The 288,358-nt window shown below is 37.4% G+C and overlaps 2 protein-coding genes across 10 annotated transcripts; both read left to right on the forward strand.

Moving 5' to 3' along the window:
- Positions 1 to 17,941: 17,941 nt before the first annotated feature.
- On the forward strand, positions 17,942 to 144,675 carry FAT1 (FAT atypical cadherin 1). Of its 9 annotated transcripts, none has more exons than XM_074329766.1 (30): positions 17,942 to 18,428; positions 36,699 to 39,981; positions 78,886 to 79,200; positions 96,846 to 96,907; positions 99,930 to 100,259; positions 100,611 to 100,821; positions 102,021 to 102,089; positions 103,224 to 103,363; positions 107,135 to 107,410; positions 107,535 to 107,745; positions 113,218 to 117,285; positions 117,802 to 117,998; positions 120,495 to 120,648; positions 121,477 to 121,710; positions 122,561 to 122,950; positions 124,228 to 124,442; positions 124,727 to 124,864; positions 127,033 to 127,176; positions 127,798 to 127,995; positions 128,416 to 129,217; positions 129,358 to 129,489; positions 130,892 to 131,049; positions 131,696 to 132,158; positions 133,658 to 133,811; positions 133,975 to 134,085; positions 135,552 to 136,183; positions 136,916 to 137,053; positions 139,640 to 139,699; positions 142,185 to 142,220; positions 143,259 to 144,675. In XM_074329766.1, exons 2-30 carry the CDS (start codon positions 36,717 to 36,719, stop codon positions 143,885 to 143,887), a joined length of 13,932 nt encoding a protein of 4,643 aa, XP_074185867.1. In that variant the 5' UTR covers positions 17,942 to 18,428; positions 36,699 to 36,716; the 3' UTR covers positions 143,888 to 144,675. The 9 variants fall into 9 exon arrangements, 8 of the variants coding, with proteins under 8 accessions (XP_074185867.1, XP_074185868.1, XP_074185869.1 ...); XM_074329767.1 differs by lacking the exon at positions 17,942 to 18,428 and adding an exon at positions 20,749 to 21,099; XM_074329768.1 differs by lacking the exons at positions 17,942 to 18,428; positions 102,021 to 102,089 and adding an exon at positions 20,749 to 21,099.
- An 11,296-nt stretch (positions 144,676 to 155,971) lies between these two features.
- On the forward strand, positions 155,972 to 178,914 carry MTNR1A (melatonin receptor 1A). Its single transcript, XM_019736058.2, has 2 exons — positions 155,972 to 156,340; positions 176,328 to 178,914. The coding sequence occupies exons 1-2, from the start codon at positions 156,109 to 156,111 to the stop codon at positions 177,194 to 177,196; spliced, it is 1,101 nt and encodes a 366-aa protein (XP_019591617.2). The 5' UTR covers positions 155,972 to 156,108; the 3' UTR covers positions 177,197 to 178,914.
- Positions 178,915 to 288,358: the final 109,444 nt, after the last annotated feature.

Consider the following 288,358-nt stretch of genomic DNA (forward strand, 5'->3'; position numbering starts at 1 on the left):
GAACATTAAACTTAACAAAGAAAGAATGTAGTGCATCCTGAAGTTTTTCAGAAGTGAGTTTACTTGAATTGCTAGACAAGTCTACCAAAAATTAGCCATCTTAACAGAATCACTTACTATAGTTAAAACATGCACTAAAATAAACCACTATTCAACAGGAAGTATTTGGAACTAAAAAGAATCCAGAATATATTCCTATTGCTAAACCTGTTCAAAATACACACACACAGTCTAGGGGCAAATTATATACAATTTTACTTAAACAGGATATCTCAGAACTAGAACATTTCTGGGAAAATGGATTTATATACATATGCATCTCCTTTATTTCAGACAAAATTTAGAGCTTTATCTTTTCCTTGTCTCTTCACAATGAAAATAAACAGACCATAGATGACAAATGCACAAGTTCAAAACAGAAAGACCAAAAAACAAACAGAGGTAAGCCAGTTATTTAGGCTTCTATAGTCAAAGTACTCAATTCATTTCCAGAACCTTTCATTTCATATCCAAGCAATATGATATCAGGGAGTCAGTGCCAAATGAAGCACATGTAAATGAATTTTATGGCTGACTATTTAATCAGAATGTACTCTACCTCTGAGAGGCATTAAGAGACATGATTAAGGAGGCTTTCAAAAAAAACAACAACAACAAAAACCGCAAGAAATATTAAAAGTAAAAAAAAAAAGGTAACTTTTATTAAACGAAAGACTAAGCAATGTGGTTTTGATAGGTTCCCTACATAGATGCAACGCCCTGTGCAGTAGACATTAAATATTGAATCCCCAGAAGACCTTAATTCCTAGGAGCCAATCAGGGATGGTGGTAGCAGCAATCTTGGAATATTATGCAATAAATAATTTATAAGGGCATGACAAAAACTGCAGTTTTTCATAGGATCATTTTTAGTCATTATCTGAGATATGTAGGACTTTAGAGAATGGTTCCTTGAGCTTTTGTAACATTCTCCCCAAAACAATGATGTGATCCACTTCCACTGTTGGCTTATCACTTCTTGACAAAGCACTGAAAGGCAGTGGGAGTAGCTGAGATACCCTGAAGCGTCCCCTCGAATGGTACATCTTGCTGGAAGATAAAAAGCATTTCTCTCCTCACTGTCACAGCATTAGGTTTAGAATAACCAATTCACAAAATGTATCTCCCAAATAAGCTACTGAGTTCTTTCTTGAACTCAAACTATTAGACCCTGGTCTACCTTTGTCCTATTACTGTGACTAGAGTATTATCACACGCTGAATCTTTTTTTCTCTCACTACCAAATTTGGGAAGTGTATGAGCTATAGAATTAGATGATGATCCCATTAATACAGATCTGTTCAATAGACTCCCTCAGTTCATTAATCTCTAATAAAGTCATCTATGTAGGACATTGTTGAAATAGCCTTGAGTCACTTACTTATGATGGTAGAATGATCCCCTGAGACTCACCCCACATTAAATTTATCTAGCAGAAAAACTTCCCTCTCCCTTGGTCTTTAAGTTCTCCTCCTACCTTCTTCTAGTACATGTAGAGTATTGGAGAATTCCACATATCTCAGTCATCCAGACTCAGATTGTGCTATTTCCTAACACAATTTCAGGAAATGGGACAAGAACTCAGAATCTGTGTTGCCTATCTTTGGTACCACCACCTCACCTTCACCTTTCATTTGCAGTTAGGGCTGCTAAATAAAAGACATAGATTGGCAGGTACCTAATACCCCTAATACTTTTCACATGCTCCTTACCCTATATCCTTCTCCACTCTGCTCTGTGCTTAGAAATATAGTTTATATATATGATGGACTATCACTAAACCTTTAAAAGGAAGGAGATCCTGCCATTTGTAATGACATGGATGAACCTGGAGGAAACTCAGTGAAATAAGCCAGGCACAGAAAGAAAAGTACTACGTGATCTCACTTACATGCGGTATCTAGAAAAGTCAAAATCATAGAAGCAGAGAGTAGAACCATGGTTACCAGGGGTGGGGAGGTGGCAGTAGTTGCCCAAGGGTACAAAGTTTCAGTTATGTAAGATGAGTAAGTTCTAGAGATCTAATGATACAGCATGATAACTATAGTCAATAGCATTGTATTATATGCTGGAAATTTGCTCGGAGAGTAGCTCTCAGAATGTCCTCTCAACACACACACACACACACACACACACAAGGTAGTTATGTGAGGAGATGGATATATTAATTAACTTGACTATAGTAACTATTTTACTATTCATACGTATATTACAGCATTATGTTGTATGCCTTAAAGATAAACAGTTTTTACTTAAAAAATAAGTTTAGCTGCTATTAGTTTTAGGATGCTGCACTATCCATTGTTATGCTAATGGTTCTCATGCTTTAACACATATCAGAATATTCTGAAAAGTTGATTAGAGCATATTGCTCAGCCCACCCTTGGAATTTTGAATTCAGCAGGTCTTGGGTGGAGCCTGAACTTTGCATTTCTAACAAGTTCCCAGGAAATGCTGGTACTGCTGGTCTGAGACCATACTTTGAGAATCAGTGCTCTATACTGACACCTCTGTTTGTAAGGACTATAGGCAAATAGTATGGTAATAGCTACCAGAATTGCCAACAGCTGGTTTGAGAGAGGTAATTAATGGGCTTTCTTGTATCAGTTGGGGTCCAAACTAGAAACAGATGGCACACTTCAGATAGGATTAATTCCCTACAGTCAACAAGTGAATGTGTGCAGCTTGTTAGGCACTGGGGTTTTGTGCTGAACACCTAAGTATACAGGTAAAAAATTGAACTCTGCTTATCTCTACACACACTTCTTTAAAACAGCTGACACGGAGAGATCCAAGATGGCGGAGTAAACACTGTGCCTGCTTTCTTCCATGAATACATTAAAATTACAACTAAATTATAGAACAATCAACCTGGAAGCCATCTGAAGTCTAACCAAACAGAAATCCTATGACTAAAAATATAAAGAAGAAGCCACATCCAGACAGGTAGGACAGGCACAGATGCAGAATGGGTCCCAACCACCATGTGGCGGTTGAGAATCAGGAGGGATATTTCAGCTGCTGAGGTTCCCCCAGGAGAAGTGAGGGACCTCAGCCTCCCACACCAGGCTCCTCAACTCAGAGTACTGGTACCAGGAAGAGGAACCGCCATGACACCTAGCTGTGAAAAACAGTGGGGATTCTGACCATCCAGGAAGGCTGCAGGGAATCCCAGACATCGTCTAAAACAGCTCACGCACAGACTCACTTGCAGGCACTCACCTTGGGCTCTGGTGGAGGGGGTGACTCAGGAGGTGTCAAAGACATATGGAGATAGGGGGAGGGTGCAAGAGAGAGTGGCAGACTGACGTGTGCGGCTTTAGAGGGAGGACTGAAGAACACTCAGCATTTTCCCTGTGTGAGGTTCTTCTGTGCAGCTTGCAGGCAGGCACCACCTTTTCTGTGTTGAGCCCGCCCCTTCAGGGCCCAAACTGAATCTGATTGGCCGGTTGAGCTCGTTACAAGATTACATCCATCTTTGTACTAGCTAAAAGACTCAAGTGGGTATCTTAGCTGTATATTCTGAAACTTTCATTTTCTTTTTCCTCTAGGAGTACCTGGTGGCCTTGCCTGCTTCATCCCATGAATTCGTCTTTACTCAAAGCCTGACTCATCATTTTAAATATCTAGGAAAACTTTTTGTGATAGATCGGACTTTTATCTAGGTACTGCTGTCTCCCTTCTTCTGATCTATCTCACTACAACACATATGCAGAGGGTTATTTTACTTCCTTTCACTTCTATATTTGAGGTTATATCCATTCTTGCTACCCTTCATTTCTTCAAATGCCTGTCAAAAGGATATTCAATGGATACATTGATACCCTTTTGGTATTAGGTTACAGATGATCTCTATATGGCCCTAATTATTACAGCATTCTTCTTTACTGTTGTTTTGGTATTAAATATTTTTAATACTAATATATTAATTATTTATTAATTATAATAATTTGTTTTGGTGTTAAATATTTTAATACTAATATATTAACAAACTATTTTTAAGTTAATAAGCACAAAACAAATACAAACAGCTAGAAACCCATTCCTTATCACAGAACTAGAATATTCTTGTACATGAATATATCTGTTTATCCCATCCACTAGCCATCTCTCTTCGAGAAACTGCTATTCTTTTTAAAAATGAATATGCTAATCTCTTCACCTTCTCCCCCATCTTTGGAGGAGTGGGGTTATCACTTTGTGAGGGGTGTAAATGTCTAACATTATGTTTCTTTGTACACCTGAAACTAATTAAAAAATAAAGACATGATAATTATGTGATGTGATAGAGGAGTTAACTATCACTGCAATAGCAATCATATTACAATCTATAAATGTATTCTTAAAAAATGAATATGCTATATCATATGTATATTTCCCTAAGCAATATATTTAGTTTTACTGGATTTTGAACAAATTTTTACGTCTATTTCTCACTCCTCATTATATTTTTAAAAATCATATTGTTACATGTAACAATAGTACATTAATTTTTCCTGTGTAAATTTCATAGTGTGAAGATGCTGCAATTTATTTATTCATTCTCTTTTTGCTGAGCATTTGTGTGTTTTCCAGGTTTTTGTTATTGTGAACAAAGCTGCTATACATTTTCTTATAGATATATGTTGGTATACATGTTTTAGAGTCCCTCTTGGGTGTACTAAACCTAGTGATAGAATTGCTGGGTTATCAGATATGTGCAGATTCATCTTCACAAGGTGATACTCAACTGTTCTCCAAAGTAGTTGCACCAATTTACAATCCTACCAGTACTGTGTAAGAATTCCCATTGAGCCATATCTTTACCACCTCTGATATGATAGGACATCTTAATTTTTGCCAATATGGTAAGTGCTCAAGGGTATATATTGAGGATTTAACTTTCGTTTCTCTAATAACTAATGAAAGTACCCCTTCTTCGGTACTGTATTCATTTCTTAGGGCTGCCATAACAAATTACCACTCACTGGGTAACTTGAAACAACAAAAATGTATTGTCTTACAGTTCTGGAAACCAGAAGTCCAGACTCAAGTTATAATCTTTCCAAAAGCTCTCAGGAAGAATCCTTCTCTCATCTGAATGACTTTCATAATGACACTTGTCATTGGATTTAGGTCCCACACAGATAATCCAAAATGTTCTCATTTTGAGAGCCTTAATTGAATGACATCTGCAAGGAACCTTTTCCCCAAAAGGTCATATTTATAGTTCTGGGGATTAGGAAATGGACATACATATTTTTTTGGGGGGAGGGGCACAATTTCAATATACTACATGTATAATCACCATTCGTATTTTCTCTTTCAAAGTACAGGTTTATGATTTTTTCCATTTCTCCATTGAATGTTCCCTATTTTTTAAATTGAATCGCTCTCTTATTGATTGGCAAGACTTTTTATATTAAAGATATTAATTTTTCTTAATTATGTTTATTAAATGAGTATCCTCCCAATCTGGAATTTGCATTTTCACTTTTTAAAATGGTGTCTTTTGATAAATAGACGTTCTTAATTTTTATGTAATTAAATTTGTTGATCTTTCTTACACAGTTAGAACATTTTATATGTTATATAGTAAATACTTCCATTGGTCCCAAATAAATTATTTTCTTACATTTTCTTCTAAATATTTTAACAGTTGGTCTTATAGCTTTACATATTTAATTCATCAGGAGAAAACTTTTGTTGTAGTATAAGGCAAGGATCCAATTTTACTTTTTGCTGTGCATGGGGATAACCAGTTCTTCTTCAGCCAGTCTTGATCAATATGTGGAGCAGCAGCAGTTATTTCACAATAAATGCGACCATAGCTTGAGGATGAAAGATATGATCTGACATGATGAAGAGACTTATTTTAGGGATACCGTCATCATTTAAGACAATAAGCTTTATTACAGAGCACAATTAAACATATGTCACTTAAAAAGAATAAGAAAATCCAGATGGACATCCCTACTCTACTAACAGCATGACATACAAGACATCCTACAAGCCTTAGCTGAAATAGTTTTGTATACACTAAAGTCTACCTCTAGTCGGGTTAAACTAACAGAGCAAGTAACTTAGAGTAGTTGTTTTTGCATTTGGAGTTGCATATTTACCAAATGATATCATTGAATAAGTGGCTCCAAGAAACACTCAGGTTAACTCTCTCTCACCCAGCAGATGGATGAATCACCAGTGCCCTGTGTAGTTAAGGTAGCAGTTGGTTCATTGCATGCCTCTTCAATCAATGATGTAAATTAGCCATTTGTGTGGGACAGTCAATTGAATCCATAATTTCATGTCTAATAAATTGCACACATACACACAAAAGGATATTTATGAGCAGACTCAGAAAACCTGTTTTGTGTGTATGTGTGTGTTTTGTTTTGTTTCTACACATGGAAGTAAATAATTGCTTAACTTAACTCAACCTATAATTTCTGGACTTCCTAAATAACATGTGTCTTCCTTTACAAAAGTCACAATTGGAGAAGAAAACATGTTCATGATTTTTATGTACTGTGTTCTTTTTGACTCTGTTTTGGAATGTCGTTTGTTGGTTTAGAAATTTCTAGATTTGCTCTGTCCAAAATGGTAGCCATTAACCACCTATGATTATTTAAGTTTAAATGAATTAAAATTAAGGAAAATAAAAAAATTCAATTCCTCATTTTGCACTAGCCATATGTCAAGTACTCAATTAAACCACCGAGGACAGCATCGATAGAACATTTCCATTTTCACATAAAGTTCTTTTGGATAGTGCTGTTCTAGACATTTTCTTCCACTCTATTCATGTGGTTCTAACATTCACGTATTCCTTTATGGTTTACCAAATGTTTTCTCATCCATGTTTTGACTGAGTCCTCACTATATTATTGGTAAGAAGCCATTAGTCCAAATTTCTTTATCTGTTGCTGAGTAACAAATTCCCTTAAAAATTAGCAGCTTAAAGTGACAAACATTTATTATCTCACATAGTTTCTGAGGGTCTCCAGTATGGGAGCAGCTTAGCGGGGTGACCTGGCTCAGGATCCTAATGAGGCTCCAATTTAGCTACCTGCTGGGGTTGTAGTCACCAGAAGGCTTGACTGGGGTAGAAGGATACACTTTTCAGTCTTACTTATGTGGCTATTAGAAGAAGCTTTGAGTTGCTCACCATGTGGGCTTTTGGCTTGTCTCAAAGCAAATAATGAGAAAGAGAGAGAGAGGGAGAGAGAGAGAGAGAGAGTTGTGTTATTGTCTTTTATTATAACTTTATCTCAGAAATTACAAGCCATCATTTCTGGCTTTTGCTATTGTTACACAGACCCTGGTTGGTAAGATATGGGAAGAGACTACACAATGGTATGAATGTCAGGAGTTGGGAATCATTGCTGCCCATCTTAGAGTCCAGCCAATCACATTGCTATTAAGAAGTTCAGTAACCTGCCAAGCTCACACAGCCAATAAACATTAGATACAGAACTCACGTAAATCCTCTGACTTTTAATTCCTTTCTTCCACAGCACTTCCTCTTTACCCATCCAGGTACTACCTCAACCTCCTTAAACAATTTGGCTTTTTTGTAGAACAATGACACAGACTAATAATCTTAACCTGCAAATATTATAGCTGAGATTCAAAGGGACTCAGATGTTAGATTAATAACAATTGTTGCTCTCCTTTTCTTTGATATTTTTCAGGAAAAAACAGTTATAGGAGAATAGGAAGAACAAGAGTATGTTACTGGTAAACACTCTTGATCAAACTCTAGACAGACTCCTTTTATAGGTCTTGAATTTGGTATCCATCGTTGTTGGGCCTGCATCACCCAGTCTTAGCAAGAATCCTATAAAATTGGTGTAGCCAGAGTCACCCACCCTAGATATCTAATCAAATTTTGTCATCTCCCACCATCCCCCAAGTAATATCTGATCACCTTGGCCTGTCTTCAATAAGAATCCTGTCAGATCCCTTTAGCCGGAATCCCCTGTTACCCTTGATATTTCTTTCTTAGTAATTTTTTTTATCTACCGACCCCCCCACCCCCACCCCAAGCCAGCTCCTTGGCTATAACTCCCCACTTTTCCTTGTTGTATTTAAAGTTGAGCCCAATTTCTCTTTCCTGCTGCAAAATGCCATTGCAGTTGTCCCTACATGTAACATGATAGTCCTGAATAAAGTCTGCCTTACTGTTTTAACAAGTGTCTTAAAACATTTTTTTCCCCACTACTCCAGAACAAACATCAAATGGAGTGGAGGAGATAAGAGGAAGATTACTTTGTTCTTTCTCTCATACACCTACCCTCGCAGGAGAAGTGACTTTTTACAAACTGTTGCTTAGAAAAGGGGCAGGAGCAAACTATCTTCTTTCCTACACATATAAAACAACAAAGAAACTTAAAGAAAAACTTATCTTCAACCATAGCACGCCCTGAGTTTTAACTTTTTTTAAGTGATTTATTTCAAATAAAGGGCAAAATGTGGACAAAGTTGGCCAAAGTGAATATACACTGATTTTATTTTTTGGCTTGCCATTCGATATTGGCAATCGGAGGCACAGATAGACTCAAATTCCAAATGTCATAGATTTACTCACAGAGAGCACTCCAGCGGACTGCTTTATTCTTTGGTAATTATTTGACATCAGGATTTGGTTTACATTCACTGTAGAGTCTAGGAAATTACTTCTGATGTGTCCTTACAAAGCTACTGGGAAATGTGCTTTGGACACCTGAGAGAAAAGAACAGTAGGAATGAAGAAAAATCTCTTAGTTGAAGAAATAAAATTTCAGATTCTCAGTTTCATCTTAGTTATGGTAGAAAAATGGGCAGTTGGCAAAACTGAATCATTTTGTATGTATCTAAAAACTTCTTTCTCACCTTTAAGGGAAAGTTCTAAGAGTCCTTCAATATTGTCATTATAATCAGTCTCAATTCCTAGTGACCAGTGAGTTGAGGAAGCACTGCCACTTATTTTCGTCTTTCATATAATTCCCAGTATATTTAATAAAGGATTAGCTAGTGGTGGGAGATGATGACAGGTACAAGTGTCCCAAATCCTAACACAATTCTGTTTGAATAAGATGGAAGCTTATGTGCTCTCCCATAAAAAGAAGTATGTCAACTATAATTTAATATATATAGTCACGGGATATGGAATACAGCATAGGGAATAGAGTCAATGGAAAAGGATGAAGTGTCTAATTATTGCATTGTTTTGTACACCTGAAACTAAAAAAAAAAAAAAAAAGTTTTGAGTTAAGATTGACTCCAGAGAGAGTTGGTTCAGTGTCAATGAGAACCCTCATCTGCCTTCCCCCGTTTAGGCCACATCCTCAGCAAGTAAGATGGCTGCAGTAGTCCCTGGTATGGCATCCTAAATCTGACAATGTCCTTAGAGAGACATAATGTATCTCATGGATCTCTCTTAGGAGGGAGAAAATTTTGTTCCAGAGCCTCCAGCAAACTTCCTCTGATATCTCATTGGCTACAATTGGTCCTCAGGCTCATGACAAGGGGTAGAAAACTACACGATGGGCTCAGATAGATCATCTGTTAGAGAAAGAACATTGGGGGACTATCACAGTTTTCATCTCCCAAATGGAAGCCTCTTAATTTCTATAGCAGATTAGCTTTTAGGATAAAAAATTTCTACCAAAAGTATAGATAGAGGGAAATTTCCATATTGTCATATAGGAAAGCATAAACGAAAGAGAGAAAGAACTAGAGAGATCAAGAAACACTAGCCGTTCCAGACCAGAAAAAGGAAAACTGAAGTGTAAGTTGAAATGCTGATCATGAAATCCTATGAGATAGCCCTTGTCAGAATTCATTGAGCCTCATTGGTATGTATTTTTCTGCTGTTCAGACTAAACAAGTTAAAAGCCAGACGATTTTAAAGAGAAATGTGTGTCAGAGCACGTATATATACCTAGGAAAATAGGCAAATCAAACAAATAATGCATGTATAACATATATATATTCCTAAACACAGTTGGTGATGCTCTTACTCTGTGACTAAAGGAACCACTTTTCAACAATTTTTTTGTTTTTGTTCTATTTCTTTTAAAAATGCCATTGGGATTTTGATGGGGATTGCATTGAATCTGTATATTGCTTTGGGTAATATGGCCATTTTAACTATGTTGATTCTTCCAATCCATGAGCATGGAATCTTTCCCTTTCTTGGTGTCTTCTTCAATTTCTTCTAAAAATGTCTTATAGTTTTCAGCATATAGGTCTTTCACATCCTTGGTTAAGTTTATTGCTAGGTATTTTATTCTTTTTGCTGCAATTGCAAAAGGAATTGTTTTTCATATTTCTTTTTCTGAGATTTCATTGTTAGTATATAGGAATGCAATGGACTTTTGTACTTTGATTTTGTAGCCGGCAACTTTACTGTATTTGTTGATTGTTTCTAATAGCTTTTTGGTGAAGTCTTTAGGGTTTTCTATATATAGCATCATGTCATCTGCAAAGAGTGATAATTTAACTTCTACATTCCCAATTTGGATGCCTTTTATTTTTCTCTTGCCTAATTGCTCTGGCAAGGACTTCCAACACTATGTTGAAAAGCAGAGGTGATAGGGGATAGCCCTGTCGTGTTCCTGAACGTAGAGCAAAGGGCTTCAGTTTTTCACCATTAATTATGAGATTAGCTGAGGGCTTCTCATATATGGCCTTTATTATGTTAAGGTATTTTCCTTCTATACCTATTTTATTAAGTGTTTTAATCATACATGGATGTTGTATCTTGTCAAATGCTTTTTCTGCATCAATTGATATAATCATATGATTTTTGTCCTTTATTTTGTTTATGTGATGTATCACATTGATGGATTTGCAGATGTTGAACCATCCTTGTGCCCCAGGGATGAACACCACTTGGTCGTGATGAATAATCTTTTCAATGCATTGTTGTATTCGATTTGCTAGAATTTTGTTTAGGATTGTTGCATCTGTATTCATCAGAGATATTGGTCTGTAGTTTTCTTTTTTTGTGTTGTCCTTACCAGGTTTTGGTATCAGGGTAATGTTGGCCTCATAAAATGAGTTAGGGAGTACTGTCTCTTCTTCAATTTTTTGGAAGAGTTTGACCAGAATTGGTGTTAGATCCTCTTTGAAGGTTTGGTAGAATTCACTAGTGAAGCCATCTGGTCCTGGACTTTTGCTTTTGGGAAGGTTTTGGATGACTGATTCAATTTCGTTACTGGTGATCGGTCTGTTTAGATTTTCCAGTTCTTCATGGTTCAGCCTAGGAAGGCTATATGTTTCTAAGAACTTGTCCATTTCTTCTAGGTTATTGAATTTGGTGGCATATAGTCCTTCATAGTATTCTTGGTTGATCCTTTGTATTTCTGTGGTGTCCGTGATAACTTCCCCTTTTTCATTTCTGATTTTGTTAATTAGTGTCTTCTCTCTTTTTATCTTAGTGAGTCTAGCCAAGGGTTTGTCAATTTTGTTAATCTTTTCAAAGAACCAGCTCTTTGTCTACAGCCATACCACCCTGAACACACCCAATCTCATCTGATCTTGGAAGCTAAGCAGGGTCGGGCCTGGTTAATACCTTGATGGGAGAACCAGCTCTGTGTCATATTAATTTTTTCTATTGTCTTTTTGTTCTCTATTTTATTTAGTTCTGTTCTGATTTTTGTTATTTCCTCTCTTCTGCTGACCTTGGGTTTCACTTGTTCTTCTTTTTCTAGTTCTTTAAGGTGTAACATGAGGCTATTTATTTGGGATTTTTCTTGTTTCTTGAGATAGGCTTGTAATGATACAAATTTCACCCTTAAAACTTCTTTCGCTGCATCCCAAAAATTTTGGTAGGATGTATTTTCATTGTCATTTGTTTCTATGTATCTTTTGATCTCTCCTCTAATTTCTTCTTTGACCTGGTCGTTCTTTAAACGTATGTTGCTTAATCTCCATGTATTTGTGTTTTTTTCCTGCTTTCTTTTTGCAATTGATATCCAATTTCAAAGCCTTATGATCAGAGAATATGCTTGGTATGATTTCAATCTTCTTGAATTTGCTGAGGCTGATTTTATGTCCCAATATATGGTCTATCCTTGAGAATGTTCCATGTACACTAGAAAAAAATGTATAGTCTGATGTTTTAGGATGAAGTGCTCTATATATGTCAATTATGTCCATTTCATCTAATGTGTCATTTAGGCCTGCTAGTTCGTTATTTATTTTCTGTTTGGATGATCTATCCATAGCTGTCAATGATGTATTTAAGACCCCTAGTATAATTGTGTTTTGGTCAATTTCTCCCTTTAGTTCTGTTAGTAGATGCTTGGTATATTTTGGTGCTCCCTGATTGGGGGCATAAATATTGATGACTGTTATGTCTTCTTGTTGTATAGTCCCCTTCACCATTATGAAATGTCCATCTTTGTCTCTTATTACTTTTTTTCACCCTGAAGTCTGTTTCATCTGGTATTAGTATGCCTACACCTTATTTTCATTGCATACCATTTGCTTGGAGTGTCAATTTCCACCCTTTCACTTCGAGTCTATGCTTGTCCTTGTAGCTGAGATGTGTCTCTTGGAGACAGCATATGGTTGGGTTCAGTTTTTTGATCCAATCTGCTACTCTGTGCCTTTTTATTGGTGAGTTCAGTCCATTTACATTTAGGGTGATTATTGATATGTGAGGATTTCCTGTCATTCTATCTTTAGTTTTCTGGTAAGGCTGTGTCTCCATTGTTTCTTTGCCTTTTTGTTGTTGTCTATTATTTCTGTGTGGTGGTATTCTATGATGTTTCCCTCTGTTTCTTCTTTTATTACAGTATATATTTCAGTTCTGGATTTTTTTTTTTTTTTTTTTTTTTTTTTGAGTGTTGCCCTTAAGTTTATGGAAAAGAAAGTTTGATATTTAGAATATTCCATTTTCTTCAGCACACTTACTTTCTCCATTCCCATATTCCGTTTCAGGCCTTTACTCTCCCCCTTTTTATGTTTTGGTTGCCACAAATTATCCCTGTTGGTGGCTGTTGAATAGACTCCTTTAGTATTTCTTGTAGTGTAGGTCGTGTATTAGAAAATACCCTCAACTTCTGTATGTCTGGAAAGATCTTTATTCCTCCTTCATATCTAAAGGATATCTTTGCTGGATATATTATTCTTGGCTCATAATTTCTCTCTTTCAATAGTTTGAATATTTGGTTCCACTCCCTCCTGGCTTGTAGAGTTTCTGCTGAAAAATCTGATGATAATCTAATGGGCTTTCCTTTATAGGTTACCGTCTTCTTTTCCCTGGCTGCCTTGAGGATTCTTTCTTTGTCGTTTATTTTAGACAGCTTCATTACAATGTGCCTTGGAGAAGGCCTGTTGGGATTGAGGTAATTATGTGTTCTACTGGCTTCTTGGATTCGAGGATCCATTTCTGTCCACAAGTTCGGGAAGTTCTCATTGACAATTCGTTTGAATATATTCTCTGTTCCTTTCTCTCTTTCTTCTCCTTCTGGTATGCCCATTATTCTTATATTGCTCTTTCTGATGGAGTCAGAAAGTTCTTGTAGAGTTCTTTCATTTCTTTTAAGTCTCAAGTCTCTTTCTTCTTCCACCGTGTCATTTCCAGGTTTCTATCTTCGATGTCACTGATTCTTTCTTCCATCTGGTCAACTCTACTACCTAAACTGGGTATTTCATTCTTAATTTCTTCTCTTGAATTCTTAATCTCTAGAAATTCTATTTGGTTCTTTTTAAAAATTTCAATCTCTTTCGTAAAATGCTCATGTTGTTCTTTGATTGTGTTTCTGAGTTCATTAAACTGCTTTTCTGTGTTTTCTTGCATCTCGTTGAGTTTTTTCAGAACTGCAATCTTGAATTCTCTGTCATTTAAGTCACATATTTCCATATCTTTAAGTTCCTTTCCTGGAGACTTTTCACTTTCTTTCTGAGATGTCTTGTTGCCTTGGTTATTCATGGCAATTACTGATTTATTATTTCTCTTCCTAGACATCTACAGGAGTGGCTTCTGCAACAGGTTGATAGGAAGAGGTCTTTCTTTTGTTTTCCAGTGCTTGTTGGTAGAATGTTTTATTTGCTCTCCAACTGCAGCCTTTTTTTCTCTCTCACACGGTAGTGCTATGTTTTCTCTGCACTATTCCTGCTTCTCACACAATGGGGTGATTCCCTGGGAGATGGGCGTCTCCTCTGTTAAAGTTCGCCTGGGTCACAGGGCGCAGTGTCTGTGTGGGTATGCGGAGAGCTTTTGAAGTTCCAAAGCTCTTCCTGCACCAGATTCAGAGCCCATATGTTTCAGCAGTTCTGTTTACTACTGCAGGGATCCGCCCAGATAGGTGGGGACAGGCATGGGGTGAGTTGTGAGAGGTAGCCCAGAGCAATGGCGGCGACCACCACCACAGCTGGTCCTGCTTGCACAGCTCTCTCCCCTTTGCCGGAACTCGTTGGGCTACGAATCTGTGTCTGAGCTCCACAGTTCTTAGAATGTTGGCTATGTTGGCTATGAAGATAGCCAGCCTTGGGTTTCAGTACAAAAGGTGACTCAGCATGAGTTATCTAATCTACCTAAACCTCAGTTTCTCATCTATGAAGTGGCAGTAGGTTATTAATTGGTAATGTCTTACAGGATTTTATAAGAATTACATGTGATAATGCATATAAAGAAGCTAGAACAGAGTCTGGAACATAACTGGCATTAAATCGATGTTACTGCTATTGGTTCTACAAAGCCTCATGGCTGAAATGAGAGGGGTAGGGTGAGAAACAGTGGGCAAATTTGAGGGAAAAAATGGCATTGTAGTCCTTGTCTTCATTCTTTACTGGTATCTCTCACAACCAGTGAGGCAGATATTTTTAGATCATTTTAGAGATGCACCTTTGTAGAGGAAAGTGAGGCTCTCAAAATTCAGTAATAACCAAATACACTAGATTTTACGTGGCAAAGACAAGACTCAAACCAGATTTACTGACCTCAAGTGTAATGCTCTTCCTACTACCTCTGTCGAGAAAGTATTTTAACAGTTTCTGCATGATTCGTTACTTACTGTTCAAAAAAGTAGACTTGGAATCCTTCAATCACTAAGCTGGAAAAGCATCACAAGAATTACATTTGTCCAGCAAAATCTGCTCCCAAACCATTTCGGGATGTTGATCTTATATTTGTAGGGACAGGAAGTCAGCAGCCAGCCTATTCCAGTATGTATTTATTCCTAAAATGAAGATATACTTTGCCCTCCTTTTTTATTACTAGTTAGCCGTCCAGTAGGATATTTGTAATGCCTCCAAATATTTTCCAGACTAGCTATGGCATCTGGAATTTCACTATTAAAATCAAATTTTATCCTTAAGGTACAGCTTTAAGAAAGTCCTTCTTCTAATGTACTTGGAAGGGACCACGAATATTAACATATTCATACCCATAGTTAACTGCTACTGATCCTTATCAGATTGACAAGTTGTCTGTTCTAATGGCCCTTTCTTGAAGAGTACAGGCAGATCCCAGAGGAGAGCTGTATGTGAAGGGTAAAACAATTCCAAAACAATGGGAAAGTGGAGAGGGCTGAATAATAGTATGTCACCTTCAGGAAGTGTAGGCAGAAAGGCGGTGCAGGCAAATGAGAAAGCAGTGAAAAGGAAAAGAGAGAGGAGGCCAGAAGTCAGTCAGCCAACTTATAATTATTTAGTCCTAGGACGGTTCCTAAAAATGCCTTAGAATTTTTTCTTGCTTTAAATTCAGTATATCCTCTGGTTTTAGTTCTCAACAGTGATTGAAAACAACTAAAAGGCCATGTTAATATTTCTTAATCACCAAACACACCTAATTCATTAAATCTTGAGTCTTTTCTTATTTCACTGAGCATGTTGTTGATACTTTATAAGTATTTGTGCAATGAGTGAATCCTTCTGTGATTCTATTTTGTTTTTTACTTTGGAAGTGACTCAGTATTGGATACATCAAAATGATAATACTTGAAGTAGTCTTCCAAATTCCATAGCAAAGTCTTTAGCAGTGTTGCTCAATAGAACTCGGGGTCATGATGAAAATGTTCTTTAATCGGCCCTGAACAATACAGTAGTCACAAGCCACAAGTGGATATTGAGTACATGAAATGTAGCGAGTGAGAGGAAAGAACTGAATTTTAATTTCATTTAAATAGCCACTTGTGGCTAATGGCTACCTATGGTATTGGACCAGGTGGGTCTAGAGGTTTTATTAAAAATTTTCTGCCCCTCTCACTTTGTTTTTAAAAGTAGCAATTTGGATTCCTTCTTAATTATTATGTAGAAGTTCCCCTCATTTGTAGTCTTCTTTTTTAAATAGAAATAATTAGATTTACCTATGATAACTCTAAAGATTAGTACAGCAAACCAAATTGATTTGCACAGCAGTGTCTGGAGGGAATTTATGTGTGTCATTTATAGGAACTTGTAATACATGGTCAATTTCTAATTTCAACTATTGACGTAAAAGAGTCTGTGTAGCTAAAATAGTGAAGCATGAGGAGTGTGTCCTCTGCACTGACAGGTTGGCCTTTCAAGGCAGTCTTTCATTTGATGGCCTCCTCCCTCCTCAGGAATCTGGCACCTTCCCACTGTCCCTGTGTCTGCTGGGGGCCTCTAAGGTCCTTTCCCATAGCTCTTCATCCTTCTAGCCTCTCTGTACCCTCCCTGCCCTTTCAAATCAAAATGTACCTTGAATTATTTGTGATGAACTCCCTTTAACTCTTCCTTATTTTATAGATGAGGAAATGGAAACATTGCAAAGAAGAAGGGTGGGTAAGAAAACTAATATTAACTACTACGTGCTTGCCAGACACGTCATATGATGCTCAGGAAAAGTGTTGCCTGAATGAATGAATGTTATCTCCCTGGCAAATAAATGGCATTCAATAAATACTTTTAATGGATAAATACACGAATACATTTTCACCAGGTGGAACAGATATTATTGCTTTATCACAGATGAGGAAACAAATTTAGAGAGGGTATATGACTGACTTCCTGAAAGCTAAGCACACACAATACTCCAAACATTTGATCTTTACCTTTCAAAGAGAGGGATCAGTTAAAATCACCTCTAGATTCACATCGATGGCTGCAAATGCAGTGGTAGAAGCTGCCCTCCAGCCCCCTCGCCCTTTTCTAGGGATCTTCGAATTTTAATGTCAAGTTTCTGGAGACAGTGTCAACCAACTCACAGAAGTGTCTCCCTGGGAATTTCACACTGTTCAGGAGGTTTTATTTTGGTATTTACCGGCATTAAAAAACAATTCCACAGCAGATATTTTCCTGGGGTCTGGACGCTTACATAAAAACGACGCATTCATTTACAAATTAAACTTCAATAGTGTTTACATTGATCTCAGTCCATATTACGAGGAGTAGACGATTAATTTGTGTATTGGCTCCTATCACTACAGATGACTTGTAAGAATCAGTAGAAATTGACTCCTCCTCCATCTCTTCCCCCACCCTTCGGAAGCTTCTATGTTTACTTCAGAGTACGGTCTAAAAACGTAGGCGCTTTTGGAAAGGATTTGAAAATTAAAATATGGCTCCGTGATTTTCAACACAAAGACCACAAACAGTGCTAGAGCACAAGAAGTATTTAAAATATATCACCTCCAGAAGTTGGAGGGCTACAAAGTAGAAGTCGTCCAGGCCAGTCTGCAGAGACTGTTCGTGATTCCAGCCCTGCAAAAACCCGGCAGGCGACACGTCGCGGCGAATTTCAGCTGCAGAAGAGGAAGAGCATCACCTGCAGTTGGAGGCGTGGGAACCGCTGCCAGAGGGGGCTTGAAAGAAAGCAAGCCAGAGAGGGGGAGCGCAGCGGGGCTCGGGGGCCGCTCAGGTGCTAAGTGAGAGGACCGCCAGCGTTCTGCGGAGCCCGGGAGACACCGCAGGGTAGAGGTGGGCAGACGCTGCACCAGAGGGACCGCAGCTGCGGCAGGAGAGACGGCTACAGCCGCGCTGCTACTGTCCAGGAGGCGGACCCCGCGGGAGAATCCCTTCCGCGCCGCGGGGCGGGGGCTAGGCGGGGCGCTGACGTCACCACCCCTCCCCCAGCTTCTCCAAGAGGGAGGGAGTGAGGGAAAGAGGCAGTGATCCGCCGCAGCTCCCGGCCGCAACTCCCAAACTAGGCGGCTCGCTGCTTGGACTTGTCCTGACAAACTTGGCTTCTCTTCGGCCCTCTCTCTAGCCCTCGCTCACTCTCATCTCGCTTCCTTTCGGTGCTCAAGTTTCACCCAGGACTGAAGCCTCCGGAGATGCGTCCACCTGGGTCCGGGCACCGCGGGCGGATCACACTCTCGCTGGAGACACGCTGAAGATCCGAGGAAGGCAAAGTTGGTATTTCAGACACGGCTTTTAACAAATATCCAAATCGCGTGGAGATTACGGAGCTGCCAAGGACTTTAAAGCGGAGTGCCGAGGGCTCGGCTGGTTTGGTGAGTTCTTTGTTTAGTGCAAGCTTTATGTATTTAAGTTTCAACGTAAATGAAATTACGTGGGGTGTTTGGCTCTAAGCTAGTGCAGGGAAGCGTGTGCATCCTACAGGCTCTCCGCTCCACGAGCTGCACACTCCTCTGGCTGTGCATGGCTCAGGAATGAAAGATTGATAAACACAGATTTTGGAATTCATAAAATACATGCATAGTACTGCTCAAAAGAACTTGAAAGGCTATGCTATTTGTGCATTATTTAAATGTAACTTATTATAGAAATGGTGCCCAGGGAGGGCGCATCAGGGGCAGCGTGATTTGCAGTGGCACAGCGCCCTCTAGTCCGGACACCCGGCAAGGCGCGCGCTCTCTGCCGAGTTCCTCGCGGACCGCGAACTTGGACCTGCTCCTGGGACGTGGGCGTGAACTCGGTCGCCGACACCCCAGCTTCACTTACCACCCACTCCGGCCCATTCCGTATGTAATTTACAAATAGTTTGGGTGGACTGGATGCAGAGGCAGTGCTGGAGGACCACGGTTTTCTTTTCGGGAACTATCTTCCATCTGCTTAATTTCCAAAAGCCTTTGAGGACAGGGTGGGAGGGTCGACTATTGAAAGGACAAACGTGGAGCTTGAACTACCTTTCTCTTTCACGTGAAGGTAATTCGATGATAGCAGAAAGGCACCTCTATTTCGTTCCGTTGGGGCTAAAGGATCAGTAAAAACGTGGCAGCGCGGGAGTCTGAAATATCTCTCTGGCTCTGCTTTTCTGTGGTGACCAAGTGCAACTTCTTACAGGCAGTTAGGTTTCTCAGGAAGCCTGGAAAACCGGGGTTCCCAAACAGATGTTTTAGCTCGAGTAAGCGTTATTTATAAATAAATAGTAATTTTCTCCAGGAATCCTTTTGTGCCATTTAAAAAATCTTGTGATTTCATGTTATGGGATCGTGTCTTTTCACTTTTCACTCTTTTCCCCCCGCCCCACTCTCCAACTGTTGGTGTGTCTTGTGTGGTTGTGTTTTGTTAAATTAGAATTCGGCAAGGGGCGCAAAGCGGTTGAGCTTGGAGATAAGGTCACCTACTTCAGAGTTATTCCCTGTGTGAAATCGACCTATAACATCAGGAGCACTTTGCGCAGTTGTGGCGGTGGCCAAATGTTTGGATGATAGTGTTTGCTTGGTGTGTGAATTTGTGTGTATTCTAAATAATGCGCAGGGAATACACTACGTATTCTTAGTGCTAAGAATCAGCACACTTATTCTACAGGCATTATTTTTCCTTCCCTGCCATAATCTGCTAGACCTTTATTTTTTCAATCACCTTCTTTAAAGTGGTTTAAGGGAAGACTGCATTACTAACTTTGATCCAAGGAAATTCTCTCTTTAACCCTAGACTCCCTCGCTCCCATCTTCCTCGCAGTTTCCCCTGCAACCTCCTCCACCGGTTCCGGGGAAATCAGATCTCTTTGTCCTCACAATGTTAAAATGTTCGAGCCCAACAAACTTTCCGAGGTCATGTCCGCCCTCTTCCCGGGGCTGTTTCCCAATGCCCAGGAGCATTCCAAGCTTCGGCTGCGTCTCAACCGCACGGAGCCCGCGTCTGGAGCTTTGCTAACGCTGAGGATGGGCTCGCAGCGGAGAACGCCAGACTGCGCACCTCGGCACGGGGGGAGTTCCCGGAGGGGGCTTCCCTCTCTCCCTAGGGAACTTGTAGTTTCGCGTTTGACTGGTTTCAGTTTGCTAGGTGTGACTTACCGGCTGGGAAAGCGCACGAGGCGGCACAGCTGCCTTTTGTCCCGCGATGTGGGAGTCAGGGGTGTCTGCCGACGTTAGGGTTCCTAACCAGGGTCGGAGAGGTTATGGGGTCTAACTAGCTCTGCACTTAAAGATCGAGGAGGAAGCGCTTTCATTTTCCAGGGATAATAATATAGATTGAAGAAGGAAGTCGATTCCAATCTAACTGCATTCCTTTTCAAACACCCCCCCCCCTTTTACTTCTCCCCCACCCTCCCCCCAACAATTACAGACCCGGAACCAAGGCATTGAAATGCAGATTTAGGAATTCCCTGAAGGTTCTAGAGAATCTAAAGAGAGGCGTGGGAAGCTGTTTCATTTGCCTTAGCTGACTTTTTTTTTTTTTTTTTTTTTTAAGCTAAACAAATGTTTTCCCTTTCGTAGCAAGAAACATTCCATATTCTCTGCACAAATCTGTGCTGGCCGTAACTACCGTCGGCCCTAGAGCAAGCCCCACACTGTTCTTCTGAGTGTGGCAAGAGCACTTGCTTGTTTCCTCGCATGGAGTTGGCTGCTGTAGCAGCAGGGGATCTCTGACCGGTGGCTGGACGTTGTTGCCCGGGACCCCGGGGGCTAATAGTCCCGCCGCCAGGGAAAGTCGGATCGAGTTTCCGCGCTGGAGAAACGAGCGCCGGCGCTCGCAAGGCGTGGCCGCGAGCGGAGGGATCTACCTCGCGCCGGCCGGCCTGGGAGCGGGGCGCGGGGGTGGCGAGCCGCGGCCTGGGAGTGGGGCGTGCGGGCGGCGAGGGCTGGTCGGCCACACCATGCAGACCTGTGGGCCCAGTGAAACCGCCGGCAGACCCAGTCCCCGCTCGGGGGCGCGCTGAGGCGGCGAGGTGTGCCGCCCCCGAGAGCGCCACCGCCACTTGAGGCCAACTTTGCTGTAAGTTTGATGGAAACGAAGTTGGGGTTTGCGGGCGGGCGGGTGGGCGAGGGGCTCCGCGCCGCGGTTGCCAGTGCCCGGGAGGCATGCAACTTGCTGCTTCGGGGTGGCGGCTTTGGGGCGCCAAGGTGCTTTTCCCAGCGAGCCCAGCTGCGGATCCTGTTTCTGCCGGAGCTCTGGAAAAAGGGATGAAAGAAAGAGCCCGGCTGGAAGGTGGCAGTGCAGTGGCGCCTGCCCACTGGAAAGTTCAGTGCTGGCGGTGGATTCGGCAGCTTGGCGACGAGGCGGAGGCAGAGGCGGGACGGAGGGGTGGGAGGGGGCGACGATTCACGACGTGAACCGAATGGGAATGAGCGAGCGGGGTGCTGCTGCGAGCCAGCTGCAGGCTGCGGCAGCGGCCCCAGACGCACGGGTTTGGTCCTGGAGCCATTGCTGGAAATCAAAGCGGCGCCGCGGCGCGGGGCTACCGGGCGTCCCCGGGGCGAGGACTTCCGCTGCGCCCTGGAGCTGGGAAACTTCCCCAACGCGTTCCACTCCCTTCTTTCCGGTAACACTCAAGCCAGCGAAGGACTTAACTGATCTCGCTGCTAAGTTAATTCTTCCAATTTATGAAATAGTATCCACAGCGGAGGTGAGATGAAAAGAGAGGCCAGTAGTCAAGAGGTGGCATCTTTGAAATGGAGTCGCAGAGGTCTCCCAGATGTTTTGCGCCCTCGAGTGCTGCTCTGAGGTTTAATTACTAACTGGTTGAATGTAGATGGCAAAAGGTGCGATTGATAGCGGGGCTAAACCTTGCACAATGTACTGTTTATCAGTTTTTATCTTTTCTGAAAAAGAAACTTGTGAAATCTATTTGTAAAGAAAAATTCTGGTTCTTCAGTGCTCTCTCTTACTCAAAGTGCCTTCTAGGAAGCTAGCTTTCTGTTATCTCTAAGAGTTTTTGTTCCCACTGATGTGAATTGCAGAGCTTTGAAAACAAGGACGCAATTGTATGCATTAGGAAAGTAAACTCATAAATGTTTTCTATGTAAAGTTTTGTGTGTGGGTTTTTTTTTTTTTTGCATGTTTCTGAACTATGGTTTCGTTAAGTGGCTTTTGTTAAGCAACTACCTGGTGCCTGGTAGATTGGATTTTTTTAAAAAAAACTGGATATTTACAGTGATTATTACAATCGGAAAAGATTTAAAAGGCATATTGTCTCATTATTTATTTGTCTTTACAAAAGCAGATTATTAAGACTTCATATATTTAAAGATAGGTTTCAGTACTTTAAGAAGATATCTGCACGTGTTAAAACTGGGTAATGGTGAGATTTTTCCATCTTACTCTTAGAGTTGTTGTTATCCAGCACATCCAATTATTACAGTTACTCTTGAAAATTTGTTTCTACAGATATATAGGTTAATTCTGTTATTTGTTTTTGTGTTTTAGAAGGACAACCCTGGTTCCACAATTAGAATTATTATTCATTTTTTCTTGTTATATATTTATGCTTTAAAATGAATGTAAAATACTGCAAACATTACATAATGTTAAAATCAGTTGACAGAACTGTTATGCCAAACATGGCACTTAACAAGTTCAGTTTAAAGTTTGATTTGAATAAAGTGTGCATTTGTGTACCCATTTCTTGAAAAAATGAACATCTCAAATGAGCGAAATCCTTTGTCACTCAGGAAGTAAGAGTGCTAGAGGACTTCATAAAATCATTCAGGCCAACTGTATATTCATTTGTATCTTTTAATTAATCACTAGAAGGACCCCCAGTGGGTTCTTAGGTTAACAGATCATTTACATCCATGTTATGGACTGGTGCCAAAAGAGGAATCTAAAAATTATGTGCAGACTAACACTGTTTTCATTCCTTTGATCCCATGCCTTTCTAGTGTATGTGTTTAGACAGCCTCTTGAGCCACCTTTGAGCAGTCATTTCTTTGAATGTTATGGGTGAAAGGGATCTTACAGATTATCTGTTTTAACGTCCTTATCAAGTTTACCATCACCTGTTTTCCCCCCAGGTTTGGCTGATTTTACATAGAGTCAATAAACTGAATCAAGTTAATGCATTATTGTTGCATTAAATGTTGTCTCAGTGACCTAAAGATCCTGGTTTAATAGCTGGAAGCCATAAGGCTAGTTGTGTGTTTAATCTTTATGAGTGGGAAATTGCAGTAGGTAAACTCTCTTTTGACTAAATTATATAGACGATGAAGCTAAACTCTGTCTTTTTGACTCACTTAATTGTTCAGTTTGCAAGTGTCAGTTTATCCTTAGGCACTGGGAAAGGAGTTTTTGAAATGAGTGATGCAGTAACTCATTTAACTAAGATCAGAAAGTTGCCATTTTCTCTTCTTATATCTGAGAGGAGCTTTTTATTTCAAAAATGTATTTAATCTGATGAAGAATCTGTATATTTCACGTTTTAAAGTTTTTTTAAAAAATTCATCATTTAAGTCCCAGATTTAAGTATATTGCCAAAATTCTTGCTTAATTCTGAAGTTTATTACATATGTGGAGATAAATCTACAATTAAAGGTCTTCTACAAACCACTTAAAAAAATCAGTAATTATGTAATCCTTATCCTTCCTGGAATATTCAAGTATAGAGCTTCATAATAAGCTCTGCAGTACAGACACTGATCTGGCATCACCTCTAGCCAATTTGGAAGCATTTGGAGGTGGGTCCTGACCTCTTCCTGAGCTGCTGGAAATAAGAGCCATCTCCAGGGCAGCCATCTGCAGTGTTGTTACTGGTTTGGTGGTTGCACCTGGGTTTTCTGTTAATTTTGGAGCCATGGATGTATTATTATCCACTTTGGCCCTTCTTTCCTCTCTCCCCTCCTTCAGTCTGTCTTCCGTTCTCCCGTGTTAGTCCTCATCCATCTGCTCATTCACAAATCCATCAACTGTGGATCTCCTCTGTGCCAGCACTAATTGGGCCAGACGCAGTTGACAGTGTGAATAAATCACGTTTCCTGCCCTCATGGAGCTTACAGTCCAGTGGGTGAGAAGAACAAATAAGTAGTCAATTATATCCATTCTGGTAAGAGAACCATCAGGGTCAGGGTAGTTCATCAGCACCTTTGTGACGGGACCTACGGAAGGTGGATATTAGGGTAGAGTGAGTTCTGAGGGAAGAGTGATTCAGGAGGAACTCATTCAAGGAGAGGAAATGACATGTGTAAAGCAAGTTGTAGAAACCTTAATAAGTTGTCAAGTGTTAATTTAAGGATTAAGGATTAGTTGTGATTTGATTGTGGTGTGACAAATGTTGATAAAAGAGACCTGAGACCTAAACTAAGCATGCCGTGTTATGTTTAGGAAAAGGGTTGGTTGATTTATCATCAATGCTTCTTTAATCCTATGTTCACTTGGTTATGAATTGTTTTTTTTTCATTTGTGTAGGTAGAACATAGAAAATCGATGACTAGGGCTTATATTTGCTTATAAAGACAGGATAATTTTAGGGCAAGGGTTAAGGAAAGAAAGAAAGAACTGTTGAAGAAAAAGGTGACAATAACTAAGCTGTAGGCAAGGAGTGAAGGGCAGGAGAAAGTAAAATAATAATGTTTGCCTCATCTTTTCGAAGGGAAGAGGTGGAGGTGGTACAAGTTTAGAGTCCCCACCACAAGGTGGGTTCATCAGCTCAGGACAGCTGGGTAGTTTCAAGTCTGTGGGAAGTATACTTTTTTTGGTTTGAAATAAGAAGAATGGGAGATTAAATTAGAAAAGTAGGTAGAAGTCAGATTATCAAAGGTCTTTAATACAAGGCTAAGAAGAGTATGCTTAGTCATAAGGCTAAGGGGAAACACTGAATGTTTGTAAACTAGGGAATAATATTACAAAGATGTTTTAATGAGATTAATTTGATTGCAGTGTATTGGCTGAATAGTATGGGGACCAGAAAGCAGGACTACCAAAAGGCTATTCAGGTACTGTGCCTGAACAAATGCAAATATGAACTAGGTGGCAGCCACAAAAATGGAAAGGGAACAATTTTGAGAAATTGAGAAAGAAAAAATGTCAAGTCTGGATAACTTGGTAGATATGGAAGTTTGGCAGTTAAGAATAAAGGACCATAGAAATTCTGAATTGAGAGAGAGAGAGAGAGAGAGAGAGAGAGAGAGAGAGAGAGAGAGAGAGAAAGGGAGAGAATATGTTACTTTGGAGGCTGTAAAGATTTTAGTCCAATCTCTAGTTTTTCAAATAAAGGAATGGAATCCAAGGATTAAGTAATTTCCTTGAATTCAAGTCCGGGCTAGACAACAGGTTTTATGTCTCCCAGCTCTATTTTATTTAATTTCTTAGGTTGCAAATTTGCATGATTTGGGAAGTAGGAAATACAGTGGAATCTTTTTTACAGGCATACTTCATTTTATTGCACTTCACAGATACTGTGTTTTTTACAAATTGAAGGTCTGTGGCAACCCTGCATCAAGCGAGTCTATCAGTGCTATTTTTCCAACATCATTGGCTCATGTGTCTCTGTCACATTTTGGCAATTCTCGCAATATTTCAGACTTTTTCGTCACTTCTCTATTTGTTATAGTGACCTGTTATCAGTGGTCTCTGATGTTTCTATTGTCATTGTTTGGGATGCCATGAACCACACATTATAAGACTGCAAACTTAATGGATAAATGTGTGTGTTCTGACTGCGCCACAGTCCAGTCATTTCCCTGTCTCTTTCTCTCTCCTTGGCCCTCCCTAGTCCCTGAGATACAACAATATTGAAATTAGGCCAATTAATAACCCTACAGGGGCTTCTAAGTGTTCAAGTGAAAGAAGAGTTGTACTTTTCTCGCTTTAAATCAAAAGCTAGAAATGATTAAGCGCAGTAAGAAAGGCATGTCAAAAGCAGAGGCAAGCCAAAAGCGAGGCCTCTTGCACTAGTTAGGCAAGTTGTGAATGCAGAGGAAAAGGTCTTGAAGGAAATTAAAAGTGCTACTCCAGTGAGCACACGAATGATAAGAAAGCTTTACAACAGCCTTAGTGTTGATATGGAAATCAAACCAGCCACAGAGTTCCCTTAAGCCAAAGCCTAATCCAGAGCAAGGCCCGAACTCTCTTCAGTTCTTTGAAGACTGAGAGAGAAAGCTGTAGAAGAAAAGTTCGAAGCTAACAGAGGTTGGTCTGTGGGGTTTAAGGAAAGAAGATGTCTCCATAACAAAAGTACAAGGAGAAGCAGCAAGTGCTGATGTAGGAGTTGCAGCAAGTTATCCAGAAGATTGATCTACCTAAGATAATTAATGAAGGTGGCTACACTAAACAACAGATTCTCAATGTGGACAAAACAGCCTTCTGTTGGAAGAAGATGCCATGTAGGACAATCATAGAGAGAAGTCAATTCCTGGCTTCAAAGCTTCAAAGGACAGGCTGAGTCTCTTGCTGGGGGCTAATGCAGCTGGGGACTTTAAGTTGAAGCTAGTGCTCAATTTATCATCCTGAAAATCCTAGGGCCCTTAAGAATTATGTTAAATCTACTCTGCCTGTGTTCTATAAATGGAACAACAAAGCCTGGGTGACATTACATCTATTTACAACTATTTACATTGTTTACTGAGTATTTTTATCCCACTCTTGAGACCTACTGCTCAGAAAAAAAGATTCCTTCCAAAAATATTAGTGCTCATTAACAATGCACCTGGTCATCCAAGAGCTCTGATAGAGATGTACTGTAATATTAATGTTTTCATGCCTGCTAACACAGCATCCATTCTGTAGGCCATGGATCAAAAAGTAATTTTGACTTTCAAGTTTTATTATTTAAGAAATAGATTTTGTAAGTCTATAGCTTCCATAGATAGTGATACCTCTGATGGATCTGGGCAAAGTCAGTTGAAACTCTTCTGGAAAGAATTCACCATTGTAGATGACATTATGAACATTTGTGGTTCATGGGAAGAGGTGAAAATATCAATATTGACGAGTTCGGAGGAAGTTGATTCCAGCCCTCATGGGTGACTGAGGGGTTTGGGGATTCAGTAGAGGAAGTGGCTGCAGATGTAGTAGAAATAGAATTAGAAGTGGATCTTGAAAATGTGACTGAATTGCTTCAATCTCATAATAAAACTTGAATGGATGAGGACTTGCTTCTTATGGATGAGCAAAGAGAGTGGTTTCTTGAGATGGAATCTATTCCTTGTGAACATTCTGTGACGATTGTTGAAATGACAATGAAAGGTTTAGAATATTATATGAACTTAGTTGATAAAACAGTGGCAGGGTTTGAGAGGATTGACTCCAATTTTGAAAGAGTTCTACTGTGGATAAAATAGTATCAAACAGCATCACATGCTACAGAAAAATCATTTGTGAAAGGAAGAGTCAATCAGTGTAGCATAGTTGATTGTTGTTTTAAGAAATTGCCACAGCCACCCCAGCCACCACCCTGATCAGTCAGCAGCCATCAACATTGAGTCAGGACCCTGCACCAGTAAAAAAATTATGACTCCCCGAAGGCTTAGATGATGGTTAGCACTTTTTTGGCAGTATTTTTTAATTAAGGTACGTGCATTGTTTATTTAGACATAATGTTATTACACACTGAATGCACGACAATACAGTATAAACATAACTTTTATGTACACCAAGAAACGAAAAAAAATTGTGTGACTCACTTTATTGTGATACTTAATTGTGGTGGTCTGCAACCAGACCCACAGTATTTTCTAGGTATGCCTGTATTTTACAGTGGGGAGTGGGGGAAAAGGCTATATGGTATCTCAGTAGTGTTCGGTAGCACTCGAGGGAGTTTAGGGCTGTAATGTAGGATTCTGCAGTGATCCTTCATGATTAAGGCATAGTGATGAGATCGTTAAGGGTGATAATGTGCCTGCATACGGAGAGTTGGAAGACAGAAGTGTGTGACGCCAAACTTTAAGGTGAAAGAGTCAATGTAGAGTGTAAGAGTACTGGAAGAGAATCAGGAAAATAGTGTCATTCATTCTTTATATGTTATGGACTGCGTCATTGTTTTAGGCAAGTCTGTGACACAGGGATATTGGGGAGAGGGATTAATAGCGTCAAATGTGACATTAAGTCTAGGAGGATGCGTCCTGAGAAAAAGGTCATTTGATTTGACATTAGCTTATGGTGCCAGAAGAAACTGTTTCTGTTCCCAGAGTAAATCTGAGGTTGTGCAGAGCAGTTGAGGGACAAAATCATGCTTTTAGAGGAGAGGAAATTCTAAGGAAATCCGGGTAGCACTGAGAAACTATTTTTTTGAAACTCTTTACCAATATATGACAAAAATAGGGTGTTAGTTTGAAGGAAGCGAAGGTTTGAAGGAAGTTGATTTTCAAATAGGGATGAATCTGTGTACTTGTAGACTGCAAAAGGTGGCTGTAATGAAGGGGTAATTTGAGTGGGATGTCTGAGTTGGAGAGAATTTAGGGAGGAGCTGCAGAAGAGGGAGAATTTTATGGTATCAAGGGTGTCTTTATTTGTGGGTAGGATGGGTCCCGTCTCCTGAGATGTGGCAAGAAGACAGAATGGGGGAGAGAACCTTTGAGGGAGAGGAAGAAGAGAGACTGTCTACCTGATGACTTCCATTTTCTTATTATACATGGAACATTCACATTCCTCATCCATTATGTAGTGAAATGCCTGTATGTGTACCTCAGTACACAAGAGCATTGCAAATTTGACCTGCAATAAGACCTTACTAAATTGGGAATGGAAGAGGTGGTCAGTGTTACTTTCTGGCTACCCTGCCAAAACATTATTTGAATGATTTCTGTTTGCAGAGAAAAATACATTAGGTGAGATGATCTTAAATTACAAGAGATAAACACTCTGTTTATTGAGCTTCTCTGTGAGCTGAGGTTGCCCTGGAGTGTGGTTGAGGAAAAAGTGGTTGGAGGATGAGTAATAGATAGTGGTCATGTTCCTATGTGAGAAGAGAGTGAAAGCAATAGTGCAAGGATGCCTGACCCAGCCAGAAATGTACACACAGCCCTTGTTCGTCTCTTTTATTTTGCAGAAGCACAGAACAGCTAGAAATAGTCATCCTCATAATGCCCACAGACGTGTTTTATGCATCCATGTAGTAGGTAAATTACATACAGAGTTATCGAAAGTAGTAAATGATATATACTAAGCATAAGGCTACTGTTCAATTCTAGGTTCATAGTTCGGCCTGCACTCAGTTCTACTGAAAAACATATCAAGATGGCTTAAAAAGATTTCGTATGTACTCAGAAGATAAAGATCTACCCATTAATTTTTCAGTGTTAAGTGCTTACGAAGTATGACAATTAGGTTTGCGAACTCATCCTAGAAAAAGTGCTACATATCTCATTGCTGAATATCACTATGGTCACCTTTGACGTACTCCCCTTGGGAAGCTATGCACCGATCCCAGCACCTAGTCCACCCTTCAAAGCAATTTTGGAACTCTTTTTCTGGAATGGCCATCAGAGCTGTCGTCATATTACCCTTGATGTCCTGAATGTCATCAAAATGCCTTCCTTTCAATATTTCCTTTATCTTTGGGTAAAGAGAGAAGTCACTGGGGCCAGGTCAGGTGAGTAGGGAGGGTGTTCCAATACAGCTATTTGTTTACTGGCTAAAAACTCCCTCACAGACAGTGTCGTATGAGCTGGTGCATTTTCGTGATGCAAGAGCCATGAATTGTTGGCGAAAAGTTCAGGTCATTTTCATCTAACTTTTTCACACAGCCTTTTCTACATTTCCAAATAGTAAAGTTGGTTAACTGTCCAGTTGGAACAAATTCATAATGAATAATCCCTCTGATATCACAAAAGGTTAGCAACATCATTTTGACTGTTGATTTGGACTGACGGAACTTTTTTGATCGTGGAGAATTGGCTGACTTCCATTGTGCACTTTGACACTTAGTTTCAGGATTGTATTGGTACATCCATGTTTCATCACCAGTGATAATACGGCCCAAAACATCATCTTGCCTCTTCAAAAGGTCTTGGCAAACTTCGACTCTCCTTTATGTTTGTTCATCAGTTAGCTCCTTCGGGACCATTTTTGTACACACCTTTTTCATGCCAAGATTTTCAGTGAAGATTTTCCTGTTTCTCTATTGATGTTTACTTGGTCAGCTATGCTTCTCACAGTCAGCCAACGATTTTGACACACAATTTGACAAATTTTTGCAATGTTTTCATCAGTTCTGCTTATACTAGTCACCCTGACCTCTCTTCATTAGTGACACGTTCTCTCCCCTCAGAAAAATGTTTAATCCGTTTGTACACTACCCTTTTCTTCATGGCATTATCCTCCTAAACTTGGACTAATATGTTCCTGATTTCACTTCCACTCTTGCCAAGTTTAACAAGAAATTTAATGTTTGTTTGTTGCTGTAATTCAAGCTCAGACATTCTCGCAACAGCACACAAAAACATGCAACAACAATAATGAGCGCCACTCAGCAAGACACTGCCATATGTTGACATGAACCCAGCTGTGAGACACTGATATACCAAGGTTATGAAACCTCACGGAGCTGTTTGTACAGGGCTGCCAGTGTAAGCGCATGGTGGCAAGTTCGCGAACCTAATTGTCAGACCTCATATGCTGAAGTACTATCTATGACTATTACCGTGTTTCCCCGAAAATAAGACCAGGTCTTATATTAATTTTTGCTCCAAAAGACACTTTAGGGCTTATGTTCAGGGGATGTCATCCTGAAAAATCATGCTAGGGCTTATTTTCCAGTTAGGTCTTATTTCTGGGAAAACACTGTATAATGTAATTAGAAAAAATATGCATATTTTTTTCTGTTATAAATGTTATCTGGAAGCTGTGAATTGATTGTAGCTGAATAACAAAACAGGCTTTCTTAGTAAGATACAATACATTTATTTGACTCCCATGATGTGATTTTAGAGATCATTAAACATTTATTTAACACATAGTATTTTTAAAAAACAAGTAATTTACTTTCTTATTTTGTTTTTTACAACTTCACGACATTTTTCTTTGAAAATGTTATCTTCCTTGTAATTTAGACATTTTAAAAAAATACTCTGAAAATGTGACACTATTCAAACAGAACATTGAATTCTGAATTTCAATAGTGAGTTAAATTCTAGTGATTCTCTCACAGATGTTGGTACAAAATGTCAGTCTCATCAGGAGAGCATGATGAGTGGGAACACAAAGTTTTGGGATGTTTTTTCGTATTTTTATCATATGTGGAACGTGAAGTTTTTATATTGTTTCCCAGTGTGTAGAGGGCTAGAATAACTAATGCTGTGTATAAGAATTGTGACTCCTAAATAATAAATATACAACATTGAATAGAATTTATGCATTGTGTAATGCTGTGTCCCACCTAATATCCTGTCTCTAAGCAGATGAAACACTTATGAATCTTCAGATTTAGATCTAAATATTTGAATTTATGCCGTCATGTTCTCATCTAGGGGTTGTATTCTGTTTTGTGAAGAATGTGCAATCACAGTAATTGACTGTGGAACACTTTACATGAAGGTCTCCCTAATGAAGAAATATGAGCATAGTAATGTCTGAGTCTTACTACAAAAATTATTTTTTTTCTCTTCTTTATGGATTTTTAGAGATCTTTGCTAAAGATATTTAAACTTTGGACCGGAGGCCGTTTTCCCTAAAGGCTTAACTTGGTAAACATTGTTTTCCCTTTGGTGAAATCCTAAATTACTGTGAGTTCAAGTAGTGTGATCACCTTCTAAATATCAAAGTGTAGCCTTTGGCTACAATGGTTTTTGCAGTTAATTTTCATAAACGTGAATTCTAGGTAACAATGTACTTTTTTAGATGAAATGATATTAGTACCATTTTTTCCCTTCATCTTTTTTGTTTGTTTTGCATAGAGCAACAGCCATAGTTTTATTTATTTATTTATTTATTTATCATGGTATTTTATAGTGAAACCTGAGTTCACAGTTCTTACATCACTGTAAGGTTAACAGTATCTCCTAAAGATGGATTTTTTTCCTGATCAAAAGCACTGCATTTAATAATTTATTCTAGTTACAGTGACATTCTGTTAGCCAACTTTGCACAGTACATTTAGTGTTTTTTAAAGTCTCAGTTATGAGTGTGGTGCAGAAAGTTTATTCCAGCCATGAGAACTGTGGTAGGTGAGTTGTAAAAGGTGGTGGAGGTGTTTGGAAACCCCGTTGTGAGAGGTAAGTGGGTGGGAGCAGAGGCTGTGACCAGACCGAATGAGTGAGATGCCATAGTGAGAAAACAGCTGCAGTGACTTGACATGTTGGGCGTTTTCCTGGTGACCTGGGGGGTAAAAAGGGTGTCTAGGGCCTTTTAGCGGTGGTGGTGGGCGCAGCATGGCACCAGCCAGCATTTATGGGTCATTTATTTTCAAGCTCTAATGTTAGGCTTCAAATGTTCAAAAAGATTGATTTACTTACGTGCCCATCACACCACTGTTCCTTGGTTCTGCTACCTCGGCAGCTGCTTTATCTCCTTTGCTGGTTCCTCTTCTCTGCTCTCCTCTAAATCTTGGGTAGCAGCAGGACTCTGCTCTTGGTTTGTTTGTTTTTTTTTCCTCTCTCAGTGCTCTGTCCATTGGTGATCTCAGTTTTGTGGTTTTAAATAACCATCTTTTATATTCTGATGACTCTCAAATTTGTATTGCTAAGCTGGACCTCTCCCACACATGTAACTGCCCACTTAATCTTTACAACAGGCTTTTCCATCTTAAGTTGTTCAAAACTGAACTCCTCATCTTACTCCCTAAAACCTATTCCTCCCTCATTCTTCCCTCTCTCAGTACCTGACAGCTCAGTTCTCTTCTTACTCAGCACACAATCCTTGGAATGTTCTTTGATACCTCTCTTTCTTTTCCTCCCTCAGCCTTTCCAATTCATCAGCAAATCCTGAAATAGATCCAGACTCTGACCACTTCTCCCCACCTCCACCATTACCATTTTTGGGCTAAGCCTCCATGGTCACTTTCCTCTACTGTCGAAGTAGCAGCCTTCTAACAGGCCTCCCTCCAGCTTTTACCCTGGCCGCCCTCCATTCTCTTCTCAACACAGGTACCAGAGCCTCCCTTTTCCCTTTCTTAGAGCATGCCACACCCCCTGTTCAGAATCCTCAAGTGGTTTCTCATTTTCTTTGTGGTAAAAATCAGTCCTGAAAATTACCCTTCACCCATGAGTCCATACTGATTTAAAGGAATGATTGAATAAATACACAAATGGGAGAGAACAGACAAATCGCTCCTGTAGAAGAATTCTAAATAATTCATGGAGCATAGCTCGCCATTCCTTAAGTGTGGGCTGGGCAACGTGACTTCCTGATAAAGAGTATAATACAGCAAGTGGGGAAAAGAGTAACTTCATCGTGGAGAAGCCTGACAAGCGCTACTTCAGCTAAATGACCAAGTGCAACATCAGCATGGATGCGTCATGGTGACGTGATGATGTGATGTAAATGGGATGTTACCTCTCTGGTCTTCCTCCCTCAAACACGTAGCCTCAGGGTAATCATGAGGAAAACATGAGGCAAATTCCATTTGCGGGAGGTTCTACAAAATACCTGACGGGTACTTCTCACAACTGTCAAGGTCATTAAAAACAAGGAACATCGGAGGAACTGTTACAGTCCAGAGGGGTCAGAGATGTGATGACTCAGTGTAACGTGTTGGTTCTTGAGTGGGAGCCTGGAACAGAAAATGGGCATTAGGACTTAAATAGTGAATAATAGTGCATCTCTGTTAGTGCATTGGTTGTGACAGATGTACCATAATAATGTGAGACATTGACAGTAGAGGAAACTATCTTTGAAACTATTCTAAAATTGAAGTTTATTGAAGAAAAAATCTGTTACTGCCCTTCTCTCACCCACGTACCCCAGCCACAGTGGTCTGTTTGTTGTTTTTCTAACTAGGCTTCTCTACTGGAGGTGATTTTGAGCCCCAGGGGACATTTGGCAATGTCTGGAGACATTTTTCTTTAGGTGGTGGGACACAGTGATACTGTAGGCTTTTAGTGGGTGGAGACCAGGAATAATACTAAACATCCTACAGTAATGCGTGGGACAGCTCTCCCTCCACTGCTCCCTGCCCCCCTCACTCCCCCCAAAAAATCCAAAATGTCAATAGTGCTGAGGATGAGAAGCCCTGGTCCTTTTGAATTTAGGGCCCTCTCTTTCCCTTCAGGCTCCTGACCACAGTCTCTCTTGCCCTGCTTTATTTTTTTTTTCTCCTTAGTACTTAATCATCAGCATCTTTGTATACTTGTTTGTTTGTCACCAGGCAAAATATCTACCATGAGGATTTGTTGCTAATCTGTTTGGTTCACTTTTGTATCTAGCATCTAGAACTGTTCATGACACATAGTAGGTGCTTATTAAATATTCATTGAAGGAATCAAATCATTGATGAAGGGAGTGAATGAATGATAAAGATAACATACGCCCAAAAATTCAGATGGAAAAGTGAAAATGTAAACCATCCTGCAGCTGCCTATTCTCCGGACGTTACACTGTTAACAGTTTATTTTTTTATCTATTGAGAATTTTTCTGTTCTTTTTAAAGCACATTCATTTACTCCGCACACAATTTATCTCCCCTCCTTATTTTTTTGTTTTTACAAACAGTTTAGTTTTTCCAGTTAATATAGCTGAACATCTTTACATATCAACATACAGAGTGCTGTCTTACTCTTTTTAATGCATAATATTTTACATGTAGAATTAAGCAAAAATAATTGCTTACAATATGATCCTGATATAATACTTTGTTGTAAAGTGGATAATAGTAATAATCTGTCCCCTAAAACAAAAGATAATGGTTGTTCAACATCATCTTTTTAAGTGTTCTTTAAAGCATTTTCTTTATATGTATATTTATTCCTAGTTTGTATAATAAATGCCTGAGGATGGGGATCTCTGTCTTTTAAAATAGTCTTTTAACTCAATGTACCTTGCATGGTTTGTCCTGATTCCTGTAGGTGGAATAGAATTGAAGTTTTCATTTGTTTTGATAAAAATTACTGGATCATTGTATAATATTCAAATTTCCCTGAGTATGAGAACTGTTGACCAAATAAAGAGATAGTTTTAGAGGGAAATTGTTTTATTATTTTCTAAACTGTTCTTCTAGAGACCAAAAAATGGGTCTTAATTTCCTGATGTTCTCTGCTGAGTAGAAGGCATGATAACTAGAGAACAAGTTAGGGTGCCCAACTTGAGCATGATTCATTATCAATTAAGCTTCTAATTGCTTTCAGCATATCAGGTCTTTCCCCCCCACACCCCAATGAAATGAGTAATGGGGCAAAGTTGGCAGTAGCTAGCTGAGTTAAGGTGCTGTAAATTAATATTGCCATATTAATTTCAACCTGGCTGTTAAAACAGCCCTCCAGTCTGCTGTTTCACCTTTGGTAGCATTCACATTTTGTGAATATTCATTTGAGAGTAACTTTGCCAAGGGTACAGAGCTGTCCTCTACTCTCAGTGCTGGGATGTTTTCTGAAGCTACATTGATTTACAAGGTGAATTTGTTGGTATTTGGGGCACAGTTGGTCTGAAAATCATTGTCCTGCTCCCTTGCCAGGCCTCAGCCCAGTGGACTGCCTCCTTTCCCACTGGCTAAAGGCAAACCTTTCTCAGGTGTCCTTTCCTTCCGCCTCTCCCTCTGACCCTCCCACAGCGCCTACCGCCTGCTGCATTGATTGGGCCCTAGTCTGTGTGCGTTAGCTTAGGTGATTTGGCTGTTTGTGTGTGTCTTGTGTTCGGGTGACAGGTTGTTCAGTGCCCCCAAAGACAGTAGGCACTCTGAGCGTTGGTCGTTGACAGCAGTGGTGATAAAACATTCATGTGGTTGGTGAGATGTGCTTCACTGACTTAGGAAAAGTTCTGTTCATCATCAAGCTGCTGGTTTTCCTTTTGTAAGCTGGTCTTTTTTTCTTTTTTTTCTGGCTCATGTGCTCGTTCAGAAATGACCTCAGTATTACACTTGAATGATATAATTATTTTAATACACTTAAATAGTTATATACTGCTAAGTGAGCCAGTAAATCCTCACATTATATAGGGAGTGAACTTAACCATTCTTATAAAGAAATAATTTCAGGATAAATTTTGAAATGAGATTACAAGCTATCATTATGGGAGGTCATATAAAACCACTGTTTATAGAGTTTTTGTTCTAAATTAGTTGTTCGAGCTTCCCCATACTCAGGATACAGTGGTAACATTAAGTTTGTGAGCTTTGGAGCATTTTTTGTACATAAGTAGATGTGAACAATGTACTTATCTACCTTTTTAACAATTGCTTATATTTGCCTAGAAGATTTAAGTATAAGACTGTAATTTAACTGTTACAAGTTGGCAGTCTTTCATCTGATGCTCATTAGGATTCTTTAACTTGAGTCATTAAAATATGAAAAAGAGGTTCTTAAATTTAATAACACTAGACAAATAAGAGTGTTGATACTTATATTGGAAAACAGAAAAAAAAGCTAAAACCATTGCATTTATTCATATTCCACATAGATGGAAAATACTTTGTTAAAATATAAGGTCTACAACAAACTGTAAGAAAAAAATTGACATTTTTTTTGTTAGTTTTGTTTCCCCAAAATAACGATTCCTATTTCTTTCTTCTGTTTTAGCTTCCTGAGAGTTCAGCGATGGGGAGACATTTGGCCGTGCTTCTGCTGCTGCTTCTCCTTCTCCATCACTTTGGAGACAGTGATGGAAGCCAAACACTTGAACAGACTCCTATACAGTTTACACAATTCCAGTACAATGTCACTGTGCATGAAAATTCTGCAGCTAAAACCTATGTTGGGCATCCTATAAAAATGGGCATTTACATTACAAATCCGTTGTGGGAATTAAGGTACAAAATTGTCTCAGGAGACAACGAAAACCTATTCAAAGCTGAAGAATACATCCTTGGAGACTTTTGCTTTCTAAGAATAAGGACCAAAGGAGGAAATACAGCTATTCTTAATAGAGAGGTAAAAGACCATTACATGTTGATAGTCAAAGCAGTTGAAAAACATAGTAATACTGAAGCACGGACAGTGGTCAGGGTGCAAGTGCTGGATACAAATGACTTGAGACCATTATTCTCACCCACCTCATACAGCGTTTCTTTACCTGAAAACACAGCCATAAGGACCAGTATTGCAAGAGTCAGTGCCACAGATGCAGACATTGGAACCAATGGAGAGTTTTACTACAGTTTTAAAGACCGAACGGACATGTTTGCTATTCACCCAACCAGCGGTGCAATAGTTTTAACTGGTAGACTTGATTACACAGAGACTCAGCTGTATGAGATGGAAATTCTGGCTGTGGACCGTGGGATGAAATTGTATGGTAGCAGCGGCATCAGCAGCATGGCCAAGCTAACAGTTCACGTAGAACAGGCCAACGAGTGTGCCCCTGTGATAACAGCCGTGACGTTATCACCATCGGAACTGGACAAGGACCCCACATACGCAATCGTCACAGTGGATGACTGTGATCAGGGTGCCGATGGGGAAGTAGCTTCCTTAAGCATCGTGGCAGGTGACGTCCTCCAACAGTTCAGAACTGTGAGGTCCTCTCCAGGGAGCAAAGAGTATAAAGTCAAAGCCGTTGCTGGCATTGATTGGGACAGTCATCCTTTTGGCTACAATCTGACACTTCAGGCTAAAGATAAAGGTACCCCTCCCCAGTTCTCGTCTATGAAGGTCATTCACGTGACTTCTCCACAGTTCAGAGCTGGGCCAGTCAGGTTTGAAAAGGATGTTTACAGAGCAGAAATAAGTGAATTTGCTCCTTCTAATACACCGGTGGTCATGGTAAAAGCCACGCCTAGTTATTCCCATTTGAGGTATGTTTTCAAAAGTGCACCGGGAAAAGCGAAATTCAGTTTAAATCCCAACACTGGTCTCATTTCCATTTTAGAACCAATTAAAAGGCAGCAGGCGTCCCAGTTTGAACTTGAAGTAACAACAAGTGACAGAAAAGCCTCAACCAGGGTCTTGGTTAAAGTCTTAAGTGCTAATAGCAACCCCCCTGAATTTACCCAGACAGCGTACAAAGCGTCTTTTGATGAGAACGTGCCCATTGGCACCACGGTCACGAGCGTGAGTGCCGTGGACCCCGACGAGGGGGAGAATGGGTACGTGACCTACAGTATTGCCAATGTAAACCCTGTGCCATTTGTGATAAACCATTTCACCGGTGCTGTGAGTACTTCAGAAAACTTGGACTACGAGTTGATGCCTCGGGTTTATACCCTCAGAATTCGAGCGTCAGACTGGGGCTTGCCGTACCGCCGTGAAGTTGAAGTACTTGCTACCATTACTCTCAATAACTTGAACGACAACACACCCTTGTTTGAGAAAATCAATTGTGAAGGAACCATTCCCAGGGACCTAGGTGTGGGAGAGCAAATAACTACTGTTTCTGCTATTGATGCTGATGAACTTCAGTTGGTCCGCTATCAGATTGAAGCTGGGAATGAACTAGATTTGTTTAGCTTAAATCCCAGCTCCGGGGTGTTGTCTTTAAAGCAATCGCTGATGGATGGTTTAGGTGCAAAGGTATCATTTCATAGTCTGAGAATTACAGCTACAGATGGAGAAAATTTTGCCACACCGTTATATATCAACTTAACTGTGGCTGTCAGTCGCAAGCCAGTAAACTTGCAGTGTGAAGAGACTGGCGTTGCCAAAATGCTGGCAGAGAAACTCCTGCAGGCAAATAAATTACACAGTCAGGGAGAGATCGAGGACGTGTTCTTTGATTCTCACTCTGTCAATGCTCATGCACCTCAGTTTAGAAGTACTCTTCCAACTGGTATCGAGGTGAAGGAAAACCATCCTGTGGGTTCCAGCATAATTTTCGTGAATGCCTCAGACCTTGACACTGGCTTCAACGGGAAACTTGTCTACGCCATTTCTGGAGGAAATGAAGATAGTTGTTTCATTATTGACATGGAAACTGGAATGCTAAAAATTTTATCCCCACTTGACCGTGAAACAACAGACAAATATACCCTGAATATTACAGTATCTGACCTTGGCATACCGCAGAAGGCTGCGTGGCATCTTCTAGATATCAGAGTTCTGGACGCCAATGATAATCCACCTGAGTTTTTACAGGAGAACTATTTTGTTGAAGTGAGTGAAGACAAGGAGATAAATAGTGAAATCATCCAGGTTGAAGCCACAGATAAAGATCTAGGGCCCAATGGACACGTGACATACTCTATTCTCACAGACACAGATAAATTTTCAATCGACAGCACGACTGGTGTTGTGAGAGTTGTGTCCCCTTTGGATCGTGAAGAGCAGCATGTGCATTACGTAAAGATTGAAGCCAGGGATCAAGCCACGGAAGAACCCCAGTTGTTTTCCACTGTCCTTTTGAAAGTCTCATTAGAGGATGTTAATGACAACCCCCCTAGGTTTATTCCACCGAGTTACCGTGTGAAAGTTCGAGAGGACCTTCCAGAAGGAACCATAATCATGTGGTTAGAGGCCTATGACCCCGACTTAGGTCAGTCTAGTCAAGTGAGATACAGTCTCATGGACCACGGAGAAGGAAACTTTGATGTGGATAAACTCAGCGGTGCAGTTCGGATTGTACAGCAGCTGGACTTCGAGAAGAAGCAAGTATATAATCTCACAGTGAGGGCCAAAGACAAAGGGAAGCCAGTTTCTCTGTCATCTACTTGCTATGTTGAAGTTGAGGTGATTGATGTGAATGAGAACTTACACCCACCGGTGTTTTCCAGCTTTGTGGAAAAGGGTGTAGTGAAAGAAGATGTCCCTATGGGTTCATCGGTCATGACAGTATCAGCCCACGATGAGGACACAGGAAGAGATGGGGAGATCCGCTACTCCATTCGAGATGGTTCTGGTGTTGGTGTTTTCAAAATAGATGAAGAAACAGGTAAATATGTTCTTATTTCTCTGTTTGATCGCCCCTCCCATTTTTTGTGACGTCAGTATCTGCCCTGTGCTAGTGCCTCTGCAATTCCCCATTGGCCCCTGGTAGGGCTCAGTATGGAAGTACATGTGTATGCTTTTTGTCCCATTGCAGGTGTCTGTGTGTGTAGTAAGCCCTGAAGGTGGAACCTGAATACGCTGGCATAAAATGAGTAAAAAACGGGGGAACATTGAAGACATGACCACTGATACTGATCTCTACATGTGTACTCTGTATTATCAGAAGCATCATTGTGGTTTTGCTGTGACTTTGGGAAGTCCTTCCAAAGTTTTTTCAAGCTAGTATGTTTGCAGACTTGGAATAGTCACTACCACCATCCTGAGCTTATTGCTCACCTGCAAAATTGTGTAGTGCACAGGGAGAAGACTACTAGAACTTCCACCATGTGATCTGCTTTACTTAGTACCTCCTCCAAGTTTGTTTGAGAGACAAATGTAGGGTAGTAAAATGTTGAATTGAGAAGACCTGGCTTGGAATCTTGGCTCTTCCAGTTGGTTATTGGTTGGTCTTGGACATATTCGTTATTTTCTTGAAACTGACTTGCTTCACCTATAAGATAGGGACGCTCAAAATTACAGCAAGATTTATGTGAGGCTAAAGTGAAATAACATGGGAAAGCTCCCTAGCGTGTACTAGAGTCTGTTAATATCTTTTGGAAGTGGTAGCAATGTTTTGTTACCATATTCCTCCACCTAGAATAAAGTCCCCCAATCAGAACATCCAAGAGCCAATTTAGGCTAGAGGGTGTATTGTTTTGCACTTTGTATATATCTCTAATTTAGCTGCTTTTCATTGGTGTAGTTGTCTGTCATTCTCTTGTGATGGAGTGTGAGCCTTTATATTACTTTGCTAGGGCTGCCATAACAAAGTACCACAGACTGGGTGGCTTAAACAACAGAAAGTTATTTTCTCACAGTGCTGGAGGCCAGAAGTCAAATATCAAGGTGTTGACATGGTAGGTTTCTTCTCAGACCTCTCTCTCCTTGGCTCGTAGATAGATATCTTCTCCCTGTGTCTTCACATGATTTTTCCTCTGTATGTCTGTGTCCTAATCTCTTCTTATAAGGACACCAACCATACTGAATTAGGCACCACCCTAATAACCTCATTTTAACTTTTTTTTAAATCTCTTTTAAGGCTCTATCTCCAAGTACAGTCACCTTCTGAGGTACTGGGGATTAGGACTTCAACACATGAATTTTAGGGCATGCAATTTACCCCCAAACCACCTTTAAGGATAAGCTTTTAGCTCATGCATTTTCTATTCTCAGCATCTAGCAAAAAGTGCCTGGCATGTAGCAGCTGCTCATTAAATGGTAAAAGAATGAATGAGTACATTAATGATTATTTTTGACTTTGAACATCCTGCCCTCTTAGAATGGTAATGGAAATGGAAGGAAACTGGATAATCACAGCGCTAGTCGGCCATAGATGGAGCTCAATTTGTCCATTAGTCTCATTGATGTTTCCTTTGTGAATGTATCCATACTCAAAGGGATGTTTTCTTATTACATTTAAACTTTGTTTATATTCAGTAATACCACAAATAAATTCTTAAGTCAATACCTATACCAGTATCCATTCCCACATATAATAGGTATATAGCACATGAAAAATACAATTATTGTCCTAGAAATAGGTTATTTAGATGCTATAGTATTTTTAAAGTGCTCCTTTTTATTCAAGGGATTCTTTTTCTAATGAATTAAATACTGCTAGCACATTTATAGATACAGACTGCATACCACTCATCTAAAATACGCCTTTAAGAGAAAAATAGCATAACTAACAAGTTAGTAATGACTCATCTGAAAGAGTAGAATAGATTTTATTTTTTTTTTGGTCATGCTCTTTAACATGAATTAGAATTTTCAGCTATAATGTCAACATAAAAAAAATACCCAAAACTTGGTAACTGAAGCTGAAGTATTTTGTGAATTTCTAAGGACAGTTATTTCTACTTTTTTTTTTTTTCCCTAAAGTGGGTTTTGAAAACCTATAAAGACCTGTTTTAAGTTCAAGTTCAGGCAGAAAATAGAACTAAAATCTTAATTTACATTTCCTTGATGGCTTAAATTATATGAGCACTGCTTTTTGGGGTTTTTTCTTTCAAGTGAAAAGACTATTTTCTGTTGCCTTTTAAAGACTCATTTAGAAACTAGTATTTTTCACCTATAAATTTAAGAGATTGAGATATTTTTACAACAAGAAAAAAAAAAAAAAAGCCACCTAACAAGCAGTATCCTGAAATAGATCTATAGTCGTTTTCAAGCTGAATGGCAGTGGCAGACTGTTCCAGTGGTAGCTTAGTAGGAGGCCGGGGATGAGTTGGGATTATGGGCAGTGAGCTTGGGAAGTATATACGGAACTGCATTTGTGTAAATATTGAGATTTAAAGGTGAGAGAAGAATTGGCAATTTCTAGGTCATCTATTCTGTCATCCTTTCTTTACAGAGGAAATTATGAGGCGTACAGATTTCTGTTTAGTATGATTTTTGAAATTAAATAAAAGTGATATAATAATATTTACACATTGGCCTGGTATACATCACAAGATGTATTTTTGGCAGTAGAATTATCAGCCCAAGTGATTTTAGAGATTCCTGGCAAGACAGTTGGTATCATGATGGAGAATTCCTTCAGGAAAAGTCAGTGTGTTTTGTGCAGTAGAAATACTAAAATTACGTATGCTGATTTTTTGTTTGGGGTTTGTCGACTAATTTCTAGGGCAGGCTGGATGTGTAGAGAGGTGCCTGCTGTTAGATGAAGAAAACGAGGGGCAGTTCAGGAATACCAATGGGGACCCCATAGGACATAGCACTGAAACTCTGTGACTTGGATTGGCCTGGCTCAGGTCAGGTTCATTAGCACCTTTCTAGACCTTAAGTTAAGTCTCTGCTCATTGCCCATTTCTGCTGTGCTCTTACTTTCTCTTCTGCTCAGACATTTAATGTGGGCCTAACTGATACAAGCCTCCACAGGACAGCTTTGGCCCTGGGCACCAAGAACCTGCCCATTTAACTGTTTGCTTCTTGCCCTTGGCTTAAGTTTAAACTACAGTGTTGGTTGAGTAATATAACCAAGTTTTTGTCGTGGTTTACTTATTTCACCATTGTCAAATATGTGTATCATTTTCATAGAACACATTCAGAGAATATAATGCAGCAATCTGAATTTAGTTCTTACTATATTTTAAGATCCTTAAAAAAAAAATCTACTTACAGTGAAACATCCCCTGAAAAGTAGTTTCTTGAAGAAATAGAAATTCTGTGGACTACCTAAAATATGTACAGTTCTGTCAGCTCTGGATTTTGTACATATTTTACTAATTGGCTTTGCAAGGAGGTAACTTGTAATTACAGTGTGGGGGTGAGTCAGTTGACTCATCTGAAATTCTCTCACTGTATCATATGCTTTTCCTGGAGCGGCTTCTGGGTGTTAGTGAATTGTTCTGACAAATCAGGCACTTGATTTCTCATCCATGTGAGGTTTGGAAGGGTAGGGTGTTACGCAAAAAATTATTTGGAAACTCAGTCTTGTTTGAGAGCCAATCTCCAGTGCTGCCATAAAGATTCGCCCTCTTTTTGTCTCCTTCACATCTACAGTGAGGGTTATAAAGCAGATTTAACAGAAATGTTAGTGGAGTAAGTATCTTTGCAGCATGTGTAATTTCACATTCACATTGATTTGCCTGACTTTGTACTTCCCAGCATTCCCCATCCTCGCTTCAGATGTGTTCTTGGTTGCTTTGTTGTAGCTTCAGAGTTGAGCAGAATAGAACCTTGAGCATCCCTCTGCAGATTTGTGGCATCAATTCAGCTTCGTGTTCTTGGCTGGTGGGTACCCATCCGAGTTAATTATTACTTGAGCACCAATAAAAAATTGCAACTTTCTGCTAATTTTTAGAACTTTGGCTACGTCTAGAAAAATGGTTGGCCAAAGATTTTTAAATTGTTAGTGGAAACTGTTGAGGCAGTGCTTAATTGAGGTCTGTTCCACTGATGTTCGAGGTTGGACAATTAAGTTCGCAAACTTGTTGCAATGATATTACTAACCTTTTTTGATATCAGAGGGATTATTCATTATAAATTTGTACCAGCTGAACAGTTAACCAAGTTTACTACTTGGAAGTACTGAAAGGCTGCATGAAAAAGTTAGATGATCTGAACTTTTCACCCACAATTCATGGCTCTTGCATCACAACAACACACCAGCTCACAGGGCACTGTCTGTGAGGGAGTTTTTAGCCAGTAAACAAATAACTGTATTGGAACACCCTCCCTACTCACCTGATCTGGCCCCCAATGACTTCTTTCTTTACCTGATGACAAAGGAAATATTGAAAGGAAGGCATTTTGATGACATTCAGGACATCAAGGGTAATATGAGGCTAGCTCTGATGGCCATTCCAGAAAAAGAGTTCCAAAGTTGCTTTGAAGGGTGGACTAGGCTCTGGTATCGGTGCATACCTTCCCAAGGGGAGTACTTCGAAGATGACAATAATGATATTCAGCAATGTAGCACTTTTTCTAGGATGAGTTCGTGAACTTAATTGTCACACTTCGTATGTATTCTGATAGGATGCCCTTAAGTATGTTTTTCCCTCAGTCTGGAGTAATTTGGTTCAGTTTGCAGCTCAATAAGAGCATTTCCCCCTCTGACTACTTGTTTGTGGGGGAAGAGAGGGATTATGTTTTTCATTAAGATAAGAGCAAACTCTGAATTTACTAGTGCTGTGTTACTTTTAGAATCCCAGTCGTGGTTTCAGGATTGAAATAGACGTTTTGATGAGAAGACTCGAATTAATGTGGAAGTACAGCTATTGCAACAAGATAAATCACCATCCATGAAATATGGGAGGGGAAATTAGGACTGTAGTTTTCTTAAGCGACACTGGCTACAGTCTCATTGTGGGGGAGTGTTGCTCCATTCCTATATTACCCGTTTGGAGACTGGTTCCTGGCCTTCCTTACATAGGGACACAGGATGAACACGTTTGTGTAGTGGGAACAGAAGGGGATTCTAGTCCTAACTTATTGTTGACCTCATTGAGAGGGAAAATGTTTCTGGGGCTTCTGTCTGGTTTGGCAAAACTCCGAATTATTTTCATTATTCACTCAAGTTTAAAAAAAAAACAAAAACAACCCTTTTCCCAACAGAGTAGGATAGTCTGCATACACCCAAGGACCTATGTTTTTTTCCTAGGGTCTGTTCTGTCAGGACAGGAAATAGAATGTAGAGGATATTAATGGGCTAAAGCCCCATGACCAAAAAGTTTCTAAGAGTGGCCGTTAGAAGTGCGGTCTGCTGTGCTGGGACCAATTACCTCTGTTAGAGCTGGGTCTAGAATTCCTGGCAGCAGGAACTTAAATAGATACTGGTGGGAGGCTGGGTTAGGGAGTTAAGAAATTTGCTGGTGAAAGGGCTTTTGTATTGCTGTCTCTTCCCGTAAGTGGCAGCAGCTGCTGTCCTGTTCTTTTTGTTTTCCTCCTATAAAAGTTGAAGAGAAATGAATTTCCAAGCCACAGTGAGATTGGACATTGGTCTTTGGCAGAAATTATATTATGATAATGTGTTGTTGCTGTGTTTGGGAGTAAGACACTTTTCTCGTGTGTGTGTGTGTGTGTGTGTGTGTGTGTGTGAGAGAGAGAGAGAGAGAGAGAGAGAGAGAGAGAGAGAGAGAGAGAGAGAGAGATTCTGAGTCAGGCAGGACATGGTAATACTTCCTACTGGGGAAAGAGTTCTCCTTTGAACCAGATAGATTTTAAGGTGAAAATAGGGTCCAATTAGAAATATTAAGGAAATTCCATTTTGTTTTCAGAGAAAACAGGATCAGCTTTTCTTCAGTTCCCCCCCCCCCCGATATTTAACAAGTTGATGCTTTAAGTACTGATGGAATACTTGTTTGGGGGGGGGGGGTTGGATTATGAAGTTCTGCGAACTGTGGTTGCGGGTGGCATTGTGTTGTGAAGCAGAATGCGGTGAGGCTGTGCAACGCCTTTGTATAATCCTGAATGATGTGTAAGGGCCAGACCCTGGGGGGTTGGGGTAGACATCACTTCAGGTCTGGTCTCTTTGGCCTCATGCTTTCAGTAATCATGAAGTAATGCTGTGGACCTCAGTATAATGCTAAACCACAGACACAGTGTCACAACCAAGTGCTGCTGCAACCACTCTATATGCATTAATTTATTTAATTCTCCCACCCACCAGATAGATACTCTTATCCCTGTTACCAATCAGGAAACATTCACAATGAAGTAATTGGCCTACGACCCTTGGGCACTAAGTGACAGAACTAGTGAGCCTTGCTTGCAAACACTAGGTTGCACTGCCTCTCACGCTTTAAGGAATGATCTTTTTAAAAATTATTTTTTTTAGTTACAGTAGACATTCAATATTAGTCTCAGTATAATGATTAGACACTTACATAATTTGTGCAGTGATCCCCCCTCTTTCGTCTGGTACCCACGTGGCACCATACATAGTTTTTGCAACATCATTGACTATATTCCCTATGCTGTACTTTATATCCCCGTGACTATTTTGTAACTACCAGTTTGTACTTCTTAATCCCTTAAAGAGTGACCTTGAGATGCTCTAAGGAAGCTCATTTGAAAGCTAGTAGTTGAGTGGGACTGTGGGCTGAACTGGGTTGGGCTGGGCTGGAGATTTGCATCCTAGATTTGAGGCTTGGTCGTGAAGGAGTATTGAATCTAAGAACCTTTTTCTGAGCTATCACTTTTTCTCAGAGTAACGTATTGCTCTTGAGCACACTCAGAACAGGATGTTTGAGTTACAGTGTGGTGGCATTCAAGCAATTGGAGATTATTCCAACAAAGTGGTTAGTAGTGGGGGAATCAGTACAGGTAGTGAGTTTCACTGTCTAGTTGAGGTGGACGGGTGTCTTACCTGTTTTTGCAATTGTGAAAGTATGATCTCATAAATGAAAATACTGCACGTCTGAACTGTTCAGGATGTTAATTTCAGCCTTTTTTCATCAAAACAAAATTTTAGATGATTGTTAGGGTCCTGGCTAATTTTAAAAACCAATTTAACCCACAACGTAGCTGAAGTTAAGTTCATCTGCAAGTTAGTTGTATAACTTACAGTCATTTTCTCTTGCGTTGTCCTGCCTGATGCCTCCTCGGCTTGGGCAGCGTGTCCCCGGCCACCTGGCACGTGGCAGGAAAGTGAGTGAATGTCACTCTCCTCAGTCCTGTTGGCAGGGGACCATTTTTACATTCTAAGAGTGTTTAAGAGTTGAATATTCCTAACTTCATGAGTGGCCTATGCGTATAGAGATATAATGCTCAATTAATACATGGTCTGTTTTTTTCCATGTTGTCTGCCTTGCCCAATTATGAAAATTGACTAGATTTTAAAACTTCAGGTGTTTGTCCATGTTGGATTTTTTTCCTTAATCATTTAGTCCCTGTTGTTTTGACTTTGTGGATTATTTTGGTTCATAAGGCTGGATTTGTCAAATTGTTACTATCTATCAGTTTGTATTTTGCATACTGTGTTACTTTGCAGCTACCTTTATGGCACTTATTTTTTTAAAAGATCAAGCCACATTGGTTATAAATAGTACATGCTCGCTGCACGAGACAGAATACCATGAGGCACAATCCTTCACGTCTTTGTTACTAGGAACAAATGGACTTGGAAAGATTGCCATTCAAGGTCACTTTCCTGTACTCGATGAATTGGCAGTTACCCAGTTTAACAGTAGTGATAGTAAGTCTAGGAAACTATTCACATATATGCTTCCAGGGCCGGTCTTATCAATTAACTTGCCTTGCCAGTTAAACTATGCCATCTCTCCTCAGCGTATCTGACACCGTAGTGAACCTGATTGCTTGCTAGGCCTTCATGTGGCTGAGTGAACTGACCTGTTGAACGAGATTCATTAGATTTGTCTATTTATTTTATGCTGAGGAAAGTCTATGAAAGATAGACTTTGTAGTTTTAGCCTAATTGATTTTTTTTTATATGAGTTACCCAGCTATTTCTCTACTTTCTTAAGTCTTCTTTCTAATTTTCTGTAATTTAACCATGTTATATACTTATCACTTTTTCGCCTTTATCATGGTTAGTATATAATTATAGTTCACATTTATTGAATGCTACTGTGTATCAGCCCTATTTTAAGCGCTTTAGACTATCTCATTAGATCGTTATAGTAATTCACGAGTTAAAATAAGACACTAAGACACTCTTTATGTAGTACCTACATTGAAACACAGACGTGACAAATAATGGAGGTAAGCTATGCACTGACCTTGTTTGATTTTGAAAAAAATTTAAATTATGTAATAGACATTGATGTGGTTTAAAGTGTGACACGTGGGAAGCTGTTGGTAATGTAGAGATGATTCTTGGGCAGAGGTATTCGATCTCATGGAATCTTCCTCCTTAAATCCTTTCAGTGTCTCCCATTACATGAAGTCTAAGCTCTTTAGCATAGCTGGTAACACGCTAATAAATTCGCCTCCCTCTCCCGGTTTACTTTGTGTGTGCTCCTGTCATCGGCTCCGATTCGTGCCCTGTGCTTCAGCCAAATGGAGCCAGTCCCTTCCCCATGTACTACGTCAGCCCCTCTGCCGTTGTTTCTAGTCTTCCCACCTTTGGAGAACATTGACCACTCGATCAGCTCTTATTGTCCCTAACTCTGCTCAATCAGTCTTTCTTCTCCTTCATCTGGAGGTAATTCTTCTTTTCTTGTATGTACTTAAAAAAAATAACATTGTAAATATCACTCTAATGTCATTGTTTCTTTACATGTCCTTTTCCTCTAAATTGTCAGCTCCGTGTGTGGGTGGGTTCTCAGCCTTTCACCACTGGATTTATATAACAGGCACTCAGTCAATATTCGGTCGGTTGGCCTAATAAGCCATTGTTGCCTCTCCTGAGAAGCCTTTCCTGCGACACAGGTACTTAGTATTGGCTTTTCTTTGTTTCAGTCGTACTTTCTGTACGTCCTTCTGGTATCGTGTGTGACTCAGGGTCTTGTTTATCTGTCTGTGTCATGTCTGTGTCCCAGAGCTGAAAGACCGAGGACAGTCTTACTCATTTTTCTGCCCTCTGCCTACTTAGCCCTTGTTTATTCAACAAACAAACTGATTGTAACATATAATAATGGTAGTCGTGAGAGTTGAGTGAAGCCTCTCTTCTGCCGCCCAGTGCCTATTTCTAGACCTCCAAAATGGTGGTTCCTAATGTTTTTGGCATCAAAGAAACTTCTGAGGATCTGTTGAAAACTGTATTTTGTCTTTAGCAATATGGTGATTTGGTTACAATACCAGGGGCTTGTACAGTGCTGAACCTGTTCATGGGCCTTTAGTATCCTTGGACCTCTGGGTTTAAGTTTCCCTGATCTCGGGGTTCCAGGGCTGCCAGTCCTCAAAGGATCTCAGAAAGGAGGCCCCGAGGGTGAGGAGAATGACGATGGTGATGATGATGATGATGACGATGGTGACAATGGTAATGACAAGCATTTTGTATAATGCTCTACAGCCTGCAGGTGTCTCAACATATTAATATATTACATGACACCCAGGCTTAATAATATGCTTATTATTATATATAGTGGTTGTGGGGTGGCCAGTTAGCTCCGTTGGTTAGAGCGTGGTGCTGATACATAGTAGTTGTTACTTCTATTTTATAAGTGCAGTAGATAAATACTTTACAATGAACAAATAGAAATCGCTTTTCTATATATTTGTACGTGTGCTTAAAATGATTCAAGAGAAATTGTCATTCAAGGTAATTTTCCAGTGAGATAATAACCTGTAGTTATTTACAGACCTGTATCATCAGATAGCCCGTCTCTCCGTGAGGTGTACAAGACAAACAACTCTAGTAAAATCATTATAATAAACAATACATCTATTTTTAAGGTTGGCAGCCCTTTAGGCCAGGATTTGATCTTCAGTGTTGCCAACTTACCATGGAAACCCCCCTTTGCTCCACTAGTAAAGGTAAAACAATCTGTCAGATAACTCAGACTTCTAATAAGAGTTAACTTTCTTGACAGACTGGATTTTTATTTAATTGGACTTCAAAATCAGAGCATTTGGGATTTAAACTATTTTAGTTTTTTTAAATAGTCCCCTTATTCAGTACAAAAGAAAGAAATTGGTAAATAATGCCTATTTTTATAGGTTATGGTTCATTGTGAAAGGAACATGAAACAACTTTATAGTGAAAAATGAAATAAATGCATATGTGGCAACGTTTTCTGATCTATGATTTAAAGGCATTGATGTCTTATCACTTCCAGTCAATATGGTTTTTGACCTCTATGGAGGTCATTTTTTGTAAACTGATTTGGGAATCTTTCATCAAGTAATGTTTTCTTTATCACAAGGTAAAGACATTTTATTAGTTGAAAACAGCTTTTTGGAAAATGACTTTAAAGTAGTTTCACCATAAATTTTTACTTAAAAGATTTTAGCTCTCTTAGGTTTTTCACTTGCCTTAAATCTGCTCAATATCAAGATGTCTCAAACGTCTTTATTTCTCTTTTCCCAGTGCTTGGTTCACAGTTGATATTTAACAAATACTTATTCAGTAATGTTCGTCTTTTGATAAACCCAATAAGTGTCACATCATGTTCTTTTTTGATTTATTTCTCAACTGAAGGTGTTTACATTTTTAAATGAAAAACAAAAAACTGAGTTTTTCATGTAAACATCAAGTTAGTTCCTCAGCTGAGGCATCAGAATGGAAATCAGTTACTTTTAAAAGATAGATATAAAAAAATTTTTTTTAAAGAAGTATTATTTTCTTAATAGAGTGATAACATCATGTAGAAGATGCAAGTTGATTAGGAAAGCATGAACATGAATAATATTCATGTTTGATATTAATTAGCTCAATGTTGGTTTTAGAAAGAAGTCAAGCTAAGTATCATATCTGTAGAATAAAAGGGTTTTATAATTCCAGGCCTGTGATTTTAAAAGTATTTATTTTACATATGGTTCATGTTAGAAATTATCCTAATATAGTGAAAAAGCCTGCTTTTCTCATTTTACTTCCACCACAATAAAAACACTCGGAGGGCAGGGGCTTTGCTTTGTCTGTCCCTGGATTGCTGGTACCTAGAACTGCGCCTGGCACACTCTAGACACCCGGTAGCACTTGATGGATAAGTACAATTTGAAATTGAAATCGATTATTACAGAATTATAAAGGGAAACATGTCTAAGTAACTATTATTGGGAAAACCCTCTTAAATTTGTTCTTTGGGGCACATAGAGAGAAAATCCTAATTGGGGGTAGAGAACTGTCCTATGCACCATAGGTCTGCCTGTTCTTTCAATGCAGTTAAAACTGCCCTTCTACTTAAAATGCCCGCTTTCCCATACCTCTGAAATAGCTAAAAGCTAAGAATTAGAATAACAGCCACAACAACACTTCAGTAGCAATACAGATTCCTTTTGTTTATAGCTTGCCTTCTTCTAGAAGCAACTTTGTCAGGTTGAATACCAAAGCCTAGAATTAGAAATCCTAAATTCGTTGGCTTTCCAGGTGAATATACCTGAGTTAGGCATTGTTGTTTTCTTGGGCTAGAGAATGGTGATATCCTCTGGGTTCAAAATGTTTCTTCTGTTTTAAGTATAAAAGATGAATATCCATTTAGATTGTACATTTTTGGCAGAAACTTGAACTCTCGAAAGACTTTCAGGGTCTATTTTTATTTGTTAGGATCGTCATTGATGAATTTCCTAAAACTCAAAAAAATAATCACTTCTAGTGTTTCACAGAGTATTTTTTGAAACCCTCAGTTTCCTTGATTATATTGAGCACATATAAATGGACCCTTTTTAAAAACCATTTGTTTTTGTGTTGTAAATCTCTTGGCTGTTTCTGTTGATGGGGTGCTGTTTACTTATGAGCAAACCCTTCTTTTTGACTTAAGGGAAATGCAGTGACTAGATTATTTTAAGGAGAATAATGTATGTGAAACTAAAAATATTTTCTTCATTTTAGTGACTGCATCTAAATTAAAAAAAATGAACTCTTTTTGCATTTTGTATATTTTTCTTGCTGCCTAGGGTGTCTGATTCTATACTTTTCAAACATATGAATAGACAGCAGTTCAGTTAACTTTGTTTTTCTAATTTATGAGTCACTTATCAGGATGTAAAGGAAGGGCAGAAAATCCCTGGATTTGGGTAGAGATCTGTTCATAGAAGGCACAGTTAGTGCCTGAGAACAGCTGAGAGTTATAAGAAATGAGCTGATGGCCAGGTTAAGTTAGATCCCATGCAGGAGGTTAGAAGACTCAGTGGAGAAAGTGCATGCACAAAGCTGAATTGACACTTTTATTATCAGGCTGATACTAAATACTGTGAATGAAATCACAGACAACTGTGTTATTTAGCCTTTTGTTGGGGAATACCTCCATCCCCAACTTAGTGACTTCAAACAACTTCCATTTATTTTGGTCACAATTCAGTGGGTTGGCAATTTGGGCTTGCTCAGCTGGGTGTTTCCTTTGCTGGGCTCTCCTGTTGGGTCAGTAGCTGATAGGCTTGGTGGCTGTGCTTCTGAGAGAGTTGGCTGGGGGCTGGGGCTACTAGCTAGGCCCTGTGTCTGTGGTCCTCATCATCCAACAGCCTAGCCTGGACTTGTTTACATACTAATCTCAAGGTTCCAAGAGCTGGGGAAGAGAAGCAGCAAAACCTCTTGAGGGCAACCCTCAGAACTCATACATTGTCACCTCTCCCACATTCTGTTGCCTGAGTAAGGTGCGCCATCAAGTAGGAAAATAGGCTTCTCCTCTTGATGGGAGGAGTTGCAAAGTATTGTGTTCATTTTTCAGTGTACCACAGTTACACTTCCCCTGATATTTTCTCTTTGGGGAAATTCTTTCTTGGATATTAAATGTGCATAAGAATTGAAAGGCTTTTGAAAGTTTTCTGTGAAAATATCTATCTATGGTGTCTTAAAGATTTTCTATCTTACATAGTCAGCTATATGTAAGGTTTAAATACAGTTAAAACATTTCATGGTATTAAAATACTTCCTTATTTTTGATATGTTTCCATTTAAGCTGGAACTTAACCAGAGATGCGAGCGGTATACATGAAGTCTGAAGATATCAAAGCAGTAGTTCTCTATTCCTTCTGTTTCCGTTTTTACCGCAAATATTTTTGTTTTCTTGCCCCCAAGGGAATTTGAGAATCCCAATTTTTGAACAGCATTTTCATGCCAAAGAAAGAGAGATTAAGGGATAAAAGGCATCAAGGAGTTCTTCACAATTGCCTTTGGCTTACAGATGTTATTTTTTGCTCATTAGGACCACTTTTCTTGCTAATTGATTTGTCACAAATCGTTTCATTCACTTATTGCTTTCTCTTAGAGGATGAAAGAGTTGGGGGAAATGGAATGGGAAGTAGATGGTAGATTTGGGGGGGACACGAAAATAGAAACTGAAATAGGGAGAGAATATAGGAGTGTTGCTTTGGTATCTTTAAGGCTGCAAACACATCCCTGATGTATCTGCTCAAGTTTCAGTTTAAATGGAAAGGTATTAAAAATAAATTAAAGATGTATTTTAATGCCACTTAGTATTATACTAAATTTAGCTTGTATTAGAATTGTGGGACATATATGCAACAGAATAAGTAGGAGAATGCCCTATGATGAGTTGAAAGAGAAATCTTAGGATTTGAAACAAATTCATAATTGTACTGATTCACTAAGAAGCCTCAGGTTTCTGTCGGCAAATCTGGGGAGTTAATGTCTTTGAACACTTTGATGTACACATGGAAGAGGAAACTTGGGGCTATCTTTAATAGGCTTTTTAGAGAAGATAAAATTAAACCCCAGTTAGTATTCTTTCCCTCAAAGAGATTAGAAAAGCAAGAAAGTGAAAATGATTACCATTATCGATGAAAAAAATAAGTGACCTCAGTAAAGCATAAATGTTTGTTCATTGTTTATTGCTTGAGAAGAGTTCAATGCTCATTAAATATCAAAATGAAGGGTCTTATTTCTGAAATTAATAGGATTAAATTAAGGTTCTATGGCAGAAGTTTAGAGTAAGTTTCATTAGAAATTTAACCTAGAGATGCTGACCTAAAATTTGATAATTTAATAAATAGCGGCTCTTGATATGTAGAAAATAATTTTATCTAGGAAAATAACTTCTGTTTTGGGATTAAAGATGATTCTGTGCATAGGCACGTAATCAGCACAACCTGTGATAAACTAAAACCACAACAAAACCATTCATGTCCCAGAATATACCGTAAAACGATTTCTTAGAAATATTCCATTGTTTAGATTCTGTTATTTAGGTACAAGTATCCATATGAGAAAAGTGAGCTGATTTTCACAATTAATGTTAGCATAATTGTGTAAATTCTTCTAGTGTTTACTTTTATTTTTTAAATTTTCAAAGGAGTTAAAGGGGTTACGGCTGCACTGCTCAGTAGTACTGTCCACATATATAATTTTCAATGTTCTAGTTGCCACAGTAAGAAAGAATAAACAGGCGAAATGAATTTCAATATTAAAATTAATATTAAAATAATATTAAAATCTATGCTGATGGCACAGACCCTGGCGTGGCTTTTATAATATTACACTGAAGCTATTCATCTGTGATGTTAAACTAGTGTCAAAGGTAGTCATTTGTCTTGGGCTCTTCCTTGCTTTGTGTTAATGGATGTAGGAAAACAACCTAACAGTTAATTTCAAATTAGAACTTTATTTTCAATTAAATTTTGTCCACAGATAGCTTTCGTAAAATTCTGAGTGCATCACGTGATTTTTGTTTGTTTGTTTTTTTCAGGATAAACATCTGTTATTAAACTTGTCCCGTTCACATTGCTTTTGGGGGCATATTTGGGGTTGGTAGCATAATTCTAATCTAGAGATGAGAAATTGACTTAACCTCTGAGACATAAATCTTTTTTTGTGAAAATATGTGATGTTTTAAGACAATATTTTAGAGAGTAATTTTCCAAAAGATTTGATTAGATGAGGTCCACCTAATGAAGCAAAACATGTAGTAATTAACCAACAAGTTCCTGGGGCTTGCAGAATTCTTAACCTGTGTAATTTCTTCAAAACCCATATTTTTCATACTTCTCTTTGGAAACAAGGGCGATCATAAAAACTAGTCCCTCTTCTGTAAACTTGCTCTTTGTGTCGTTTCGGTGTTCTAACTATTTTCAGAGTTAAAAAGGTCACATTTCAGATGTTGGAATTTTTGTGTAAACTTGGGGACGTGCACACTGGGATTTTTTTTTTCAGTCATGTTCATTCTAGTCGTGATACTTTTCATGGCTTTGAAATGAACGCAGACTGTGAAAACCTCTTGTGCCGTTCTACTCCTACACCCGTGTAGCTCACAAATCTACCTGTTTCCATTTGGACTTCAACAGTTTCACATCAAAAGTTGTGAGTGACGCCTAAGTAAATATGTTGGTTTTGTGCTGGCTGCTGGCCAGAAATCTGCTGAAGCAGCTGGAGACTTTTTTTTTAACCTCTGCGGGGTAAATCATCACTGTGACAGGTAAATAGCATTCTTCAATAAAGCTTGAACGCTCCCCCTGCATGCCCCCACCCCCTTCTTTTCTTAGGACTGTTGAATGTAGGGATTGTCTTGCTTGGAACCCTATTGATTAGGTCACAGCCTGGTCTGCTGAAAACAGAGCTGCCCTGGGGCCACTTCACTGCAGGGGATTTGCTAAAGCCCCCATGAAAGGGCCACATGGGGTCTCACTATTACCTTATGAAGGGCAATCAGTTCAGGCAGCAGACTACATATTTAGGACCTATTAACTTCTTCAGGCTTCTGGTTGAATTGAAAAGCACTTGGGAGTGAAGGAATAATAAGAGGAAATCGTTGCCAAAGCCACTGAAGATGCATCTTGCCATATCTCTGTGGGCGCATCCGTTCAATTGCAAATCTATTTCCTGCTGGGGCATCTGTTAGCTTCAGAAGTCCCCTTTAAGGTTGTGGGAGTTTGAAAATGATTACATAATGTGGATTCTTTTCTTGCAAGAGTTGAGTCTCCATTGTATTTGGATAAAATTAGCAGAGAAGTACCCTTGCTTTAAAGACAAGCTTTATTTTCCAGTAAAAACAGTGGTATGTTATAACCGTTGTAGAAGTGTGGGAAAATGTAGACTTATGAAGAAGAAGAAGAAGAAGAAGAAGGAAAAAAAACCCTTGAAAAGTTCTACGGCCTAGAGCGCCGTTGACATTTTTTCCAACATGTGTATAAACACACGCCCGTGCGCGCGCGCACACACACACACACAACCTACCTGTACAGCTCTGGGTGCTGGATATTAGAAAAAAGTAAGCATATACTGCACATGTTGTTTTGTTGACTATCTCTTGATAGGTCCAGAGCCTTTTATGATTAAGTTTTCTTAGCGAACATGATTCTTGGTACTCTGGTATGCCGCCGCAGAGATAAACTGTAATACGTATATTAAGACTCAGTTTTTGAACATTTACATTGTTTTCTTGTTAGTGTATTTCTGTCACTCTACCATAAATTCTAGGAAGGGGAGTTACTGGATCAAAGGGAATACAAATTTAAAAAGCTTTTTGATACAAAACAAACTGCCACATTTTCATCCAGAAAAAGAATTCGTCAACAGTTTGAGAGTACTCATCTCTCTGTATTCTTTGCTGCAACTGAGTATTTGGATTTGAAAACAAAAACAAAAAAGGTTCCAATATTGTTGGTGAAAAACAGTATCCTATTCAGGGAACTATCATAATCGAAACAGTGATTGTTAATTTTGTGCCTGTAGTTCTCGTTCTGTATTTAGAAAATTCTTATTTTTATAAACCAACTTTTTGAGATAGTACTCTGATTTAACTTTTTTAGATCTTTGGCCCAATGGCATCTTAAGGCTTATTTCTTTCCATTACTTTATTAAAAAAAAAAAAAAATCTCCTTTTATGCCAGATAAAAGTCCTGTGAAAAAAATAACTGAAATGGGAGTTTACTTTTTATTTCTTTTGGTTAGATACTGCTTACTATATAAAAGCATATGTTTAGTATGAATTTCCAATTTTAGCTGCTGAGGCTTTTCAAATAAAAAATGTTTTTACTGTTAAAACCAAGAATACAAGTTCTCTCTTCCTTCCCTAAATGGTCCTTGTAAATTAATTCACCATGTCCATAGCTAATATGTACTCAGCAGCTCAGTGTGAATGAATTAAAACAAATTATCTTATTCATGGGATGATTTGATAAGAGATTATCAAAGACTGTTATCAGGCAATAAGCAATTCCTTAGCAGCTATTAACTCACTTTAAGTACTTGGGAAAGAGTGACACAAACAAAAGACACAAGTTTCTATTCAAAACAATAGGGTAAAGAACAGTTTCTTTAAATAAAAGAACAAAGTGGTAAAGTTTTAAGTTAATGGCTTAGGCAATAGATCTAAGAATTAAATATGAAAATTAGGTTTGTATTAGAGTGCTGTATTTATACAGATTAGGAGGTTAATACATTGATTTAAATATGCTAAGGTGATTTGATTGAACCCTTGGAAAAAAGCACTCATTCAGAAATCAATGAATATTTTAGTCTTTGTTGGCTTCATGTTGCATGCTTATAATTGCAGTAACTTATAAAAACTGCATTTTAGAGTCTAATTTAGGAATAAGTTTGGGTGAAGAAAATTCACAAATAATTTTGGCACAAAACTTTCTGCCTTACATGCTATGGGGGACTAATTCTAACGTCGCACAACACTGAATGGATGCATCTTTAATCATGTGGAAGTAAGAAATCCATTACTTTTCTAAACCAGACAGTGGTTGTCTGTTTTCAGTGGAACAGTTGGTTGATTACAGTACTTCAGGGCTTTATTTTTCCCAGTGCTTACTTCCTGTCTGTATTTGAATTCTAGCTCTAGGAATTGTCATAAGTGAGTGAGTCAGAGAATCAAAGAATTTAGAATAGGGATCTGAGGTGATTAATTTATTTTAGTAGTTTTTGTGACATTGCAATCAGACGTCATAAGTGAGTGAGTCAGAGAATCAAAGAATTTAGAATAGGGATCTGAGGTTGATTAATTTATTTTAGTAGTTTTTGTGACGTTGCAATCAGACTGTGTAACTAAGGGAAGTAAATTTCCTCAGCGGATTTGTACCACCTGGGTGCTTAGAAATTGACTCATATCTACAAATACACAAGCAAAACTGATATGTTACGATGCACCCTACCAAATAGGACAGAGAGCTCAGGGTCTGTCAATGCTTTCTTTTTAGTAGAGAGAATAATGCTTCTTACCTATGTTGAAGGAAATAAAATAGTCTGTTATAGAAGTTAACAAAAAAAAAAATCTTCACTTTTTTTTTTTTACAGTAAACAAATATATGCAGGCTTTATGAAAAGCATAGCTCAGATTCCCATATACAGAAAGCATTATACAGGTTGAAAAATACTGGCTAAATGCCTCAAAAAGTTAAAGAAAGGAACCTCTGAGATGTAGTCAAAGGAAAGTTAACTGAGGAAAAAAAATGTTGACTACATAATCCTTACTTATGGAATAACTAGAAGCACTTAAAGCAATCCCAGGCCACTGTTTGTTGATGGTAAAATCTGCTGTGATTTTAGGAAAATATTAGTGATGATTTTTCATTTGAAGTTGGAATTTTGAGGCCTTCCTATACTTTATGTTCTTATTGAAAACTAAGGAAATTTGCTTCCCTGTTAACTTTCTCATTGTCATTTAACGCTCTCTGATTGCAGTCCCATATACTGTCGGCTATTTGAAGTTTTATTTAAGGACAGAGACAGAAATGCTTCATTACAGCTTATTCATTCATGAAATGTAAGGCTTGTTCTTTCTCTCCCTGTGAGAAGAGATTCATGTGAATGCGGTTGCCTTTTTGGAATGCTGTATTTGATCTAGGGTTGATGCCCTTGAAGTCCCCTTCCTGTAATGAAAGAAAGGTGAGGTGAGTCAAAGTCATGCTAGATAAGATAGGAATGCGCTTCTTGGTTACTTCTCTGTCATTTTTGGCTTTAAGATGGCTGTATATATACTTTACCTTTTTTGCCTAAGGGAGTAGGGCACTGGTTTGACTTCCTTCTAGATACAGTGTTTCATGCACAAATGGGACTTGTCTGCTGAATTCCTGAAATTCATGACTTGATGTGAGACATAAAAGAAGTTACCAAAAACAATAAGAGATTGACATTTTTTGTTAGTCAAACCCAACACTGGCTAGTACATGAAAACTACACCTCTTTTGTTTTAAATGGTGCCCTGTCCAAAGATTACCTTTTTTGTTTAGATTTGCTAAATTTTTGTTTAGTTTTGTTAACCCAGTTATAATTACTTGTCTGAAAATGTTTCACTGTGCTACCATTAATGCTGGTGGAATAAAAGGATATGATTTTTTTTTTCCCTGTTACCCCCAAAGTTAATGATTAACATATGGTCATTCACTTGTGAAAGGAATGTTGATTGCTTTGGAAAATACATGGTAATTATTTAAAGTTTCCTAAAGAAGTTTGCTAGTTGTTTCATTCTGTTGACTATGGGCCAAGTGTCAGTTCCACTTTCTGTGCACGGGAATGTTCAGGTGTGGAAGGCAGGCACATTCTTGTAGGGAGGGAGCACAGTTAACAGTAGCCAGTGAGTCTTGTATGGGAGCCAACAGGAAACTGGCAAAAGCACTTTCTCCCTCTCACAGCCCTAGGCCTGGGCTTTCTAAAACAGTCGTACACTGAAGCACTAACATGGATTGGGCAGTGCAACCTCAATTTGGGAGTGGATGTCGTGTAATTGGAGGACAGAGTCGGTCTAGATCACACAGTATTTTAAAAAAAATTGTGTTAAAAAAAAAAAAAAAAACACCTTTAAAAACTTTTTGGTTTTTAGAAAAAAAGAGAATGTACTTGTCATGCGGGAGACCCTGCTCGCTGCGCCATTTGTCGTGCAGGGAGGCCTGCGGGGTCTCTGGTCCCGCTCCCCACACAAGAACGCAGGATATGGTGAGGCCAAAAAGGAACACCCACGGAGCCATAAGTAGGGGAGTCATACCACTATATTCTCTCTGGCGGCACTATACTCTCACTGGAGGCTGGATCCACACTGTCCGCAAACCGCCATCCACGCTTGCCAGCCCAGCCGCCATCTTCTTGCTAGCCCCCATTCTTCTCCCTCTTCTCTCCCTCTGCTAGCGTAGCCACAGCAGTTATATTAGCGGCTAATTGGCTAACTGGCTACAGCTGACGGCCAACCAGCCACAGCTGATGGCCATCTACTACCCGAGCCAGCACTCCTCCACGTGAGGCCGAGAGCCTTTAAACTACTTTCTGGAGCTCTGTCCCCACAGTACTTTATTGTCAAATGTGCGTAATACTTACCTAATTGAGTGGGTAGGTAAGGCTGCTGGGAAGTGAACACTTTCTTAGGGATTTAATAAATTCTTAAATACAATAAACATGATAAATTTTAGCTTACTTTCTTAAGTAGATAAGCATATCTGTAGTTCTAGCTAAACTATTACTTTGCTTATTTAATTATTGGCATAACTGAATTACATGATACCTGAATGCGTTGGCTCAGTGGAATTAGTGAAGTCGTAATCATAATGTGCCATAACTTTCGAAAACAACTGGAAAATTCATAAATTTTATGTGAACTGTCTTGTGATTTTTATTTTTAATTTTCTGTGGAGATTTTTGGGGTCACTGGGAATTTTAACCATTTCCAAAGGGATCTCTGATCCCTAAAAGGATGAATGACTCCAGAAGACAAGTTGAGAGAATGAAGAAGCACACAATATGCCCTGAAGATCCTTAACAGATCTGTGACTTTTAGGGAGAAGAACCAGTTCCTTGGACTGTCCTAGAATCCCAGAGGAGGAGACTGTGCGGAAATGAGAATGTGGGGGCAGGAGAAGGGGGTGGAAAGTGTGTGGCGCAGACTCTGCACATCAGCAGTCTCAAATCCTGCACATCCATCCCTGAAGGATGGGGACTTTGGAGCAGTCACCTTGGAAAGTGAAGCTTTGGGAGAATTTCAGAGGCAAGAGTTGAGAGGATGAAAAAAGGCTTCGATGAAGAGTTCATTCGTTCATTCATTCATTCACTCACTCACTGATTGCTCTGTATTGACTGCCTCCTACATGCCAGAACCTGTTCTGGATGCTGAGGATTCTGCATTGTGCACGATACACAGTGCTGTGGTCTTCATGGAGCCTTCTGGAGAGGAGACAGCTGACAAACAAGAAACTAAGAAGATAAACACAAACTACTTTCAGCATAGACATGCTACAGAGAAAATAAACAGGGCAGTGTGACAGTGGTGGTTTGCAGGGCCTTCTTTAAATTGAATGGTCAGGGAAGGATGCCTGAGGAGGAAATGTGAGCTGAGACTTGAATAGGAACTGCAGAGAGCCAGCCACGTGAAGGCAAGTTTTGATCAGAGGGAATAGCAGCCCTCAAATACAAAGAAGCTCGTACAGCTGGAAGTCAGTGATGAGGGAGGTGAGAAAAGCAGGGGCAGGTCATGTGGAGGTTTGCAGGCTGTGACTGAAGGGGAATAATGGGAATACAAGGCAGTCCGTCCCAGGGACAGGAGTGGCTGGGCCCTGAACCCAGGAGAGCAGTAGCCGCTTATCTGCCTTTCCAGTTCTGTGGTGGATGCTCCTTTTTTCCATCCACTGACGGTCTTACTGTCCTAGAAATCTTGTTGCGATTTTTATCCCAGTCCAAGCTTTGCATGTGGCTCCTGGGGGACCTCTGTGATAGCTGGTGGTAATAACTTACGACAAGGAGAAAAGAAGGAAAATGCTCCTCTATTCATCTGAGTGCTCCTTTCAATTTTGATGGCCTGCCAAGCCAATTTTCCTCCTTGGTAATAGACTTTCTGTTGGATGTAAACCCTTGAAATAAGATTGCTATTTTAACTACTTTTTAAAAAATCATTGAAAGCAAGTTGTTTTCTTTCAGCAGCATGTTTTTAATTTCAGAAAGCCTTTCTTTATGCAGATATGTCATAAGAAATCTTGAGTTCGAGACATTTACAATTTTTAGCAATTCAGAAGGTAAGTTAATATTGAAAAGAATCTTAGGAGATGTATGATTCATATTTCTGCACCTGGGTGCGGACCTAGGTTTCTTCCCAGGTCTTACATAAGGTGTTCCTCAAATGTTTCTTATCTCTATATAATATAAATAATTTTGTACATTTGGTGACTACGGATTAATTGTTTAGTATACAGGTATAAAGTTTATGCTTCAAATTGTTTTAGTAATGATATATTCTAGGAATGACTTCTGTTGAACTTGATTAGTTTGAACTTGTAAATCTGTAATGACTTCTGGAAATTTGATGAAATTTGATCAAAATTTGTTGAAAATAAGTGGTGAAGAAGACAGTATTCTGGGCAAAGATGGGCATAATGTTCTTCCTTTGCTCCTGAAATTTCTCATTCGATTCTTTCTAGTTTTGATTATCATGTCATGTTTAGCATGAGACTTCATAGTGTTTCATAAAAGTCACTGTACATGGGCTTAGGGGAGAGTTTGTGACAGACCTCAAAGGACTGTCAGTTGAAATAACTTATTTATGTGTTTCCACTGAAAATGTTGACACAGTGGTATGCATTCCTTTTGCTCTGCAATACTCAGTCTGGAGCACTAGGAGAATTTAGTCACCTGGTCTTCAAGTGATTGCAATAGTTCTATTTCAAACACTGGTTTATAATAGTGTGGTTTCTGTTAGCTAGTTTTCTATCTGGAGTAATAGTAACATCCTTGAAGTACAGAGGTTAAAGATGAAGGTGTTATACCTCTTTAAGAAGCTTTCTAAATTTTGACTTTGCTTTAGCATCTCAAGTATCAAAATAGATTTAGTTACAGTAATTACCTTTATTTTTATACTAATCACTTAATCCTTATGATACATCTATCCACCACCACCACCCCGCCCCGCCCTGGTTTATACATGAGGAAATGGTGGTATATAAATTGCCAAAGGTCACACATTTATTAAAATGCAGAGTTAGGACAGTTGACAAGAATGATGTAAGAATAGTTAATTATATTGCTTGAAGACTAGTACTTTTAAGTAACATACCTGGAGAACAAATCCTTCATTCTCTGAAAATCCTCTCTTTTTTGAAATAAATAATATTCTTGGCTTGTGTGACTGGGGTGTGTGATTGAGTCAAAGTCAAAACTACAGGGAGGTAGGGCCAGGAGTACTTTTTAAATTTTCTTAGAATTTTGTTGCAAATCACTAAGTCTGATATTGCATCACTGAAGCTTGCTTTTCTTGCTATTAGTCATTTCTCTCACAAATTGGAAACCATATTCCACTCCTACTGGAATTTGGATTAAGGCCGCAGCTCACTTCTCTACTAGGTGGAACTCTTGCAGGTAGGCTGGGGTTTCAGGAGACTGAGGTTCCAGTTATGACTTTGATTCCAGCTCTGCAGCCTAATGATAAGTCATTTACCCTCTAGACCTTGGCTTTCTCATCTGTAAAATTAGAGGGTAGGACTGGATGATTTTTATTGCTCTCTCAATTGTATCTGCTTCTTTGGTTTGATCATTCAAGATAACTAATACCTTGCTTTAGAGCTTCTCTTGCTTTGAGAACTTTGTAAAATGCTGTTTCCATATGAGGTCAGCTGCCTATATGTGCTTTTGTAAAGGTATTTGAGAGTATCCAGTTGTGTTTTCTTCCAGAGGGGCTGAGAGGAGAGGTGGATAAGGAGAGGAACATTATAGAAATGACAGTACATATGGAAGTGTGTTAAGTGTGTTATGGTGGTGTAATTACAAATGTAAGTTCAGTCATATTCAGATTTCATAGTTATGTTATTACGTGTTCTATTCTTTGACTCTTTGAATTAGTTACTTTTACTTTATTAGAGAACACCGTTTGTTAAGAGCATCAGTTCTTAGTCTGCCCATTACTACTACTGACCCCTGGCATGTTTCTTTTGAACAGATAAGGTTAGTCTGTCTATTGGATTGTATTTCTGTTTAAAGACAATAATTTAAGTCATAGATATGCCAGGCTTATTTCACAATATGCCGGTAAAGTGAACATCTTTAAAGTTTCTTCAATATTTGGCTAAATTAGTTGAGACTAAATTTATAAACATAATTTAAAAAGAATTAAGTCCTGAGATCATTTGGGAAATATTTATGTATTTTCTTCTGTTAATGGGTATAGTTAGCACTAAATGGATAAGTTTCCTGGAGCTGTGAGTGATGGTTGATTGAAAATTTACCAAATTGTAAAGTGACCATTTACATTTTATAAATTGTATATACAAATTATAAAATGTCATTTACATTTTTTCCTGAGTTTTAGATTTTAAAAAATAGCCTGTCACAGCAAACCAACTAAAGTAGTAAAATAACTAGAAAAAATAAGTGATTGCTTCACGACCTTTTTTGTAAATGGTTGGATGAAGAGGCAGATCCAGCTAGTTCAGAATTGAATAATTTTTTTTAAAAAGTCATTTTAAAAATAACAATCAAACTTGATAACAGGACATCTGTCCGCTTTCCTTTGAACCTATATATCTAATATCCTGTCATGAGCTAGAAATATTCGAGCTTCTTTAGAAATGCCAATAATGTTAAATATTAAATACCATGCTTTTTTTTTTCTTCTTGCATCTTGAGTTTATATTGAGGTTTTGGAAAAAGTATTTGGAAAACGCAGATGATTTTTAAAGCAAAATGTGAGGCATTTCCCTTTCATCAAATTGCCATTTACTTAACTATTAATAAAGGACATACGTTTTTAATGTTTTGTACTTGCAAAGAATTATACATTTAACCAAGAAAGTTTCATTTTTGTTTGTATTTTTGTATTATCTTTGATACATTTTAGTAACTGTTTCACTAGTTAATTACAACTAATATGCTGTAATTAACTTTATGCACTTTTGAATATGTTTTTTCTAATGGATAACTTGATTGTATACTTTTTCTAATGTGTATGGATACATGATGTCCCTGTGTTTATTTCATATTCTATATCTTCTATTATCACCTCATTTTATTAATGGTTAGGAGGATTAGAGAAGACAACATTTCACTTTTTAATGAAATGTTTATTATTTGTTAAAGAACAGCTTTATTGAAGTACAACTTTGGCCTTGATAGAGGGAATGAATTAAGAACAAGGATCATATAAGAACTATTGCAATCATTCTGTATATTAAAACTTTCCCAAATTCAGTTCTTTGCTTTAGTTTTTTAATGTAGACACGTGCAGTTATTTGAGACCCACCAATCAATTGTTATGTAGCCTCTTGGTTGTCTCAAGTAAGAATTCTGTCTCCATAGTCTCTAAGCTGATGAATTAGCAGGAATCTTTCTCCACATGCCTTAACTCAGTGTTTCAAAGTATGTGCTCCATGAAATGTGTTTCCTGTTTGCTTAAAACAGTGCAGATTATATAATTCCTATGTATGCGTCACAGTTCCATTGAGAAATCTTGGTTGTGATTGTTCTGTTTGTGAGTGTATACTGGATATTCTAAAGTTGTTGAGTCTTGATTGTGTCCCTTTATTTTTAGAATCCACTGATAAATGTAGGTATGCTCTGCTTTTTTGATTTGAAAGAACATACCAAGTTATTTTCTTACACATTCAAATGTGTCGCACCTTCGTTAAAAAAAATCTGAATTTATGAAACAGATAAATTTAGGAATTATATGTATTTACAAATTAATGTTTTACCTTAACAGAGATTCTTAGTAAGTTTTAAATAATCAAATCTTGCAGTGCATTTAGATCATTATGTGTAGGTGTTTGATTTGTTTGAAGTGTTTGTTCACATAAAACATGGAATACCCGAAGTTTCTCCTAGGTTATCAGTGTCAGTGAATCAGTTCGTACCTAGGTTAGCTTCAGGTTTAGCAGCAAATTGGATATTAAAAGTAACTGAATATTGCCTCTAAATCATACTGTTTCAATCTGTAAAATAATTTGGATTTTCAAAATTTAAAAACTGTTTTGTGGTTACAATAGAATTTAATAGAGAAGCAGGTTTGTTGTTTTCATTTGATTGAAAGTAAAGAAAAATGCCACTTGGAAGTGGATAGGAAGGAGGTGGGGGGAATTTATACAGGTTCATTACCACAGGCGCCCAGAAGTAAATGGGATTTTTATTTGCTTCACTGGTATTCTGTTCATATAAAACACACCTTCCTTTTTGCATAGCCGAACTGCATGTGGGCCTTAGGTCTTATTTTAAGAAAAATAACTACTTGCAGTTTTCTGTGTTTAGAATCTGTTTTATAGAAACCTCAACAAAACTGAGAAAAAGGAAGCTTGCTCTTCAACCAGCCTGTGCATTCTAGGGCTCTGGAGACAAGTGTCTCTTCTGGAAAAAGCCGTGTTTATACAATGACCAGTGTAATACTTGACTGTAGCAGGAGGAATCTCATTCCATTCCTTCTTTAGCAAGGGAGTGTTTTAAGGAGTTTGGCATGAGGCTTAGTCATTTCAACTGACATTTTAATCATTGAATAGTGCCTTGTCTTCATGCTAGAACATACTTTACAATACAAATGTTTCAGGCAGTTGTTACTCAGCTTATGGAAACCTGTAAGTCAGTCTTAACCTTTAAAGGTTGCTTTTACATTTCTGAAATTACTCAAGTTCTGTTGAAACGCTTCGGATTAATCCTTTACACATGTGAGTTTAAAAACATATTTTTAAGCAATGCATATATATTTCTTTTAGAAAATTAGAAAATACTGACTCAAAGAAGAAAAAATTAACTCCTCCTTGTAACACACAACTTTTAGTGTTATGTATAGCTTCTCCTCGGCTTTTCTTACAAAATGGAATTATAATTTATGTTTTAAAAATCACACAATTTGTTGGCATCATAAAATTCAGGCAGGGACTGAAAACCTAAGAAAGGATAGGTTTGACCTTTGTGTAAGAGATATTTATAAAATAAATGGAAAATAATTATTAAAGTAACTAGTTGTAAAAGTACTGTCACCCTTCTCGGACAGGTGTGCTTTCTTTCCCTTCTCTCCAGTCTGCTCCAGGGAATGTAAATTATTTAACTCTCTTTCGCATAAGATCCTGTTTTACTTTGTTTTGGATCCTTTAGCACTTCGTACCATGCATGGCAGATAGGAAGGAAGAACTGTGCATTTGTTGAATGAATTAAAGACGGTGCAAGTCAGTAACGCCAGGTTCCAGATTGATTTCTGGCAAGATCCAGGCCACTGCAAACAACATTAAATCTTTTTTGATGAAGAGGATATGATAGGGTACAGTTTTTAAAAATGTGTTAAGTATGGGGGACTAGATAAAAAAGTCACCAAGATTTCTTTTCCAAAGGGGATATTCCTTAAAACATCAGTTTTTATATGACACAAAATTTTTACAACTGGCTTAAGATTTAGAACTCTGGATCTATCACCTACCCTCAGTATTTTAAAGTTAATAAGAACTGCATTCATAACTCAGTTATGCTAGTGTCAGAGTGATTTCAGTATTAGATAATGCCACACACTTATTACGTGTCCTTTAACACAAATTTAATCAGCATTTTTACATAACAAGATGGTATGATAAATACACTACCTTCCTGAATACAGAACAGTGTGGGGTTCTTTTCTCCCTTTTTTCAAATCCAAAATGGACTTTGTCACCTGGATTCTTGAACTTTGTTCAGGGATCTGTTTGGCCCACATTTAGTTGGGTTTACACTTTAAGTCATGTTATTTCTTCCACCATGGGCCAGTGTTGGTAAACTTTTGTTGTGTTGATGTTTTTCCATTAATAGTGGTGGATTTATGGAGATCACCTACATGGACTTACAAGGAAAGAGCCAGGACTTGAGAGGCAGACTTGGCTATTGAATCACAGCTCTGCCAGCCCACAGGAGGAATAGGAAACGCAGAAGAGACTGCTCTAGTTGTTAATGAGTTTGGGCTATGGAGCTAGTCAGCCAGGGTTTGGATTTTTGCTTCTCTGCAACTTGTTGGGTAATTTAAGGCAATTTCTGTAACTTTTGAGTCTTAACTGATTTACTAAATGTTAAGTGCTTAGATGGCTACCTGGTGAGGGAATTCACTAATTAATTCACTGCTTAGTTTATTACTGTTATGATGATGAGTAAATGACTTTAGACCAGTGACTTTTCAGCTCTAAACTATTGCATTCACATATGGAAAATGGGGAAAGACCTCCACGCTTACAGAATAAATAATATGGCATATACTCAGCGTTGGCTGAGTGTGTATCCAGTAAATATAAGGTAGGAAAAGTAATCACTGTTGAAATTGTGTAGTTTTTAAAATGTAGAAGATTTTTCTTTTACATTTTAAGATTGCCATTGGCGTGTTAAATGTGTCCTTTGAATTTTAATGTCTCCAAAGGCTGTCTTGTGTATTAGTTTTATCCAATTAATGTGTTCAAATGATACTTTTGATACCCAAAGATGATCCTCTTTAAGAGAGCTTATCCGTGAAAGCCCTCATTAACAATGTTAATGATTCTGACATGGAAATCAGAACTTGGAATCATTTCTCAATAAAGCATGAAAATGTGGTTTAGCAGAGCTTGCCATGGGAATGACTCTTTGCAAAGCTAAAGAAATTCCTGGACTTGAAACATGATGCTTAAAATCTGATTATGAACTTAATTAATGTAAGTTCTAGTAAGTTTGTAAGTCAAAAAGCTTCCTCAGCTAATTTTAAAGTTATTGTAGCAATTCTAATTGAAAGAGTTGACAGATCTAAAGTTTAATTAAAATGAGTTAAATAGGCAATGTAAATAATGAAAAAGCAGATTGACAGTTGCTATATAAAAAGCTTTCCTTTTCATCGTTAACTTATGACGTAACTCTGGGCAGTATGATTATAGAATTTCCTAGACCTAAAAGTTTGCAAGTAGTCTCACATAATAAATACTTTTGGAATATTAAATTGTTGAAGCAGTCAGACTATCCATTGTTACACATCTACTCAGATTAAATGAAAAAGGAAGGTTACAAACTTTTGAAGGACTGCTGTTAGTTACATTTTATTTGGCTTTTTATTGTATGTATTTTAAATATGGCTTAAAATTCATTGTTATAGAAATTTGCAAATTAAAAAAATTTTAGTTCCTTGGGTCGATTAGTTTCCCTCCATCACCTTGTTTATTCTAGACCTTTTTTTCCTGCATGTGTGTGTTTGTATGGTTTTTTTTATTTTTGAAATAGAACTAAACAGAACCAAGGTCATACTTTGTACACTTTTATAAAGATTTACGTTTTTCACTCAATTTGTATATCACTGACATTCTTTCATGTAATTAATATACACATCTTTTTTAAAGCTGTATCATATGTACTGTTATACATTAAACCAGTTCCCTTTTTCTCCAGATACTATGGAATGTGCTTAATTAGAGTCTTCATGGCACAGAAAACAAAGTCTTTGAAGCATCAGATACTTTACCCAGATCCCCAGTTATTGGAAAAACATTTTTTTTCTATGTGGTCACTACATTTTTATATCCCATTGAAGCCAGGACTTTTCTTGGAAACTGCAGATTGTGTTTAGTTGCGCTCATGCTTCCTCCCAATTAGAGAACACAGCCAGACATTTGGAGGTGCTCCAGCGGGATTATCTGGAGCTGTCTTTTTGGGATTGCATCCCAGTTCCACCACTAGTGAACTCTGTGACTCTGGGCAAGCTTTTGGCACTGCCTGTTTCCTCATCTGTGAAATAGGGATGATCATATTACCTACTTCTTAAGGGTTACTGTAAGATTAAATGAGTTAATAGATGACAAGTGCTTAAAATAATGTCTGGCACATTCTGAGCTCCATATATGTCTTTGCTGTTTTATAATATTACCATCATCATCATCATCATTTCACTGAGTTTGCTGTGTTCCTGACTACAAAAGCTTCTCACAGAATGACACTCCTGGAAAGTCATTGGTTTTGAAAGATTGGCTCACGATAATAATCGGTACCATGTCTCTAGTTAAACTGGGGAGATAATTTTACAAAACAATTTACTCTGTTTTTAGCTGTAAGAGGGCTGAGAGGTGTCTGTTGAACTGTGTGCAGTGTATAAGTAGACTGCCTAGCAGTTTGCTTGGCTTGTGAAGGATGCTTCTTAGTTGACTTTTATTTATTTTGAACTTTTTAAAAATTATCAAAAGTGTAGAATATTTATATTTGTGGTCTCAAGCATTTAAATTAAACAATTTTGTATATATGTATGTGTGTGTGTGTGTGTGTGTGTGTATACACACACAGTGGTAAATGTATGTACCATTCTATTTTTGAAAGTACTAGAACTTTTTTGCAGAGAAAAAAAACATTAAACATGACTACATTTTCCTTGTGTTTTATGGTAACCAACACCAGTAAAGGAAATAACAGTATCTTATATACTTAAGGTGAAAGGAAGTATAAAATTTTTATTTCAGTACTGAAAGCATTTCTTGTGTGTCATTTCTTAAGTGGACTGAATAGCCATTTTAGAATCTTAAATGCCTTCAACTTAGCACAGACTCTTATCTGATTTGTTCCTCTATTTTAGCCAACAGTAGCAGCACAATTTTGCTAACTAATGACAGGAACAGGCAACATTAAATATATATTATATTTATATTATGCTCTACTATACTTGTGTTTCCTGAAAAATTAAAGAGTTTTGATTTATTAGATAATATTGCATGTCAAATTGGTGTAATCATTTTTTTAAAGAGTGGTTAATATATATTAATCTCACTTTATATATCAAGAAACTTATTTTACCACTTTTTGCACTTTAATATGAAGGCAAAAAAAGTAATAAATCTTCCTTAAATTTACAGTAAATTTAGAAGTTAAAATGTAAACATACATACAATTGGATTCCTATTTTAAATCTTTAGCCCTAATATACAAGATTTTTATTTATATATTAGGCTCTCCCAGAGAATTGTCAATATGTTGAAATATTAACAGCATTGTCAGTCAAATCTAGTGTTTAATAAAAATGAGATAAAAAAACAAATTTAAAGTTTTATCACTTTAAGAAGGAAACAATCTACATATTATGAACTCTGATGGGCATCCTTTAAAAAAACGATTAAGTAGATTTACAGAAAAATTGCAGATAGTGTTGCGGGAGGCTCACGGGATATGTAAGAGAGGACTCACCCCGAGCAGCAGTGAGTGGGTTCTATTCTGTGAAAGAATGAATGCAAGAGCGAGACAGATGCAGGAAAGCCAAAGTGAGTTATTGAAAATGAAAGCACACACTTATGAGGAAAGTGTGGGGAAACTCAGAGAACTGAGTCGTGCCCAGGAAGTCATGATCAGGGGTTTTTAATCATTCCAGGGGTAGGAATTAATGATATCCCATTGACATGGTTCATCCATCACCTCCCTGTGGATGGGACCTTCCCGTTAAAGGTGTTTTTTTCCCTTATTTGGTTCCTCCAGAACTGTCCTGGTGTCAGGTACATGATGGGAGTCATAGTAACCACAATGTAAATGAGATTATAATGGCACTATAATTAGCTAAAGGTCAGGTCTCCGGCATAGGGATCATTCTAGCTGGATGAAACAGGGTCTTGTTTTTCTCCATCTGCAGGTACTGGATACATCACTTGTTACCTGTGTAACAGTGAGGCACCTCCATTGCACCCTGCAGAGGGTTGTCAATTTCCTAACTGGCCTCATTAATACAGAGCTCCTACACAGCCCCCCCCCCACACACACATACAGTTTCCCCTGTTAACATCTTACATTAATATGGCTATTTATTTGTTGCAATTAGTGAACCAATATTGATATTTTCTTATTAGCTGAAGCCCATAGTTTACTCAGATTTCCTTAGTTTTTTTTTTTTGTTTTTTTTTTGTGTGTTTTTTTTTAAATATTTTATTGGGGAAGGGGAACAGGACTTTATTGGGGAACAGTGTGTACTTCCAGGACTTTTTCCAAGTCAAGTTGTTGTCCTTTCAATCTTAGTTGTGGAGGGTGCCGTTCAGCTTCAAGTTGTTGTCCTTTCAGTCTTAGTTGTGGAGGGCGCAGCTCAGCTCCAGGTCCAGTTGCCGTTGCTAGTTGCAGGGGGCACAGCCCACCATCCCTTGCGGGAGTCGAACCGGCAACCTTGTGGTTGAGAGGACTCACTCCAACAAACTGAGCCATCCGGGAGCTCAGCAGCAGCTCAGCTCAAGGTGCCGTGTTCAATCTTAGTTGCAGGGGGCACTGCCCACCATCCCTTGCGGGATTTGAGGAATTGAACTGGCAACCTTGTGGTTGAGAGCCCTCTGGCCCATGTGGGAATCGAACCGGCAGCCTTCGGAGTTAGGAGCATGGAGCTCTAACCGCCTGAGCCACCGGCCGGCCCTTTCCTTAGTTTTTGCATATGTGCTTTTTCTGGTCTAGGATTCCATTCAGGATCCTGGGTTACATTTAGTTGTCACGTTTCCTTAGGCTTCTCTTGGCTGTGACTATTTCTCATACTTACCTTGTTTTTTGATGAACATTGTTTTTTAGCACAAGCTTAATAAGCACTCACTGTTTATTCCCTGAGCAAAACAGACAACAAATCTGTGCCCTCACAGGGTTTGCATTATAGTAGGGAGCTTATAATCAACTTTTAAAATTTAATTTTAAGGAAGAAAGAATGTTTTGTAGTAGGTTAATATTTAATATAACAATTGTGGGACTTACATTTTTTCCCATGATTATCAGAAAAAATTTGAATAACCATTAATGAGTTAATTGCAGAAACATAGATAATGTTATCTCTAGAATGTAGAAGGTATCTCTGTTGTTTTTAACCGAATATTCTTTTTATATTTGAGAAAACATTTCCTAAAGAGTTACTCTGTTTATGATGAGACTATGGAATTGGAGAAAAGACTAGTCAGTCCCTTGTTGCCTGCAGGGAAAATGTCAAATATTATATTTCATTTTTAAGTTTATCTTGTGATTAACCAAATAAGCTTTTCATACAATAGCTGCCTTAAGCTTGGTTCCAGAAAAATGAAAACAAACAAAACGTATGTAACATGGTATATCAGAAAGGAGGGTAGGGTTTATGACAAATTTAGGTTGCTAGGTCGTTGCTTTTGTTAAGTATTTTTGAGTTGGAGTAGTTGAAGAATCTGAAATAGCAACATTTTGTTGAAAGCTCTGGCACTAGGACTTGATACGGGGCCAAGGCCTGTTAAACAAAGAAAATAGGAAAATTCCAGGAAGAAAGGTGTTATGTGGCCATGGAAATTTGAGTCAGTTAAATTATTTTTGGCAGTGAAGTGGCTACATATAACTTTTATTTTTGCCCCCAAAATTACTGTGTTGAAAGCGTCTTGCTCCACTAGTGTCAGAGGAGGGAATGCTAGATTTTCCTTTTCAAGGGCAATTTGAGTTAACAGCACCATTAGACACCAGTGGTGGGTAGGAAAAATTACTCTTTGAAACCTTTATTTACTTTTGGATGATTTACTTGAGCACCTACCTACTACTGTACCCGCTAACCTTTGAATAATCAGGAAGACAAAATCAGTACCTGTTTAATTAAATATATGGACATTACTGAATCCTCCTAGAAAGAAATTTTCTTGTAAACTATAATTTCAGCTACATTGGCCAAGCTGTTTTAACAATTACATTGTGTTTTTTTATTTTCCTCAATTCTTCTTTTTCCACTCTATTCACATTTAAAATGAGTTTCCATAGTGACATCTGGTGGTGGTTTTGGAATCCTAGAGAGTATGTTTGGAATGATAAATATTTTCACTTGATAGATCCGAATTTTCCTGCTTCTTTCAAATTTTTCCTCTTACTAACTTTTTCTGATAATGTCTTCATTGTATTCTTGAGCTTGGTAGATCAGGCGTTTTCTTCTGTAATGTTTGATTAAAGCAAACTCGTTATTCCTTATAACACTGCTGAGGAGTGCCTATAACAAGCCTGTGTAAACTTGTCTGCTGTGCTCAAAGTATATGATATATACAATCACGCAGCGGCGTCCCTACCCTTCCTACTGCTCGTGCACTGTCACCTTGGGGTAAGAAAGGTGTCGTTCCCACGTTCTCTTTCTCACTGGTTTTTTCTCTTCCAGCATTGATACTCTTCTTATCTGACTAGAGGGAGTTCTCTGGAAGGCCTGGGCTACCACTTCTCTCTTTCACTGCCTGGGCTTACATGTCATCTACTTGCATTCTGTTGTTTCAGAAGGTGAAAGGGGAATTGAAAAATAGGAGCATAGATGGCAGAGAAAGAAGGGAGCTGAGAAAAGGAAAGATGTTTGAAGACAGGAGGGAGACCGCAGAGGAAGAGTTTATGTGTGGATGTATGTACTGAATAAGATGCAGTATTCCGGGCACGTGTTAAAGAGAAATATCTTTAAAATTAGTGCTTAAATATATACAGTTTTTGTTGGTTCCTTCGAGAGTTATTTCAGGGAAAGTGAATTTATAACCCAGTGTGCAAACGAGTAGTTACTGCAAGTTGGTTGGTAGATGATCATGGATTGAGAGAAACAGGCGTGAGAGTTTTGAGAATGAACACAGTAGGTTGATTCACTTCCAGTGATGGCTTGGAATCTAGTTGTTGTTTTTCTGTATTAAAGCTACTAATTGAAGTCTTTATGATGAAATTTTGAAAATTTGTTTCTCTTTATGAATGAAGGTAACTGCTGAAGTTCCAGAAGAAACTACCTATGAATGCTAGTTGTGGCTTTGGGAAGGCTTGGGAACAGAAAGGTAACCAAGTGGAGGACTAAGGACTTGTAGTGACTAAAAGAATAAACACTGCTCCTGTTTAGACATTGGGATAGTTGGTATACTGGTCTCAGAAATTAGGACCCCTGTAAAGAATGATTGGGGTTCTGATGAGCCCCCGATGAAGGAGATGCCTCACTCAGGATCCAAACTCGACCTGGTTAGTTTCCTGAACTTGGGCGAATCATTTCAACTTTCTTTAAAAACACCGGAGTTGCACTGAGGTTGTGTAAGGTGTCGCCAGTGTATAATTCTTGATTTTGAGCTGTTCAGGCTAGATCTACTGGTCTTTCTTTGCAGGTTATCTAGACTGTTTCTAGCCTTCCCTGGACTTTTCTGTTCTTCCTCGATTCCGCAGGGGAGCTCAGTGTAGTGCTTAAAAGATGCTTCAGACTACGCTCTGCCTGTGGGTCATGGGGGGATGTGTCTTGTGACTAAGCAGACAGATTAAAACGCAGAACACAAGTAACCTTTCATATGTATGTTCTCTCCCCACCTCCTTGATGCTTTTTAGAATAGTTCTTAATTAGAATCTGCAGTTAGAACAGTGCTTAGGCACCAGACCTGGAAGCTCTGTGACCGAGCAGAGTCCTCGGATCTTCCCTCCTTTATTGTCCTTTAAGTGTGGGGAGGAGCCTTATTTCTGCAGTTGAAAACTCCTTGTAGCATTTCTTCATGTAAGTAAGCAGCACCACCCCCCCCCCGCCATCCCCACGTGGTCCCAGCATCTCTGTGCTGTGGAGTGTGCGACAGTGACGCTGTAGCTAATGATGACAGTCTAGCCTGATGGTGAAGACCCTGAGTTCTGGACTCAGACTGTCTGACTCAGATCCCAGTTCCACTGTGTAAGTTGACCATGGCTCTGTTTCTTAATCATTCTAAAGCTTGGGCAAGTGGATTACTTTCTCTAAGCTTCTGCTTCCTCATTTGTAAATCTGGGATGAAAATCATACCATTTCTGAGTTTTTTTAAATGATTTAATGCATGTAAAGCACCTAGTGAAGTCCTTGGCATACAGTAAATACTTGTATTATTAAATTATTATAAGTAGAATAAATTTGCTTGTATTAATACGAATTTGAGCATTTTCATTAGAAAAGATTATTCAGTGTGCCCTCCTTCCCCTTTGGCAGTCAAAAATCCACTTTATTTTGTAGTTAACTGTAAGTTATATTAAATAATTGTTTGCTCTTTTATAAGGATGTAATAATTAAAATACATAAAAACGTAAACATCTTAGCAATCACAATATGATATTATGAAAATGTAGTCTTTGACTTAATGAAATATGAACATCTGAGCATCTTACTTATGCATATTCACTATTTAAATTGCTAATTAATACAATCTCAGTTTTCTTCCATATTTGAGTAGAGCCACTTTCCTGTTGCACTTTGAACCTCTGTTAATATCCAGAGATTACCTGAGATTCAGAAACTTCCCGTCCTAATGTGGCTAGGAGGTCATGCAGAGAAGGTGGTGGCTGTTCCCCAGTTGCCAGGTTGATTGGGAGAGAGGGCCGCTCCCAGCAGAAGGCATCCCATAATTGTACACTACAGTCTGCACACAGACAGACCAGACTTGGAGTAGAACTTGATGGAAAAGAAATAGCCATTTTTGTCTGTGATTTAAATGTCATAATCTATTTGTGTTTTATATTTTTCCTCTTCTACCCTGACACTAAAGAAAGCTATTGTATATGAAAGCACATTTAATACACTTCTTCTGAATACTAACATGTAAAAAAATGGATGAAATACGAAGTTTGACTTGACTTTTGAGGGTTTTCACATTAACCTTTGTATACTGCACTTTTGTCATCCTAACAACTGAGGGAATTTTGTTGGCACCAAGGTCAGAGATTGATGGCATCTGAACTCCAGCTCTGGCATTTGCCATGACCCTGGGAAAGTTCCTTATTTCTCGTAATCTGAGTTTTGCATCCCTGATGTGGGGATAATAACATATATGGAAGCAGGTTGATTATAAAGATTAAATAAAATAAGGTAATGCCTGTGAGACAGACAGTTCTCATAGTACCCAGCATACGGTGAACTGATCACATTTATTTCCATAATTCAGGTTCTCATGAAATGCCTACAAATCAGTTAGAGGGACATGATTTTAAAAAGGGAAGCGCCGCATGAACTGTTCGAGGAAAGAGGTGAAGACATGCACCGTGTACCTGTCTTCTTGAAATTTTCTAACAATGCTTCACCTGTCAAATGAATTATGTTCCATTTTAATGAAATGGCAGAACACAAGAGGGGCATATGTGCATTCATTTGTTAATATGTAATCCTAGGAGAGAGCACGTTTCTGTTGTTCCCTGACTGCCTTTGTATCAGTTGATGGGAGTGATGAAAAAGAAACTGGATAAGATTATTTTCCCTTGGTTACTATGAGCACTATTCTTTCAGGCTAAAAACAGGTATTGTACTAATTTAGTGGATAGATTGAGTGCATAGACTATATTTGGACCAGAGAAAAAGATAAACGTATTTGAGTTTATTTGACAGTTGTCTCTGCTGCATAGAGAGGCCAGTTACCTCCTTGTTATTTAAGAGTTCTGAGACTTTATTCTGTATTTCTACGAGGAGTATTATAGATCCATTTATAAATTTAAATATTTGCTTATTTGAGATAGGTAATATGAGAAAATATCATTTATTTTGAATATTAGATAATCATAGCTAACACTCCCAAAAAGGTTTACAAATTACCAATAGCAAACTTAACTGAGTATTAAAAGGTAAAATAGATTATAAATGAATGTTTATTGCTATTCAGAAGCATTATAATTACTTACTATATTGCTTCATTAATTCCTAACAAACCTTCACAATAGAATTATATTAGATGGAAAACTTAAGTTATTCCGGAGTTGTAGGATTTCTAAAGTCCAGCCTGGACCCTGGTGCTGAACCCTAACACTCGTTTGGAATGATTACTGCACAAGAAAAAAAAAATACAGTGATATATTTTGAGAAAGCCAAAGGACAAGATTATACTATTGAATAAAAAGGTGGGGTTTGCCTAAGATAAATGGATATTTCCACCATTCCTCACCCCAAGAAGAGGTTAATCTTGGGGTTAAGCAAAGTTTTGACAGATTTTAGTGGTTGGTCCAAAACATTATACTCTAACCCTCTTCTTTGTAATCATATGACTCCATGATTTTACCAATTGACGTAATAAGAAATGTGTCCTACTTTGGGTCCCAGCTGAGGACTTTTCTGTACCCACCCCAGTTGGATATCTGTTCGTTTTTGTTCATCCATTTAATAAATAATCATTGGGCTTTGGGTAAGGTGCTGGGTATACTGTCATTCGAGAAAGATGTGACCTCTGCCTTTGTGGGGTTCATAGTGTAAGTGAGAGAATTTATATTTGCAGCACACTAGTTGTCATTTGCTTAAGGTGATCAAAAGAAACTTAAGGTTTCAGTATACAAGAGGCCTGAGGCAGCTCTTATTCTAGCCTTGGAAAGGCTGTACTCTGCTTCTTAGCCACTCTACAGGATGTGTATACCAAGTAAGCGGTGTAGAGGAGGGGCCCTGCAGCCTCTTTCTCTGAACTGGAGCAGGGGTCGCATGCATGCCGTGTGGGAAGCAGCGGCTGTTAGACTCGGAGGAACATGATCTGGGCCATGGCTCTCATTTAGTCCCTGGCTCCCCGATTAACATCGAGGAAAGTCAGCAAATCGCAACTGACCGTAAACTTGGGTCATGAGATAATCTCTTGGTACCCATCCATCTCATTGGGTTGTTTTGAGACTTAAATGAGATAATATTTGTAATGTGCTTCACATAGCGATTGGCCCCAATGCCAATAATGAAAAAAATATTTTAATAGCCAATATTATGTACCAAGTCCTGTTCTAGTCAGTATGTGTATTAGTTCATTTAATCAACCCAGGTGGAACTTACGGTCATTATCTCCATTTTAAAGGGAAGGAAACTGAGGCACAGAGTTTAGATAACTTCCTCAAGGTCGTGCAGCTGTAAGTGACACATACGCTCTCAATAAATCAGAGTTATTTAGGTTCTCAAAGTGGCAGGTTTGTATGGTTGCTGACATGCTACTTCATGATTTTCTTCTCTCTCTCCAGGTGTCATAGAGACTTCAGACCGACTGGACCGGGAATCCACCTCGCATTACTGGCTCACGGTCTATGCCACCGATCAGGGCGTGGTGCCTCTTTCCTCATTTACCGAGATCTACATCGAGGTGGAGGATGTCAATGATAACGCACCGCAGACGTCAGAGCCTGTTTATTACCCAGAAATAATGGAAAATTCTCCCAAGGATGTGTCTGTGGTCCACATTGAGGCATTTGATCCAGATTCTAGCTCTAATGACAAGCTGACATACAAAATCACCAGTGGCAATCCACAAGGGTTCTTTTCAATACATCCTAAAACAGGTATGTGTTCCTACTTGTCTGTGAAATATTCTTGTGTATACTTTCCTGATAACGGGGACATTGAAGAACTAATTTTCTTAATTTGACACTTTTCTTTAGTGTTTAATAAATTGTTTTCCTTTTGAGTTATTCAAAACAAGCCTTTATTGCCTGATGAAAATTTAATCCAAATTTTTTTTTTTCCCTTTGAATTTACTTTTATAAAGCTATTTGATGATTTCGCTCATTAGTAAAGTTTCACTTGTAGGTTCAAAAGCAAATATTGTTGTTTCAGTAATGGCTCCTAAATTAGTGATATATCTTAAACTTACTGCCAAGTCTACTGCTGCTAAGTATTCCAATTTCCTTAACTGCTCTTTATGAACAATATCAAGAGTTTATTTCACAATTCACAGTAGGATTTTTTTTTTTTTTCTTTTAATGTTGTTTCAGAATTTTTCCATAGAGCAGTGCTGTGCCTCTGCAGGCTGTAGGGGATCAGGAAGACACAGTTTTGAAATTGGGAGCAGTTACTTTCTTCAGCTAATACCTCAAGTTCTCCTTTTGACTGTTTTCGTCCTCTTAATGACTGACCCCCTGTTTCAAAGCAAATAGCTTCTTGACTCCAAAATCCTCTTTGAGAATCCTTATAAACTTCTTATCTTTGTTCTATTACACTGGACAGTGCATCTACTTTTTCTTAGTCCTTTATTTGTTTTTTAATTATTCCACAAAAATAGAGGTTCAACGTAGCTGTTGTTTGTATAGTAAAAAGTTAGCTACCATTTATGCACCAAAAACGTCATATGTGGAGTGTCGCACTCTTCAGTTTCTTGATGAGAGTTAAAACAAGAACCACAATGTGACATTGAGAGGACAGTTTATCTGTAGGAAAATAAAACTTATCAAGTAGATCACTGGCCTTTGAACCCAGATGTTTCAGTGATTCAGTACTTTTCTATAGAATCTAGTTAGGAATTCTGAAGTGATATTTACTATAACTTCATACCTCTATCCTGGCTTTGCTTATTATGTCTGTCTATTCTAGGGGAGCTGGCCTGTTCAGGTACTGGGTTGTCAGTTTGATATATATCAAGGAAATAATACACAAAAATCGAAATTAAGGAAGCATTCACATCTTCTTTACTGGTCTTTGTTATCCCTTTCTTGTACCATTTTTATTTCATAATTTCCTTTGTTGACTTTAAAAGAAAGAAATTCTTAACGTGACAAGAAGCTTGATTTCAGTATCTGTACCAAAATGCCTGTATAAGATGCCTAATAGAGATAGATCATGGATGCATGTAATAGTTTGTCTCCTAAAAAGCTTGTTAAAGTGTTAGTTTTAGACCTCTTATCAGTGTATTTCAACCTGAGATTCGTATAAGTTGCTTTTTTTTTAACGTATTAGGATTTACTTTTGCTTTGAGATAATTAGGCCTTAGCTCTTTGACCAAATTCTGATATGTTCCTCTGATGGAGAATGGGAGTGAAGTTTGGAGCCTTAGAAAGTCAGTAATTGATTATTAAGAATGGTTGAGCTATATAAGAGTTAACATATAGGAGAGAAACAGGATCTGAAGGTTTTTTTCTTTTGGAAGCATTAGGGGCTGGGTGCAGGACCCTGGCCTATGAAAAAGGGCTGAATGAAGAAATTATACAAAAACGTGAAGACTTGAAACAGCATCTATGAATGATTAAGAAAAGGCTTGTTTAAGCAATGTAGTTGTGTACTTTTTTTTTACAGCACAAGTAGTAACTAAGTTCAGCTTTCTTTTTTGTGAAAGAAAATGTAAGAAAACTAAGAGCCAAAAAATTTGAAGGTGCTATCAAATATAAAAGAAGAAAGATTAGAAGTTTATAAAAATTTCGAAGGAGGATTTCAGTCAAGAAACGATTTGCCTGAAAGCGGGTGAGGGGTAGATGGTTACAGGCCTTGAGAAACAGAGAAATCTAGAAGTTAAAGCCTTGAGGTGGTAATTCAAGAACATAACTACCCTTTTTAAAAAAACTTTGATAAAGTAGACTTTAAAATGTTTTCATTTTTCTTATGCCATCTGTCTCTCTTTTAGATTAGGTTAAGTTCTCTGTAAAGCGAGGCAAGTAAGCAATAAATGACCTTTTGAATATCTGAGCAAATACTATAGATCTAGACATAATGTGTATTTGAGGACGAGAAAGTAGAAAGAAACTTAAGGAAATTATTTATGTTAGAGCTCTTGTGGGGAGCCTTGAAATCTACATTATCTGTCTTTGGGGCCTCTGAAATAATGATATCACTGATGTGTTGTTATGTCTTGTGGAGGAAACTTGATTAATGTGGCATCACCACTCCCTCTTACATCTCTGTTCTGACAACTCTGAGGAAGACATGTCTGCAGAGACTTCTTCCTTATCTTCAGGGAGAATTAATCCCCGCCAGGAGCCCACAGCCAAGTCCTGAACCCCTGGGTGGGAAATCCATGCGTGCTGCTGACAGAGCAGCAGGAGAAAATGCCTGAGATTACAAAGAGGTTTTATTTTCTTAGGAGTTGAAGGCAGGTACAGTGGAGAATAACTATAGTTAATATACAGGAATATTTGTTTTGAAGTATGTTGTAGACTGTATGGGTTGTAAAGAAGTCTGATCACTCCATGAGTCACCTAATGTCTCTTAAGATCAAGAAATGACCATATTCTAGCATGGGCGATGTTAAAGAATATAGTAAATATAGCTTCATAAGGTCTGTGGATGATTCTGCTCCCCCACTCAACAGAAAATTTTGGGCACGATCCTCGGGGTCCACAATACAGTGCTTCAAAGTATACGTCTTCCTCAAAGCTTTTAAAGCAGACTTCTTTTTAATAGGTAGGACAGTATTCCTGGATTCCTGGAGGCCAGATTGTGAAAGCTGATGAAAGGCAGTCTGGTAGAAGAAAGTTCCCCTGATCTGCTGACCCATAACACCACCTGGAGACCCTAAATCATGCTACTTAATAATGAATGGCTGAGTGAGAAAATCACTGGCCTGAAAATCAAGAGATCTGGGCAACAGTGAACCTTTACCTCGGGGTCTTGGGGAAAACTGGCTTCCAGGTCCTTACTTTTGTGCGTAGTGCTGAGTGTTTTTGCATGCCTGTTAAGGGAAAGTCATTTATGGGAAAGACGCCATTCCTCTCCCGCTTGCATACGTTACAGTTGGTCTGTTAACTATACAGAGGATAATCGGGAGGGAGCTTAGTAGATTAATACATTTGTGCATCTCCTTTGGATAAATAAGTTTGATGAAGTAAAATGAGGCTAACTTTCTCCTTAGCGGTGAAGATAAATTTAAGACCCTGGTGTTTATAAAAATGTGCAGCAGGCTAGAGAAAGCCTAAATTCATTGCCATTCAGATCTTTTGTTTATACATCAAGTATTTACTGAGCTGCTCTGCTGTATACAGCACATTAAGAGATGCGGTTGAAAGTTTGTAGTCGACATGAGTGAATGAGCAAAGAGAAACAGGTGGGTGCGAGATAGTGTGTGACAGGCTCTAATACACACCTGGAGGAAGTGGCCACGACAGACTGATGTGAGCGATTGGTGTAATTAGGAGGATGATGTCTCTTGGAAAAGTTATCAGGCTGATTTTGAATATAGTAAAAGTGAATGGATGGAGAAGAGATGGGGGGCGTGCGTGATGTGGGGGGACATTTTGAAGGGATGGTGTGTTAGTGGCCAAGAAGTAAAGTTAGATGAGTGTATGGAGAATGGCTACCCTCGATGGAAAATCTTAAATACCAGAATAAGGGTTTTAAAGGATAATATTTAGGTGATTTTTATAAATAGTGACCTATTTTTAAGAGTCTCCATGCTGTCCCTTGGGACATTTTGTATAAACATAAATGAAATGACCGCACTAACTCATTTTGGAGAGGAGAAAAACTTCCACAGTACCTTTTTTTCCTTTTCTTACAGTATGCCAAAATATTTTGAAAAAATTGTCCTAGGACTGGGATTGATAATCTGAATTTTGGGTGCCAAATAACAAGTTTGAATGAACATTTTTGAAAGCTTTTTATTTTTCAGTCAAAGGTTTTGTGCTTGATTATGGTGCCAGGAATTGTCTTTCGCATCTCAGATAGTTCTTATTATATTGTTTATAAGTAGGGTGATGGGGCGTTTTTCTTTTTCAAGGTGTACAGGCAAAAGATCCACGTCCCTTTTCTGAGATACACACCTTTGTTGACACCAGAGTTTTTTATAACATTTTTTTGTTTGATTATGTTCACTATCAGTTAGGGTAAATTTGCTTCTTTTAACATAAATTGTGCAGTTATTCAAAGTGGGAGACAGATAAGAGTATAGAATGTTGGATTGTCTGAGCCTTGACAGCCATCGCCCCGCAGACAAACGTGTCATGGCTTCATTAGTGGTATGTCAAGGACAGAGAAGAAGGGGGGGGGGGGTGTCCCAAACAATGAGGTTCTGTGTGTGCTTCACAAGTTTCATTATCCACAAGTAACCTCAGGAAACTGAAACCACCCTAGCAAAGTGTCTTTTTAGTCATTGTTATCAAGTTGAACTTTTGAGGCGTGATATGCAACTTATAATTGGCAGATAATTTTGAAGTGTTACTTTTAGGCATGTGCGTGCTTTAGAAAAAAAAACATAGTTTTATTTTCTTATCTGTATGTTTGGTATTTTTCATATTTTGGATACAAAGCAAGGATTACTCTTTATTTTTAAAAAGTTATATTGAAGTATAGTTGACATACAGTACATTGCACATTTTGAAAGTCTGCAATTTGATATGTTTTGACATAGCTATGCAACTGAAACCATCACCACAATCAGGCAGTGAACATACCCGTCACTCTCAATAGCTTCCCCTTCCCTCTTTGTGTGCCCGCCCTCCCATTCCGCTCTGCCCCCGGCCCAGGCAACCACTGATCTGCTTTGGGTCCTCATACGTTAGTTTGCATTTTCTGAAATTTTAGCTAAATAAATGCATATGGTATGTATTCTTATCTTGGTAAAGCTCCTTGCACTTAGCATATTTACTTAGAGGTTCATGCATGTTGTGGTGAGTACCAATACTAGTATGTTCCTTTTTATTGCTGCATATCCCATGTATACTATACTACAATTTGTTTATCCAGGCACCTGTTGTGTTCTCGCCCCTTTTTGGCTATTGCAAATAAAGCTACATACAGATATATATATATACATACATACACATACACATACATATATACATATATATATATATACACACATACCGTATTTCCCTGAAAATAAGACCTACCCGGATAATCAGCTCTAATGCTCCAAAAGATGCATTAGAGCTTATTGTCCGGCTAGGTCTTATTTTCGGGAAAACATATATATACATATATATACACACACACATATATACACACACACACACATATATATATATATATATATATATATATATATATACGTATATACGTATATACGTATATACACACACACACACACACACACACACACACACGTAGTAATTCCTAAAGCATGGTAAAGCCATAAAAGGCTATAGTAGCTAATAAGTATACTGGATACTCATCCATGTTCTAGTCCAGTATCACATTACAACTACTTTTTTCTCAATTAATGTAAATGGCATTTTATTGTGGCTGGAACGGAGGCTGAACAAAGTGCAATAGGAAATAGCTACAGCTGCAAACAACTTCCAAGGGTTTCCGGTAACATTTGATAGCTGTAAAGGAAGGAAATGAAGGGCCAGTCACTTTACAATGGAAGGAATTTACTAAAAAAAAAAAAAGAAAGTTCCCCTATTTGTATTCTTTTTCCAAAGATATGCAGTATTATAAGGAAGAATCTATAAATTTGCCTACCTGTTCCTCATGCTTATTTTTTATAATATAGTGAAGTGTGTTATCCTAAAAGTCTGAAAGAAGTCAAATTTAATTCAGTGCCCTTTCTGTACATGTTGAAATGATGATATGCTTTCCTCCTAAAATCTGTTGACCTTGAAGCCTTAGGGAAATTCTGTCAAGTGGCAGTCTATTGTTTTTTAACATGTTGCTGAATATCATTTGCTAACATTATTTTAAGGACAGTATTTTATGATTTTGCATTTAAGTGTCTAAGTGTGATTAGCCTTTTTTTTTTTTCCAACACGATGTTAACTGTGTTACAAAATGGCTTGCGTCTCTTCCCCTCTCTGTCTGCTGTATCTGACATTTATAGGAATGATGAAGGCAAGTCCCAAATAAATTGCATTTGGCTTTTTATCTTACGTTTATCTTAGATTGTAATGCCTTTAGCTTTCAACAAGAAATAGCTAGTAAGATAGAAGAATTAAAACCAGAGGAGAAGTCTGGAGATTTCAGGGTGCAAATTCCTTCTCAGCTACTACCTGTGTGACTTAAGTCAATTGATCCATTTTATTGGGGTTTTCTATGGGACTCCGAAAGTTTGAACGAAATGAGTTCCAAGCTCCTTTCCAGCCTTGGACAGTCTATGAATAGAATTCCATTTTTGGCCCCTAGCCTAATCCTGCCGGCACCAGGACTGCAGTAGCCTACAATAGCTGCTCAGATGGCCACAGCTGCCAGAAGAGCTCCAGACAGGCTGTACTTAAACGCAGTCTTAGAACAGCACCTAAATAAAGACAGTGCAATACTGCGGAGTATCTCTGAGCTCATGGTCTAAAGCTCCAAGGGGACGAATGTGGAGTGATAACTGTAGGAAAAATTGAACATTCGCTCTTGGCCTATAAGGCAATCTGTATTTTTAGCATGAGGCTGGAGGTAGTGGTACCCAGCCTCCCTGCCTATCTTTGCAAGTCTGTTTGGCCTTTTCAGTATGGGTGCTGGTCTTGGCCTGTGTTTCGTGGGGATCCAGTCCCAGCTTAGGTCCTTGGTGGCCAGGACCTCCCCATACTCACTGATTGTAGCTACCCTAGAATGAAGCATGGCACTGAGTGTATGGTTGCTGCTTAGTACTTCCTTTCCAGTTGGTTGATACACATTAGTGACACTGATTTGATTTGCATTTCGCCTGTTGGAAGAGAAGGCTTACAAAGTTTGAACAGGACAGTCCTGCCGTTGGTTTAGTTTGTCCCTCCTCCTGTCTGCTGTGCCCTCTGTCCACCCACTGTAGAGTCCTCAGGACTTCAGCTGTGATTTTGTAAAGTGCGGTCAGCAGCCTTGTTCTGAGAGCATTTTCACTTTATTAAAGCTGGTTGGGTATGGATCTGTAGACTAGAATGTCCCATAGCAAAGTATTGACAGCGTGACAGTCGTGGTACATGGGATTCTACAGTTACTGTCTCCTGCTTCCTCATCTCATGGGCTTTGCTCGTTTTCATACTTTGTTTTAAAAATTTGGAATTACCATTTGTAGCACCTTTATTTTTCATGCATTTCATTAGTCCCTGTAGTTTTTTTATAGTTTAACTAAAAGCATGCTATATTTTATAGTGTACCATAGAAATTAAAAATATACATTCAGGAATCCAAAGGTTGAAAATTCATATCTCATAAAGTTCTAAAACACTTTTAACTTCTAACCTCTCATATCTTCTTATTTTGTAGAGTTTATGTTAAATTTCCTGGTTGTAGGTATTTTACTGTTTTTATGTAGGCTAGCTATATGAGCAATGAGACATCATTATGACTAATATAGAAAAGATATTTGGGCAAATGTAGGGCAAGCACAGGTAAGTTTTTTTCTGACTAAAGATAATATTTTTGGGGGGTAAAGTATTTTTGAAAACTGTTTTGATTAATCTCATTGTACCCCGAGGCCCATACTGCCTGTTAAGTGAAGGAACTCTTCAAAAAACAGAGAGCAATTGTTTTGGTTTATTCAGAATAAAAGGGTCTTTTCTATCTTGATCTTTAGTTGAAACAACTCTGTAATTGGGGGTTGGCATTTTATGGGCATTAAGCTAGTATTTATACTTACTGTTAATGGGGTTACTAAAAAATATTTAGGCAATTCTTGTTTCATAATTCTGTTATGAGGGAGTAAAGACTATCAGAAATAATATATTCAATGATATTGTGGTATATTGTGGCATATTTTATATATTAATTGAGAAAAAGAATAAGATTGCTCATTTGTGGTTCTCAGCCCCAGATGTTCTTCAGGAGGCCACCCCCCACCCCAAAACTGAGGCGGCCTGCTTTCCCTTCCTTTTGAGGGAGAACATAAAATTAATTTGAATTATTTGGAGCATTTGGCACTTTCCTACCCCAAATCATCTTTGGGCCTGAGACTTTTCTTTTTTAAATCCTCTGCCTTTTTGAATTTTCTTGTGTATAGAAAAGTACCCTATAAACTCATAAAACATTTCAAATGAAGACAGTAATAAAATATAGAAAACAACAGAGTGGGTATCTTTGGATTATGGAATTGTTTGCATTCTTACCTAATTCTTTTTCTTGTTTGTTTTTGTATTTTTTCGGTACTTTTTGTTTGATATTCAAATAAAAAACGTGTATTAAATTTCTAAGGTTACTATAACAAATTGCCACAAACTGGGTGGCTGAAAACAACAGAAATGTATTGTCTCCCAGTTCTACAGTCCAGAAGTCTAAAATCAAAATGTTAGCAGGACCATGTTCCCTCTGACGTTTCTAGGGGAGCATCCTCCCTGGTCTCTTCCAGCTTCTGGTAGCTCTTGGCATTTTTTTGCTTGTGGCAGCATCACTCCAGTCTCTGTCCCCATCTTCTCTTGGCCTTCTTTCCTGTGTCTGTGTATTTCAAATCTCTGTCTGCTGTTCTCTTCAGAGGACACTTAATGAATTTAGGACCCACCGTTACTTCAGGATGATCTCAACCTGAGATCCTTAATTACATCTTACAAGACTATTTTTCTAAATAATGTCATAGTCACAGGTTAGACATATCTTTTAGGGAAGAGACAACCATTCAACATAGTATGAAAGGTATTTCCCCAAAGAAGGAAAATAAGGTGTTAAATGAAAAATGATACAGTTATTAAGATTGTTCGGTTGTTGTTGGTTTTTGTTTGTTTTGGGATTTTTTTATTTATTTTTTTGTATGTTGGAAAGACTGCATTTCATTTAACTTACGTTTTAATAGAATTTAATGATTTGGGTCAGTAGTTGCAGCTTTGTCAGGAAGATTCTAAGAGATGTTTTAGGCTTTAATAAGTAACTTAAGAGCAGTTGGAATCTTCACGTATGCTATCCATTTCTTTGAAGTAATTTCTGCAGTGTTGATTATGGTTCTTAAGCACTGTTTATCTCTCATAAGTCCATAATCCTGTTATATTTCTCTATAATGATATTTTGAGATATTTTGTTCCTGAATATGGCCAGCATTGATAATTACAGTTTCTAATTATCTGTGTTTAAGAAACTATTTAAATAAGAGAGCATGGATATATATATGTGTGTGTGTGTGTGCGTGCGTGTGTGTGTGTGTGTGTGTGTGTGTGTGTGTGTATATATATATATATATATATATATATATATATATATATTTTTTTTTTTTTTTTTTTTTTTTACTTTTTAAAGCTCTTGGTGCAAAATGGTTACCGTGGAATAAATCACCAAATGACCTGGAAACCTCTATGAAACTGTACAAAGTGGGTCTTAATGAATGGAAAGTCTGATTTTGGGAGCAGGAAGGAAATGGGTTCAGCCGTCATTTGCCATGCTTCTGATGTACACCTCTGGTCATAGTGTACTAGAGTAACAAAGACACTTCTGAACATTGTCTTTGGTAAGAACTCAACTAGAGTTCCAACTCTGCTGCTAACTCTGACCTTCAGGAATAAATTTAATATTCCTGAACCTCACTCCCTTGTTTTTAAAGTGCAGGATTTGGGTTTGAAGATTTTAAAAGATCCTCTGGATCTAGCAAACTTAGTGTTTACACTACAAGGACATTTTAGAATGTATGGTACATTTCATTAAAGTTTTCCTTCAAAAAAATATTAGAAAAAATTGTAAAAGATATGCCATTGTCATATCTCTTAAGAAGTTTTCATTTTTTATATATGTGGCCAGATATTTGAGGGTTCAAAAAAAATCATGTATTTGAGACTTTCCAGCCTAAGATTAATTTTCAACCAATAAACATTTCTGTATCCTTTTCACTCTGTCCTATAAAATATTTTAGTGTTTAAATTTCTTTAAATAATATACTTGTTGAAAAAATATTAGCAGAATAAAGAAGTATGTAAAGTAAAACATAGACGTGCCCTCTTCTCTCTTCCCCTCTTCCTTTGGCCCACCTGTTTCATTTCCCAGGAGTAACCATGGGTAATAATGTAAAGTTTCACCTTTCATAAAGGTGTGAGCACATATTACATATCATTGTGTGTGGATGTGTGTGTGTGTGTGTGTGTGTGTGTGTGTGTATTGCCATTTTGGTTTTTGTAGTACTCTGTGTGTAAAAGATCCTTGAGCAATGTTAAGTTTTACAGTCTCCTCACTGGGGTATGACAAGTGTTTTATTGTAATTGTTGCTGATTCTTAAAGCGTATTAAATGTCCTAGTAGCAGTCCCTGCTAAAGTAGGGGTTGAAAGTAGGAAGGTAGAAATTGAATTTCCAGATTATTGTAATAAGAACTACTGCAGAAATTACCCTGTCTACTCTGAAGACGCCTAAGACTTATAAATACTCACTGTCACCAAAGGAGCTGCAAAGATCTTAAACTCACAAACAGTAGAATATATTAAAGTTTTTCAGAAAAATCAGTGGAAAAAATGGTTGAAAATAATATAGCTAGAGTGCATGCCTATAGTCAAAGGTTAGTCAAATAGTGCTGAGATTTTCAAACATTTTCAAACATTGTGAAAAAAGGTGGAGAGTCCTGAGGACACCTGCAAAAGGAGCCATGCTTTACGGAGCGAATATTCCAGTCTTAGAGTAATGTGAGAAGCTCGTAACTCACTGAATAACTCTTTTGTGTAATCATTAAACATAGTAAATATATAGCTGTGATCTATACATTTATAGTTACTTATGTGAGTTAAGAGCTTGGGCTCAGGGATCATACAGACTTAGGTCAGATCTCAGCTTTGCCATTTACCGTCGCTGTGACTTTACCTCTCAAAGCCTCCGATATCTTTAAAATGAGGTTAGTGTATTAGTAGCTGCCATGTAGGGTTGCTGTGATGATTCACAGAGAATGATGCACATGCCTAGCCAAAGCCAGCTGCTTGGAAGCACACAATTAGTGTTGCCTAAAGAGTGAGCTATGAGAGAATCGTTTAATACTAATTTCTCCCTTTTAGATAAAAGGGCTGTTTCCTTAAATAAATGGTATGTCTTTGAGGACAAAGGCCTTGTCGTAGACTTTTACATGTGTGGCTCAGGGTGAAATATTTGGGGATGACAGTCTGAAAAATAAGTTGAATAACAGTACAGACTGAACAAGCGGGGTGACTTTGAGCTAGTAAGCTTTCTGACATTATTACTGCTTATGAACATAAATTTCATTGATTAATTTTTACTCACTAGCGAGAGCGTCAGAGGCAAAAACTATAAATTGGTCAATAATTATTTTTTAAAAGTTGTCGTTAAACCCAAAGACTCTTGATTTTCAGGTGTTCAAATGAAACTGTAAACTAACAACAACAAACCGGGTTTCTTTATTGCCATCTGAGCCCAATGAGATGGAGGCAAGTAGCAGGGAGCATTATGGAACAGTGTCAGCACAGTTGAAATCCTGGAGTTTGTTTGCTTTTTACACTGTTTAGATTTAAGACATGGGTTTACGGAATATGGATTTTGGTAAATAAATTTGCTGTCATTGCTTCAAATTTTAACCATGGAAAAAGATTTTGAATACTGTAGGTGTTCAAGTTCTTGATTTGGACATGCATAATTTGAAATCAGAGTCTGTATAGGAGCAGAGATGATTCGGGACTATTTGAAGTAATTTAAAAATTCACTCTTTAGTCACACTAGCCACATTTCAAGTGCTTAGTAGCCACATGCTGGGGGCTACCGTATTGGACAGTGCAATTGTAGAAAAGTTCCATCACCACAGAAAATTCTACCAGATAGTTCTTGGTTAGAACATATGTTGCTTTGGTTCATGCATTATTATAAAAAAAAAAAAGTCTAAGTAGTTGTAGGGGTTAGAGGAAAATAATCGGAGTAGGGGAAAATGTAAATTAGGGGAACCGGCTTCTTTTCTTCCTTGATCTTTTCACCTACCTATGTTTATCCTAAGCAGAATAATTGGAAAATAGTTCAAAGTACATTCCCTGCCAAGCAAGGTGAACACATCGCCACTCAGTATTTTTCCTGTAGAACCTTTTCTTTTATAGTTTTGGTTCTTATAAAACTCCTACTACAGATCACAAGTACTTGCTCTCTCACTGCAGTTGGAACTGAATCAGATTCAAAAGTCCTTTTTCTTCCATTCTCTAGCTGCCGTCTAGTTGCATCTGCCATGCTGGTTACAAACCATTTTTTACAGTCCCAAACTTTTAGTCCCTCTGGCTTCCATCATTCATGATGTGGACTTTAGACCGATACTCTGAGTTTATTGAATTCCCAACTCAACTCCTTGCTAAATGATGTTGAGTAAGCAACTTAATCTTCTGAGCCTGTAACTGATTAATTTATTTATTATGGTGTAGGTGCTGCCATATATATATATGGTGCCAAAAAAATGTGTACGCATTTTAAGAAAGGAAAACTGTATTAAAATTGTGATACTCAATACAGACCGATAACAAAAGATGAATACGTTTGACTTCTGCAATTACAAGAGGTGCTCAAAGTGGTTACCATCAGCATCCAGATACTTCTGATTACGGTGAACTACTGCTTGAGCAACATTGACCAACGTGTCCATTTGTATACATTTCTTTGGCATCCTCGGTACACAACACGCGCGCGCACACACACACATACACACACACACACACTAAATGAGATAATGTATTTGAAGCTCATAGCACAATACCTCTGTATTTAGCAAGCCATTAGAGATGAAGTGGATGCATTAGTTAGCTTTTGCTTTGTAGCAAACCATTCCAAAACTTAGTGGTTTAAAATAACCACCATAATTTAGACTTAGTTAGGGATTCCACTGGGCAGTTCTAGTCTTTTCCAGGCTTGCCTGATGTCCCATGCAATGGTGGTTCCTTGGCTAGTTGGCTTGAGGCTGGCTGGTTCAAGATGGCCTCATTCACATACTGGATGGCTGGATGGTTGTTTCCTAGAACACAGGGTTGACTAGACTGCATGTGTCTCATCACCCAGCCAAGTTCAGTCTTACTTGGAATACAAAGCCCTTCCTTTCTTTTCTGTTTTCTGTATGCACCCTACACTCTAGTCTAGCTTACTGTTTCTCAACTGTAGTCTTTGCCTTCTGCCCTTCATCCTTGTTTCTTAAAGAATGAAAAAAAGACTATTTTAATCATCTCTACATTCTGAGTGGACAACACAAAGTAGTTGAATGAATACATAAAGGTAGCTTCACCTCTGGGGGCTATCTCACATTATCTTTCTTTACCTACTAATCCTTTAGTGCTCACCTGGGCTATCTCACATTATCTTTACCTACTAATCCTTTAATGCTCACCTTTATGTACATTCTACTTTGTGAAGTCTGTTTGATCTTTTGAACTTCGAGAAGTTTGGAGATGGTTTTTATTATTGAATATAAAAAATGTTAGAGTAGAATTTTCTATTAAGCGTTACTGTTAATCTGCCATTCTCTCTTTTCTTAAATGAACTCTTCTCTAAATGTCTAAAGCAGCATAGAAAGGCTGTCAATAGATTTTTTTTTTTTTAATGATGTTCATAAAACACAGGAAAGTTTGGTTTCTTAGTTTTACAAACACTAATGGGGTAAATTTGAAATGCTGCTGGTTGGTGAGAAGGGACGGTATTTGCTCTCTCAGCCCACGTACGTTTATAACAGTATTGGTCTACAGAATGGAGTGTTTTTCTAGGCCAAGGAAAGAAAGCTTTGTCTTTTTATTTCTATTTTTAATTTAATGGTGCTCTGCAGAAAAGAAAGATAAAACACAAAGTTACAAAGGCAGCACTTGGCGTACACATTTTCTTGCGTTCACCCCAGTCTATTTTATTTTCTAACTTGCATTTTTGGACCTATTAAATGAATAATGATTAACTGTTGCTCGTTTTTTCCCCTTTGAATTTCATATAAGTCTCAGTTCAGAGTTTATGGAGCGTTGAAATACCATAATGCAATAAGTTATGTAGTGTGTTGTGATGGGGAGGGAAAAATAAACAACAAAAAGCCTCTTATCTAGGTCTCAGGAGAACTACATTCTAATCGTGGCTTTGGTGATGACTTACTGGTGACCTTGGAACAATTGAACTTCTTTTGTCTGAGACACCTGAGCACGTTCATTTTGGAAATACTGTGCTGTTTCTATTAAGTCTATGTCCTTCTGGGGTTCAGTAATAAGTGTTACAGATGGGCACAAATGTTTAAAATGAAAGAAATGGAAGCCCTTTTTAGAATATTTAATACCTATAAGGTTAATAATGTATCAGTATATAGAAAAAGCATACACTGGATTCATTTTTGAAATAGGTGTTTATCATGTATACAAGGGGGTAGAATTCGCAGGATTACAGGGGTGAAAATAAGTGTGAAATGCATAATGAATTCTACAGCTAAATTGGTGTGACTGGAGTGTGGGATATTTGGGTTGCATTTCCATGGTGTTGAGCGCCCAGTGAGGTTGAATGCCATAAGGTAAAGTATACCTCTAGAGAACATCCACAGTTTGCCTGGAATTTTCCTGTTTGATTAGGAAATTTTGTTTGCTCTTCAGGATTCATTTTGTATGAAAATTCCACAAAAAAACGCCCATTTCCCGTTCTCTTGGTGTGCACTACCTCATGCCACCCCCAGAGGGCGTACATGCACAGCCTCTCCTTGGCGATGACATTGGGAAAAGAACACTGTGACCCTGATAGGATTCCTTTTGGGAGGAGTGTTGTGAATCTGAAATACCTTACGTGTTCCATGAGTATCTTACATGTAATTTAAATGTCAGTAGCCACGTGAGGCTCGTGGCTACTGTGTGGGTTAGCATAGGTCCCGATCTTCATCTCCACTCACGTTTACATCCGTGTCTGTTAGCACACTGCATAGTCTCCTCTTCATAAAAGAGATACCTTTCCTAGTCTGCTTGCTGCCTCCTTGGCTCCCACTTCTCTGAAGTACTTGGAGAAGGGACTTCCTCTTTAAAATTCTCTGCCCCTGACTTTTGAGACACATGGTTCTCTTCCAGCTATTGCTTTATAGACTTCCTCATGGCTCTCTAAACAGTGCTGTCCTTTACTTTAATAAGATTGACCCACCAGTAGGCCCACCATTCTCTTTGTTCTTTATATTCTCTTCTATACTTGGGGTATGACCCAAATCTGTCGGCCTTGGACTACTTCCCTGCACTGCACGTTTGTGCTTCTAAATGTCTGCTGGTTGCCACCATCACCTACACCACCTGTCTCCATGCCTGACACATCTTGCCTGTGAATACACGTTAAATGGTTGTATAAATTTGCATTGTTATTTCCAAGCTTAGTGTAGTTTATGTGTCTCTCTTATCTAATACATATTTTAAACTCTATTCTTTTATAGTTTTAAGAAATTCGTGTGTTCACACATTTAAGTATTCTTTGAGGGTACTAGAGATATAAGCGGTGTAACCAAGGTACACTTGAAAGACAGAGTCTGTCCTCATGGGCCTTGCAGTATACAAAAGAATACTTTTAAATGAGTGACTGTATTACCTTTGGTCGATGTTATGATAGAAGAACTACAAGAGCTTAGAGAACTCAGCTGTGGGACCCCCAACTAGACCTGGCAGCGGAGGCCTCAGAAATGATGTTTCCGCCGAGAGGTGGAGTGGATAGGAGTAGCGGGGCTAAAATGGAGAAAAAAGGAACATTGGTGTTCACTGCATTTGAATGGAATTAAGGTTCCAGTGAGTTAAGAGAGGAGAATTAATCTGAAGCATAAAAAACATGCAGGTAATTCCCAACCTAGGAGATGCTCAGTCTGCTTTCTGTCCTCATATGGAATCGGTCGCACGGATGCAGGTACATCCTGATGAGCAGTGCGGCGTGCTGTGAGTCGGCTGTGAAATGGGGGATTTTATTTACTGGTGGCTATTTTCTTTGCTCTGGAAATGTATTTGCGAATGGATATTTGTGCACTGAATGATGATGCTGTACAGAAGCAGGGCACTGTTTTGCTGTGAACATGGCACGCTGTTGTCCTTTGTGAAGTTACCATCGGTAACAACTTCTTGATGGGCTCATTGGGACAATTAGATGGGCCTAATCGTGGGGATTTCCTGTGATTCTTGAACTACTTAAAGCCACAATCAGAAGGGGGTGGGAAACTTTTGATAGGAAACAAAAGAAATTAACTTTAAAAGGTTTTTAACTAATGAAAGTCAAGCTTGTGTGCCAGAGCGACACTTTCACACTATTAAGCATTGTGAAGCATTTTCCTTAAACCTCTTTCAATGTGTAAGTATGGTTTGGGAAGAAACTCTGATTCTAGCTTACAATATAGTCTTTTGTTGTTCCTATTGAAAAGAGAGCGTTGCTTCATTGAAGTGTGGGGAAGATAATGTTGGATTCTTCGTGACTGTTTAAGGGGAAAAAAACTTCAAGTTAAAGGAAAACAGAAACCTTTCATTTACAAATTTAGAGAAACATTTTGAGGAGGCTTTAATCCGTAGTTTTTTGAAATGATTTATGGTAATAGGAGAAAATCAATTAGAGTGATAAAATCTATTCTTAAATATGAATTATTTGAAGTACTTCTCTGGAAAAACCACAGAAAGCTGGGCAGTTGTCTGGCCACATACAGTTGCCCTGGCAGTTGTCTGGCCCTATACAAATGACCTTACCTGCCTTTCAGATCTAATGTGAGAGCCACCAAGCATGCACCTGTCCTTTATCAACACAGGTTGCAGAGGGTATTTCAGTGCTTGGTGGAATTTTGTTTGTTTGTATTTTTTGTGAATACAAGAATATATTTAATCCATTTCAGTGGTCATCTAGGTTCCAACATACGTTGACAATTTAAGACAGTTATTAAAGTTCTAGAGAGGTACAGAAACTAGATATTCTAGTTTTATAGAAAAAATCAAAGCAATAAGGGGGTTTCTTTGGGGATCATTTATTTTCTTCTTTCATTGGAAATTAAATGATTGTTATTTGAGCAGCATTACCTGGAAAATCACATTACTTTTTTGAGAGAGTAGATGATTCAAAGGTAATAAAGCATAGTCAACATTATGTTTTCCAGTGGTCCTTTTTAATATAGTTATACAAGTTACTTCCGTGAATTCTTAATAATCTCTGCAGCAGTTAAAGGAGATATGGATGAAGTTAAAATCTTGAATAACTTTATCTCACTTTCTATAATAAAAATCTTTTCGGACAAAATATGGAAACTGCTAAATAAAAATCGTAACTCAAATTTGAGTTTTTCACTTTCTTAATACTTCTGTCATTATCTAATATATTCAAGAATTATTAAAATGAGAAAGTTTAAAATATGTTGTTTGTAAATAAAATAATTGTTACTGTAGTAATCATTTATTTTTCCTTGAGAATAAATTAGAGATCTGCTCAGACATTTGTACTCAGAGCATGGTTATGCGAGGTTATGGTTTATTTTGTGAGAATTAACGAACTCTTACCGTTTTACAGGTCTCATCACAACTACATCAAGGAAACTAGACCGAGAGCAGCAAGATGAACACATATTAGAAGTAAGCATTTCTCTGTGTTTAATTATTTTAAAAATATAAGTATGGGAACGAGCAATCTTGTTTACATTAACTAGTATTCATAGCTGTTAATAGTTTCTTATATTAGCTTCTGGTCATTAATAAAAAGAAAAATAAAACATTCTGAGTATACTTCGTGACCCCTTTACACCCTTTTCTATCCCCAGAATACAAGACCACTGTCTTAAGTTTCATTCTAATCTTGTAGTTTATACATGCACACACACACCTAGCAAACAAAACTGAAAACAGTTATTTGAATTTCATTTTCATTTGCAGAAGTGATATTTTTCTGTATGCCTTCTACCTGTTTTTCCTCAGTATTACACTTTTGAGATATAATTATGTTAATAGGTCTAATTTAACTTTTTAAACTGTAGTTAGCTTGTTGCATTTGTTTTGCTCTTAAACAATTGCATTGTTTATGCAATTGCTTTTGTTTATATAAAGTCTGTGCTTCTTAAAAATTTCTAAAATAAAAGCAGATTGAAGTCTGATGTGCTCTTCTAAGATGCCCTCTTCTGAGAAGGCTTCTCATTCTCACAGTGTATTTAAAGTGCCTTCTAGTCCTTGACAGAAGAAACACAGTTTATCTTTTACTGCTTGCCTTGTTTCTGGTGGGCAGTAAATACATTACAGGGAAAGAGATAGGAGTAATTTGGAAGAGGAGGGTAGCCCGTGATACGAGTGTCAGGCCTGATGAGATTGCCGATGCCATTGCTTGCAAACCAGGAAGAGGCTGAGAGATCAGGCAGCCCTTGGGGAGGAAAACAAACCTGTTTCCTCTGTTGATGTTTCTCTATCACACGTTAAAGGCCAGTGTTGAATACTAGAACCAAACCTGAAAAAGACCAAGTGCTTTTGTTTAATTGTGAATTATCTGCACAACTCTTCCAGACTCTTCAGTGTAGGTAATTGAGAAAATCCTAAACAGGCTTTTTTTTTTTTTGCCCGTGGAACACGTACATTCTTTTAAAGACATTCTGCAGTGCTCTTTGGTTTTTAAATAAACTGTGATTATTTTTAAGTCCTGTCTCTTTATATTATTGCTGTTTATAATGCCCCCTGCTTAATTTCACTTCATCTTAGTCAAAATTTTCTAACTTCGTCAGTAAAATATTTCATTTTTATAGCTCTCACTTTCTTTGTGTATATATATATGTGTGTGTGTATAATATGTATATGTATACATATATAATATATAATATACATATTATACACACACACACACACACATCCTGTGTGTGTGTATGCACGGATATCCTATCTAGAAAAGGTGGTGTCACAGCCACAATTACAATTAGTAGTTTTTTTATGTGTTATGTCTGTTTAATCATAGGTTATATACTTCCCTTGAATTTTTTTTTTAAATGATAGAGCAGAGTTTTCAATTTTCATTCAGTCACTACTGTGTTTGACAGAAGGGAGAATATGATTCCTGAAGAAAATAAAGAGATGGCAAAATGTCCAGACCAGCATATTACACACTGGCATCCAGCTCCCAGGCCTCTCTCCCTAGTTAGAACTGCACATACACCCAGTCAATTGTGTGCCTCACACCAGATCCCTCTTTTCTCAATGAATGTCAAAGTCTGGATAGAAGCAAGTATGAGATACTTAAGACTTGGGAGATGATACTAACACTGATGGGAAATAATAGTTTGCTTACATATCTTGTACATTTTTGTGTAATCCTTTTATGGTGGTACATTTTGAGGACCAATACTGGCATTGATTTGACTGTCTTAAAGAAGCAAGTTTTTTTCAATTACATGTTCAAAACTATGTTACTGGCTATTGGTTATTGAATCCAAGCCTAGGAACAATTTGATGAATACTACAAAGCATAGTACTTGGTTGTGTTTCTCGTTTTCTTTTTTCCCAAGTATATGAAAACTGGTCAAAAAAGAAATGTTTTGAGAGGTAAAAATTAAAATAGTAGTTTTTATTTTGTTTTATTTTGAGAGTTTGGGAAAATAAATCATGTACTTTAAATAAAGCAACTACTTTATTTAAACATGCTTGATAAGTACCATCAGGATACATTCACACTTTTGTAAACAACAGGATTTATAACCTACCAAGCTTCAAAAAGAAAATAGTTCCATGGAAAACTTCTGTCTACTTTAGTTTTTGGTATTTCGGTAATTAATTTGGGAGGATGTGGGTGGGTGAGAGAGAATAACCGTTACTAAGGTCGTTACTTTTAATGAACATACTGAAGTAAACGAACATTTGATTGAAGGGTGAAATTGTTTCTTATGCACATAGAAGCATGTACTGGTGCATCCTCACGAATCCCTGATTTATATTCCTAAACTGGTTACATGAATAATTTACTTAGAATAAAAGTTGTTTTACATTTTTTTTACTGAAAATCTTATTTCATAAATTGATCTTAAATTTAAATGTTTATGTCTACTCTACTAAATATGGAAAACTTCTGTGCAAGAGCCAAACAAAATAAAATGATGTTAAAAGGCACGCTACTTAACATATATTTTAAATTGGTGATTCAGTTTATTTCGTTGATGAAGCTTAAAAATGACAGTTTTTTAAAAATGCAGTATGCGGGGAACTTATTTTTCAGTATATGGAGTGAATATTATTTTGAAGGGGACTCTAGATGTTTAAAGCAAAATCTTCATGTATCTCTTCCTTGGCTTAAAAATACTGTTTTGAATAGCTTAACATTTTGATGACATTCACAATACAGTGATGGTTGTGCGAGGAAAAGAGGCCTGGGGAGGAGAGCGCAAGGGCTCGCAGCCAGTTCTTCTTCCTTAACCCTTGCCCCCTCCCCAAGTTTCTCTCTCTGAAAATGGGAGAGGTTTTCCTGCTTTGTCACAGGGCTGTTGTCCGAATGAGAGCAGATGGCATGTGTCTTAGAGATTGCGAACTGTAGAGATTTATATAAATGCTGATTATCATTAGGAAGAAGGCATTCACTTTTTATATAGTACATTTTAAAAACATTTGTTGATCTGTTACCTTTAAAAAACAGGTTACTGTGACAGATAATGGTAGTCCCCCCAAATCAACCGTTGCAAGAGTAATTGTGAAAATCCTTGATGAAAATGACAACAAACCACAGTTCCTGCAAAAGTTCTACAAAATCAGACTCCCAGAGCGGGACAAACCAGAACGAGAAAGAAATGCTAAGCGCGAGCCTATATACCGCGTTATAGCAACAGACAAAGATGAAGGTCCCAACGCAGAAATCTCCTATAGCATCGAAGATGGAAATGAGCATGGCAAATTTTTTATTGAGCCAAAAACTGGACTGGTTTCATCCAAGAAGTCTTCTGGAGCTGGAGAATATGATATTCTTTCAGTGAGTTAAGATCTAGTCTTTGAATTTCCTATATACTTTGATTATTAATATAGTAGTCTTACCTCTCTTCTCTTCTTACTTTATCTCTGTTCAGTCAGTAACCTCAGTGTTTGGGACCTAACAGTGGGAAGTACGGGTTTTTTCTCTTTTCAGCTGTCACTCCAGTTATTTATGTTGACTGTGGCAAAAGATGTTGCTCTTTTTATCAAGTATTATTAAACACATGGAATATACAAATACAAATATTAAATGTTTGAAATTGACTTAGTTCAAGACCAACCCAGTCCATGCTCCAGTGATGGGATGTAACTCCCAAGTTGTTGTTTTATTCCCTCTCCCCATATTTTATAGATTAAGGCAGTTGATAATGGTCGCCCCCAAAAGTCGTCAACCACTCGACTCCACATTGAATGGATCTCCAAACCCAAACCATCCCTGGAGCCAGTTTCTTTTGAAGAACCATTTTTCACCTTCACTGTAATGGAAAGCGATCCAGTTGCTCACATGATCGGAGTGATACCTGTTGAGCCTCCTGGTACACCTCTCTGGTTTGACATCATTGGTAAGCATTCCTCGTAGTTTTCATTGTCCTTGTATCGGTTGCACCAAGGAGAAGCTGTTTATGGTTGTATGATTTCTGTGCACATCTCAGAATTTAAAATTGAGAGTAAGACCTATAAGTGGAGGTTTTGTTTTAAATTGCAGTAGTTTGATTGCAAAATTTATCACAATATTCAACATATATTAAACTTGTTTAAAATAGGTGCTCTATAAGTACCATCTCATTAATATAAAAATAAGGTTTTTAAAAGTACATCAAGGAGTTCCGGAGAAATCTAAACGTTTTGGTCCAAAAGTACAGCTTCTTAATTTTTCCTTCTTGATACATAACATACGGCACATTACTATTTTTAGTGAATATGATTTGCGTATTTAAAATAACTATGCCTATGTGATTGTCACATGTCAGTATTTTATAGGAAATAAGCTTACAAATGTTAATTTTATGACTTAAAAATGATAGTGCCAATCATAGGTTTTTAAATTTCATTTACCTCATTTTCAGTAGAAAGCAGGGTTCACTAGATTAAATTACCCTATGGTAAAAATTACATGCCTAACCCAGTTTGTTTTTGTCATTTAATTTAGCTTAGATGTAGAATATAATATGCTATTCCAACATATTTTTTAAAAATTCGTATTAGACTCTGACATCTTAGTTTTTTTTTAATTCTATTTGTTTACATTATGTTAATTGTAAGGATAGTTAAAATTAAAAGTATGTATTGTGATTCTTGTCTCTTTGGACCTTCATATCCATTTTCCCTCGTCCACCCCTTCGCCACCCTACCGCCACATGCTATTTCAGCAAGTTGAAGCCCATAGGACATAGTTTGCAGGGGCCACAGGGTGCAGGTGGTGTAGGCGATACAGGTTTTTCCTCTGGAACTTTCACACTAGATAGGCTATTTTCATAATTTTGATCAATGTATGAAATTGTGGGTGTCATCAACACATATGAAACTCATTACAGTTTAGTTTTAAATTAAAAAAAAAGATTATTTTCATAATTAACTACAATGAAAAGAGTTTGTTTGCTCTCTGTTAACGCCTGTCACGTTTCCAGATGAGCAGGCTGCTGCTGTGCAGCATCTGACTTCAGCGTTTAACCCTGACCGCCTTGGGAACTGGTCTGATTGATGGCTCTTCCTTGTTCTCTGCTTCCTTCCATGCTTGCTTGCTTCTTTTTGGCTGTGCCAGGAGACTCACTTGCTAGAGAAGTGTTTTACATCTTTCAGATGACTTGTGACCTGAACTGTACAGCAGAAGGTATCTGCTGAGATCACATAATTTGCCTCAGATTATGAGATCTAAAATTAAAGCATCAATTTCTAGAACTTTTTTATTTCCAGTGACTTGTGTTTCAGTGTGTTTTGTTTTCAGTGTGCATGCATATGGTCACTCATTTCCTTTTTAAACATTCTGACTTTGCATCCATTCTTAGTTTTAGGTTTGACTGAAGACTTTTTTGTGTGTGTTGTTTTTCTTGTACGGTAAGATTTAGTAATAGGAGTTCATTATGACATTAAGACTTTATTTTCATTCTATTTCATTTCATTGATATAAGTATCTCCAGTTTAATGGATTTGAAAACGAAGTTTTAGCTAAAATATAATTGGGAATGCATTTGGATAATGTAGTAGCACAGAAACTATTGCTTCATTAAGCTTTGTGTGTGATAACAATGGGAAAAAATTTCAAGTAGTTTATAAGAGTCAGGGCTAAACGTTAACTACCAATGATTTTTTCCAAGTTAACATTTTTTTTTTTTAACTAGTTTCAGGTGCACAAGACAAAGTAATACTTAGACGTTTATCTTTTATATCCCTCACACTGTGTGAATCTCCCTCCCCCCATCCACTATCCCTCTGAAATCGCACAGAGCCATTACATTTCCACTGTCTCTATTCCTTTAATAAGGATTTTATTAGGGCAGTATGACCAGGTGTCACAAATTTTTTTTTTTTTTTTAGTAATTATAGTTTTAAATGGCCAACCCTGGTTACTAAATCATGTCTTATATAGCTACTGAGGTATACATTAAAAAGATATTTAGAACCCCTGAAAAAGCAAATTGAAAGTAATTCATTGGCAATATTGGCAGTTTCATTCTGTTTTCAGAGTTGCTTTCTTTCTTGCCTCCTTTCCCTTACTTGCTTCCTTGACATTTAGGTCTCAACCTCGTGTTACTAAGCATTGTCTTTCTAATTGGCCTTTCTTTTCTTGTCTTTCAAAATGTAAGCTTCTTGGAAACACCTTGATCAATACATCAGAAGTTCTTTTTCAGTTTGCTTTTTTTTTTTTTTTTAACTGCCATTAAGAATCAGAAAGCCACAAAATAAATGACAGGTTTTCCTCCTGTGACCTGTTTTTACTTTTTTTATTTTCCCTAATTTAAACTAGGTGGCAACTATGACAGTCACTTTGATGTGGACAAGGGCACCGGAACCATCATTGTTGCCAAACCTCTTGATGCAGAACAAAAGTCAAACTATAACCTCACAGTTGAGGCTACAGATGGAACCAGCACTATACTCACTCAGGTTAGTGAATCGCTAGTGATGTGTCTGTCAGAGGAGGACTCATACAACATTCTGATTCCAGGGTCCACAGACAATATGAACAGTTGATTCTGCTCTCTTGGATTCTCAAATCAGAAGTTACTATGTTGATATAATTAACACGATGCACACCAAGGATTTTTATTTAGGGAAAGAAAATTAACTGCAAATCCTGATTTAGGTTTCAAAATTAGTTTTGAAAATTTTGAAAGAGAACTTAAAAAAATAAGCCACATTGTTGTTATGTCATCTAAATCTTTCATTGTACCATGTTTCCCTGAAAATAAGACCTAGCCAGACAAGCAGCTCTAATGCGTCTTTTGGAGCAAAAATTAATATAAGACCCGGTATTATATTTATATCGTATCATATATCATACTATACTATATTATACCGGGTCTTACATTAATTATTGCTCCCAAAGACGCATTAGAGCTGATCGTCCAGCTAGGTCTTATTTTCGGGGAGACACGGTATACTCCTTCTGATCTGTGTTAGTATAAAGTGTGTCACTGTGGAAGATGAATTGTCCAGGTCATTTTCATTAAAACTGGTTACCTTAACTAGGGATGTGTAAAATAACTGATAATATTGTTCTAATAATTCCTTTAACATGTTTGTTTGTTCCTGATGATTAAGAGATGGCTAGATACTGGGATTTCAAATTTAAATGTTAAAACCCTCTAAACTAAATTTAAATTCAAATCTTTCTTATTAATTCTCTTTTATTCTGCGTCGCCTGCTTAGAGACTTTGTTGAGCACTTGCTATGTGCCAGGTATTGTTCTAGAAGCTGAACAGTAGGAAACAAAACCCTGCCCTCGCGAAGCTTCCATTAGGATGGTAGAAGCTAAAGATTTGTGCGTAATCTGCTATATCCAACTAGCAAAAGGAAAAAGTTAAATTGTTGGAGTACAAAATGCTTCTGGATTCCAGCTTTCTAGCTTTAGATTATACTATTTTAAATCTTGCATGGGATAGATCATGTGCTAAGCGACTTAATTGCATTAAAGAATAAAAATTATAGTCTGTGATGTCTTCTCAATTAAAAAATGAGTAGATAATTTAAAGCCAGTTATGAAAAGATTTCATTCCTTTTTGTAAATGCTTATGATTTTTAATGTATTTAAAATGGATGGTATGTACCATGCTTTGTGGTTATTTTGAGATGGTCATGTAAAAGTTCCCGTGCAGTTTTAAAATTTCCGTTTTGTCAGTAACTTTTCTCATTGTAGAAGTTAGACTTTAGAGCATGAAAATGAGAATAAAACATCAAGAAAAATAATAAATTTAACAAGATCAAGATAATTCTAAAAGGTTTAAAGACGATAAGTGTATGTAGACCAGTTCAGATAATCAACTAACCAGACATCTAGCAAAGGAAACTTAATAAGTAGTAGAAATGACCCTCTGTGCCAAACATTCTTATTACTAAAGATGATATAGCTACCTGTAGCATTTATCATTTATTACATAAGTGAATAGTTAGTAGTGCTCCGCTTTCCCAATAATTGTAGTTTTAGTTAATACAGTTGAAAGCTTAGTATGAAATATAGTATAGATTGACTAAAATTCCTATGAAACATGGAAGATATATATTCTAGTCCTCTTTTCTTAGAGATGCAGAATATCTTAAATTCAGTGATGCTTTTATACTCCCATAACTGATTTTCAGTCATTTTCAAAACATCTTGGTACTGTCCTAATGAATTACTGGTAGAGGAAGTGGTCAGAATATCAGAGGATGGTTACAGCGCCTGGTTACTGATGGTTACTGACCTGTTAAGGTGCGGGACAAAGGGAACAATCAGTAAATGGGTTTGGATTTCTAGTGTGTGGCTGAGGGCAGAGAGATAGGAATTGGGTGGGAGCGGGGCAGCAGAAACCTCCTGAAGAGGGTCATAGACATCAGAACGGGTTGATAAGACACTAGAACACGCACAGCAAGGTAGATTCCAGTTTATAGGTACAACTCAGGAACCAGCAGAGCAGAGTTTGCTGCATCAAGGTCAGTTGCAGCAGATAACAGATTGGAGTTTTGTAGAGAATTCTCGTGCTGAGCCAAGGTGCATTACCCCCAGTTCTAAGTCCTTCTCTCCAGTTTCTAAGAGATAGGTTGGTCCGTTCCACCTCTTGCCTTTGTGTCTGTGACCAAGCTCTTCCTCCTACCCCAACATACCTTCATCGACCAACCCCAAACCTACCTAAGCAAAGCCTGAACTCCTCCTTAGAAGCTTTCTGAATGTCCCAGACCATCTCTGGACCTCTAAAGACTTACAGTCTTTATAAGTCTTTACCTGACAGAGTAGGAAACCTCATTAGTCTTTGTGTGTGAAAGACGTTGCCTATGAGGTTGAAAGCTTCATGAAGGCAGAGTCTGTCACACATTTGTTTTATACTCTTGGTAAATGGAGGCAAGTGCTGAGCATGTACGTGCCCAATGAATATGTTTCAGTTGAATCACCTTATCAGAAATACCTATTTTTACTTTAGCTGTTTCTGTTTACTTGTGATTCATTGATCTTGGAGAGGATTAAACTATTTCTGCCCAACACTCTGTAAGAAAAATAATGTTTAAATTTATAGTGCAAATAAATACATAATGATTTAATTTATAGAAATTGCCTTTATAGACATCCCTTCTAGATATTCATTGACATTGAAGAGTGAGGCGTCTGTAGTTTTATATATTTACATAACTTTCACATAAAACCTTTCTGTGGTTTGGTGGCTGCATTTAATAGTCATATAAAATGTCAGGTTACAATTCATCACTGATGTTTTAGTGTTCTCTGAGAACACGGGCATAGTCTTCCTGGGAAGGCCTCTTGTTCATATGCCTGCACCAGTGTGGTTAATGGCTTTACCTGTGCCTTCCTGGGACTTTGGCCACCTGTGCCATTTGGACCAACGAACCTCTTTGTTCCATATATGCCAACGAAGCTCAGATTTCTTGTTCATAACTGTAAGCCATCTTTTATAATTAGTAGTGATTGCCACGTCTTTTCAGTCTGAAAATTAATCCCCTTACTGTCAAGTAAAAAAACTTAATTAGGACTCCGTTTTTTAACATCTGCTTTTTCCTCTAAGGTTTTTATTTTATGTTGACATACTTAATGGAGTTTCTTTTTTCAATGTACTTAAACTGCATTTAGGAAACGTGATTACTATTTCTATGTAGATGTTATGATCACAAAAATATAGTAAGAATTTTTTGCATATTTCTAATTTGTCTCTCTCTATATATATATAAATATCTGTCAGTAGGAATTTAGAGTCTCAATGATTAGAACAAGAAATATAGATACTGTGAGCATCTAGTAACATACTCACCTCAATAGCTTGATAGTTACAGATTCAAATCTGATACAGGAAATTAGTCTCCACAAAATCCTGGTACAGTAAATTTCTGTTACCTTTACACGAGTAATCTAGAATTATCTCTTCTGTGCAGACCCTAAGGGGAATTAAGTCTGCATATCAGAAAGAGGTATGAAAGGTGTTACACTTTCTCTCCAAAGTTTTAGTCTCAAGAATTTAGAAAGATGTTCATTATCTTTCTCATATTTACATAGTTGATATTTAAATGAAAAATGTTAAAGGTAATTTTGATTCTAGATTTTTGTAACATTATATTTGTATTTCATTTTGCTGAAAAATCAGTTTTTTTCAATGTGTATCTGATTTTTTCCTTGATTCATTAAATAATTAAAATATAATTAGCAATATTTTTATGTGAATCATTTTGTTGTAGGTATTCATCAAAGTAATAGACACAAATGACCATCGCCCTCAATTTTCTACATCAAAATATGAAGTCATTATTCCTGAAGACACAGTGCCAGATACAGAAATTCTGCAAATCAGTGCTGTGGATAAGGATGAGAAAAACAAACTAATCTACACTCTGCAGAGTAGTATTGATCCATTGAGTCTCAAGAAATTTCGTCTTGATCCTGCAACGGGCTCTCTCTATACTTCCGAAGCGCTGGATCATGAAGCCATTCACCAGCATGTTCTTACAGTCATGGTATGGCTTTCCGCTCCGTCTTCTGCCACCATTTGGTTCCTGAGGGTTTCATGTGTTTGAGACTGATTTTGAATCAGTTATAAGGAAAACCTCAACAGGATTGATAATGCGTTGCTTCTTTTAGGTACGAGATCAAGATGTCCCTGTAAAGCGCAACTTTGCAAGGATTGTTGTCAATGTCAGCGACACAAATGACCACGCCCCCTGGTTCACGAGTTCCTCCTACGAAGGTCGGGTTTATGAATCAGCAGCTGTGGGCTCAGTGGTGTTGCAGGTTACTGCTCTGGACAAGGACAAAGGGAAAAATGCGGAAGTGGTGTACTCCATCGAATCAGGTATTTTGGGAGCACTTGATGGATTTATAACTTTGCGCTTGTTAGAAAGTGTTTCTTTTCTAAAATTAGTTCTAGATGTTCAAACATTTCTGTGTATCACTGTAAAAATGGCTTAAATTGATCTTTGGTTACCATTTTACGTGGTAGGAGAACGAGAAAGAAACTTTCTTTTAATTTTTAACTCTTTACAAAGCTAAGATAGAGAGTCCTAACGAAGTTTGGGGAAAGTTCTAAGCAAGTCACAATATTAGCATAATTCAAGGCAGAGAAGTCCTACAGTAAAGAAAACTGTATTTGACCAATTCAGTATTTCTAAAAGTGTGTTAACCACACAATCCTTTTCCTTTGTAAACTAGGAGACACTTTTAGGAAACCTCTGGCCTGTTAATATAATGCTTTATTTTTAGTCAGTATTTTCTCTTTGGCAGAGCAGGAAATGTCATGACTCATGAGTGCTGACTCATCCAATTCTGATTGAGTCAGATCTAGAGAGGATGTCATGCCTCTGCTGCCCCTTCCACCCCATGCGGCTTTAACGGTTGCGTTTCATTCCTGGGTTATTGCTTGCAGTAGGTCTCAGGGTTAGGCTTTGGACTGGAAGAAATGTTGACAAGCCAAAGGGGCTGAAGTTGGGCAAGAGGCAACAAGGGCAAGGAAGACCAAATCAGGAAGTGTAGGCCGTTCTTCTAGGGATGACCAGGCGAGAGACCAGTCTTGCTGGTGATGACGAGAAGGAAGGTCACCAAGAAGCAGGTGTCAGAGCAGAATGTTTTCTACTACTAGTCAGTCATTCATTTATTCGTCCCACAGACTAAGTTCATTTTGTGTGCCGGCTGCCATGTTATGAGCATTCATACTTGTTCTTAACACGTAGGGGGTTACCATTGGTCCACAAATACATGTTCTTGCAAAAGAATCCTGCCCCCGATTGAAGCAGGGATTTGCATTAGAGCATATGATTGTATAGTCAGGAATGACCTTGCTTTGGGGCTTGTCTTACTCATACCAAGTAATACGAGTAAGGGATTAAAATGTCGAGAAGGTCCCTTTCATTTTTCCATCTTTCTCAGTGCCATTGTTAGTACAGAGTCTCATTCTTCTGTCTTTATAATGATTTTTAGAGTATTGAGATCATCCACTTAACTTGACCTTTTTTGGGTAAGTCCACATCTCTGCATATATAGAAATTTTGTCTTGCTTCAGCATTAGAATTGGAAGAGGTATAAATTAACTATAAGTCATATAATCAAAAGCCGAGCAAATGGAGAGGAATTTAAAAAAAAAAAAAAAAAAACTTAGTTGATGTGTTTTATGTGGTTAAACTGTTTTTGTTTCTTAATATATTTGAAGTTTCATTGATTTCCCTGAAAATGACCAAATTTAGTCCATTACTCACAAGACCTCATAGACTGCCGGTGGTTGCAGTGTTAAAATGTGTTACAGTGTAGTTAGTGCCTTGAATCAAGATGAAGGTTTTTCCACTGGTTCAGAAATTTAGCCATTAGAAAAACAGTGCATTCCATTTGTGCATGCCTGAGCACTTCAATAAAATAATTTTCTCATAGACAAACTGGCTGGGTTTGTGTAGGAGAAAATGTTAAACTTTCCCTTAGCTTTCACATAATTTTCAACAACTGGGTGGTTAAAATATGATTCTTGGTGCCTGACCAAAGGCATGTGCATTCTTTAAATGTTTGTAATGACTGATGGAATTAGTAATTTGGTATTCCAAGAATGGAACTGTATCTCTGCTGGAGGAATAGATAATACCAGGGACCTATTTTGGTATAGAATTGGGACTTTTAAGAAGATTTTTTTTTTTTTATAGATTTGGTAATATAAAAATTGTGCTGAACAATTACTTTATAGGAAACTACTATCTTCAAATGCTATAGAATTGTGTGTATGCGAATCTGTTGGAATAGCATGAACTATGCAGTGGTCATACAGCCTTTCATTTAATAGTTTATTTATAATCACCTTCTTCTAATTTCTGTCAGATTACATTTAATAAAGTTCAAAAGACTCGTTATAAAGTCAGGCCACAACACTGCATGTTTAATTAGCAGCAATTTATTGAGCAAAAGGTTTGGTCTGATAAGGACTCTAGGAAAAAAGGAATTAATTAAAGGATATTTTCAGTAACAATTGAGTTATGTTTAGAGACATAAGCCGTACTTGGGGCCACATGGCATTTTCTTCTCTTTATTTTTTTTAAAGTAGATTATTGTATTTTCAAAACTGTCGTAATACCTGGAAATAGAAGACACTCAGTAAATGTACTCATTGACAAGAACTGGTTTTCTTCCCCAAACTTAAGTATTATTGCAACTGAAGCTTTATAGAGGCTTCCATATTGTCAAGCAGTCAGCATCCCCAGCATGTCCACCGCGGGAAGACAAGGATCCCTGTACACGGCTCCCTGACGTGCCCTCTGGGGTGCGTGTGTAATACAGTTGCAGCTAATGAGTACAGATATGCACGTTTGTCCAGATAATTGCCTTGTTCCAATGGAGGGAACAATTTAAGGCTATTTAGAAATCACCAGTATCTCCAACTAAAGTGCATGACTAAGCCCCCAACCTAGTACAGACTTCCCCCATGGCCTTGTGAATTCATTTACAAATGCCATACGTGTATTTCAGTATTAGTGAGTGTGCCTGTTACTAGATCAGACAAGTGCACGTGTGTTCAAACCACTCAGCAGCCCTCCTTGTTTTTCCACATAAACATGCTGTTGCTCTCCCATCTGCAAAGGTGATGATTTCTGCCATAGTGTATATGTATGTAGCATCCATAAATTAATTGACTAGCTGGGTTCCTGTTTAACCTTCTTGTTACCAGTGACAGGCTCAGAGCTGTCTTTATCAAAGTCAAGATACTCCAAGTATCTGAAAAATGTTTCTGAATACCATGTGGTTGATACAAAATTCAGGGATGCCCAATTAGTCCATATATGTTCCTTTTGCTAATACTTTTAAATGAAGTACTTAATCTAACAAATGGTAGCTGGTAGTTATTAAAGTAGAAATGCAGGAAAAACCCAACACAAGTATATATATAGTGCCTTAATAAATGGATTGATTTTTTTTTTTTTCAGGCTGCTGCTCAACCTGTTTGATATTTAATTCAGTATCTTTCCATGCATGTGTAAAAGTTTTTTCACTCAACAAACATGTACTGAGTATCTCCTATGTGTCAGGCATTTTTCTAGGCACAGGTGATAAAATAATGAATAAAACAAGTCATGCTTAAATGGGGCTTATATTCTAGTGGAAGAACAGATAAGAACAAGGCTACAATACATGGTCTAAAGAGGACAGAAACAACCTGCTGAATAGGCAGGTCAAGGAAGGACTCACTGTTATACTCTAAGCACAGGGCATTTGGGTAAAACGCGAATGAATGAATGAATGAATGAATGAATGAATGAATGAATGAAGCAAGGAGAATAACTGGGGGAAGACTGTTCCAGGAAAGGATTCACCAAATACAGTGATCCTGAGCTGAGAATGCGCTCACCTGAGGGAGGAGCAAGAAGGAAGCTAATGGGGCTGGAGGGTAAGGAGCTGCCAGCCTGCTTTAATATATAGATAATAATCTATTCATTATGCCATGTGAGGCTTTGCATTTTGAAGTTAAGATTTCACTATACACGATCAGAGAAATGCATATGGATGAGTGAATATAAAATACGGTAGGTCAGCTGCTTTTTTAGCACAGACAGACGAAAGTCCAAGGGGTGGGGATAAAGATAGTTGTCCAAGGTTGTCACAGTTTCTGTGAGCCCAGGCAGCCAGTCACAGTTTTGGAAGGTGGGGTGATAGACAGGTAGGATGAGAAAAGACCTTGCCTTTCTGATGACTGACTAAAACACGAGAGAGAATCTGGGGTTGTTGACTCTCATAGATACACGCAGGCCAAAAATTTGTGTCTACAAGGCCTGGCCAGGGCAGCATGACACCATTCATGGGCAAGGGGTTAGCTCAGAGCTTCGGGTCCTGGAGAACACCTGGGCCTCTGCCCTGTTGCAGACTGAAGCACGGCCATGGGGCCTGAATGCAGAGCCAGGCAAACTTAATGAAAACCAGACTGGGTCTGGCCTCAGGAATAGCTATCATGGATTTTTGGAAAATGTGTTGAAGGAAATGAAGGCTGTAGAGGAAGTGTTTACTAGTAATGATGTGGAGAAAGAAGTGCTTGGTTAATCCCCTGGTTTGCAAATCACACTAAGTAACTCTGCTCTATGAAGTGCCACACTCGATTGCAAACTAAAGGAAAACAGAATTTGAGAAAGCAATTAAGTGAGGCAAGTCAGCTTTGTTTTGGGTAGGTGTAATAGTTCATTTGGGGAAAATAAATTCAATTCTCTGACTAGAATAATGGATCTGGAGTCTTGTTTATGAAACAGAAAACTGGATGGAGGGTTTGTGGATGGGTTGAATCTGAGGACTGTCACACTGCCTGGATCTATCCAAAAACATGGTACCCTGCTAAACTGTAGGAAACTGCTCATTTCTTCAGGAGGGTTTCAGTTGATACAAAACAGTGGAATATGGTAGAGTTGCATTTGCACTAAATACATGTATATAATATAGCTGGGAAAGGGCCAAAGAAAAGCAAGTTAAAGCACACGATGCTAGAGGAGTTTCTCAGACTCAACACTACTGACATTTTGAACCAAAAAAACTTTTGTCGTGCGGTCTGTCCTGTGTATTGTAGGATGTGTAGCAGCATTCCGGGTCTCAACCCACTAGATGCCGGCAGCACCCTCTCCTCCCAAGTAGTGACAACCAAAAGTGTCTCCAGACATTGTTGAATGCCCCCTTCTAAGCAGAATCACCCCTACTTGAGGACCACTGACCCAGGGAATAACTTGACCTAAAAAAGATTAAGAAGAGAATATTACAGAAATCTTCAAAACCTACAGGTTTTGAAGGTGGGGCAGGTTATACACAAGCTTATTCATCAATTTTCTGAATATTAAAATTCTTGAAGTTTGTTAAATTTTCTTAATGAATCGAAGTCTTCCCTTTCATAATGAATAAGAATCTTGAGCATTTTCAAGTGATAAATGCTGAAAATATAAGTATGTTTCACAAGGTTTTTGAGGGAGTCTTGGAAAATTATGAGCTTAATTGCTTTATGGAAGGATAACCGTATCCTTCTGTGGCACATTCCTTGTTCAGCCAATAGAGAGTGAGGTGTGGTGTTCAGTGCCGATTGATATTTCTTCTCTTCCTTGCATTTCATAATTTATGGCCAAAACTCTGAAAAATCTGCCTTAATTTAGGCGATAAAAACGAAACAAGTTGAGTAAAACAGGTTCCATTCATATGTTGATAACCTCCAAATTTCTGTTTAATTTCAGGATATGATTTTTGAAGATATCTTTGTTTCTGTATTTCCAACTACTACTTCTATCGATCCCTGTATTTTTCTCTTACATGCTTTTTTTTTTTTTCTTCCCAGGAAATATTGGAAATTCTTTTACAATTGATCCCATCTTGGGCTCTATAAAAACCGCCAAAGAATTAGATCGAAGTAACCAAGTGGAATATGATTTAATGGTGAAAGCTACAGATAAAGGCAATCCACCAATGAGTGAAATAACTTCTGTGCATGTATTTGTCACAATTGCTGACAATGCCTCTCCTAAATTTACATCTAAAGAATATTCTGTTGAAATCAGTGAAACTATCAGCATTGGGAGTTTTGTTGGAATGGTTATAGCCCATAGTCAATCCTCAGTGGTGTATGAAATAAAAGATGGGAATATAGCTGATGCTTTTGATATTAATCCACATTCTGGAAGTATCATCACTCAGAAAGCCCTGGATTTTGAAACTTTGCCTGTTTATACATTGACAATACAAGGAACTAACATGGCTGGTTTGTCTACTAATACAACTGTTCTAGTGCATCTACAGGATGAAAATGACAACTTGCCAGTTTTTATACAGGCAGAATACACAGGACTCATTAGCGAATCTGCTTCAATTAACAGTGTGGTCCTAACAGATAAGAATATCCCATTAGTGATTCGAGCAACTGATGCTGATAAAGAATCAAATGCTTTGCTTGTGTATCACATTGTTGAACCATCTATACACAAATATTTTGCTATTGATTCTAGCACTGGTGCTATTCATACAGTACTAAGTTTGGACTATGAAGAAACAAGTACTTTTCACTTTACTGTACAAGTGCATGACATGGGAACACCACGGTTATTTGCTGAATATGCAGCTAATGTGACTATACATGTAATTGACATTAATGACTGCCCTCCTGTATTCTCCAAATCATTATATGAAGCATCTCTTTTGTTGCCAACTTACAAAGGAGTAAAAGTCATCACAGTAAATGCTACAGATGCTGATTCAAGTGTGTTCTCCCAGTTAATATACTCCATCACCGAAGGTAACATCGGGGAGAAGTTTTTTATGGACTACAAGACTGGTTCTATAACTGTACAAAACACAACTCAGTTAAGAAGCCGCTATGAGTTAACCGTTCGAGCTTCTGATGGCAGATTTGCAAGCTTTTCCTCTGTGAAAATCAACGTGAAAGAAAGCAAGGAAAGTCAACTAAAGTTTACCCAAGATTTCTACTCTGCAGTAGTGAAAGAGAATTCCACTGAAGCCAGAACATTAGCTGTGATTACTGCTCTTGGGAATCCAATCAACGAACCTTTGTTTTATCATATTCTCAACCCAGATCGCAGATTTAAAATAAGTCGCACTTCAGGAGTTCTGTCGACCACTGGTATACCATTTGATCGTGAACAGCAGGAGGCATTTGATGTGGTAGTAGAAGTGACACAAGAACATAAGCCTTCAGCAGTGGCCCACGTCGTTGTGAAGGTCATCATAGAAGACCAAAATGATAATGCACCCGTGTTTGTCAACCTTCCTTACTATGCTGTTGTCAAAGTGGATACCGCGGTGGGCCATGTTATTCGCTACGTCACTGCCGTAGACAGAGATAGTGGCAGAAATGGGGAAGTGCATTATTACCTGAAGGAACATCATGAACACTTTCAAATCGGACCCTCAGGTGAACTTTCACTGAAAAAGCAATTTGAACCTGACACCTTAAATAAAGAATATCTCGTCACAGTGGTTGCAAAAGATGGAGGAAACCCAGCGTTTTCGGCTGAAGTGATAGTTCCAGTTACTGTCATGAATAAAGCCATGCCTGTGTTTGAAAAACCTTTCTACAGTGCAGAGATTCCAGAGAATATCCAGATGCATAGTCCCATTGTCCACGTGCAAGCCAACAGTCCAGAAGGGTTGAAAGTGTTCTACAGCATCACAGATGGAGATCCTTTTAGCCAGTTTACCATTAACTTCAACACCGGAGTTATAAATGTCATAGCTCCTCTGGATTTTGAGTCCCACCCAGCATATAAACTGAGCATACGAGCCACTGACTCCTTGACTGGTGCTCATGCTGAAGTATTTGTTGACATAATAGTGGAAGACATCAATGATAACCCTCCAGTGTTTGTCCAGCAGTCTTACGCTGCAACGCTGTCTGAGGCATCTGTAATTGGAACGGCTGTTGTTCAGGTTAGAGCAACAGATTCTGATTCAGAACCAAATAGAGGAATTTCATACCATATGTTTGGGAATCACAGCAAGAGTCATGACCATTTTCACATAGATAGCAGCACGGGTCTCATTTCACTAGTCAGAACTTTGGATTATGAGCAGTTCCAGCAGCACAGGATTTTTGTGGCAGCCGTGGATGGTGGCATGCCCCCACTGAGCAGCGATGTGATTGTCACAGTAGATGTCACTGACCTCAATGATAATCCACCACTGTTTGACCAACAGATTTATGAGGCCAAAATTAGCGAGCATGCCACTCATGGGCATTTTGTGACCTGTGTAAAAGCCCATGATGCAGACAGTTCAGACATAGACAAGTTGGAATATTCCATTCTGTCTGGCAACGATCATAAGAACTTTGTCATTGACAGTGAAACAGGGATTATCACACTCTCAAACCTCCGCCGGCACACCTTGAAGCCATTTTACAGTCTTAACGTTTCTGTTTCTGATGGAGTTTTCAGAAGTTCGGCTCAGGTCCAAGTAACTGTAATTGGAGGCAATTTGCACAGTCCTGTTTTTCTTCAGAATGAATATGAAGTGGAGCTCGCTGAAAACGCTCCCTTACACACCCTGGTGATTGAGGTTAAAGCAACTGATGGGGATTCTGGTATTTATGGTCACATTTCTTACCATATTGTAAATGACTTTGCCAAAGACAGATTTTACACAAATGAGAGAGGACAGGTATTTACTTTGGAAAAACTTGATCGAGAAACCCCAGCAGAGAAAGTAATTGCAGTTCGTTTAATGGCTAAGGATGCTGGAGGAAAAGTTGCTTTCTGCACCATTAATGTCATCCTTACCGATGACAATGATAATGCACCACAATTTCGAGCAACCAAGTATGAAGTCAACATTGGATCCAGTGCTCCCAAAGGGACATCCGTCCTTAAAGTTCTTGCAAGTGATGCTGATGAGGGATCCAACGCTGATGTCACCTATGCTATTGAAGCAGATTTTGAAAGTGTTAAAGAGAATTTGGAAATTAACAAACTGTCTGGTATAATTACTACAAAGGAAAGCTTAATTGGCTTAGAAAATGAGTTCTTCACTTTCTTTGTTAGAGCTGTGGATAACGGGTCTCCACCAAAAGAGTCTGTTGTCCCCGTCTATGTTAAAATACTTCCACCGGAAATGCAGCTTCCAAAATTTTCAGAGCCCTTTTATACCTATGCAATTTCAGAAGACATGCCTATCGGAACAGAAATCGATCTGATCCAAGCAGAACACAGTGGGACTGTTCTTTACAGCCTTGTCAAAGGGAATACTCCCGAAAGTAATCGGGATGAGTTCTTTGTGATTGACAGACAGAGCGGGAGACTGAAACTGGAGAAGAGGCTGGATCACGAGACAACTAAGTGGTATCAGTTTTCCATACTTGCCAGGTGCACTCATGATGACTATGAGGTGGTGGCTTCTGTAGATGTTAGTATCCAAGTGAAAGATGCAAATGATAACAGCCCTGCCTTGGAGTCTAACCCGTATGAGGCATTTGTTGTTGAAAACCAGCCAGGGGGAAGTAGAGTCATCCAGGTCAGGGCATCTGATCTAGACTCAGGAACCAATGGCCACGTTATGTATAGCCTAGATCAGTCACAAAGTATAGAAGTCATCGAATCTTTTGCCATTAACATGGAAACAGGCTGGATTACTACCCTAAAGGAGCTTGACCATGAAAAGAAAGATAATTACCAGATTAAAGTAGTTGCATCAGATCATGGCGAGAAGGTTCAGTTGTCCTCTACAGCCATTGTGGATGTTACTGTCACCGATGTCAACGATAGTCCCCCACGATTCACGGCAGAGATTTACAAAGGGACTGTGAGTGAAGATGATCCACCAGGCGGGGTAATTGCTATCTTAAGTACCACGGACGCTGATTCTGAAGAAATTAACAGACAAGTTACATATTATATAACAGGTAAACATATTTAAATGGTTTAATTTAAAATTAAATATATTAGAAGTGTAAATCCTGAGATACATATTTTAGGGAAATTGGAAGGTAAAGGAATGAGTTAAGTATATCTAAAAAAGTAGAAAAAGCATCTGTTAAGCTACATTTCAAGTTCTTTGCCTGAACAAAGTTAACGGTTGTTTCACTAGACTGTTTTTTATTTTTATGACTCATTCTCTTGAACTTGATACTTAGCATACAATAAACATTATAATTAAAAAGAAAAAGTTACAGTTTCATTGTAGGCTAAAGTATTGTTTATTAGCCTATATTTTATTTGGCTTATTGCTGTGCTTAAAAATACATTTTAATACTGCTTTGATTATTTTTTGGTAAATGGGAAAGTTAACATACCAAATACATATGTAATTATTTTTTTAAAAAAACCTTAATTCTTTATCTACTGTATAATTTATTTCTCCTATTACTACTTTTCGTTATGTCAACAAGTTTGTCATCTTTCCTCCATTTATTTAATAGGAGGGGATCCTTTGGGGCAGTTTGCTATTGAAAATATACAGAATGAATGGAAGGTCTATGTGAAGAAACCTCTGGATAGGGAAAAAAGGGACAACTATCATCTGACTATCACAGCAACTGATGGGACCTTCTCATCAAAAGCTATAGTTGAAGTGAAAGTTCTTGATGCAAATGACAACAGTCCAGTTTGTGAAAAGGTAGGTGGCTCTTTCTTCACATTTATAGATTATGAATTCAGATGTGTTTCTCAGGCCTTGCAGAAGGACTCTCATATGGTGCTGTGGGCTTTATATTATAATCTCTTGTTGTTTAAGCAAAGATGAGTGTTAGATGGGGCAAGAGTTGGATTAGCATCAGAACTATGTTTGGGAATGCTTAAATGGTTTAAAATCCTCATCTAAAAATACTGTAAATTTTGGACAGGATTACATTTGTGTTTAAAAATGCTCTGTAAAGTTTCCATGAAGGGATTCCCTTTGTTTGGGGATGAGGTTATTTTGGGTGAAATATCTGGCCAGCAATTATTTATACAGAGTTCTGTTTTGCTTTAACAGACTGTTTTGGGGGCACTTGCTCTTGACACAGTTGAGAAAGTACGAGGTTAATGACGTGGCTCCTGCACATGAAATGTGGCCATTTCATGTGAGAACAGATATGTCAACGAAGAGCTGTCCCTGTGAGGGCGCAGGGTGAGGACGTGAGCAGGAGTGGTCAGGAGCTGGAGGATGAGGAAAGCTCAGCCTTTGGGAGGTGGTGATTAGATAACGGAGTAGAAGTGGGAAGGCAGTGGGTCTTAAGAAGGGTGAACTGGCTTAGAGAGGCTGCGAAGGTCCTTCCGGGGAATTGGGACTCTCTCCTAGAGAAAATAGGGGCTCTTTGAATCCCTTTCTATTTGAAAGATGGAGATCACATGAACCTAGAGTTCTTAAAGAAGATGAGTTCAGTAATACTGTGTTCATTTAGATGAGGAAGGCTGACAGCAAGGGGATAATAGAGCGTAGGCAGAGGTGGCAGAACGAATGAAAGGACACAAGACACTACAGAGGGAAAACTGGTAGCACTTGGTCCTGCCTGCGTGTGACAGCATGGCAAGCATGTCAAGTCAACGTTGACTTTACTGTTTCCCACAGGAGAGATGGGGAGAAACTTGAGTTGAATGTATTTTTAGAAGTGTAGAGATGATGAGATTGAGGGTGGATATTAGGGAGGGATATGTAAATGTGTTAGTTTCTATGGATAACTGGTAATTGAATTCATTTGAAAGGATAATTACAAAAAGGGATAAAGAGCAGAGATAGGTAAGGTATCTCTCTAGGGAGAAAGGAGGAGGAAGCAGAGATGGAAGAAAGAGAATGCTGGTATCAGGATGGTGTTAACAGAATAAAGGAGGAGAGCATTTGTAGGAGGCGGGATTGCGAGCAGAGGTGTGATTGAGATTGAAGCAGACGGTTTGAAGTCTGACTGGCTTGGAGGTGGCAGTCTCACTATCACGATGGATGCCTGATTGATCAAGGTTAAAAAGTGTGCACTAAGGAGGAAATCGATTTGGAAAGTTGAGACTCAAAGGAAGGAAGAAGAGTATGGCATGTTGAGGGAAGGTTGGGTAGAGGGGAAAGTGATTTTGAAAAGGGGGCCAGAGGAGTTGGAGAGCTCCCCAGTAAGCATGAGACATGCTGAAGATGTGGAAAGGAACAGAACTGTTCTCAGGGAAATGGCACTTAACTTGTAGTTCAGTCAAGAGGGGAAGTGGAACTTCTGAGGGGTGAGGCGTTCATTCCAGTCCATGTTTGTACTTTTTGGTGATAGTATTTTCTGGATGGAGGACTTTATATTTACATATTATAGAAACTAAATGTATGTGTTTTGTTGTTTTTTGAAACTTTCGTATTGTTTTAATATGAAATACCCTATCATCTTTGGGGAAAATAAAATTTGGACACTAGATCATTTAGAATCATCGGTATTGCAAAATATTTTGTTTCATGAGTCATTAAATGTAGTTCATCTAAAATTGAGCTTCGATTAAGAAAATAAATTCAATAAAATCTTACCTGTCTTATGGTTTTTTGGTTTATGGCATAGATTTCTAAATAGTTGGAACTGAAAACAACCATTTAATATGTTTGACAGGTCAGATGTGAAGAGAGAGGTTAGAGCATGTAATAGAAGAGCCCCAGCCCAATCCTCACTTACCCTCCTCACATGTGGCCTTGGGGAGTCTGTTTTCTCCCATGACTCAAGGATTGCTTCTTTCTTAACTGTAATTATTTGGTTCTGTGTTAAGAACAAGTGCAAACAATAACTTTTTGTATTGGAAGTTAGTAGATATGATGTCACAGGCATCTGTTTTCTCCAATCTTTAAGTAAATAGGGAGTGCTACTTATATTTACTCATAAGATTTTAAACTAAATATGAAACCAACTCAAAGACATAAAGCACTACATTCAGAACTCTGTTGGTTAAATATCAGATTAGACTCGCTCAGCAATATTGAGCTGTTAATTGTTATGTGGCTCCTCGTTTTATATTGTTTTATAAGAAAAATAGTTTTGAAAGCTTCTTGGATTGTAGCTTTAGTTATTTCCCATGTTTTCTATGGCCAAAGTTAAGTGATTTATTTCCAGTCATTCCCTTGGCAATCATGTTGACTTCCAATGTCTTTTGTTAACAATATTGTTTAAACTCTTTGTAGACTTTGTATTCAGACACAATTCCAGAAGATGCCTTTCCTGGGAAGTTGATCATGCAGGTCTCTGCTACAGATGCAGATATCCGTTCCAACGCTGAAATTACTTACACATTATTTGGTCCAGGTGCAGAAAAATTCAAACTAAATCCAGACACAGGTAATGATGGAGTTTGGGGCAAAATTAATTGTGTTCCAACAAAATCATATATGCAGGTGGGTTTAGATCATACACAAAAAATGAAATTACGTTTTCATGTAAAATGTACTGGATGTTACAAAATTGGCATCGCTTAGAAATTTACACAGCAATTTAATGTGTAAAATTTGGGGTGAGATTTCAAAAAGTAACAGCAACAGTATCACCTACTTGAACCAAGGATTTAAAATTGTTTATATCACCTTTAAAAAAACCCTCAGAAGTTAAAATATACTTCAAATACTCTACATTATCCGTTTTATTATGTAGCTTGTTTTCATGAATGCATGGTCATCAATTTATAATTTAGCATATTCATTAATTCATGGTATTTTACTCATCTTTGCATTGCTAGGATCGTTTTCCTCTTATAATTTATATTTTGTTAAAATTGGGGTCAAGTAATAATTTTCTATTAAGCCACCCCCCCCACCACCACCAAAGGACTAATTGTGAACATATAAATCTAATATTTTGAGTCAATTAATTTTTTTTTTTGATTTGGCAAATTAAGTAGCTATTTTGCTTTTGTAACATTATATGTAATGCAAGAGGCTCTAGCCTGGAGATCATTATGACTTAAAGAGCTAGCACCTGGCGGGGTGAGGAGACCTGGAACTCACTGTATTCACACAGCTGTTGACTCTGTCACTGATAAAACTGTTCTCCAAAGGAAGGCTGTTAGTCAGATTTTGTACCTGTAAGAGCAAAGAGGAAGAAATAAGATGTGCTATTACAGCTCACATTTTAAATCTCAAGTGAGTCCATTTATTTTTGTTTGTTTTGCAGGTGAACTGAAAACATTAGCCCCCCTTGATCGAGAGGAGCAAGCAATTTATAACCTTCTAGTCAAGGCCACAGATGGAGGGGGAAGATTCTGTCAAGCTAATGTTGTGCTCACATTAGAGGATGTGAATGATAATGCCCCTGAATTCTCTGCTGATCCTTACACCATCACCGTGTTTGAAAACACAGAGCCTGGAACGCTGTTGACAAGAGTGCAGGCTACCGATGGAGATGCAGGTATCGTCTAGACTATGCTTGGCCTTCAAACTGTACCCTAACATCCTAGCAACCTCTGTTTTAAAACACACCCCAGATTCAGCCTGTTTAGCTTATCTTAACCTCATGCATGTTGAATAGCTTATCGTTGTGTTATTTAATTCCTTAGCATTAAAAAAATGGAGTGAAATCTTTAAAATAATGAATGCATTCTCAATGAATATTTGAAGTCTCAAAATTGCATCCAGTGAACTTGCTGTTGTAAGGTATCCATAGTAGCCATAGAATTCTGGTTAATGACTAGGTTAGCTGATCTTCATATCCCATTGAATTAATTAGTGATGTATTTTGTGAATAAACCATTCATGACATGAAGAGATTTTAGTATCAGAATGTAACAGAAGCAAATGCTATATTTTTTAGTTTTACAAACCTGTCAAATGTTTTATGAAGAAAATAAAAACTCTAGGAAATCTATTTTATGGCATTTTGATAGCAGATAGTAAAAGTAACTTCTTCAGTTAGACTAATGCTGGAGAATTAGAAGAATAGCAAAAATGTCACTTTTCAAATAAATCTTTCTCACTGAAGGTAAATAATACATAGACTTTAAAAGATCTGCTGGGTATTATAGCATAAGTTCACATAGAGCATTGTCTTAAAAAGCCAGGTAACTGAAATTATATTTACATTTACTTAAACTCAGTAAATTGCTAATCTAAAAGCTCACTGTTTTAAAAATCATAGTCATAAGAATTTTTAAATAATGTGTTAGCATTTTCCATTTTTTATAAGTATGCTACATTTAAAAAAATAATTTGTTTACATTCCTTGAAATAAAACATTCTGACATGATGTCATGTCTTGACAGGATTGAATCGGAAGATCTCCTACTCTCTGATTAACTCTGCTGAAGGGCAGTTTTCCATTCATGAATTATCTGGAATTATTCAGTTAGAAAAGCCTTTGGATAGAGAACTACAGTCAGTATACACCCTTACTTTGAAAGCTGTAGATCAAGGTTTGCCAAGGAGGTTAACAGCTACTGGCACTGTTATTGTGTCAGTGTTGGATATAAATGACAACCCACCTGTGTTTGAATACCGTGAATATGGTGCCACAGTGTCTGAGGACATTCTTACTGGAACAGAAGTTCTTCAAGTGTATGCAGCAAGTCGGGACATTGAAGCAAATGCAGAAATCACCTACTCAATAATAAGTGGAAATGAACATGGAAAATTCAGCATAGATTCTAAAACAGGTAACCTACCATGTAAATGAAAGGAAGCCCTTTATTCTGCCAAAAAGGTTAGATTGCCCGGCACTTGACCTGATATAAAGTGACAGATCATAAATTGTTAGTAGATACTCTAAAAAGATAAACATCAAGTTTTCTTTGTGACGTTATTTTAGGTAGGATTCAAAGTGGTTTTGAAGACTTGAAACTATAGTGCTACATAAAATACATCTCTGATATATCTAACTATAAGCAAATTAACTTTAAATAGAAAATTAAAGTGTCACACTCCAGTAACTTAGTAAAGATATAAGATATAGTAAATTAGTAAAGATAAACAGTGGAAGATAGTACAGGATCTTGCATAATGGCTCCTTTTTACCTCCTGTTATTTAGAACTCATGTGAAGTAGCTTCCCCAAGTGAAACAGTAGTTTCGACCTCTTTGATCTTAGTTTCAATGGGGCATCTGATACTTCGTAAGGTTGACTTCTTTATTATACTAGTTATGGTTATATATAACAGTCATAGTACTTTGAGTCACACTGCTATCAAGGTTAAAAGTCATAGGAGCTTAGACTCTTGCTGCATAAATACTTCTGTAGTCTTGTTAACCTGTGGTCTAAAATAGCTGTAAGTCTTAGAGCATTGTAAAAAGTCACTCCATTCAAACTGCATTTAATTGTATGTGACTATTTCAGATGAACAGTAGGTGTGTGCGGATGCTATTTTAAAATGTATTTTTAACACATACCATAAAACTTATTTTTAGGGCTGTATAAGTAGTATGGACAATAAGGAAGTGAAAAGGAAAGATGTTTAAGGAGCTGTTAAAACAGGAATTTTTTTTATAATGATAGGATGTAAAGAGTTATTCTAGAGATTTAAAAAAAGGATGCACATTTCTGTAAAAGAAAAAAGTATGAGAAGGAAAAGGAAACTAAAAGCCAAAGAAGAGAATTTTTACTTTCTTTTCATTTTATGAAATTAGAATGAAGTCTGTATTCAACTATGGTTTAGAAGAAATGAGAAATAGAATAATTTTATAGCAGGGATGTGGGTAGTATTGATTGGGAAAGCAATTTAAATATCACAAAGAGTATCAGGAAAATAAGGACCCGGGGATGGGCAAATTCATAATTTTTAAGTGTTGAGTTAAGAAATTAGAAAATATACATACATGATGAGTAAACTTTTGAAGTAAAAATTTAATTTGTTTGACAGGGTCTATTTCAGTCATAGTACCCGGAGAAATCAGTGGCATTTTAAAGTGCTGGCAGTGATTTTGATTTTTCCATACAGGAGCCATATTTGTGATTGAGAATCTGGATTATGAAAGCTCTCATGAATATTACCTGACTGTGGAAGCCACTGATGGAGGCACACCTTCATTAAGTGATGTTGCAACTGTGAACGTGAATGTAACAGATATCAATGATAACACCCCGGTGTTCAGCCAGAGCACTTACACGGCAGTGATCAGTGAAGATGCCATTCTTGAGCAGTCTGTCATTACAGTGTGTATTTTTTTCTTTTTCTGGGTCTCTGCAAGAGTTTTTTTTGTTTCGTTCTTTTGTTTTTAAATTTTTTTTTTTTTTTTTAAGATTGATCCTGTTTTGGTAGTAGACTTACTTGAAAATAATTTGAAGATAAGGAAGTGTCTTTCGTTATTCTAGTCAGTTACTGACTCCATTATAAGTAATTGTCATCTAGCAGCTAGCTATGATACCAGAAATTCAAGACTTAAAGACTTCTGTCCCTTCCTTAGCTGTGTCCTAAACAAGAGCCTGATATTTTCTAGGTTATGGCTGATGATGCTGATGGACCTTCCAACAGCCACATCCACTATTCAATTATAGATGGCAATCAAGGAAATCCATTTACAATTGATCCTTCCAGGGGAGAAGTGAAAGTGACCAAACTTCTAGATCGGGAAACAGTAAGTGAAAAAGCTTGGCTTAAATTGTTTACAAATTACCAAATAACAAGTAGAAGTGCCTTGTATTCATATTTGCTGGACATGATGGGAAAGACCAGAAGGGAAGAACCGGAACTGGGAAGCAAGACATAAATACTTGAAAAGCAATTATAGTATTACATTCTCAAAAACGTAACAGATGTGTTTCATACTAATAGGAAGTTTGGATAATAAAAGTTTGTAGTCAAGAAGAAATTACTGTTGACTCCAGTGTTTTGAGACACTTCATGGAACTAGAAGCTGGATTTTAAATAATAGCAAATATTTTGAAAACCATAGGTGTTGAAAGAAGGGAATTCCCTGTGAGGAATTACTTTAGCAGAGGCATGGAGAAAGGAAGACCTGGGTTATAAATATTTAGGTGATTTTATTCAGTTATATTGGAGTAATCTTACAAAGAAGTGGGGAGGTAAGATAGAAAGGTGTTATAGGAACATATTATGGGCCACATACAAAACCAGGAACAGAGATTCAGACTTGATGCTGCGGACTTGAGGGAGTGACTGAGTATTCGTGAGCCCAGGTGTGACGTTACCAGGAGACATAATTTGAAAATGAGCTGTACATAGGTCCAGGTGTTGTTTAGAGTAGCGGGAGACCAGGGAGGCAGGAAGACCAGTGACAGTCAGTGGTAAGGCAGCCAGAGCCTAAATGGGAAAGGAGCAGTGACAACGGAGTGAAAAGACAAATGCAGAAACTTCGTAAGGGGAAAATTAGAATCCACACAGCTTAGACGTGGCGCTTCATAGAACGCAGTGGTGTCAGATGACTCCATTTTTTACAGTCTTGTTGGGACTGGGTCGTGCCCTGGAAGAAAAGCAGGGAGGTCATGAGGGTATATATAAACTTGGCTCCAGGAGAAGTTGTTGAATGTGGTTTTTGATACACTGATTTTTAGAGGAAAATGACATATTAGGGTAAACTTATTCAGACTGTATTTGGAGGTTTTAGTCAAACTTGAAACTTGAAAGCTGGAAATGCAGATATGGCACATGCCTCTGGAGATACAGAAGTGATCTGAGGTGTTGAGATAAATGGGAACAAAGGAAAGGCAAGCCAGGCGGAACTGAACATCCATCCATCCATCTAATCTATCCATTTGTCCAGCCACCCGCTCATTCCTTCACACAGACAGGAAGGAATCTGCCTCAGAGAAGTGAAAAAGTGAAGGAGAAATGAAGGAAGCCTTGGTTTAGGAAACTAGAAGACATTGATGATAATAAAGAATAGTTTTAGAGGAATAATGGGTTAAATCTAAGATTAGAGGAATTGGGGGCAATGGTGATGAAATATCTCATTCAGGTCTCAATTCTTTGATGCCTTTTCTGACCTGTTATTTTTGAGCAGGGGCTTTCCGAGAGTTTAGGAAGCACGACTCTTAGGTATAGGATTGTAGTACTGCTGGGCAGAGCAAAATTTAGTACTTTTCACTGAAGAGCTTCTTAGGTCCTTTAATATACAAATGTCCATTGTGAGGTAGCAGAGGAGATGGCCTGTGTTGTTTCCCAAACCAGCTCATCGTCAGAACCCGTTTTGGGAGGAACATATTGTCAGACTAATATTCTTCAGAACATATTCTGGGATTTAGCCAGCATTCTCATTGCTTCCCCCACACATTCTGGAAGAGTGACCTTAACAGGGAACTGTCCTGGAAAAGAAACTACCTTACTTGACTCCATTTTTTTTTGTAGGAAGTCATGAAGAGATAATCTTGGGAGATTTAGACAGTTGACTACAATCCAAGTGTAAAATTATTGTGAGAAGGTGGTCTAGAGTGTCCTGAAATGTTGGAAATCAGTAAGCGCTCAGGGTGGGAAACAGCTTCACGCCTGTCTGCCTCTGTCTGAAAGGAACATTTGGGCTATAGGAAAGGTTGCCTTCCCAGTTACTAAAGTAACAGGCTCTGAGATAAGGTTAACATTTTCTTCTCATCATTTGCATTACTTTTCCGTCTTAATTTCTGTTAGTAGAGCTGTATGTTAGGGAATTGCCCACATACAGGACACAGCAAATGATGACAGGTTTTCAGAGCTTCCATTCCAGGTTGTCAGGAGTATACTTCTGATTAGACCCTGTTCTTCGGCTTTGTGAAAATGGATATGCCATCTCTTTGTCTTGTCCCCAAAAAGATTTCAGGTTACACGCTTACGGTTCAGGCGTCTGATAACGGCAGTCCACCCAGAGTCAACACAACTACGGTGAACATCGATGTGTCTGATGTCAACGACAACGCTCCCGTCTTCTCCAAGGGAAACTACAGTGTAATTATCCAGGTAATCTTGGGGTGCTGAGGGGTTCATAGAATGCAGCCCTGTTGAAAGGAGCTCGTTCAATGGCTTCAGCTGTTCGTTTGAAATGTGTTTTCCAAAGACTGTGTTTTAGAAAAATGAGAAGAGTGCAAAATTAGAGGGCTCTCCATCAATACTAAAAGATGAGCATTTTCAAGATGCCACCAAGCTTTTATCTCTCTTGTTTTTGTGCTTTGGTTTTTAAGATACTCTCATTAGCTTGGGTCTCAATCTTCTCTTCGGTTGTCCCTGCTTTTCCTTCTTGGCCTCACTCTTGCCCCATCTTGACTTTCCTCCTCTCTCCCAGTCCTCCAAACACCACCACTTCATTCCTCCCCCTCTCTCACCCCTTCCCTTACACAGTGTTATGCGTGTCCCATCCCCTTCAGTCCTTCCTCCCCCATTTCCCCTGCTCCCTTCTTCCCTCTCTCCTCCTCATCACAACCCTTTCCCCCACGTCTTTTCTTCTCTCTTCCTTTCAAGTGGAGCAGCAATAAGGCTTTGTTTTTCATATACTTTATATTATAGAAAACTTGCAAGTGTCTTTTACCATAAAGATTCAGTTTTGTTGAAAGTTGTATGTATTTGTGTGTTTGTTCTGTGCAGGAAAATAAGCCTGTGGGTTTCAGTGTACTACAGCTAGTAGTAACAGACAAGGATTCTTCTCATAATGGTCCGCCCTTCTTCTTTACTATTGTGAGTGGAAATGATGATAATGCATTTGACATTAACCAGGAAGGGTTCCTCTTGACATCAGCTGCCATAAAGAGAAAAGTGAAAGATCATTACTTACTGCATGTTAAGGTATTAAATTTTTTCTTTATGATTTTATTGTGGATTCATAGAACTGCTCTGATGGTTATCTTCTTGTATGGAAACAGCTTACATTTTATGAGAAAATAAATAAAATGTATAGAATATGGTCTGTTTTTTCTTTTTTCCCCATGGCTTCATGTTTATCCCACTGCACTTTCAGGGGGCTCATAACTCATTTGGGTACTTAATGATAGACGTTGATAGAGCTTAAGCTTCAATACGAATTAGTGAAAGGGCTATAAAGCAGTATACATCATTTTTCTTGATATGCTTCTTAGGTGGAGAACTAAGTATCTGATAATTGGTCATTTTTTAAGAACTTGAACAATGTTAATATGTTTTTTGTTAAGAAGTTGTAAACAATGACGTAGATAATGGTGATTGTTTTTGTTTTTCCTTTTCTCCTAGGTGGCTGATAATGGAAAGCCTCAGTTGTCATCTTTGACCTATATTGACATCAGGGTTATTGAGGAGAGCATCTATCCTCCAGCAATTTTGCCACTGGAGATTTTCATTACTGCTTTTGGAGAGGAATACTCAGGCGGTGTCATTGGGAAGATTCATGCAACAGACCAAGACGTGTATGACACTTTAAGCTACAGTCTTCATCCCCAAATGGACAACCTTTTCTCTGTGTCTAGCACAGGGGGGAAGCTGATAGCCCACAAAAAGCTAGATATAGGGCAGTACCTTCTCAATGTCAGCGTCACAGATGGAAGATTCACAACGGCGGCCGACATCACAGTGCACGTCAGACAAGTAACCCAAGAGATGCTGAACCACACTTTCGCTATCCGCTTCGCCAATCTCACGCCGGAAGAGTTTGTCGGTGACTACTGGCGCAACTTCCAGCGAGCGTTACGGAACATCTTGGGTGTGAGGAGGAACGACATACAGATTGTTAGCTTGCAGCCCTCTGAACCTTACCCCCACTTGGATGTCTTACTTTTTGTAGAGAAGTCAGGTAGTGCCCAGGTGTCAACAAAACAGCTTTTGCACAAGATTAATTCTTCCGTGTCTGATATTGAGGAAATCATTGGTGTTAGGATATTGGAGGTGTTCCAGAAGCTCTGTGCAGGATTGGATTGCCCACGGAAATTCTGTGACGAAAAGGTGTCTGTGGATGAAAATGTTATGTCAACACACAGCACCGCCAGACTGAGTTTTGTGACTCCCCGCCACCATAGAACAGCTGTGTGTCTCTGCAAAGGTAACACCCATAAGTATATGAAAATAGGGGGTAACGGATGATTTCAGTAACAACCTTTGAAGGCTACACATTAAAGATCATTTTCTTGACATTCCTATTAATTAGCTTTCCCTCCTCCCCTCTTCTTTTTTTAAACAAAGAGGGAAAATGCCCACATACCCATCATGGATGTGAAGACAGTCCATGCCCTGAGGGGTCAGAATGTATCACTGATCCCAGAGAGGAGAGCTATACCTGTGTGTGTCCAGGTGGCACCTTTGGTCAGTGCCCAGGTGAGAGTTTATTGATGAGCATGCTTTTTTTTAAAAGTCCCTTTCAATGTTTCTTATCATTTTTTATTTTATTGGAGTTGAAAAGTGTAGTAAAATTATCTTTATCTTAACAAGTCAAACACAGCGATAAATAAAGCATAACAGTAGTAAGTTTTCTTTCCTGTTGTGTAATAACTCACCCCTGAGTTAACAGTTTGATGTGCTTCCATATCATTAGTGCTCGTATAAACACATAGCCCCATGTGTACAGATTTATTGCCCTTTTTCTGTCACATCCTCTCTTTTTTAAAAGAGAAACTAAAAAGTTATCATATCTCATACAGTCCTCTTCCGCTTGCTGTTTCCTCTCCTTGACAGTATGTTATGAGCATCTTCCCAACTTAATACTAATGTAAACCTAATGCTTCTTAATTTTCTGGTATGGCTTGTACCATTGTTTATTCAACGTTTTCCTTGCGTATAGAGATTCAGGTTGTTAAAATGTTTCCTTATGATAAAAAAAGAATCCTTATATATGTATACTTACGTATAGGTGCTTATATTTCTAAAACTAGGATTTATTACATTAAAGATTAACTACATTTTTAATTTTTAAATATACCATTATGGTAGTTTCCCAAAAAGTTAACACCAATTCCTATTTCTTCCAGTCATGTGTGATAGTCACATTCCCCATTCTTTGGCCAGTATTGAAGGTTCTCAATTAAAAAATAAATCTTCCCGTCTAATGGGCATGAAATGATACCTAATTATTTTACTTTGCATTTCTCTGGCTACTTGTGAAAGTCGTCTTTTCGTTTGCCTGTTAGCACTTCTATGATTGGCCTGTTTGTATTCTTTACTTGGGTTATTTGTCCATCTCTTATTTTCATGTGTATTATGAGTTAAAACATTATCTGCATTCTGCTGTCTGTATATCACTGATTTTTTGTTTAATGTTATTTTTTGTCATTTTGAAATTTAAGTTTTATTTTGTCAGTTGTGCATAATTTTACATAACAATTTCCATCTCTGGAGATTAATAATTATTTTCATCATTTTTGGAGAATTGGGCTTGTTTATATCTAGTTTGAGAAGGTTTCCCAAACCACCTTGAGGATATATAAATATTTTCCTAAATTGTTTTCTAATAATTTTATATTGAACAATTTTTACACTTAGCTTTTTCATTATTTTAGAATTCACTTCTTTGTGATGCAGTAGTCTAATTTATTACCTTCCAAAAGGAGGTCCAGTTATGCTATACTGTTTATTAAGCAAATAGACATTTCCCATTGAATTGAATTTTTTGTTCTAATCTTAAGTAAAAACTTGTGTCAGTCTCTGGAGAGGATGCAATCACACTTTTAAAGATATGCTTAAAATTGGTTCTGATTTATTTTTTCCTCTTTGTGATTCACAGGGAGTTCATCTGTAACATTTACTGGAAACAGCTTTGTGAAATATCGTCTAAAGGAAAATGAAAACAAGTTAGAGATGAAATTGACCATGAGGCTCAGAACGTATTCTGCTCATGCAGTTGTAATGTATGCTCGGGGAACTGACTACAGCATCTTGGAGGTATGTTTTTATACCACAGATTACGGGAGGCTTGAAAAATACAAATTCCATTTTATGTTCAGATTGTCCATTTTTGAAGAAAATAAAGGAAGCAAAATGGTTGAATTCCACATTTGAATATTTCATTGATACACAAGTTTTAGACTGTGGGGTGAAAAGCTCTTTCTGCTCTGCAGTAACTTAGAAATTTATTCCTGTTTTTTACAGTTGTTTACACGTGACAGTTAACATTCAAACTCTACGTGATATTATGTCGTACTAGTTTTGTATAGAGATCCTGCATATGATTGAAGTGATAATTATCTCACCTACCTTTTAATTTTTTTAAACACAATTGAGTTTTGATTTTGGATATTACACAGTGCTAGTTTGGGTTGTTGTTCAGTTAACAGTTCATTATTAGTCACTTCCATGATGCTTTTTTTGATGTGCAGTTGGCACTTGAACTTTATATCCCTAAGAGGTCAATTTTTATTATTTGTACAATGAATAAAGAAGTGTGTATTCTGTAGTGCTTAAACACAAGGCCTTACTGACTTTCTGCCTTCAATTGCCATACACACATACCTCTCCTTTAGATTTTTATCGGAGACTATAACTGAAGATTTTATGAGAGCAATGTGAACAGTAACTGTTTTTGTCGTAGATTCATAATGGAAGACTACAATACAAATTTGATTGTGGAAGTGGCCCTGGAATTGTCTCTGTTCAAAGCATTCAAGTCAATGATGGGCTGTGGCACGCAGTGTCCCTTGAAGTGAATGGCAACTATGCTAGATTGGTTCTAGATCAAGTCCATACTGCATCAGGCACAGCGCCAGGGACTCTGAAAACCCTAAACCTGGATAACCATGTGTTTTTCGGTGGCCACATCCGTCAGCAAGGCACAAGGCATGGAAGAAGTCCCCAAGTTGGTAATGGTTTCAGGGGTTGTATGGACTCCATTTATTTGAATGGGCAGGAGCTCCCTTTAAATAACAAACCCAGAAGCTATGCCCACATTGAAGAATCAGTGGATGTGTCTCCTGGGTGCTTACTAACAGCTACAGAAGACTGCTCAAGTAACCCTTGCCAGAATGGAGGCATTTGCAATCCGTCACCTACTGGAGGTGAGCTTCATGGTGGTACCACTTTTAAATGTTATATGTGTGCACTTGAGGGGGAGTTGCCCAAGTATTTTATTTTCCTCTTTTTATTCAAATATTGTCAGACATTGTATCCGTGTTGGGGTTGAGTGGTATGTGTTATAGGAGAGCAGAGCGGGGCTTAGAATTCTTCCCAGAAACCAGGCCGAAGGGAACAGTTTCTCTGCCCGTTGAACTCCTGCAGTCACCTTGCATTGCATTTCCAGATATGTCTCATTCCACACCAGTAACCACTGGCAAGCCACAGCTAATTCTGAACTCTTCTTCCAACCACGTAGATATTGACCCGCTGGGATTTAGAATTGGCATTACTTAGTTCTTCTTGAGCGCCCCTTTTATCCAATGACCCAGCACACAGGGACTGCTAGTCTTGCTAGCTAGAGATGGGAGTATTGATTTTTCACAGGGCCTCAGACCCTTCCGGAAGTGTTGCCATACCTGTCTTGAAGCCCTACATAGTGAGTACTCTGTGGCTTCTGTATCCTGGACACATTTGGCCACTTATCAGTCATAGAACACAGTTATGAAAATGACAGTCATCCTGCCTGATAAATAGATGCTGTGTAATGGATGGAACAAAAATTGAAATAAGCTTTTAATTGAGGGATTTCAAAAGACTTTGGTTTCCTGTTGTTTTCTTTGGAACGTGTCTGTGCATTCTATATGTCATGAGTAGGCCAGCTTACCCCTAAGTAATATTGAACAAAAGTTTATGTTGTGTTCCTATTACGTGTCCAAATCGGGTCAGCACGGAGCTGTCCTCATTGTGTCATTAGGGATGACACTGAGAGAGGCATTTGGAAATGTGCTACCATGGTCAGCATAGCAGGAGGAAGGGAACCTGACAACCACATGCCAGCTCCTGAAGCTCCTCACCCAAAGAGCCACATTAATCACAGCCATGACCAACTTCAGAGGTGGTGAGGAAGTGCAGTGCTACCATCTTCCCCAAGACGGATAGTTGGAAATAGTCTCCACAATGCCTAACGGTCACAGCCTTCACGAAATAAAGGATCTGACATTCTTTTTGCTCCTTTATACATATTTGAAGATCACCTTTCTTAAAATGGTAGTTTATAGTTTTCAAAGTGCCTTTCCATTTATTATCTCATTTAGTCTTTAAAAGCTTGTGAGCTGTGAATAAATTGAGATGTTAGGTAATAAGTGTTGTCAATCTAATGGTCACTTTTATCCTGCTCTGTATGGTTAACCTAGTAATTTTGCATAAATTATGATTAAAGCTAATTATGAGTTCTCTCTTCAGCTCTTTGTTCTGGTGATACCAGCGGTGGCTTGTTGATATAGACAACTTTTTATCCAGAGGGAATGGGAATGTTACTAGCTTTTACAGGTCTTGGAGAACTAAATCGTCCCTTGAAATTAAAAGTAAAAGCCGATATACTAAGATTTATTTTTTGAGTTATTGAGTGATTGGACTTTTTTGTTCCCTGTTGCTAATTTAGGTTATTACTGCAAATGCAATGCCTTATACATAGGGACATACTGTGAGGTGAGCGTCAATCCGTGTTCCTCCAACCCTTGCCTTTATGGTGGTACATGCATTGTGGACAATGGAGACTTTGTTTGCCAATGTAGAGGATTATATACCGGTCAGAGGTATGTATAGTTTTCTTAACTTTCATAATTAACTATAGCATTGAAATTTTTTAAAGGTAGTCATGTGTGTAAAACAGTTGCATTGATTTGTTAATGTTTTCTGTTTTGCTATATTTATCTGCAGAAGTATTAGGTTTATGCATATTTTTTCCTGATTCTTCAGGTGCCAGCTTAGTCCATACTGCAAAGATGAGCCCTGCAAAAATGGTGGAACATGTTTTGACAGTTTGGACGGCGCCGTCTGTCAGTGTGATTCAGGTTTTAGGGGCGAAAGGTAACCAGTTTCTTCCAAGATTTATATTTGCACCTCTCTGTAGTGTCACATGGATTAGCAGATACAACAAAAAACTTCATTAATTTAGACCACATTGCTTCAGAATTTGATAATTCTCATATTAGTTCCTTGTATAATTTATCTTTTCTTTAAAATAAAAAAAATACCAAGCAGATGAATATAATAATGTTTGAAAAACCCTACCTCTATACTTTAGAGATATTATTTATGAACAAAGAACGTATGGGTTATTGCAAGCAGTAAATATTTGTGGAATGAATGAGATTATTGTGTCTTGTAAAGCAGATGACTATATGGAGTTGTTGCCTATCTTTGAGAGGGATGTTGCTGACGTTTTTTTCTTAATACATATAAATAACTTTTAACAGCATCTGGAGACCTTTTCCAGCTCGCTCATTATATTTTGTAATCCTTACCATAATCCTAAGAGGTGATCGTTATTTTTCACGGGAGCAAAGGGAGGCACAGAGGTGCCTGTTGTACACTTTAAAAGAGGTGGATTTTAGTTCCAGGTACCATTGCACCTTAGACTTTTCACCAGTTCAGCTGTGTAAGTGCCTAGTGCTGAACATTTAGATGAGCCTCACCCTCAGCCTTGGGAGGCTTTAAGTGTGACCTGCTTGCAGGTATTCACATGTGGTTTGGCTCAGGTAGTGGTTGTAGTCTTGGATTTGCCATCAGTCACATGCTCTTAATCCACAAGTTGACTTTTTCCTAATTCTAGTCAATTAATACTTGATATAATGGAAAAAAATGGTTCAGTAATCTAATTTTAATGCCGTCTGAGCGTGGGAGCTAGTAAGTAGATACATTTTATTAAAGGAGGAAGGGTTTGAGAAGTGTCAGGTAGATCTACACAAATATGCCCATTTGGAAAGCAGAGGGGAGGGGACTTTGCATGTGAGCTGCAAGGTAAGGGGGGGGGCGTCAGGTGCTATGGGAGGGTTTCAACTGGGAGAAACATTTTAAAATGGAGAACAGAGTTTTCTAGCCTTTCACTTATTTTACAGAACTGTCATATCCCCGAATAGGAAGATTTTCTTGAAAATTTAAGCTAGCCTGTTAGAACTGTTTACAGTATACCATTTATCAAAATGCACCTTCTAAATTTCTGGATCAGAATTAGAAACAAAATAATGGTTAAACTGTGAATTTGATATGGTAATCTGCTGAATCCTAGAGAGAAATGGTTAAATATTGGCTTGACATCATGTGTATCTCCCAAGTGTTGGTTGAAGGTATGGAATCCAATGATTAATTACACCACAAAAATATTTTTTTTGTTGTAGTTACTGTTGTCGACAGTGTGTTTTCGGTTGTTATCTTGGTTTCATTTTAAATATGTTATCAAGGAGGAATTAGTCTTTCATCTCTAAGAATTATAGGCCTGACATATTCTGACTTACATTGCAGATGTCTCTCCTCATTCTTGGCTTTGTTGGCAGGTGTCAGAGTGACATTGACGAATGTGCTGGAAACCCCTGCCGGAATGGGGCCCTTTGTGAGAACACACACGGCTCCTATCACTGTAACTGCAGCCACGAGTACAGAGGAAAACACTGTGAGGATGCCGCTCCCAACCAGTATGTGTCAACTCCATGGAATATTGGTTTGGCTGAAGGAATCGGAATTATTGTTTTTGTCATCGGGATCTTCTTACTGGTGGTGGTGTTTGTCCTCTGCCGCAAGATGATTAGTCGGAAGAAGAAACATCAGGCCAAACCGGAAGACAAGCACTTGGGAGCAAACACAGCTTTCTTGCAAAGACCGTATTTTGACTCGAAGCTGAATAAGAACATTTACTCAGATGTACCCCCTCAGGTGCCTGTCCGTCCTATTTCCTACACTCCAAGCATTCCAAGCGACTCTAGAAACAATTTGGACCGAAATTCCTTTGAAGGATCTGCTATCCCAGAGCATCCTGAATTCAGCACCTTTAACCCCGAATCGGTGCACGGACACCGGAAAGCAGTGGCCGTCTGCAGCGTGGCCCCAAACCTGCCTCCCCCGCCGCCTTCCAACTCTCCTTCTGACAGTGACTCCATCCAGAAGCCTAACTGGGACTTCGACTACGATAGTAAGAACCACTTTTTTCTGTCTCAGTTACATGTCACTGAGATGAACGAGGAGGTTAGAAGTTCTGCCAGAGCTTCTGGTTGTTCAGGTCAAAATGTGGAGTCTTTGTTAGTGATAAATATGCTCAAACTCCAAAGACCTTGGTTATGAGGTGATAACCTTTTTCCGATGCCATGAGTCCTGGCTGAGCATTGTGGCTGTGATATTATTTTAATTAAGGAATTCAGTCAGGTCACGTTCCAGTTAATGTGGAAAGATCATTTCAGTTTTGTAATTGATATGGGTCCTCAACTGTAATTTGGGGGGCTTTTTATGATAAAAAAAAATCGGGAGGGCATTGGTATGATAGGAGTTTTTTGTTTTTTTAAAAACATGGCTAGAATAAGTGATGGTATTTAATAGTAGGGGCCTAACGTCTATTTCATGCTTTTAAAAAGAGCCATATATACCATCTTAAAACAAAACTTAAATTCCCCATATTGCCTAATGATATCCACGGGCAGGTTTATGAAAGATTTCTATTCTGTGAAGCTGCAAGAGTATTTGTATGTTTTTTGTTTGGGGTTTGGGGTTTTTTGTTTTGTTTTTCAGATGTTTCTCTTCTCTGCTCACTTGTTTTATTAAATAAGCCTCAGGACAGTCTTGGTGTCATGCTTTGGGTCAGGGAGCAGCAGCAGTGAACAGGCCTCGCCCTCACAGAGCTCACTGTTTGCCTGTCGTCTCTTCCTTTTAGCTAAAGTAGTGGATCTGGACACCTGTCTCTCCAAGAAACCCCTGGAGGAAAAGTCTTCTCGTCCCTACAGTGCCCGGGAAAGTCTGTCTGAAGTGCAATCCCTTAGCTCCTTTCAGTCTGAATCGTGCGAAGACAATGGTGAGTAGACAGAACCGTGAAACACTGTGGTTGCTCGCTTACTGTTCATCACGCTGTTCACTGATGTTATGTAACATCCTAGAGGCACCCGGTGCCCTTGTTACGTCTCAACATGTTTCCACCTCTTCCCTTGGCCCACTGTGCTACAGTGCCCTGGACATGCTTGCATGAACATCTGCTGGGGAAAATACTTAAAATATTCCTAATGGATACGTATTCGAACTGTAGCAACTTCTCAGTAATAGGGAAGAAAATAGAACTAATTGAAAGATAATTTTTACCTTAATCCTATATTAACTCTTTTTTTTTTTTTTTACAACAGAAAATGTTATAGAAGTTGTGTGGGTTTTTAAAAAATCCTTATAACAACTTTCTTGAGCATGCAAAACAACACTCATTTACTCCCTCTCACACTCCACACCCCTAAGAGGAGACACCATAGTCTGCAGTGTTCAACTTTAGTAGCACCTTTGGTATTACAAGGTTTTATTTGTTTCTTCTCCGACTGCCCCCACGGCCTCAGCTCCCATTTGGATCAGAGCGTACTGACTGAGAGCGCAGTTTAAGAGATTGCTAGTAAGTTTGATTATCTTTCTAATGAAGAAAGTTGAACAGTGGGATCTTTGATGCCATTTGTGTTTATCTGATTTCCCTAGGGTTAAATTGCATTGATAACCAGCTTCTCTGTAATAACACGCACCAGTAGAGAAACTTGTCAATGTTCAGTAACACAGTACAGTGAGTTTTTAGTACAAATTTTCAAATCTCAGAATTAGTAAAGTTGACTTTTTTTTTTTTTTTTTTTTGGGCATAAAAATGTAATGTGTTTAAACATTTCAAATATTTTATTGGTAGAAAGAAATAACCCACTAATAATTATTTGTTTCTAAATCTGGAGTAATATAGCCCACAATATATATCACAGAGTCCCTTTCCAAACTAAAGAGAGTCATAAGTATGTTCTATTCATTTCTGATTTCAAGCATGTTATATATAATATCAAATATGCCTGTGTTTATTATTTAGTGATGGAGTATGTGAACATAGCTTTGCTTATTAAACCAATAACAGAATTATTTCTTTCATTAGGTTTAATTCTAAAATGTCATTGTTGCCAGTTATTGTAATAATTTGTATTTTGATCCCTAAATGCTCTTTATAGATACATTTCAGAATTTGGTCAGTGTTTTTTTTCTAATTCTTTTTTCTGAAGCATCATTCTTTTTAATACTCTAAAATACTTTTAATAAATTATGATCAAATTAGTTATGAAAATTAATTGCCAGATAATACAGTGTGAGATAAAAACACATCCAGGAGTTTGTATTTTCATCTTTATCATAACTTTCATCATTATCAGTTGAAAATTAAAGTCTGTATAAAGAGTCTGTATTTAAATTATATTTTTAGTTTTTTAAGGCTGTTGTAACAGATTACTACAAACATAGTGGCTTAAAACAAGATAAATTAATTATCTTACAGTTCTGTGGTTTAGAAATCCAAAACTTGTGTCAGTAGGCTAAAATGAAGGTGTCAGCAGGGCTGTTTCCTTTCTGGAGACTCTAGGGAGAATTGGTTTCCTTACCATTTCCAGCTTCCAGAGGCTGCCCCCATTCTGGGCTCATGGCTTCTACCTCCATCTTTCAAAGACGACAACATTGCATCTCGGTGGCCATTCTTCCATAATCACATCTCCCTCCAACAACAGCTGGAAAGGTTCTCCCCTTTCAGTGACCCTTGTGATTACCTTGGGCCCACACAGATAATTCAGGAAAATCACCCCATCTTAAGATCTTGAACATAATCACATCAGCAAAGTCTCTTTTGCTAGGACGGTCGCATAGTCCCAGTTTCCCAGGATCAAGACGTGGATGTCTTTACGAGCCATCCTTCTGCCCACCACATGCGTACTTATTTATCTTGGCATAAATGCTTTAAGACAATCCGATACACAAATGACAAGGGAATTTACACAGGAACCAGCCAGGCAGACAGTCTGCATTTTTCTGCTGGTATGTTAGCTTACCAGCTGTTAATCCATCTACAGAAAGACAAGAAATTTGGGCTGGGCGTACATAGAACAGAGACAAAGCCAATTTTTTGTATTTATATTGCATATTTTACCTTATTATGTAGCTCTTTAAATTTCTTTTTCCTTGAATAATGTATGAGTTTATTAAACAGACCCAGAAAATTGTCTTAGCAAGTTTTTACTCTTTGAATGGGAAGTCTTTCGCCCATGAGATGCTAAAATAAAGATTGTTTTGTCATGACTTGATCCATAATTGTAATTCTGATGAAATTTATAGCTAAATTTTTTTCCCTAAATTACAATATAATATGGTGACTCTATTCCTTTAATTGATAATAACAAATATATTGCTTGATCAGAAAAATCTCTGAGGTATATAACTAACAGAAAGAGTGCAGGAGTCATGCATAATTGTGTAGTTCTTTTAAAGTATTCAGTTCACATACGTATTTAAATTATGAGGTAGAAATTATATAAAGAAATCCTATTTAATGCACTGTATTTGAACTAACTGAAGATTTTCCTAATTTACTCCTTTTGTACCTTTTTACAAGCTTCCATAGTGACTGTCATACACCTTGTCAGTGCCGTAGTTGACACGGTGACTAACGAAGGTATAGTCACAATGTGTGTGCTTTGTGTTTGTGTTACAGTAGCTGTCACTAGAGTAGCACTTTTGCGTATTGTAATGTTATAAACAATCATTGGTGGTTTTGAAGGGGCTGAGTGCTTTTATTTTGTGCAGGTATGTGTATTCATAATCCAGATCCATTGCAAAAATATTTTCAATCTGTGTTATGTCTTTGTTACCTTTTGCCACTCGTAGTGAATTTACACAGACATCAGAAATAACCCTTAGGATCCTGACAACCTGCCTTTACACAGTATTTGGAAGTTTAGAAGTAATTCTGACTACCTAAAACTTTTTTAAGTGTAATAAAATCCTCTTCGTATGCATAAGGATAAGACTAAATAATACACAGCTGACTCTTCACCTTTGGATTTCCCCCCTATGTCTAACCAAGGAAAATGGTAGAACATGGCAGAAGGTAGTGTTTCATATTTGGTTCAGTGAAAAATCATTTAAAATGATGTTATAGTTGTTTTGTACATCTCAAACTAATATAATATTGTCTGTCAACCGTAATTGAAAAATAAGTTTTTAAAATTAAAAAAATAAAGTTTTACATATCTTTAAAATTACAAGAAAAGGAATTGATCACCTGCCTTAAATTACTTTAAATTAAACGAGCCCATTATTAGTGTGCTGACATTTGAGTAATCACCAGTGAATTGCACAGGCTAGTAGTTTTTAAACTATAAATCCAATTGTCTGGAGAGCTTGTTAAAAGCCAGCCTACTGACTGGTTCCAGCACTAGAGTTTCTGATTGAGTAGGTCTGGGTTGGGCCCTCAGAATTTGAATTTCCAAAAAGTTCCCAGTTAATTCTAATCTCTAGGGATCATACTTAGAGAACCAGGGCCATAGACCATCAAGTGTACATAAAGCTTAGGGGACCCTCTTTGCTAGGATATATACTCGTATGTTTGTGAGGATTGAGGTGAGAAGAATGGTTTTCTGCCAGATTTGATAGGATGGGGCAAGGGTGAGGTGAGGTTTCAGTGTTATTGATCAGTTATTGATGAGACTTACACTTATTTTCCTGAGAAGTAGCAGGTTTTTGTTTGGTGAATCAGAAAGTAATCTGTATTTTGTCTAGTGAATTTTAGTTTTAACATGAGAGTCTAATATTTTAAATATTGATAGTTTAAAGAAGCAGAATTTAAACGGTTCTTTCTTTGCAATCTCCGTCACTGAAAAATATTTTTGGTGTATTAAGAAATATACATTGAATTAATATTGAAAGCTAGCTTAAATTTTAAGAATTATTGAGTGCCCATTTAGTAACAAAAATTGTCAGTCCTCTTTTTAAAAAAGAATGACTACATTTTTAACAGACTTTTAAGAAAAGTTCTACAGATACATGTTAACTCAATACTGGCTTATTCATTTATTTTGAAACACAAGTCTTTTCAATTTTTGATTTAAAGTCCCAGAAGAGAACCATCAGTCAAATCTTATTTGTTCCAAATTACTTTATTACATGGGTTTTCAAGAACATTGTAGAATGCATAGAAAGCATTTAGAAAATCACTAAAGTAACCATATTTCTCCCATGATAATAACTTTCACAGTAATAAGAATCATGATGATAGCTTGACCTACATTATCTGAGTTAAGGCTCATAATAACTCTAAGGGATTTCCACCCCCATTTCAAAGATAAGAACCTGAAGCTTAGCCAGAGTAAGCAGCCTGCCCAGGGTCATGTGACTTAACATGTGCTTTCCCTGACTTCATGCCAGGGTTCTGTGTATAAAATGAGAGCTCTGAAAGCGTGACTGTAATTACAGATTTGGGGCGGGCTGCAGAATAAATGAAGCTGATGGTCTCGCCAAGGAAAGGTGAACACTGTAAATATCACATCATACACAAAGTGGGCAAGGTTTGGAGAGATTTTTCTTTTAGTTATTTACAAGTATCTAAGTTCGTTCGTCAATATCTGTGAGTTTAAGGGTTATTTGAAGGCTATAAGGTGCTCTAAAGTAGGTGTGTGTTACGTAGCTTACATGTATTTGGAGTATCACCTAAGTACCTGATGCTACCAAGTCTTAGGGGAAAAAATGACTTTATAGTGTTTCTTAGTAAAATGAAGGTGTAATTTAACTTTCTTATCAATTTACATTTTATTAGAGCCTATATACTGTATTTTAATTATGGCTAACAAAATTCTGTATTTTCAGGTTTAGATTGCCAGAAACAAGGAAAATAAAGTAAAATAATGTCTGAGTTTTCCAGCAGAGTCTATAATTCATTGTCAGTCGTGCTTTCCCTCCACTCTCATGTTCCATTGTGTTGGTGCTACGTAAATTTCTCACCCATTTAGAATTTTCATAGCTAAAGGCTTAAAGGCATGGTCCATGGCTGACTGGGCCTTTATAAACAGTTTGCATTGTATTATGTACTTATCTTTATTGCCTTTTGAGCCATCTGTTTTAATTATAAATGTTTTCTTTTCTCTCTACTCTGCCATCCAAAGAGTCTTTGGCTGCTCCTGACCTCAGCAAATCAAGAGGTGACTTATGCATGTCAGTTGTTCATTGATATTCACTAAAAAAAAAATTGGTTAAGATTTCACCCCAGTGCTGATGTGCTTCACTTGCTCGCTGGGTGGATGCTCCAGTAACCAAGCACATTCCTGTTCATGTACTGCATCCTAAATGTGGATTGTCTCACCTTTTCCTGTCAGTCCAAGGATTTCAATAATCCAAAGGGGGGAAAAAAAAATCGTCCCTAAATTGGGAGGTTTTTTTTTTAAATAATTATACTATTGTCTAAAATGATCTGTAGTCCTTGTAAAACTCACACAAATTGATTGTTGCAGTCTATCAAAAATGTATTACATTTTTCAGTGTTTGGTTGCATTTTGCTTGATTTGGAAGCATGCTTTGATACACACCTATATTAATATAGTTCTTTTTTTTAGGGCTAATGAAAAATAGTATAATTTTTAATATTAATCCTACTGTATGATTATAAAGGAATTTATTTTAAAAAATTTTAGCATTCTAAAGATTGCTTTTACTTACTATTTTAAAGAGTTGTGTTAATTAGTATTTTTTTAATAACAAGTAGTTAGTGCAGATCAAGTGACATCTGATATTTTATTAATACTATATAGAGACTTCTTTCTGAAAGGACAGAACTTTTTTACTGATGTCCTAAGAGCGAACTAATACTCTTCTTCATTTAGAGCAGTGGGTTCTAAATTACAGAAGGAGAGCTGAAAGGATGGCTGGAATCATTTATAAAATGTGCATGTAATTTGGATGCTAGCATACTGCTTCTGTTTAGAACTCTCCATTTCCTTGTGTATTAGGTACTGACATAAAACTCTAAGTCCACATTTTAGAAATGGAGCCTAGAGGTTCTCAAAACTGGGTCGGGGTTGGGGGATGTCTTCAAAGCAGAGACCAAGGGTGTTTCCAAATGGTGAGCTTATATGTGTTGTAAAGCCTTTGCACCTTTGTGTGTGTGATGTACTGAGCTCTTCTTCCATGGCACGGATGCTTGGGGGGAAACACTGAAAGCTGTTGTTTTCTCTTGTACACAGGGTATCACTGGGATACATCGGATTGGATGCCAAGTGTTCCTCTGCCAGATATACAAGAATTCCCTAATTATGAGGTTATTGATGAGCAGACACCCCTGTACTCAGCAGATCCAAATTCCATCGACACAGACTACTACCCTGGAGGTTATGACATTGAAAGTGACTTTCCACCACCACCAGAAGACTTCCCTGCACCTGACGAATTACCACCATTGCCTCCAGAGTTCAGTGATCAGTTTGAATCCATACACCCTCCTAGAGACATGCCTGCTGCAGGTAGTTTGGGTTCTTCGTCGCGAAACCGGCAGAGGTTCAACTTGAATCAGTATCTGCCCAATTTCTATCCCGTCGACATGTCTGAACCTCAGAAAACAGGCACTGGTGAGAATATTCCTTGTAGAGAACCCTACGCTCCTTACCCGCCAGGGTATCCGAGGAACTTTGACGCCCCCACCGTTGAAAACATGCCCATGTCCGTGTACGCTGCCACAGCTTCCTGCTCCGATGTGTCAGCGTGCTGTGAAGTGGAGTCTGAGGTTATGATGAGTGACTATGAAAGTGGAGACGATAGCCACTTCGAAGAGGTGACAATTCCTCCGCTAGATTCGCAACAGCACACAGAGGTCTGACATTCACACTCCCCCCAAAGTGCCTGGACTTTAATGAACTAGAGATGATATGAATGATGTTCTGCATTGTTCTTGTAGCAGTGCTTCAGCGCTTTTCTTCGGTGAGCTAACATGGGCATGGCTGCACTGAAACCCCACGCCTCTTGACATCTTAGCCATTTCCAGTGTCCTACTGTAATTGGAGCAGATTTATTTTGGCTGTGCCATTTCTGAACTTTTTTTTTTTTTTTTGGTATTTACATTTGTCTCTGTTAAAATAATGAAACGAAATCAGTCCTGCCATCCTGTTAGCATGATTCATGTATTTATATAGATTTGATTATTTTAAATTTCCTGTCCCTTTTTTTGTTGTTGTTGTAAATTTTATGTACAGATTTGATTTTTTTCATAGTTTTAACTTGTTTTTCCATTTTGGTGGTGTTAGTGTCATTACCTAGCACCCTGATCTTTTAATATAACCAGGGTTTCATTGTATGTCCCTTTTCACTGAAGTTTGACATTTCATTAATACATTTCAATGTAGTCATTCATTTCTAGCTGTACATAGAATGGAAAAAGATCAGATCCATGACATGTCTTAAATGGGTTGTTGTATTTTAGAATTATAAACATTTTTCATAATTGGAAAGTGTAATGGGGACCTTCTGCATACCTGTTTAAAACCAAAACCATCATGACACAGTTTTTATAGTGTCTGTATATTTGTGATGCAATGGTCTTGTAAAGGTTTTTACTGAGAACTACCATTAGCCAGCTTTTCTTACTGACAATAAATTATTAATAAAATACTTTAGCTTTACTGCCTATTTTTCTTCTGTACTTATACTCCTGTTCTGGATTCAGTTAATGAATTAAAGAGAAGGATGGATGGATGAGTGGATGGAAGGATGGATATAAAAATAAATTTTTGTGGTTTAAATGTGAAATCTCTCCAGTTACCAAAACCAGGTGATACTTACAGATGGAGCCACTAGGTGGCAGTATATGGTTACGTGAAACTGCTCAGAACTCAGAGGTAGAAAGGTAAAAACATATAATAAATATTTTCTAACTAAAACTTCAAAAAAGTTTGCCTTTATACATTTTTTTACTTTATTATTATTTATTGGCCATAATTTAAGTGCTTTTATGGTTTTCACCCATGATTTATATCAAAAATAAAGTTTTTATGTAGCATTTTATCTTTCTGTTGTCAAAGAACACATCCTACTTCTATATGATTTAATGTGAAACCCAGAAGCTATTTCCCATGGTATTTATACAGTCAAATTCATCCATCCATCTAACAAATACTTACTCAGTAACTTCTATGTGCCAGCCACTGTGATATAAATTACAAAGAAGCAAGTGTTCTCAGAACTTTGGAAAAATACTTTTTCCCTATAAGTAAATGCCTTCTTTATTTTATCAAATACACAAACACAGACACACAGTTTAAACATCAAAGACATAAAATATGTACAACCCAAAAAAGGCAGTTCATATTTTCTATAATCACAGCTCTTCAAGCTGTTTTTTCCTTTCATGTTTTTAAGCATATCTTGTTTATTTCATGAGTCACGAATTTTAGGCATTGCCTATTGACTCAGCACGATATTAGAGGAAGACCACATCACCTAACAAACCTGTTAGTCTCTTGTTATCCTTTCATTAGTAATAGCATAATTTTTTGATTAATCCATATACAGTGTTTTCATTGTTTTGATGATATAAATATTCACTGTTGAGCTCTAAATAGTATATGATGTTTATTTGGATTTACTTTACAACTTTTTCTTAAACAAGTTTTATTTATTTTTTTTAATTATGACCCAGTAATTTATTCAAAAATATTTTTTTGGTCACATACCACATATTATATGAACAGACTGATAAATTCCCTACCTTGGGTTTTACATGGCAGGGTAAGTGGGTGGCAGGAGCAGATGGCTAATGAATAAAATACGTCTGGAGTGATGACTACTAAAGAGAAAATTTGGTATTTGGGAAGAAATGGGGGATGGGAGGTTAAAATTTTGATAAGGAGCAATGCTGTATGATTATCTGGGAAGTGAGCATTCAAGGCAGAAGAATAGTTAATATAAAAGCCCCGAGATTGGAAAGTTGATAAAAGGAGAGACAAGTGTGGCCTTTCATGGATTTGTCAGATGCCTCTTAGTATATGGTCAAACTATTAAAAAATTGTTGTTATTATCTGTATGTCTTTCTTTGAAGAATCTCAGTTTTTCCAGAGGAGAGACCTTCCATTTCCTACTTGGGAAATATTGTTGCTCTTATTTTAAAGTTGGCTAGATAAGAAGACTGGCTACATAATATTTCATAGTATGGGTTTATAACTTAGGTATTATCTATTTTGCTACTTTTAAGATGTTTTCAAAATTTCACAGCAATCCCAACATTAACATCTTCATATATTCAGTTTTTGCTCCTCTTCACGACAGATTTCTAGATACGTGGATTATTTGTTTCCAAATACTGCATATAACATAACAAAATTCTAAAACTGCAACATAAAAGTTGGAACTTTTGTAGGCATTGGGCTTACATTTCCTTAACATCAATGGCGTGTTCTGCTCTGATATTGCTATGGTAATATTTTGCCTTTTCCATGTCATAGTATATGTAGAAGATAATATTTTTGTGGCACAGTGGCATGAAGGGACAAGGCTGCTTTAAACCAGAGGTTCCGGCTGCGTATTGTCATGTCCCGGACAACTGCCCAGAGGGCTGGAGGATTGGCCCCTCTGGAAAGCAGCTCTGGCATCGAGATCTCTGGATAGTCTGCTCTCTTGTCTTGTGAATTCATTCTATGAAAAATAGTCTAGACAAGAACCAGATCATCCTCAGAAAATTAGCTTTTAGATTCAATTTTCAATGATTTCATACAAATGTAAGATTTAGGTCTGTAACCTATCAGACCTGGGAAATTATTCCACCCCCTCATTCACTGCCTCCCAGTCTTTTAGTTGATGGGTTCCCCTTTGCTACAATGTCCACTTTCACTCAGCCTGCTGAATCTGCGCAGTAACTTTGAAGGTCAATGTGGGCTGCTTTTTCTCTCTTGCAGACTGGCTTTCTGTGTACTTTCTGATTGCTCTTCATCAAAGGCATTAGGTTCAATTTCAATTAGTGCACCAGCTAAGAGAAAGAGTTGTTTGTCAGAATTTAATTTCCTCACCAGCAGTTTACCGCCTCTACTGCAAACAGAATGAACCACTTGAAAAGCATGACAAGTATTTTTCCCCCCAAGAAAACCTCTGCTTGTGTGAATATTTAGGTAATTAAAGTGCTTGTCACTGTGCTGTTAGAAAGTGTGGCCATACAAGAGGCTACATTTTCAAATTATGCTAAACATAGAGGAAGAAGAAAATGTATTACACGTTTGAGTGAAAATGTCATTGTACCAAATATATCTTGGAAAGAGCTAATTGTGCAGGGTCGACATGGAAGAGATGATAAATACGAGCTCAGTGATTCTAGATCGGAGCCATTATCCAATCATCTCAAGGGGTAAAATGGAATTCTCAAAATGTCTGATGACTATTGCTTCAATTCATTTTAATGTTTATGGATATACCTAACAGTTTGGGGATAAGGGGAGAATATAGGGAAAGAAACAGATTTATCTAGAGGGTGTGTCACCCCCGTCCTCATGCCTCAAAGACTTTGAAGCACAGTTCCACTTTATCAAATTTGCAATGTTAGCCCACCTGCAAATTGGGGTTACAAAGACATTTTTAAATGCTCTTGTGGTTTCTGTTTTTAAATTTCTTTACCTTAAAGAGTATTTTTCCCTTCTTTCAAAAGTAAGTATACTTTAAATATTTTAAGATGTACAAAATGAAATTTTATTCATAAACCTTATTAAAAAGATACCTCTAATTAAACTGAGTGTTCAAATGCAAAAAGGTTCTCCAACTAAAATCCCGTAATGGATTGAGATTGTTTTTAATAATTATAAATTCTCAAAAATGCTGAGTTTTTATTTCTGACGGGGAATTTCACAGAATTTAAAAATACCCTCAGGTCATTGGTCACTGCAGTTCTTACATTTCACTTCCGTGCCACAGCTTGGAATCATCCCACGCGTCGGGAGATGTCCTCACACTGAGTGACAAGGTGAGGTTTGTTCTTCACTAGAACAAGAACATTGTGGAGTCTGTGCACCAGGCTGAATTCTAGGAGCTTTAGCTACATAATCCTCACAACTGTCCTGGGGGGGAGTATCTAGTCCCATCACCCCCATTTTATATAAGGGAAACCGAGACAATTGTCCCTGATGACAAGGCTGGAAAGTGGCAAAGCCCCATTCTACCTTGGGGTCTGACGCCGGAGCCCACTCTCCTTACCAAGCCCTCTGCTGCACCCAACACGAGCCCTGCTTCATTCCCATGGACCGTCTGTGGCTGGATCAGACAGGAGTTCTCCCCCCTGCCTCCGTAGCTGTGCAGCCTTCAGGTTCAGTTGGCTTCATGGATCAAATTCAGTCCATTATATAATAACTTGGCAAGAGAGCTGCTTTTTAATGCTGGGGACCGTCGGGGTACTCTCGAACTCCCACACCTTCAGGTATCAGTGGAAGGTAGAGGTTGCAGCTTTTGAGTCACAGACCTGAGTTCAAAATTATGCCCTGCCACTTACCAGCTCTCTGATAGGGTACCAACTACTGAACTTCTCCTCCTTACTTTCCTCAGCTCAAGAGGAGGTGGACAGAAGTTGTGTGACATCAATACGAATAACCTGAATGAGAGCGGTTGTCACTGAGAGCGCATTACACTCCAAGCATTTTGCATCCAGCCAGCGACCCTGTTTATTATCTCCATTTTTGAGATCAGGAAACTGAGGCACAGAGAACATAACTTTCTAAAAGTCACAGTGAAGATCAGTTTTGAGACTGAAATTCAAAGTCCTGACTCTGGCCTCAAAGCTTCTTCCCACAGACCAACACAGCAGTTTGGACACATAGTAAAAGTTCAATAAATGCTTTGTTGTTACTATTTTTTTCCTCCTTCCCATCCCAACGTTCAAGTATGCATTTTAAGAGTCTATTATTTTTAAAATGTATCCTAAGAAAGTTTAGTTTTAAGTGCTCCTACAGAATAAGCTGTAATTCACAAAAGTTTCCTAAACTAGTTTAAATCACTTGAGAAACTGACTCTAATCCAGAAGAGTTTGGGTCATTTGAAGATTTCTCGTTTTCTACCAATTCAGTGCATTCGATACTGGAGACTGTGTGACGTGGATGCAACGAAGTCTGAAGGTGCTACTTTTGCTCTTCATTTATCTAAAAATTATTTCTGAGTATCTATTGTAGTCAATGAATGCCAGAAGCATTATATGTGCCATTAGGTGAAGGGTGAACAAGACCAAGTCTGTGCTCTATAGGAGGAATAAGACGACAGCATCCAGGTCAAGTCCACAGCTTGTGCCCTCTTGTTCTTCCACCCTGCTTCATTTAACAAAACAAAAATAGTACTCTCGGTTTCATCTTGGCTCCAAGTACTGTGCTCCTGAGGCTCGCTGTCCCTCCTCTCATTCCGCCATTCTTTTATGCACTCAGTTCAATTCATTTTGTGGGTTGCAGGAACAAATATTTTTGTCGTCTCTACACTTTGCTACATGCTGTGCACATAAAAGTGAACAGAACTTGCTTATGAGCTGTCAAGGCCTTTGACTGAGAAAAAATGTATCCGTGTGGTCAAGGGTTGTGAGTTAAGAAGCAATACATTTAATAAAACCTGAACTATGATCTTTAGTGCTCTTTTCCCCCATACCTTAAAAAGCTCTAGTATAGGTTACTGCTGAAATAACAGATGTTTGGAGTGACAGAGAGTAAATCAAAATCAGAAAGTTTTCCTGATTACTCAAGAGTTTTCCGTGTTAACCCAAGACTCCAGCTGTGTGACTCTGATTCAGTCCTGCGTACCTGTAGCACCTCAGGAGTGACAGTAATTGGGGGCAAAGGGGATATTTGTAAGTAATTTGCAGTTAAAGACGTAATAAAAAGCACAGCTTCTCCCCGAAAGGATTGCTGATGCTGTCCTTCCTTCACAAAAGGAAATAGGTACATAGAGTGAAATCTCTTCCCCTTCAGTCAACACATATAATGCAGGCAGGTTGATGTGCCCTCCAGATAGGAATGGTAATGTGGTCAAAGAATGGAAAGGGAACTCTGTCTGTGTCACTCTGAAATCATTTGTAACCCATTTGCATTTGGTGAGCTGCGTTTATCAAGTATCCTTCCCCAGTACACATACAGGCACGGGCACACACAGCCATTTCAATGTGTGTGTGTGTGTGTGTGTGTGTGTGTGCATGTGTGTGCATATGTGTGTGTGTGTGTGTGTGTGTGAAAACTTCTTATTTACACAATCATACTTCCTGGGTTACTACTGTTCTGACTTACGAAATTTCTCAGAAGTTCTCAGTAAATATTGGCTGTGCAGTCACTCATGGAATGCAGCTCAGGGCCCTGATACCATGTTTCCCCCAAAAAAAGACCTAGCCGGACAATCAGCTCTAATACGTCTTTTGGAACAAAAATTAATATAAGACCCAATCTTATTTTACTATAATATAAGACCCGGTCTTTGGAATGGAATGGAATGGAATGGAATGGAATGGAATGGAATGGAATGGAATGGAATGGAATGGAATGGAATGGAATGGAATGGAATGGAATGGAATGGAATGGAATGGAATGGAATGGAATGGAATAGCGAGTCTTATATTAATTTTTGCTTCAAAAGATGCAGTAGAGCTGATTGTCCAGCTAGGTCTTATTTCCGGGGAAACACAGTACAAGCTGGTGGAGGTCCCCTGGAGAAACCTGATTCCTGATTAGATCAAGTGGATTGACGTCCCTCTCAAAGGGTTTAAGATGAGGTCTTAGCTCTACCAGAGATGAACTCCTGGCTCATATCCGGTGTTACACTGAGAAAGAACCATGTGGATCAAATCCTTGACAAGGCCCTGTTGCTTTAGGCATTCTTAATGGCTGTGGGGAGGTGTGTGTGTGTGTGTGTGTGTGTGTGTGTGTGTGCGCGCGCACTCCACTTTATCATCATTTTATTTGAGTATAGCAGGCAATATCCGAATTTATTTCTTTGATTGTAGCATCTTCTCCCCTCAGTAACAGAAACATATAAGATGTTTTAATGCATTTAGCTTTTGTGTGTGGTGATTTTTTTGAGGGACGGCAAGTACATTTATAAAGAAATTAATGAGGCAATTTCTCATCTTTGCTCACCAAACATATCTGTCCAGCAGACTGCACACATTTCCTTGTCCTTCTGTGTCAACCTTATTTCTTTCCCGGCACATTTGATAATGGCCCTCCTCTGTTTTTGAAATGGCCCCACACCCATCTTTTCTGTTTATCCAAATCCTTATATATTCCTACAATTTGGGGGAAGTTTCCTCATTTTTTTCAGTCTTATGAAGCTTTTCACTTCATCCTTGCTATTAGAAATATTATTATAATGCATATTTTGGAAATTGATCATGAATTCACTGACTTTTTTTTCTGTTCTCAACTTCCCAAAGACCCTCAAGAGACATAGCTCACACTGCAGCTATCCCCATGGGTGAGCTGGGTGGCCCCTTTGAATAAAAATGGAAGACTCAGGGCTTCTGGCCAAACCAGCCCCTCACTCACAAATTTCAATCCAGGTGGTCTGCTTTTATACAAGCACCTACCTTTCCCTTTATTCCACTGAGTTCCAGCAGAATCTTGAGTACATTTATTTTATAATTGCCACCACAGTGCATACAGTAGGCTCATTACTGAACTGTTTTTGTCATGTATTTTCATGCGTATTGTGAGAAACTTGAACTATTCCTAATGTTCCTTACACTATTTATTTTCTTCTGTAAGCAATATTTTACTGGAAACCTTGTGAATAATAAACATTAATGAATAGTAAAAAGTTATTTATTTTATGGTATATTAGCCTTGAAATTAGGATATGTGTATATTTAGTGAAAATGTATATACTCTAAATAAAATTTAAATTCCTGAATTGCATTGGTTTATATCTTCTAGAGTTATGTGATGTCTTCTTACATCATGCAAAGAAATAAAATCCATATTAATTAACCTAATAATGCAATATAAAAATTCCTTGAGTGAAAAATAGATTTACTCCTTTTTGCTATTGACTGGAGAAATAAATACAGAAAAAAAATGTTTCATGACTTGAGGGTGACAAATGCATTAAAACCCATTATTCTGACAAATAGCATTTTTCTGATAAATTACAAGTTTCCAAATATGATGAAAGACATAATTTCATAGAAATTATGTTATCTTAAAGCCACCAGACAATAATAGATTCCCTTATTCCCTCATTTCATCCAACAAATAATTGTTGGTGTCTACTATGTACCAGATACTGTGTTCAGTACTGGGGCTGCTTCCCAGTCTTGCAGTGGGATTCCAAAACGGAGAGGTAGAGGACGGCACGCGGTAGGTATCAGGATAAATGACACACAGTGAACTGGACCAGCAGGAAGGAGGAAAGTATAACCCAGACACCATCATATTGGGGATTAGGTTTCCACATAGGAATTTTGAGGGGACACGAACATTCCATCTATAACAAAGTCTATTTTGTCAGATATCAATATAGGCTGCATCAGTCTTTGTTTTAAATGCATCTGATATATATGTCTCGTCATTTTTATTCGCAACTGTTTTGTTCCTCATGTTTTAGTGAGTTTCATGCAAATAGCATAAAGCTTCTTAACCGTTAATCTGAATGTCTTTAACTAGGAAGTTTAGTTCCTTTACATTCTGGTTTGAAAGGTTTGTTCTTTTAGCACTTTAAAGATACTGTTCCAACTTTCTTTTACCCATCATTATTTCAGTGTTATTTAGAATAATGACCCTCCAAATATGTCCATGCCCTTACCCTTCAAACCTGTGAAAATATTACATTACACAGTAAAAGAGGCTTTTCAGACTTGAGACAGGGGAGATGGCAGAAGTGAAGAGAGATTTGAAGCATGAGTGGGACTTAACCCACCACTGCAGGCTTTGAAGATGGAGGAAAGGGGCCCTGACTTATGGAATGCAGCCAACCTCTAGAAATTTAGGATAACCTTAGTCTTACAAACTTACAATCCAAGAACTGGATTGTGCCAACAGCTTGAATAAGCTTGGAAGCAGATTCATCCCTAGAACCTCCAGAAAGGAACACAGCCTTACTGACCACTTGATTTTGTCCGTGTAGGGCTCTAACAGAGGGCCCAGCTGAGTGGCTCTCTACCTAGACTTCCGGATGATACAACTGTGAAATAATAAATGAGTGTTATTTTAAGTCTCTAAATTAATTTAAGATAATTTGCTATGACAGCAATAGAAAGCTAATATAGTTTCTGATGAGAATTCAGCAGTTAGTTGGATTAATTGTTCCCCAGTATGTAATTTGTTGGTTTTCTTTTAACACTTTCTATCTTTGGCTTTCAGCTGCCAAGGATGTGGAGCAATGGGAATTCATTCATTGCTGGTGGGACTGCAAAATAGTACAGCCACTTTGGAAGACAGTTTGGTGATTTCTTACAAAACTAAACATACTCTAACTATATGATCCAGCAACTGGTCCCCTTGGGATTTACTCAAAGCAGTTGAAAATTTACGTCATCACAAAACCCTGCACATTGATGTTTATAGCAGCTTTATTCATAATTGCCCAAACTTGGAAGGAACAAAGATGCCCTTCAGGTGAATGGATAACTAAACTGCGGTACATCCAGACAATAGAATATTATTCAGTGCTAAAAACAAATGAGCTATGAAGCCATGAAAAGGCATAGAGGAAACTTAAAAGTACATTACTAAGTGAAAGAAACCAATTTGGAAGGCTACAAACTATAGAATTCCAACTGTATGATATTCTGGAAAAGGCAAAACTATGAAGACTAAAAAGATAAGTGGTTACCAGAGGCTGAGCGGAAGGAAGGATGAATAAGCAGAGCACAGAGTGTTTTTACCGCATTGAAAATACTCTGTGTGACACTATAAAGATGAATACATGTCATTATGCAAGTGTCCAAACCCATAGAAGGTACAATACCAGTAGTGAACCTAATGTAAACTATGATTTGGGTGATAATGATGTATCAATGTAGGTTTATAGATAAATAAAGGTGCCAGTGTGGTGTGCAAGGTAGATAATGGGGGAGACTGTGCATGTGGGACAGGGATATATGGGAAATCTCTGTACTTTCCTTCAGGTTTGCTGTGAGCTTAAGACTGCTCTAAAAATGAAAATTTATTAACTTAAAAACCCTACTCTTCAACTCATTTAATGTATTTATTAATTCCCCAATTCCTGTCTAATGCTCTCATTTTCTTATGGACTCTCCATTTCATCTCTGTATCTCATCTGTACATCCACAGTGCATGCTGCTTGTGGGGACAGAGTCCCAGAGAGCAGTTTCCAGGCTCTTGACCTCACGTGGAAAGGTGCTGGCTCGGGTAGTAGATGGTCATCAGCTGTGACTAGTTGGCCATCAGCTGTGACTCGTTGGCCATCAGTTGTACCCAGTTTAGCCATTAGCCACTGATACAACTGCTGTGGCTCAGCTAGCAAGCATGGATTGCCGCTAGCAAGTTGGTTGGTTGGGTGGCAGAGAAGTGGACTGCAGATTGCAGATCGTGTGACTCCTGCTTCCTATATCTCCAATCCAGCCGCCAGCGAGAATAAAGTGGTATGAACCCCTAATCCATGGCTCCGTGGGTGTTCCTTTTTGGCCTCTCCATGTCCTGCGTTCTTATGCCGGGAGCAGGACCAGAGTCCCTGCATGACACTGCTATTTGCAGGTTAAGGACTATGTTTTGAGCATGGTGCCAAGTACATAAAATATTTACCAACAACTACATTAATGAATGAAAGGAAATTGATTTTAATTTAGTACTTTACCGTGAAGACATGGATATAGGAAAGTTACAAAGGGGAAAGTGGAAGCTGTAGTCACCTCAGACACAGGTGGATTTATGTATTTCCTTGGTAAGTACCATTCTTTGGCTGCTTTGTTGGAAAGGTCCAGGCTTGCCTTGCCACATGGCAAACACCTATGGAATGACTCCCAAAGCCTGGTGGCTGGTAGAATTGAGGTTGTAGAATTCGTGGACACTTTCAAAGGTCAAGTGAAGTTATTTTTAAAAGCTATAGGGTGAGTATGTGCCAAACATAGGCTTGGATGTCTGCAGGGAGAGCTTGGCAGATTTGATAGCTAAATGTGTTTAGGACCTGTACTGCTCTGGGAAGAAATCTCGGAGAGAACTGCCTCAGTGTGGCTATAGAAGCAAGGTTGTGGCTAATTTGAAACTTCAGTCTATGATATTTGAAAGCGCAACGAAAAGTTTATAGTTGCTCTGAATCAGCAGGCCAGTGCCATCTTCTGTCATTTCAAACCAGCAACTTCTTTCTTCCATTCTTGTTCTGATTACCCGGGGAAGCCAGCGGGGCTGCACAGAAGTTAAGGACAAGAACTTGGAGTCTTAAGGACAGCTTTCTAGAAACCTCAAAAGAAAAGTAGTTGTTGGGAAAGATGATCAAAATTACGGATGACAGTATGTGGGGTGGAGCGCGGGGGGGAGCTGGGAAAATGATTTCTGTTTCATGGACAGTGCGATACCTCACTGAGAACGTTCCTTGATTTTTTTCTTTTTTCCCCACCTCTTACTATCTATACGTTAGATAAGTTAGATACTCTTTGACTCCCAATTCACAAATAAGGACACTGGGGCACATGGTGGCTAATGAACGAGCCTCAATCCGAGGTAGGGTTGGAGCCCATGCAGTCTGGCCCTGCTTGGTGAAATGTCCCAGAGCGAAAACACGATGAACGGAATCACGACCTTCCCTACCAAGGCTTCTCTGGACTCCCTGCTCCCTTATGGGGCAGGCGGTTGGGCCCAGGCAACCCGCACGGGGGCGCTGTCCGCACGTAGCGCAGGGTTCTGGTCTTGAGCCCTGTAATCCAAGGACCCCGAACTGAAGGCTGACGCCAGGTGTTACCAGGCTGGGGCTGCAGGTGCAGAGTCCCGCCGAGGGGAGGCGGTGGAGCCCGCAGGGCGGCTACGAAGCAACATTTGGGATGGAGAGTGGACGCGGGAAGGCCCGAGGAGCCATATCAGTGGAGGAGCGGGATCACGCCGCCCTCCAGTAACTTGCAAGGGCGGTGGAGCCGGGGTCGCCTTCCCGGGCCGCGCGATGGCCGGACGGCCATGGGGCGCGCCGGGCGGGACCTTGAAGGGGAACAGCAGTGCGTTGCTCAACGCCTCGCAGCAGGCGCCCGGCGGCGGGGGTGGGGACGCGCGGCCGCGACCCTCGTGGCTGGCCTCCACGCTCGCCTTCATCCTCATCTTCACCATCGTGGTGGACGTCGTGGGCAACCTCCTGGTCATCCTGTCCGTGTATCGGAACAAGAAGCTGAGGAACGCAGGTAGGGGCTCCCGGGGCCGGGCAGGCTGGACGGGCAGCCCCCAACTTTCACCCGATGGCAGCTTCTCCCCTTTCTGGCCACCTTTCCAGAACGCAGCACCCCCCAGCTGTCAGTTGAACTTTTCCTAAGAAAAGTTCAATTCTTTTCTTAAAAACTGAGGATTTGGAGTAATTTTTCCTAATAGAGACCATCAGGCTTGCTTACCTTTATCCTGCCTGTCAAAGATGCTTATTCATTAAACAGAACTCTTCAGTCACTAAAGGGTAGAAAATTTGGGCACAGTCGCGTTCTTTTTATTTTAGGGGAAATACCCACTATAGTTTTCAGTTTCTGAGGTTTCTTAAATTGAAAGGCACTTGATGCAGGTTGCAGAAAATTCCTCAAGAAGCCCTTTCAAATCAGATAACCAACTTATCAACTGCTTGGTTTTACGCATAATTTATTTGCCCAACTTTGTGAAAATATGAGAAAAAATAAGCTGGTAAAAAGATACTGCACTTATTTCAGTTTTGTTGTCAGCAGTAGTTTTCAGTTTTTGGCATACAATTTAAAAAGAGTGATAAGCTTCTAAACATGTTTGGGAAAGTGACAATTATTCCTCCAAGTTAAACAAGTTTACATTTTAAAAATAGACATTGTTGTAATAAAGGGTGTATTTACATGTAATATACCACTAAAGCTAATTTCGTGCTGAGATAAACTTGATTTTTATTCCAGGCAATGAATTGAAATTGGTTTATTCTGGATGGGAGCCTGAGGACTATTTGTCCATAGGACACGGGATGTTCAGATCTCTAAACGGTTAGGTACCTAGCTCTTTATTTGTAGGCAAATTTATGGAAATGGATATGGGGAGGAGAAGGAATGATGCAATTACATGTTTGTCAAAAGCAATATTTTTGTTCTAACCGAGTAGCTGATCAATGATGTAATTTCTAGGAGCCCCCCCCCCCACTTTTTTCCGTATTGCTTGAGACCATGCATAGTTTAAGAACTAATTAATAAGCACCTGATAACATGAATTGAATTGAGTTAGTCCATTGAATAACCTCACTTCCTAGGTGATTGAGTTAAGCTAGAGGAATTCTGCCTTCAAGAAGCGGCTCCCAGAGGAAAGCATAGGTAGGAACCTCCTTGGCATAGGTCTTAGTGATGATATTTTTCAGTCTGACGCCAAAAGCAAAAACAACAAAAATGAAAATAAACAACTGAGACTACATGAAACTGAAAAGCTTCTGCACAACAAAGGAAACCATCAACAAAATGAAAAGGCAACTTATTGAACGGGAGAAAATATTTGCAAATGATTGGATAAGAGGCTAACATCTAAAAATGTATAAAGAACTCATACAACTCAATAGCAAAAAAAAAAAAAATCCAATTAAAAAATGGGCAGATGATCTGAATAGACGTTTTGCCAAAGAAGATGTAACGACCCACAGGTACATAAAAGGATGCTCATCATCAATAATCATCAGGGAAATGCAAATCAAAACCACAACGAGCTATCACCTCACACCTGTTAAGAATGGCTATTATTAAAAAAGAAGAAATAACAAGTGTTGGTGAGGATGTGGAGAAAAAGGTACCCTTGTGCCCTGTTGGTGGGAATGTAAATTGGTGCAGCCCCTATGGAAAACAGTATGGAGGTTCCTTAGAAAATTAAAAATAGAACTACCATAGGACCCAGCAATTCCACTTCTGGGTATTTTTCCAAAGGAAATGAAAACACTAACTTCAAAACATATCTTCACCCCCGTGTTCACTGCAGCATTATTTATAGAGCCAAGATATGAAAACAAGCTGTATTCATTGATGGATGAGTGGATAATGAAATTGTGGTATATTTACAATGGAATGTTATCCAGCCATAAAAGAGAATGAAATCTTGCCATTTGTGACAACATGGATGCACCTCTAAGGTATTATGCTAAGTGAAATAAGTCAGACAAAGAAAGACAAATACCATGTGATCTCTTCTATATATGTAATCTATAAATAAATAAATACCAAAGTCATAGATACAAAGAAAAAATTGGTGGTTGCCAGATGCAAGGTGGAGGGAAGGGGGAGAAATAGGTGAACTGTTTTGAGGGTTGTTTTTTGTTGTTGTTGTTGTTGTTGTTTCAATGTAAATTTGTTGAATTAGAGAGAGGAAGAGAGAAAGAGACAGAGAAAGAAAGAGTATGAGAAGACCCAGTGCTATGAGCATGGTTTGAGAATTATCCATCTCATCCCAGGAGCAAAGCTGTGAGAGAAGCCTGCTTTCTCACCATCGCTGATTTCCTACCAGTCTCCACTGCTCCCTGTATACTGGGTTCTGGAAATGCTGGCTCTGATTACGTATTAATCTGCTTTGCAATCTCATTGTATTACTGATTGTTTTGATTCCTTGGATTAGGGTTCAATAATAGGGCTTTTGTTTTGACCTGTCCAGTGCCCACTCTTTGTACCCTCAAAGAAAAAAAAAAAAGAAGAGTCCCATTTTCTCCTAGCAATAAAAGCAGCTTTCTACGGACTAGACACACTTTGGAGAACCATGTTAACTGAATCCTCAGAGCAGCCATGTGGTGGGGTGCCATTGTTACCCTCTTTACAGGGAGGAACAAGGACACAGATTGGCCATACCCACCGAAGTAGTGGAGCAGGGTTTAAGCCACAGAGCTTGGCCCTGGAGCTCACTCTACGTGATTGCTATAAACAATTGCAGCAGTTGGGAAGTTCGAATCTGCAGAACCTTTCATTAAAAAAAAAAAAAAAATATTCACATGCTTGGAACAATTCTATTTCTGTTATATGACAAAGAACTTATGAAAAGTGCTCCTACCACATTACTTTATATTTTGTTATTTGCTAAACAATTTTTTGAGATGGCAGTCTATAGAATACTACATTCTTGTAGCTAACCTGAACTTTTTCTCTTTTACCATCCACCAGCAGATTGTTGCCTGTGCTGAACTTGACTCTTTGCTTGTATCCATTGCTCAGGTAACGTAGGCTGAAGCTCACTGCCTTCTCCATTACCTTTGGCCACACTCACCATCAGTTTATCAATACTCCAGTGTAGGTCCCATTGAACATGTTCATAGCTATCTTGATTAAGCCCTTGACCATTCTGTTTGCTGTATTCTGATTGTGTTTCTCTTTCCCCTTCTTTCTTTTCCCTTCTCTTCTCTTGTCTTCTCTTTTCTTCTCTCCCATGCCTGTTTCTTATTCATTGGCCTCCAGTATTCTTTAATCACCATAATTATATTCAATCTCTTAGTAGAGATCATACTTGTAACTCAGTTTCCTGAGTGTGTCTGTTGTGCATCAGAGAAAAAGAGAGCCCTGAACTTATAAGCATGTCATATTCTAGAAGTTCACTCACAGATTTCTTTTTTAAAAAGATTTTTATTAAAAACATAGCTAACATACAATATTATGTTTCAGGGGTACCCCCATTGTTATTCAACATTTACATACCTAAAGATAATGATAATGTGAGTGGAGCTGGCTGCTCCCTGAGAAAGTGCCTCTGGCATTGGGTGAGTTGGGTGAGGTGGGTTCCCCGCTGAGTCAGCAGGATGGAACAACGGAGCTCACCAGGCCAATCACATTCAAATTTGGCCCCTAGGGGTGGGCTCAGCACAGGAAAGATGGCACCTCTCTGCAGGCTGCATGGGAGGAAGACACCACCCAGGGAAAAACAGTGACTGTCCTGCAGCCCTGCCCTGAAGCCACACACCTCAGCCTGTCCATCGCCCCCTCCCACCCATCCCACGCTTCCATGCCTCCAATGCCTCCCAAGTCACCGTCCCTTTGCTGGAGCTCAGGGTGAGTGTCTGGGAGTGTGAGAGTCTGTGCATAGGACATTTAACAGGGCATCTGGGTTTCCCGCAGCCTTCTGTCCCAACCAGATGGTCAGAATCCCCACTGTTTTCAGTCAGATGTGGGGGCTCCTCTTCCAGGCACCAATACTCTGGACTGGGGAGACTGGTGTGGAGCTGGGGTCTTGCTTCTCCAGGGAGAATCTCCATGGCTGAGATATCCCTCGTTCTCAACCACCACACAGAGGTTTGGGGACAGCCAGTTTCTCGTCTACACCCCTTTTTCCAGTTTTGAATGGCTCCTCTGTATTCTTAATTATAAAACTTCTGTTCAGCTAGACTTCAGATGGTCCTCTAGGTTGATTGTTCTGTAACTTACTTTTAATTTTAATGTGTTCATGGAAGGAAGCAGGCACAGTGTTTATCTACTCTGCCATTTGGATCTCTCTCTACTTACAGATTTCTTAAAAGAAGACTTTACATGATATTTTGGCTCTTAAGCTGTCTCACAAAATCATCCAAACCACTATGGCTGAAACAATACTCAGAACTTTTGGGCCACCTGTGACTCGTGAGACCCTGAAATCAACCAGCCTTGTTCTGAGTTCTGAAGCTCTCGGGATCTTGGGAGAATAGGAAAAAGTAGTGTGGAAGGGACCAATGGAAGCTTCACATGCAACCTCAGAAATGTCAGGAGAGGTCTCAGGAACAAGACATGATGATAGAGGGTGAATTTAGCCTCAAGGATGCGGTGGAAACAAATGTAAGTATATGCAGCTGCTCACCAGTCAAGTGCTCCTGTGTTAGGGACAAACATATCAGATCCTGCAAACAACTGTGGAAGGAGCTTGTACAGAGAATAAATCCAGAACGTAGAGTCTAGAGCTTCTTTACTGAATGGATCTGTGGTTGTAGATGAGTCATCATGTCTCAGGACTGTTTTCACATCAGCAAAATGATGGGGTTGGAAATATCTGTGAATCCCTTCCAACCATAGTGTCCTTTGATTTACATGATTATTAAACTCACTCTGAATTTGGAGATTATAATGCTACGAAATTGAGTAGCAATAAGAATTGTGGCTATAATGACATATATGTATATAATAATAATAAGCATCATAGACCTAGGAAAGTGTGTCCTTATGAAAGTGTGCCTCACTTGCCCTAAACTTTCTGGTTCACTTATCATTTAACTGCTAGAGAAAGTTTCTCTGCTTTGTTTTCCTGTTTTAGAAATGCCCCATATAGTTTTCCCTTCTTGGAAGAAAATGAAGTGACCAACTGCATAGCAAATTTAAGCCTCTTTTGGTGGGACTCTTTCTGGTTGAGAAATGATGGACTACTTCTCTGGGATATATGCAGCTTCTGGTATTTGGGTAGGATGAGCTGGGGATGCTTATATTGAGCTGGCCAGCAGTGTCTGTGATTGAGCAAACCCCCTGGGTCGGCCAACTTTCATACCTCTGGGTGGGCCATGGGGAGAGTTAGGCTCTTCTAGGCCTGAAGAGACCCTGTCAAAATGTAACCACTTAAGAGGCGCAGCCTAAATAGGTATCTAGCCTGGCCATTCAGTGTGCAACAATACACATTTAAAGAACAGTAGGGTTCACTGGAGTGAGTACGTCACTCTCACTTAGGTGTTCAAAGGCAGAAGGAAGATAAGCATTTCACCAGCTTATAAGTGTTTTTAAAGTAAAGACTCAAACTACCTCTCCTGCAATATCAATTCAGGATGTCTGTATTGAGGTCATAAGTGTGGCTAGTCACATGGTTTACTGGTGATTTAAAAACCAGTTCTGTGGGATCTTTAAAGCCAAAAACATAAAACAAAATACCCATATATGAACCAATTGTCCAAACCCAAAGGAAAAACAACACATTTTAGACAATACTTTTGAATCATTTTATCCTTTTAGAAATTTTCTTTTTTCCATTAAGATTCATGTTGCATCTTATATTCTCTTCTCACTGTAAATGATGCTTTTCTGTGATGTACTTAATATCCATGGACTTCAGATGCTAGGTAAATAAAATTATAGCAAAGCTCTAACTTCTGGGATATGTATGGGCAATTGGAAGAGATATACAGAATTCCTCAACAATCTATTCTGGTGTCTTAATTGTAAATCTAAACTGTTTATCATAAAACTTAAGACTGTTTTTATGGTTCTGGTCCATAATTGATTTTCCAAAAACTGCTGGACATCTTTTGGTGAACATTTCCATTTCAAATATGAGTGTTTTATAGCACCCGTATCAAAGCAACCTTAATTATTAAAGGAATTTAGTTTTTCAATTCTACAATTTTATTTTTTTTAATTTATTTACTAATCTGTATTTGAAACACTTTTCAAGCTTAAGAAAATTAAAGTAGAAGAAAACCAATAGAATTCCACTTTTCACAGATAGCTAATTTGATCTGATTTTTGTGGATAGTGTACAAAAATAACTTATTTTCTTGTTTAGAATGTCTAGTGGTTTGTACTTTTGCACACAGAGCAATTTACAGTTTTCAAAGCACTTTCCCAAATTTTGTTTTATTTGTCCTTGTAACAACCTCCTCAGGTAGATAAGAAGACTAAAACCCAAAATTCACAGATAAGTGATCATTACAGTATCCCAGTACACAACCCAGTGGAAGGAGCTTAGGAATTGAAATCAGAAGATCCAGGATGAGTCTTAAACCTGCAGTACCTTTATTTGTACTATGTTTTGGGACCAGTTACTCAATGTCCCTGAGCCTAAGTTTCTCCATCTGTCCGATGGGGCTACTTATCTCACAAGGATGCTAGGAAGATAAACTTAGATTTTGCCCATCCATCCATCCATCCATCCATCCATCCATCCATCCATCCATCTACTTATCACTTTGAAATTATAAAATACTATATAAGTAATGACATTATTATGTTATCGGTATGCATTTTATGATTGATTCTCTTAGATTGTTTTTATTTTTATTATGCTCATTTCTTTTTAAATGAATTTATATATTTTTATTAAAATATAGCTAGCATACAATATTATAATAGTTTGCTATTATACACCATGGCTATTCAACATTGGCATGGATGGACCTGGATGCATTTTATGATTGATTCTCTTAGATTGTTTTTATTTTTTATATGCTCATTTCTATAAAATGAGGTATACACCATGGCCATTCAACATTTATATACCTAAAGAAGTGATTAATATGATAACTCCAGCAACCATCTGACACTCTATCACGTTATCACAATATTATTGACTATATTCCCCTTGCTGTCCATTACATCCCCATGACTTATTGGTTTTTGAACCTGGAAAGTTGAACCTCTTATTCCTCCTCACTTTCCCCCCTTTTTCAATTTTTCAATTACAGTTGACATTGAATATTATTTTATATCAATTTCAGGTGTATAGCATAGTGGTTAGACATTTACATAATTTAAGAAATGACCCCTCTGATTAGTCTAGTACCCACATAGAACTATACATAGTTATTACCATATTATTAACTATATTCCCTATGTTTTACATCCCCATGACTATTTTGTAACTACAAGTTCACCTTTTTACCCTGTCCCACAACCCTCCCATCTATCACCCTGATAAATCTAGTACCCATCTGACACCATGCATAGTGATTACAATATTATTGACTATATTCCTTATGCTATACCCTACATCCCCATGACTACTGTGTAACAACCAATTTGTACTTCTTAATCCCTTCTCTTTTTTCACCCATCCCCCAAACCCTCCTCCCACTTGACAACCATCAAAGTGTTCTCTGAATCTATGAGATTGTCTCTGTTTTCTTTGGTTATTTTGTTCTTAGGATTCCACATGTAAGTGAAATCACATTGCATCTGTCTTTCTCTGCCTGACCTACTCCACTGAGCACAATACCTTCCAGGTCCATCCATGCCACTGCAGATGTCAAGAATCCGTTCTCTTCCATGGCCGAGCAATATTTAATTGAATATATGTACCACCTACTCTATAAACATTCATCCATCTATGAACACCTAGGTTGCCTCCATACCTTGGCCATTGTAAACAATGCTGCAATGAACATATGGATGCACATGTCCCCTCGAAGTAGTGTTTGGATTTCTTCCAATAAATACCCAGAAGTGGAATTGCTGGGTACTTTGTCTCTTGTTAGACCCTTTACTTTAAAGTCTATATTGTCTGGTATAAGTATTGTTACCCCAGCTTTTGTTTGCTTGCTTGTTTCCATTTTTATGAAATATCTTTTTCCCATCCCTTTATTTTCAGTTTGTGTGCGTCTTTCTATCTGAAGTGAGTCTCTTGTAGGCAGCATATGTAAGGGTCTTGTTTTTATTTATTTATTTTTTTAAATCTGTTCAGCCTCCCTATCTTTTGATTGAAGCACTTAATCCATTTACATTGAAAATAATTGTTGGTAGATATGTAGTATTGCCATTTTATTCATAATTTTGATCATTGTTTCTCTCTTAAAGAAGTCCCTCTAACATTTTTTGTAATACTGATTTGGTGGTGATGAACTACTTTATTTAGCTTTTTCTTCTCTGGGAAACTGTTTATCTGTCCTTTGACTCTAAATGATAGCCTTGCTGGATAGAGCAATCTTGGTTGTAGGTCCTTGCTTTTCATCACTTTGAACATTTCCTGCCAATCCCTTCTGGCCTGAAAATTTCTGTTGAGATATCAGCTGACAGTCTTATGGGAGCTCCCTTGTAGGTAACTAACTGCTTTTCTCTTGCTGCTTTTAAGATTCTCTCTTTGTCTTTAAACTTTGGCATTTTAATTATGATGTGTCTTGGTGTGGGCCTATTTGGGTTCATCTTGTTTGGGACTCTCTGCATTTCCTGGGCTTGTATGTCTATTTCCTTCACCAGGTAGGGGAAATTTCCGTCATTATTCTTCAGATAGGTTTTCAATTCCTTACTCTCTCTCTTCCCTTTTCTGGTACCCCTATCATGTGAATGTTGGTATGCTTGATGTTGTCCCAAAAGCCCCTTTCACTGTCGTCATTTTTTTTGGATGCTTTTTTCTTTTTGCTGTTTTGTTTGGGTGTTTTATGCTACTTTATCTTCTAAATCACTGATTCGATCCTCTGCTTCATCTAAGTTACTGTTGATTCCCTGTAATGAAGCCTCCATTTCTGTTATTGTATTCTTTATTTCTGGTTGGTTCTTTTTTTATGTTTTCTACCTCCATTTTTGTATTTCCTATCTCTTTGTTGAAGTTCTCCCTGAGATTATTGAGCATCCTTATAACCAGTGTTTGGAACTCTGCATCTGAAAGATTGCTTGTCTCTATTTTGTTTAGCTCTTTTTCTGGAGCTTTGTTCTGTTCTTTTATTTGGGAAATGTTTTTTTGTCTCGCCACTTTGGTGCCTCCCTGTGTTTATTTTTATGTGTTAGGTAGGGCTGCTATGTCTTCCGGTCTTAGTAGAGAGGCTTTGTGTAATAGGTGTTCTGTGTGGCTCAGTGGCCCAGTCTCCCTGGTCTCCTGAGCTGCATACTCCAGGTGTGTCCCTTGTGTGTGCACTCCTGTTGTAGTTGAGCCTTGGTTGATGTTTACATCAATAGGAGGGGTTGACCCTCCGGATGATTGGTTGTGAGGAATGGCTGTGACTACAGTGGAGGAGCTGCTGTGCAGAGGCTGCCACTATAGAGCAGGATTCACTTTAGCTGGGCTCTGGTGCCTGCCCACTCTACCCTTTGGGTGTGTGATACTTGGGCATGGTTGGGTGATGTTCTGGCTTGGTCTGAAGCTGGTCACTGGACATGCTAGACCTGAGCCTCCTGCTAGGAGCCCTGCCATGGGCCAAGTTCAGCTGCAGGCTGTGCTCTACCTGAGTCCAATTTGCAGATGGCCACCACCTGCGCTAGGTTTGGAGGTGCCTCAAGATGTCAAGCTACAAACCAAGGCCTGCTGTAGCTAGTGCTGGGCTTAGGGCTGCTCAGCAAGAGGTACAGGACATGCCAAAGCCAGATGCTGCTTGTTTGGGTTTTGTGAACCTTTGAGAGATTTTATGAAAGTACATAGCATGAGCTAAGATAGGTTGTTTATACAGAAAAGCCACTGGAAGTGGCTTGGATGTTTCCGAAAGTTGGATTGGGTGAAGTCTCAGGGCATCACTAAGGCAGGGCAGACAAAAGGTGATAGCCAGTTTGATGGAGACTCAGATAAAGGGCCACATGCATTTGCATGCTGAGAGGGGGAGGGTTCAACAAAGAAACAATGGCTTCTGCCAGTTCCAGGGAGGAGCTGCTCTGCCAGCACTGGAGCTCAGAGTGAGTGAATCCATCAGCAAGTAAGTTAATGTGCAGGCTTTTTAAGAGGAGCACCTGGGGCTGTAGCCATCCTCAGTCTCATTCAGCCACAATCTCCCCTATTGTTCACAGCCAGAAGTTACGGCAACTTCTTTCCTTGGTATTGAACCTTGTGTGGGGATGGAACCCCTTGCTTCTCTGAGAGGGTGGGGACCTCCGTGGCTGAGATGTTCCTCTTGATTGTTAATGGTCACACACAGGTGTGGGACCAGCCCATTATTTGTCTCTACCCCTCCTAGCAGTCTCAAAGTGGCTTCTTCTGTACGTCCTTAGTTGTAGGGCTTCAGTTCAGCTAGACTTCAGGTTATTCTGTAGTTTAGTTGTAATATTGATGTGGTTATGAGAGGAGGAAAGCATAGCTACTCTGCCATCTTGACCAGAAATCTTAAATGTTTATTTTAAAGTAAGTGGACCATTGGTCAGAAATTGAAGATTTAAGATCTATGTCTCTTTTATGACATTGTGCAAATTACACATATTCTCTGATGTCTCAGTTTTCCCCTTTGTAACAAACACTATCTCCTCATAGCAAGTAGGGCTGAGATTTTTTATTCAATATCCAACTTTTGAGAGACTATTTCAGTATCCAAGTTGTTCACTAATTTAAATGAATCAACTCTGAAAGCTACAGTAATTATATCAGATAAGTATTTTACCATTCAAAAAGTTATGGCCTAACTTGGATGTATAGATTTGGAAAACGATTTCAAGCTAATGAAGTCAGTGCTTAATATAACCTCGAATCTGATAATATATATGTATATTTAGTACTGCTAACGTTTTCCTTCTGTAGCTCTCCATGACATTTGAAATTATTGATTCAAGTGAATTTTTTACTTTTTAATACATTTTGTTGATTTTTTTTCCATTGTGTGCTTAGCCATTGTTTTAAGTTTTGTGACTTTTTCCCTGGCCTGTGTAGTACATTATTATGGAACCCTAATTTTTTTTTCCAAATTTACTAAAGTAATTACCAGAATCCCCTGGAAACCTTAGGATAGTAGTTTCAGACTCCTAAGTACATAATTGAATTTGTGTCTGACTTTTGGCTGTTCTAGATATTGATCTAATAAAGTAGAAATTTTCCACATTAAATTAATCATAGATAAGATAGGGCTAATATTGTTAACTTTTAGAATTATTTTTCTCTTGGCAATTTTGAAAGTTAACCAAAGATAATATAGTCATAAATGTAACCTCCTGCTTTTAGTTCTTACTAATAGTTGAGGGTTGTTTTTGAAAAAAAAAATATCTGGTTTGAAAAATATCTGCCTTAGAAGTCATTCTAAATCTACGTAGTCTCTACAAATGAGCTTGTTCTGCTCATTCTTTATTAGCATCTTTTAAAAATAATAACTAGAATATTTGAGGTAAACAGTAAGATCTTTACAAGGTGCCTTGAATTTCCCCCATTTTTCCCAAATATTTTTTAGTTGCTTAGCTGACAAAAGTGCCCTATCTTCTGTAAAAGAAATACACACCCTCTCAGGATTTTCTAGGCTATCAAAGAGGTGATTCATGGATTGTCTTTAAAAATGCATTTGTGCATGCTCAGAACTTTGTATGGTATCATCAATAATCATATACTCTCCTTTGTAAAGATGGCTTCTAATCAGCACCACAATTTTCTCATCTTTCAAATAGGTTTGCTAATCAAGTTGACCAGAAACCTGAGGGCTCAAGAAATTTTAGTGAAATTTAATTATGCTGCAAATGAGGAATAAACTTCTAGGTTTTCTGGTTGAGGGGCTCTAAGATTTATTTTTCTACAGAGCTATACACTTTTGGCAATCACATTAAAGGAATTAGTCTTAGAAAAAGGGACAAGAAAATAAAAAACTAAATCTACTGGTGTTAAATATTATTCAGGCTATTGAGGGTGAATTTGAGTGGTTGAGCTTATGGTTTAAAAGGGATACTTACCTGCTTTGATATTGAGCACTTTGGGGACTTATTCAATATCCATTTAAATAAATATTTATTGCATACCTACAGTGTGAGACAGACTATATAAATGAACACAAATTCTTGTTGATTTGTCAAAATGCAAGACACTGTGTTAAGCTTGTGCAAAACATGGCTTCTACTTTCAAAGAGATTACTTTCTATCGTGGCACTTCTATAATTTTTGTTCTCTAATTTTCAAATAATAAATTTTCAAAGACATGAAGTACAAAGTTTTAAGACTAGAAACATGTTTATATAGCAGAAAAACTTTGCAAAAGAAATTTGAAAGTTTGTTGGTGGATGGTAGCTGGAGTTTAAAGTACATAGTCATGAAAAATTTTTAAAGAATTTTTACCTCAGTATGAAAGAAATATAAGTAATAAATAGGAAATAGGAAATCTACTGCCCACATGAGGCAGAATTAATGAAACAACTTCAAAGAAATTAGTCAATAATAGAGACAAAGCATAGGTATTTGAGAACTATATATTGGCCCTGTATCTTTTGAAGAAAGTATATAGCCTGAAAAAAACACCTGTTGGATAAGGTTTGAGAATCACTTTGCTAACTTAAAGTTTTAAAAAATTGCCTCACATAGCTATTAAATGGCAGATAATAAAAATTTATAATCAATAATTTGTATTTACTTTTATAATATTGACACATCTCGTAATACAAAATACTCTTGTGATCTTGAAAATAATAATGTGCTTTTATCTTTCATGCATTCATTTCTTTTTTTCTTTATTTAAATAGTTGTTGGATGTCTTCTAAGTACCAGGTCTAGTAAAATTTAGAGCTTGGGACACAGTTCTGTGGCAAGACAAACACTCTTCCAGTTAATTCACTATTATTTAAGATTTGGTTTAAATTTTAATTTTTACTTTTAAGAGTTTGCCATTGTTAAAAATTAGTTTTAATTTATTTTGTACTGTTTGTTATTTATTCTATTATTTTGCCATTAATTGTTTTTTCTATCTGAGTTTTTGAACACTCAGATATTTTCATTTTGGGGAAGGGGGTCGTGTAGGTATCATATTCTTTTAACAAAAACCTTTTTTTTAAAGGTTGTATTTTCTATATTTATATATAGAAAGGTTAAATATATAAAATTGGTTTTTACATATCATTTTATATATGAAACATCTTTATCTATGGAAAATTAGTCCTATTATAAACTCAGTTTCTGTGTGTGTGTGTGTGTGTGTGTGTGTGTGTGTGTGTGCGTGTGTGTGATATGTTTCCTTTGAAGAAAATGGCCTCTAGAATCAGAAGGCCAGGAGTAAAACCTCTGCTATCTACCAGGTGTGACCTTGGCAAATTACTTGTTTTATCTTCTCACCTGTTAATGTAGGACAATACTAGAGTTGTAAAGATTATATGGATTGCTACCCTGTACTTAAAATGTATTGTGCTTTAACTATAATAGTCTGGGAAGTAGAATAAATTATTTGTTATATAGTACACATGGTGTACAGTTATGACAGACGAACATATTTTTATTTTTAAGGCAGAGTATAATATTTAACACTTTTAGGCCTTTGTTCCCTAAGTACATGAAAAACAGAGTCAAATTTTGAATTTTTAAGAATTACCTTTATGAGAATCTTATTTTATACTTTTGTAGTGTTAATTTTTTTCATTTATTTTATCATTTATTTAATTTAGTATATAAATAGGGCAATACTATGATTGTACCATTTTTAATAATAAAAGGCATTCTCTTTTGGAATTTAGCATTTTAGAGCTCTTCTCTAATTAAATAGAGATATTAGTAAGTGCCATTAATTTATTTAAGTTGGGATTTCACTGAGTCCTTCAAAATTGGGGAACATGTCTAAGGAAATAAAGACTACAGTCCCAATACAGTTAATACAGTTTTTATTGATTACATGTTAATGTGGCCAAAGTATTAGGTTTTTGTTTTTAAAGTTTCATTCTTCATTTTGTAATAAATAATAATGCAGACATTGGTAATTTGTGTTCAGCTTAAAGATGAAAGGCTGAATCAATCTGGCTATAACATGGATATTTACACATTACAAAAGTCTCCCTAAAGCACCCTTCTGAGAAAAGAGTAACCAGATGTAGAAAATGAGCAGAATTCTTAGCAGAATTTTACACCTTTAAAAACTGACTGAAAGCTGAGCTAGAGCAAGAGTGTTATGTGTGTTACTTAAGTTTAAACGACTTAAGGTAGTCTTAGTCCCCTTTACTGCATGTATACTATATTAATGGAATAGTTAAGACAATCTATCCATCAACTATGTTTACAACGTTAGGGAGTCACCACCAAGTTAAGGTGTAGGACAAAGAAGACACAATGAAATAGATACACATTGTGTGGAGACACAATGGGAGAGAGAAAGAGGCTGCAGAGCCAGGAAGGCACGTGGGGTAAAGCGGATGAAAAAGCGAAGACATTAGATGTAATCATGTACTATTCATGCAGGATAGTCTAAGCACAGGTATTATATGAACAGGGCATTATATTTTAGAGACCTACAGGAGGATGAACGTTGAGAGAAGGGGGTCAGTAAGACTATCACTGACGATTGGAGAGAAGTTTAAGCGATGTGGTGTGGGTAGAAGCCACAAGTTATAGGAAGGTAAATGACAAATTGGTGGGAAAGGAGAGAAATATCGAGACAGCCTTGCTTGAAAAGTTTGATGGGAGAGGAAGAGGCTGATGGCTGGAGGGGTAGGAGGATAAAAGGAGCCTTACTCGCTATAAAGAGGCCCCTGCAAGATTGCAGGGATCAGAGCAGGGAGATACCTCCTCAGCCATGGCTGTCTCACCAGTGGAGGAACCTTCTGTGAAACAATGTTGTCATCACAGTGCAAAACGTAAGGAATGCGTATTTATCCAAAGCCAACCATTTTCCACGTACTCTCTTGAATCGTCACTGTGGCCATTATCATCTTGATTCAGTACCTGTTAAGAGACTGGGGCTCTGGGAAGCTCTGGTTTACTATTTAGGAAATGGCATAGCCAGGATTGGAATTCAAATATGTTTTTGTTTCTAAACTTGTTGTCCACACTATCTCTAATAATCTGAAAAGACAAGTTTCTCATATATAGTCCTTTGAAGTTCAACAATGTAAGACGTGGCCTGTGTGCTCTAATGTACAAAAATAAAACCCTTCACATTTCCTTGCCCTGCCAGAGAATATTCCTTAGTCATTTACAGCATCTCAGTTTTTTCTTGTCATACCATTAACATTTATTATGAACATGGAATTTTTTATTCTCACCAGGTTTATAATAGATTCTTCATTAAACCAGACTGCTTAGATCTGCTTAGATTTGCTGTGTGAAACAAACAAAAAATGTTGCCAAGAGTAGCTGAAGGACATATTTTTTCCCTGTTTCAACCGGTGTTTACCACTTAAATGGTAAAGTTCAGACACAGTCAGGGTTTTCTTTTTCAATCTTTATGAACAATGATTCAGTGGGTGTCTAATCTTGTTTTCCACTTAGTTGAAGTCCAGGCTAAAATGAAAGAAGGAATGAAGATTGGCCTATTGAGAAAAACAACATCCTGGCAAATAAGAGCAAAAAAGCAACTAATTTCTACGCTTTTATGGTTATAGTTTAGAGTCTAAGGATGCGTTAGTTCATCCAGCAAACCATTCCTGAGTACCTATTATGTGCCGGGCGCTGTGCTGTCACTGAGAATTAAAAGATCCCGCAGTCCTAGACTCAAATAGTTCACAATCTCTTAGAGGGAGACAGATGTCTATGCTCATATATAGAGTCACATGTTGGTTTGATGTTGGAAGCAAATCTACGCAAATCTTCAATGAAAGACATTGAAGAGCCATGTCAAGAAGCATTTAAAGTCTGTAACTTCTACCCAGTAAAGTTTGTTTGTTTGTTTGTATGTATGTATAAGTAGTTCCTCTTTTTCTACCAAGAAGCTGGTGACCTCTTTAGAAAACCACCCAACCTCTTTACAGAGCTCAAGGTTTATCTTAGGTTGCCTAGAAACAGAACCTGAGAACAGGTTCTAGGTTTATTACTCATGCTTTATTGCAGGAGGGCTCTCAGGAGGAACTGAAGGAAGTGATGGGAGCAGGCTAGGGGAGGAGAGTCATGCAAGAATGGTATTTCAGGTGAAACCTAGATTTGGCCTGACCCATGAGACTGAAGTATCTGGGCATCAATCCAACCACAGAGTTGCCGTCACTTGAGGCAAGAGGGTTGGCCTGTTGGTCAGTGTCAGTTGGTCATTTTTATTGTTCAACTGAGGACAATTCTCCGGAGAAGGATGCAGCTGCTGGCAAATGGAATTACCTAACACTCATTCAAATTTCAAGGATAAATGCTTGTGGACGGAGTCCCAGAGAGCAGTTTCCAGGCTCTCAGCCTCACGTGGAAAGATGTTGGCTTGGGTAGTAGATGGCCATCAGCTGTGGCTGGGTGGCCATCAGCTATTACCTGTTAGACATTAGCCACTAATATAACTGCTGTGGCTATGCTAGGGTTTGTTGGTTGGCAGAGAAGTGGACGGCGGATCACGCACCATGTGGAGCCTGCTTCCTGTATCTCCAACCCAGCCGCCAGCGAGACTATAGTGGTATGAATCCCCCATCCGTGGCTCCGTTGGTGTTCCCTTTTGGCCTCACCATATCCTGCATTCTTGTGTGGGGAAGCAGGAGCTGAGAGCCTGCGTGACAATGCTCCATCCTAGCAAAGGGGATATGGGAAGGGCATTAGCAACAGCTACTAGAAGACCTATGAAACAGAGAGAATGTACAGAAGCAGCTGGAGACCAGGCTTGCCATAGTAACAGGCTTCCGTCGCCGGCGTTTTGAAGAGAGCACACAGAAGGAAATTAATCCTCCTCAGGTTAAATCAATGCACAGGTGTGATTATTACCAAATTAAGAGCAATATAGCCAGAGCTGTAGAAACATTGTTGATGAAAACCTTAAAAGCTCAAACTTTGCACAATGTAGATAGGGAGATAGATTTATCTGTAATTAACATAGCAGCAAAGTAATAAAGAAGTATTTATTCAAATGGAAGTCAGCATGAGATTTGCAGAGCATAGGATTTAAAAAAAAATTTTTTAAGTAGTAAAAATAACTGGTAAGAGATAAGAATCTGGCCCAAGCTAAGAAATTCTTGTACTGTCCCCTAAGATTTTACTAGTTAATGAAGGAGATGCCACAGTGCCTAGTGCCCTGCTTGAGCCTTCTGAACATTAAAAGAAAATATGGCTTCTGCTTCTCTTCCACTTTCCAAATCTCATGCGGTATTCCTTTGTGGACCATGCTAACCCATAACTATGCCAGGAAGGAAATTCTGGGAAATGTAGTCTCAGCTTATCTAAACTGACACAAAACAAAGCCACCACAGTCAGTCCACCCCTTGGGAATGTAGCATCCATATATATCTCTTTTAACTATACTTAAGTTCCAGATAAGGGAAACATCACAATTATGATTTCATCTCACATAATGCAACTATCCTAGCAAAACTGAAAATACACTGACCCTCTCTCCAAAAGACAATACAGTCTCTTTATTCATCGTTGCTTGATTTTCATTATTCATCGAGTGGAATCCCATTTCCCATTCGATATCCTGTAACGGAAATACTGAGATATAAGGTTAATTACTAACACATATTAGATGACAGGGGAACAGAAAAGGGAAAGAGACAAACAAACTAAACCCCCATATCACACCACACCCCCCCCCACACACACACACACTACACACACACACACACACACACACACACACACACACACACACACAGCAGATATGACAAAGCTTCCAGCTGAGCTACCTGATAATCACATCTGCACAGGTTATGGCTTATTTTTTTCTTCAAACACTTGTAAAATGAGATTGGTTCAAAGAAAATTAATGATTTAATTAATGTAATTACTTGAACAGAAAAGAAACAACTACTACAAAATAAATGCAACGGAGTAGATTAAAGCCATGAAAGAAATCTGTGACATCACCTGTGATCTTATTTTTAAGCTCTTTTAAAAATAAATCTATATTGGCCAGTCTGTCGTCATGGCATCCTGGGTAAAACTGTACCATTTTGATGACTACTTAATTTGTAGCTTACTTTCATATATTTTACTTATTTTTAAAGTATTAAACATGTTGAGTTCAAAATTCATTAAAATATACCCACTTTGGAATTTAAATATTTCATTGGTAATTAAAATTTATCTGTAGGAAAAATAAATTTGCTTTTATTGCTTTAATTTTGCCTAATTTAACCACTTTTCAAATTTGTTTTTATGACAATTTATCCAAAATTTCTAAACAAATGGCAAAAACCATGTCTTTTTTAGTCATGACTGCTATTTTACTTCACTTCTTTGCAATTTTTTTTTTTTTTGGAGGAAGTAAAAATAACCAGATAGGAACTTTAGATACAAAGTCTATTTTATTTCAGATGTTGGGAGATAAGTATTTAATTTACTTCATCAAGCATTTGAACAAAAGTCTCAGCTGAATGCTATTTAGGATACAAATATGAGGAAGACAATCTCGGGAAAAATAGGAAAGCCAAATTTACAAATTAATATAATAAAAGGCAAAACATACAGTCACTCCACCTGGAATGTTCCACCTCTGTCTAGCTCATTTCCTTCCTCGCTGCCTCGTCTCTGTACATACTCTTGTTGTACTTCTTTCTATTTTAATTTTGTTTGCTTTTCTCAGATCAAGGATGATAGGATCCCTGTCTGTTAATTCCTGTTTCTCCAGCACCTATCATGTGCGCTTAATAAGTTTTTATTGAATGGAATTTATTATAATTTAATCCAAATTAAAAGTGGTATAAATAAAGTGATTTAGGAACCTTCAAAACAGGAAGCTCTTCCACGTAGTTGGGCAAAGGGAATTTCTACTTAATGTGGGTTTGGGGAAATAGGTAGTATTTTTAAAGTTAGGAAAGGGAGCCATTCAAGGCACAAGGAAAAGGAAGAAAGGCAAATGAGCCACCAAAGTGAAGAATGTACTTGCTGAGCATCTCAAAATTTGACTAGAGTTCTTTTTTTATGTTTTAAAATGTGTTGAGTTATGTTAATATAAAAAATTATCACTTAACCTGAATATTTAGGGTTTAATTTTTGTACTTTAAATTCTTTATAAATAAAAAAAAAAGTATGCTTTTTCCTTTAGAATGAGGTGAAAGTGTTGTGGAATTCCAACATTTATTGAGCATTTATCATGTGACAGATACAGCTCGGCAATTAACAAACATTGCCTCATGCAAGCCTCATCATACCTCTATGAAGAAGATGATATCATTATCTTCATCTTATAGAAGAGGAAACTAAAGTTTGTTCAGATAATATCACTTGCCCCAGTTAAATAGCTAGTAAGTGGTAAAGCCAATATTCTACCAGGCAGCTGATTACAGACCTTCTTTTCTCTTAACTATTATGTGATGGACAAGGATCCATTGCTCTCCAAGAAAAGGAATTAGAGGCCCATTTGAGAACCACTGAAGAACTAGACAGAGATAGAAGGCCTGGAATTTAAGGACATCATGGCTGGCTTGGGAAATAAGATGACATGAGGTTTCTCAGGTAATGTAGAAGATTCCAGAACAAAAGATGTGACAGGAGTATACTGAACTCAAGATTTTTTAAAGCACAAGAGAAACTAAACAATTTGAAAAACAAGTTTTGAAGATGGCAATGCCTTATTCTGGGGATGTGGGTATTTATGAAGAGCGGGATTAATTTGACAAGGGCAGTGAATGGGCTCACTTCCTGGTGAAAATAGCCTCTACTGCATTTGTAACATGGTAGTAGCTACGATGTCAAGTCACCCAAGTTGCAGAAACAGCTCTTTTTTAAATAACTGTGAAAGAAAATTCAATCCATGAGAAACCTGTATTAACCTGTATTTTCTAAACCTTTCTCTTTTAGGAAATATGTTTGTGGTGAGCCTAGCAGTTGCAGACCTGGTGGTGGCTGTTTACCCCTACCCCTTAGTGCTGACATCTATATTTAACAATGGTTGGAACCTGGGATATCTGCACTGCGAAATTAGTGGTTTCCTAATGGGCTTGAGTGTCATCGGTTCAATATTCAATATCACTGGAATTGCCATTAACCGCTACTGCTACATCTGCCACAGTCTCAAGTATGACAAGCTGTGTAGTAACAAGAATTCCCTCTGCTGCGTGTTCCTGATATGGATGTTGACACTTGCTGCAATCATGCCCAACTTGCGTGTCGGAACTCTGCAGTATGACCCGCGGATCTATTCCTGTACATTTGCACAGTCTGTCAGTTCCGCATACACGGCAGCAGTTGTGGTTTTCCATTTCATCGTTCCCATGACCATAGTCATCTTCTGTTACCTAAGAATATGGATCCTGGTTCTTCAGGTCAGATGGAGGGTGAAACCTGACAAGAAATCCAAACTGAAACCACAGGATTTCAGGAACTTTGTCACCATGTTTGTGGTTTTTGTACTTTTTGCTGTTTGCTGGGCTCCTCTAAACTTTATTGGTCTTGCTGTAGCCTCAGATCCTGCCAGCATGGTACCCAGGATCCCAGAGTGGCTATTTGTGGCCAGTTACTATATGGCATATTTCAACAGCTGCCTTAATGCAATTATATATGGAGTGCTTAACCAAAATTTCAGGAAGGAATACAGGAGAATTATAGTCTCACTGTGTACAGCCAAGATGTTCTTCATGGATAGCTCTAATGACATAGCAGATAGAGTTCAATGTAAACCCTCTCCATTAATGGCCAATAATAACCCAATAAAGGTGGACTCTGTTTAAAAAGCAGTGCATTATTGGCATGATATGCACACTGCTCAAAGTCTTACTGATTTTCATGTTTGCTTCCCTCTTGACAGATTTCTAGAAAACCAGCGTGGTTGAAAAAACGTGTGTTCTTAAGAGGTTGCCTCTATACTTCCTGAGCAAACGTACTATCAACCTTTAGAACAGGTCTCTAATTCTCCTTATCAAGAGAAACACAGAACACATAGAGAGATATATGTTAATTGAAGAATATGTTTCAGGGACAGAAGGGGGTAATTTTAAATAAAAGTGTTGAATATATTCATTTGGAGAAAGAGAGTGCAAACTTTTTAATTGCAAATGAGTGCCACGAGTGTAATAATTACTTTTTTCTTCCCCTTTTAAAAGATTTCTAGTATGAAAACAAATGATGTCTTTTATTTATAATGAGTAAATGGAACAAAATGGGGTTCGTGCAGTGAGTGACTCATTACACAGTGAAAGGCTGAATATAAATCAGTGAATAATTCAACAGCAACAACCACTACAAAGTTTTCAATTGGCTGTGTTAGCATTGGGTAGTCATGATCATAAATGTTTATCATTCTCCATTAAAAGTTGCACATTCAACTAGATAAAGAGCCAACTATATGACAGAGCCCCTTTCCAGTTGTCAATAACCATAGTATTTTAAAGAAATAGCTACATATTCAACTTTACTAAACATTTGGCTTCTTATTTTTGTCACTGAATATCATTATTCATGTCACGGACCAGCTGTTTTTAATTGATCTCTGTTAATTTATTAAGCCATCTAATCAGTTCAGTTAAAAATGACAAAAAACCTAAGAGCTATACTTTAGATATAGTGTTGAATATGTTCTAGATTGATAATCTACTTGAACAACTAAGTATCTAAACCAGATAGTTTTTCCTTTATAAATATCTCAAAACAATATGCTTTAATGATTCATTTCAGTATTTGGATTGCCTTAATAATACTAAAAGTCTAGAAGAAGAAAAAATGCATGGGCAAATTATGGTTTCATAAACGATGGCTCTAGTTTACCCCAAACAGTTATTTGGGACTACTATAAGGTTTATTACATAGAGTGCTTTGCAAGAAATTAGAGCCATGTTTTAAAGTTCTGCAACCAAACTCTCATATGCTTGAATGAGTTGGTGATTTGCAACTCCATACATAAGACAAAAAGTGATCTGGATATATTTCCTAATATCTCTTTATCTATATAATCAGAATCTCCTTAGAAAGTTCTAGGATTCATTATTTTAAAGGTTCGTCTGATAATTCTTCTCATTAAGCATTTTGGGAAACACTAAATTATAGCTTACAGTGGTGATGGTGTTGGTGATGGCGGTGTGTGTGTGTGTGTGTAAGTTATCTCTAAAACTTTACCTATCAAGTCATTTATGTGAAAAGTTCTAGTCAGAAACAACATTAAACAGTAGAGATAATTTTTAAATTAACATTCCAAATTTTAGATAACTGAACCTTAAAAAAATTATCCATGTTAACTGAACTCTTTTTGAAATGCATTACACTTTTTTCTGGATGCTGAAAATAAATTACTGTGTTACTAACTGTATGTAGTATGATTGGTCTTTAGAAAATGTCTTAATTTTCTAAGAAAATTATTTTTTAATTTATACAACAGCAAAAAATATATTTTTAATTTATACAGCAGCAAAAAATTATTTTTTAATTTACACAACAGCAAAAAAAAAAAAAAAAATGAACAGAAACTATGAACTTTAGAAATTGTCTGCCAAGTAGAGTATCTCCCCTGAAAATCAAGTTTGTAACTTTAAAGTCTTGAGATGTTTTTCTTCACTATCATCAGAATATTAGCTAGTTAAAATATTGACAATGAAAAAACAACTCATAAAGATCAAAGTAAAAGGCCCAGACTTTCTCTAATGGGATCTCATTGTAGACAACCTGTAAGCATTCAAGACATTATCACTTGTTTGCTCACTACAATGTAATATTAGTAAGCAGAACGTCCTTAGCTAATTATGTGTGTGTTTTTTCTCCTGAAAAACTCAAATGTGTAATCAGTTGTTGCTGATTTTCCAAGGTACAAATTACTTTGTAAACTATTTGGAAGGTTAACTTTTTCAAGACTACTAGATCACTAGTAATGAAATGACTGTTGCATCGTACAAATTGGTACATGAATAGCATTGAGGGAGATTGTGCTGTGCTAATCAAGAAAGCAACTCTTTCATGAAATCCACCAAGTTGTGTTAATCAGCTATAAACCTCTGTTAAGGTAAACCTCTTCAATCTATCAAAATTACTAACCAATATAATAATTGTCAGCCTTCCCTCTGTCTTTCGAAATACTAGTGGTGATGTGAGAGTTAGCAATGAAAAGAAATAACATTTTTAGTGGCACACTGACATATTTTATGAATATTTGCATTTGCCAAGCTTGGATTTCACTGCCTAAGCTGGAAGCTTTGTGAGGCTGAAAACAGTACCGATGTTATAACTGGGAAAACCTTTTTGCTAAAGTACTTGGTGGGATCTGAGACTCTGGATAGGCAAAGTCTACACAAGACCATTTGAATTGGAATAAGGATAGTAAAACATCTATCATTGTCCTTTCTAAAATGAATTGCTAGCATTATATAATTTAAGTACCTACACTAATATCCACTTGAAGTGGATAGACCAAAGAATTTGACCATTCTAATTTTCATAAATCATTTGAATATTACCACTGGAGGGTTTGCCTCAATTGTAATCTCTAACAGAAGATTTAAATCATGTAGGAGCTTTATTGCCCTCAGTGAATGTTACTTTTATAAATATGTTACTGTATTTCTTATACCTCCTGCAACAGATTAGTTGGGGACATATTGCCAATATCTCATAAGCTTTATAATCATATAAAATATGCTTATTTTGTTTAAAACTAAAGAATTAATACATACTATAGATCAGGGAGGGGAAAAGAATAATTTCAGTTTGTCTACTCAACTGCATGTTTCATTACTAAATATTTGTGTGTATAACTCATTTACATGCATAAACATGACTTTTTTTTGACAAAGCAGCAGAACTACTTGATTTTAAATATTCTGGGAAGTCATATGACAGAATAATCAATCTTGGGTATTAAATACATAATTACTCATTTAGTAAGCACATTCAACCTGAATGTTATGTAATGAAAAATAGTTTTGACCATATTTTTTAGACTGCCCCTGATGTATCATTAAATATCCACAGTGAATAAGCAAACATTTGGAATATATAGATACATTTCAAGTCAGTTTAAATTACTGAATTGTATTTGAGAATTACCTAAACATAAACTTCTTTAAGCAGGCTTTTCTTTTAAAAAGATAATTTTCACAATTTCTTTTTCACCCTTCCTTTTATTTTTGTCTACTGTTATGCTTGAAAATAATCTCCATTTAAAAAAATTATTTTGTATTGTACTAAAAGTGCTATGTTCTCTACAATAGTGACACCAGCTTTGCTATACTAATTACAACTTCTGTAAATCTAAAACTGTGTGTTGGTGAAAATATAGAGAATAAATGAAAATTATTTTAGTTATGTTCAATATTTATGTTACTGATAAGTGAGTAATTATTTTAGCAAAGGTCATTTGGAATACCAAAGATTAAATGCAAACTAAATTTGTAATATATAGGAAAAGGCCAAAATGGAGACACATTTAATCAAAATTTCAGTGTACATATAATTACCAATAACAAATGGTAAAAATTCAGTAACAAATGTGTACCAAGAGATTGGTAATTGTAATATTTAGAGGGGTGTGATCTAAGCTGTGGTGCCACATTCCTGAAATGTTGGGACATATCCTAGTTGGGTTCAGGATATATGTCTACAACCTGAAGGATAATGTAGTCAAATGTACAATCACCTTGTTTTAAAGTGGCAAAGGGAAATGTAAATTCAACTATGGGACAACAATCATAAAGGAATATATAATAATGTTAGAATCCGAAGCCTTAATCATATTTTGTAGTGTTTACCATCTATAGAGCAGAAACATTTTAAATTAATAAAAACAATTATTTAGGAATGTTTTTTACTGTTAAAAAGTTGAACACGAGAGACAGTTGTTCATGGGTGTTTGTGTGTATGCATGTGTATTGTGTGTTTTAGCCAGTTGGACCCTTTCCATTTCATCTTTGATGTTGATGATCTTAAGCCTCCACAGCTTTGAAGAGTAAAACAATTGTTTAGATGTTCTCCTATGTTGTTAGTAATAATGAAATAATGCTTCGTCCCTAGGAAACACTGCCTTTATTACAAAGACACATTACTGTGTTCTGATTACAGGCCTGTGACTAACAAACCCATTTCAGAACCAATTGATTATCATTGCTTGTAGACATTAGATACTGATCCTGTCTAATTTCTGATAGTACTATTACTTGGCAGTGAATGATGCAAGCATAACATAGAGGGAAGAAAGTTGTTTTGTTTGGAATAAAAAAATAAATTGTTTTATACCTTTTATTTCCATGACATGATCTACAAATCTCTATAAACTCTTGAATATTTGTGCCTAGAAAATTATATATCTTCATTGATTCTGTGACCAGTGAGCTAGAGAATAAACTTTTGTTTAGACAATTCAAAATTGTTAAATATAAGATATTAACCTGAGTTCTGATATTGTTTTATACTTCTACCTATTTTCTTCAGCTTGGGTATAAATTTAAATAAAAACATAAGAAGACTTTTTTCGAAAGACGATTTATTCTTATATTTTTGAAAATATAACCCATGATGTAATATACTTGCATGTTTTTTACTTTCATTTATTCATGTCTGGACCTTATTACTGCCAAGAATAAACTTCAATGGAATTTTCGCTTGTATATATTTGTTCTAATAAATGATATATTACATATGAAGGTATATATATGTAGAAATGATTTCTTGTAATTATTTTCAAGGTGGTCAGCTTGTTTTCCCTGTTATTTGTTGGAAATTAAATAAAATAAAAGTTGGTTAAGAATGGAGAATGGTTTGATAGTCAGGTAAAATATGTATCTGTTAGTGGACAATAAGCCTGTCCTTTTTTGGGCATTTTTGTTAGCAGAATTTAAACTACTCAGTTACTCATGTGTTCATATACTATATATTTATATATTCTTGTCTATCACGGAAGAGAACTGAATTTAGTTGAACATTATCTGCTCCAGCTTGATATATCCAGCCAGCAAGCTGAATTCTATTACAATTACAATTTTTTTGCCCTATGTGACAAATGTGTTTCTGTAAAAAAAAATTTTTTTTTTAATTGAAAAAGAAACAGAAAACACTTCTTAGTATACATGTATGGGATGAATTTCTTTATTTCTTCTTGCAACGTCTTGGGATGGAGTGTGTGGGGGGCAGGGGAGACAGCTTATATTCTTGACCTTTGCATGGCTATTTAATAGAATCACTGAAGGGAACTTAGAGACCAATTTCAAGTCAAATCCTCATTTTACAAATGATGAAGATGAGATTCATTAAAAATTATGAGTCTCACCAGTGATCTACAAAGAGTTAGTGAGAGAGCTGAGACTGAACCACAAGCTCCTGAATTCACTAAAATGTTAGAAAATATTGGGCCCCTGTTATTTTCCAGAAACTGTGCCAGGTACTAGGGACAAAGTGATGAGTACAGCGTTTGCTCTTCAAAGAGCTTACTTACCACGTCATAGGAAGGGCAAGCTAACACATAATTAAAGTGCAGTGTGGCTACTAACATCACACACAAACACACACACACACACACACACACACACACACACACACACACCACAAGACACAACTAGATGAAAGTACACATCTATGAAGTAGGCTTTTCTTCCAAAAACTCAAAATTGAATCTGATTTAACCAGAAATTATCAGGAAATGTAGGGAACAGGTGCACATATTAACATCACAGGACGCCATCAACAAAATTCCATTCCATACGTATTGGATGAAAAAAACCCCTTTCTCTAACAAATATTTGAGAGAGAAAAAGATGTAGGGTGAACCTAAAGATTAAAAAAGACTTAAGAGAAATGTCAATCACTTGTACTAAATGGATTTGTTTGAGATAAACATTTAAAAAATTATACAATATAAAGTTAAAATGCAAACACTACTAAATATTGACAATATTGAGGTACTACTAGATTTTTAAGGGTATGATAATGGTGTTTTGATTCAGTTAAGACAAAAAGCACTGCCTTTTAGAGATATATAATGAAGAATTTGCACATAAAATTATATGATGTCTGGAATTTGCTTTAGAAGAATTAGAGTGGAGAGCTTAGGAAGTGGGTTGATTTATAAAGGAAACAAAATTTACCTTGATTTGTTTATTTTGTAAAGGGGTAATGAGTACATAGGGGTATATTACATGTATGCCTCACTTAATAACTTGTTAATTGTGTCTGGATACCCTGATGATACCTGAGAAGTAGTAAATGAAGAAGAAATTTCCAGTAGTTTTAATGGAAAAATTAAGGTATTCCACCCAACCCAAGGTACCAAGATTTTTCAAGGATTCATGTTAAGACTATTAAGTGAATCTAGATCCAAATGCAATTACCCATTTATTTATAATAGCAATCTTGAACGTGTTTCAGATTTATTAGGGTATTATTTATCATTGTAATTTTGTGACTAATGGCTGCACTTCTTTGCTTCTCCTCTCACAGTGATAAAATCATTTCAGAATTCCTTGTTTGAATAGTGCTATTTTGGCATTACAACTTTGAAAAGTGTCTTATTTTGGAAACTAGACCAGATCTAAATACCTTTCCCCATTTCTGTCAAAACCATTTATAGATTGTACTGATTTCTAAGAATTTATGAAGAGAGGAATAACTCTAATAAAAAAACCCCACAAAATACTCTCTGAAATGTACCTATGTCAATATGTAAAAAGAGCTCAGTATTTCTAAGTTTAAATTTAAACCAGGCTAAGTGCATGACCTAAAGGAGGTAAAATACTTGATCCTTAACCCAGCTTTATAGAATTCCACCAGCTTCATGCCATCACCAAACTCTGCCCACAGTGCTCTATCCAACAAATGTTACAACTAAAAGAAAATAAAGATCTAAGATAAATAATAATCACACTGCAGCCATCATTCCCCAAAGATCTTCAGATCACTCCAGTCTCAGAATAGATGTTACTCCTTCTGAAGTCTCCCTTGATTTCCATAGTAGCCTGTATACTTAATATTGCTAACAAAAATTGTAATTATAATAACAATTCCTTATTCTATTTCTGTCCTTTTACTCCTGTAAATTCCAGGAAGAGAGAAAGAATGTCTCATTTGCTTCTATACGTATAGAAGCATCTAGCTCAGGTTGATTAGAAATAATTCATATGTCTAAAGATTTTGCTAAATTTGTGGTTTGAAACTCAATAGGATTATTATGTTTATTTTTAAAAGTCAGCTTAAAAACCTTAAATGATATAAAAGGCCCAAGTACATACATCTCTGAAAATATTCAGATAGACTCCGTTAGGTTGCAAAAACGAAGAAGTTTCCAAAGGATAAAATCTTATTTTTCTAAACCAGACCCAACATTTTTTTCATTTCCTAACATATAAGTGAAGATGTTTTTACACATATGTATTATCAATAATTTTTAGAAAGAAAAATGTTTCTTGTCTTGCATTATTATTAGCTTATTCATCTGTTTTTATCCCACCAATATGAGCACACATGCTTTTTAAATTCTTTTATAATCTGAAAAGCCTAGATTCAGATAAAGAGTAAATAGGAAAGAATCCTCCTGAAGCACAGATGGCCCATTAGGGTTTCTTACTTTGTAACTTTAGCAACCCCTGATAATACTGGCAACATTCCTTAATGACCTAATTTCTATGGACAATTTTGGACTAGGGTGATACTGCTGATGATGTGATTATCACAAGAAAGCCTGAGTATGTTCAAGGTGCTGGGAGGAAATTTCCAACAAAAGACATTTCTTTCAAGAGCTTCGGAAGAGCTCCTGTTTTTGTGTGAGCTATTAGGGTACTTATATATTGAGTGCTTAGGTTTTCATCAGTATTAATTGAGGTGATATATGAAAAAACATTTTGAATTTGAAACTGTAAAGGGTTCAAATGTAAAGAAGCATTATTATTATTTTTAACTTTTAAATCATGCTTTTTTTTTTTTTCCTGCTGGACTAAAAATATTTAAGCATTCTTTTCTCCTCTCGTTTTGAAGCTGGCCACAGGGCACGTCAGCTCCAGGGCCACCTATGAGGGGACCTGCTGCAGGTGAAGTTCAGCCACAGCCAGTGACTTGCCTGGAGCCACCTGGCAGGAGCCACAAAGCAATCTGCAGATGGCCACCACCTGCACCATGCTTGGAAGTGCCTCAAGTGTGCCAGCCATTAACCAAAGCCGGCTGCCGCTATTGCCAGTTTTAGGGCTGTTCAACCAGAAGTACGGGAAATGCTTAAGCCACATGCTACTTGCTGGGTTTTGTGAACCTTTGGGAGACCCTAGGAAACTCTGCAGCATGAACCAAGGCAGTTGATTTGTAGGAAGAAGTCACTGGCAGCAGTGGGTGTACCTGAAGGTTGGGTGGGGCGGGGTCTAGAATCACCAAGGCGTGGCAAATGAAGGGCATTAGCCAGCTTGATGGAGACTCAGATTAGCGGCTGCCTGTGTGTGCATGCTGGGAACGGGGAGGGCTCAACAAAGAAGGAATGGCTTCTACCAGCTCCTCTCTCCAGGAGAAAGCTGCCCCTCTAGCCCTCGTCCTGCAGATAGACAACTGTTTCCATCCCCACCCCCAACCCCTGTATGTCACCGTCACCTCTTCACCTGCTGCCCCAACACTGGAGTTCAGACTGAGTGATTCCATTGGTGGGTAAGTCCATGCGCGATCCCTTTAACAGGAGCACCTGGGACTCCAGCTGCCCTCCATCTCACTCAGCCACAATCTCTGTTGGTTTATACAGCCAGAAATTATGGGGGTTTCTCTCCCTGGCACTGCAACCCTGGGCTGGGGGTCCTGATGTGGCACTGGGACCCCTTGCTCCTTTGGGGGGATACCTCCGCCACTGAGATATCTCCCAATTTTTAATGGTCACGCACAGTGTGGGACCAGCCTGTTCTGCATCTCTGCCCCTCCTGTTAGTCTTGTAGTGGCTTCTTCTGTCTGTCCGTAATTGTAGCACTTTGGTTCGGCTAGATTTCAAGCAATTCACAATGATTATTTTGTAGTTCAGTTGTAATTTTGATGTGGTAGTGAGAGAAGTTAAGCATAGCATTTACCTGCTCTGCCATCTTGACTGGAACTCCTCTCATGTCTTTTTATAAGGGCACCAATCCCATTCATGAGGACTCCACCTCATGACCTAATTAACTCCCGAAGGCCACACCTCCCAATCACAGTAGAGGGTTAAGATTTCAACATAAGAATTTCTAGGGTGACACAAATATTCAGTCCATAGCAGGGCTCTTAAAATACATTTTCTAAGGTAATATGTTTGATTCCTATTAGCTCTACTCCCCCAGGAACTTGGGCCAGTTGCTACATATACCTCAGTTTCAGAAAACATAAAACTTTCAGCTTTTCAAAGTCGTCTGTCTCCAACAGAGTGAATCTGGATACAGTGTGCTGAATTCTGGCTTGGTTATTTCTCAGTTTGGCTAATCTTTCTTATAACTGTTGTTAACATAGTGCACAGTATGACATTAGGTTGCCTGCTTTGTGCTGTGATTTGTAACCTTTTCCCCCAGGTTTCTTGGCATTTTATTAGAAGTTTAAAAAAAAATGATTTTAGGGTGCTAGCTGGACGCCATTCTGAACCAGAAACCTCGACTATATTAAGAAGCAGCTGATTCCAATTATAGATTTTTAATCTGTGATGATTTTATTGGAATTATTTAAAAGGATGGGAAGACATGTTGAAAACGTGGAAAAAGCAATTTTTATCATAGTTGGGTGCTAAATATGTAAGGCACACAAATAGATAATCTAGTGTCCTGATAAGAATTTGTAGGGTAGGGAAATCCAGCGTGATAGATAAGAGTAATGAACAACTGTTGAAAAACTGAGTTATTGAGTTTGGAGGACAAAAATACCTGACTGGGGTGGTAATAGAGTTATTTTGAAAAAATTAAATTCTAGGCAGGTAAGGCCTATCACGTGGCTTCATGGTGCTTGTGAATAAGATGTTATGAGAAGTGGATTTAAGCCTCTGACGTAATTGCACACAAAAAGATTAAAAGTTTGTGCTGTGATGGTTAATTTTGTTTGTCAACTTGGTGAGATCATGATGCTCAGATATATGGTCAAATTTTATTTTAGCTCTTTGTGTGAAGCTGTTTTTAAAATAAGACTAACATTTAAATGAATAGACTGAATAAAGCTCATTACCCTCCATCGTGTGGGTAGGTCTGTCCAATTAGTTGAAGCCCATAATGGAAAAATGACTGACCTTTCCCCAAAAGCGAGAATTCTGCCAGCAGAATTCTGCCTTTGGACTTAAACTGTAGTAGAACTCTTCCCTGTGTCTCCAGTTTACTGACTCACCCTTCAGATTTTGGACTTGCCAACCTCCATAATTGCATGAACCAGTGCTTTAAAATCAATCTCTCTTTCTCCCCCTACCTGTCTCTCACTCATTGTAATAGTCAGGTTTCTCCAGAGAAACAGAAACTATAGGATATATATCTCTATCTATATATGCATATATCTATATAACTATATCTATTTCTACACCTATAGCTATAGTTATAGCTCTATATCATATATATATATATATATCTTATTGCTCTCAGTTTTCAGCTGCATTCATGTATATATATATATGAATATATATATATATATATATATATATATATATATATATATATATATATATGAGAAATATTTATTTTAAGGAATTGGCTTATGTAATTATAGAGGCTTGGCAAGCCCCAAATCTGCAGGATGGGCCAGCAGGCTGGAGACCAGGGAACAGCTGATGCTAGTTCCAATCTGAAAGCTGTCTGCATTAAAGCTGAAGAATTCCTTCTTCCTCAGGAAACCTCAGTCTTTGTTCTTAAAGCCTTCAACTGCTTGGATGAGACCCAGCCACATTATGGAGGGTAATTTGCTTCCCTCCAAGCCCACTGATTTAAATGAACAAACAAAACGACAAACTCATAGATAACAGAGAACAAATTGATGGCTGCCAGATTGGGAGGGAGGCGTTGGGGGAGGGAGTGAATAACAAAATCACTTATCAAGATGTGGTTTATAAGCTTATACATTTACAGTAGGGCTAATTAATATAATATTAGGGGGGCAGAAATAAAGTATGTTCTCTTTGCCTTTCAATATTTAAGGGCATTGGGCATGCAGGCTCCAATTCTATCTGAACCATTAGCTGTACTCTCCTCATTCACTGTTTATGGACCATCAAACACATGCTGGGCTCTGGGGCTACAACAGAGAGCAATGAGAACTCCAGCCTTCATGAGGCTTACATTCTTGTTTTCGTTGTAGTTTTAGACGTTGGAACAGATGCCTGTTCTTCTTTCTTTCAAATGTGGTATGATTTATAACAGTGTTCCAACCTCTTTGAAAAAAATCATTCTTTCAACCTCTTAAAAAAAATAATTTGTTCTCAACAAAGGGAAAAGAAAGCTGTTAGTTGACTAGCTGACCATATGTTTATTGGAAAATCTGTGGGTGTGGACAGGAGATAAAATACTTCTTCTACTTCCTAAGGGCTGCAAAGGTGTATGGATATTTACTTTGAATATGTTACTTTTCTGAAAGTAGTTCAGTGACATGTCCCTGCAAAGTGTTGGCAATAGCAAGTACATGGCTAACATGGGGAGAATGATTACTCGTGGAAACAGATGTGCCAGAGAGGTATCTTGGCTCTCTGTACGTAAGCGTGTAAGAATACATTTTCTCTATTAACTGAGAACTCTTCTTTTCCTTGTTTGATGCCTCTTGTTCTTTGTTTTTCCCTCTTTTGATGAATTTTGAGAAAAACTATATTTCTAAGTATATAAAATGAATAAATTGGTGCCTTATGTTAGAGATGCAAGTTATTTTTAGTCTTGTAATTGTGTGATTGTTGTTATTTATCCATTGCTATGCAACTGTTTATCCCCCAATTTAGTGAGTTAAAACAATACACATGTATCAATTCACACTTTCTATGAGTCAGGAATCTGGGCATGGCTTAGCTGCCTCCTCTGGCCTCAGGTCTCTCGTGAGGCTGCCATCAAGACACAGGCCAGGGCTGCAGTCTCTCAAGGCTGGGCTGGGGTGGTGGGAAGGATTGCTTCTAACCACACTTGCGCAACTGGTGACAGGCCTCGGGGCCTCGCTGGCTGGCCTCCGGGGACACCATTTCCTCATCGTGTGGGTCTCTCCATAAAGCCACCCACAACAGGAAAGCTGGCTTGTCCCAGAGCGAGGGCTCTGAATGTGTGCGACAGGGGATGCCCAAGATGGAAGCCACACTGTTTTGCAATCTAGTCTCAGAAGTGCCATCCGTTGCTTTTGCCATACTCTATTTATCAGAAATGGATCACTAGGTCTAGTCCACACCATAGGAGAGGAGACTACAGGAATGTAATTACCAGGAGGATGGGATCATTGGGAGCCTTCTGAGGAACTGCCTGCCACATTTGTTTTTATTTTCAATGCCTAATAAGCCATTGATTCCTGCCAGTTCCTCCATTTGAATTCTCTTCCTTAATCACCCCTTCCCATTTCACAGCCAATGTCTTGGTCTCTCTCTTCGTTACCACATAAGTAGATTATTGAACAACTCTCTTAACTCTACATGAACTCCCTCAGATCCCTCATTCATGTTCCTGAAACACCACTGTGGGGACAGAGCCCCAGAAAGCAGTTTCCAGGCTCTCGGCCTCACATAGAAAGGTGCTGGCTCAGGTAGTAAATGGCCATCAACTGTGATTGGATGGCCATCAGCTGTGGCTAGTTGGCCGTCAGCTGTAACCAGTGAGCCATTGGCCACTAATATAACTGCTGTGGCTACGCTAGAGAAAATGGGGGCTAGCAAGAACATGGTGGCTGAGCTAACAAGAGCAGATTGCAGAGAGAATAAGTGATATGACTCCCCTACTTATGGCTCCGTGGGTGTTCCTTTTTGGCCTCACCATAGCCTGCGTTCTCTTGTGGGGAACGGGAGCAGAGACCGCACAGGCCTCCCTGCACGACAACCACTATATTCCTTTCTTTTCTTGTTCATAAACCTGCAAAGGCTCATTGTGGCCTTCTTCCAATTGTGTCTCTTATTCCTTCCCATTTGTAATATCCATTCTAGCTGGGCCAGGGACTTCACTGTTTTGAACATAACTTGCTCCCTGGATGTCTGTTTGTCTTTGGTTACGCTTTCTCTCCAAATTCTACTCACTGCCCTTATCTGTGAAGCCTGTCCCTTTTCCTACTGCCCTCCCTGATCCTCCAGTTATTAATTCCTACAGTACAGTGGTTTTGTGCAACATCATTTAACCTACACATATGCCTGACTGCTTTGGTAATTCTAATTTTTCTGTTTGTGCTTTTCTTCAACTAGGCAGAGATCTGTGTAACTTGTTCTATTTCTGTGCACCCACTGCATCTAATAATATTGAGCACATCATAAATTCTTAAACAGCTGTGGCTTAAGGTAAAAAGCAGAGAGCTCCTTTTTCTAGCCATGTAAGCTAAAGAGTGTACAAGAAAATCAGGAATGGTAGACAAAGTAAAAACCAAATAAAGAAAAATATTGAAATATTTTTAGTTAAGTCTATCTTAAAAGGTAAGGAAACATAGTAGCATTATTTTTATTAATCTCGTATTTTTCTATTATTATTTCCCCTTTTGAGTCACTCTGATTCAATGACAGAAATAGGGGATGATTTTTCAACGAGAGATTATTTTGCCCCACAGGGGTTATTTGTCAATGTCTGCAGTCATTTGGATTTCACAGTTGGCGATGGGAAGGATGCTACAGGCACCTAATATGTAGAGGTCAAGGATGCTACAAGGCACAGGAACAGTCCTTTGCAACAAATAATTATCTGGTCAAAATGTCAGTAGTGTTGAGGCTGAAAAACCTGCTTTATCCTGATCGTAGGACAAGTATAGCAGAGTCATTCAGAACCTGGATTCTGAAGCCGTGGTGCCTGAGTTCAAATCCCATCTCTGCCTTTGACTAGCTGTGTGATGTTGGGTAAATTATCAATCCTCTAGGCTTCATCATGTTTAAGTGAGCAGAATAACAGAACTTACCTGTGAGTTGTGAGACTGAGCATTAAATGAGCTAATAATTGCAGAGTACTTAAAACAGTGTCTGGAACATAACATGATTTGTTATACGTGTTTGTTAAGTATAACTCGCTTTTCAGGAGTTTCATTATCACATAAATTGGACACACTATCCATCCTGATGGTATGCACCAGTCTCGTTATCAAATAGAAAACCTCAGTTAGATCTTGTGGGCAGAGTTTATCCTTAATTAGCTGCATCAATCCCAGCAGCTGAATGACCGATTACTGTTTTTACATTTGGTAACTGTGACCATCTGAAAGTTAAAAATCATGACTAGTTTAATTCAGCATTAATGGGTCAACTGAATGTTTCAGTGTTTCATGAGAGGATGTAATTTTACTAGATAAAACAGGCAGTGACCAGCTCTTTCAAACAAGAGCTGATGTGCTGGTGACTTTAAAGTTTATTGGTTACCAGAGGGTAAGTGGGGAGGGAGAGGTAGATGAGGGTAAATGGGATCCAATATATGGTGACGGAAGAAGAACTGACTCTGGGTGGTGAACACGCAATGTGCTATATAGATGATGTAATACAGAATTGTACACCTGAAACCTATATAACTTCATAACAATTGCCACCCCATTAAACTTTAATTAAAAAAAAAAAAAGTCCTCATTAGATTCCATGCAGTGCTAGCCACCCACCCATTGTCAGACACACAGGTGGTCAGGTCCAGCACAGCGAGAGGCCACTCAAAGGGACCCCAAACCATTAGGATTATCAACAGGAACTATGCAGAACAAACACACTCCTTTCTGAAAAGGATCACGTTCTGTGGATTTTTCCAGATTTTCAATTTACAAAGTAAACTGTAATGCGTGTGTGTTTAAATTACTCTTCATGTTAACTTGACATGTGAATTGCAAAAACACAGCAGTTATCTGCAAGTCGGTGAATTGCTCCTGCATATACCAGAATTTTCTCAGGCGTAGGTGTTTCTTTCTGATTTTTCTTGGGGGTGGAATCACAAGAAAGATAGGAGGGTTGGATCTAAAAAGCACTGTAGACAACTTTCATCACCTGACATCATTTCACAAAGACATCTGGGAACATCTTGGTCTTTCCTAATTTACCTCAAATATAAAACTTCTAAAAGTGAATGGTTACTGGTTTCCATTTGCTTTGCCTTTAACTCTCCATGCTGAAAGAGAGGATAGATAAATAAATTACAAATAATTGATTTGATTCTTGATCGTCAAATCAGTTTCCCAGTGTCCTGTAGAAATATGCAGAGACTTTGGAAGCAGCTCCAAGTTTTATTTTTAGGGTCTCATTTTTCATGATTATAACAAGAGTCATACTGTGTTAAGAATAATCAATAATTGAGGTCTCAGATAACAAACATAACTTAAGGAAAAGTAATTGTTCTATACCAAAAGATTGTGATATGTATCTCTCTTAAGAAGTGATATTGGTTGATTATGAAAGTTCAGGTTTGAGACTTCATAGTATTAATTAAAAATCCCAGATTCCCTTAATGCCTCTCCATGATAAAAAGAAGGCTTCCTTCATAGGCCTTGATTGCAGGGTCTGCAGCAAGAAAATATTCTGTTTGCACCAGTGTAGCAAAAAAGAATGCTGTACATGTAATTTCAATCCTACTTGCTTTAGATTTAAATTATAGTTATTATATACTTTATTCATGTTTTATATGTAAACAAAGTAAAATTAATCCACATGAATTCCAATACAATTGTATAATTTCTTAGTTACCAGTAAAAGCAATGGCCCATGTTTGAGAATAAACATCTTAGCTATGTTAAACCATACAGAAATAAGTCTCTCTGGATAGTCTATTTTTCTAGTCAATGATTTTTCTCCATTAAAGGGATAAAAAAGCACTAAAAATTGAAAAACTAATTCAATACTTTTTAATGGAAAACTCCAAAATTCTTATATTATTAAAAAAGAAGAAGGAGAAATACAGGCATGTGATTAAAATTTCAAAAGGAATAGGAGGGCATAAAATAAAATATCTCTTTACTTCCAAATGCTCAGTCCCATTCAGCTGTAATCAGTACTGATAGTTTATAGTGGATTTTTAATACATTTCTATATGAATATATCACTCTATCCTTTTAAAAAACACATGAATTCATAGTATAACTATCATTAAATACTTGGCTTGTCACTTGATTCATCTTAACGGTCTTCTCTTATTAACATGTATAGAGCTACTGTACAAGGAATGACTACCTTTTATAGATACTTTTTTCCTTTTATAGATATTGCATAATTGTAAACCAGTATTTTACAAATAAAATTTTAGATTTTTTTCTGTTTTTTACAATTGTTAAAAATGGTGTAAGGATCTTAGTTGTACATATTTCTCCCCTAAGTGTGAGTGTATGTGTAGGATAGATGCCTAGTAATGAAGATGTAAGAACAAGTGGTATTTGTATTCTTAAATGATAGTTTTATCCATCATTATATACACATGCCTATTTTATGCTTTGTAAATACTAGGTTTTATTAATCTTTTCAATTTTTCCAACGTTATCTGTAAAAATCAGTATAGCATTGGGTTGTCATTTCACTAATTTGACACAGAATCCTTCCATATACTAGTTAGCCATTTTTATGACTTTTAATTTTCTATTGAGTTTTGCTTTCTTTTGATCTGTAGGAGTACTTAGTATTTCTCTAATATTTTTCTGTCACGTGTTTCAAACTTGAGTAAAACATTGTGTTTTACTTTGTTTGTATGAGCTGGGTGTCATGTCGGCCATCTGTATCTTTTGCGTTCAATTGCTTTAATCTTCATTTTTGCCCCATGTGTTACTATTTCAGGTCCTTCCTCACTGTCACCAATTTGCTTTGCTGCTATGAGAATTCTGTTTTTTGCTGTTTCTAATTTATTACCTTTCTAATGGCATTTTGTCCTTAATTTGTTTTCTTAACTCTCCAATCTCCCTTTTGACCTGTTTTAGCTTTGATTTTTATTTTTCACTTGTTGCACGTTGTTTGTTTTCTAGAGTACAAAACCTGTGGTAAATATACAGTTCTTTGCTCCTTTGTGTGTGTCCTCTTGAATGTGTTTCTATACTGTATTTTATATATGATATTCCTTCCAACAATGCTTTTGCATGTTTACTAGAGGCGATGAATGCCTGGTCCTGCTAGGACATTAAACCCAGCAGCGCAGCAGTTTTGAAAATCCCAGTGGCAGGGATCCTTTCAGACCTCAATCACCTGGTCAGTGGTTGAGCTTCCCCCCAGGGGACTGTAGTGCTGTGGGGAGGGGGATCTTCAGAAGCTTGCCTCTGAGCTGCTGCTGGCCAGCTCTATGCTGCCATAACTCTGTGTAGGTAAAGCTTTGTCATTCATTTGCAGTTTGCCCAGCTTTTTTCTTATAAGTGTGGGAGCGATGTTTTTTTTTTTAAGTTCTCTACATCAATAAGCTGAAACAAGATTTTATATTTTGGCAGTCTTTATTTTTAATTTAGAATTGGTTCTTTTAATGCATGTTATTAATAGTCTTCCAACCTCTGATGTATACTTGCTGTGAAGTTTACTTCCATTTATTCCATGACCTTTGTCTCAGGAATTAGTTCTTATGTTTTGTGTCTCTTGTCTGTGGTGATACCATCCTCGGGTGTGGGTGATTGTTCATAATCTGGGAGTCTTTTTCTTGGAGAATTCCTAGTCACTTTTGCTGTTTATCTTAGAATGGGCTCTCTTTTCAAATAAACATATGGTATTAAAAATATGTATTATTGTATTAGTTACAACACAGAATAATACTTAAAAGCACAAGTTCTAATGTGAAACTGTTCAAATAAAATACCCAGTCTACTTCTTAATGACATGTGAAATATTAGGCAACCTCTCTTAGCCTCAGTCTACTTATTGGTAAAATAGGAATGAATATTAATATCTACCCTGTAGGCTTTTGCAATAGTTAAGTCAGTGAAAATATGTAAAGCATTTAGAATAGAGTCGGATGCATTGTAAGTATTCAGATGTTGGCGGCAGCTATGATCATGGTGAGAAAGGGGATTATGATGATCACTGAAATCTCTGCGTTGTCTCTGTTCTTATGAAAACCCTGAGACAGTCATTTGGGGGACAAATGGAAACTATAAAGGGCACTTTATATTTGAGCCCTTAATAGAAGATCAAAAGGTTAATAATTTTAAACAGGCTGTTCATTATTTTTTCTGAAATAAATTGCCTAATAATTTTTGATGGCGTGTTCTATTCCACATCTTTAACATATCTCCTGTTCTAACATTGTAGCAACTACAATGTATTAATGCCAGAGAATTTATTTAATTAAGGATACATTAGTGCTCACATTGAGATATTCGATTGCCAATATTTGTAAACATTTTAAGTAAAGATTGTTTAAGTGATTTTTAACATATGTATACTAAACGGTATGGTAGATAGATAATAGGAAAATGATTAATTATTAAAAATAGTATTGTTACACTTATATGTCTAAAAACCACGTACTCTTTCCCCTATTTTTTGATGTACGGAAAATTGGTCAATAACTTGTTAATATTATGAGCCATTTCGGGGTCATTTTATATCAATCATGTCCCAATAATAATCTTTTCTATGTATCAGGCCAGGGGAGTCATGCCTTGTTACTATGAGAGTAATATTGCTTATCCGCAAAGAAAAAAAAATAGTTCCTAGTGAAAATAAGCACAGATACTTTCAAAAAACAAGTTCACAGATATTTTATTAATTTTATTCAAGTATTAAAAAGTCTAATACACATACAACAGATGTAGTCACTGAGAACTATACAATTTGTTGTGGTGTATGTATGTGCTTGTGTAATTGTCCCCACAATCAATGTATGGGTATTTTTCCATGTTTCCAAAACATCCCTCTTGCCTCTGCAGGAAATACTCCACCTCTCCCCAAGCAGCCCTCTGACACTATATATTAGATTTGCCTTTTCTAGAACTGCACTGAAATGAAACCATATAGCTGCATTCTTTTCTGTTTGGCTTCTACTGTTCAGTATTATGTTTAAAAGACTCATCCACATTGTGTAATATACCAATACTCCATTACTTTTTTATTATTGAATAATATTCCATTGCATGGATATACCTTAATTTGTTTATCCATTCATCTGTTGGTGGTTATTTGGGTTCTTTCTAATTTTTGGCTATTATGAATAAAGCTGCTATGAACTTCAGTTGTGTGGCTATGTTTTCATCCTGTTGGGTAAGTACCCATGAAAGGAGTAGTTGGCTTATATCGTAAGGGTATTTTTAACTTAAAAATAAACTTCCTAAGCTGTTTTCCAAAATTATTGTATCATTTTACTTATTATATTTAGGTTTACTATCTACCTTGAGCTAAACTTTGCATATGGGGCAATCTAAGGTCCATATAAATTTTAGAACTGGTCTGGGATTTTGACTGGATTTGCAATTGAATATATAGATCAATTTGAAGCGAATGACAAGAATAACAATATTGAGTCTTCTTATTCATGACACGGTATTTCTCTTCATTTATTTATGTCTATTTTAATTTCTATTAGAAATGTTCCATCATTTTCAGAATACAAGTTTTACACATATTTTTTAGATTTACCATCACATATTACATGCATTTGATACTTGTACATTTTTTAAAGTTTGAATTCGCAATTATTCATTGTTAGTATATAGAAAGACATTTGATTTTTATAAACTGATCTTGAATGTGCAACCTTGCTAAACTCACTTATTCCAATAAGATTTTTTAAAAAGATTAATTGGAATCTTTTATGTAGACAATCATAATAAAATACAATTCTTTTCCCCCAAATCTCTGTACCTTTTATTTTTTTCTCTTCTCATGCCCTTTTTATTGTTTAGGACTTCAAGTATGGTGTGAAATAGAAGTGATAAGAGTTGGCCTTGTTCTGTTCCTGCTCTTAGAAGGGAAGCATTCAAGCTATCACCATTAACTAGAATGTTACCTGTAGGCTTTTCATAAGTGACTTTTATCAAGTTGAGGGAGTTCGCTTGTATTCCTCAATTACTGATAGTTTTTGTTACAAATGGATATGAATTTTGTGAAATAATTTTATGTATTTATTGAGACCATATAACATCTTTTTTTAAGTATGACATGTCAAACTACATTGGTTATTTAAAGGTTGAACCAATCTTACATTCCTGGAATAAACCATAGTTGGAAGTGAAATTTTATCTTTTTTTATACATTCCTGTATTTGATTTGCTAATATTTTGGGGGGGATTTCTGCATCTATGTTTATAAGAATTATTGGTCTGAAGATTTTTTCCCCTCTATAGTCTTAGTTGTAGCCTCAGGATAATTCTGGCCTCAAAATATGACTCGGGGATTATTCCTTAATTTTTTTATTTTCTGGAAGAAATTTTTTTTTTTAGGTGTTAGTTAGAATTTACTGCTAGAACCATCTGAGCCTTGAGTTTTGTTTTTGGAAGGTTTTAAGTACAAAATTAATTTTTAAAATTGATATTAAGCTTTTTGAGTTATCTATTTTATTCCTGAATGAGCTTTCCTAGTCCATGAGATCTGACAATTAAGTTTGCGAACTCATCCTAGCAAGACCTCATATGTCTTTCAAGAAATTTGTCAGTTTAATCTGAGTTATTAAATATGTTAGCAGGAACTTAGTTATAATGATTCCATATTATTCTTTCAATGTTTGTAGGATTTGTAGAAATATATCCTCTTTCATTCCTGATATCGGTAATTTGTACCTTTTCTTTTTTTCCTCATCAATCTGGGTAAGGTTCATTGATTTTATTGTTTTTCAAAGGGCCAGCTTTCAATATCATTGATTTTTATTTCTTTGTTTAGTATTTCATTGATTGTTGTTTTTTTTTCTCCCTTCTATTTTTTCATCTTTCTTTTGCTAGTTGTAATGGGGAAATTTGAGTTTATTAGGACATTTGTTCTTTTCTAATATAAGCATTTAAAGCTAGACACTTGCCTTAAATTATTGTTTTAGTTACATTTACACTTCTTGAGATGATGTGTTTTCATTTTTTAGAGAGCATACTTGGTATGACTTGAATCCTTTTAAATTTATTGAGACTTTATGGCCCAGAATATGTCTATATTGGTGAATGTTTCACTTACACTTAAAGTGTGTATATTATTCTGTTGTTGGGTGGAGTGTTTTGTGAATGACAGGTCAATTTAGTTGATAGTGTGTTCAAGTTTTTGATATTCTTTCTGATTTCATTCCTACTTTATGAATTACTGAGAGTAGAGCACTGAAATCTCCAGCAATAACTGTAGATTAGTTTACTTCTGTTTCCAGTTCTATCAATTTCTATTTATTTTGAAAATGTATATGTATTTAAGCTTTTGTCTTCTTGATGAATTGATATTTTTATTATTATGTAAATAACCTATTTTTTACCTGTTAATATTCTCTGTTCTAAAGTCTAATTTGTCTGATATTAATGAAGCACTTCAGTTTTCTTTTGATTCATGTTTACATGGTATATCTTTTTTCTTCCTTTTATTTTTAACCTATGTCTTAGTATTTTGCATACATTTATTCTAGATAGTTTACAGTTGAGTCTTGTTTTCTTATCTCGTTTTGCAATCTCTATTTTTTACATTAAGGCATTAGACCTTTTATGTTTAATATAATTGATATTATTGTATTTAATTCAACCACCTTGGTGGTTTTCTATCTGTCGTTTTGTTTCTTTTCTGCTTATTTTTATTTCTTTTCCTGCCTTCTTTTAAATTAATTGAATATTTTTTAGATTCCATTTTATCTCCACATTGGCTTTGTTATAACCTCCTAGGCTTATGATTTATAATCATCTTTATTACATTCTACCTTCAAATAATACTGCACTCTTTTATATATAATGAGAAAAACTACTATAGTATAGTTTATCTTTATATTTTTCCTTTTCCTTTTAAAAACTTATTTTTGCCTTTGTTATAAACTCTGCAATACATGCATAATTTTTTTTTGCTTTTAACAGTCAGTTATGTTTTAAAAAGATTAAATATAAGAAAATTGGTTTTTATATTTACCCTCTTCTTTACCTCTTCTGGTGGTTTTCATTTCTTTATGAGATCTCAATTTCCATCTGGTATCATACTCTTTCTGCCTGAATAATTTTTTAAAGAATTTAATATTTCTTATAATGCAAGGCTGTGGGCATTGATAACTCTTAGCTTTTATTTATCTGAAAATCTTTTTTTATTTTTTGCCCTTATTTTTAAAACATAGTTTTACTGTGTAAAGCATTCACAGTTGGCAGTGTTTTTCCTTTCAGTAGTTTAAAGAAATCTTTCTATTGTTTTGTGGCTTTCAGATTTTCTGATGAGAAGTCTTCTATGATTTCATCTTTATTTCTTTGTATATATTATTTCTCTTTCCTCTGGTTCTTTTCAAGATTTTATTGTTATCTTTGGTTTTGACCACAGTGTGTTGGTCTGGTTTTGTTTTTGTTTCTTGATATGTAATTCCTTGGGATTCTCTGAACTTTTGGGATCAGTGCCCAAGGACCACAGTCCCTTTCTCCTAGGACTGAAATGAAGATTAAATGAGAGCATATGTAAAGGCATTTTAAAACCACTTAAGGCTCACCTTGTCTGATCAATTGACATTGCTTTAAGTTATAAGAGCATACCTTGCTAAAAGTCCAGCTTTGGCTGAAGTAGAAACAGTTCAAATTGTGTCCCTATTCATGCCTCAGAGAATTAGGCTCCAGCAAGGAGCTGCCTTCCCTTTACACATTCTTTGGACTGGGAGGAAATCAGATTGTCTTTCCCCACCCTCTCTACAGAGTGCTGCCTCACCCTGGTTCATGCTCCACAGTGTTGGGGAGTCTATCAGTGGCTCCTGAAGCATGGTTCCTTAGTCTTCCATTGTTCCAGCTGGGGGGGACCAGAGTGGGGTTGGGTGAGGGAGAAGGAGCAAGGCTGTCACTCCTCTCTCAGAAGCTTCATCTCTGCTCCCAGCACTAATCTAGTACTATTTCCGAAAAGGGCACGTTTGTCAGTCCAAACAAACATATACTTGCTCCTTTTCCCCAAGATTCTTCCACCTGCTAATCTACTCCTCACTTCCTTTTGGCAGAGAGTGAACCTGGGTTCATTAGCGTGTACAGGGATCAACATTGTTGATGAAGGGAAAGTCCAAACTAGCTCACTTCCAGCTAGTTTTTCTTGCTTCTTCACCCTAAATGGCATACATAGTTGTGCTTTGCCTTTTGAAAAAGATTTTAAGTCTTGTTTGTGCTGAAAATGAAAAGCAACTTTTAAGAGTGGGCTGCCCTGACACCACCCACCAAGAGCCTGGCATTCCTCTGGAGACCCGTGCACACGTTCCCTGTGAATCCTGAAGACACTGTCTTTGTTCTGGACGCCATGCTCATATTCTGTTGGTTTGGGACCTCATGCTCTTTTCACTCCGTCCAGCACAAGCAAATTTTCCTGCAGAGAGCCAGTGCACTGGCGAAAACAGAACTTGACTTTTGTCTGAGTTATTGGAAGTTTGCTTACGCTTGTGGCCCAAAACCACACATAGTGGCTCATTTGCTCTTTTTGCAGTCAGTCCCCTCCCCCAATGGCTAACATGTCTTGAATGATTTTTCTGGCTTCCCTTATGTTTTTATTTCATTTGAAAGCAGGGAGGGGTGCAAAATTAATATATTCTTGAACTCTTTTCTCCTATTTCAGAGTTGAAAATTGGTTGAAAATCAAAGAACTCCTGATTGCGTGCTTTGACTGAAAAAGTGTGTGAGCCTCTGTTTTTCTCACTTCCCACGTCACGGTGGAGAGCTCCCCTGGTCATCACCATTTTTGCATTTATGTCCCAGGCTACATCAATGTGTGCTGTTGCTGCCCTTTACCAGGTTGACAGAAACCCCAGTTCCAGGGTGAGAACTGGAGTTCTGCTGTTCCCACCGGGGGGTGCAGAGGACAAAAAGGCCACCGTGAATGAGCCACTTGCTGGTCGTGCTGCTCACCCCACAGGGAAGGTGGCCAGTGACCTTCAAGACTGAGGGTTTCGAAATGTGACTGTGCTTGTGTAAAGCCAGCTTCCTGGTGACTTGTCTCTCCATGGTGTCACATTCAAAGAAGCAGCTCTGACACTAGGAGCCTTGAGGAACAGTATCGATCTATACCAAGCAGCACGCGGTTTCTCACAGAGCAACATGGAAAAGCCTTCCTAACTGCCTCCAGAGACCGCTTTCCCTTTCCTCAAGACTGTCTGCTCAAGAAAGTTGCCACAATTCTATCACTCTCTTTCCTTTCATCTCCTCTCTAACAATGCTGATTTTCCAGACAGGTTCACACTGATGTTTTAACTCCAAATACAAGTCACTTCCTTAGATTCTGTCTAGAAGTTCAGGGCAGCCTTAGAGCTGGCAGGGAAGCCATGAAAACCACTATGGGAAGTAGAGGCAGGGACAATGATGTTGACTTGCTTTAGACTCCTGCATAGGCTTTGCTCAGCCTCCAGCAACCGGTAGAGACAATTCTGCAAAGAGGAAAAGGTTTAGAGAAAGCCTCTGTCTCCTGAGGTGCTCTCTCCTGTTACCCCGCTTCTTTCTTCTCTATGTCTCACACATTCACTTCCTCCCAGCTCTGGTGCTCTGAGTCCTTTTGGAAACCTCCTTGTTGGATGGATGCTTTGGTCAGAGTGCCGGTACGATTGTTTATGGAATCCCTGCTGTCAGTGAAGGCACTGTGAGGAGACAGAAGAGTGATAATGAGAATAGTCATAGTATCTCATGACAGAGGGCGCTGCTTCACTTCCTACAAAATGTAGGAGAAATGTGTAGAGAACTGTATTCCTTCCTATCTGGTCCTCAGAGCATCCCTGTGACTTGGTGGTGTATCTTGGCTCAACTTCAGCTGGGGAAGGAAGAGCTAGCTGCTTAGGGTGTCTGTGGGGGTGCTTCCAATGTCTTTGCTCTTCTGCCTGTCCCTACCTCAAGCCCTCGCCTGTCCTTACCAATCCTAAAGAAGGAGCATTGTGGCATGTGCTGGAGAATGGCAGAGGAAGCAGCAGCAGCTCAGTGCTTCACCCTAGTCATAAGGGTGATGACCATGGCTGCTTTTTTGTGTATGCTCTCCAAAATTCCTTGCTTTTGTTTTGAGACTCTTTTACCTGTTTATGGAAATAAATGTGTAGACCCAAGATGTAGTTGCTCCTGCCCGGGGTGCCATGTCAGCATACAGAACTTCCGTGTTCCTGTAAATGCTCCATTTGACCAGAAACACAGTATATCCAGTCAGCCAATCCCTAAATGCCAAGCCTACTTGACTCTATACTTATTTCCTTGTTCCTTGATCTTTCTAAATAAGGTCAAATATGCAGTTCCAACCAATCTTACCCTGTTTCCCCACTGCTGCTTGCAACATTCTGTAAAACCTACTCTTGCCCAAAATCCCTTGGGAAGAGTGCTCCACTACTTGTGAGGGAGGCACTGCACTTTTCTGACCCATGCATTATTTTCCCTTGAATAAAGGGCATCAAACTCACTACTAAATTGTTTTCTTTTTGTCATTTTACACCCTAAAACTAAGGATTTGCCTGGAGTGGTGCTTCTCTAATAGTTCTGATTATAAAAACCACTTGGATACTTGGTAAACACCAATATTCCAACTTGCATCCCTGACCTGAGTCAGAATCAAGTACAGATTTATGAGAAGGGAAGCTTGGAAAAGCTGGCCTAGAGGGTTGTCAAGCAGCTGTATATTTAATCTGTGTTCTTCTAGACTATTATAAAAGAAAATCTTAATTTGCATAGCTATTGTGATAAAATCCAGACTTGATGGCTGAATATGAAAACTTGGCCTATTACATTAAAATTTGAAAATGGAAAGAATGCTAGCAGAAGTATACATGCAAAAAGCCTTCCTACCAAATCATTAGCTTTACTTTTGTTCAATTTCATAGAAATGGAAAACAATACTTCTTTATTATATAACATACATAATCCTGTATGTAAGCAGCAAACCAAGTTATTGGTAACCTATAGTTTTGTAACTGACAGTTCACTTTCGAAACAGTATTCAACTAAGAAAAAAGCAATAGGAAAAGCTTGTCTTGATGTGACTCTTACAAGGTTTAAATTAAAGTTTGGCAAATGAAAGTAATTCAATATAACCATGTTTTCAGCAACTGATATTTTTGCCTTCTTGAACAAGTTATAAAATGCTTGTTTAATTTTGTCTTTATAGTCTCAGGAAAATTGAAATTGAACTATACAACTTGGATTTAAAAAAATATATATATATATATATATATATATATATATATATATATATATATATATATATATATATATTCAGTTGATTCTTGAGCCCAGAATTGTCTGGTGTCAAAGGAATCATTTGTACGTATCGTTTTGTCCGCTTGGAACTATAGATGGATTGCGTTAGAGTTATTTACAATTTCGTTGCTAGTAAGAGGTGTATACTCTTAACTCTGAGAGTACACAGGGTTTGACAAAGACTCTCTGCCAGACCAAACTTTAGTTAGACTCCGATGAGCCTTCTCCTCAACTAGACTTTAACCGTGAACTTGGAATCTATGTCCATTCTTGCAGAGACCGGTTTTAGTAAGAATCTTGTTACGTCAGTTTAAAGAGAATCCCCTACGCTTGACAGCCTATCACCCTTGATATCTGGTCAGATTCCTCATCCCCAGCCCTTGATATCTGATCTGATCACCATGGCCTGATGAAGAATCATGTTGTGTTGGTTTAGCAAGAATCCCCCTACTCTTAATGTCTGTTTTTAGTAATTTTCCATCCACTGACCTGCTCACTCTGCTCTTTGGTTATAGATTCCTACTTGTTGTATTTGGAATTGAGCTCAGTTCTACATTAAATTCTCTTTTTCCCTATTATAATAGTTTCCAAATAAAATCTTTCTATAACTAGTATCCAGCCCTGGTTCTCTTTGACAGGTTGGAACCATAAATGGATTTTATCTTGAGTGTCAAGTCTAATTTGTTGGTGGTAGCTGCCTAGAGTACTATGTTGAGAAAGACCTTGAGGCTACATCCAAACTCAGCAGGAAAGAGAACTGTGATCTATTAGTGATGTCTGCCATGGGTTCAGGTGGGCGTATTTGTAGCACCTCCTCTGTAAAGAGTTCAGGCTTATTTCACCCCTCAATGCCATTCTTGAGAAAAAAAAAATAGCTAAGGAACAAGAAACCTGAGGATGGAGGTATTTGTAGAAATAAGGAAATTACAGGATTGGCCTACATAAGTGTTTTTCTTTTCTGTTTATATCATGTAGCTGGTGTAATAAGGGATGCAGGAGATAAGTGTCTTTGACCTTGAAAGTCAAAAAGAGACCAGGCTAATACCCTGAAACAAGTGCTCAGATGACCCTAACTTAGGTCTCACGCTATAGAGCAAAAGTAACCTTGGAGGTTCCCAATTTGGTCCAACTCTACTCACTCTTAGAACTCGGTGTGGCTGTTATGTGGTTATTATTGGTGTCATTGGGGGCTGTTGGTTTCCAGCAGCTCAGATTTGCTATAGGCTTACAGGTCAACACTACCCTTCCTTCCCTTGGTCTTTCTAACCAAGAGAACCATAGCTATGGAAAAATAGCAGAATAAGAATTTAAGTATAATTCATTCATATTTGAGCCAACTTCTAATAACTACTAAACCTCTATAATAAAGGTCTGGATTGGAATACCCAGCAAGGAGCCAAAGCAATCTTGAGAAAGAAGAACAAAGCTGGAGACATCACACTCGCTGATTTCAAACTGTACCAGGGGTGCCAAAAAAAATGTTTAAACATTTTAAGATATGTTGTCTATGCTGAAGCAGTAATTCGCTGTAATCAGAAGTGTCAGGACACTGATGGTAACCACTTTGAGCACCTCTTGTAATTGCAGAAGTGAAATGTGTATTCATCTTTTGTTATCGATATACGAATATATTGAGTATTACAATTAATACAGTTTTTTCCTTTCTTAAAATGTGTATACATTTTTTTTGGGGGGGGGACCCTCTGTATTACAAAGCTAATGAGGTGAGTTGGAGCCATTTACTATTTAATTTTTTTCATGGAGAAATATTTTCAAATAGTCACACATGGTTTAGAAAAAAGTCTAAACATAAAATAAGGCACACGATTGCAATAAATGTCTACCTGCTTACTTTACCATTAAAATAACCTGGGTGATCTGAAATGGTTCTACAATTAACTTCTTTTACTTTGCACATTTAAGAAGAAACACAAATATTGGTCGAATAGCATATGGCAAATGTAGGAAAGGTATAGCACATATTGGTAGGCAAATAACTATCTACTCCTAAGAAATTCCTTAGCATTGTCTTGGTTGATCATTATGTGTGTACATACACTAGAACAGAAAAGGATAAGACCACCTTTGAGAGAACTACATCAACTTTACCTCTAAGAGATTAAGCTTGGCTTTCTGAAACATTTCGTTTGACCACCTAATGAGCTAGGAAGGACACATTATATTCATGGAAAGTACCAGACACGGTGAAAATTAGCTCTATCTTGGAGATCTGAATTGTTCATCTAGTCCCACCAGTAGCCAGCCATGTAACTTCTATAAACTCACTTCACTTCTGCAATCTCAGGTTCTTAATTTATAAAATTACAGGATTTAAAATCCTGTTTAATGCTATCATTCTCTGGATTTCTTTATGGGATTTGGACTGTTATAAGTGAAGAATTATGCTCCCTCTGCTGGTAGATGAGAGTAAAACAGTAACGAAAAGCACACCACAAGAAAATGATTTTATTCTATGATACGATGTATTACTTTAGAGAACTATGCAATTTCAGATTTTTGGACTTTATGAGTCCAACTAAGTGAAATCACTTTCTATCACAAAGAAAGTATTAGAATGATGATCAAAGTACAGGATCTGGAGACAGAGGTCAGAGCTCAAACCCACCACAGTTCTTCTGGGACCTGGTTACATTACTTCACCTCTCTGGTTTGCAGGTTTCTCAAGTTGAGAGGGAAGAGAGATATTAATACTTCTACTCTGATAATATAATGTGCTAACACAGTGTCTTATATTTGCAGTGTTCCATAATTATTAGCTGCTGTTGCCGATACTTTGTTGAGTGATATTACTGGAAGAGTTTCTTTAGTACTCAGCATCTGTTTTAGCATCTAGAATAGATTTTATTTTCATAATGCCTACAATGACATATAACAAATTTACCTCAAAAATGAAATAAAGTTCAAGAATTTCTTGCACAACTCTGACCAAGTCTCACAACGTAGATTGAAAACCCCTCACGTAGCTATATTTCTTGTTTGAAGAGGCTTATGTTGGCTTATGTCATGTTTAAATTGATACCTTCTTTTATATCCTCTTTAGAATATATAATTAAGATGAACTAAAATTTCTCAAATATTTTCCTTTATGGTAATAATTTGGGTTTTTAATAAATAGCATCTTAGCTTGGAAAAGAACATAATTTGAACTTTATGTTCAATTTCTAAATTTTTTTAAATGTTCTTCAGATGGGTAGATTTTAAAAACTCAATTGCATTTTTATATAAATAACTTCACTTATTTAATTCACTAACTGTAAACCTTTTCAGTTTAATTTTAATTACAGTAGAGATTTCTAGAAAGTTTTCTTTGTAGAATTTTCAAACATCACAGAAGAGAGACTATCTTATGAACTCCCACATATCTATCATCCAACTTCAAAAGTTATCATTATTTGATCACTCATGTTTCATCTATTTTCCCCCCTCACTCTTCCTCCCACCACCTGAATTATTATAAAGCAAATTCTCAGTATATTATTTCATCAAGAAATATGCCAGCATATATTCCTAAAACATAAGGATTCTTTTTAAAATATCAACACAATACTATTAGTATACGTAAAATAAATAATAACGTTAATGTAATCATATATCTGGTTAATGTTTGAATTTTCTCAATTCTCATACATGTTTGCTTTACAGTTGGTTTGTCTGCATCAGGGTCTAAACAAGATCCACATAGCTCATTTGCTTGATGTATATATCAAGTCTCTTTATAAGTTTCACCTCTCTCTTTTTTCTTGCCATTTCTTGAAGAAATCCAGTCATTCTATAGAATTCTCAATTCTAGATTTTGTTGATGATATCCCTATGGGGTCATTTTCTTCTCTCACCAGAATTAGCTCTAAGGCCATGATCAGATTCAATTTTTTTTTTTCTTCTTCTTCTTTTTTATTTTATTTTATTTTTTTGAAATATACTTCATAGGTGGTGGTGTCTTTCTAGGGTGTTAGATTGCTCAATGTTTCTGGTTCCATTTATTATCCATTTAAATTTAGTACATGGTCAAGTTGATCCTCACTCTTAGCTTAACTCTGCAATATGTAGAAAAGGAGTTCATTTCCAGTTTTTACAATATTGCATTTAAGGTAATAAGATAGTCATTGAATAGGGAGTTCTAGAACTTATTTCTTATCTATCTGTGTTCTGTTCTTTGTAAATTATAATTCAGTCAGTGAAGCCAAATAACATGTAATTTATATATATATATATATATATATATATATATATATATATATATATATATATAGCCATTACAGTTGGAAACCTCTCATTGTTCATTAATATTTCCTTTTCTGCAGAAAAAATATCTATGTTTTCTCAACTATCCTGTCATTTTCTATATCAGGTTCTTATTCTCCCCAGTGATTATTCATAATCTTGTCTTATTACCTTGGTTCATGGTAGATAGAATAGTTGTTCAGTTTATCTGTTTTCAGATCTGCTGCTTTATGAGACCAATGATGCTTGCTGTTAAATAAAGTTGGCTTTGAAAAATGAAATGATAGGAACAGTAATTTTTCCATTATTCTAAATTTTATATTGATATGCACTAAATATTTATTAATATGAGGAAACTTGGAAATACTTAGCCTTGAGGAAAAGAACCCATGCCGTATTTAACTGAGCCTCTGGAAACTAGAAGAGAGTGATGAGGCAGGAAGACGCTTCAGGCCATGAGACTAACACCTGGTGTTAGCCCTGTGGTGTTTTTATAGTTCTTAATAGGTTAAAGAGGACCTTTTCAGTCATGTTACATGTTTTACATGGAAAATAAAATTGTAAGACGTTCTTCTTACAATTGCATGTGTATTCTATAGCAAATTACAAAATCGTTTTCAAGTTTATCAACTTAGTCTAATTTCTTTGAAAGATGCTTCATTTTAGTGATGTGTTGCTTTGCACTATTTTTATATTTAGTAGCTTACATGGAATCAGATATACAACGAGCTATTTGCAAAGCGGTCTTGGAGACAGAGAGTTGAGTGCAGGAAGTTTATTGGGGAGTGCTCTTGAGATCAGCACTTTTGTGAGACTGAAGGAAGCCAGATTGGACCCATTAAACTTCCCAGCAGCTGGGGAATGAGTGTTCTGGGTAAGTGGTGAATCTGGCAGACTTTCTTCCCCAGTTTTGTCGTTACTTTTTAAAGGAAACAGGATGAACTTTGCTAGTTCAAAATATTTTTATATAATAAGGAATATATATTTGGTCTTCATCTCCAGTCCCTGGCACAGAGCTCCTAAAACCCTTGGAACTTCCTGATAGGGGTGGGAGGAACACCTCTTGTTATTCATAAAAATCTCTTTCCACCATACCTGAGTTTATGCTAATGAGGTGACTATCTATAGCTTCAGGATGGGGCTGGTTGCCAGGGGATCCAACGTTGTGATTAAAAGGTTAGAGCTTTCAGCCCCACCCTATGACCAATGGCCAATGATTTAATCAACCATTGAAGTGAAATTTCAATTGTAATGATACTTTCATAAAACCCCTTAAGCTATAGGACTTCATGAGTGAATACATGGAGATGCTGGGAGGTTACTATGTTTGAAGAAGGCATAGCGATGCTGTGCAAACACACACCTGTTCCCCCAATACCTTGCCCTATGAATCACTTGTATTTCCTGTTCCTGAGCCACATCCTTGACAATAAACCACTAATAGTAAGTAAACTGCTTTTCTGAGTCCTATCCACTATTCTAGCAAATTACTCTCCCTCGCACTCAAATCTGAGGAGGGAGATGTGGGAACCCCTGATTTACATATAGCTGGTCGGTCAAAAGTGTGGGAGACCAGAACTTAAAATTGGTATCTGAAATGGGGGTAGTATTGTGAGACTGAGCCCTTAATTTGTGGGATCTGATTCTATCTCCAAATACACGGTGCCAGAATTGAACTGAAATTGGACACTCAATTGTTGTCCAAAGAGTTGGAGAATTAGTTAATCATATGGAAAAAAAACCCACATATTTGGTGTCAGGAGTGTTCTGTGAGTAAAAAAGCCGATCCCAGGATGTTACTTTGATTTATATATTCCTAACAAAAATTATTCTTTAAAAAGCACACATCTTGTAGAGGCAGTAAATTATATTTAACATACCATTCTTGGGCCAAAAAAATGTATTGATATGTTTGAGGAATATAATTTAAGAACAAGAGTAGAAACTAAAATAGTTTTATAGTTATGTTTTACTTAACAAAATGTTATAGCCCATCCATCCACTCTAGATTTATTAATCTAGTTCATTAATCAGAGTCCCCCCGCTCTTTTTTTCTAATGCAAATCAGAAGGAAAGAGTGAGAAAGCTGTGCAAAATGAAAGATTTTATAGGTAGAAGGGAGCAGGACAAAGAAGTTAGACTAGAAAAAACAGATTGGTTGTGGCGAGGTCACTTTCCTTTAGGGGACGGCTGGAGTCTGTCAGACAGGTGACCTAACTAGAGCTGATCGGTTTAAGATTCCATTTCTGGGAGAGGCCTGAACTGTCATGAAGTCTCATTTTGGTGACATGGAGCTTAGCATAAGTGACTCCATGTTAGGCTAGTTGTTTTGTTTGTAACAGTCCCCAGATGCTCATCACAACATTTTGGAAGGAGCAGTTTGCTGGACTAGACTGAGGGGCTTATAGATAAGACCACTCAAATGGTTCCCAATATCAGCTGATCATCTGTTATCTCCAACCTCCGTTTCTCCTGGTTTTTTCTTTCCAATGGAACACCACTACTGTTTTCTTTTTCTTTTGGGGGATTGTTGAACTTTGAATCTATATGAGGTTTTCAAGTATCAGGAGGATACTCTGATAGTCATGTTAAGACAACTTTTCTAAACCTCTTTTCTCACTTACATTCAGTTTTAATGATTTTTTGTAGTTGTTGTTTTTAGGTCTCTAAAACTGTATTTAAAATTGTCAGCATGTCTATTTTGAGCACTATGTAAAGTATGTTTGCCATTTATCCCTTGTCATATTTTTGCCTGTGCTGTTTAGACTTGAAGGTGGTGCATAGAAATAAATTGATATTTAAAATTTATAAAACTACTTTATATATTAATATACAGAGAGTGCCATATATATGTGTGTGTGTGTGTGTGTGTATATATATATATATATATATATATATATATATATATATATATGTATATATATACATTTTAAGAAAGGAAAAAACTGTATTAAAATTGTAATAATATATACTGATATGAATATAAGTCATGTGTATACATTATTTTGGCCCCCCCAGTATATGCTGGCAGCCAAAAAAATGTATACAAGTGGACACTTTGGTCAACGTTGCTCAAGCAGTAGTTCGACATAATCAGAAGTATCTGGACGCTGATGGTAACCACTTTGAGCACCTCTTGTAATCGCAGAAGTCAAATGTGACTTGTGTTCATCTTTTGTTATTGGTATATATTGAGTATTACAATTTTAATACAGTTCTCCTTTCTTAAAATGTGTATAAGTTTTTTGGCACACTCTGTATATTAACTCAAATATAGAAAATGTGGCCCCTTAGAATTTACTTAATGAAGACTTATTAAAGACTTTTCCTATAGATAGATCCTAATGAAAAAGAAATCTGAAGCATTGAAATAGCATTAGATTGTAGATGTTCTATTTACATTTTCTATTCTTGTTTTCTATCAGCACTGATTCTACCATTAAAGAGACTCAACTGAACCAATTAATATACTTCTATGTTTCATTTCCCCATGAAACAACAAACTTTAGAAGTTATTTTGGTCCCTGGTGCCATCCTTCCCCCTACCTTCTATGCATAAAAATCTTGGCACATTGACAAACTTCAGTAAATATTTCAGAAGGAATGACTTTTCAGTGATCACTTGCCAGATTTAAAACAGTAAAGAATAAATTCTATCATGTATGAGGTCTCTGCTGGCATGCACAAAAATGGAAATTTTAAGGCAAGTTGAGGTGAATTATTTTCACTCAAGCTTACAAATAAAACCTGAGTTAGTAGTACCTGGCAACAGTTAAGGAGCACTAATTGAGGTAATTGCATTTTACTAAATGAATGAAGGTCCTGAATTGGACATAAGTAAATCTGACAACTGCCTGTGTAGAGGATCAGTGGTCCCAAGACAAGGCTGCCTGTTAACATTTGAAATTTCATAACTTGATTGTCTTTGATTCCATATTTAGAGAAGAGTTTTACCATAAAGAATACCCAGAAGCGGATAACACATGAATACAAATCCACAACAGGGAATGAATGAATGACTGGTCTCAGAGAAGGAACCAAAATCAGATCCAATGGTCAAGAGACATCTCCCAAAGGCATATGGGGACCTGAAAAGGAGAATGGAAATCTCCAAGACAAATTTTCCTTTACAATTTTAATTTTCCTAAGTTTAATATTAGAGGACACAATTTACATCTAAACAGACCAAGAAATGTAGAGAGAACTCAGACAAAAATAACCAGCTTTTGGCCATGTAGAATTATTCTTGGTGTCTTTCTAAACTAATGAGACATGCCTATGGAAAGAGCACAGTTTGAAATGTTATTAAATATTAATTTGTCAGAAACACTCAGTTGAGCCTCGTGTCAGACAGCAGTACCTCTGTGTTCAAATCATCGGATAGTCTCTTCTGACATCCTCATAGAAAACTGATGAGCCATGTCACCTGTCAGGAGAAAGATAGCAATACTTCCCAACAACTTCCTGTAGCTCTGAGACCCCTGGAAGCTTTTATTTTCTTCAGGCTCTGGCCGGTCATATTTTCTGTGAGGCTTTTCTCATTATGTTTGGCAGGCCTCAAACATTCTCACTTACCACTGCACAAAGGAGAAACTCGTCTGGTGTTTCTTCCATTTGCCAAAATTGAGTGATTTCAGTCACACCCAGGCACTGTCTGTCAGTCATACACATCTCCAAATGGTTGCATTCCAGATGGAACGTGGTGATTGTCACCTTTTCAGAGAATATGAAATTCCTTGTCTGTTTACTGATTTATTTCCAGTAATTTTATGCAAACAGTCTGTTTACTAAAAGCTGTATCATTTTCTTTCTGATACCCAAGCTGTTTATCAAACGGACCATCTGCCTTTTAAATATGAATCACTCCATTGAACTCAACTCTGAATTCAGGGACTTTTCTCATTTGCATGACTGAAAACAGAGTGTAACACTCCTAGGTTTATATGTGCAACTTGGAGCAAGCTACATGCTTGCTGAATGAAGGGAGAAGGATTTTCTAAGTGCTATGGTAATTACAGCAAAGTCTTGATTAACTTTTTATTCAAATGTATATTAAGTACCTTTGTTGTTCAGTTTCCAAGTCCTTACATAACGTAGTGTTATATTTAGGGCCATATATGAAAATATACTCCATCAATACCTTAATTCTTCTAAAAATTGATCACAACCAATTTCTTTTGAAAGAACTACTAGAACAGTAAACAACACCACATAAATGAAAAACTTCGAGTATAACTAAAATCATTTGGGAGAATAGTTCCACACAAGGACCTGAAAAAAAATGCTCTTACTTCCTATTGATATGTTATTGGCAGTATGGAATGGGGTTAACATTGTAGCTATTTATTTAAATGCTGTACTTTAGCCCATTACATTATTATATAATACTTTATTCATTCTACAAATGGAAATTACAATATTTCACCATTACAAAGAATGATGTAATAAGCATTGTTGGGGAAATATAATTATAAGCAAAATCTTTTCCCAACCCAGGAAACCTTGTCACAAAGGTAGAAGGGAAACAAAACAGTTTCATCACTGAATAAGCATTAAACCAGAATGTGATATACATCACACGACAGGTTGTCAAAAGATCTCAAAGACGGAAAGGAATCTGACCCTTTCATGTAGCCCAGCAGAAACAACCTATTACATATGTGTTCTCAAGATAAACAAGAACCAGTCCTCAAGTAAGAGAGCTGGACAGCACCATTTGTCAAACATGGTTCATCCTAAATTTACTTGGTAATTGGGTTTACTATCTCTGTGTTTGTTCATTGGTTTCATACAAAGGAAAAATAAACATCTGTTTTTATGACAGGAGGTAGTTTGCCACTCAGAGCAAGGTGCTCACCAAAGCTCCTGAAACTGCTCTTCTGCTGTTTACATTTCAAAAAGATGGTTCTTTGAGAAACATTCCTGGGTCATAAATCTGTCAAGAGTATTATTTGGCTTCTAAAAGGTTTACATACATTTCAAAGAAACAGAAAGAACTGAAAATTACAGGGTAAAGTAAACACTCTAAGAAATGAGTGAGGGGAAAAGTGTCTTCCCTAATTTTTAACAGTGAGAATTAAGCTTATTAATTTGAATTGGCCCTTGCAATATAATTTTATGTCTCATTCTGCATATGTGTAAGTTATTGTTGTAAAATACATGTAGAAGTGAAATTGCTCTTTTGTAGAATTAGCATGTTTTTGGTAACTTTTATAAATATTGTAAAAATACAGAGTGGTTTTCCCAATTTATATAACTGCTAGTAATAGCTGAGCATTCCTGTTTCTCAAGATCTTCACAATACTTGATAATGTCAAACTTCATATTTTTTATAAATGGATGGATGAAAATAGTGTCACTTTTTAGCTTACGTTTTTATCTCCCTGATTATTAGTGAAGTTAGGTCTCTCTTCATATGTTTGTTGGCCCTTACGTTTTCTTCCCTGTGGTCTTCCCATTTATTTCCTTTGAGAATTTTTCCATTGGGTTGTTTGCTTTTTTTGTATATAAAAGATAAATATTTATAAATTCTGACATTAGCTCTCTATTAGTTATATGCTTTGCAAATATTCTGTAGGTCCCTGGTTTGTCTTTTTAATTACTATGTAGATCATCATCAATATAAATAATGTTTAATACAAATGTCAAGGTACTTTGAAAAAGAGAAAATATACAATCTTGAAATTAAATAATAGGACTTCTCCAAGCTCACTCACGTGGTTGTTAGCAGGCCTTGGGCCTCATGACATGGTAGCTGTCTTCCCACAAGGCAAGCAAACTGACAGAGAACAAGAAGAATGCTCAAGATGAAAACCTGTCTTCTTAATATTGGAAGCAATATGTATTACTTCTCCTGTATTCTATTCATTAGATGAGTCAGTAAGTCCAGCCACCTCCAGTGGGAGGAGTTTATCTAAGAGCATGAATGTTAGGGAACCAGGACAAGTGGAGGCCATTGCAGAAGCTGACTGCCGTGGGAGATTTTTGAGCCTTTGCTTACTATTTACAAATATTTTAATTCTCTTCACGTTTCATTAATAATTTTGCTGTTTATAAAGTTCCAGCTCGCAAGTAATTTTTCTCCATAGATGTAAGGAATTTCTGCAGTGTTATTGACAAGACAGCTATCCTCTTGATTAATGATGTGACTTATTTTCCCTTTAACATCATCTCTTTATTATTGCCGTTTTTCCAATTATATTATTCACTATGGGAAATTTTTGAAATACTTTTCTTTGATTATTTTCTTACACATTCTTGCTTTCCTCATTTTAAAATTCCTATTGCAAAGATGTTGGATTTCTTCTTCTCATATCATCTTATTATTTCTTTTTTTCTATTTTCTTATTTGGGGTGCTTTTCATGCTACACTTTTTTTTAATGTGCCTAGTGATCCTGGCTGTCCATTCATGGTTGAAAATGAGCCACAAAAAAGCTTCACGGGACCTCTGTAGGTGAGAACAGAACTTGAGGGTTTGAGAATTTCACTGGTGGGCTACAATGCAGTTAATAGGCAGTATCAGAGTTCCAAGAAAAAAAGATGATGTTCAACTTTTAACAATTGTAGGAGAGTTGACTGAAATGACAGCTTACAACGGTGTAGGCAGCGAAGCTGTTATCTCTCCAGGGTCCATACCCTAGAAACAGAGAGTCTTGTAAGAAAAACCAGAAGCTCTGATCAATGGGCTGAGTGAGCATAAAGTGAGCCTGCTTATAGGGGAGCCAGGGAATAAGTACTCAGAATGCATTCTCCAAATAATCTTGGATCTATTGCTGAGTTCTCTAGTATCCAAAGCCAACACGAAGGCGGAGGGCAATGGAGCTCCCTGATGTGGTCCTTACAGCTCAGACTCCTGGGGTAGAGACCAGGGAATGAATCTAGGGGAGCAATGGAAATCTCTCATACTGACCTTTTCACTGGGGGCATTCAAATGTCATGATAGCTATACTTTTTCTCTTGAGCTGGTTACTTTTCTCAAGAAGAATCTTCCAATTTCGTGTTGTTGTTTCAAGCAGGTAGGAGGGGTATAAGCCTAGGGGCTAGTATTTTGAAAGCCATTGATATGCAATATTTTACCTAATTCAACCTTTCAACAGACCTGCAGCTGAAATTGGTGTCTTCAACCAAGTCCAGACTTTCTCTGGTTAAACCTCCTTGAAAAAGAAGCTATCTATCTTCTGCTGTATTTAGGATATAAGTTGCCTGTGCTTGTTATGCAGACTTTACTCACCCCTTGTATGTCAGCCCTGCTCCCAGAAATTCATTATCCCTCCAATTTTTAAATTTTTATAGGGTTCTGTCACATGACGGCTTACTTTTTGTCACCTTCCTTCTTGCAGGCATTTTGGTCTCTACTTTCTATGCTCTATTAAATCTATCTACTTCCAAACTTCAAAAACTTCGTTGATGTCTTTTGTTATGCCTTTTACAATATTTTGCCATCAATTCAGTAAGCAGAGCGTACAGAGGAAGATGTGTTCAATTTACCAAATTTAACTAGTTTAAAAAAAATCCATAAATAATATTTCATTTCCAAGAGTTCTCATTGATTCTTTCTCTTACCCATATGTTCACGTTTCATAATTTCTAAAAAACAACTTACATTTTCAGCATCCTAATGTACTTGTTTTAAAGTGTTCTTCTTTCAGCTTGCTTTATTTCATGTAGCATGGGATATGTTCTTTTTCTAATTGATGATAGTTTTTGCTGATATCATTATTGGATTTTTTTTTTAATTGTGGTTTTGAATTTGGTTATAGAATTATAATTTTGGGCACAATAATTCTATCTCTCTCTTCAATCTTGTTTGGGGTTTTTCTGTATCCTCCTTATGGTCCCCAAGGTCCAAATCAAGAATCAGGTCATACAGGGTAGCCCTGGCTGGCTGTCCCACTGTGCGGGTGGAGATACTGCACCCACAGTGGGCCTCTTAGCTCATGTGCTGACAGTAAGGCTGTGTGTGTGTGACCTCTCACTTCCCTACAGGTATAGCTTTATATTACGTCTCTGTAGAGACTGAGGAAAGATCTTCTATCAACCTGCTCTCATGGAGCCTAGAGTCGAGCACTTAGGCCAGTTCTGGGTAAGCCTAGCTTGTGGTCCCTCTAAGAATGAAAATGCTGCTTCTTCCTGGTTTTGCATCCCAGGCCCAGCAAGGTTGCAGCATTAGTCAACTTACCAGTTTTCATTCCTGTTTTCACTCTCTTCTTTCAGAGGGTTGGAACTAAAGTGTTTAACTTACACATTTGTTCTTGATGGAAAATTTACGACCGATTTTAATGGAAAAAACCCTTTGATACCTCGGCTACCCTACGCATTTTGCAATAGCGTTGTTTTCCCTGGTGCCCTGTGATATGTGAGAGGCAGAATGAAATAGATGAATGCAGTGATGAGGGCGCAGTGATACAAAACATCGGGGAGCGGGCATACCTAATGTGATCAGCAGCACATGTCTTCTCTTGGAGGTGACTTTTCAATCAAGACTTAAAGGGAGCCAGCCAGAAGAAGAGCATGTAGAATTGGGCTCCAGGCAGAGGAAACAGCATATCAAAGGTCCCATGTCAGGAAAGGGTAGAACCAGAGTAGCTCTAGAATGCTGTGCAGTGAGGTTGAGAAGGTAGGTGGGAACCAGATCACCTAAGACTTTGTGGACCACGATGGGCCAGAGCTTCATTTTAAATTAATGTTCGAGGCAAAGACATTGAAGTGCTTTAAGCACAGTGTGAGGAGCGTAGAAAGAAAATACAAATGAGAGGTGTGTCAGGGAGAGATGGTGGTGACTTGGACTAGGGTAGTATCTATGAACATGCAGAAAGGTAGATATATTAAAATTAGGGATTTGTGCTATAATCAAAAGGAGTTACTGATTAATATGGTAATGGAGGGAGAAGGAGAAGTGGTAGTTGGGTAATCCAAGTGTAGTTTGTACAACTGGGTGGTTAGTGATGCAGGAGTGAGAAGAAGACTGGAGGAGACAACAGGCTGGGAAAGAGAGGATCAATACTGGTTTTGGAAAATTTAAGTTCCTTAGTTTGGCATTCTAGACTTTCTACCATCTGCTCCTTACTGTGAAATCCGTATCCATTACTAAATTCCTAAATATATCATCTACGCCAAACAAATTTTCAGTAAATACGCACTTGTTTTCAGGTCAGTTCTAGTTTTATTAATTTTGTCAATGTTAATTTATTTATTTGAAAATATACACATGCAAGTGATGAAAATTTAATGAACACATAAAAGTTCATACCACACTTAAGTTTCCACCACACTTGTTCCAAGGTTCCATGAGTGTTCCTTGATCTTCTGCCGTTGATAACCACTGTTACTAATTCCTTTCCAGAAATGTCATGTATATAAAGGTATAGGAGACTAGAGAATATCTGTCTAACTTTTTGAAAATCACAAGATAATACACACTGTCCTGTAGCTTTCTTTTATTTTTTTAGGCTTTTAAAATGGAAATAAAACCTAGAGGTGTACAGATCGTAAATGCACATTTCTATGGATTGTCATGAAGTAAATGCATCAGTGTAACTACCTACTAGGTCAAGAAAGAACTTTCTAGCACCTTCTTGTCTCTTCTAAATACACACCCTTCTTCACCAAAAGCAACCATTGCTTGATTTCTGAAAATGTAACTTAGTTTGAGCATTTACTGAAAACAAGGGACCATGCCACCAAGGGAAAGAATAGACAGATATTAAGGTGTAACTTGAATCTGCCTGCCTGAGATAACTTCTTGGCACTGCTCACTCTGCTCATGTGATCCGGCAGTGATACACCAGGGATTGTGTATCCATCCTATCACATCTGTCCACCCATCTGTCATTGCTACTTGAAAAGAATCCTTGACAATCAGGGACTCTAGCTTCCTCAGAGAGATGGGGTCCTCAAGGTCCCATAATTGGGACCCTTGGTGTTCTGGGCATTGCAGAGAAACTAGGTTGGTGACTGTGTGGAATGCTGATCCTGCTCAAACCATAACCCCAGACGTCAGGCCTTGCTTGGCATGAGCAATAGGACAGGGACTCAAATCTAAATACCAAGAAATACTTCAAGAAAGCAAGCATTAATCCTATATGTATGACTCATTTTGATCTAGTTTATATTTTTCTATAACAATTCTTTTTGCACACTCACCATCTCTGTGGAGACAAGTTAAAAATTCCTTTTTCTCTTCCTTCCCCCCCTTTCCCCTTATCATTAAAGCCTTCCTAGAAGACAGGGTGATAGGCAAGGAATGGTGTCATAGAAAAGTGATAATAGAGCTGTAAATTGTTGAACTTATGATACCATATTTAATAAATCTTTATCTTTTCTTATTTGACTGAAAATTTTTTTTTCATTTTTTTTTTTTTTCCTCCTCAGGCATGTTGGCTTAGCTGAGACCAAACAAGCTTATAAAATTAAAGACAGTTTGTTTTTTCTGTTTGTGTGTTTTGGGTTTTTATTGTGATTAAAACTACTGGGAATTCTTTGAAAATCCTTTGGGTTCTCAGGGTATAAAGACTAAATTTATAGAACAAATACCAAGATTTTAATAAGGATTGAAGCAAGATAATACCCTTCAGTTTAGGCTAGAAGGCACAACCTAAGCTTAAGTTTATTGTATATAACATTTTTGGAAAATATTTCTTTTAATCCTGTATATTTTGATATACTGACAGAAATAGCGTTTTGTAACTCCTGGCTGGATCTGCCATATCTTTGTGAAACAATCAATGACACCAACAATGAAAGGCCAATCTGAATCTGAATATGATTTTCCCCACTGACCTAATTTATGTCTGAAATTTCAGAGAAATGTAACATTTTAATTATTTAATACTATTTTCTGAGGGACTAGTATATTAGCAGAAATGAATTTTATAGAATTAAATCCTTTACTATTCCCTTTGCACCAAAAAGTCGGCAGAGCTTTGAGAGAATAGGAAATGGTAATCATCTTTATGAAAAGCATAGATTCTAAAGTCAGAATGTAAGGAGAGAGTCTAGAGATCTTCAAGTGAGAAGCCAGAGGAGAGCAGCACAGGGTTTGGATGTTGTGTGTTGTGGAGTTTTGTGTGTGTGTGTCTGTGTGTTTATTTTGTATTAAATTAAAGTATGCAAAATAAAGAAGATGCAATTTTATACAAAAAAAAAAGAATGTAAGGAGAAAATCACATGGGTCTGAATTACCCTTGAAAAATTCCTTAAATCACTCAAAAAGTACCAGACAGTATTATTGCTCAATAAATTCAACACAGTTAGGTTTTCCTTTAGCTTGGAAACAGATTTCTGTTTGTTCCTTAAGCTGCAGATGTATTCATTTCCTAATAGTTCTAGGGATCATGTTGTATTAAATACTAATCACTACAGCTAGATGAGGCAAAGAGCAGCGTCAGAGAGCAAATGAGGAAATGGCAGATGTCCCCCTATCTCGAGCTCAATCTAGAACACAGATCAGTGAGTAAAATGGGCACAAAATTTGAATGGTCTGCCTCTATTTTCCCTTGTTCAGGGCGTGTGGTTAAATTCATGTAGGCTATGTGCAAATTGGTAGGCTGTCAAACTATTCAGAGATGTTGAATCACAGACCAATTTGAAACTATGGGTTTGCGAATGGACCATTTGTTTCTTCAGATATGTAAATATCATGAGAGAAATTGTGTTAATGCTTCCTTGAACCAATTATAGAAACCATCATCCTCTGAAACAAGAAAGAGTTTTTTTGCCCCAGTCACTGACTGAGATGAATCTTCATTTAAATGTGTTGCAATCATTTTATTAGAGATGAGGAATTTAATGCCTATACTTTACTAAGGTTTCAAACGTAAAAATAAACATTATTTTATGTAAACAGCCTAAAACAAAAAAGATATTGTGTTTATTTTTTAGTTATACAACAGTAGATACTAAACTGACTAAATATGTATACTTTTTCATACCATCAATTCATGAATTGTATATCCGCCCCGCCTTTTCTAGTTTCTTAGTCTTTCGTCTTGATTCTGATGTTGGAGAAACTAAGAACTGGGAGAGGACATAGGGATTACATCCTTGCCTCCTTTCTAGGTCTCCTTAGGTGATGAGGATTAAGGTGAGGAAGGTAGAAAGGGCCTGTATGACGTGAGGGTCAGGTGTCTAACCCTTTTTGTCTTCAGAGAGTGTGGTAGGCTGAATAATGGCCTCCCAAACATATCCCCATTCTAATCCCTGGAAACTGTGGGTGCCACTTTATATGAAAAGAAAAAAAAGAAGTGATTAATTTAAGGATTTCAGCATGGGGAGATTATCCTGGATTATCCAGGTAGGATCTAAATGCAATCACAGTTGGTTGTGGCACTTCTGAATGGTTGTGGTAGTTACTAGAAGCTATAAGGGACAAATAATGGAAGCATAAAATCTTCAATGGCATGGAGGATTTATTTTTTCAATTATGCAGAAAATTTCATCATTAGAGATAAAATGGAGAATACTTTAGGAGGAAATCCTTTTTTCTTAGCTTTGAATTTTTTTTTCCAGGTATAGAATAATTATCTCAACTGTTAACTTTCCTTTGTAATTGCACAGTAAAGTGTTTGCATCACATGTATATTGTAGGGAATGATCAATCAAAGGTTAAAAATGAAAAATCCAAAGGTTTATGTCATCATAAAGAAGACATGAAACCATGTATCAATAACTATTTAGACTCTCGCAATTCTAGTGTGCATTACTCCTAAATGTAATAACAGTACATGAGATATCTATTCATTGAATCTTCTGTGGTATACAGAAATCTAGTGTAATGGCTCATAATTTAAAACATGATTAAATGTTAAAACTCTTACGCAAGGCTTAGTGGAATAAGTCACACAGTTAAAAACATTGATAATACATGCAGTGTAGGTATTAGTGTGATCTCAGAAATATTTGCTTGTTTAATTAAAAATAATACCATTGAGTTATTGAGTCAGGATTCTTGGAATCTATGTTTTATTCTGAGTTTTGCTGCTAAGGTAGCTGTGTGACTTTAGGTAGCGAAACTCTAGAGTCCAGTTTAGGTTTCATTTTTTGTTTTTTTGTTAGATTGGGAACAGGTTGGGGAGATAGAATTTAATGTAAACTACACTTTTAGGGCTTTGTAGTTGTTTCACATGTAACTAGGTCATATTAAAATATGGCTTAACTAGGACAATAAAGTAATACATGATCCATGTTTTCACAGAGCTCATACTCTTGGCGTGAGATGGACACTTTATGAAAAAAGAAATTACCACACGGTGTTGTAAATGCAACAGTGGAAGCTTGTGGTGGTACTCAGGGTTGTCAGGTTAAACACTGAGGGGTATCAGGGGGTTGTCAGGGACCCCTCCTGGGGAAGGTGATATTTGAGTTGGGTCTTGGGTTGTCTCCTTATAGTCCTTACTTACAGACCCAAAAATCTCATTACCTGGATCTCTCTCTGTTCAAACTCTTTAGCTTAGTATTCAATAAACTCCAATTCTGGCCTGGGGAGTTTAATTATTTATTGACTCATTTGTCTCTAAAATCCAACCAGAGAGACTCAGTTCTAAAGTCTATAATATGGATTATTTATTATTTTTAATTTAGGGTACAGAGCTGGGTTAACATTGGAAATTTAAAAAAAAAATTGTATCTGGTAGATTATACTGACCAGATTGCCCAGTGGTATCTGCATTTTTGTAAAATGGGGAAAAAAGACCTAAGATCTAACTCAAATAGTATGAGATATTTTTCCCCAAGAGCAGACAAAAATATTTTCTAGAAAATGTTTACGTATTTTAATGTAATATTATATACTATTTCCTTGTCAATGGAAAAATTAATAGTCTTTTTCTTTCTTCCAGTGTTTGAGTGTTTCCTCAAACACTTCTCCAAAACAAATTTGTTGTCAATTGTTGGGAGGTTCTCCTATCCTAGTAGTTTTGATGCTTCTGCAGAAATCGCCTCCTTCTCAGAAAATGTTTGACTGCTGGATCCATCTATAACAAATTCCAGGTGATGAGTCACTGGAGCCTCTTCCATGTAATTCATGCCAGAGAATAGTGCTTAGGGAGACCCAAAGGCTGGTATCTTGCATGTTGCTTCAAGCCCCTTGAGCTCCTTGGACTGGAAGGTTCTGTGGACAGAGTCCCACAGCCCATCTCTCTAAGCAGATGTCTGATGGCGAATCTGACATGAGCACCAAGTGGTTGTCATAGCATCTATATTTTATTGCCATCTCTTTATGCCTCTAATAGCTCACAAATAGTTTCAGGCAGAAATCTTTTATTGCCTTCTTTCTATAAGTGGTGAGATGGTAGAAGTTATGTAGGGATGATACAAGGGTGTCTAGGGTTTACAGAAATTTTAGCAATTTTGATCTTATATTGTGGCTTTTAGACATAGAATCTTGGGCCAATAATCAGCTCTCGGTCCAATCTTTCTTGACCAACATGGATATATCAAAAGAACCCCTAGAACAGGTTAATAAAATGCATTAAAAAGGAAGTTTTTAAAAAAGAGAGGAAGAAATATAACTGTAATTGAGGGTCAAACTTGGTTTTGAGCTTCTTGACAATCAGATTACTCAGTAAATTATCAAAAAGCTGGTCCCTTCTAATTAAGCAAATTAGGGGAAGGCCAAAGATGGGCATTCTTTTAACTACATACCAACTATAACCCCAAACCAAATTCTCATAGAACAAACAACTGGAACTGGATTTACCTTCTGGAAGAAACTGTTTTGTTGCATAGTTAAGGTTAGAGAGTATTTAGTGTATAGTTCGTGTGTCATCTGCTTTCATGTAAATGGGTGCTTGGAATGTTTAAATGTACTTGAAAACAAGTTATTCTTCCTAATTGTACCATCAATTTACTTGACATTTCTTCACCAAAATAATTCAAAGGGAAGAGCAGCTTTGCCTTGAACCTAAATGGCCACCAATTACAAAATAATGGTATTAAATTGTAAGTGGCATCTTAGTGGTTTGAATATAACTGATAATTCAACACCAATCCACACTTATCTTTCTATAATACATAAAAGGGTCTATTAGGTTTCCCTGTGATTGTATTTGCAAATATCCAGTGAGTTTATCCACTTTTCGTGTTCACCAAATTTACTTTCTTTTTTTTTTTTTTTTTTTTTTTTGCTTATTAACCCAATTGTATCAGTGCTTCACAAGTAATGTTGGATTAATTGCACTATTCACATGACTATGCAGAATATGAATTTAGAGAGATCACTGCAGGACGGAGAATCACATGTGCTTTGTTATGATGCTTTTTGATGTAACTAAATGTAGTTAGAACCAGATAAGCACATAAGAATTAGAGAAAATTATGTGACAGTCACTGTATTAGATTCAAGGCCATTTTCATCTATTAAATTGTCTGGAATTGAAGTTGGAGATTGATTTGGTTGTCTGATTGATTTGGCAGAGGGAGGGTTCAAGCAATTAAAAAGTCTCAAGAAAAACATCTTCCTCTGAAATACAGAAAAGGAGAATAAAGGGGTATGGTACTTGAGTTCTGTTGCCTGATTTTATCTTTTATATAGTAAAATATAACTCAGTAGTTCTCAAAGTTTAATGTGCATAAAAATCAACCACAGAGCTTATGTCATGCAGGTGACAGTGTCCTATTTTCAGACATGTTGATTCAGTAGGCATGGGCAAGATTCAGAAATTTGGATTTGTAAAAAACACCCCAATTCTCACGTAAGCAATTGTTGGACTACACTTAGAGAAGCCCTGACTCCAATGATAATCACCTATTATTATAATACTTTCTTATTCTTTCAGAAAACACTATTATACAAAGTTGCTATGTGGCTGTACTAAGCTATGACTGAGCTAATTTTGTGAGAAAATGCTGAGAAAATTTTGGACTCTTGTATATGTATTTTCATTTAATAATTCTTCTAAATTATGATGGAAGCATTCCCTCACTTGTATACAATTATTAGTGTTGTGTAAGTGCTTCATACCATTTTTATAGTGGCATATTGGGTTTCTTAACTAGGTTTTATGCACACAGACATCCACATATAATATTAATTATTGTTAATATTAATTGTTTGTTTTCTATTATTTCTAAGTGGGTCTTTTGGCTCTCCGGGAATGCTGTAACAATATTCAGCCATCAATACTGAAAAAGATAACCACTGGAAATAGAAATTATTCAGGGTAGGATGGTTAGCATGCCAAAAAACTTTGTCATTATGTGTGTGATTCATTCTTGACTGCTGAGGTCTGTGTCACACCCTGATGTAAAATGCGTATTTAAAATAACTTCTTGTTTTGGGTTTAGGGATGGCCCTGGGTGCTGATGTAATAACTTCAATTTCCTAACTAGAGATATGAGAAAGTTACCCTTGTTTCAAAGATGTAAGTTTTACACAATCTTTGAGCAATATGAGCCACCCCTGAGGCGCTGAGGAAATTTTCTATATGCCTGTCCTTCCAAGATCTCGTGCCCATCCAGCAAGTTATGTTAGGTATCTCTAGTCCCACAGCAGTGCTGTACCATGGTTGCCTTGTCTTGGGCAAGCTCCAGGGCTGTGCCTCTCTTAGTACATTACTTGTGAGATTCAGAGAAAGCCCATACTGTACCTGTATTGGCAACTGCTCATTTGCCCTCCCTCTTCACCCTGCTCATGGGGAACAAACCAATTGAACACATACAACATCCAGACATTAACCTCCATCTCCATTAAAGGAGTGGCATAGAAGAAAATTAACCCATGTCTTTTCCCATTCATGTGTCTTCCCAGATGGATGTGGAGGTATAGCTTCTTCTTGACCACAACTCCCCAGTACAGAGACCTGAATTAATCCTCATATACAAAGTAGGGGGATTGTTAGGTTGGGAGGGACAAAGCTGGATCCCCAGGCAGAAATATACAGACTGAAAACTGCCAGGGCCTGCGATACAGTAGGAGTCCCTGTTTTCGTTGCTCTGTTCTCCCTTCTGAACAAACAGTCTAGAGTGACCCATAACTGTGAAAGTTACTTAATGCAATGGGTCGATAATTCTGAACTAGTTTATTACTCCAGAGCTTTACTCATTGGAAGCCCAGTTGATACTGATTTAGTGTTCAAGAAAACACTCAATCTAATTTTTTCCTGATTCGTATCTCCTGGAAAAGGTAAACATCTCTTATACTGTAACACAACTAAAAAAATTTTTTTTTATCCCAAGGGGAAAAAAATGTGACAATAGTATTTAAAAAATTCCCATCCACTCTCTTGAACAAATTATAACATGGTATTTTACATGGGAAATTTTGAAACCCATTGCTGTCTCTTCCCCAGTTTCTTGAGGAGTCTCTCTTCTGACTTATCGCCTAATAAAGTTAGTTGAATGTTTAACTTCTTTTCCTCAGTCTCTCAATTGTCCATAGAGAAAGACTTTTAGGACACTGTCTTCTGTCTATTCACATAGAGCCATTTCTATTAGTTAAGAATTTTCCAGTGTATAGTCCTGTTGAAAAGGAAAGTGAAATGCATGGGAAAGAAGGAAGGAAAATAAATGGCCTGTTTTAGCAGTTACTTTTATGCCTGGATCTGTGAAGCCCAGGCTTTTGAAAAGAGAAGTGTCATTCTAGGGCTGTAGCCATTTCTAGCCTGATACTCAATTATATCGGACAAAGAAGCTTCTTAGAGACTCTGATAGCAGGTGCTTCAAAAGCTGAAAAGCTTCCAGTCTGCTACCCTCAGCCAACTTCATCAGTCCCTGGCAAGCATGAAAATCACATTCCAGTTTTGCAAGATGTATCAGCCATTAGATCTATTTGCAGAACTGTATATTGCTCGAATCCAAAGATACCATGTTACCACAAAAGCAAGCACCACAGATTAAAACAATAATAAATAATAAACATTTTAACAAATTAATTGATGTAAATATGTTTACTAGAAGTTCTTCCAACATATGCTTTATTTAAATGTGAATATTTGAAAGTGCTGGAAGATTACTATTGTGCAACACTGGTATTATTAAAATATTTCATGTTGGAAAGAATTAATTTTCTGAAATTCCTGTATTAAAATGATTATGTAATTATTTGAAAAGATTATCTCCTATGAAAATCTAGTTGTACATTTTCACAATGTTTAATATTTTAAATAATGTTTGTAATGTTCAGCTTATTTTAGGTCTCTTATTTATGTAACTATAGTGCTATGTTTTGTTTATGATGCCCGGGTAGTAGAACAGAAGAAATATTGGAAGAAATCTAGGTTGTAACAAATCTTTCTGTTGGATTCTCTTGTGGTCCAGCCATTAATTCCTTACATTTTTCATTTTCTTTGCTATCCTTTGTCTTCAAGTGGGCATTTGACTAAGGAAACATCTAGGTAATTGAACCTCCTCAGACCAAAACCAGAACAAAACAAAAGCTTTAATTTAGATCATATAGAAATTCTGAATTTCTATATAAATATATGAATTTAGCTATAGTTCAGGAGAAAATTAAGTCTATTTTGTGGGATATTTAACTACACAATATGAGCAAATAGATTTTTAAAGAAATTTCAATATGATATTCTGTAATCTGAGTTTAGGACAGTGTTTAATAATTTCTGGGAAATAATCTGAACTTGTACTCAATCAAGTGATGTAGCAGAGTAAATGGCAATTCATCAAGACCGCAACCACAATCCCAGAAGTCATACCTGAAGTCAAGAAGAATAAACTCCACCCCCAATGAACCACCAATAACTTTTAACAGTCTGCCAAATTCTTACAGAACACACAGAAATGAGAGATATTTGCATTAAAAAACATAGATTGTTTTTGTAGCATAAAGAATAAAACATCTCAGAAAGAAGTGAGGGGAACCAGGGTTGACGTATCTTTAAGAACCAAGTCTTTCCTCACCTTTCCATTCATTAGAGACTTCCTACCAGTCCAAATGAACTTACTTCTGTTCTCCATCCATCCATCCAAAGCCCCTTCAAGAGGCCAAGCCTTTGCACAAGTAGCTCAGAATCTCTTCTATCGCCAATGCTCCCTCCACCATTATCCTGCCTTGCTGGCAAACTTCTTTACAAACTACAAAACCCAACTCAAAGTGTCACCTTTTTGGGTTAGCCTTTCTTATTACCTACTTAGAGTTAATTATTCCCTACTTTGGCTTCCAACTGCAGTATTTTTTTTTCATATTTTTATAATGACACATAACACTGCGTTGCCACCTTTTACCTGTAGGTCTTCCCAATATGCTACGGCTTAATGTTATTATTCATTTTTGTAACTTCAATAATTAGCACATTTTGTGGACTAGAATAATACTTAAATGTATATTAAATGAAGGGATATGTGGTTTTGCAACTGGCATACTGAAAAAGCATGAATTACAGTGTAATCAGACTTCAGCTTTATTATTATTTCTTTTTTCTGTTCTGTTAAGCTTTATCCACAATGAGATACAGTTCCTCTGCCACTGGATGAAAACTCACGGCAGGCCTCATGTCTCGGTTCTAAAGCAATAAACAGTCTCAATTTAATAGTTTGCACGTCCAAAGGTTCTAGATCTTTTATTTGGGGCTGAGGGCAGGGGAAAAAAAAACCCTTTCATACTTGAGGAAATTTACAAAGTGCTTTCATGTTTTATTAAAAAAAAAATCACAAATTTACACATTTATTGCAAGTGCAGGATAAGAAAATGTTTCCTGAACCATTTGGGAGCAAATTGCTGACTTGAGCCATCATCACCCTGAATATTTCAATCTGTATTTCCTACAAATGAGGATATCCTCCTAGGGATAATCCTTTAGCACTCATGCCTTCACTCTTTCACTCTTGCCACGATTACACATGTGCATAGATAAATAAAAAAAATCATATATATATACACACACGCAATATCCTTCTTTTACTATACATGCTCATACACACATATATATTTCTTTACTTGTGTTTAGGACTTAATTTCACATTAGGTACTCTGTCTGTACATAGACCTATTGAGGCAGGAATAAGAAGTAACAACTAAGCTTCAGGTAAAAATAACACTACTTTGTGGGGAGCCATGGTTACAGCTAACTCTGAGCCTTACAGAATGGCTCGGTTAATGCTTAACCTGTTTCTGCTCTTAAGGCAATGTCTTTGCTGGCGCCTGGAGGGTGCTTACAAGCTACTGAGGAATGTGGTGGGAGCGGCCAGTTCCTGACACAGAAGACTGATGGCTATCAGGGTAATTGATAGGATAATTACTTTTGGGAGTTTCAGTGATTTTGTATCCTCTATGTAAAAGTTAAAAATTTACATTTGCTAAGGTAATGCATATTTTCTTTGTTAAGTTGCACGTACTCAAACTGCATATATTGGTGAAGAAGAATAAACTCGAGGCTTCAGCATCACTGAAGACCGGCCGCATCAGCATTTGTATGAGTGTCTTTTATCCATTCCCACTCCCCCATTTAGGTACTGATCGACTTGTGGCGGCTGGCTTGCCACACTACTTTTACTTCCTTCATATTAGAAATATAATCCAGTGTAGGTTTCACTTGGGATCTACAGACGGTGAATTTAAAACCCTAACAGAATAAAGAGAGCAATGGAGCTTATAGGATTCTGGTGAATTTCGGTTTTGTGTACAGACAAGGGAAATCATTCAAGTACGTATATTTTTAAATATGTATTTCCAGTCGCTGACTTATCTAACAGATATACTCACCAATTTCAGTAATTACCATATATACCTTTTTCTATCTAAGCTATATTGACAATGAAAAAAAGAAAAGAAAAAGACAAGGCTTCCAGAAAAAGGTGACACTTAAGATGATTTTAGAACTATTTGGCTTTAAATTGGGGTATGGGTAGTGGGTGCAGAGTGTGTGTGTCACATACCAGGTAGAGGGAACAACATACAAAGGTAGAGAGGCATGAAAAATATGTTGAAAAGTACCAGTGGTTGGTATGAGAGGTGACAATGGAGTGTGTGTGGCCAGGGTCAGAGACCTGGCGAGGAGTGTACGGAAGCTATGCTGAGGAGTTTGAGTATTCTTCTGAAGGCAATCCAGGAAGGATTTAAGCAGGAGAGTAACACACTACATTTGAGTTTGAGAAATATAATATTGTACCATGCAAATAAAAAAAAGGATGTGAAAAGTGCTTATTAAATTGGCAATTTATAACTAAACATTCTGAAGCTGTGTTTCCAATAACTAGTACATACTCAAAATGAGAACCATAAAATATTTTCTACCTTACCTTAAATCTCTTGAACCCATAAAATAAGATACTTGAATGATATTATTTTCTACTAGAGTTATGAAAAATGGCTAACAAAAAGATATAAAAGAAAGTGTGATAAAGGAGCAAAAATTGTCTTTGCAATTAGATTTTGTTTATAATTTTGGCTCCTGTTATTAGGAAAGACCATCTGTCAGGGATAAGCACTCAATTTAAGTGAAAGCATAGTCTTGAGAGATACAGATCAAATCAGCTACAGAAAGGATCTCTTAAGGAAATTGTGTTTTTCAGCAATGTTGGCTGTTTAGACATATACAGTGATGAATCATTATATAATTGTCATAAGGAGAAACTTTTTGTGTAGATAATTAACATCTTGGTAGAGTTCTGAGAAATTTGACTGAGGGAACTAAAAATTGGAAAAAAGAAAACTAGACTAAAGTGGAAGATACAAAACATCTGCATGACGAATGTATGTAGAAAGCAATCACAATCATTCAAATGTTTAGTGGTCACCCAATGTAGACATACATTGGCTTTGTTTCTCTGGAGAACCCTGATTAATGCATTGGCTGAGAGGGGAGGCCACTTAGTAGGGGCAGGCTGAAGACACCAGTGAGCCAGTGAGGTGCCGGCAGAGTGGCAGTGCAGCCCTGCAGACGAGCTGGTTAGAAGCATGGCCAGTGACCAATGTTTCAAGACCCGCAAAACGCGGGTTTAATTATGTGTCACAATTTTTGTTTTTTTACTTCAGTAAAGTATTTTCTCATTTACCTTGTTTCCCACTGGTTTCATTTAGTTCAGGTAGAAAAATTTATCTCAATTCATTAACAATAAAAAAAAAAGCAACCCTGAATTCCTCCTGTTATGACAACCTAGTTAACACCAGTGCCCAAAGCTTTTTGACTGTGCATATCTATCAGTAAGAACATTCGAGCCTATACTTTTGATATATTCATATTTAATTACTTGTAAAGTTTTTGCAACATTACTAATGCACTATTTAAACATGCAAAAAATAATCATTTTTTAAGTGTGAGATGAAGGTGAAATTGTATTTAAAAATAGTTAACTTATTAAATGATAGCTAAGACCTTTGCTTCCACAAAAAAATGTTATTAATAATTTAGAGAAGCATAATATGGTAGGAAATACCTCATTGTTGTTTTAAATCTTGCCTTAATATTCTGTGCAAAGCCATTCAAAGAATTGAATCTAAGTTCGGTATTTGCTGAAACAATTACTTTTAATGGCTTTCATAACTGAGAGAGATATTTTATAAAGAGTTCTAACAGGAATAAATCAAAACTGGCTCCCTTTACTAAATCTTGACATTCATTTTGTAATTCCATCCAATAATTGGGAAGAGCTTTTTGTTGAACTACTTCTAGAAACTTTCAATTTTCCTTGATGTTCATCAATCGTCCTTGCAGACCATTAGGAAGCTGATGCGTTTTACATTTTTGAAAATTCACTTACAGTTTTTATTTGAAATCTTTTTTCTAAATTAAAGTTTATTGGGGTGACAATGGTTAGTGAAGTTACATAGGTTTCAAGTGTACAATTCTGTAATACATCATCTATAAATCCCACTGTGTGTTCATCATCCAGAGTCAGTTCTCCTTCCATCATCATATATTTGATCAAGCTTATATATAATGTTCTCACTTTTTAAGAGAACAGATATGGGAATTACTATAGGTGGCATACATCGTTTTCAACATTCAAATCACATCATAATAACACAAATATCCACTTTCAAATATTCTCTATGTAGCACATGCTTTAAAAAAAAGAATGGAATATTACTTAGCTATAATATGGAGTGAAATTCTGATACACGCTACAACATGGATGAACCCTGGAAGTATTATGGTAAGTGAAATAATCCAGACATAAAAGCCCAAATATTGTATCATTCTACTTACATGAGAAGGCTAGACTAGTCACATACCTAGAGACAGAAAGTAGAATGGAGGTTACCAGGGGCTGGGGAAGGGAAGAGCGGGAGTTACTAGTATTGTATATGTACTCCCCTATATGCATGCTATAATATAATTCAAAACATTAAGCTGCCTTAGTAGGTTCTGTTTTCTTCCTTATAGGATGTAATGAATATCATTGAAATCATACAGTCATATTAGGTTGTGATTCTCAATTCTTAAAGATTATATCAGCGTTTGCTCTTACAGTCATGTTAGTAATACTCTCTAGATTAAAAACATCTATTGAATCTAGTAACTGTAACTTATTGCTCATTATTGGCTTCTAAAACAAAGTTAATAAAACAAGCTTGTGGGCAAGCAAGGAGCTGAAAGCAAATATGAGAAGGCAATAGAAGTTATCTAGAGGAAGTGATGAATATAAACAAAAGAGAAGTGATGCTTCTGGAAAAGTTTTCATCACAGTCATTCTCTTCCCAGTAATGAAGTAGAAAAGACACCTTACCAATAGCATAATTTATAAAATCAAGGTCTGATATTGTTTAATTTATTTTTTATAATTAAAAACTTGATTCTAGGAGCACAATACGCCACAAGAATTAGATATTTTGAAACTATACTTGTAGTCTCTTGCAATTGGCTTTGTTTCTTTTTCTAAGTCTTATCTGATTACCGATGTGATAGTGTGAAGCTGCTGTCTAATTTAATTCCTGTTTAAGGGAACTGATTACTTCCTAAGATTACCAAATTCATTTAGCATTATTGGATTTTGTTTTCCATTTCTACAAATGAACTATGACCTTAAATGGAAATAAGTAAAATACATACGAATGACATATGACCTTAAAGAGAAATTACCATGATCACAATAGTATAACTTAACGAGCAGGGGAAATCCCTGTATTTAGATATTTTTTCACAATTATCGTGCCATGTATAAGTAATTTTTCACACATTCACACACATACACACACACTCTCACAAAGTTTATCTAAAGTGGCGAACTGGTGGCAGTAACTTTGATGGTTTTATTTTACAATGAAATATGACAGTTGTAATGAAGGAAGCTTCTGAAGCCTCCCCTGATCTACCCGCTCTTAATGCCGCACAGGTACCAGTGGCTGCCGTATTGCTCCAGGTAACCTTTATGCTGCTGCTGCAGCTGACGATGCTGACACTGCTGGTCAGGACTGCTGAGGTTCCCTTTCCCTCTGCAACATCTCTTCTGAGTTAGGGCCCTACACCCACTGCGCTGAGCCACCCCACCAAGGCTACAGTTCTATGAGGTTCATTTCCAAGTTGTGCATATACTGCTGACATGATGAGGTCGGGTCAAGTTTCGCAACAGCCGTGATCACTGCCCTCCTTCTTGAAGCCTGGGGACTCCCACAAAGTCATTGTCACACGTGTTCTTCCACTTGGGTAAAGACTCTCCCAGAGCTATGCAGGGCTTCCTTGTCACTTGCCTCTTGTTTCTCCACTCCTAGCCCTTCTTCATAAGACTTGCCAGAATATCTGAACCCCAATCTTGTACTTACCACAGAATCTTTGCCTGAAAGCTTCTGAGCCTCTGTCATTGGATTTAAATACATATCAGGACAGGAGCAGTCAGATAATTCTGGCAGTAAGACATATCTAAACGCCATCTTCCACTAAGAAAGAATTCCTGTTGCTCCAGTAGTTTTCTTTTAGTTTAAATATGTTTTCAATCACAGTTGACATATAATGTTATATTAGTTTCAGGTGTACAACATAGTGATTAGACATTTATATACCTTATGAAATGCTCACCACTATAAGTCTAGTACTCACTTGATACAACACATAATTATTACAATATAATCGACTATATTCCCTATGCTGTATTTTACATCCCTGTGACTTGTTATAACTGGAAATTTGAGTTGTTGTTGTTGTTGTTTTTAGTTAGAATAGCCAACCACATAATTTTGGGGTCATAAGAGAAAGTACACAAACTGCAGTGTTCTTAAAGAGTTTAGATTCACATAACATAAAAATGAGCCACCAGGAACACATTAAACATTAATCTGTCTCTTTAGACTGAAGTCACATTTTAGTGGAATGATAATTTTTATAAAAATGAAGTGACATTTTATTGATTTGTTTAATCAAATGTTCTGTTTCCAAATAATGAGGACAACAGCAGGTGAACACACTGCATTCATTTCTTCTCTATTAAACTATATTCATTGACATTATAGGAAATAACAGGATATTACTGCCCTTAGGATAAAATTTTAAAATCCTTAGACTAGCTTATAAGAATCTGGCCCCAGCTTATCTCCCAAGCTTGATTTTCTTTCTCTTGTTGTAAGTGCTATAGCCAAACTGACTTCTTTCAGCTCCTGAAGCACTCCATGATTTCCCTTAATTCCCAGCCTTTGCCTACTCACTTTCCTTTGCCCAGAATGTTTCTATCCATCCCCCTGTTCACCTGGTGAAATCTTGTCCCTTCTTCAAGATTTAGCTTAAATGTCACTCATCAAAGGCCTCCCTCACCTACTTACCACCCAGCAACTGCAACAAGATGAAGTCACCCCTTACACACTCCTCAGACCAACATCCAACCTGATGACTGCCATTGACCTGCACTTAACAGAGTCTGGGCAACACATGGTAGGTGCTCAATAAATAATTATTGAGCTATAGTAAACATTTCTGTAGCATAACATCAATAGAGTTCCTTAGGCTAAGAAGGAAATGCATATTGATTTCCCAGTTTCAGTTATATAGCACAAATAATTTTGATCCCAAATATCTTCTTCAATCAAAAAGTTTATGCTTTAAAAAATATGCTTGTGATCATGGTATCTCCCCTGCCAGGTAAGACTATAATAGAGACTCAATGAATATTAAGTATTAGTTGGTGCAAAAGTAATTGTGATTTTTGCGATTATTTTTAACCTTTTAAACCGCAATTACTTTTGTACCAAACTAACATTTACTGTATAAAAATGTATGCCTGTGATGGTTCATTTTATGTGTCAACATGGCTAGGCTATGGTACCCAGGTGTTTGGTCAAACACTAGTCCAGAGGTTGCCATACAGGTATTTGGTAAACGTGATTAACTTTTATAATCAGTTGACTTTAAGTAAAAGAGGTCATCCTCAATAATGCAGAAGGGTCTCCTTCAATAAATTGAAGATCTTAAAGGCAAAATCTGAGGTTTTGGAGAAAAAGGAATTCTGCAAGACTTACATAGAAACCTGCCTGAGTTTTGAGTTTTCCAGCCTGCCAAAACACATAAACACATAAATAAACAAATGAGTAAATGCTAACTCCAACTGAAAATTTATCCATAATTCTTTTTAAATAATAGCATTAGCTCAGTAATAATATATCAGTATCAATCAATGTTATAGTTTTTCCTGAGATACCATAGAAGGTAAGAGTAAAAGAATAAAGGATATTTATTTTTTATCTATATATAGATAAAAATATATAGGTGATCTTTTAGGATAATGTATAACACTAACCAAAGTAGAATATATTAGTTAACTTGGAGTGGCTCCCAAATCTTGAAGTGTATTTTGAATTATAAACCTTTGTAGACACTATACAATAAATTTTAAAGATTTTCTGCATTATTTTAATATAATTTTATTGCTATCTTTCTCATTATTACGTAAGATTTTGTGCATTCTTGGCAAAAATTATAGTTACGTTATATAAATTCACATTAATAAATTTTGGCTGATTTACCACCCTAGAAGACTCATAAAAACAACTTCATCAGCATATGGTATATACAATTTCCTATGTTATTAATATTTTCTTTGAAGTTTTAAAATTCACTGGTTCTAAGTGAAACACCTCTATATATCATTCTTATTTTCCACTTTCTTGAGGTTATGAAAAGCATCTGACGACTACAAAATGAAATCTGCTTTTTTCATACAACATACCATGGGGTGAGGGTACCCTGCTTTGAGTCAATTAGTCGAAGAGAAATAAAGCCTGAGAATTTCTAAAATGCTGCTGTTATAGACTTTTAAAGTTTGTATTATAAAAATATTGCTATCCATTTTTAGTACCATCATTGAAATAGCCACTTCAAACATACCAGTATATAAAATTCGACCTACTGGTATAATGAGCCTCATCTCATCATTTATTTATAAAAATGTAAATTGTTCAAATCAAGATCCAGATGAGGCCACCTAGTGTGATTGGTTGAGACATTTCTTGCATTGGACATTTCTCCTTTTCCTCTTATAATTTATTTCTTAAAGACAGTGGATTATCTTTCCCGTAGAACTTCCAACAGTCTGGATTTTGCAGATCACACCCAGTCTTCTCTTCAATGTTTCCCTCTGTCCTCAGTACTTTTTGTAGATTGGTAGGTGAATACAAAAGCTCGATGTGATTTGTTTGATTTATTTATTTAACTTGGGGACAGCAAAACTACTCCAGAAGTTGTGTTGGATTCTTCATTAGAAATCACGTATTTTTTATTGTTTCTTTTCATGATGTTAGCAGCCATTTTAAGTATCAGTGATAGTCATTAATTCATGAGAAGTTGCTATACGGCTATATTGTAATTCTATCATTCCTTTTCATTTACTAGCTGGCTATTTCTGTAATGAGTGACTTTTCTTCTTCTAGCATTTGGCACTCACTGATATGATGGGTAAAGGAATGGCATACTAAACGCTTGATTTTTCCCTTTATTTATAGGTTTTCAAAATTTTGAGTTTATCATTCTCCAATCATGACCCTTGGAATGTGTGTGTATTTGTGTGTGTGTGTGTGTGTGTGTGTGTGTGTGTGCTTGTGTGTGTGTTGAAGTCTAAAGAAATGCTGCTTCCAAGAAAGCTAAACATCTGCTAGAAAAAGCTGATTGGCCTTTCTCTGGCAAATCCAACAGAGACCAGTGTGGGACTTTTCAGAGTGCCGCATCTGGAACCCGATCTGACAGCACAGAGATCAGTTCTGTCACTCAGTGGGTCTACTCACCTTATTCAAGGTTGTAGAGTTTAAATAAAACAGAGGCCAGAAAGGTGGTTCATCATTTCCAATGAGAAATATAATTCTTAAGTGAAGAGGATACTTATGATTACTTAGTATCAGTATTTTCTGTCCTGGAGAAAAATTTAAATTTTGGTGGAATTGGTGTCCTAATAAAACCTGGCTTATTAGATAGGTTTTTAGCTGGCATCATTACCCCATCCACCTTGATACATCTCTCCCGACTATAGAAATATACCTGTAAATGGACTGTTTAATTGGAGCAGAGCAGATGATAGGCAATTATTTACCCGTGTACTCCCTTCATTGACACACTTCTCTCTTTCGACTTACACTCAAATTTTGGCTTGACAGATTCATTTTATTTGGTAATTTTGACTTTGTATAGCTTCACTGGGAGTTACAGGGAGTGCAAAATATCTAGCTGTAAGAGTGAAAGTTGGAAAAACGTACATGAATCAGAGAGGCACCCACCAAGATCTGCTGAGATCAGATTCAGTAAAGCCTGAAGGGAACATACTGGAAGGGAAGCGTGTGCTGGACTTAGCATAAAGTGTTGAGGACCCTGTGGGAGGCCTAGTTCAGGCATAGTCTGTGCTACAACCAGAAGCCCTTCCCACACTGTACCATAAACATATACAGTTGATCAGGAGAAGGCCAGCACCGGGCAGAACTGTGGTGTGGCTGGGGAGCCAAATCATCAAGGACCATCATGGAAGTGGAAATGCCCTTGAACATGAGAACAACCAAAGCCATTGTGCAAGTAGACAAATCAAGCTTCCCTCTTTTTCTCTCTCTTGGTGGCATTGGAATTCAGAACTGAGTCTTTAGACCTAACGGACCCCCTAGAGCCACCGAAGAACTTGTGGGGTTAAGAGTAAGGCCTCAGAGAAGAAGACAGTCTGCTGCTTTTATGTAAGGCATTTGGGAGCTAAAGTTGGTGACCAGGAAACATAAGAACTTTCTCTGCAGTTGTACCATAACCTAGTAATAAGGATTGCACTAATTATAATCACCACCACCCTCAACCTCATCAACAGTCATGGTATGAGACTTTCTATATACATGACAGGTACATAGGTCACGGAAGTTTATAAGGCACATCCTGTGGCCCTTCTAAGTGATACTGATATACTTGGGAGTAGGGGAAGGATATTGATAAAATATTAAGAAATAGTAAAATAAATCATGAGGAAAAGGGCCAACAATGGGTAAACCAGAGTAACAAATACATATTTTCAAATGAAGAGTGGAGGAAGTCAGGGTTACTGAAGGCTGAGGCGAACAGGGAGAGTCTATGAAACCATGCCAGCTGTGAAGGAGCCACACAAACTGGCATTTGGGATTAAGGACATAAAAATATTTCTTTGAAAATGCAGGGTTTTTTTAAAAGTGGGCACAGATTCCTTTTCCATCAATGACAATGTTCCAGATATTGTCATGGGTGACTTTTATCAAATATTTAAGGAAAAAATTAGCTTAATCCATAAAAAACACTTTCAGAAAGTAGATGGAGGCAGTAATTCATAATTCTGTCTCTGAATTCAGCTTGACTTTGATACAAACATCCGACAAGAGTATCTGACACGAAGCTAAAATACCAACAAATCTCACTCATTAACATAGATGCAAAAATTTGAAAAAAAATTTTAGCAAGTTCAATCTAACATTATGTAAAAAAGATAATACATCATAACAAAGTGTGGTTTATCCCAGGATTATAATGTTATTTTAGAATTTGAAAGTAAATCATAGTAATTTGCCACAGTAACAGATTAAAGGAGAAAAACAGATGATCCACTGGATACATTAAAAACAACTTAAAATTTAACACATTCATGACTAAAAAGCTTTCAAAGTATATATACACAATGGAATACTATTCGGCAGTAAGAAAAGATGATATAGGAACATTTGTGACAACATGGATGGATCTTGAGAGAGTAATGCTGAGCGAAACAAGTCAGACAGAAAAAGCAGAGAACCATGTGATTTCACTGATATGTGGTATATAAACCAAAAACAACAAAAGAACAAGACAAACAAATGAGAAACAGAAACTCATAAACACAGACAATAGTTTAGTGGTTGCCAGAGGGTAAGGGGGGCGAGGGGTGGGGGGTGGGAGATGAGGGTAAGGGGGATCGAATATATGGTGATGGAAGGAGAACTGACTCTGGGTGATGAACACACAATGGGATTTATAGATGATGTAATACAGAATTGTACACCTGAAATCTATGTAATTTTACTAACAATTGTCACCCCAATAAATTTAATAAAATAAAATTAAGAAAAAAAAAAACTTTCAAAGGCTAGATATAGAAGAAAACTTTCTCAATCTGATAAAAGGCATGTATGAAAATTCTACAATTAACATTATAATTAATGGTAAAATTCTGAACTCTTTCCCTTTAAAATGAGGATCAAGTCTAATATGTCCACTCTCACCATTTCTTCTCATTATTCACTAAAGTCTAAACCATACAATAAAAAAGGAAGAAATTAAATAAAAAGACTAAAGATAAAACATAAAAAGGGCAAAATAAGGCATAACAATTGGGAACGAAGAAGTAAAACTGTCTTTATTTGCATATAGTATGATTATATATATATATATATATATATATATATATATATATATATATATATATATATATATAAAAGCCAAAGGAATCTAAGAAAAAGTCTACTACATTTATGCTGAATTGGATAAGTTAAAATCAATGTGACTTTGGGATATAAGGTACATACAAAAAGTAACTGTATTTTTATATACTGAGAAAGATCATTTAAAATTAGTATCAAAAGATACTAATATAATTTAAAATACCTATATTTAAAATACCTATAAATTAAATTTTTAAATACTAATTTAAAATACCTATAAATTAAATTTTAAACATATAAAATATTCTACAGTTTAAAATTATAAAATAAAATTGAGAGAAGCGTAGAAAGTTCTACGTACATGAAGACATAGATCACCCTCACATTTATGAAGTCATTAGGTCTCCGCAGTTGGGCTATTGATTCAATTAAATTCCAATCAAAGTTGAAGTAGGGTTGGCTTTCTTCTGGAGGGTGTGATGGTATATATTGATAAATTGATCCTAAAATAGATACGGACACGTAAAGGACAGACTAGCCAAAACAACTTTGAAAAAGAATAGCAAAATTGGATAACATACTCTACCTGATTTTAAAACATATTATAGTGCTTACAGTAATTCAGACCAGTGATACTGACAATGGATAGATATATTGATCAGCAGAGCAGAATATTGATCTGTAGAGCATTATGAAGATTTCAGACATAGATCCACACATATGGTCAACTAATTTTCAAAAATATATTTCAATAAAATAAGGAAAAACTTACAGCAAATAGCACTGAATCGATTAAATATTTAATTGGAAATTAATCCATACATCACACCATATACAAAAATTAACTTGAAGTGTATTGCAGAATTAAATGGAAAACCTAAAACTTTAAAGCTCCTAGGAAAAAAACAGAATATCTTTGTAACCTTTGGTTATACAAGTCTTTCTAAGACAGAACACAGCATAAACCACCAAAGGGGAAAAAAAAAGCTACATTAAATTTAATAAAAATTAAAACTTCTTATCAAAGGACACTATTAATAAAATAAAAAGGCATGCCATAGGCTAAATATAATTATGCTCTAACAATAATAATAACAACAAAAATCCCTGTTAGGAGGGAAGCCACAATGAGATAATGTCAACATGTTGGCTAAAACCCTGAGACCAGCAGCAGTTAATGTTGGAGAGAATGTGGAGTAATTACTTTCATACACTGTCGGTTGGGGTGTCAATTAGAACAACCATTTTGCAAACCTACTTGGTATTGCCTACTAAAGCTGAATATAAGCTTTCCCATATCAATTTTAGTCTTAGTTATATATCCAACCTATGTGCAAGGTTGGATATATACTCACACCTATGTGCAATGATATGTGCAACAGCATTATTCATTATTGCCCAAAATGTAAATAACTTTAATATCCATCAATAGTAGAACATATAAATAAATGTTTGCATATTTATAAAATGAAGCACAAACACAGCTTGAAAATCAGCTCACCACTGCTATACACAAGAGGAAAAGAACAGTGAAATGAGACTGGAAATGTACTTCACAGTCAGATTTTGGAGGGACTTGGCAGTTATGGTAAGGAGACACGTGTTTTGCTCTGTCTGATGACAAACGCACTGAAAGATTTTACAGAGAGAGTGATCTGATACGATTTGCATCTTTTTTTTTAAGTTTATGGGGGTGACAATGGTTAGTAAAGTTGCATAGGTTTCAAATGTGCAATTCTGTATTACATCATCTATGTATCACATTGTGTGTTCACTATCCAGAGTCAATTCTTTTTAAAAGGTTAATGCTGGCTGCTATGTGGAGAATGGTGTGAGTTGTGAGTCAAAGGAGGGAGCCAGAAGACTCATTAGGATGTTGTTAAAATCATCCAAACAAGGACGAGTGCCTTGGACTAAAAGGTAGAAATGTCTCTTAAAGATTGTTGAAAATTAATAGGAATAACCTGTCCTTATAACCTAAAATAAATGTCAGGATTTGCTTCTTGATACATTTAATTGAGGTTAATTATTGGTTTATAATTATGTAAAGACTCTACCACGTTTCATACTCATCCAAAAGCAACTACAAAACATTTTGTATTCTACATTAACTCTCAATGCAATGCTCTCTACATAGATGTGGAACTTACCTTCACATTGATTTTTTTTTCAAATTCATGAATCACTAGACTTTTATCTGCTTTCCATGGACGTTCTAAAGATGCTGTGCTTAGTTAAAAGGCTACAGAAGCTTTCCCTTTATTTCGGTGTTTACTCTGTTCTTTAATAGAAACAGCAGTAGTTGGCACCATGCTGTTACGTGTTTCTTATCTGAATGGCAATGTCAGATATTAGCTTATGTAGTTTAGTATAATGGTCAGTCAGGTCATTTGATTTAAAAAAAATTTTTAAAAATATTTTTATTAAAATATAGATTAACATACAACATTATATTAGTTTCAGGTATACACCATATTTATTCAAACTTTATATACTTAAAGAAGTGATCAACCCTGATAAGTCCAGCAACCATCTGACACCATACTATGCTATCACAATATTATCAACTATATTCCTTATGCTGTACATTACATCCCCATAACTTATTTGTTTTATACTTGGAGATTTGGACCTCTTACTCCCTTCACCTTTCACCCCTTTCTAAATTTTTCAATTACAATGACATTCAATATTATTTTGTATTCATTTCAGGTATACAGCATAGTGGTTAGACATTTATATAATTTAAGAAATGATCCCCCTGACACTATACGTAGTTATTACCATATTACTGACTGTATTTGCTATGCTTTACTTTTAATTCCCATGACTATTTTGTAACTATCAGTTTGTACTTCTTACTCCCTTCACCTTTTTCACCCTGCCTCCAACCCATCACCCTAATAAAACTAGTACCCATCTGACAGCATACATAGTTATTACAATAATATTGACCATATTCCTTATGCTATACCCTACATCCCCATGATTACTGTGTAACAGTCAATTTTTATTTCTTAATCCCTTCCCTTTTTTCACTCATCCTCAACCCTCCTCTCATCTGGCAACCATCGAAATGTTCTCTGTATCTATGAGTTTGTTTCTGTTTTGTTTATTTATTTTGTTCTTTAGATTTCACAGATAAGCAACATCTCATTGCATCTGTCTTTCTCTGACATTCCACTCAGTACAATATTACCCAGGTCCATTCATGCTGCCCCAGATGGCAAGAACCCATTCCCTTCCCTGGCCAAGCATATTCCATTGTATATATTTACTACCTCATCTTTATTCTTCATCTTTATTCTTCCATTGACAGACACCCAGGCTGCCTCCACATCTTGGCCATTATAAAAAATGCTGCAATGAACATATGGATGCACATGTCCCCTCAAAGGAGACTTTAGGTTTCTTCAGATAAATACTGTGAAATGGGATTACTGGGTCCTTCTTTGTCTCTTGCCTTTGATTTAAAGTCTATTTTGTCTATTTTGTCTGGTATAAGTATTGCTACCTCCGGTTGGTTGGTTTGTGTTTTTTTCGTTTCCATTTAATGAAACAACTTTTTCAATCCCTTTACTTTCCATGTGTGTGACTTTCAATCTGAAATGAGTCTCTTGGCGGCAACATATGTAAGGGTCTTATTTTCTTATCCATTCAACCTTCTTATGACTTTTGAGTGGAGCATTTAATCCATTTACATTGAAAGTAATTGTTGACAGATATGTAGTCATTGCCTTTTATTATTCATAATTTTGATCTTTTTTTTTTCCCTATCTTAAAGATGTCCCTCTAGCATTCCTTGTAATACTGGTTTGGTGAGGATCAACTCCTTTAGCTTTTTCTTGTCTGAGAAGCTCTTTATCTGTCCTTTGATTCTAAATGATAGCCTTGCTGTGTAGAGTAATCTTATTTGTTAGGTCCTTGTTTTTCATCACATTGAATATTTTGTGCCAATCCCTTCTGGCCTGCAAAGTTTCTGTTGAGAAATCAGCTGACAATCTTATGGGGGCTCCCTTATAACTTACTAGTTGCCTTTCTCTTGTTGCTTTTAGGATTCTCTGTTTGTCTTTAACCTTTGCCATTCTAATTATAATGCATCTTGGTGTGGGCCTGTTTGGGTTCATCTTGTTTGGGACTTTCCGCACTTCCTGGACTTTTATATCTATTTCCTTCTCTAGGTTAGGAAAGTTTTCAGTCATTATTTCTTCAAATAGGTTCTCAATCCCTTGCTGTCTCTCTTCTCCTTCTGGTAACCTTATGATTCAAATGTTGGTACGCTTGATGTTGTCCCAGAGAGCTTTTAAACTATCCTCATTTCTTTGGATTTTTTTGTTTGTTTGTTTTGCTGTTCCAATTGGGTGTTTTCTGCTACCTTGTCTTGCAAATTGCTGATTCAATCCACTGCTTCATATAGTCTGCTGGTGATTCCTTCTAGTGCATTCTTCATTTCAGTTATTGTATTCTTCAGTTCTGACTGGTTCTTTTTTTATGGTTTCTATGTCCTTTTTTATGCTTGCTATCTCTCCGTTGAAGTTCTCACCAAGTTCCTTGAGCATCCTTCTAACCATTGGTTTGAACTTTATATCTGGTAGTTTGCTTGCCTCCATTTTGTTTAGCTCTTTTTCTAGAGTTTCTTCTTTTCTTTCATTTGGGATGTATTTCTTTGTTTCCTCATTTTGGTTGCCTCTCTGTGTTTGTTTCTCTGTACTAGGTAGATCTGCTATGTCCCCCAGTCTTGGCTGGGTGAACTTATGTAGTAATTGTCCTGTGGGGCCCAGTGGCACAGTCACCCTAGTCAGCTGTGCTGGGTGCTCCAGGAGTGTCCCTTGTGAGGGTTGTGTGTTCCCTCCTGTTATAGTTGAGAATTGGTTGCTATTGGCACATCAGTGGGTGGAACTGACTCTCAGGCTGATTGGCTCTGGGGTTTTGCACGTCCACAGCTTACAGGCTGCTACACAGGGGACTTACCCCACTAAGTGAGGTTTGCCTCAGCGGGCTCTGGAGCCTTTTAATACTCCCCATTCTGTATGCCGCTTGTGGGGCTAATTGGGCAATGCTCTGCTGTGGTATGAAGCCAACCTCCAAGTATGTTGGTTCTAGGGCCTCTTGGGAGGGGCTCTAGGATAGCCCAGGTCACCTACTGCCTGTGACCAGCCAGGGACTACTCAGGAGCTACAAACCGATCCATGGTTGTTTGCTGCCTGTGCTAACCATGAATGCGTATGGGAGAGGCCATACTATGAACCGAGGATGTCTGCAACCAGTACTGGGCCTGGGGTAGCCAAATGCCAGGACACCTCAAGGCCTGCTGCCACCTGCTGGCTCCCTTAAGATTCAGTCTCATGTGGTATGCAAATTGGGTGAGGCAGAATCTCAGAGAGTCACTAGAGTGGGAAAAGTTGTGGTCACCAGGTTAAGTCAAATTCTGGTTTGATTCCAGTGCTGAGCCTGAAGCTACTCAGCAAAAGTCTCAGAGCACACCAAGGCCAGTCGCTGCCCACCTAGGGCCTGTGGTCTCTGACAGTTTTCCAAGAAGAGTGCAATGCAGGCAGGACTGGCTGCTGTTGGAGATAGTGCCTCCAGGGTTGGGTAAGTTGGGTAAGGTGGGGTCCCAGTAAGTCAGCAGCAGAGCTCACCAGGCCAGTCAAATTCAGATTTGCCTGTAAATGTAGGGGGAGAGCTCAATACAGGAAAGATGGCACCAGCCTGCCGGCTGCTGAGCAGAAGAATCTCACACAGGGAAAATGCCAACGGTCCTCCTGTCCTCGTCCTGAAGCCACAGAAGTCAGTTGGCCCTATGTATGTTTAAGAGGGTTGCCTACTGCTTTTCATCCCACCTGGATGGTTGGGATCCCCACTGTTTTTCACAGCCAAACATTGTGGGGACTATTTTTCCTGGCACCCGTATTCTAGGCTGGGGCAGCCATTGTGGGGCTGGGGTTCCTCACTCCTCTGGGGGGAACCTCTGTGGCTGAGAATTCCTCCCAATTCTCAACTGCCACAGGGAGGTTTGGGGTTAACCAGTTCTGGGTCCCACCCTTCTACCAGGCTTCTTTTTTATGCTCTTAGTTATAAAACTTCTGTTCAGCCAGACTTCCGATGGTTCTCGAGGTTGGTTGTTCTATACTCTAGTTGTAATTTTAATTTGTTTACGGAAGGAAGCAGACACAGCGTTTATCTTCTCCACTATCTTGGATCTCCTATCTCATTTGATTGTTAATGATAAATGAGAATAGACTTGATAAGAATTATATCATTTCGTTTACAAGACACACATTATTGTTTTTCAAAAATGGTCTCCCATATATCTCTTAATGAAATCTAGCAGTGCAGAATGACTATTTATGGACTCAGAATATAAACGAAAATATTAGTACAGCACATGGGAGGTGTTGATCGACTGGGGTTGAGGGTAATGCAAATGAATAAGGATGCCCATGCTTTTTGCTCTTTTACCTCTCAACCAAATGAGATGTGCTGAACTGAACTCCCACATATATCTGTAGCATTTTGCAGGTGGTGACAGTAGATCTATTACCTTCTCAAAGAACTCAGATCAGAAGCCTGCACAAAATGATTGACTTGTGGTGCTGGTTCTTGCAGTAAACTTTGTGTTCTAAACAAAGGGTGGATATTTTGGTCACTGTATATGAATTCTAACTCCTAAAAAAGAAGTGTCCTGGGTTTTTACTTAAGTCGGCTCTGGCACCAAGGTGGACAATAAAATCAGCACAAATGTGCTTCAACTTTAGCTGTATTGCTCAATTTTAGTGCCAGTTCTAGAGTGAGGATTAAATCAATTACAGATGCAAGGTGTTTGTTGAAGGAGACTTTTGATAGAAGGCAATGTTTTGGGGTTATGACTACTCTGAAACAGCATGTCATTCTCTGCTGAAATACTATGTACTGGCCCCCATGAGAATGGAAGCTTTGTGAAGACAGACACTTGGTCTATTTTAGCTACTCCTGTATCCTTAGTACCCGTGATACAGTCTGGCACTAAACTTCAAGCTCAATAGGTACTGTGGGGGTATTAGCACTGTCCACCAAGTATTTCCAGTTCTACTCTCAGGCAGATGGAAAGACTATACTTCCATGCCATATTTCCCTGGAATTGATGTCTAATCATGTCACTTGCTTTGCAATAAAAGTAATCTGAGATACTTTATTTACCATATTATAGACATTACTAAAAGACGCTATTAGAGAAAGACAAGACTGGACCCTCTACTTCAACAATATATAAAACTCTATCACGGTAGTTTATGGACTTAAGTGTCAAAAAAAAACAAAAAACTTTAAAAGTCTAAGTATAAAACAGATGAATATTTTTTAGACCTTGTGATAGAAAAGCTATATTAAGACATGAAAGTATTGATTATAAAAGAAAGATGAATACATTTGACTATTTTAAAATTACATACTTTTTAAATCTAAAGATACTCCAAAGGAAAGTGAAGATATCAATCGCAAATTGTGAGAAGCTCCGTACAATACACACAAGTGGTAAATATGAATACAAGACTATATAAAGAATTTCCAAACCCAGTAAGAAGATTCCAACAATCTTAAAAATGGCAGGAGATTCAACAAATGGTGCTAGAACAACTGGGCATTCACATGCAAACAATGAATCTAGACACAGACCTTACACCCTTCACAAAAATTAACTCACGATGGATTATAAACCTAAATATAAAACACTCAACTATAAACCTCTTACAAGGTAACATAGGAGAAAACCTAGATGACCTTGGGTTTGACAATGGTTTTTTGTACATAACACCAAAGACATGATCCATTTAAAAAAGAATTGATAATCTGGACTTCATTAAAATAAAATAAAGATTTCTGCTCAGTGAAAGACACTATGAAAGAATGAAAAGACAAGCTATAGACTGGGAGAAAATACTTGCAAAAGACATACCTGATTAAGCACTGTTATCCAAAATATACAGAGAACTCTTAAAACTCAACAATACAACGACAACTCATTTAAAAAATGGAACAAAGACCTTAACAGACACCCCATCAAATAAATTATGCAGGTGGAAAATAAGCAAATGAAAAGATGCTCCACATCTCTGTCATTAGAGAAACACATAGTAGCTGAATGTTCTTGAGCAAGTTATCTAATCAGTCTATGCTTCAGTTTCCCAACTGTAAAACGGGCAGAATATAGGTGGTTGTGATGGTTAAATACGTTGATGCATGTGAAGCTCTTCATCATAGTGCTTGGCTTATAGTAGTTCTCAAATAATATTCTCTCCCAGGTCTTATTGATTACTACACTTAACCTTCTATCTTGTAGTCCAGTAATTTAGTATTGTTGAATCTTCAGCACCTAACCTCACACTGAATGGTGAAAAATTAAACACATGTATGAATGAATACATGAATATAAATATAAATGACTGGTGTACGAGTCAGGGTTCAACCAAAAAATCAGAACCAGTAGGAGATACATATGAAGAGAGTTATTGCAAAGAATTGGTTTACACGACCAATTCTAGCCAGGAGCTGGCTAGGCAAGTATAAACTCCCTAGGACAGGGTGTCAGAAAGGTCAGGGTACAACTCTTAGGCATGGGCTGAAGCTGCTGCCCATAGGTGGAATTTCTTCTTCAGAGAAGGTGCAACAATTTTTAAGACCCTTCAACTGATTAAATAAGGCCACCCTTATTATCTAGGATAATCTCCCTTACTTAAAGTCAATGGATTATGAAAGTCAATCACATCTACAAAACATAGTCACAGTAACACCTAGATCAGTGTTTGATTGAATAACTGAGGACTGTAGTTTAGTCAAATTCACAGGTAAACTGGCCATCCCAAATGGTATGTAAATTCTGCTTACATAAGACACACACCAATAAAATATATCTGGCAGAGTATAGAAGAAGGGCTTGCTGAGGGCTAGTGTTTCTTGAAGAGATTTCTACAGAGTGTAGCCTCAACTCTAAGAAATCTCTCTTTTTTTTTTTTTATGGGTTTGTAGACCTAATGTAACTAAATTGTAACTCCTTAAAAGTAGGGGCTATAGCACTTATTTCATTTTTTAAAAGTCGTCTTTAGCTTTTTTTTTTTTTCAACAGTATCTCTGTTCATAAAAGGTAGTTAACAAAATTGCATGGGAAGTTGAAAAACCAAAAAGGAATTTAATTATTTGACATGTCTAATATTATCCATCACTCCAATTCTGAATAAAATTGAAACATTACAAGAATTTTGGGGGGATTAAATCCTATGGGGAAAGTAAGGCAATGTAGTACATGTGTGAATGTAAAAAAAATTTTCACATGCATGATTAAAATATTTGCTTTACTTAGAACAAATAAATATGCTGTTTTCCAGTGTAAATCAAAGTGTTTAGTTTCTTTTTGCTCCCACTGATTGAAATGTAATTCATACCACACGGTCAACAGGTAGAACTTTAGTCTCATAAAAATGGAATAATTTGGGGGGACTTATTAAGTGAAAGAATGCTAAATAGATGGGAGACATTTTCACTACCAGAGTTTGAACAGAATATTCAAATGAACGGGGCAGGCTCCCTGGCTTGTGGGACACACTGCGTCTATGCATTCGTTCTCTTAATTCAAGCAATTGAGACATGAAAGGTGCTCTCCCTTTATTGTTCAATTTTCAAAGAACTAGGGTCCACCGCTTGCTGGTGTCATCTGAAGTCTGAGAACCGCTGGTGAAGAAATGTCTTTAACTAGCTATAATTTGCAGAGCAGTGGTCCTCAAACTGGAACACGTGATGAGACGTGGCTGAGGAGCATGGCAAATACAGATTCCCAGATCCCGTTAGTGATTTTGATCTCACAGGGGAGGAATGGGAGTCAGACCATTTCTAAGATACTGATTTGAGGCTACAGGGAAAACCCTTGGCTCTGTCCCTTGTCATTTATATCTGCATTCTGGATCAGCCTAGACTCTCCACCAAAACCTTCTGGGCCATGCCTATCGCCCTCTGAGCCATGCTAGGGCTTCTCTTCTTGCTTGAAAGTTATTTCAGCCCTTACCAAACTGTGATAAACAAAATAAAAACTTTAATTTCAGATTTATCTTAAGAACAGGGGAGCTAATGAGCTAAAAAAAAAATAAAAAAATCCAAGGACAGCTTAAAACCTAGAAGAATGGGAAAAACAAAATTTACTTTCCTTCCCTCAGGAGCTACCTAAAATTGTTCAGAAAACATTATTTTTCTTGGTCCTAACTAATTTTGATCTCAATTTCTATCAGATTTAACCGAATGCAGTCTCCTTACTGAATGGATTGATAAAAGGAACTGTACATGATGAAAAACTTAATTTATGGACTTTTATTATGATGCTCATGAAGATTCATAATTTCGTGAAAATGGAACATTCCTATTTCCTAAGGCTGTTGAAGGATGGAGCTGACAGTGACCTGGGGTTTGCTGATCCTGGCTCAGAGCTAATACAGTGACCTTCACACAGTGGGTGGTTGTATTGATGCTGGCTGCCTGAATCAACCCAGGTGTGGCACCAACACTCCCTGGAGGCCTGGGGGATGCTGGAGGGACTACTGTCTCTAACTCAATGGAATTTCATTGCTAAAGTCCATATCACTTACTCAATCATTATCACTGCAATTTTCTGCTTCTTACATCAAGGAGTATAAAGCACACACACACACAAAAATACATCAGAGAAGTAATGCAGTTTTAACACATTTTTAAAACATTTACTTGATCCTGGCCTTAGTATAAGAAGTCATCATTTCACAGTAACCTCCAGTTGTCGTTTTTTAAATTAGACTTGAAAAAGTTTACAATCTCTTCCTATTTTGATATTACTACCAGTCCTACTGTGATCCCAGAAGAAAGAATATAGAGGCAACAGCCTTGGGTGGTTGGTGAGCCCAAGGCATCATACCCCTGGATAGTGCAAAAACTTCTTTCATGGATTCTGTCTATCAGCTGTGGCAGCAATAATTTTTTCAAGAAGTTCTGTATCATGTTGATGTGCTTCACACTGATGCATCTCTTTGCATACCAATCTATGAACATTTTTCTGGTGAATAAAAATGTTTTAGAAGGTGTCAGAGATTAAGAATGATTTTAGCACATCAACTGACTCATTAAGGTGGTTGGTGAATATTGTAGTGATTAACGTCTAGAAATTTGATTTTTTTTTTTAGGACTACTCCTTTCTGCTGAGAAAAATAGTAGTTTCTTTATTCTTGTAATTGTTATTGTGCTAGAGACAGTAATCATTAATCTTTAACCATGCCCCCAGCAGTCATGACTTAGGCAATGGTGGTTTTGATGGATTTTTCACTCTGTGTTCAGTATTTATTTTATTAATTCATGCACCAAATATTTGTTACCAGTGTAAGGTTGTTGATGACCTTGAGAAGTGCAGTTTTGGAGGAGTAATAAAAGTGAAAGACAGATTAAAGGGGATTTGAGGGAGAATAGAATGAGAAGAATTGGAGATAATTTTGAGATGTTTTGCTGCATACAGTGACAAAGAAATGGGATGACAAATATGGTGGAAGTGAGGAGTATTAAGTGGGAGAAGGTACAGTATGTTTGTATGCTCATTGGATGACCCAGTAGACGTTGAAGACTTGATGATGGAAAAGAAAAGGGACAACTGTTGAGTGTCGCCCTTAGAAAAGGAGAAGGAATGTGACCCTGAACAAATAGTGGAGTTGACATTATTTATGACCATGGACAGTTCATTTATAGTAACTCAATTAAAGATAGGTATTTGGGTACTTGTATAGTCTTGTTAGTGTTGGGTTGGTGAATGAGTGAGAATGTTGTCTTCTGACAGCTTTTGTTTTCTCATTGAAATAAGAACCAAATGTGAGACTAATGGGGGCATTTTAGGGATTCGAGGAGAATAAAAGTATAAAAGAATTATCTAGAGCAGTGCAAAAGGGAATGGACTAAAGAAGTATACAAATGTTACCTAGTCCCATAATCATCCCCTTGAGGTACATGGTCATGAATTTACTGTGTGGCAATCACATTCAGCTGTCCAGGTACTCAGACAGAGCAGGCAGAAAATAGGATTTACCCTTAGATGGGGTTTAATCAGGCAATCAAAGTGAAAGGAAGAAAGATCAATGGTATTGATAGGGCCTTTGGAAAGGTAAGGTTAAATGAGCTCATAAAGGTAGGGTCCTAATCTGATAGGATTGGTGTCCCTATAAGAAAAGGAAGAGATAGCAGAGATCTCAGGGGCACAAACTAAGGAAAGGCCATGTAAGGACACAGCGAGAAGGTGGCCATCTATAAGGCGGGAAGACAGACCTCACCAGAAACCAACCCTGATGGCGTCTTGATCTTGGACTTCTAGCCCTGAGAAATAGAAAACAAATACCTGTTGTGTAAGCCACCAGCCTGTGATATTCTATTATGGCAGCCGTAGCAGATTAATATAGCCATTATTTAAAAATTGGAAAAAGTTAGTAAAATGAAATGTCATCAATATTTCACTATTTTCCACTAGCCACTTTTTATACAAAAGAATGAACTAATGGATGAATGGACTGATAACCAAGTGTGCTCCCCTCACCAGAAACAATGAAATAATTCAAAAGGTAACAGAGCTTTAAAAGAAAAAGAGTGAGTGAGTTGCTGTTGACTGTTAGAAACATAATAAGGCAAGAAGAAATATCCAGGAATGATGGAGACCAAATCATAATGGAGAAAAAACAGTGTTCTGTAAATTGTGTTTCACAGGGCGTGGAATTCTTAAAGATGCCTCAGATTCTCAAAAGTATCGCGGTTTGCATTAAAATGATATCGTTGTACTATGACCCACCCACCAGCATTTTATGACACCACCTTTAAGAAGCACTGAGTTAAATAATCTACACATTAATAGTGGTTACTTTATACTCATCTGAATATAAAAATAATAGGAATAAATAATAAATTTTATATATACATAAATACTTTATATATAAATTCAGATATAAATAATATCTGCCCATTTGTGCTGCCTAGTGAATATTGCTTGGTAGAAATGAGTTCACCACTAAAGAAGAAGTTTTATTGCAAAAGGAAGTAAGAGTTCATGTGTATGAGTGCAAAATTGAGTGTCTAAGCAGGAAACTTACTGAAAAAAAAATTACACAAATTGTAACCAATAAATTATATACCTTAAGACATATCTGAACTTGACCCTCTGAGGTTTGAGTTAACCCATCAGGGCAACTCAAAGGAAAGTGTCCTAAGATCAAGGCAAGAAGGTTGGTTGACAACAATACAGCCTGAAACGGGACAAGAATTAAGAGACAAATTAAAGACATGTAACGGATGGAAATATTAATTAGTATAAAAAAGAAACAACATTAGATAGGAAATTAGGAAGAGCAAGACCAGATGGGAAGCTAGAAAGAAGGAAAGTGTCAGATAAGAGAAAGTATCAAATCAGAGACAAACCAACAAAGTAAGTTCTTAGGGTTCAGGTCTTCATTGGGATGAATCTCAAAACGACGAGCTCTTTTCCTTTCTTTCCTTCTTTCCTTCTTCTTTCCTTCTTTCCTTTTTCTTTCCTTCTTTCCTTCCTTCCTTCCTTCCTTCCTTCCTTCCTTCCTTCCTTCCTTCCTTCTTTCCTTCCTCTTTCTTTCTTTCTTTCTTTCTTTCTTTCTTTCTTTCTTTCTTTCTTTCTTTCTTTCTTTCTTTCTTTCTTTTGTTTTTATTATTAGTTTCAGGTGTACAAAACAATGTAATAGACATTTATACCCCGCACAAAGTGATAACCCTCCTCCCCCAATCTACTACCCCTCTGACATCGTATATAGATGTTACAATTCCACTGACTCTATACCTTATGCTGTACTCCACATCCTGTGACATATATATATATATATATATATATATATATATATATATATATATATATATATAAAATTATAGTTGACTCCTAGCTTTCTTGTGATGTAGCTGCAATGATGGCAAACTGATCGTTTGTTGACTTGGCAGTGAGCTCATCTACTAACAACTGAGTGACTTAGCAGTGCCCATTCTCCTCACTCCCCACATGGGTTGTTAATCAGATGGTGCAGAATTAGTTTAGAATTTAGATGAAGTTCATAATGTATTTGAGTTGTATTTAAAAATAAACCAGGATTATCTCTACTAAAAGATTTCTGTAAATAGATATAGTCTGGGGCCTCACTGGTGGGTCCAATGGTACCCACAGGAGTAAAAAATGGCAGTTAATAGCCTCAACTATTCAGTTTGAAATGATACACTCTTGACCTTATCAAAGAATCTGTCTGTATGTAAACACTACCATGTTTTAGTCTGTCAGAGCTTTGAAGAAGTAATGTAAATCTCTGAACAATCCAAATCCTTCTGAATTTCAAGGATGTCTTTTTCATGACAAACATAAGAGTCCTTTTTTACTAATGCAGCCATGCAAGGAAACAGTAGCAGAAAAGCTGGTACAGGAGTAATGCCCTGAGAGAGATGAATCACTGTCTGAGGCAAAAAACAAAACAAAATAAAAAAACCTGAAAGCATCAAGCTCCCTGTGGTGAGTACAACCAAAATATGGGAAGCATTTCTAGGGCGATCGATGTTTTCTCCTCCATCACCTGGGTTTGTGAATGGCTTTATCAGTGCTTCCTGGGAACAATATTAACTATGAAGTGTCAAGCTCAGCCCTTATAGACGGTGACCTGGACTAGAGCCAGGCCCCCGGCTGAGCCTGTGATGAGCATTCAGGAGCTGGTTGAATGAAGGATCAATACTTGCAGGTTAGCAGGCAGAATTAGGACTAGAAGTGGGACAAATGCGAGCAAAATTGGCACAAGAAATGAGGGTACCAAGAGCAAAAAGCCAACAGTAGGGCACAGCCATAGAAAGTTGAAGAACTAGACATGGGAAGTTCTAGTGTGAGGCAGTGCCTAGGATGACCAGGCTCTCTTTAAAGTAAAGGCTGATTGACTTCTAGTCCTTCCCTGCCCTCAGTGAACTGTTGTGGGCCAGTTATGCTCCAGGAACTAGGCTTGTCCTGGAAATGCCAGAAAGGTGAAATCCATATGGTCTCCAGCTTCATGAAGCTTGGAGTTTGGGACATGAGACAGATATTAATCACATAATTTTACAAATATGTGTAGCCTATATGTGTCTTTTCATCATCACTTTCTTTTGGCAGGGGTGGATTTCAGCTTTTTAAAAATTCCCCCTTTTTACTTAAACAAAGCGGAAGTAATGTAGGATTGAAACCACACACAAAAAAAGTTAACTGGTAGAACATGTGTACACGAAAAAATCCGGATAGGAAGACAGACTTATTGACACATGTAAATTAAAGAAACACATGTAAATGAAGGTAGATTGTAGTTTTCATATGAAACATTTAAAAACATAAAAAATATGCACATGGGGACCACCGTTTACAGCAGTACTGAAGGGGAGAAAACAATGCTTATGAGTATTTAGGGACAGATATACCATAAAGTCCAGCTTTTATAGCACCAGTGCAATAAATGCACAAAACTATGTGCAATAAATGTACAAAACAGCTTTGCTAATTAAGCAGAGTCAAAGAATTGTTTCCAAGTATGTTGCATTTTATAGCTACTGAGATGAAGAATGATTCTAAGAAGGTTTCCAAGGAGTTACAGAATCTCTGTAGACCAGAGGCCAACTATCATGGCCACAAGGATGCTGTCACCAACAGCCCTTGCATTCTTCAGAAAACTACCCAGGAAAAAATTCAGATGCCAGCACAGTCACCACCTCCTATGCCACATACATACGTGTGTTACATAGATCTCTACGTAACACATATACATGTGAAATGTGATGTTGGAAAGTGGTACATGCCACAAGAAAGTACACGCTAGGGATCTTCCTCTAGTCTGAAAGGTCAGAAAAGGCTTCCCGAGGAAGCAACAATTGAGCTACAACTAGAAGGAAGATCAGATTCCTGGGAGAGATGGTAAAGACCCGTAGAGTGAGGTAACTCAGACAACAGAGAGAAGGTGATGGATGCTGGAGAGGAAAGCAAGGGGGCGCCCAGGCACATGGTACAGAGGAGACTGGAGACAGGGAGAGGCCAGACCCTGTAAAGCTCCAGAGGCTCCAGGAAGGAGTTGGATCTTTATCTTAAAAACACTGAGGAGCATTCAAAGTTTTATTTCAAGCAAAGTGATTACAAATTCAGGTTTTCTTCACGAAAAGACCATTCATTCTGGAGTGAGTAGATAGGTTTACCAACCAAAAGTCTTCCCAGGTACAGAAGCAGTGTGGAAAATATGGTAATTCTAAGGGAATGGTGCCCCCTCGTGCACAGCATGAGGGGCCATAAGTGTTAGCTCTAGCACTACAGTGAAAACGGAAATGTTTAAGGTCAGAACAGGACTTTTTAATAATGGTTTATTTTCATCTGTCCAACCGGGATTACCGCTTGGCAGACATCCTGTCCAGAGCTAATCCCACCCTGGTTCTGTTTTCTGAGACAGAAGCTGAACTGAACCCCCAACTGAGTACAGGACTAATTGCCCATATTATGTAAAGAACCTTTTTGTTACATAAAGCGAAACATGCCAGTAGTTGATAGAGTGTGTGTCTGCAACTGGGAAGCCACCACGTCTCTTAGTGAAGTTGTTTAGATTTTTCCCTTTGGTTGTCTATGCACAAGGCCCTCTTGTTTACTTCCATGTCAACAATTGCTTTGGAAATTTCCTTCATCTGGCAGCAGCCAAAATTATGCCTGCCCAGCTGGGAGAAATTCCATCCTTCACAGAGGCCTTTAAATGGCTTCATGTAGGACATTTGGGAAGCATATGGAGCCAGACAATACTCTGGTGGAATTTATACAGTAAAGCACCGTCTAATTCACTCCTGTGCCATGTTTATTTCTGTGAGTCTCCAAGTTATGATTCATAATGGCTGTGACAATGGGCCGGCTTGCTCTGTGTATCTCCTCCTCCACAATAACCTGCATTTATTGAATATACTGTACACCTAAATGTATTTATTATTTTCATTCTGAACGTCAATATGAAAAGTACTTACTTAACCACCTACTTGTGTGGGTACTAGGTACTCTACATTGAGAATCACATAGACCTTGGTTCTACCCTTCACAACCTAAGACAGTTAAAGACATTGACATATGGATACTAAAAACTAAGTAGATGTAATTTATTTGCATATATTATAGATATAATTTCATTTTAACTGATAAGGGTATAGCAAGGACAATGCTAGGTTTACAAACCCTTTTATTTTCCCTCCTGGGCACCCTGAAAGATTTTATTTCCCAGTCTTCCTTGCAAGTATGTGGGAACCATATACCTAGTTTCCAGTCAATGGAGTAGGACAGAAATTATGTATGATAATTCCAGAGTTGGCCAGGAACATTCCTGAGAAAGATTTCATGCTCCCCTTTATATAGCAAACCTGGAGGTTATCCATTGAGATGGGTTATGCAAAATGGAAAGGGCATGAATGCCTGAGTCACCACTTGGAGGAGAGGTGCACATGAGTGCTACCATCCAGGATTATCCACATTGAACTTTATATGAATGAGAGATAAAGCTTTGTTGTGCTGAGATTTAGGGTTGTCACAGAGGAGATAGTCTTTCCTAATAGAAGATATTGGCCTTATTAGATTAAATCTAAACCTCATGAAAAGGAAAACTAATTGTTACAATGTATGGCAGTGTGGAGGTACTGCTTTGATTATGGAATATAAATACCCAGTATAAAAAGCGTTTGTGCAATCAAGATCCTTCTGTGGTACATCCAAACAATGGGATATTATTCAGCACTGAAAATAAATGAGCTTAGAAGCCATGAAAAGACATGGAGGAAACTTAGAGGCATATTACTGAGTGAAAGAAACCAATCTGAAAAGGCTACATATGTTTGATTTCAACAATAGGACATTCTGGAAAAGGCAAAGCTATGGAGACAAGGACAAGATCAGTGGTCACCAGAGATTGTGGGAAGTATAAGTAGACAGAATGATAAGTAGATAGAGCACAGAGGATTCTTAGAGCAGTGGAAATACTCTGTATGATACCGTAATGATGGATACATGTCATTGTACATTTGTCCAAACCCGTAAAATGTAGAACACCAAGAGTGAACCCTAAGGTAAACTGTGGACTTTGGGTGATGATGTGTCTGCATAGGTTCAATTATAACCCATGTACCCCTCCGATGGGGATGTTGATAATGGGGGATGTTATGTATGCATGGGGCAAAGAGTATATATAGGAAATCTCTGTACCATCCCCTCAATTTTGCTGTGTATCTAAAATTGCTCTAAAGTTAAAGTCTTAATTTCAAAAAGTTTTATAAGAAGTCACACACTAAGAAAATGTTTATATGAGCAATCATGATTGGCTAGTTTCAGTACAGTCTGCCTAAAACAATATTGCTGGTTATGTATTTGTATCTTCTACCAAAATGACATTTAAATGCCTCCAAGGCTATAAGCTTGCATGACTAGGATGAAAACAGAACTTCTTGATAAAGATGGACAGTCTGGAGGATGAGTTGGTTATGGAAGAAAGATTATGATTTCTATTAGAAGCACTTTTATTTCAGATAAATATGTAGAGCTCCTTTAGTTAAAATAATGGTAGATGTTATTAATGACAATGTTATAGCAGTATTAAAGTTGCTGTGTTTTTCTTATAGACTGACAGAAGTGGATTTTGAGACACCTTCCATTTTCATTTAATTGCACTCCTGTATCCATATCAGCATGCCAGTGTAAGGTAAGAGGAAACACAGGTTTCTATTACTGTGTTGGATGCTACACTGGTATTTATTAATAAAATTCTACTGATACAGAAACAGGAAGTAAAATAATAGTAAATTTTCTGTCATTTTTGCAAATATGTTAGGAGTACAAGATAAGATGATGTTGAAGAATAATCGTAAGGTCCTTTGCTGAAGTTGCTGTTTATATTTCTTTGCACGTCCTAATATAGCAAATGCTCGCATGTGAGGCTTGTCAGGACCTAAGCCGACAGGGAGGAGACGGAAGCTACGATAGGAGCCTGGGAAACACAACCTAATACAATGTCTGCTCCCAACTGTAGCAGCCAAGTGATTCATTGTACAAAAGGGAAGCTTAGCCCGGGTTGAGGCTGTTTCTGAGATCTGAGGGTGTCCAGAGGTTAAGTGGGGCAGGGATAGAAAAGGAAATTATTGTGTCAACTCATACTTAGAAACAGGTACGCATCAGCATCATTTTGACTAATCTACGTCAGGAATACAGCGAGTGGATTGGGAGTTGGGGAAGAGGGAAGAGGTAATGGTATTGGTGGGAAGAGTATAAAAAAGCAGGGTCTAGCCTCTGGGAAGGAAGCTTAAGGCAGATAAACAGATTTGGGGCAGGATTCGGGTCAAGTTTGGCAGGAGGGATATGGAAATCTAGGCAGAGGAAACTGAGCCATAATATCACTGAAATGAACTGGCCCAAGTGAACTTGCGTTATTAACAATAAACATAAAAATAATAATGCTACCATCTATTGGATACTTAGTGTGTACTGGTATATTATATATGTCATCTCGTTTGAATACATTTCCCGCAGCAGCCCAATGAAGTAATTACTGGTGTCTCCATTTTTAGAGATTATGAAACTGAAATATGAGCAGATTGAATAACTGGGCAAAGCCATACAGTTAGTAACAAGCAGAGTGGAATTAGAATGCAGGCTTTCTGACTCCCCACATCCATGCTCTTGGCAGCTACCAGATACTATAGGCATTAAGGTCTCTGACAAACTCTCTGTCCTGCTTAGGCTTTAATGAGGAACTAGATGACCTAAATCAACTGCTGGAGGAGTCAGAGACTTGAAGGGACCCTGAAGCATTCTCTCTTTCATCCATGCCACCTAACTATAGTGCCTCACATCCAGTCAGTGAATAGTCATTGTTCATTTTTGGATTGTTTTTAAATCCCAGTTAGGAAAATTAAGGATGGAAACAGCAACAACCAAAACCTCTTCTAGTACCTTAGGATGGAGATTTACCCTGCTTGGGAGAAAGGAATTTTCTTCTCCATAAAGGCAAGATGCCAAATATATCGTCTCATAAATCATGAACCTTCAAGACCAGCCTGGATTTGCCATCTGTACAATTTTTAACAGTTGGCCAATTATGTCAATTGACCCAATTTAATAAATTTCTGTGTAACTTGAGTTAGACATCCAGGGGCTAGCCAAATGAATTAGCTGACTGTGTCTCTTCCCATGTGTGCCTGGCATGTAGTAGGCACTCAGTAGAAGTTGGCTGTTCTTATGTGTGCTATTATTATGAACAAAGTAATCGATATTACAGCTGCAAAGGTTTGAGATGGAGAACTCGCTTTTAAAATACTTCTGTATTTCTAGCGGCCATTAACTAGGATATCATTAGAGACTTTGGAAAAAATTAGCTAATGAGCAGCTCAATTCATTAATGAGACAGCTCAGCTGTGCTTTTTCTTCCCTTAATGGCAGATCTTCTTACTCTCTGAGGCACTATTTAAACTATTAAAATAACTAATGAGATCATTACTGTAGTCAAAAAAGTCCCAGCCTGAGCACATATCTTTACGAGTAAATGTAAAGTGTGTGTTCCAGTAGAACTTCTGAAATGCATATTAACATCAAAAGAGAAGCAGGTAACAGCAGACAGAAAACCAGCCCCAGGACTTCTGGATCCAAACCACAGTAAGAGTGTATTAACCTAATTTTTAGTCAAACGTGTACTTAGAGTCATTGCTCTGTATAAAGACAACTTAAGGTTGGATTTCTCCATGATTTTTAAATGGATGAACACAAAGGCCTTAATTGTTAATCAGACTCACACGAAATACATGCCTTACCCAGCACAGACTGTTATGAAGGATTGGTAAAATACACATGATAAAAGTAATGACATCTGCAATATGGGTATCTAAGAGTGCCCAGACTCTTTGGATCGAGCTTCCCAATTCCTCACTTCTGCTAGGATGAGTTTGGGATTCTGAGAGAGAACTGTGTGGAGGGTAGGATAGCACAAAGCTACCACTGAGTTTAGGGGTCTCTCATATGATTATCTTTCTTATCATATACTCATAGTTATTTCTGGTTCCCAACGTTCATTCTTCAAAGCAGCTGCAGTCCTCAAATAGCAGGTTTGCTGACAATAAACGATCTACTCTAGACAGACCAGGAATATCTTGCTAAAAGCATTTCTAGGTGAGTAATTGGTACATGGCAACCCCTGAGAGAACTCGATGTAACATTTCATGTTTGCAAGGGGTTCTGCTCAGGGCCAGGTTTGCTTCTGGTGTTTGTAAGGATGGAGAAATGGTTTATAGACCTGCTAATAAACCTTTCCTTCCTCAGAATAAAGAGAAGTTAGATGGAATGTAAAATGGCAGCCAGCTGTTATCATCAGAACATCAAGGACTATCAAAGCTCAACCATTTCAATTCCAGCCTGTTTTAACCTGATTGCAGCAGGCTATTAAAATCACCATTGCTTGATATCACAATGAATCAAAAATAAGGTAAATTTAAGTACGATTTCATGATAGTTATTTAAGAAAAAGGTCACATTTTCAAGTGCAATTATCTTTTAACTCAACCTAATTCCTTCAGAGGAAAATAATGTCTATAAAAATATAGCCAATTGTGAATATTTTGTCATATTTGAATGTTTACCTAGAGAGAACATGTTTCAGAAGTACCATATTTTGCCGTGTATAATGCACTCCTATGTATAATGTGTACCAATGTTTTTGGCCCAAACTTTCAGGGAAGAAAATCTTTCGTTTTATTATTATTATTTTTTTTTAATTGGGGAAGGGGAACAGGACTTTATTTGGGGAATGGTGTGTACTTCCAGGACTTTTTCCAAGTCAAGTTGTTGTCCTTTCAGTCTTAGTTGTGGAGGGCGCAGCTCAGCTCCAGGTCCAGCTGCCGTTGCTAGTTGCAGGGGGCGCAGCCCCCCATCCCTTGCAGGAGTCAAGGAGTTGAATCAGCAGCGTTGTGGTTGAGAGCCCACTGGCCCATGTAGGAATCGAACCAGTAGCCTTGGGAGTTAGGAGTATGGCGCTCCAACCACCTGAACCCCTGGGCCGGCCCCGTTTTAATTTTTTAATTCAAATTTTTATTTGTTTACATTTAGGTACTTGTTTTTTGTATTATGAAGGAATTTTAGCATTTATTTTTAACATATTATGGTACAAGAAATTTTATGTAACAAATAATTACAAAACATAAGAACAGATACAAGGTATAAGAAATTTTATGTACCGGTAACAAACTTACAATATTTACGCATCATAGAAGGCCGAGAACTCTTTGTCATTCCAAGTTCTTCTTAAATTCGACAAAAGCAATTATCGTATTCCAGGGTATTACTGATATTTTGCTTACGGATATTGTTATTGATCTCTAGAGTTACACTTTTAACTCATAAGCATAAATAAAAGAAATAAAAACATTATATAGATATGGAATTAGTACTAGCCATGTATATTGTGCATCCTTGTTTTTCCCTCACAAACTTGGGCAAAACAGTACACCTTGTACATGGCAAAATACGTTAACTATCAGAAAGGCCAGTGTGATTAACCATAGTTCTCATATAATGTTCTCATTTTATAGCAATTTCCCCTTATTTCACCGATTCATTGGGTAAAATGCAGTAATATTATTAAATATTGCTGCAATCTTAAAATGACAAACATAAATATTGGTTATAATATATGAAATTCTAATAACAAAACACCATTCCATTTTATAGTAATAACAACTTAAATATCGGGGGTAAGAAAAAATGGATATGGCTTTTCATATTTGTATTTCTTATTCTTTTTTGACTGTGTACTTAGGTCCAAGTTGTCTCAGTGTTAGAAATAGGACTAACATGAAATTATTTGACTTCTCCAGTTTTATTCCCTGAACGAGGGGAAAAAAACTGACAACCAAGGCAGTGCTAGGGGTACATGAGGCATTGCAAATACTCAGCCAAACCCTTACACTGGAAACATTCCTAAACTGATTTTGCCCAGGAAGTGCAATCTTTTAATGAATCAGGGGAATCTGTGAGTGTCACCTACTTTGTGCTTTTGAACTTGTTTTTGGAGGGTATGCTGGGGAAATGTAAAGAACCAACTATATGTCCATGTTGATTCATTCAATATTTTAAAAGACTTTTGATGTGTTACTGGGTATAATAAGGATTACCAAAGTTCCTTCCCTATGAGCCCCATGGTCTGCTGGGGAGTCCAGTATCTAAAAGGTAAGTATAAGCCATGAAATAAATCCTATACTATATTATGTGTAAATGTTATGGGAATACACGTGAGACATGAATGGATGATTGTGCTCAGAGGAAATTTTAATTGAAGTGATTTGTGCTGGGTTTAGAATGATGGTTAGAAGTTTCCCAAGCGTGAATGGAAGGGTAGGGAATAGCATTATATGTAGAAGAAAGAGCAAGTGTGATGGCATACATGTAAGTGCCAGGGAGCCTCATTCCCTTGAGAAGAGAAAGTCTGAAAAAGAAGAGAAGTCTGGAAAGAATTTTGAGAATTTCCCATCTGGGTGGCATGCTAGCTTACTTCTTTAAATCTTTCTCACTGATCAGGATATGCTGAGGCAGCAATAAAATTTTCATAAGGCAATAGGCTCAAGGAGAAAAACATCTATTTTTTAAAGTTTGGGGTTGTTAAAACCAGGGGGTGTAATGAGGTATTAACAAGGGAACATCTAAAGATTAATTTTTAAGGAGGAACCATTTCGAATGGCTAAATACCTACATGTATGAGCACATAATCATGATTATTTTTGCTTGTGTCTATGGTTTCAGCTTTCTTTTTATACCTTCTGAGAGTTATTAGTATCAAGAATTATAAATAATATCAAATAGTGTCAGAGTAGTGGCTATCATTGACTGAAAATGGGAAGCTCCTTATTTCAACGATGACCCTCCAGTCCAGATTCGGTGAGACCCATCTGTTAACCCATCTGCTAACACTGGGAGCCCAGACATGTCTCTGAGTAGGGCCTAGAACCCTGGGAATTTTTTGCCTACACCACTCTAGGGAGATCTATGTGCCATCATTAATATGTATGTGTTTGATTGAAATAAATGTGAGCTTTGGTTAAGCTTTGTGACCTTGTTTTTGAAGGCACTAAACTAACACAGAATGGGGTTAAGAGCATGAATAGAAACTGAGGTTAGTGAGCTCACTGTGTTCACGTGGATAGGTATTGAAAACTCAAAACTAAACGCCAGAGACATGAAGCACACAAGAACACATGGGAAGACAGCCTTGGGTGAATAGCTGGGGCAGAAGCTATGGTTGGCGCTAACTGGCTTTGCAGTGCTCACTTCTCAGGAGGGCTGCCTTCATGTAAAGGTTCAGTGACAGTTCTGGCATTATTTAAATGACCTTGGGTGTGTCTCTATACTTTCGTGGGACTTTCTGTCCTTGCGAAGGATCAAACACTCAGAATGCTGATTTAGTAAGAAAATGCAAACTCATACACTGTGTTCACTGAACTTGGCCCCCTACGTTTTTCCATATTATCTAACATAGCTCAGCATTGTCCCTCAATTTCTACTGTCACTCCCATTAAGATTCCCAACACTCAGTCTTCATGGCCTCTTCTCTCTCTCTCTCTCTCTCTTTTCTCACATTTCCTCATCTTGTGCTGTGTAAATGTTATTAGTCTTGAGGAATGGCACCTCACCCATGTAAGCCTATTTATGGTAAACTCAATGTTGTCCTCTTCAATTCTTCTGGAAGTTTTGATTTTCAATGCATGATTAGCTAACATACATTTAGTAAAATTTACAAACTTCTACTTCCTTAGTGCTAAACCGTAGAAATTATGTGGGGGTGTTCAGTGGTATTGTTGCTTTTACTAAATAGCTTAAACTATTTAAAACATTGCCTACACTTAATATGTTTCAAGTACATATATTTCATTTTTACATCTGTGCCTGTTTCAAAGGAAATTTTGTCCATATGTTTGTAATTAATTTGCATTTAACTCACCAAATGTTGACATGCGTGAAATTTTCAGTTCAGGTCATTGGAAATTAACTTGCTTTTAAATTCTGTAAACAATAAATTATCTCCATTATGTGTCTTGGTATAATGACATATAGTGTCAACTTAATTATTATTTATTGATGCATAATATAAGGTGAAAAATAATTTACCTAATAATTATTTTAATTCCTATTCTCCAAAACCAATGAACCAAAATATCAAATAATCCAAACTGAGGAAATCAATTATGTTTAATTCATTCTAATAATCGATAGGTCTCCTGTTCCATAATGGGTTGAAGGTGATTTATAAATTTTTAAAAATGCAGGATGAGAGTATGAAGTTAGGAATAGAAGCTGTCTATTAAATATCTCAAGTAAAGCAAATAGGACTTTTTGAAAAAGTTTGGCTGAAATACTACCCTTCTCCAAACACACCTGATTCAGAAAGAGCAAGGAGATTGGGGCAGTATCTTTCCAAAGGGATGAACAATAGGAATAAAGGTCCTTGACACACTCCAATGTAGGATAAAACCTTGGGTTGGTCTGTTTCTGTCTTGGCAGGCTGTTATCATGCCCTGCTGTCAGAATACCCCTGATGATGAGGCGTGGTGATGGTCCACCCAGGCATTGTGACACCGAGCAGTGACCCTTAGGTGAGGTGGGGCCAGAGTTGAATATTGCTGGCAGCTATTTCTGTCTTCAACTCAAAATGAGACATTTCTGGAGGTCACTAAACATGATTTTCTGAAATATCTAAGACTAATAAGAAAGCACACGCTACTATGCAGAGGTCAAAGTCGTTCCCCCTGTCTTTCATCACATACCTTGCATAGCTCAGCATTTTCCCTCAATCTCTAGTCTCTCTCACAATTCCCCTTGAAGCCCACAACTCAGTGCACATCCCCTCTTCTCTCTCCCACTCGTGATACAGTTTTGGATCTAGTGTCCATCTCCCAATCCCATGTACCACCAAAAGGAAAGTTTTAGAATATGGAGTTTTGTGGTTATGGCAGATTGAACCCAGGCATATCATTTTGCTCCCCCACAACAGGGAAGCTATCAAAATGTCAGTAAAGGTAATTATTAAGAAACGAAAGCAGAAGGAAGGAGCAAGAAATGAGACAATAACAAATTTTGGTGGGTGAAAAGTGGACACAAGCTAGTGATAACCTACTTATGAAGCCCAAGAAGTTCACGTTCTAAACCAACAGAGGGAAAGCTAAAAATTAATCTGATTTAAACCACAGAACTTTCAAGAGACTCAGAAATGGGTGGCGCTAGAATGGGTGGTAACTCTGAGCAGGAAGAAAGGGAAGCAGGCTCACAAACAAAAGCTGTTTTTAAAAGTTTCTTAGTGAGAAGTCTAGATCCTTATCCAATTAGACACTACTGGGCTACTTTCCCTCCCCAATTCTGTAAAAGGGGAAACTTTAGAGAGCGACAATAGGGAGGGTCTGCCTTGGAGTAGAATGACACAGTTGAGGCATAAGTGCTAAATGGAGAACCAAAGGATTAAGTGATTACAAACACAGTGAATGCTAAATCCCTCCTCCCTCGGCTCCTTTCCCCACTTGGCTTCTGCACTTTACTTCCAGGTAGCAGATAGGAAGAAGCTCCTCTAGGGAATATGACTAGCACAAGTGGAAAAAGCCACTCTGATTATTTCCAACATGACTCTTTCCCCAAAAATATTTGTACCCCGGAAATGGTCATCCTACAGCCTCACTGATAAGTGAAGAACTTTCAGTTATATGTTTGATCTTTCACTCATATGTAATCAGACAATCCACAATTATTGACATCTGAAGAAGACCTCTAGCTGGAAAGATAAAAACCAAAACAAAGGAGATAAAGAGATAAAAAGCAACTTGGAGAAATCAGGAAATATGCAGGAAAAAAATCGAAAAATTAACTCTTATTTACATCTTCAAAATGATAAGAGAAGATGTTGCATCCGTGAACTAAGAACAGAATACAATAAAAAGAGAGGAAATTCAGAAAATAAAAAAGCATTTTTAGAATTTAAAAAAATGGCACAAATGAAAACTCAATAGGTTTGAAAAATGAAATTGATAAAATGTGCCATAAAATAGAGTGGATACACTGTACTCACAGCCACAAATCATGACGTTCCCCCTGCCTGAAATGTTCCTGTTGCATTCCTCCTGAAAAACTCCTATAAATTATTTTGCTATCTGACTCAAATATAATTTCATCTTCTGAGTCTTCTTGACTGTCAGGCAGAATACATTGCTCTCAGTTATTGCCATGGATATTTTGTATATTCCTCTTTTAATGCATGTTTTACACACGTATGCCTGCCTGTCTCTTCCTGGAGACTCTGAGATCCTATGGGGCAGGTACCTGGTTTCTTTAATCTTACTGTATTCCTCATATCCAGTATACTATACACTTAGTAAAATCACAATAAAATTTTGTTATTTGAAAGAACAAATGGTGAAAATGTTTTCACCAATTAGATAGGATAGAATCCAGATTGTATATGCATGAAGTGTAAAATCAGGGAGAGAACAAGCACAAGAGGTAATTAACCTATATTGTTCAAGTGGAGCACACCTCTCAAATGAGGCTGTTGAGTAATTTCCAGCTATGTTTCTGGCATTTAGAATGAGATGCAATTAAATACCTGCTTGCCAAGTTTATGTATTCCTGTGGGTGATGCTCATAAAAATATTCATTGAATGCTTCAACTTATTTGTTGTATTCAGTAAGAGGTTTTATATATATATATATATATATATATATATATATATATATATATATATATATATATATATATATACATACACACACATATACATATATACATATATATAAACATAACATATATATATACACATATATACATTATATATATACATAAACATAAACCAAGTTATGAATAGATAGGAACGTGTTATATCTGTATTTAAACAACATATACGAAGGCCAGACTACTAAGTTTGTGAACTTTCCACCATGTAAGCACACTGTGGAAAGCACACTATATTACCAAAATCATGCAGAAAAGGGACAAGTTGTACTCTTTACTTCTACCCTCCTTTGATGAATTCAGTACCCCAAATATTTGCCAGCCTTGGTGGTTGACATAGTCCTTAATTTCAAGGTTGGTGGGTGACAGGAGCTCTTAGAAACAAAGTTTGGGAGCAGTGCTCCAGGGCTCAGGTCCACATGAACAAAGGAGAGACGATGATGTGGTAAGGTTGGAGTATGATCACAAATAACAACATAGAGGGCCATTCCAAGTCATGCCTGTCATATGCAGACCTCACTGGAACTCAATAACCATTTACAAAGTTATTTTTTCAGCAAAAATAAGTATATAACTAAATAAATAAATACATGAATAAGAAAAATTAGGAATCAGATGATTTTATATGGTGCCTACATGTGGTAAGCCTTCCCAAAAGCATTGCTGTTAGATTGAAATATCCTCATTTTACCACTCTCTGGTAGATGTGTGTCAGTGTCAGAGAATGGCTTAATCACTGCCTACCTCAAATAAGCATACTCTCTAAGTAAAAAGAATGCTGAGAAGCCAAATTCCATCAAGCTCAACATCCCTAAATTATTGTTTTGGAGAACATTGAAGCTGTGAATGATGCTAACTGGCTTTCTAAAAGTCAACCTTGAGACATTAATTTTTGGTCGAATATCAGACTAGCTATTCTGAGGGAAACTTCAACTGGAAAATGCCTACATCCTGCATAAAACATCTTTCAAAGCCATATGTACTAAGTGTTATTCACATAAAAGCAAGCTTTCTCTGAGGCCCAGATGCCAGTACAGCAATCCAAGAGCCTATAGATCCTGAAGAAACATGAGTTGGGACCCCAAGACTACACTGCCCCCTAAAGCAGCTGAAATGGTTCTAGGTTAGAAGTGCTCCCTGGCTCCCAGCAGAGGAAAATGCATTTCCTCTCTAGAGAAAAATATTTTAACCACTTGGGCTCTTCAAATATTAAATTAAACCAAATATTTTCGCCATTAAAATGATCGAATCTATAATTGTAATTCTTTGCACTGAGAAATCAACAGGCTCGGATGGTTTCACAAGTAAAATGTACCTCAAAAGCCAAATGCTCAGAAATACATCTAGCAAGAGATGTTTAAAAATAGTATGGAGAAAACTGAAATACATTATATTGAAAGACAATAATAAAGAAAACAGAAATGAAGAGATTCTATGTTCATGGATAGGAAAACTCAATTATCATAAAGCTCCATGCAATCTACTCAGTAGTATTCATTCTCTAAATTAATCTAGATTTGATTCAATTCCAGTCAAAATCCTACAGGTTCACTTTTTTTTTTTTTTTTTTTTTTTGAGAAACTTGACAATGTGATTCTAAAATTAACATGGAGTAGCAAACACCTAAGAATAGAAAAGATGCTGATGAAGGAGAATTTGAGAAATCATTCCCTACCATAGGTGAAGACATACTGTAAAGCAATGGTGAATTTGGATAACATGGTACTGACACTAAAATCAACAAACTGAAAAGAGGAACACAATAAAAACCAAGAAATAGACTATCACATATGTGAAAAATTGAAATAAAAAAGTGGTGGTGACATTCCCTCAGATAACTGAGGAAAGGATTGAGTTTTCAAAAGATAATGTTGGGACAATTGGTTATTCATGTGGAGAAAAATTTTATCCCTTCTCCGTACCATATACCAAATTACTGATGGATGAGAGACTTAAATGTAAAGCAAAGCCTTCAGATATTTTAGAAGGAAAATTAGAAAAAAATCATTTTATAAGCTTAATAGTGAAGAATTGTTATTAATATGACCTAAAAGTACTAATCATAAAAGACTGGTAACTATAGTTATATCAAATTATTTACTTGAGTACATCACAAGAATTTATAGAGAATATAAAAAGAGAACCCATAAACTAGGAGAAGATACAATACACATAACTGTCAAAAGACTAGTATTTCAAAGTTATACCTATCAAAGAGAAAGAAAAAAACAAAAAAATAGAAAATGGGCAAAATACAGGAAGGGTTATTTCAAAGAGAAGGAAGAGAAATTACAAATAACCACAAAAATTTATCCTCGCTACCTTTTCAGGAAATACATCTTCAGATCTCAACGAAGTGATATAAACATTAGGTTGGAAAAAATAAAACTCTGATAATTAAAATTATTATATCCAGTTTGGAAGCCAATATGGCCATATCTCATAAATGTGAATAGATACCAAGAGACAAGCATAAAAATGCCATGGCATCATTGTTCATGACATAAAAAAAGTTGTCAACCTGAATGTCCACCAATGGAAAAATGAATAATGTACTGAGGTATTTTTTTGCATAGTAGAATATGACTTGGCAGAAAATTATTAACTTCTGTTACATGAAATAACTTGAAAAAATCTTGGAAATATAATACTGAATGGAAAGAGCAATTTTCTAAAGACAGCGTACAGCCCGGAAAAATATTTATGTAACTTAAAACAAAACTAAATATAGTGTTAGAGATACACATGATTTTGTGGGGAAAAAATAAGTTTTTAAAAGAATAATGCTAAGCATTATTTCTGGGGAAAGAGAAAGTAGTAAAATGAAGAAAACTCACAACATATTTGGGAGGTAGAGTTCACAGGTGTTCATTTTATTATTATGTTTCATAATATGTAACATACCACTTATCTATGTTCTTGTGTCTATATCAAATATTGTATAATATCTTTAAAGAGTTAACATTAAGACATTTCTTCAGCTAACCAAAGACTTTGAAGCAAGTGTTTTTATTAAGTATTTATTAACACCTTGTTCTGATATAACAACAGTAGGTAGAAAAACACCAAAATTAGGAGTCAGGAGACATGTGTCAAAATCTACTTCATCCATGAACTAAATCTGAATTTGGGTGAGTCAAGGAAATTCTCTGAGTTCCTGTCTCCTAGCTATAAAATGAAGATTGCAATAAAATCCTGTCCTGCCAATTTCATGAGCCTATTAAAAAAAGATAATATGACAGTGATTTGAAAATTGTTCAGTGTTGTTGGTAGGTACATGTCATTGCCCACAAGTTGGGGTAAAATTTCGATTTGCAATATGGTAGACATAGAAAGAACAGCAAACAGGAGTGCCTTCTGCACAGAGCAGCAGCTGGAAATGCTCTCCCATAAAAAGGCCATGATTATGGACCTTTGGGGAGACACTTCTAAAGAAGAACAAACTTATCTTTGTTCTGATATAAATGTGGAGTCTTTAGGATTTTGAATATGTTACTATAACTGGAAATAACGATGGCAGCACATATAATCAAATGAGCCCTGAACTGAGGGTTAGACCCATAGTGTAAACTCAGCTTTATCACTAATTAGCTTTGTGATCATGGAGAAATCACTAAATCTCTAGAGTCTCATATTCTGCTTCTTTAAAATGTAGTTAAACTTAGGAGCACTGATGTTTGTCCAACTCTGACACTATATAATTCCAAAGCTATGGAGAAATTTTGGAGACAATGAACTGAAGTATGCAGCAAAAATTGGAGATATTAAAAACAATGTCTTGAAAGTTTGGCTTTTACAATGTCAAGTGGTTTTACATGCATCATCGCCTTTCATAGTTTCTTAAATTTTCACTCTTGAAAGGGATATTAGATGGAATGCTATCTGGTCATCCTTTTGATGATGTGTTTCTTTTCAAAGTCAGTGCTGAATGTACAATCAGTTTATACACGAATATTCAAGTGACATGAAAATGTTTCACAGGAGAGCCCACATTTTAAGACTTTCTCACATAGAAATTTCCTCAAAAGTTTTCTATCTACTCATGATGTTAACAACCACCCAGAGGCACTCAGCCGTAGGCTCCCCATAGATGATCTCATTTGATTCTCAGATCGGCCGTATGGCCTGGGCAGCATGACTGCCGTTTTACACACTTTCCTTGCTGAAGGCAGTCTGGATCCAGTGCTCAGGCTCACACCCATCATGCTCTACCTAGTAGGACATTTTCCAAGTAAGTGTACACTTTTTAAAACTTAACAGACTTTCCTTTATAGACCAGATTTACATAAAAGTTAGGCAGGAAGTACAGAGTTTCTTTATACCTTCCTTCTGCTCCTTCTACTTTCTTCTATTAACATCTTGTATTAGTGTAGATTTTGTTATGATTGATGAACAATACATTATTTTACATTATTACTGTTCATTATTATCGACTAAAGTTCATAGTTTACATTAGTGTTCACTCTTGGTTTTGTGCATTCTGTGGGTTTTAACAAAGGTATAATGACTTGTATCCACCATTGTAGTATCGTACAGAATAGCATCATTGTCATACAAACCCCTGGGCTCCACCTAGTAACTCCTCCCTTCCTCTTCTTGAACCTTCAGATCTTTTTGCTCTCTCCACAATTTTGGCTTTTCCGGAATGTCATATAGTTGGAATCATATGGTAGCCTTTTTAGATTGGGTTCTTTCACTTAACAATGTGCCTTTAAGTTTCCTCCATGTCTTGTCATGGCTTGATAGCTCATTTCTTCTTACTGATAAATAATTTTCTGTTCTTTTTCTTAATCCATTCGCCTACTGAAGAACATTTTTGTTCTTTCTGTGTTTTGGCATTTATGAATAAAGCTGCTATAAACCTTCATGTGTAGGTTTTTGTGTTGACATATTTTTTTTCTTTTAGATTTTCCCAGCTTTATTAACATATATTTGACATAACATGGTGTAAGTTTTAGGTGTACAAGGTGATGACGTGATATACCTTTATATTGTGAAATGATTACTACAATAAGATTAGTTAACACATATGTTACTTTACATAGTTACCTTTCTTTGTGTGTCTGGTGAGAACATTTAAGAACTATTAGCAACTTTCAAGTATACAATATGGCATTATTAACTATAGTCACCATGCTGTACATTAGATTTCCCAGACTTACTTATAACCAGAAGTTTATACCTTTTGACCAACATCTCTCCCTACTCCCACCCCTAGGAACCACCATTATACTCTTTTTTTCTACCAGTTTGGCTTTTTCAGATTCCAAATACTTATTTTGTCTGACTTATTTTGTTTATTAGGTTGGTGCAAAACTGATTGTGGTTTAAAAGGTTAAAAATAATTGCAAAAACTGCAATTACTTTTGCACCAACCTAATAGCATAATGCCTTCAAGTTTTATCCATGTTGTCACAAATGATAGGATTTCTTTCTTTTACGGCTAAATAATATTTATATTCATATATATATATATATATATATATATATATATATATATATATATATAATATATCACAGTTTATTTGTTCATTCATCCATTGACGGACAGTAAGGTTGTTTCCATGTCTTGACTATTATAAATAAGGTTGCAATTAACATGGGTATGCAGACGTATCTTCAAGATAGTGATTTCATTCCCTTCAATTATACAGAGAGTGCCAATAAAATGTATACACATTTGAAGAAAGAAAAAAACTATTAAAATTGTAATACTTAATATACACCAATAACAAAAGATGACTGCAAGTCATGTTTGACTTCTGCAATTACAAGAGGTGCTCCATGAGGTTACCATCAGCATCCAGACACTTCTGATTATGGCGAACTACTGCTTGAGCAACAGTGACCAATGTGTCCACTTGTACACATTTTTTTGGCACCCCAAGTATAGCCAGAAGTGGGATTCTTGGATCATATGGCAGCTCTATTTTTAATTTTGGGGGGGAACTTCCATACTGTTTTCCTTAATGGCTGTACCAATTGCCATTCCCACCAACAATGCACAAGGGTTTCCTTTCTCCACATTCTCACCAACAACTATCTTTTGTCTTTTTGACAGTAGCCATTCTAAAAGGTGTGAGGTGATACCTCACTGAGAGTTTGATTTGCATTTCCCTGAGATAAGTGATGTTGGATACCTTTACATGTACCTGCTGGACACCTGTATATTTTCTTCATGGAAAAAAATTATCTGTTCAGGTACTTAGCCCATTTTAAACAGAATTATTGGTTTTTGGCTATTGAATTGTTTGACTTCCTTGTATAGTTTATATATTAACCCCTTATCTGATATATGGTTTGCAAATATTTTCTCATTCCATATGTTGCCTTTTCATTTTGTTGATAATTTCTTTTGCTGTGCAGAAGCTTTTTAATTTGATGTAGTCCCACTTGTTTTTGTTTTTGTTCCTTATGCTATCGTTTCATATCCAAAATATCATCGCTAAAACCAATATCAAGGAGCATTTCCCCAATGTTTTCTTCTAGAAGTTTTATAGTTTCAAAAACCTATATGTAAGTCTCTAATCCATTTGAAGTTGATTTTTGTGAGTGGTGTAAATAGGGCTCCAATTTCATTCTTTTAAGTATGGATATCCAGTTTTCCACACTTCAAGTGCTGTACATGTTGGACTGAAAACCAGATTCATTTCTTCCTTCCCACCCACCTATATATTCAAAATACGCATTACTTTATATATATGTGTGTGTGTGTGTGTGTGTGTGTTTGTATGTGTTTATATATGTATATACACACATATATGTAATTTAATTTTAATGTAATATATATTTAATAACAAACAAGGTTAATTTGTAATTACATATACATATTAATGTATATAACTTCAACTAATTCTATCTATCTAATCACCTATCTATATCTATATATCTATATCTATAATTTAAATTTAATCACAGATTGGATGACATTCACACTTTCCCGAGAGTTGGCTGTAGTTTCCAGCTACTCAAACTGTATTCATCTTAACTGCCAAAGAGCACTCCTCTGAGAGGCTCAGATGTGTATTATTTTCTCTGGTGTCTCTTTTCCTAGCTTTCCCTCCCTTCAATCCAGAGACAGACGAAAGAAGATAACATATTCATGCAATGGACACTCTTTCAAATAGCATAAACACATGGGATTGTCTTTTATCCACAAAACAAATTATCCTTTTTAAACTTTTCTGTTATTAGCTTTATTACTTTGAGATTTTATTCTTTTATTTCATAAAAAATATTTTTCTAATTAAAGTTTATTGGGGTGACAATTGTTAGTAAAGTCACATATGTTTCAGGTGTACAATTATGTAATACATCATCTATATAGCACATTGTGTGTTCACCATCCACAGTCACTTCTCCTTCCATCACCATATATTTGATCCCTTTTACCCTCATCTACCACCTCCCTCACCCCCTAACCTCTGGTAACCACTAAACTATTGTCTGTGTCTATGAGTTTTTGTTTCTCATTTGCTTGTCTTGTTCTTTTGTTGTTTTTGGTTTATATATCACATATCAGTGAAATCATATGGTTCTCTGCTTTTTCTGTCTGACTTATTTCGCTTAGCACAATAACCTCAAGATCCATCCATGTTGTCGCAAATGGCAGTATTTCATCTTTTCTTATGGCAGAATAGTATTCCATTGTGTATATTTACCACATCTTTTATGTACAATCATTTATTGAAGGACACTTTGGTTGTTTCCATGACTTGGCCACCGTAAATAAAGCTGCAATGAACATCAGAGCACGTATATCATTATGGATAAATGTTTTCAGATTTTTTGAGTAGATACCCAGGAGAGGGATTGCTGGGTCATATGGTAAGTCTATTCTTAATTTTTTGAGGAACCTCCACACTGCCTTCCATAGCAACTGCACCTTTAATAGCCTCCTTTATAATCAAACATCATTTGCAAATTTGTTTGTATAGAAGCATGTCCCTTTACATGGAAAAAAGTTTAAATCCTTTAAATGGAATGTAGTAAGGATTTTTAACACACATAATTTTCAAAAATAAAAGGCAATAAATGTAAAAATCATGAGGTATTTTAGAAAATTTATCATTTCGATAATTTTATTTTCATTGAATAATGTTGATTTAATTGAAAGTCAGTTCTGTAACTTTGTTTTCATTAAAGCAGTTCTGAAATATACAGAGGGGGCCAAAAATTGTATACATATTTTAATAAAGGAAAACTGTATTAAAATTGTAATGATATACACTGATAACAAACGATGAATACAAGTCACGTTTGACTTCTGCAATTGCAAGAGGTACTCAAAGTGTTACCATCAACGTCCAGACACTTGTGATTATGGGTGACTACTGCTTAAGAAATGTTGACCAAAATGTCCACTTATATACATTTTTTGGCACCCATGGTGTATGTATACATGTATCTATTGCACTAGAACATTTATGATTTAGTAAAATTTGACCTCCATCACTGTTGCTAGTTGTTGAGTGACAGCCTACTCAAATTCAGCACAGGAATTCAATAGATAACATTAAACGTCTATCCTTACTAAGAAATACCTTAATAAAATATAATTGGTATTAAAGTTTGAATATCTGCTACTTCAAAATGAGGTAAAAAGAAAAGCTAAATATCACTGATTTTGTTACAGTGGTTAAGCTCAAATAATGTGTTCTTCTTCTCATTCTATATATGGAAGAAAAGTAAGTAGAATTACTTCTCAAGTGCCCAGAAACACTTGAACGTCAGTCCAAGTACTCAGTAACTAGAGGTGGCAGAATCCATTTCCAAACTCTTCACTGTAGTAGGCACAGTATGAAAACCTAAATCCTTCCCCTTAAATGAAATAAGAAATCAAAAGAACACCTTGAAAAATTATTGAAAAAAAGGCTGGTGCTTACTTTTACTGAGAATTTTCAAACTGCTGGATTGAAAGCAATGACACCAGCCCTCCCAAAGACATCTAAACTATTTAGAAAAATAATCTAAGATAAATTGTCAGCATGCGTTGTAAGAGACAATATGTAGTTGTAGTGTGGCTTGTCACATAAATTGGAGATACTACCAGGTGGGGAGTCCATTAGCTGGGATAGGCTATCTTATGCCACACTGAAAACCAACCCCCAAATGTCTGTGGCTTAAAACAAAAAGAATTGGCTCCTCATTTGCACAAAATCCTCTGTGAACCTGGGCAATACTCCAGTCCACTGTCTCCCATGTAATCTCCAGTGTGATTCTTCCATACCAACCCAAGCTTCCATATTTAAAATATCGAAAAGAATTCTAAATGTACTTTACATGTATGACTCATTTAATCCTCACAGTGACTTAGGTTACTGTTATCATTACCATCCCCATTTAATAGAAACTGAGTCACAGAGTGCTTTGGACGGTTGCCCAGGGTGATGCAGTTAGTAAATGGTAGAGCTGAGATCTGAGTTCAGACAGGTTCCTGAGGCATCATACTTTATATCCTCTCACACTGATTTTCCAGCAAGATGACTGGCGGTAAGCTATTCAGGGAATGTTTCATCTATTTTGTTACTTTGCTCCAACATAGTGTCAGTTGTGTTGTTCCTTCCTTGAAGAATGTTTCCTCAACACTCACCACCTACCCCAGGTTCTCAGATGTGGTAGGTGGTTCTCTCTGAACCAGCAGCACCAGTGGCACCTGGGAAGTTGTTAGAAAAGCACATTGTCCAGCCCCATCCCAGACCTGCTGAATCAGAACTGCCACAGATTGGAATCCACAATCTGTGGTTTAGCAGGCCCTCTGGGCAATTCTGTGGAAACTAAAGTCTAGCAACCACTGGCATACCCAAGGACAACTCACTTCCTCCTTCTGAGACTTGATGTCTCTATTAGTAGAGCACTGCTAACAGTTGATTCTATAACTGAAGTCTATTATTATACCTCTGATAAACACAGCGACGTGTGATGCCAAATATGGGGGATGCTATGTTACACTACCCTGGTCACCTTTCAAAACGGAGGCAGTGATTTCCCCAGTCTACTGTCAATGATGACTGATGATGGCTCATTGCAGTTTCCCTTCAGGAATTGTCCACAGCAGAGGGATCAGGCCAAATATAAGCCTCGTTCCTTGGGCAGGAGTGGGCAATAGGCTAGAGCTCTTGTCTTATCTCGGACAACTCTGCTGAATGATCTCAGGCCCAGAGCACCCCCAGGACTGGCTGAGGCTCTGTTGCAAGTATGTTCATTGCAGCCTAACTTCTTTTCAGGTGTTCATCCCCACTGTGTTTCCCTCAAATCTCCTGTATACAAACCTCTATCTTAGAGTCTGTGTTTGGGGAAACTGACCTGCTATCTACAATTAAGTATTGTTTTTATGTAGAACTGATACATTGTTGAAGTGGGGAACTGGATTTGACTAACTGAACTGGAGCCCACAAAACACCAGCTTTGTCAAGCCAATCTTCTTCTATTAACTATAATAAGTAAGATTTGTTTATAAAAGATTTAAATATTTTAACTAATGTTTTGGATGTATGCACAGAACATAGCTAAATCATGAAGTTTTTTTCCTACTGTCATCTCTGTTCTTTATTTGTCACCATCCCACCCCACCCCCAACAGGCTCATGGTATTGAAGCGTGAAGCCCTGACCCCTGCCCCATCTTACCCAAACTTGAAACTGTGGTTTATGTTGGGCATTGGTTCCCAGGAGAACATTTGCTTCCTTTCTCGCCACATTCCAAATGACCTCTCTGGGGCAGATTCCTGGGGCCCTGCTGGGGATGGATACTCCAGGTTGGTCTTTGGGCCGGATAGATTGCTGCAATGCGGGAGCCTTGGGTGTGGTGGAGGGACTGCCAGGCCCAGCCACTAGCTGACTCTGTGACCTTGCTGAGTTTGTTTCCTTACAAGTATTGAATATCACTGCTCTAGAACTTATTTCCTGTATACCTCAGGGGTTTCTCAGAGGGCCTCTGTTCCAGGGACCATGCGTGGTGCTGAGGCTTCCATTCTGGCTGAACAGTGCTATTGACATCTCATTTTTATGACAGGATTCCATGTAAAATTTTTCTAAAAAATTTTTTTAAAAAGCTTTCAAAGACAAAAAAAAAAAATCCACTTTTAGCTATGATTCCAAACATTTTGTGATTCTGACAGATAATAAATGAATGTTTATATTATTCTCTGCAGAAATCCCTTACACTTTAATCAGAAACTTTGCATTCTATAACTCCATCTCTTCCCTTCACCCCTACCCCAGGGAGGCATTTTGGGGTGGGAATCTCCTTATCCCTCAAATCTCACCCTGCAGCTTTCCGCTCTGCTCTGAGTTTACATTGGTGCCAGTGGAACAGGCAGGCACAGGTGCTTGAGCATTAACAAAATAGGGGCATTTTCCTTTTATAGCATTTTAGATTTGATGATTTTAGAATTTATTGAAATAGTGATCATGGGAGGAAAGATAGAACGTTATAGGACTTTGTTTTACTTTTTAGGACATTGTTAAACACTGTGTGTGTGTGTGTGTGTGTGTGTGTGTGTGTGTGTGTGTGTTGCTATGGGTTGAATTCTGTCTTCCTACAATTCATAGGTTGAAGCCCTAAGGCCTAATGAGATGGTATTTCAAGATGGAGCCTTTGAGAGATAATTAGATTTAGATGAGGTCATGAGACTGGTGTCCCCATGATGGGATTACTGTCCTCATAAGAAGAGGAAGAGAGACCAGAACTTGATCTCTCTTTGTCACTTGAGGATGCAAGGAGAAGGTGACTGTCTGCAAACCTGGAAGAGAGCTTTCACCAGAAACCGACCATGCTGGCTCCCTGATCTTGGACTTCCCAGCCGCCAGAACTATGAGAAATAAATTCCTGTTGTTTAAGCCGCCAGACTGTGGTATTTTGTTGTTATACCACACATTAGTTAGCTCAGTATACCACTGAGCTAACTAATATATATGTATATGTATATGTATATGTATATGTATATGTATATGTATATGTATATGTATATATGTATATATATATATATAATTTCAATTATATATATAATTTTATATGATTTCATTACATAATTTTATACAATTAGATACATATAATGTATATTATAGTTCTGGCTGTAAAAATGCAGTTAATCAGATGCTACCTCCAGGTCAAAAATAGTTTTAAATTGCAGGACCCAGTTCATTACATTGCAAACATCCACAGTCAATGAAGTCTAGTATGCATAGATAATACATTGATAAAATGGCATAATACTCATAAGTCTCTAGAGCTGTGCTGTTCAGTATGGTAGCCACTAGACATATGGGGCTATTTCAAATTAAATTTGAGTATAAACATAATTAAAATTCAGTTCCCCGGGTGCATTAGTCATGTTTCGAGTACTCAGTAGCCACAAGAGGCCAGCAACTTCTACATTGGACAGTGCAGCTAAACACTGTGCTGGAACTATTTCCATCATTGCCAAAACTTCTGCTGGACAATTTTACTCTAAAGGGAATTAAAACAATATTGTCTGAGATAAGGGATATGTACAAATCTACCTCAACATATAAAACAAATGGAGTAAATAAAATTCAAGGGATGTTGCTTTCCCTGGCTCTCAGAGCTGTGGAAAGACAGAAGCTAACATAAGGCTAACTAAATAAATGTATATTACTATACATTTATCACTGGACTCTGCAAAATAGCCAAGCTCTTATTCTTTTGGTTTGGTTGCACTAACACCTGATCTGCAGATGTTTTTGTATGCAGGTTTGTATGCAATACTCAGCAAACATATTAAGTGTTTATATAGAGCCAAGCACTGTATTAAGTGAGACTAGGTAGAACAGGACACAATTCCTGCCAACAGTGAGCTCAGGAGGAGAGTAGGGGTTCCAGGGGCTAGGGATGATTGGAGAGATGATGGTCAAAGGGGACAAACTTGCAGTTAGAAGGTGAATAAGTTCTGAAGATCTAATACACAGCATCATAATTATAGTTAGCAATATGGTATTATATATTTGATAGTTGCTAAGAAACTAGATCGTAAATGTTCTCACTAAAAAAGAAATAATTATGGTACATCACAGAGATGTTAGCTAATGCTACAGTGGCAATCATATTGCAATATATAAATACAACAAGTCAATGTGTTGTGCACTTGAACTGACAAAATGTTATTTCAACTTTATCTCAATAAAAAAGAAAAAGTAGAGGAGGCAAGGGCGTATTGAAAAGTATAATAATGTTTACATCAGTTAGTACAAAATATGTACTAATGTAGTCCTGGTACCAAGAACATGCCCTCTAGAAGGGATCAATAAATATTTGTTGAATGAGTGATGAATGAATAAATGGTGCACCTATGTTCCAGTATCATTTTACAACCACGCTAGTTGCCCCTGAAAAAGCGAAGGGAACTTTCAGTGCATGGGGTTGGGAGCCATGTGATTCTGCTCTGTATTATAACACTCTCTGAATTTCTTGTTAATCTCTCAGCCACTTTCTCACTAAATAATAATGTTTATCAAAGCAGGAGTTGTGCTTTCCTTCATTATTGACTTTTTTGTTTTTTATGTTTTTATTTTTATTTTGAAGTTTTTGAAATTAAAATATAGCTAACGTACAATATTATATTAGTTTCAGGGGTACATCATAGTTATTCAACATTTATGTACCTAAAGAAGTGATCACCATGATAAGTTCAGCAACCATCTGACACCGTACTATGCTATCATAATATTATTGACTATATTCCCTATGCTGTACATTACGTCCCCATGACTTGTTTGTTTTATACCTGGAAATTTGGACCTCTTATTCCCCTACACCTTTTCCCCATTTTAAAAAAATTTTCAACTACAGTTGACACTCATTATTATTTTATATTAATTTCAGGTGTACAGCATAGAGGTTAGACATTTATATAATTTAAGAAGTGATCCCCTGACTAGTACCCACCTGGTACTATACTCGTAAGTACTTGATATTCTATTTTCAATTAAAAATGGGCATGCTTGAATTCAGAGAGGTTAATAAAAATCTAGTGGAATGTCACTCCATAATGTCACTCCAGAATCTTAATTAGCACATGAACAGAATCGCGCATAAAGATATTGAAGTATATTGAAAGGAAAAGTAAACAAACCATTTTTAAAACACTAGATGGTACCGTATCAGGAAACCTCCTTCATATGCCTTTGGAACTTGTAGTGGATAGTCAAAAGGTTTATTTAAAAGGAAATCAAATAAAATGTCGCTTGCACACCATTAAGATTTTAGGCAAATCTGTAGGAACTGGAAATAGATTAGTGATTGCCTGGGGCTGGGATAGACAGGGAGGGAGGGGAGCAGAGGTGGGATTGTAAGTGACTGCTAACAGGGATGAGGTTTCTTTTGGGGAGTGATAAAAATGTTCTAAAATTAGATTTAAGATTGAACTACTCTGTGAATATACTAAAAACATCACTGAGCTGCACTCTTTGAATGGGTCACATGAATTGTACCTCAGTAAATCCTGTTTTGTTTTTGTTTTTGAAGAGTATACCCTATCACTGATGACTTATAAAATGACTTATCACTGATGATATTAACTCTGATCACCTAGCTGGTTTCAGCACTTTAAAATTACCTTTATATCCTGCATTCTACCCTTTGGAAGCGAGGGGTGTGAGAGGAGGAGTATCTCCGTAAGTTATTTGGAATTCTTCTCTATGGGATATTTCTCTCTTCTCTCTCATTTTTATATTCATTCAATATTTTTTTATCAGTCTGAACTCATGGATATTTATATTTTTTACTTTAAGATATAATCCAATACTTAATCATTTTGTTACTCAAAATTTTCCAACTTTGGTCATGAGACCTCTTTTACTTTGGGGCTCACGTAACTGCAAATTACCTCTTTACAATAACAGGTAAAACTGACCTCAATGGGGAAACAAATAGCTGATTTCAGAAGCTTCCTTTCAACTGAAAAGAACAGAATCTCATGTGGGCACTAGAAAGTAGTCTATAAGCCACTAACATTTTTTGGGTGGTGAAATCATTTAGGGTATTTCACAGTAGCTATGGGGACTGCTGACAGTGAATCTGAAAGTCAGATAAGAGCTTCAACTCAAATACTATTAACTCATAAAACTAAGTCTACCACACAGATTAAAAGTATCAATGCCCCCAAATGCAACTGTCCAATTTTTCCAGAGTCATTTTGTTATTACCCAGGCAGAGAATCTAATACTCTCAGACAACCCTCCCCCACCCCTCCACCCCTTTTTAAAAAATTATTTATTTGTTTGTTTGTTTGTTTGTTTTTGCTCTACTCTACAGCTGACTCAGCAGTAAAACAATCTAGAAAATCTAATGAGACTTCCAATTGGAGTCCAACCTCTTTTTAGAGCTACAGAGATTGTCTTAGGCGATGAGCACAACCTTAGGCTGCAGAAAAGGCATCGCCCCATCCTACTTTGCTTCAAAGCATATTTCAGACCCACCTCAAGCTTTCAACAGCAACTTTTTAAAGAGCTAACTAAATCTCAACATTTGATTGACTTTTAATAGAGTCCCTTTTGGAGAATAGAAGAATCTATTCAGCTGTTTGCTTGCCACTTTAACAGGAATGCTTTCATTTAGGACAGATGTCTGTTCCTAAGCACAGACCTTTCAGAGCAATTATCTTCTATTGGGGACATCACACAGAAACTTGAATTTCCAGTAACAAGCAATGGAAAACAGAAAAACACTGTGAATTCCAATATTATGTTGCTCTGGTTTTGTAAATAGATGTTTAGGATAAACCAGCAAGAAGCAATGGGCTTTCTGCAGATTCATTTACTCATTCATGTATTCATTCAATCAAGAAATGGTTACAAAACACATGAAATATATTTTATTGTGATAAAGTCATAAAAAGGGCATTGTGTTAGTGACAGCTGACGACAGCATCTGACTTAATGTGGGTGAGAAAGACCTCTGTGTATATGTGGCATTTGAGCTGAGACAAAACAAGGAAAGAAAAAAAAAAAAGAAAGAAAAAAGAAAGATTCACTTAACTAAAGAGCTGAGAGAAAGGAACCTTCCAGGCAGAAAATAAAGTACAAAGTGCCTAAGTAAAGCACTTTTGTGGAGACTGTGAATAAGGGAGGAGTGTAATCAGGAATGAGGTTAGTGAGTCACATCTTAGGACATTAGGAATAAGGAGTCTGAACTTAGATAAAAATCAAAGACCTAAAAGGACTTAATCTAGAAGTCCATAATCTGCTTTCTATATTGCAAAGTTTTCCTTCCTTGAAAGGGATTGTGAAAAAGCAAAAAGAGATGGCAAGGAGACCTGTTAGGAGACTCACCTTAGTTCAGGTAGGAAGAGGTGATGTTGGCGTGGCACTGGGTGGCAGCAGAGAGGATGAGAATGGATATATGTACGTTGTATTGAAGTTGGAAGTGAGGACCTTGCTGACTGATTAGATGTGAAAAGGGGTTTCAGGGTTTTTGATTTCAGGGGACTGACAGGCACCTTGTCAGATTGTAATTTATTTGACCACGAGTACAGAAAATATCAGAAGTGGGATGGCCATGTAGGCTGTAGGCGATGTGGGATCTCGTAGCCCAGATTTCTGAGCTCTCCAGGAGATAAATTTGCAGTTAAGTTTTGTTTTACTAAATGTCCACCATGTTTTTCTGACATAAAGGGAAGATGCTTTATTCGAATGAAGTTCGCTCTTCTCAGAAGCTGTACTTGTACATTTATGAATATGATAAATTGGGAGAGATCGAAGCCAAATCTGTCTGGCCCAGGATTGTGTTCCCAGCCCTATTTTCCCGGAGTCAAACAAAATCACCTGGGTACATTGACAATGAGAATAAGTGTGTGTGTGATTCATAGCAGTGGACTGAAGCATGGTTAACTTTTACTTGGCCTTTTGACCATAGAATAGTTTCAAGAGGAGGCAGCTTCTCAGGGTTTGTCCTCTCCACTGTCTCCCATTGCTAATTCTGCAGAGTGGAGCTTCAAACAATTATGACAAGATCATTAGTCTTAGGACGCTGAAAGGAAAATTTACCAATACAGGTGGTCATCTTGAAAAATCTGAGTTTGCATCCAAGGCAGACTTTTAGCAACAACAGATCTTTGCGGCTATACAACAATTTTTGTTTACATGTGCATTTGCACTTTCAGTCGTTTTCTACAATAAAGCAGTGATCTCCTTCTAGAGGGAAGTTCTCAAACCCGTTTGAATTAATTTCCTATTGCTGCTTTCACAAATTAGCACACACTTAGTGGCTTATGACAGCACACATTTATCATCTTGCAGTTCCGGAAGTCAGAAGTCTAAATTCAGTCTCCCTGGACTAAAGTCAAGGTGGCTGGCAGGGCTGCGATCCTTCTGGAAGGTCCGAGGGGAAATCCCTTTCCTGGACTTTTTCAGCTTGTGGAGGCCACCCTCGTGTTTTGGCTGGTGGTTTTTCCTTCTGTCACACTAAACTTTTGCTTCTTTGGTCATGTGTATTACTGACTCTGATGCTCCTGTCTCCCTCTTCTAAGGATCCTCGTGATTACATTGGGCCCACTGGGATAATCTCACCTCCCCAAGATGGCTAAGTTAGTCACCCAGCAAAGTTCCTTTTGCTATGTAAGGTAACATATTGACAGGTTCTGAGGATTGTCCACCCAAAGAGGACATGGACCTCTTTGGGTGGTGGGGAGGGGAAGCCTACCATATCCTTTGTGGTCAAATTTCACATCGTATTCTCTGCAATGTGCCAGAATGCCTAGAGACAGCAGAGTACAACTGGAAGCTTCAGATTTAGAAAACAACTAACTTATCGATAGAAATAAATAAAATAAATAAATAAATAAACAAGAAAATTTAAAAGATGCTATCAAATTAGTAAAATCTCATTCCTGGCATCAACTTAATTTTGGCAGCCTTGAGTGCTATAAAACTTAGTATGGTCTTTTTACTTCTTAAAAATATCTGTGGAGCAGTATTACTCCAAAATGCAGGGGAAAAAAAAGATTGTGAAGGTAGCAGATAATGATTGTGATGTTGCTATAAAGACAGCATTAGATATGAATGCTAATGAAAAATAAACATCTAACTATCTGACAGCACAATGCTTTGAAGTTTCACTGTAGGGTACATTGGTGCTAAAAATGAAATTCATAATAAACAAGGTTCTTCCTGTATTTAAATTATTTTTAGATTAATTCAGACGCTCCTTTAGGGCAGTAGAGCCCTTTTTCATTCTGCATGTATGTAATAGCTGGAGAACTAAGAATATTAAAGTGAAGATGTTTAAAAAACTCATTGGAAATATAACAAAAAAATCTATTATGTTGCCTATATATCAATTTGTTAAAAATACTTTTGTATTCATTGGTTCTTTTATTCGGTTATTCATGCAAAAATGTGTGTTGAGTCTCTTCTGTATGTGTGCCAGGCACGTACTGTGTAGGATCCAATGGGCCATTATATGGATGTTGGGTTTTGCTCTGAGTGTGATGGTGAGTGACTGGAGAAAAAGAAGGGCATAGTTAGACTTGTGTTTTAACAGGATCACTTTGACTCCTAGATTGAAACTAGATGACGGGAAGGAAAGATGACAGCGAGGAGACCAGCATAAACTGTCATGTATGCATGTGATAGGTTATCCTAAACAGTAACTGAAGAGTGGTTAGTAAGCATTTGATGCACCCTATTCCAGAATCAGCCATCCAGAGGTCGTTATTTAGTATTTCAAAAGATGTTGTCAAAATCTACATCAGAGGGTTTGTGAGTTAGCAATATTAACAAAGCAGCACAATTGTGGTGTTTAGGGTGGCTGGGGGCTAGTTAGAAACACTGGCACAAGCCCTTCTACCTTTGCATGAGAAGAGCATAAGGAGTCTGTACGTCCCATACTTGTGTCTTCTGTGTTGAGTTTAAGGTCTAGAGCTCGAGCCCCACTGATCCTGGATGTATCTACTGAACCCCACTTCAAAGTTGACGGGTCCTCCTATCAGAATTTTTATGTCCTCCTTTCAGGAAACTATTTAGTTCAGAAGCCTGAGGATTGAGGGCTTGGCACCCGAAAGCTATGAGAGCAGGTTGCATAACTGTTTTTGTACATCCTTGCTAATAAATAGTGGTATATTTGGCAGAATTTGGTCTAAAATTTGCTTTCTCTGTCACATACCGTCGTATAGGCAGTGAGTGGGGGCAGGGCATGTATAGTGGCCAAACTTCCCTAACTATGAGAGACTATTTACCAAAAGCACCCGAGATTTGCTGAGAGATCAAATCAGTAAATCACATCTAATAATACGATTTATCTCATTTTTTAGTTCAAATTTGAATTCTATGTGCTTGTGTTTCATGTTACATTTTTCTGTCTAAGTATATTCAAATAATGACATTGCTCTGCAATGTTCCATTTAAGCTGTCTTTATTAGGTTCTAGAAATCTAAAAATGACAGGAAAGAAGTAAGTCAATATGAGTTCTTTGGGATCATGGGTGATTTTTATTCCGATATCTGTATTTTGATGTATTTTACACATTTTCTTGAAGAAACATATATTGTGTTCCTATTCATAAAATACCATTAAAAATTCCTAAACATTGAAAAGACTGTTAAATAACTATTTTTGGTAATTTGAGCGTGAACCTAAGTCAACAACTTCCATTAGTTAAGAAGAGAAAGCTATTCAGTATCTCAGCACATAACAAAATATTTAACAGAAATTTTATATGATTTGATCAGTGACTGAAAGATAACTGCTTTTTTACACCTACAACATCAACAAACAATCTTTAAAGAATTTGACATTTATTCTAAATTTTATGAATTAGTTATATTTAGATTCATCCTCTGCTTTTCAAAGAAAAAATTAAAACATCTGAAATACAGTAACTTTCTCAAGTTCTCCTCCATTTAACATTTCTCATTTATATAATTACCAGTTGTGTTTTAAAAGCTTCTTTGTTATCTCCTACCCTCAGTAAAATACGGCCGTTATCAGTCTCAGAATCAATTATAATGATTATTCTTAGAAGAACTGGATGATGGGTAAGACAGTTAATTTCACTAGTTTGTCTCTGGGACATTTGAATATTTTTAATATTTGCATCTTGAGTCTTCTGCTTTGTAGCAGTCATGACATAGGGTAAGTTTAAAAAGAACTCTTGAATTGAAATTCATTCCAAAATAATACTTCTGTGTACAAGTTTGCTCTGGATTCTAACAGAGACTATGCTCACTCCCTTAGATAAACAGTTCAATGGCTTACTTTGAATAAAACATGACTTCCTAAGGTTTCATTTCTCCACCGAATTATGTGACACTTAAATAAAATCTGCCCATCAGACACCTCTTACCAGAGGTGTATCATCTGGACTTACTTTCTGAAGGGGGCTTTATTTATTTATTTATTTATTTTTTATTCCACAGAAGGTGATTTTACTTTAGTGGTATAATGGCCGAACTGAGGAAGAATTTCAAGGCGGTCCCTGCGATGTCCTTTAAAAGGGCTTCGTGGAGCCAGAAAAAGATGGATATAGTATCTGCACCTTTTCAGATATCCTAAGATACCAAAATATGTCTGGATAGCAGGGTTGAATTATAATTTTGTTATAGGATGCTCAAGCTAAGACTGGACTCAAGCAACTTGCAAACAGGAAGGCTACAAATTGAAAACGGCATTTAAGATGCGATTGAGAGGAGACTGACATTTTAAGCCTTCAAGCAATTTCTCAACTTCTCTAAACTCTGGAGTCTGGAGTTGGTATTCAGTTCACAGGATAACTACGCCCTCTGGTGGGCATATATGGAAGCCATAATGATTTCACATCGTCCTTTCAAGAGTTGCACTTAACATCCCTCTTTGTTTCCACCAGTTTTTTTCCCTACCAGTTTATTTATTTTTTTCCCCAAGGCCCTAGCCCTCTGGCCGACT

This window comes from Rhinolophus sinicus, linkage group LG04 (assembly GCF_036562045.2).
Source record: "Rhinolophus sinicus isolate RSC01 linkage group LG04, ASM3656204v1, whole genome shotgun sequence".
Taxonomy (NCBI): domain Eukaryota; kingdom Metazoa; phylum Chordata; class Mammalia; order Chiroptera; family Rhinolophidae; genus Rhinolophus; species Rhinolophus sinicus.

Bases quoted from the DNA above. Each gene is read 5' to 3' on its own strand.
- FAT1 (XM_074329766.1), top strand. From the start codon at position 36,717: ATGGGGAGACATTTGGCCGTGCTTCTGCTGCTGCTTCTCCTTCTCCAT. The intron at 102,090-103,223 runs GTATCTGCTGAG...AATTTAAACTAG, and splicing joins CCTGAACTGTACAGCAGAAG to GTGGCAACTATGACAGTCAC. The intron at 133,812-133,974 runs GTATGTATAGTT...CTGATTCTTCAG, and splicing joins GGATTATATACCGGTCAGAG to GTGCCAGCTTAGTCCATACT.
- MTNR1A (XM_019736058.2), top strand. From the start codon at position 156,109: ATGGCCGGACGGCCATGGGGCGCGCCGGGCGGGACCTTGAAGGGGAAC. The intron at 156,341-176,327 runs GTAGGGGCTCCC...TTTCTCTTTTAG, and splicing joins CAAGAAGCTGAGGAACGCAG to GAAATATGTTTGTGGTGAGC.